General features: G+C 37.1%; 1 protein-coding gene across 1 annotated transcript; it reads left to right on the forward strand.

Annotated features, from left to right (window-relative positions):
• The first annotated feature begins 79,905 nt into the window (after window positions 1-79,905).
• Window positions 79,906-243,365, forward strand: ANGPT1 (angiopoietin 1). Its single transcript, XM_062568260.1, has 9 exons — window positions 79,906-80,202; window positions 151,985-152,140; window positions 155,281-155,402; window positions 163,681-163,913; window positions 181,009-181,136; window positions 186,414-186,515; window positions 202,809-202,975; window positions 229,265-229,395; window positions 241,289-243,365. Exons 1-9 carry the CDS (start codon window positions 79,906-79,908, stop codon window positions 241,447-241,449), a joined length of 1,497 nt encoding a protein of 498 aa, XP_062424244.1. The 3' UTR covers window positions 241,450-243,365.
• Window positions 243,366-243,793: the final 428 nt, after the last annotated feature.

A 243,793-nucleotide genomic window follows, 5' to 3' on the forward strand; every position in this document is an offset into this window, starting at 1 on the left:
AGCCTTTTTTAGTTCTGCTGATTTGAAGACGCTTGAGTCAGATCTGTTTTGTATCTTCAGTGATCTGCTCATCTGTTTTGACCTTTCTGAAAAACAGAAGGGAATCTCTTTTGTGGTAGGCTTATGGCCACGGAAGTGAGTAAAGAGAACTCTTTAGAAGGCGACAGGCTGTTGCTGTTCCTGACGGGTCCCAATAGGGATCCTTTTCTCTCGCTTTTGACAGTGCTTGCATTGCCTGTCATATCAGTCCAGGCTATTTGAATTGATCTGAACGGCTGCCAAGGAAAGCAGTTGCAAAATAATGTGAACTTTCTATGTGGACAAGCCTAAACAAGCTCCTTCCCAAAGTGGACTAAGCTAAACTGCACAAAGGAGCTCTTGTGAGGAATAAGATTTTCCGTATTCTTTAATTCCAGGCTATTTCCCCGAGGTCTGCCTCGATGGCTTGCCCTTGCTACTTTCACTTCCACAGGGCTGAATCATCCCGAGTTAAATCCGGCTGCCCCTCACAGCTGGCCTTCACATCCTTTGCAGATTTTTGAAAAGATATGTTTACTTTCCACCCCAAAATGTGAACATTAATGACTTCTGCCCAGCATTTTTAGGCTGGCCTGGTGACTTTAAGGTGAGTTAACAAGATAACTCCTTAGGATTTGCTTCAAAGATACATGCAGTACCTTTTGCAGTGTTATATAATTGAACAAGAGGTTATTTAGGCATTTTCTTCCCATGGTCTTCATTTGCCTATACAGCCCCAATCTAGCATGACATAAAACTGGAGTCTCATACATCTGTTGCTTCCAGGTTTTTCAGTAATTCACTGAAAGACTGTTATTTTCACAGGAGAGCTAGCAATCTTGTCTGCATTTCTGGGTTCTTCTAAGGGGAAAGAAAAATAAGATTTCAACAACTATATCTGAGAAGTGTGACCTGGAATGGAAGTGTGTAAGGTTATAGAGGTCATGATGCAAAGTTTAAATTTGATTTAGAGGAGAAGTAAAACTTTGTGTCTTGAGTGTTATTGCAAGCTTAGGTTTTTTTTGTACATAGGACTAGATACCTTGTAAAATTTTATTTGAGCCAATAAGGTGATAAGAACCTCTTCTTCACACACTTTGTAGCAATTTCTGGCTGAAAAGTATGATCTAGATACCTGAAAAGAGAATGAAATAGAATTTATAACAGTTGGCTCAGGTTTTAATGAGCCACATGATTTGGGCTCAGCTTGTTTTTAAAAGGTTCAAGTTTGCTCTGGAACTCTATTGCCTGTCCATACTTCATAACATATGAAAATGATAAAGCACCATATGGCAGAACTTTATGACTATCACTGACCTTTCTTTCAACTCCCCAGATTTGCTGCAGGACAATTTTACTCTTCACCAAGACAGCAAGCACTGCAAGTTGGACCTGCATATTGCATTATGGCCATTTCACCTCAGCGCATGCAAACTATTTACAGCGTGTTTATATAGGCGTTATGGGAGCTCTGTGATGTAGCGCGTTCACACATTATGAGTGGGTTTTGCTGCATTTCAACACCAGCAGATCCTTAGCAGAAACAATCCCACCGAAATCAGCTGGGTTCCTATTGGAGTAGTTAAGCATGACTTAACACGAGGAAAGGCACTGGGATCTGGACCCCCTTTTTCTACATTTCGGCTAAAAGCTATCTTAATAGACTCCTTTGTTTGCTTTTTGGAAGTGATAGTGATCTCAGTACAACCACAACTGTGGTATATTACACAAGTACAACAAATACAGTAACATAATCATCTTTTTCCTAGCGACAATCTGTTTTGTTCATGTAGAAGTCTCGACCCCCCAGAGCCAAGGGGTTCAATCCAGCTCCCATTTATTTCTGTGGAAAAATTTCCATCACTTCAACAGAAATAGATAAAGCCTTGGGGGATCAAAATCTTAATTGCATTCACAGTCACATATGTTGTACTTTGGCCAAATTTGTAAAATATTTTTTTAAATTTGATTAATCAATCACATAATTTCAAACCTCTCTACATCAATGTGTTAGAAAATTATTTTCCTCCCTTTCAAATTAAATTCTGAACAAATTATTTAATGCTTGAATTATATCAGCACTGTTTGATATTGCATCTTTCATTCTGAATGTTTATTACATTAACATTTTCAGTCTTTTGTCAAAAATTGATAACTGTTGATACCTGCAACTACATGAATGTCTATGTCTATGTCTCAGTCTTTGGGGGGTTTTGAGGAGGTGCATAGTCTGGAGGGCTTCCCACTGTAAAGCACACTCATTTATCATTCTGCTGTCTCACGCAGGCAGAGATTTTGCACATTATCCAATTTAAACATCTATTTAGAACCAATCTAATTTTTATGTCTTACCAACCTCAATGCAGAGCTCATGGTTAACTTCAAAAAGATGTCTGAAACCTGGAAAGCGTATTTGAGAGGAGAGAGCCCAGAACTTAACTAGATACCATTGTAGAAATGACCATGGCAAATTTCAAACACAAAACAAATGTAGTATTTTTGGTTGCCATAGCACAAGGTTTTGTTGTAACGTGTTAAGGATGTCAGTGCTGCCTTTTAATGGAGTTTGGGGAATACAAACAAAATGAAAGGCTAAGGGCTATTTTGTGTTTTTAATTTGCCAATAGGAATAATGCTTTGGCAAACAGATGTGGTGTAAAATGAAAAATAGTCATATTAGGATGAATACCACATTGAAAAGCCAGACCAATGTTGTTTTGCCATCAAATGAAGATAAATGCTGTACTTCAGTGTCAAACTAATATTTTGTTATCAACCATAAGTAAAAAAGGCAGCTAAACTCTTTGATATGAAAGCAACACATCCATGTCATAAAGAGAAAGTAAAACATTTCAATGTCTCACTGAAATTGCCAGGAGAATAGAGCTAGAATGATTATTAAATCTGCTGCTGCTTTCAAATACAAAACACTCTCTTGAAATACTGTTCTTTATTCTGAAATAACTTTATGATAACCACTCTAGAGACATCAGGTATAGAAGGGGATTTGGTATCAATTTTGTTTCCTTTGGGAGATTAATGTGTCCTTTTACATATATATATACATATATATATATATATATATATATACCAAACTGTTTAAGTTCTTCCCATTTTCCATGCTGAATAACATGAACAGGAAAGTCACTTGCAACAAGACCAAAGACATTCTTAGGAGTCATGTAGGGACCTTGACATCTGACCTCAGCAGGTCTAGAGAAAAGAATTTTACATTTCCATGTGCCAAAAACCCACTTCATACAACTTTCTACAATTATTTTTTCTTCTGAAAAGTATTTATGATAATTTTTTAAACTAAGTCCTAATTCTGCAAATTACTGGAAAACTGCTTCAGATCTATTTTGTTTCATCAATATAGTCAGTTTTGATTTTTGAAGTAACCTCTATAGAAACATGAAATCTTGTTAAGAAAATTTCCCTTTTGTTGAGTTAAAAGTTTCTATTCTGTTTTCAGAAAGTTTCTGTTTTGTTTTCAGCCTCATTTTTTCATGGAAGACACTAGATTTAATTATTTTTAATCTTTACTCATCTATTTTGATCTGCATTTAATTTGACAGACTTTCATTTCAAAGTATACTCACAGGAAACAGAGAGATAATAACTTGGAATTCTAACATATAGGAAAAAATAATGTACATTTTTTAAAAACGTTTATGAGTTAATGAGGTATTAACAAACTGAATCTGTGATTTTGTTTGTTGTGATAGGGAGACTCAATTAAACCACAGAAATACAGCTTGAGGCACATCTTCCGTACCACCAAGAAACCTAAACCCCAGATCTCTCTGCTCTCCCCTGTCCCTGGCACTCCACTAGCAATAGTAGATTTGCAGATTCACATATACCAATGACTCATTTACAAAGTGATCATCTGCATATTAAGAGGAAAAAAAAAAGTTTGGTGAAATGTATGTAGTCTTGCTGTTGCTTTCTGTGGATGGAAAAGCAGTTTGAACAATGCTATTTTGATATATCTTCCTATAGAGATGTCTGACCGAATAATGCTGAATCTATTTTTGAGGGATAATGTGTTAGCCGTATTATGTAGGTACTAGATGCTGGAATCATCTAAAATTTTAAGAAAATAGCCCATAATAACTTATGTACACGTGCAAATACATGTAGTTGGAGGCACCCCGTTTATTAAATATATCGATTTTTAAGGGACTATTCCTAGCACCCAAAACTAAGCAAACGTGGCAAATCTTTGCAGGATTGGGTACGCAGTGGTCTTCTGTACTGATTTCATCTTTTGATAGATACTTACTGAATCACTTGTGATAGCTCTCCTTAAAGTTGCATAAACTAAGACTGATAATAGAGAAACTTATATCAATGTCAATTAATGAGCCAACTTAACCTGTTATATCTATATCGCTTCTTATTTGCACAAGTGTTGTGCTATCAAAGTGTTATTTCTAGTTCAAGGTAAAGAAATAAAAGTATTGTTGTGGTAGAAGAAGTGTGTCCATACAAGTGACACCACTATAAACAAGAATTCAAAACATCCATGAAGAGGAACAGCTGTCAGTAAGGATTGATAGTTTTCGAGAAGTCTGTCAAAGGGGCCAGCAGTGACCCATCTCATATCTTGGGCTGAAAGACCAATATAATGTTTAAATATCACCACAGTCTGTGTTGTGGGGATTTGAGTATTGCATAGAGATGAATGCTGCTTCAGTTCTTTGGATATGTATAGACACATGCTTTCAGCTTTGAAAAGTGAACAAGCAATTGCTTAAAACAAATACTCATTATCATGACTTAGCTTTGCAAGCCCTGAGAGATTAATCCATAAGAATAATAAAACAACATATAAAAAGTACATAAGTATACATCAATCCTTTAAATGTTGTGCTCTTAAAGAACACAGTGTATTAAGAAAAATGACAAATTTGACAAATTTTTAAATTTACAAACCTTGTAGTTTCTAATTGTCATAAGTTTTAGCACACTGAATTTTTAAAAATATATACTCATAAACGACGAAGTAAAGGACACATAATGCATATACATAGCAACATTAGAGTGGCTTCATCTTAAGGGGATACTAGAGTTTCCAGAGTGGTATGAACTGTGTATGTTAATGACATTTTTAAACAGTTATATATTAAGTAATAGTGAACTCTAACTTTTCAGAATTAAGTGGAATTCAATCTCCCAACCTCTGTGGATTTTTGGGGAACTGAACAATTAAATTCTATCAACCTCTGAAAATTTGGGGTTAAAAGGGTCTGTCAAATATAAGAACGAGGAAATTCATAGTGATGGGTGACCCCCCCACCCCCAAAGACTTGGAATTTGGGTGAAGTACGGACAAATGTCTAAAAGTTCAGATGTTTATCTGATCCTCTAGAGCCCAAAGAATTGGGCTGGAAGTCTTACAAGAGGATAAATACTTTTAAGACTTCCAGCACGTCTGCTTCTGGTCACAACTGTATATAACCTATAAGTAGTCTTTGTTTCCTCATATATATTTCTCTTATTTGTATCTGAAAATTTCTTTTGGAAGGATTAAATTTTCAGTAGTTTTCAATTTTGCAATTTAATCAGTAATTTCTCATGTTGAGAAATCGAGAAATTGATACAGTGGGTTCAAACTGGCGGAAGAGAAGACTACAAAGTATGATGGTTGAAAGGGGACTTGAGTTGAGCTCTTCAAGCAGCAGCCAGGGATTAATCATGTTAATGTTTGACTTGAACGGAGGGGTAAAAGTTTCCTGCTGAAGCTTGCTCATGACATAGAACTGGGTGACATTACTAGTATGAACAAAAATGAGGTATCACTCACAGAGAAAATGTGTTCATGTGCTCTGAAGTGATATGTTGAGAAGGAATATAATTTATATCCATAAATCACTGTATTATTTAAGCTAAAGGATAAGGCTGGAACAAGTAAAGATTAGCATTCGAATAAATTTAGGAGGGATATTAGAAAAATGTTCTTAAACATCGGAGGAACGAGGTCTTGGATCAGCTCTCCCTCAGGAATACTGCAGGCAGGAAATCTAACTGCTTTCAGAATGGGGTTAGAGTAAATATATTAGGGGATTATAAACTGTGATTGCCTGTGATTGCAGACAATAGGAGTCAGTGACCCAGAAAATGGAGTTTCTTCCAAACTTTTTGTTTAAATATTCCTGTGAATTCATAAAACATATGAATAGATTTTGAAATCTGAAAAATGAGGCTAGAGTTCATTTGTAGTGGACAGATGGAAGTGGTCAATCAAACTATTTAAATACACTGCCTCCATCTCCTTTTCGTTTGGCATAGTAAGGAAAGAAAATGTTGCTGCCATGTGCTGAAACATACGGTATTCTACCCAAAATTCTTTAGTAATTAAATACAACATGAGCATAATCAGTCTCAGCTTAAATGTTTTCTGTTTTTCTTATTTGACAATCGTTAAAAATTTTCAAATGGCTTGTGCTTCAGTCCAATAAAATATAGAGCACAGCAGCCCTTATCTAGGAGAGCATTTAAACTTAATTTTCAGAACTTGAATTAATCCTGGAAATCACACGGAACCTGGCAAAATGAAGACTGGGTTTCGGCCTACATGCCAACTAGGGCTATACATTTCTACAGGATCAGGCAAAGGAACATCGTGGGGTTTTTTTCTTTTCCTCTTTTGCATTTCCTACTTTTTCCCTATATACTTATGTTTTACAACATCCACATCTCATGCTAGGATGTATCCATTTTAATTATCCTTGATGCCATATTATGTTTAATTCATTTAAGATTCAAATGTTCTGAAATGTTTCAGGAAATTATAATCACAAACACAGCCCTCCAAAAAAACAGAAGAATAATTGAAAACATAGATGTTGATAACCATGATTGAGAGCAGAAAAGGTATCATTTGATACTATAACTCATGACATATGTAAAAGAAATATCAACTGTTCCAAGTAAATAGGAAGTACTAATAAAGCACTAATAAATTTTTCAAATCTTTTGCTTTATAAAATACCACGTGGATGACGTTCTGGCAGAAGGTGCCAGTTCTGTCATCTACAAATTTAGGTCCCTGTTCTGCAGCTGAGATACAGTTGAAATCAGTGGACTCAGCAGCCTAGTAACATGAATTTGATTAGAACAACAGACTGGAGGATTTTAAGAAAGGCACATTCAAACAGAGTTTCAGGTATCATAACTACCGGCTGCCAATTATTTGGGGGTAAATTTTCTCCCTGTGCTATCTGAATGACATACATGTTAAGACATAGTAATCAAACATGTTTTTATTTATACTAAAGTTGCATGATTGGAGAAAAACATAGGTAGGCAAAAGTTTCAAAAAGTATTGAGATTCTGTCTTTAGTATTTTTACCTTTATACTTTAAAGATAAGATACACTAGTGAAAACAGCTTTAAAATTTAATTTGTTAGTGCTCTGAATGACCTACATTCACATAGCAAACATAAATTTGGGGACAAGAAGTGGGAGATCCTCTATTTTTCCAACATCTTGTCCTTTGGGATGAAAATGTAGTACTCGCTTCAAAGCACTGTCTGACTTTGATATATTAAGGCTCCCTGAAAGGCAACAACCACAGGTATGTATTATCTCTTGATGTTACTGCTTTGTGATATGCAGTAATAAAATATTTTAATTCTAACAGGAGGTCTAGCTAGTTGGACCTATATTTATTTGTTTACGCTATGTTTAGTACGACTTTGCCATCCATTAGGTGCTCTGATTTCCTACCGTAGAAAGAGAACCTCTTTCTGTTGGGACTATGGAGTAACATTATAGATTTAACATTACTGAAAATGCTACTTCTCTAAAAGCAGCATGATAGGAGCCTGATCTTCTTCTCTCATTTCTTTCACACTCTGTGCATTGATTTTATAAAGTATTAAGCTCTCAAATCTCAAGGTCTCATCAGAGTTTGGCTTTGAGTGAATATATTGCTGTAGAGACAGTTTTGTCAGTGGGAACATTAAGTGTCTTTTAGAGCTAATGAGCTAAATCCTGAGCTAAGGTAAATTAATTTAGTATACTGCTGCAGGCTTGTGTCTGCTCCATGGAGTTTCATTCAACTATTTTTCAAAGAGAGGGACTGGTATGCAAAATGGAAAATAAGTTGAAAAGACAAGAAATGTTACTGAAATAGAATTTTACCATTAAAAAAGACAAGTTGGAATATTTTCCTCATTATTTGCAGACTATAATTTTATTACATAATTAAGGCATGTAACTTAATAAGTTTAAAGCTACCAGTATAAGCGAGTATTGTACAGTATTTTTTTGCTGACATGTGCATCATTACTTAGGTTTCAATTACCTCCCCCCAACAACATAGGTGCTTCAAGTATGCATAGACAAAGGTTTATTTGAAATATTGTTCAATGTCCTGAAAAAAATTATTTTGATGAGCCTTTTTAGTGTGATATTTATTTAAATTTTTGAATTCATTTGTAAGCCTAACCATTCAAGAAGAGATGAATATTTGAAACCAGCAGTAACTTTTAGTTGAGGCATCAAAATGTATGTCATCAAATGCATAACTTAAGATAGAAAAATGTCATTTTATCCCAAATTAATGATAAATATAAAACTTTAGATACAAAATGTGAATATATAATTTATATTCACTAATGACAAAAATAGGCTATCTAATTTAAGAATGACTGATATAAGGTAGGTATGTAAAAAGAGAAATGCTGTTTAGAGAAATACTCTAACTCAAAAAAAATAGTGATAGTTCTTTAGTGAGCATAATTTCTCTTATTCTCTCTGTCAGTTTTAACACTTTTGGGAGAAATACTGTTATTTTTCATCTGATTTAGGAGTGGATGAACTACCTTGTGTACTTGAAAATTTGCTTAAAATTTCTTGGCTCTAGGACAAATAGCAAAATCTTCAAGAAAATTTATGTGACTCTCCCTTTTATTCTTTTTCTCACTGCATGTGCATGTCAGGGCACTCTGTCCCCTCATCCAGGTCATTGATGAAGAAGTTGAACAGGATGGGACCCAGTACTGAGCCTTGGGGGACACCACTAGCCACAGGCCTCCAACTAGACACCACGCCACTGATGACGACCCTCTGAGCTCTGACTTTCAGCTGGTTCTCAATCCACCTCACAGTCCACTCGTCTAACCCACACTTCCTGAGCTTGTCTAGGAGGGTGTTAGGGGAGACGGTGTCAAAGGCCTTGCTGAAGTCAAGGTACACAACGTCCACTGCTCTCCCCTCATCTACCCAGCTAGTCAAATTGTACAAGAGATAATGGAACATCATGGTCTGTGCAGACAACAGAACATAAGTGAATGAAGAGTTTATTTTTGCAGATGTGAGAAATCTGACCTATCCATAGGAGCTTTACGTTCTTGAAGACAAGGAAACAGAATCTCTTGGCAATCTTCTGTTGTATTTGTGCCAGACATATGATATTTACATTAAATGGATGTTTATATGCTTTTGTACAGGAGGATTCATTCTTTCATATTACAACTCTCTATGTCAGACACCAATCTGGAAAGGTTTAAATACATGACTACGTTTTTGCATTCTTGCATAGTCACATTGAATCAATGGGATAACTGTTTGGGTGCCAAATTGCATCTTGGCCTACATCTTTGCCTTAACGTATTAACACATTTCAATTATATAAGAAAAAAACAATCACTAAAAGCAAAAATTTACTAAAAAATACCATAAAAATAATTTTCTATCTAAGCAATTTCTTTTTTTCAACAAGTTACATAAAATTAGACTCACACTGACCAGATGTAATGTGATATTCAGAGTTCTTCCTCATAAACTCAAATTGTGTCCTCAGATACAAGACTTTTATTTACTTTTGCACAAACGAAAATTATACAGTTGTACTGTAGTTGTCGGCCATAGCCATTCAGTCATCTAACTCTGCTTAAAATCTGTTCACAGTTTTCTTAGAATCTCCCATCTGACCAAAAAAGGTCATTTAAAGAATGACTGTTTATCTATTGTCTTTAATAAAGACATTCTGAGATGTTAAAAACAGCACGGAATGAGATAAAGGTTGGATAAATTATGCCCAATCCGTGGAAGCAAACTTTATCTCTGTTCACCTCCATACTGCATAACATGGTTAATCTTGCTCAGTCAGACCCAGGAGTTACACAGCTCAGGAGTTACAGAGCTACTCTATTTTAAGAATGATAGCAGTACAAGAAAATTTTAGGTTTTTAAGTGTTCTGGAGGGAACAAGACAAATTTCACTGTAGCAATTTCTTTTTTTTATTTAATTAATCTCAAGTTAACGAAGAATGATTATATTTATAATTGCAAAACTTGATGAGCTAAAACTCTGAAAATTGTATCATTTCACTTTTTATATCTTCTTGTATTAAGTTATCAGGAATACTTACAGTGAGACGTTAGTTGTGGATTCACTTAGTTATTTAGCTTCCTTCACAGCAGAAGGCCATAGTTTTTAATTGGCTTCTACAATAATTTATTTAGTTCAGATCCATCCCATTACTGGATTACTGACACTTTGTAATTCCTTCTTGGCAACATAAATGCAAAAACTCATTAGGCCTTGTAAATAGAATGGATTAGAGGACAAGAATTCTTTTCCCCCCCAAGTGCTTATGTTCTTATTTTTAATCAACACTTTTAAACAAAACTCTTTCAATAGTTTTTGAATAGAATAATTTAGTCAAAGTGTGCACTTTTTGATCAAAAATATGGTTTTTATTTTCTATTGCTAGTTGAAAAAAGTGTGCTATGGATTTCATCAAGCTTTCTTCTATTAAATATTGTAGAAAGTGATGCACTTTAACAAAGTATTTCGGCTTTGAAAATAACATATTTCAAGGAAAATGCATTTTATCAGTTCTCCCACCAGCTCTGCTAGTGAAAAACAGCAGTTAAAAAAAATAGTCTTGAAATACTACCTCCTTCCAATGTTTTTCACTTTTATATTTATTGCCTTTCGCTTCGCAGCTAGAATCAGACATAGGAATAAATAGCTTGTGTTACAAAGAAGGCCCTTGTTGTGGTACATCAGTTTCCGAGCAGCAAGTACTAGAAGTATTGTGAGACGGGCGATTCTCAAGATTGCCAGCTCAATTTTGCAGGCCAAAGGGAGATTTTATTGTTTAGATAAACCATTTAAGGTTTGTCCAGGACTAACTTTGGCTCACTTAAGAGTTCAAGAAAAAAAATTCTGTTATATGAGCAATTATTGCTGTACTCTGGCAACCTTATCTTCTGCATAGAGATTTTGTTAAAATGCTCAAAGGCTTCAACAAAAATCTAATGATACAATTTGTACCATGGCTTTATGCAGTTCCTACACTATGGTTACAATATCCAATTAAAAAAAAAAAAAAACAAAAACCAGAAAACAAAAAACAAAAAACCGTCAGCCTACCAGGCATAAAGTTTGGCTGCTGTATGATAGATAAGCAAAATCAGTCATTACAAAAGCCTGGCTGTTAATTTGCTTTCACTTGTATCTGTGCAATGCCTGATACAACCTCTTCTTTATGCAGATAGTTCATTTTTATGTTACATGCTTTAAGGCAATGTGGCTGACCCTCTAAGGCAGAAAGCAAGCATTAGTGAAATACACTTTCTTTATCTGTTGAGAAACGAGGAGGGGAGATTAGGAAATACCTCTGGAATGGCTTATATTTTGATCAGGTGCATTTGCAGATACATCTCTTATCCCTCCCCAAAATTACAGAAGGATTTACAAGTCTTACTGGGAAAGTGGTGTCAAAGACAGCTCTAAGACCTGACTCAGGAAAGACATTCTTCAGAGCTTCAATCCATCTGTTGAGAGCTTTCTTGGCAGGCAGCTCTCATCACAACAAGGTGTTCAAAGAGAGGGATTTGCTCTGAACTGGCAAGTTGCAATGATGCTTCACAGGCATCATATGAAATGTATTAAAGTGTCTCAGGATTTTAAGGGAACTGCTTTGCTCTCCACTGTAATTGTAAAATCTAAGGAATATTTTGCTGTTGAAATACATCTATATATATGTTCACAGAGGAAATTTCTGTGCACTGCAGTGCATGTAATAGCTTTTTGAATGAACTAATGGCTTACTAAAGAACAGCTTATTTTAACCTATTTGAATATTTGTCTTGGCATTTTATCCTGATGACCGATCTCACTGCATTAAGGGATTCATAGATAGAACACGTATATGATAACTGTTTTACTGGTCTTCCTGCTACTGCTATACAGTGGAAAAGTGTGAGAAATAGAATAATTGGATTAGTCAGAGTATATGTTCATCTTCAGTAGGTTTTTTTGTAGAGCTTGGCATAGGGGTGGGGGAAAAGAAAACATGTAAACATCTGTAGGATTTATAGCGGGAATTGCCATGATGCTTGAGCTGATTTCTCCCAAACACTATAATACTATTGCCATCAGCACCCAGTTCCTGATGCTTTTGACAGAGATGGAAAAAAGTCTGTTGTGCAAAGCAGTATCTGGGTAAAATTACTTCCCATGTAGTAATCAATTTAGTTCTAAACCCTCACAGGCTTCTGTTCTGCGAGGACTACATGAGGGTCAGGGATCACCATGACCACCATGTATCAAAAATAAGTCATGATTTTCCAGGCCCTATCAAACTCTAGCCACAGATTTGATTACCCTTGGGTGACAATCTGTTTTTGCAACTAGTACAAAATGAATGGCACAGATGCCACAGAGGGAACTACTGTTTCCAGCACAGTAGTGATGATATTTGCAGCAATAGCAAGAAAAAGGCAGTGTCCTGCCAGCAGCAGAGATATGAATTAGAACGGAGGCTTCAAAGAAGGCAGTAATTGAAGGTGATCAGTAGTAAGAGATGCCTTGCATTATTGTAGCTACTCCCCGGACCTTTTCAGACAAATTAGCATAATTCAGGAGGACCGTATTTGACCACTGACGTCTACTGGAAATATTCAAAAATTTCTATTTCAGTTTCCTGCAATACTCACAGAGACACTGATATTTTATGAACTGTATACATGCTGGACTTCACTGACATGTCTAGTCTCACCAACTTCAATGCTCTTTTTCACAAGCCCAATGTAGACATCATTTTGTTGTCATGTCATCATGGTGGTCTAAAGATGCAAATAAAAATTTGTAGAGAGATGTTGCCAGCTGGAAAAAAAGACTCTGAAGGTAAACGTACATGGAAGTTCTGGGTGGGGGTAACATTTTCCAAAAAATTTAGAAAGGCAATTTTAAATTTAACACCTAAGACCAACTAAAAGAGTTTATTGGGTAATTGAGGACTAAGAAATATATTGTTTGACTAAAAATTATATTTAAAAGGTAAATTGTAACCTTATTTTGTTAGTACAAAGCACCTTTTAAATAGAACATCTTAGTTTCCATTGAATTTACTTAGGCTGTGTCTAGCCTAGCATTGTACTGATGGAACGAATAAGAATTTATTTCTTATAGATGAAAATGCAATCAGATGAATTACTCAAAGGTACATTTTATTATAATTTACATAATAAGATTTCTTATCATATCTCTCTCATAATAACTCATAATAACTCTTTTCCTGGCATCTCATAACAGAGTGTTCAGCAAAACAGCAATGTTTTACAGTAAAACAACATGTCTGGTTCCAATGAGGAAAAAGACAGATTAATTGAAGATGAGACTGAGCCTCTTTATTTTAGCTTAAGTGTTGATGGGGAGGTCTTGGGAAGGATGAGTTGGCTGGAAACTTTATAAAAAGTTTTTTATTAAAAAATGCTGTGTTATTGAATCAAAAATGCACTGAAGAATGCATCAGTTTAGAAAAGTTTCACAACGGTAGTTCTTTAGGTCCAAAATGAATTTTCTACAGAATGATAGAAGTTTTTAAAACTGCTGTTTGCATACTAAGTCAAAGTTTGCAAAAGGTTCTATTTTCATACCAATGCAAAACAAAAACATATTTCACGGCTTGGATACTTATCATGAAACAGACTTAATTTTTTGTCCACATGTAAAGGAAAGCTTACCTAAAGGGTATTTACAAATTCCTAGCTCTCTGACTCCAAGCTCTCTTCTGAAAATATTGGAATTCTTTACCTCTTTCGTAAAGGTTTCTTTAGTAAAGGTTTTATTAGCAGTGTAGGAACAAGCTGAGGTGTTGCACCTATCTGTGGATAATATCTGATTTGGTGGGGGACAAGAGACATGAAGAGCAATGGTCTGGCTGACAATCCACGGCCTCTACACTGAGTTGCTGAAGAGCATTGATACAGTTTTTGTCTTCCGCTCCTCTAGAAGGTGACAATGCCAGGAGTTTTTGTGTAATTACAGTGTTATATTCCCTTCCTCTCTTTTGAATAGCATCCAAGGTTTTTTTTTTTTTTTTTTTTTTTTTTTTTAATACCTTTAAATTTTTTTATTCTGGTTAGCCAATTAGGTTTCCTTTTTTTCTGTATAAATTGCAGTAGCTTGACTTTTCAGGCTACATTTATTCTTCTGTACTTACAAGTACCTTCCAGTTAATGGCTATTCAGGCCTTTAAGACAATATTCAGACTTCTAGTGCTTTGTTGTTCTGGCTACTTTTTCAATAAAATTCCTTTATTTGTTCCATTGTGGGTTAGTCCTTGTGTTTCACCCATATTTTTTCCATAGCTCTCTGTCTTCAATTATCATTTTTTTTAATAGTGTTAATTTAAGGCTTTTACTTTTTTTTGTCTTCCCAAATTATTTGTTTACTTTTGTAAGGGGAGAAGTGGAATCCTGTTTTCAGCTTTAATAATGAAAAAAAACCTACCAGTCCAAGGGAGGTCTAAAGTCACATAAACTAGGTTATAAAGAACTTTCTCCCAGTTGGGGAATATGTTTTCTTCTTTCTTAGTTTTCACCACACCTGTAAGCTGACGGCTTGTGGCTATTACCAGACACAGTATCTATCTATCACTGTTTGCTTTTGTTAATTAAGAACAGATGGCAAGTGCTAGAGAAAAGTGTGTGGCTGTTGATTAAGTAGAAAGAAAAAAATCCCATCCTGAACTAGTTACCTAGTTCATGTATCTGCAAATATATGAGCTTGGGCTTACTGGAAAATATTTAATTTTGTTTGTTGACAATTAATGAAACTGATACATATCCACAGAACGTTTGACTTTATATTAAAAAAAAAGGGAAAAAAAAGTACTACTGGTTCTGGCTGAAACTGAAATTCATTAGGTCAACTGAAATCAAATATTTTGCTTTAGGTTTAAGCCTGAGGTGAGGTGAATCAGCCCAAGTCAACACTGAACAGAGTCCACCCGTACCAGTTCAGACTTTCTGGTCAGACAAGACAAATTGCGTGCCAGCAATTCTCCATTTGGTTGAATTGTGCTGTGCGAGTCAGGGAGCTGTGGTGCATTTCTCTGATAAAAGGTAATCTCTCAAATATTAGAGGGTTTTTTGCATCAGTTTTCAGGCTACCTTGTGCATAATCAGTACAAAATATTCAAATCAGAGCTTTCTTCTCTTTGGTCCAAACTCTCGATCAGGAGAGTCAGTTGCTTCAACTGCAGTGGTGCTACTGTTATAAGCAAGGATGACTTGCCCTGATTACATCAGGAAATGATGTAATTTATTCCATACGAATATGATTAAGAAGGGGACACAAGGCTTTGTAGAAAAGAAAATCTCATCAGAAAGACCAGCAGACATGCAACAATAGGTATTCCCTCTCTGAGCTCATAAACAAATTAGCTGAAGATCTAACACCCTTCCAACAGCCAGGACTGAGGTATATTAAAATAAGTTTTGGTCAAAGCCGTAGTCAGAATCTAAGTCCAAAGCTGTGCAAAACAGCTTGGCTAGAAGAAAGTGTTCACATAAGAATGTTCATCTCTATGTCACAAATGTAACAAAACAACAACACTTAAACACCACTGCTTGTTAAAATTGTGATGAAAGCAGGGAATGCAAGTCCTTCAATTCCAAAAAGTATCTCCTACCAAAAACTTCAGTCACCTAGAAAAATCTAGATTTTTTTGTTTATATAGATTGTTGTCCTTACAATAATCCTTACAGAGAGAAAAGTAAAAAAAAAAAAAAAAAAAAGAAAATTCCTTCTCTGTGCAGTTCTTTTGAATGTAGACAATTATAGCTGCTGCCAAGCAGTGAGGAAGCAGTTACTTCACCTGTTAAGTCAAGCTCAAAGGGTTGAGTGCCCATTTTGTTTCTCTTGTGCACATATTCATGTAGGCTTGCACATACACATGTACTTTATTTGTCTGTCCGTTGTTGTCTCTTTTAATGAAATAAGTCATCTAGATTGCAAATTTTCTGTTTTTCTCTCAGTGTGGGAAAACTGAAAAACCCTTGCAAAACATTTTTGAAATGCTGGCAGCCATGGACATAAGCCAGAATAGGCAGCTGGGCTTTATTTTGGCTTTGAAAGGCCCAGAGATGTATACAGATTCATGCAGTCCCTCTTTCTCATGCACGCACCAAGTCCCATGGAGGTCTGGGCTGTATCTGCGCTGTCCTGCTGACCCTTCCCCTCAGTCCCTAGACTACTGCTCCGAACAGCCCTGCGGTTATAGAGTTTGGTATTGATTACTTTCAAAAAGGGGAGTACAGCTGAATTTTGAAACCACCCCTTCTTCCTCCGCGGTGTTGATTCACAGATACTGGGAGCTCTGTGGGAAGAAGCACACCAGTGCGGCCAGAGAAGCGCTCGAGCGGAGGCTGGAATTTCCCCCCGCGCAGCAGCCTGCGAGGCTGCCCTGGGACGGGCCGGCCCCCCGGACCGGGCCGTCACGGTTCGGCTCCTGGGTCTGAGGCAGGCACGCAGGAATGCCAAGAGCACTGCCATCAACATCTTCGTCTTCTCCCCAATGTGCTTGCAAGCTTCTTGGGTTCTTCCCAATTTTGCAGGATGAGAAAGCTCTTTCCGCCTTTGTTGCTCACAGAAAGTCTTCGTATGGCTTCCTAAAGTATGTCTTAAGGAACTGCAGGCTTTGAGGCTTGGGTTTGGAGTTGTGCCTTTACTGACAGAGAAGACTGGTGCCTGTTCTCTCTCCTCAGTTATTTCAGGCAAATAGCTGCACAGGTTCATTGTGGGGTGTGCAATCATGGATCGTAATAAAAGAATGTTAAGTAATAATTTAAAAAATATTTAAGCATAAATGGTATGCAGAAGGTACTTTAGAACTAACCTGCTTTGATTGATTTCCCATGTGATATGAGATAAATACTCTGCTATGTGTAAAAATGCTCTGCTCAAAGCCTCTCTCTGAGGCAAAAAAGTGCTTGGAGTTGTCTTCTGTATACAGAGGGAAAAAAAAAAAATCAAGTTCTCTCTCAGGAATACGGGCTGCAGCGTTTCAGACCTGAGCCCTGCCAATCCATGCCTGCTTCAGGAATGTAAAAAGTAGCTATAACTTAAACGCTGATTGGACTCGTGGAAAGCAGTTAGGCAAAAGGCTGCTGTTTTCCTGTTTCTCAAAACCTGTGTGCTAAGGTGCTTGCAAATAACACTTTCTCTCCTTATACCAACTCCACAAACTGAAATCACTCTGGCCCAGCGGGCAGTGAAAATTTCTGCACATAATGTGATTTCACACCACGTTAATCCGTATACAACATGTTTGCCCTTAGGAATTGCTCTTTTGTGTGTGTTTGTTCAGTTCTACTTTTAAGAAACCACCAAGAAAACTTATCTCTAATTTACTGTAGAGACACAAAGGGCGAGGAAATGGATTATTTACCTTAGACTATCACTTGGTATCCTAGCAAGCTTATTGTACTATAAAAAGTAAGATTTGGAAAGAAATGTATGGCATCTGATCCCTCTCAATTTTTTTAAGGCAGGACCATGTAGGCATAACCTGAGACTGAAAACTTTAAACCTTATTTCTATACAAAAGAAAAATAGTATATATTTTTATCACTTTGGCAGAAATATGAACCAGTGGAGCTTCGCAAAAGCCACAGACATTGGGAAAGAGTTTGTGAAAATCTGCTTTTTATTATGGATATATGTTAAACTGGGCACTAATTCTATTATAATATAGGTGACAATCATTTTTTCCTCTACTTGCAGGAAAATTTGATGTAGGATTCGTTGCTGATTTAGCTAGCTTTTACTATTCCAAGATATTGTTTTCAGCCAACCAAGCATATATAAAAATCAACATTTATTTCTGGAAGCTAAAGGTGTTGTTTTCTACTAGTGGGGTTTTTGGCACCCTAGCTGATCATATTTTACTCTTTTTATTACTGTACTTGACCCAACTGTCCTTTTGTTATTGAAAACACTGTCTTTTCAGTCATTTTTTTTTAAAGATGCAACTGTGAAAATTGTTTTGTTGAGGTCTGTGGTTCAGAGGAGAGCATGATTCTGTTAGATTGCTTTTTGAGGGTGAACTGAGGTGCCAACTGTTAATTTCTGACTAAGGCTTAAGGTAAATGTTCCCAGGGATAAGTTCTTTATATCCAGCGGGCTAGTGAATTCTCTTGCTTACTTTTCTGCACTCCTGTCTGGCTTCAAATTAGAGCTGCTGATGAGTAGCCAAACTTGCACTGAGTTTACTAAGAAGTGGCTCAGAGACCTCAGGTATATCATATATTTAGCTCTTGATATGTAAAACCCTGAGCCTCACAAGATTCAGTGCTAGCTGGGCTCAGCTCGACTCCTCTTTCTTTCCTTTCTTTCCTCTTCCTCTTTCTCCACCGCTCGGTGGGAGATGCTGTGAGGGACATTGCAGCACAGAGGTACCTGCCAAATTGAGAACAATGTTCACTTCACTAGATTCCAGGCAAATGTAGACTTTTCATAGGGCGAATATGTACATCCTGCATGGTGATGATATCAAATATATTCAGGGCTTTAAAAGTTTTGTGTAGCTTGCAATACATATGGTGTGTTATTACTTGAGATTTTTGGTCATTTTCCATCTCTCACAAGTTGGGGCATATCAACATTTCCATTTATAATTACGCCACTACTGGAGGCGTTCATTCATGGCATGATTTAACTATGTGAGAATACATTTTGCTGACAGTAGACTGTGTGGTATTTAATAGCAATGATAAATCCCCTATGTCAGGATATCACATGTTTCACATTGCACTAGCAATTGTCAAAAACTGGATTTATTCAATGGTGAAGTGAACACTCTTCCCATTGTAAGGTTGGGTGCATTGAGACATAAGGCACTTTGGAGTGATCCATCTGTACAGGGGAGAATTTGAGCCCTTGTTTTTGAATGCCTTGAAATTGGAGGGATTTTTAATATGTAATATTTTTATTAGAATTAAGTGTGAAAAGTATTTAAGTTTCTCTTTGCAGCTGCATATGCTTTACCAGAACTTTGGAAAGCCATCCTGCAGGATGGCTGTATTATAATACTGTTGCACAGGAAGATGAAAGTAGTGGTGGCAAAATAACTGCCCTTGATTTAGTGTAGACATCAAGAAGCAACTGAGGTCTTGTTTCAGAATAAGATAGCGGAAATAACAGGAGTCACTTCCCAGACACAAGCCGTATTCAAGATGAATTAGAGCTTTTCTGGTGAGCAATACAAAGAATCTCCAGAAGGTGCATTAAAAAGGCAAAGGCTACTTGAATGGGGTGGACAATCCCTCCATCCATCAGACTGTGCCTGTTCAGGCTCAGTGGGATGGGAAATACAAAAAGCAGGACATGAAGCATGGTGCAAGTATCCTTACTCCTCCCCTCCCCCTAAATGAGTCCTCTGGAAATGAAAGGGTGGAACATTACTCTCTTACAGGCTGAAAACAACTGTTTTTATTTATTAATTTTTCTTTTTCAGGTCCTTCAGCGATGTCCGTGATATGAGCCAGTCATGAGCTGCTTGGATACAGCTTTTTGTCAACGGTGAGACGAACTAAACGGAATATGTTTTAATTCCTTCTCCCTTGGTCCATCGGTCATTTTAATTGTTTTTTAATCTGGTCTTAAGCCTGTCTGTCCTGGAATTCATGCCTCCGTTGTGGGGAACGGGTGCATGTAGAAACCAGTATGCCAAAAAGAAAGGAATAGGCTGATATATGCCTGACATCACCTTTACTTGGGGTTAAGACAAGGGCCTGAGAGCATGGGCCAGAAAACAAAGCTATGTACCCCAGTGCAGGGGCTCTGTAAACTTTGCAAGATACATCTACAGAAGGAAAAATCTGAAACCTCACTTTACTGCAGCTCTCAGCACTTAATTCCACTGTGCTATTTTCATTCGTCTGTTCCAACCACCTTTGCCTGAAATTCAACTCTTCCTACTATATATATCCCAGGCACTTTATTTCTACCACTTGAACTAAGTGTTGTTCAGGATATTAAAAATAAATATTATTTTAGAAAATGTAAAGGTTTCCAACATCTGATTGCAAAACCACAGTCATTTCTGAATGTACACGGCTTGGGTGATTGATTATACTTGCCTATAGTAAGTCAGAAATCAACAAGTTTTTTTATGTATGAAGTATGTGAGATCTAAAAATAAGTTTAATAAAATAAAGAATTTAAATATTTTAAAATAAAGTTGCTTTTGTTCAAAATATTAAAATGCTATGTAGGGACTTTTTGTAAACATGAACTTTTTATAACAGTACACTTGCTTCTCTTTGTTCTTTAAGGTAGAGCAAACATCAGCAATGATATTGAGTGAGTTAAGTACATAAAATGACATGGTAAATGTCATAGTAAAGTCAATTAATGGAGAGAACTAACACAGATTTCGATCCAGCTTCTAAATTTTCCTTCTGCTGTCAATCCAATAAAGCACTTAGGACATACTTTGCCAAAATGATGAACTTGCATAAAGTTCACAGAACAGTTCAGTTGACTTTGTCATATGAAAAACATGCAGATGAATAAAGTGATCTGCAGATATAGCCATAATTTTTTCCCTGACATTAAAATGGTGAAAGGCTCACATCTAAAATGATCTAGGAATTACGAGAATCCCAAAGGCTACAGCTGTACACTTGCTTGTTTGAGTCAAGGTGCCCTTGACAATATGGAGCCCAGCCTGTAAGAAGGACTTTGTTCAGACATATTCTGCTGTGCAAATGGCTGAGGTTGGAGTTATGCAAGGATTTAGACCTTATGATAATTACAATACTTTCTGACCTTAAAATACTAATCATTCTTTGTCATGGATAGAGATTAGGAGACAGGGGAGGGAAGGAGCAGCCGTAAAGAAGAACACTATATGAGGTTCTCTGATTTGGATTGGAATCAAAGCAGCCTTTGACAGACACAAGAACGTGTCAAAGTGACTTATCACCTAATTATGTACTCAGAGTCCTGTCTTACAGCATTCATTTTCTGGTCTTAGTGTTTTATTCAGCCATGTTTAAAGACTCCTACTCAAGGGATCTTTGAGTCCTTTGCAGAGTAGCACACCTCCCTGTGAGAAGGCTTTCAGATACCCATTCTAAATCCTTCATTGTTTGTTTCATCTTTTGACAACCTAAACAATTCCTTTCTCAGTGTTTGTGCCCTTACACATATATGTTAATACATATATATATATGTGGATATGTAGACTGTTATCATGGCTCATCCTTTGCTGCTGCTTCTCCAAGATACACACGTTTAGGCCTAATATTTTATATTGGTCATGTCTATTTTTCTTCTTTCAGCAGCTTCTGATTTGTAACATACTATAATGTTCCAGAAGACTTACTGAACCTTGGCTGCCTGCAGAAGGCCTGTCTCATCTTTGGTACCTTTTTATAGATGCAAGCCAAAGTTTGTTCCTTCCTTCCTTCATTCATTCAGCTGTAGCAATACTACACAGTATATTGTAGGATTATGTCTCTTTTGCTGTCAATAAATGCTTACATCCTGCTTTAATTTTCCTAGGTTTCTTCCTTCCTCTGTACTGCATATAATTGAGGTATTTTTTTTCCCTGAGATTTATAATATTGCAGTTACATAAACAAAAATTTTCTTCCACTAGTTCTTCATTTTCCAGCCAGTACTATAGTTTCTTCCAGTTCAGTGCTATCTCAAAATCTGAGCCATGTTCTCTATCCTGCAGCTTCCAGATGGAGACATTCAGTGAGGCCAGCTGCCAGTCTTACTAGCTGTCTCTTCCAGTGTGATATTTGTTTTTTATTATAATCTTTTATTTGATCTTTAAGCCAATTCCAATTCTACATTTGTATCTTTAATAATTCAGACTGATTTAGACAAATATGTGAAGCTAGATTTTGTGACCTACAATATCAAATACTTTATTAAAATATAATTCCAACACACTACCTTCATATCATTCTCCAGTCTTTAAACAGCTGAAAACCAGCCCAAAATCAAGCTTTAGGCTTATGAGGTAAGTTCTTTTTTTTCCTTCATAACTCTGTTTGTAGCCTATTCTCTCCTGCATACTTTTTCCTCTCAGTCTTTGTTATATTGTTTCACTCCATTTAGATTTGCTCTCCTTTCTGGCTGGAAATCAGTAACACGTTTACCTGAGCCCAAGTTAATGATCTCTGAGATAGGCTGCAGTGACGTGTTTTGGGAACAGCGACTGTCTCTACTAGTTTCAGTGTCTCTGTGACGGGATTCATTCCCTGGTGTCCGTCTGCCCCAAATTTGATGATTTTCACTACCAGTATTTCCAAAGAGACAGAACAATCTGAAGACAAGAAAATGAGGAGAGGAGGAGGAGCACTTGAAGGTATAGCCCAACTTGTGAGTATGTTTGTTGAGATATATTTCTGCAGCATCCGAATCAAGTATGATTCTCGTCTTCTGTTTTTGATAGAAGCATGGAAATATAAGAGAACCCCTTTAGCTATTAGCAGATTGAGACACACTTGGCAGAACCCCTTTTGAAAATATAAAACCTCATTATCTTCACTCATGCAAGTGTTTAGAGCTGTCAATTAATACTTCAATAAAAATAGAGAAGGATGGAAGGGAAGAGAATGGGAAGCATATTGGAAAAACTGCTGCTTTAACACATTTGTCAAAATCAAGTGTGGAGTAGGAACTGATTGAGACAGTAACCCAGTTACTACCACTTAGAGCTGCCACAGCAAACTGTATAATACTGGCTGCAGGGAAAATGAATGAACCCCATAAGCAAATCATGTCAACGCAGCCAGCTCAAATCAGTCCAGCACTTCAGAGACAGGCAGTGTGAAGAACACATGCTTTCAGGAGAGAAGATAATGATGGGAAGCAACGTCTCTTTAGGGCTTGCAACTCCATGTGTACCTTCAAATATTTGGAGACCTGCCTACCATGTCCCTATGGAAATTAGTTAAATGTTGCAATGATGGTTGCTTCACATTTCTATTCTTCTTCTAGACTGAAAGTATGCTTATCTAGTAAAATCAAAACAACAGAATTTTATATGGGGTAAAGAAGGTATGACATGAGTAACATCATAGTCATAAAAATAGCTACATATTGCATACAGACCTGTCTGGAGGACAAACACTGTTTCACTGTGGGGTTTAAGGTTTGAAATTTTTCTTTGATTCTATTTTGGAACAAATCCAAAACCTACTGAACACTTTTGTAAAATAAAATGATGAAGAAATGTTACGTTTTGGATCAAAATCAGAAAGGATTTTTTTTTGTAAGTGTTTGAGTCTACTGCATACCCAGCATCTCAACCAATTAAATGTGAGGATTAAGCTTGATCTTTTTTCCTGTTCTCTAGTTGGAACAGTCAGAAAACTTTAGATCTGAGAAAATGTTGTTGAAACAAATATATTTCTGAAAAAAAATCTTCTTCAGAAATTAAAGTTCTTCCAGAATATTTAATCATCTTTAATCATTCCTTTTTTTCCCCTCTTCTATTATTATGGATGTCTGTTATTTTCTAAGAGTTGTCCAAATGTCATGACAGTGTAATGTAAATGTGTGTTCCATAATGTAATGTAGAAGTTGGAAAGTTTGGAGAAAAAAGATAGACTCTTTTTCTTTATGGACTGAATTTTTAGAGAGGCCTGCAACTGATTATTCCCTGCCATTTGCCTACGTGTTTATCTTGCATGTACAACACATGTTAATTATATAATTACAATCTCAAAAGCCAGGTGGTTCTATTAATATGCTCATAGAGGGTTAACTGATAGAGCCTGATTTCTGCAGGCAACGTTTTATTATGTTCGGACACATCAACAAATACTTATTTTTGTAATGTGCCTTCAATATTCACCTACTCCTGATAAAAACGATTCTTTGTTCTTTACCCATGACAATTATTTCTGGAACCATTAACTAAATTTGGGTAATGTTGCAAAAGAAAATTTTGTTTACCACAAAGATCAGAGAAAGCTGAATTTTCTGAGACAATAGAATCGTAGAATCATAGAATCAGTAAGGTTGGAAGGGACCTCTGGAGATCATCTAGTCCAACCTCCCTGCTCAGCAGGGTCACCTACAGCATGGTAGACAGGATGGCATCCAGGCAGGCCTTGAAGATCTCAGAGAAGGAGACTCCACAACCTCTCTGGGCAACCTGCTCCAGTGCTCCGTCACTCTCACAGGGAAGAAATCCCCCCTCACGGTCAGGCGGAACTTCCTGTGCTTCAATTTCTGCCCATTGCCTCTTGTCCTGTCACACGGGACAACTGGGCTATTGACATTACAGGAAGAAAAGAGCATTGACAGATAGAAGAACAATCAAGTGAACATAACTTGCCCAAAGATCAACACTTGCCCATGTTCTTCTTCACCTTGGCCCAGCGACCTTCTGAATCCTACAAGACGTGGAAAAAAAAGACCACTTCTGAGAGGTGGGAGCAGAAGGCCAAGGGACTCCTCTCTATGGGCTTAGAGGCCTATGGAAGGACAGGGCTGGGGTTTGTTAGGACTGGCTTGCTGTGCCTTCTCAGCAGCCTCTCCTAATAGAGTTCTAACAGAGCTTTTACTGTAAAACAAAACACAACAAAACAATAGTAGCACAGAGAGGGATTTCAGTCAGGGTAGGTCCCTCTGATTAGCTCTAAGGGAAGGGGGACATGTCACTTCAGAATTTGGTTGGTATTTCACTGTCAAAAAAAATAAAATGTGTGAAAACAAATATACCTTAAAAAAATGGAGATTTCAAATGGTCATTTCAGAGTAAAGGGTAAAATGTGAAAACTGAGGATAAAAACTTTAGCTTGGTACATACAATAGTTATGCAGGACTAGACTGTCATCACAAGAATGCCCGGTATAGGTGGACCTTGGCTTTTTGTTAGTTCATTGTCTTTCTTCAGTGCAAGAAAGAGCTGTATTCAGCTTTTTGTCCTGAGAGAGTTTTATTTTGACCCAGGAATTTCATGAAATGAAATCCAAAAGAAAAACTGAGGTTGAGGTGGGAGACGCCTGGAAAATACAAAGGGCCCAGAACAAGGCTTTTGCAAAGCTTCTTAACGAGAAGTTCACATAACTTTCTCGCCATATAGCTACAGATTCATGGAATATGACATGACATAACTCTTTGACAATACCTACGCTTATGAAAGTGCCCTGACACTGTCGCGTGATGTACAGCGTGACCTCTGAACTCACATCTTTGCATAAAAATAGCTTAGAGAGAACTACTGAGAAGCACTAATGAATCCTCACATATGCAAGGTTGTGACCAGCATCTTTTGAAGTCCTAGTGGGAGTTATTTTTTCAGATGGGAGTAGCTGAATGGTTCTGTCCCCACGGAGCTGCAAAAAATAACTTTCCTTCCCTTTTATTGATATTAGTGGTGCCACAAAAGTTGTCAACATTAAGGTTAAGATTTTGTTTCCTTTATAAATCTCATTTGTAGAGGGTTTCACATCTGGGATATTTCAAATTACATCAAGCTGGAAGAAATTTGGTGTCTAAACTGTCAGCATGAGTGTGATTTTTTTTAACAAAAATGTTTAAATCCATTAAAATATTAGAGCTATGGAGTGGGAAAGTATAAGATGTGTTCCCATGAGATCAATGGGAGTTTTGCTTTTGACTTCAATCGAAACAGGAAGCAGGCCATAACTTGTAATCAATTTCAGAAGTCCCCAGCCCCATCTCGTGCTCAAAAATTTAGCTAATACTTAAAAGCTGATCCTGGGCTGTGTGTTCCCTCTGCCACCTTCTAACAGGATTTTTGTCATGTTCTGACCTGAGCTCACCTCTGGTTACACCTCTTCTGAAATAACACCTTGGTGTCAGAGCAATGGTAAACAAGCCCAACATAAATCTCCAGTGCCCTAGACGTGAGAGACTGGTATCCTGTTTCGAATCCCCTGAAACATCCAGTCACAGAGTCAGAGTAACCAGAGATGGAAAACCCAGGATCAGGTCACACGTTACCCTCCCCTGCCAGTCTAGAATTGTTCCCTGCAGTTTACAATCTCGTTTTAAATGACTTGAGTATTAAGGGGCTTCCCCCACTTTCCTCAGGAGTATATAACAGTTTAACAGAACCTGCTTTAGGAAAAGCCACCGGATACTCCCTGAACTCAGTTTCAGGGTAACCTCTTTGACCACACAAAACAATCGCATCGTCTTTGACTCTTACCCCCTTTCAGTTCTTGCAGATGATCGTATCTGTTTCCTCCCACATCCTTCTGTCATTACTTTACCAAGTTAGAAATAAGGGATCATTTCATATTGCTTAATACTGTTGTGTATATTTTATTTTGGGCATGAAGATATTTTATTTTAAATTCATTGCATTTTTGTCAGCTATAGATAGTACAGGTACTTTCAAAATGTATTTGTTATAGTCACAGTATAATAGAAATATGCTCAGTCACTCCCCCTTAATTTGATGATAAGATTTTGTAGCCTCAGTTGCTTTTCTTCTGTTCTCTGTTCTTGTATAAGGATTGAGTATAAAATTTACTATCCAAAAATATTCTTGACAGCTAAAATAACATTCAGCTTTCCCCATGTTCAAGAATACTGCTTTATATCATGTCAAGTTACATCACGCAGTATCTGATACAAGTTACCTGAAATAATACAGCTCAAAAAATCCCCCCCCCCCAAAAAAAAAACATTAGAAAATTGAGCTGGCTTTCATCTTCAGTTTAAGATAGCTCAACTGATTATAGGATAAAATGGCTTAGAAGAAACATGTGGTTTTGAGTAGCCTTGTTGCTCAGATCAGCATACTTTTGTTGCTTTACTAATAAATCATATCCTTGTGATGGATGTCCCAACTCCTCTGTTCCCAGGTTATATGACATTCTGCAGAAAATCTAAGGGTGAATGCAGACTAGTAAAAGCTATAATATCTTATAGTGAATAATCCAGATTGATCTAATCCAAGAAGACTTCTTGGATGTCACTATGGGAGAGGCTGGAACACCTAGACATTGGGTAGAGTTAAAGTTTTCTTCTGCCTTTGAGGTTTTAATCAACAGCTGATGAAGTTCAGAAACTCACAGAAATTGGTCTAAAGGTGTTTCTTCCACAAATTTAACAAAATCCTCACAGAATGATCTATTTCACTATATCACAGAATCATAGAATGGTCGAGGTTAGAAGGGATCTTTGGAGATCATCTAGACCAACCCTCTAGTCCTCTCAAGCAAGGCCATTTAGAGCAGGTTGCACAGGAATATATAATTTTATGTTTATATTCACAATATACTGATAATCCTGAAAACATAGATTTAGTCCCATTGACATGAAATTTCAATGGAAAATTAATCAAACCTGTAGCACCTCTCTGGCTGACTTCTCAGTAGCAAGTATCACTGAAGGAGATAGTGAAGGAGTTGTTTTAAAAAAAATCTAAAGGAACTAGGTGAAACCCTCCCCCCCACTGTAATCAGTGAAATTTCTTTTTTAGTATCAATTAGGTCAAAATCTCAAAATTTCAATACAAAGCTTTTATCTAGTCACTACTATGAAAGGTAAAAATATCTCAATAGGGTCTAAACTTATTTATATTAAAAACAATAGCAAAACTCAAACTAATTTTAAAGAAACAGCTTTTAATATTTTGCTTGAGAAATGTAGAGAAAACCAGTTTCTCAGTCTGTGCAATATGAAATGATTGAGGTTTTTTTACAGTTTCTGCTCCTATTGCAATGGAAGGTTAAAGATTATCCTGTGAGCTTCTTTATTTCCACAACTCTTGTCCAAATTTATTTGTTATTCCAGTGCTCAGCATTCCAGACCTGTCACCAGTAAAGAGTAAATGAATACTAAATTAAAATGGGAATGATGTATTTATCAGTTTTGCCTCTGTCATGAAGAGGTGCGATCTGGCACCCTTGGAAGCCTTACTTTTTCATGTTATGAAAGCTGAAGTGGCCCATACTGCAAGCAGCCAAATTCTCAGTCTTTTACTTGTTTTTAAACTAAGTTTTAACAGGACTGTCAAGCACCGCATGCAGTATGTCAGTTAACACTGGAGTAAAATTGACAAAGAGCACTTTATGTACCTTCAGAGCAAGTATATCTTGACCAACACTTCTGAGCTATTTTAAGTTTGTAAGCTGCAAGTGTCTCCTGCTTTTTAGGCTTGATAACAGTAGAACGAAGACTAGAGATGAGTAGCACCTGGCTACTAAGGTTCTGGCTAGCTTGTAGGCTTTAATATGCAGAAAGATTAAAGTTTAAAGTGTCTTGACTCTAGCAATCACTCCTCCAAATGCTGCGAAGTATTTGCTCCACAAAATAAGGCAAGCCTGCCTTCCTCCCCTCTTTCTTGCTACGTAATGATTTTGTAGAAGTGGGTGAAAATCACACTGGGTAACCCTGAGATGAAATATGCAAAAAGTAGGAGATGTCCTTTGTATCATTTGTCAAAAATGAAATTCTTCCCATATCCTTTTGGAAGTAAATGACTTTCAGAATATTTTAATTGTTCCTTTCAACATCACTTTATTCTTATCAGGTCTCAAATGAGTATACCCTTGACATATACTGTGGTTAGTTTCTAAGAACCAGTGACTGAAATGAAAGTGAATTGAGCAAATGGATTATTTTAAGAATTCTCTAGCTTTTCTTGTAGTATTTTCAGTTAATAACATCTGCTTCTCATAAATCAGGAAAGAAATTTCTAATAGCCTGTAGTACCAACACATGGTAGAAAGCATGAGTCTTTCACCTCTTGCAGGTAGGCAAATACTTTTATGTTAAAGGAATAAAAGAAGAATATTAATCTCTTCCTGTCCACTTACTAATGCTGTCTGATCTCAGTGTTCCTGGCACTAACGACTCTGACTTGGCCTAACCTGGCAGCCGCGATGCGACCTGCAGTCAGCACCATGTCCACGCTGAGTCTCCCTCACTTAATGTACCAAAGCTAATCTGTAATCATGCTGCTGTGCCAGTGGTGTGCAGACAAGTAGCAGGTGCCTGGACTGTTTCTGCAGCTTAGTGTGCTGTGGTGTGATTTATCACCCTCAATTGTTGGTGCATTCCACAGTGTGTCCAAAAGCTGTATTTTTTTTTTTTTTTTTTTTTTTTGACAGTGGCACACAGGAAATTCTGCCCATCACCTTTTCTCTGCATGTGCATGATTCGGCACAATAGTGTTGAGATAGAAGGCAACTTCATTTCACTGACCATCACAGCAATTCCAGCAGTTTTTTAAATATATTTTCTAAATATAAATACAGCTGAACATCAAGAGAGCTGTGAATTTCGGATCCAGGGGGAACCTCAGAGAGACACCATTAATATATTAGGTAGAATATTTAGGTTTAGAAAGGTAAGTCTGTTTATCCATTCTTAAAAATACTGTTAGGTTTGGGGATGTAATCAGAAAAAAAGTGTGAGGAGTTGCCTGAACACTGAAGGGAACTCTTGTCCATGAGGACTGAATTGTGACAAAATGTGACTGATGAAAGAAAAACACAAATGAGTGTGGTAGTGAGCAAACACAAACAGACAAGGTGATTAAGATGAGTATGATTTGACTTTCAATAGTAGCTTTTTGGCTTTTGGGTAAGTTTTATTTTTATAGATGTGCTGAGTTTCATGTTTTAGGCAAATCACTCAGATTTGATATATAAAGTCAGGAAGATTATTACGAAAAGTTTTGTGAGAAATAAAATGCTAATGGAGAAACCCACTTAAATTTAGTGTGTAGGCAGCTAAAGCACTTTCAATATCCAAGGGGCAGCATCCTATTTGCACCCCTGTGTTTGTGCATGTGCTTACTCCATTTTGGGTGCAAAACTATCGGGGCACTGCTCAGCACAGGCTGAGGGCTCCCTGGGGCCAGTGTTAGTGGGGGTCCCGGTGGTGGCAGGGCCACCATCTGTGAGGGAGCAGAGCAGCTGGGGCAGCTGAAGGAGCCGTGGGACCAGGACCAGGGTGAAGTGGGGCTGCAGCCCGGCACCACACTGGCGTTGTGGAACAGGACTGATGGTTGGGCTGACATGGGGTCTGGGGCTGGGAAGGATGGAGAAGACCCAGGAACTTGCTGGGCAGTGCCCCCAGGGACTCTGACAAAAATTTTGCACTTGCCTGTTGTGAACTTCGTAACGTTTCTGTTGGTCCAGTCCTCAGGTTTTCAGGATTCTCTGGAATGAAGCTCTGAAGTCTCAGTAGCAACTTCTGGAATGCTGAATTTATTACTGGCTGCGAACTGGATGCCAGGATTACCATCCCTGCAAGCCCAGTAGCCCAGCCAGTTTTCAACCCTTTTAAGGGGCATCCATCCAGCCCATATTTTCTCAGCTTTCAAGGGAGAATGGTACTGAAGACGGTGTCAAAAGCGTTACTAATGTCAAGATATATTGCATCTACTGCTTTCCTGTTGTCTGTATAAACAGTGATTTCATCACAGAAGGCAACTGAGCAGGATTTATCCTTGGTGAATGCATGTTGACTGTTCCTGATAGCTTTCTGAAGCTGGGTTCCAGGGTGACACACTCCACAGTCTTTCCAGAACTGCTGTAAACTTAGGTTGACTGTATCTGAACTGTATGGCATTAATAGGAAAAATCTTAAGTCTCAGAGTTCAGTGTCAGCCAGGCCAGAGCATCAGAGATTTTCATTTTGGAGGGAGGTACTTGCCTTCACCATTTGGAGGCACATTTGGGCTTTACTGCCATTCGTTTAAAGGTCATTGAGTCTACTAAATCCTTTTTTGACTCTTGCACTAAAATTCCATTCTGATAGTAGTTCTACTAAGAGACATCTGTTTCAGTATTTCCAATAGGATTTTTTTTATTGTTTATTGCCTGCCCATATGGTTTCAGTGCTACATCTGAAGTTGCCTTCAGTGAAGTAAAGAACGCTCTAGGACTATTGAGATCACTGTCCTGTGAGAGACATTTGTTATGGCCCTAGTTGTTTTGGAAATAACACACAAATTTACAAGATCAGCTTTCAGAAGAGAGCATGGTGAAATACCCATTGCTAGGATTCATAAATGCTAATTCATTCTAAGACATTTAAGATTCCTAAGGATTTTGATCAACTTTATATTTTCATTAGAAATTTGATGGGTCAATGTCCATGCTAAAATCTCTGACCTTGCATTAATGAGGAATGCTTGTTTTATCACTTACAGTACAAAGAGTTTAATTAAAGAGAAGCTGGATAATTGTGTTGAAATTCTCTTTGGTATCATTTCAGTCTTTTAAAGGTCTTCCTGAATATTATTCTGCTAGTATTTCAAAGAGGTAACTGCAGCTTTTCTTCCCCTGATATCTGCATGACGCAAACTGGAATATTTTTAAAAAAGTTTGTTCAGCAAGAAAAACTCAAGCAGATTAAAGGTTATGCTCCTTTCTCATGGCATGATTAAATCTAAATCAGCCTTTGCAAAACCCTTTAGCCAAAATACTTATGAAATGTTCTGTTTACAAAGAAATATCTGATTTTTTGTATGCTGCATGTGTTTTTATAGACTCTGAAGTCTATGTACTTTTTATATCTACATTCCTATAAAACACTATTCCTCATTAATCTGCATCTATTAGCAAATCATTTCCTACAGCTTTCAGTTTTTCAGGAATGTATATAGTAATGATGTATGATATGTTGCCAAGGGACATTATTACTGAAGATATTGGATGCAGATATTGGCCCTGGAAAGATTTTGGAGACAGAGTGAATAGAACCAGTTCCCATGATTGTGGGGCCACATGGCATTGAGTCCTAATCAAGACGAGCTATAACTTTGCAACTCTTAGAAGAGCAAGGCTGCAGCATCCTCTCTGTGATGGCTGGCTATCCTAGCAGCCAAGACTGGTAATACAGAACCAGTGTAAAAGTTTTAAATTTCCTTTTAAAAGACATATTCTTTCCATGCTGGCTGCACTAGTATTCTCTCTGTTAGTAAAATAAAGATGTGTGGGCCTAAGCATAGGCCAATGTGATTGTCCATACTGCTTAATTGCTGGTAATTATCAGCAATCACACGTTTGGGCTGGTCCCGGGCCAGGGAAAGTTCTCCCAAATCTTGACATTGCTGGAGATAGGTCAGGAACCATTCCAGCAGGCAATTTGCATGCAACCATCCTGTTCTGAAGAGTAAGAGAGTTTAGCAGTACGTATATAAGATGTGCCTTGTTAGCTGGTCACAGGTCAGAGGACTTATTTTATTTTCTTACTCATATGTGAACATTCATAATCACTTTATCCAAAGAGACCATTGATGTCTGCACTGAAGGGCACAGGCACATTAGAGCACCTATCAAACATACGGGAGGTACATGTTTGGTAGGTGCTCTCAGAACACACTTGGGCACTCCACTTCGGTCCTAGCGGTCTGGTCAACAAGGCCTATTTTGCATTCCTCTTAGATACATCTTGTATGCTCCTTTGCCATCCATACCAGTAAAGTTCATCAATGTCTTGTGACAATTGATACTTGCAGTGTTCAAGGATGGCCTGGGAGGATCTGGACAGCTCTGGACAGGAGAAGTTTTGCCAGGCAGTAATGTGATGCCGGCTACCCAGTTCATCAAAAAGTCTATGTTTTCTTGATCACTGTTTTCCGTTACTGACAGTTTGATGAAAGGTGATGCTGTCATGCAATAGCCTGCCGTGTCCTGCCACTTCTGCCACGTCTCAACCATTGATGAGAGCATACTATTTTCTAGATGAGGACTGTTAATTTTCAGGTGCTAAAGGAGCAATTCAAACTTTCATGATTACCTTTTTTTTTTTTTTTTTTTTTTTAAGCAATTTTCCCTTTTTATGTGCAGGGAGGAACAAGTTATCAGTTGAGGAGAATGTATTTAGCTCCTTTTAATTCAGTGAACCTATGCCAAGCTACACTTGCAGAGCATAAAAGGCAGAATATGCAGAATAATTTGAAAACCATCTCCATAGCCATAATATTTGTTTTAAAGAGAAACACATTACTTCTTCCTATTTGGTAGGGATCATTTGTAGTCTAGGACATTGCTAAATTTTGACAGTAATGCTTTTCCCTGTGACAAGCAGAGATAATTAGAATTATCTTAAATATCCAGCTTGAAATGTCTTTCTGTTTTCCTTCTATGGGAAAAAGAGCTCCTTTACCAGAGAAATAGATAAACAACTCTACTTCTTTATAGGGACATAGAATGAAATAACCCTGTAAATAAATTTGTTAGATAATCTCTTAGAGCTTAATGGAAATATGGAAGCAACTATTATTCTTACAAGCCAAGTAATGTAAAACATATGACTCCCCTAATTAAAAACACAGAGCAATAGAGCTATGACCATAATAAAAAAAATAAAAATAAAAAACTATAATAGGTTTTGTAGAACTGTACATGAAACCAGTATGGAAATCCATATAAAAATAGTGTTATAAATCATAAAGTATAAGTTATAGGATCATAGAATCATAGGATCAACAAGGTTGGAAGAGACCTTTGGAGATCATCTAGTCCAACACACCTGCTCACCAGAGCCATCTAGAACATGTTAGACAGGGTTGCATCCAGGCAGGGCTTGAAGATCTCAGAGAAGGAGACTCCACAACCTCTCTGGGCAACCTGATCCAGTGCTCCGTCACTCTCACAAGGAAGAAATTCCGCCTCACGGTCAGGCGGAACTTCCTGTGCTTCAATTTCTGCCCATTGCCTCTTGTCCTGTCACACGGGACAACTGAAAAGAGTCTGTCCCAGTCCAGTAGCTCCATGTCTCTGTTGTACAGGGGAGCCCAGAAATGGACACAGTACTCGAGATGAGGCCTCACCAGGGCTGAGTAGAGGGGCAGGATCACCTCCCTCCACCTGCTGGCAACACTCTTCCCAATGCACCCCAGGAGACCATTGGCCTTCCTGGTCACGAGGGCACATTGCTGGCTCATGGTCAACTTGCCATCCACCAGCACTCCCAGGTCCTTCTCTGCAGAGCTGCTCTCCAGCAGGTCAGCCCCCAGCTTGTCCTGGTGCCTAGGGTTATTTTTCCCTAGGTGCAGGACCCTGCACTTGCCCTTGTTGAACTTCATGAGGTTCCTCTCTGCCCAACTCTCCAGCCTGTCCAGGTCTCTCTGAATGGCCACACAGCCCTCAGGTGTGTCAGCCCCTCCTCCCAACTTGGTATCATCAGCAAACTTGCTGAGGAGGCACTCTGTCCCTTCATCCAGGTCATTGATGAAGAAGTTTACCACGATGGGACCCAGCACTAAGCCCTAGAGGACGTCACTAGCCACAGGCCTCCAACTACACTCTATGCCACTGATGACAACCTTCTGAGAGCTGCCTTTCAACTAGTTCTCAATCCACCTCACTGTCCACTCACCTAACCCACACTTCCTGAGCTTGCCTAGGAGGATGTTATGGGAGACTGTGTCAAAAGCCTTGCTGAAGTCAAGGTACACAACGTCCACTGCTCTCCCCTCATCTACCCAGCCAGTCATTTCATCATAGAAGGTTATGAGATTGGTTAAGCAGGATTTCCCCTTGGTGAATCCATGCTGGCTACTCCTGATCACCTTCTTTTCCTCCAGATGTCTGGAGATGACATTCAGAATGAGCTCTTCCATCACCTTTCCAGGGATGGAGGTGAGGCTGAACTGGCCAGTAGTTTCCTGGGTCCTCCTTCTTGCCCTTTTTGAAGACTGGAGTGACGTTAGGTTTCTTCCAGTCCTCAGGCACTTCTTCAGTTCTCCAGGACCTCTCAAAGATGATGGAGAGCAGCCTGGCAACAGCATCCGCCAGCTTCCTCAGTACCCGTGGGTGCATTCCTTCTGGGTCCATGGATTTGTGGATGTCTAGCCTGCCCGGAAGGTCTCTAATCCTACTCTCCTCAACCAAAGGAAAGACTTCTCCAGACTTTCTCCCTCACATCCAGGCTATATTATATAATATCGTGTTAAAAAAAACTGTGTTAGATGCTTTATTTTATTATCCATAAATGCAATATTTTGACATCAAAGAGGTGTGACCTTTATAAATGTTAAAGATTTTCTTTGTCAGTTTGAGTTTTACTTCTTTACCCCAGATCTATTCTCCCTTTTTTTTCTTAAATGTACTTTCTTGTACTTGAAGACCAAGCATGCCATCCCTGATGGTCTCTAAACCTGTAAAGAACCTCTCTATTTGAAAAATAGCACACTAGAAAATCTGTTGGAGGTGGAATTGCATTTTCATTTCGCTAGACCTTAAAACTACCACACGCTAAGAACACAAGAATGGCTGTACTAGTTCTGATCAAAGCTCCATCTAGGCCAATGTTCTGCCTGCAGCAATGCCTATAAAAGAACATCAGGAGGAAAGAAGGTACAGGAAAGCAGAAGTACTTTCCTCTAAAATTTTCCCACTTTCAACTTGTCCTACTTTCAACTCGTCCTACTTTCAACTCATGGAATTTCTTGGTTAGTCTGTTTGGTTCATCTCTACATGAACTGGGGAATGGTAAGAACAATACTTCAGGCAAACTCTTCTCCTTTTTTCTTATGTTTTCTATCTTCATTAGTTTGATGCTAGTAGGAAAGGGATAGTTTAAAAACCTCTAGGTATGGATATATTCATGTGTTGTGTTTTCTTCAAAAGATTATGTGGAATAACTTTCCTCCTCTATTCTAACAGAAGGCAATATTGTATATAATTTTGGGAGATTTTGCTAATTTCCTTTGGTTTCAGAAAATGAAAGGAGATGAAAAATAGGCTCTTTCCTAATGTCAGGAATAAACATCAGCCAACTCAATCCAAGCTTAATTTATATATTTGGTGAACATACTTTCATTAGTGGAAAAGGTCAGAAAACACAGACACAAGGTTGCTGACCTTGCACACCACTCAGGTAAATAAGGCACTGGACATTTAGGAACTGAGCTCTTAAAATGCAGAAACAAGAAATTTAGAACTCATTGAAGACTGTGCTGATTTATTATTAGAAATGCTTATCAAGAGAGGGAAACCAAATATGAGGAGAACATTATGTGCTCAGTAATACTGGAAATGAGTTTTTTTTTTGGTTTTTTTTCAGTGTTACTGACCAGTGGAAAAGAGAGAGGTCAATCATAATAAATTACCAAGTAAGCAGGTTTTCAAAAGCTTACATATGTTTGAAACTTCTATGAAACTTTTGCACCAGTTTGTCAACTCAGTGTCTGCAAAATTCCTATCATGTAACATAAGATATAGTAGACTCATCAGTATACTCAAGTGATGTAAATCATGAACAAGTCTAACTTGAAGCTCAAATTGTTTTTGGGGAATGTAGATGGATGAGATGATGTGTAATATACATAAAAGTGATACTATTTCCATATTTTCTGTGTATGCCATTGTATATTTCACTACACATTAAAATAATCACAAGCTCAGTTATATTCCCTCATTATTTGTGTGTTAAAGTTGTGGTGAAGAACAGTGATGGCAAGGAATGTTACTTCTAAGATATTAAAGATTCCATCACTGTATTTTGTGAGATTGTGATTTTTCAGGGCATTTCATAGATTAAAACTCTAAGTAAAAACATTGTTAACCTCTTAGAGGGAAGAAAAATACCAAAATAGTGGGTCATTATATTAAGATGCTGACATACTTTGTTTATAACAAGGGAACATAATTTGGAGTAATTAACACACTGTAGAACTAGAAGAAGATTCGATGGCTTAATTTATATCATTTAAACTCTGGTTTAAATGCTGGTACTCCTCTCTTGTTGTTTCCTTACATTCAATTTCCTTGAGCTTAGATATTGTTCTGTTCAGAGATGGTGTGTAAGGGAAAGGGTGGCGTATGGATTTCATGAATCTGAATAAGTAAAAGCATGCCTAGGTGGAAATTAAGTACAAGATTCATAGCATCTAGTTTTAGGGAACTCATCTTGAAAGGAACAGCAAACATTAAAGCTAGGGAATAGTGGATGCTGAGAAGGTCCTAACCTCTGCTAGAGCCTGGAGACTCCATCTACTTGGGAGCCGGAAGCCAGCCCTCTCCTGAGCATAGGCATGGAGCAAGTAGTAAGAGAGGAGCTTTCAGGAGAGTAGGAGAGAACCTGGGCAGGGAGAAGAGGACCGGAAGGCAGGATGAAGCCTTAAGCCAATCCCACTAACCCTCTTTGACCTGTATTGCTCAGGTCTGAGCTGGCTGGTTGAGAACTGGCTGCTCAGACTCCACACTCAGTTCCTATTGTAGAATATCACCCAGGTAGAAGAGTGGCCACATTGACACGTTTAGCCCCCGGCTGGATTTGTGATCGATAGAGTTTGCACCAAGACCGAATGCTAAACTGAATTAAGAGATCAGAGAAGTAAGAAAGCAATACCACCTGCAATGACAGAAGTGGTCAGATGTTTCAGATTGATCGGACAGCAGTGGAAAACACGGATGAGTTTCTGTTCATATTGCCAAAGCTGGCTTAAGCATTCATAAGCTCTTTTAGTCAGGCACTGCACAGTAGTTTTTACTAGAGCTTCATAAGATGATAAATGATAAAAGATGATAAATTAAAATTGGGTAAAGTCATTTGCTGAATTCTAGGATATATCAGGTTTAAAAAGCAAATTTCAAAATATGTTTCTCGTGAGACTGCATGTGAAGAAGTGTCATGAAGCAGGCTTTATTTGGCTGTAAACTACAGGAGGATATGAGTGAAATATATGTTATATTTGTATATTTGTTGATTTTCATCTGAACTAGTTCATTAACTAATGAATAGAGCTGGATATAGTTAGATATCACTCAGAGAAAAGTCAGTCAAAATAAAGGAGGAGTCTTTGCAGAGAAAATGCTGACAACTGAATTATTCCTTGAACAGTGGGGAAAAAGTACCTGGTAGGAACAGGCACTGATAACACTAAGGCTTCTCACCTTTTTTTTCTTCTCTGGTCCCACATTCCACCTGCAGGAGTACTCACTTCTGCACTAAAGTGCCTCACCTGTACTGAAACTAGAAGCTGCTCCAAGAGGTGGAATAAGTTTTATGGGATGTACTTTTCACAGTCATTCATAGTGAGATCATTTAAACAAATATTTTAACTCCTAGAAGATATTAAAAATTTCAGCTGGGTTCCTGGTATATTTCTATACAAGGACTATAGTATATATAGTTGCTTCTTTGACTTCTCTAGAAATATTCCCGATTTACACTCAGCAGAAGCAAGAAGAGATCTGGCCTAGTATGAAAACACACCAGGAAAGGAAACACCTGGATTCAAAGCTGTACTGTAAGAACTTTTTCACAATGCCCAAGAAAACAAGGAAACGCTAGTCATAGACACCCCCTCTCTGCCAGGATTCTGCAAAGATGACAGGGTATTTGTTTCTTAGTAAAAAAGAGTATGTTGTGACCATACAGCAAAAGACTTGTTACCTAAAAAAGCAAAAAAAATAGTATGTGAGAACTTACTCACTTTGGCTTGCAGAGAAACAGATTGCTGTCTTGGCTGACTGCAAACAGTATTACTAATGGCATTCAAGGCAAATTCATTATTACTTAATTTTTGTATATAAGTAAAAGCACACTCATTCTTTGCTGTAGGCATTTTTGACATCTAAACCAAATACAGGCATGGATATAGCTACCTAGCTTCATTTGCAATGCTGAAATTTAGTAGTCACAAACTTTAAAAAAAAAAACAGGAAACCTCCTGCATTTCTCTTTCTGACAAAAAACAGAACAAACAGCAATCTATCTGGATATGGCACTTAGTCATTCTTAAAATTATAGATGATTCAAAATTTTCACTTAAATTTTGTTAAAAGAACATTGAATTTTTGAAGACGTGATTTTTCAGTGTTCTTTGCAGGTCGACAAAATCAAGTTAGATATGATTCAGAGAAAAGTTAGTCAAAAAAAGGAGGGCCCTTTGCAGAGAAAATGCTGACAGCAGAATTTTTCCTTGAACAGTGGGGAAAATGTACCTTGCAGGAGCCTGCTAACCTTGAATAGCAGACGTATCATCATCACATTGTTTTAGGCTACTTTCTGTAGCCAAATTAGGATGATCAAATGATTTCTATCAAATTTGTTTTTAGCAGAAAATTGAATTTTCCTAGAATCATTTTCCTGTGAAAGTGTCTGCTGTCAACAGGAAATTTGATTTTTTTTGCCAAAACCCCCAAACTAAAATCTTTACTGCCAACCCATGTTGGCAGTTCTGTTTTCAGCCAATAGGTTTCTGAGTTTTAAGTTTTGAAAAAAAGCTGACATTTTCCAGAGATGCATTTGTTTTTGTGTTATAAGACTGAGAGAATATATTACATTAATTCCATTTTATGTTTTTATCATGTCTCATCTTATCTGCCTCTTTTCTAAAGTAAACAACTCCAAAATCTTTGGTCTCTCTTCACACAAAACTTCTTCATGGCCCCATTTTTTTCCCAGCACTGCACACTTCTGCAATATCTTTTGGGTGGTGGTGTGCCCTATTCCATACACACCATTGGAGAGGTAAAGCAGCTATTTTCTGAAAGCTAGGATAACTTTTTCTAGTGTTCTCCTTTGCTGTCTTTTTAACATTTTAGCATTTATGTACAGCTTCTCCACATTGGCAGAGGTATCCCCTGAATATCTACATTCATCTCCTGATCTGACATTGTTCATTCAGTAATCTGTACTTAGTTCAAGTATTTTTCTTCACTCTGCATTTTGTTGCACCTGTCAGCACCAAATTGTCATACCAGTCAACATGTGCTCATTTCTGAAGCATGATTAAGACTCAAGAAGACCAGGAGAGAGCATAAAGCTTCTGACAACTCCTCTACTGAGCCCCAAAATTCCTGAAATAGCATTCAGTTTTAATCAAATTTTTAAAATGATAGTGAATATTTTTAAAAAACTAAAAATAAATATAATCTTATTACCAGGTATCTCAGTGTCAAGATGTAAGATGTCTTGTGGTATCTTTTGGGCTTCATTTATCTTGCTACCTATAAGAAGGATTTATTTATGGAAAGTTGAATTAATATAAATAAGAAAGATACTTGAATATACCAAATACATATTGTAAAACCAAAAAACCAGTTAGGTCATATCATTCAGGACTTTTCTTTTTTAATATTGTAATGAACAGTCATAGAATCATACAATCAGTAAGGTTGGAAGGGACCTCTGGAGATCATCTAGTCCAACACACCTGCTCACCAGAGCCATCTAGAACATGTTAGACAGGGTTGCATCCAGGCAGGGCTTGAAGATCTCCAGAGAAGGAGACTCCACAACCTCTCCGGGCAACCTCCTCCAGTGCTCTGTCACTCTCACAGGGAAGAAATTCCCCCTCACGGTCAGGCAGAACTTCCTGTGCTTCAATTTCTGCCCACTGCCTCTTGTCCTGTCACATGGGACAACTGAAAAGAGTTTGTCCCTGTCCCCTTGACACCCTCCCTTCAGGTACTTGTACACATTGATAAGATCCCCCCTCAGGCTTCTCTTCACCAGGCTGAGGAGGCCCAGCTCTCACAGCCGTTCCTCATAGGGCAGGTGCTCCAGCCCTCTGATCATCTTTGTAGCCCTGCGCTGGACTCTCTCCAGTAGCTCCATGTCTCTGTTGTACAGGGGAGCCCAGAAATGGACACAGGACTCGAGATGAGGCCTCACCAGGGCTGAGTAGAGGGGCAGGATCACCTCCCTCCACCTACTGGCAACACTCTTCCTCATGCACATGAGGAGACCATTGGCTTTCTTGGCCACAAGGGCACATTGCTGGCTCATGGTCAACTTGCCATCCACCAGCACTCCCAGGTCCTTCTCTGCAGAGCTGCTCTCCAGCAGGTCAGCCCCCAGCTTGTCCTGGTGCCTAGGGTTATCTTTCCCTGGTGGAGGACCCTGCTCTTGCCGTCATTGAACCTGATGAGGTTCCTCTCTGCCCAACTCTCCAGCCTGTCCAGGTCTCTCCAAATGGCCACACAGCCCTCAGGTGTGTCAATCCCTCCTCCCAACTTGGTATCATCAGCAAACTTGCTGAGGAGGCACTCTGTCCCCTCATCCAGGTCATTGATGAAGAAGTTGACCACGATGGGACCCAGCACTGAGCCCTAGAGGACGTCACTAGCCACAGGCCTCCAACTAGTCATACCTTTCAGTTGCAGATTTCTATATGAGAAAGTTATGATGAGATATTGAAATAGAGATTTGAAACACAAATCTTTTTTTTTTCTGTTCTTCCTTTCTGTTCCATACCTAATAGTTTATCCAACACCTTAGTGATGCTCATGACACAAAAATTTTGCCAAAGCCTGAATATGTCCTTTGCTATCTCTTAGTGCACTCTTTTCATCCAGTTATTGCTAAACAGATTTGTCCTTGATCATACCTGTGTGCTAATTGCTGATATCAGTCGAACAAAAGTGATAAAATAAAGGGGTGTATGAAAGACCTTGTTTTATTGAGTGATCTGGATTCATCAGTTTTGAATTAGCACTATTGTTTACTACAGGAAAGATTTATTATTATTTTCATTATAGTTATTATGAGAAGCCAAAGCACAACATATGTTTAAATTCACATTTAAACATTTAAAAAATGTGACTTGGCTATCAGAAATGTTGCCAACATACTCTTCAGTTTGGTGGAAATTACAGGCATTTAGACTAAATTCATAGAAAACTGTGACCTCGTGATCCGGAATACATCTGTATTGCACATTGCAGCCTGGCTACCACAAGCAATCCAGCTGCTGAGAAGTCGGGCAGATCAGGCTGTGTGGAGCAGCCTGCTAACACAGCTATCACGTTGCTGATAATCTGTAACATACTGCAGTGTGTCATGCAATGTTTATGTTCTCTGGCATTGCAGTGTACAGCTTTTAGGCTCCTGCCTTCTCTTGGGAGTCCACAACATATACATTAGACATATAGGCTGGCCACACAGGGCATGGAAAGAGGTAAGTGCCAGCACTCTGAGCAGGTAGTAATCTAGTCTAGCTGATAGGAAGTGTTTAGCTAAATTCATTGCCAAGATAAGGCATTTTACCTTCACCACTAAGAGATATTTCACTCTATAAATGATTCACAGTCATTCTTGGTTTTTAAACTCTTTGTTTAAGAAATTGAGTAGAGGGCAAAACAATTTCTTTCAGTGGAGGAAGTAGTGAGGTTGTAACTCACTCTTTACATATTTCCCTGCATCAGGGTATTTACCTGGGATCGGGAGATCTGGCTATAGCTTCCTCCACTCTCTAACTGCCATATGTCCTGCTTTAGGGGAAAGAGTGCTACCCCAGATCTGGTGGGTATACTGGATGGGGAGGGACTGTTCATGCCATGCTGGAATTTATTAACACCAGCATGGTCACACTGGGTCCTCTAATCCACTATCCAATGGAAGTCAAAAGCACACATGCAGGTAAAATTATAAGAACATTTCTCTAAATACTCTACTAGTCATCAACATTTTGTTGCTTAGGAAATTCCTGAGCAGAGAAGGTGTCTATTGAAGCCAATTCTTTTTCAAGAAATAATTAAGTTCTTGTTGGGTTAGGAACAGAAAAAATGTACATGACTTATGAGCTTCATAGCTAGTCTGAGAAAAGGATTTTTATCTGTATTTCCTCTTTCTCATCAAAGTCAGAGAGTACACGGTGTATGAAAGACTATAAGTTTGTGTGACAGTTGGTGTGGAAAAAGTCCTTGTTCCCTGGGAGTAAATTAATTTGTTTGCTTATCTGTTGAGTAATGGTTTATTTGATTGCAGTTTGTCGAATTTGTGGTTTGGCTGCAGTTTCTTGTTTGCAGAATCTGGGGCTGTCTGTTTTGAGTAGGAAGAACGGCTTGCAGCTGAGGGGTGAAAAAGTCTTTCTGCTTTTGATCACTGCCAGCAGTGTTAACAGTTTGTTATTTGCCAAACCTCTGTGACAGGGTAGGGCTGACCTAGATAAAAGTTTAAGGAGCCAAGTAGCTGAGAATGAACAGCAGAGAAAGGGTAACTTGCAGATGAAGAGAGTTGTCCTAATTGTCTTGAAAAGGAGGGAAAAGGCAGAGGAGACAATATGGAAAAGGCAGTAGCAGAAAACAAGAATTTGAATTAAGTCTGAAATCTTACAGATAGTTATAAAAATCAAAGTCAAAAATTTCTGTATTTTATTGTTAATAGAATGTCTTGATATGGTCACATTGATATAGAGAATTTCATTCAATGAAGTTACTGTGCTGTTTAAAAGCCTGTGATTTGCATATATAGAAGTATATTTCAGAACACATTTAGCCAAGCATTGGTGCTGGACCAACACAGATGTGATGCAGTTGAAGGCACAGCAATGTAAATTTCAGTTAGCAAGGCCACACAACAGTGCTTCTGTACCTATACAAGCTCAGGGTAAGCTGACTGCAGCATACGTTTTGTCCACTTGCACATTTTATGGGTTGTGGGATGCCAATCTCAGTGCACCGTAGGCAACTCTTGTTCTTTGGCAACTCTTTGGGCAAACTCAGCTTCTATTTGAAAAATCAGCCACCACTTTTGGGAATGATCTCACTAGAAGTTCTGCTGGACCAGGCTGCCATTCTTACCTCTCCTTGCGAGGCTGATATAACATCTTAGCCATCTACCTGGGCAACTGAAATAACAGCAACAGAAACAGCAGAAAAACTCCTTGCTTCATCGTAATTGTACACACAGACCTATAAGCCTGCATGATTCCTCTAGACTGGCAGCTGGGATCACAAACATAAATATGATGGATGATAGTGTTCACTGTGTATCAACATTCCTACATTATCTTCCTTTAGGAAGGCAGTATTTGGGCAGCAGAAGGAAACTTGCACTGTGGGTCAAGTAGAAGCCAATGGAAAGAGGGAGAGATCACTCCTTCTTCCAGTGTAACCCTGTCTCACTGGTAGTAAAAGTGGGACAAGTGGGAAAGTGGAATATTTAGCAGTATCTGTTAACAGAGGAAAGAGGCCTGCTGAGAAGAACAAGGAGCAGATGCATTTCGGATTTCAGTAATGGAAAGCAGAAGCTTTTGAAGGAGAAAAGATGGACTATACTGATTTTTTTGAGGTTTGAAGGTCATATATTTCTAGTAAGCGTGAATTAAGTGTAGTTTTTAATTCTATTCTCCCTCAGACTGAATAATCTTTTTTTTTTTTTAATTGTTATTCATTGTATTTTCATTCGTTCTAGTGCATGTTCTAATCAAAGTTAATCTTTAGCATGAACTCATTAAGGGAAAAGTAAAGGTATTTCAAACCTCTAACAAATTTTGAGTGCCATCACAGTATACAGTTCATCAGCAAGCGACAAATGCAGGTTAGGTTGGAAATTCTTGACTTACCATTGGGCTATTCCTCTTTCAGTGCCTCTGAAAAAAGTTATGGCAGAGGATCATTCTGCAAATGTGGGAGGATCCGCAGTGGAGAGAGGACTCCAGAATGGAGCAATTGACTCTTGTGGAGATTTGTGTTGAGCTTGTCTTCTAACTGGTATCTCAACTGATATGTCAGCCAATGGAACATGGTTGTCAGGAAGTCCAAAACTTCCAGCCTTTATTCTTTGTGACCTCGAAATTGGGATAATAGCCCACCAGTAAACGATCTATGATACCACTATTACTGTGCAATTGGTCTTGGTTTGGGTTACATCCAAATGAGTTGCAAACAGGAGGTCACAGAAGGCTCTGCTCAGATGGATTTTCCTAACTGCTCTATTGCTTTCACATATTCCTGTTATTTTCCATTGTTTCTATCCCTCCTATCTGAACAGATGCTATTCTTTATTTTCAGGAGTTTTGTGCCACGAGCTGGTCTAAACTATTCCCTCAGTGGTTCAGAAAAGAAGAAGAGTGGTTCTTCTGCAGTTCTGTCCTCACTGATGCTATGTATTCAGAGGAGCATGCATCTGTGCTGATCTCACAAAGATCAGTGGTTTCACATTACTAGCCCTGTTACTTGGTAATCATGCTTGTACCATTGCTTTGGTTTGGGAAGCTATATGTAAGTCACTTCTCTTGTCCCTCTCAGTTGCTCTCCAGTAACTCTGCAATTATTGCTCAACATACTATAAAATGTGCTGGCCATCTGAAGGGTGAAGATGAGAGACCCTGGTCTCAGATTCATGCTTGATTCTTACTTTCTTACTAAAACAGTTTTCTTGCTGTGCACTGTACAGTGTTTTTGGATAAAAGCAGAAAAAGAATAAGAACAGAGAGTAAAACTTCTAAGCCATAAATCTTAGGTATTTGACAATCTGTTGACAACTGTCAAATATTTCAGCTCCTGAATTCGTGCCTCAGGCCTTGTTGTCCATAATCATTCCAGCATACATCCCGTTAGATGTGTGATGATCATCCACACTGTGTGAACACCAGTTCAACCTGTAATGTTCTTTTAGAATGAACTAACTAGGCCCTCTGTGGTTTGGATCTGAGGAAAACTCACTTCAGAAAGCCTTCCCAATAGGGAGTATGAAAGAGAGAGCACCAAATTTGCTTCCTTACATACTCCTTCAGCCTTATCTTTGCAAGATTTGTTTTGCACTTACCTACATGGCTTTTCACATTTTGCGGTTCGGTTTCATGCCTTGGAAACAGCAACACAACACAATGGTCTTTATTTCAGATCCTTGGAACTTTGATAAACAAACAAACAAAGGATTATTGTGTCTTAAGGCTACAAGGTCCCGAAGAGACTCTGCACCAAGTATGGATGTGGCTAATGTGTTTTAGAGGAGCCTAGTTTTCAGAAGTGTTGATACAAGCCACTCTCAACATTGGCCCTGGGAGTCAAAGATCACACCTTAGAGAGGAAGCACTTAACAGGGTAATTGAAGCCTTTCTATATATAGCTCTTTCACTCACTATGAGAACCAGAAGAGAGAAGTCAGAGGAGAAGGCCTAGAAAACTGTTGATTGCTGCTTGCTGTAAGTTGCAATAACGAGATAAAATGATACAGCTTCATTTTTCCCAAGTATTTTTTATGTCAATCGCTTTTCCTTGCAGTCTCTTTTATTCTACAGGTTCTAACAGCATAGTTCTTACTCTCTTTTAAATCCCAGATTTTCTATCCCAACTCTGAAGGCTTTGAGATATTAACTATAGGAATAAATGAGGAGGTTAGAGTTTGTCAGGGAAGAAAGAATAAAGACTTCAAAGCAAGGAATTTGGAAAACAGATGCAGTAAACAGAACAAAACAGAAACTGTGCCAAGTTTAGAATACGTTTAGCTCCCAGGATCACAGAACCAGATTTGATCCCAGAAGGCATTGTTTGCAGCCTGTTTTTGTTCTAACGGGATTTGATCTCTGCAAACTAATGGAAATGAAGTGAGCGTCTTACTTAGCAAGGTGTTTGAGACATGGGTGGGGGAAACTGTACTCAAGAAGCTGACGATTTAGATATTGAAGGGGTGTGAAGTGTAAGACCCAGATGCCAGTAAAGACCTTCCTACACATTGTAGTAGGTCTCTCACAACCTGCCTCTGTTATCTTCTGATTCTTGTCCTCCTGAGGGTCTATGCTAGAATGCAAGTAATTGAGTGCAGCTGTAGTTGTCATTTGGCTCTGGCCCAGGACAACCACAGAACATTATACCTACTCCAGGCCAGAGTATATTTTCTTCTTTGAGTCCTTTCTTCCCTGCTCTCATACTTTTAATTTCATAGATTATCCATCCTCTTGGCTGAAGTCCAGGTCATGCACCTAGTTGGCTGGCTTTGCCTATGGATACCCAAACTCCTAAATAGAAAATTAAAAACTTAATTGCATATTCCAAAGTTACTTAAATAAGTAACTTTGCTCAATGCTATTATGGACTCTCGGGTATTTTTATCTGTATAGGCCAATTCTGGTGATGTTAGGCTCTGCCTGGCTGGTTTTGGGCAATGAGAAAGGCGATGGAGGAAGGAAGATCTCATAACTACTGGATCCAGAAAGCTATCTCCAGCCTCTTCCATTACTGGATCCAGTATATGGAGGACAAGGACTAAAATGGACCCAAAGTGAATCATGGGAACTATCAGAGGAAGACAGTCCCACTGTTGCCCCTGGCAGGTAACTGTTTATGCTGCATGATGACAGTCACCCATGTAATCACCAGACTACAGAAATATTTTTACAACAGCATGCATCCTTCTTTTTACAAAATGCTTCAAAAATACTGATTGTATAGACATAAAAATTCACCTCTGTGGAGAAGCTCATCGTTCCAAGAAACATCTGGGTATACTCTCTACGTATCTCCAGCTCAAGTACAGCTGTATAACCTCTGACACATCATAATAAATGATGATAACTGAGGGGGAGGGACATCAGTCCAAGCTCTTTTCACTTCACCAAATACGCTTCTAAGTTGTAAAATTCATCATTCTTCTTCTTTGTGTATATGTGCATCTACATTTTATCTTTAAAATGGTCGACTGTGCAACTTCAGTAAAATAAGCCAGGAAGAGCTTTTAGTGGGAAAGTAGGAGACAGAAAGCAATAGCTATGGTGCTGTGATTTATGACTTCCGTGGGTGAGGCAAGCAAAGCAAGAAGTCAAAGCCTTCACAGGTAGGATAGACTGAATCCTCAACTGGGAAGCTAATTTGACAGGGGAAGGATTTAGGTAGTGAATGGCCAGGCCCCAGTCAGAAACCCCCAAGTAGGGAAACACAGATTTGCAGGGCCAGAACAGCCAACAACACTAATTGTTTTATTGGCAAAATGCCTAGGAGCTGGCTGTATGCTTAGAAAATGATAAGAAAATATATATAGGTCTTGAAGACCTTCAGAAATGGTCCAGACTTTGTCCTTAGATGCTCCCTCTTTTCCTCAAGAGAAGAACAAAGAGGAGGCTGAAATGGTGTGCTGTATGCTGCAGAGTAAACTATACTCTGAAATTATGTCAAAATCTCTGTCAGGCTGTTCCTAAGCTCTTCATGATACTTGTGGAATGTCTTCACAGCATTGTAATCCTTTACTCTCCATTAATCCTTCTTCAGAGACTTCACTTTAGTTGAGTGCACCTGGTCTTTTCAGCTCTGCCTATACCAATAACTGAAGCAAAACCAGGACCTCTTCCGTGAGCCTGATGGCAGAAGGTTGAATGGGTAAATTTTTTCTTCCTTTATGGAAAAAAACAAGGTGGTCTCATCTGTGGTACCTCATCTGTGGGGCAGTTCCTGGCCCATGCTATTTTCCAAGCCAGGCCTGTGAGAGAAGTTCAGCTGGCACAGGCTAAAACTATGCAAAGGAGACTGCTAATTTGCTGCAACTCTGGTGGGCAGGGCAATGCTCAAGGCCATGCTATGGTTCTGCAAAGACAGAATATACTTATTTGCCCTCATGCACATGAATAGTGCAGCATATAGAATCTTTGCACATGCTGGCAATAAGGGGCCTGTACAGGAACCTCCACTTAGAGCTTTAGCAGTTGTGTTAAATCTACTCATGGTCATTCTGGGTTACCATGAAAAGGATGAGCTCTGAGATGATGCAAACAGTTCACATACGACCTTGATCTATCTCAAGGCCTGGTTCTGTCTCAGCGATGGTACCATGGTAGTGTAGTTAACATTGAATTATGAGGCCAAGTCTAAGGCTGCTGGCCAGCGTACAGATGCAATTCATGGCAGGTACGTGGTTAGGTCCGTAACTGTAAACGAGAACCAAAGAGAAAGAGAAATATATTGCCCTGTGTCTGCACATAAAGGATACAAGGCTATTTCCAAGGACGATGCCTCTGCAAGTAAGCAAGCAGAAAAGGAGCAAGAAGGGGCTGTTAAAAGACTGTCTGTAGGAGGTTCACTAGCTGTGGGAGATCTGGCATGGTCAGACAGTCCTGACTTAGCATAAAGTCAGCTGGCACAAAGTTAACTCATCAACATTTTTTGAGTTCTATAAACTTACTTCACTGGCTCAAGTGTAATTTTACCAGCACTCTGCATCATATAGTGGGAGTGTTCTTATTCCAGCAGTCTGGATTTAATCTACAGTCAAACTGTAGACACAGCCAAAGAGAACTGTAACTGAACAAGAAAATGGATAGGTGCACTAGAGGTGAAAATTGAGGGAAGAAAAAGAGGTCATTACAGCATGGGAGAACAATCTGGCAAATATAAATGCTGAGTAAAGAAATGAAAAGTATCCAAAATACCAAGTGATTACATAGGCATGATGTTATATACAGCACGTATGATTCCTCTGGATTTCAAGTGAAAAGCATGCTGTGACATATGCTTTGCAAACGCTTAATTGGGCTAATGGAAGTTGAAATATATATCTTTCACAGTAGGAAAGTACAAAACACAGTGAATGAGCTTGTGACATACTCCTTATACTCATGGATCACTCTAATAACTTCCTACAGGCCAGAGAAACTTCGATGTTCCTAATCTTTGCTGAAGTCTCTCCTGCCTTGCTTCAGTCTTCTCTACCTGACCCACGAATCTGAACAGAGTAACCCAGTCTGATGCCCTCTGAATACTCCAGAGGGTGTTCTGGAGAACTAAAATGCATGTGAAAATGTTCAGTTCCTCAGTTTCTAGATCCACTCTGTCCTTTAGGTAAGGAATGTCTTACTGTTATTAAGATGTCTTAGCTCACAGTTAAATCAGACAAGATGGAAGCAAATAGATTATGAAATGACCCATATTTATAACATTCCAGATAGACAATGCAGTTACTTGTGTTTACGAAAGACATAGACAAATAAGTGAAGGAAAAAACAGCTTAACTTACTCACACTAAGAATGTCAGAAAGGTAACTCTGCCTTATTCAGGTGACTGATGTTCTGAGATGATGCCAGCTCCAGCCTTTTGGTGCCTGTAGGGCATCACTTAGGGCCATTCAGGAGCTTCCATCAAAGAATTTCTTGCTAAAAGAGAGCTTCTCAAAAGGAGTTCCCCTCAGCTCCTAATTTCACTCTGCAGGATTTATCTTCTGATCTCAGATCTCAAATTACACCTGCATCTTTGCTGAGTGGAGTATGTTCACTTTTGCATACAAGCTTCTCTTTGAATTCTTAGAGGCAATTTGGACAAAATCTAGCCTTCCATCCTAATTTTCATTTTATTCCCCTTCCTACTTTGGAGATTGTTTGACAATGCTTATCTGTTAAATTGAGGATTGGTTCATCTCCTTGTTAAACTGTTAGATTGCAGGTTGTCTGGTAATAAATAGGTTTGTGCTTCAGTCAGGGTGGAGCTTTTTCCTTCCCTGTTTCGTGACACACTGATATGTTTCAATCTGAAATGTGTGTGCATCTTCTGCATTGCATTCCTTACATCAGTTTTTGTCTTTCATGTTTCGTGTTTTAGAAAGAATACATACTATAAACATATAATTATAAATGTGTATGGCTAATTACTAGCTTGACTGGGACTGGACATCGTGATGAATGCCTGTTACTCAAGTAAGACGGATAAAATCGAAGAGGTGATGTGCATTGGCACATCACATTATACTTTTTCTATAAAGAGAGAACAAATAGAGCTTCATAACCATCGTAATCTTTTTATACTGATTACTGATACCTTAGACAATCCCACTAAGAGATTGCTGTCATAAGAAGTTCAGATCATCTGAGAAAAATAGACTTACCAAATTTCTTTGGGAAACATTTTTATGACTTCAAAGGACTTACCTACAAGCTATGCAATATTATATGCAATATGGCCTCAAAGCATATTGCAGATGATGCACTCATATGCTGTTACCACCTTAAGCATAGTACTGTAAAAATTCTATGCTACTATTTTTAGTTGTTTCAAGACAACTACAGCAAAGGAGTCTGGAACATACATACCTTTTGATTTACCTATTTAGAAACTGTTCTTGCTAGGAGAGTGTCTCAAGCAGAGGTTGAATTAATTAAAAACATGTATCTATAGACATAGTAAGACATATTACAATTAAAATGCAGAAAGCAGAACAGGAAGTTTCCTCATAGCACAAAGCTGATGATTATGGAGCAAAATATAGTATGGATAGAATATCTTGATCTCCAGGACTGAGTGATAAAAATTGAGTAAGCTATCTAAAACACTACAAAAGTCAAAAACAATTGAATGAACATGCTGAAAATTTAAGTTTCAACTTCAGCATCTAGTGTAGTAATTACCTGACTATTTCTGGATTTAACCTGAAAAATCAGGCTGTAAATAAGTTAAGATGTAGTTGTACAGAAGACTATATAGTAATGATATCACAGAATGATCCATCTAGTTGATAGATGATAACTAATTGAAGTTTTTAGATTACTTAAAATAGTAGTTATTTCTTTGTAAGACATAATGTTATTTTAAATGACAATATTTTGAATAATCTAATGGAGAGGTATTAGATATTAGTGTTATAGCTGTCATGGCTTAAAGAGACAAGTAAGGCAAGGTTTGGAGAGAGACATAATGTCTAAGGCAAACTGGCAGAATTGGAAAAAGCAAGTAAGTCTTAAGAAAGACTGCTTTTCCTCAGACAAAAAAAAAAAAAAAAGTTTGTGTGCCTGAAAACTTGTGTTTTTTTATTTTTACTACATTAGTTTGTTTAAGAGCAGATAGTTAAATGATTGATAAATAAACCAGAATAAAGGATTGAGAGTATGATACCAGATACGTTACTGAGTACTACATGGAAAGAAATAAGAAATGATCAAAGTAATTACAAAGAAATCATTTGCTGAAGCACGTATTTTTTCTGTACTTTCTTTAAGAGGAATTACATAGGCTAAATATAAGCCTACATACACACATATTACAGGGTTTAGTTTCATGTTGCTACATGGGAAAATATTCTGGTTAAGCTGCCTTGCTGAATACTGTGAGATATATCAAATGGTGTTTAGTAGTCACTTGAAGACTAAAGTGTTTCAGATTAGGAAAAGAAATCAGGAGTTATTAACTTCATTAGAGATATTTGATTCAGATTTCATTACATGAAAATAAAACATTAAAGGGGGAAAACTAGACACATGAAAAATAATATTTACTTTTTCCTCTCATAAAAACAGCTATGAAAATCACCTGCTGCTGAAGACTCCATGATGTAATAAATGAAACGTTTTACAATTATTTTAAATTGTAATGTCAATCCTCAAGAGAATACAGTCATTCTCCTGATGAATTTGCCTCACAAACAGTACAAAATCTAATTGAGTTATTGGTGTGTTTATTGATACAAGTATCAAATGACTTTGTCTACACTAATTGGCTGGTTCAAACATTCCTAACTTATCTGTTTCCCTAAATGTAAATCAGACACAATTTATCTCATGTATAACCTTTGCAGTGTCAGATAAAAGTGACAGGCAGCATGACATTTACAATATTATGCAGATGGCAACTGTGTGGTTTCAGTGTTTTAGTCTGCTTCAGTTTCCCAGCTGCAAAGCCCATTGGCCTGAAGGCCACCGGTAGGACTGGATGAATCTGTAACACTTTCCTGGTGCACAAGCCTTGCCAGGTCGTTTAACTGCACAGCCGGGTGAGGGGGCCAACATCTCTGGGGTGAGCACACTGCTGAGACTGAGCCAGGCAGAGGATCAAAGTCTTCTCGGGAGCTGCCTAGGGGGGAATATTGGGCTGTTGGCTCACAGGTAGGATAACAACCAAGGTGGCTGCATGCTGCCTCCACCATGGAGAGATAGGGTATGCTTGGTATACCAGCGAACCCTATGGAAAGCACGGATACTTGGGCTTCAAGTGACTGAATTTCACCAGCAAGGAAGTCTTATACCTCTCTGACACAGAGATGATCAGTGTTAACAGCTCATGACCCTAAGGGAGGCTAAGCTGCGTTCTGTATACCTCCTGCCTCCTGCAGCCAGCCTCATGAACAGCTACAAAAAGTTCATGATAGCTACTTCATGTTTGAGGCTTAAAACATTTATAGATGTACAGTGAAATTAAAACTCCGCAGAATAATATTGGGCACTGAGATGATTCCTGGTAGAGCCAATAACACCCTAATCAACTTCACAGTGGGAGAAAAAGTGGAAAACAAAACTCCAGTCCTGCCTAGTGCTGATTGAAGGCCACCACCTATTACTATAATTTACAAAATGGCTTCATCTCTTGTTGCATATTTTGTTTGCTTAAAATCCACAGGGAAGATCATAGGAAAAAAATCTTATAAAGAAAATCAGGGATAGGTTTTGTACTGTCCCTATACCTAGCTGTTACTGAGCTATGAAGGTGAACTGCAAATCCATCCATAACATTGTTTAAAAATGGTACTCTACTGGTTATGGAAAAGAGCCTAGCTGCTACTGATCCAGTCATTAAATTTATTATTTGTTGTTCTCCAGCTTACTTCATGTATACCAAGGTCAAACAAACAATCACAGCTACACTGTTGAGATAAAAAGAAAAGTTATTCCCTAAAAGTGCTGAAACATATGACCACAAAGTAATTAAGAATTTCATATTTTGCATCCTAACTTGCCAGTACATTAATTTTGGGCATAGGTTGATTCAGTGGAGTTACATCACTGTAAACAGAGCTCATATGGGGGAAAGATAAGCCCTTTGTTTTCAGGATTCAGGTAGTGTATCACTCATAGTATTACGATACATATGTGCACACATATATGAACATTTATACATTCATAATAATTACAATACATGCATGAAATCATAGTTCATTGTATTTAGTTTCCCTCTACACCTGAATATGTCTGGAACCATAATATATCCTCAAGGATAATAAAGATCCTACACACCTCTTCAGCAAAAAACTTGATATTTATTTATTAAAATATTTCTTTTTTCTTTTAATAATATTGTTAGCTGGTATGTTTTACTAACGCTATTCAAAATAAAGGAACATTAGTTCATTTTAAAGACTTAATACCTACTCTTCCACTGGGAAATTTGCTCTTTTTCCCTTTGACTTTCCTAAAAGAAGTGAAGGCACAAAGCCATATGTTATACCATTATATATAAACAGTTTCAATCTCTAAGCTTTAAATTACCGTAAAGCCATTTGATCCATCTATATTTCAAACACTTATAATTAGAGAGATTTATATTTACATTTGGCACTATGACAGAGTTGTAATGAGCCTCTTTTGGATCCCATTGCCTAGACCCCATCACATTTGACAGAGCTCCGGTAATGTAGAGGACTGGAGAATGCTATTAGTGAAGCATACTCCAGAGACAGACAGACAGTTATAAATGGTACTTAGTATCAGAGTTAAGAAAATACTCATGTTATATACTTAACAGATTTCCCTGGATTGTGTGGAAAGGAAAGCTATACATCTGTCACAGAAAAAAAGCATTAAATAATGTTTTCCATTAGGAAAGGTCTATCTTATGTATGTATTTCCCACATAGTACATCAGAACAGAATTTGAAACACGATTGAGATCTCCTTGCATTATCACAATAGAAATAATATAAGATAATACATTTTAGTCTCATATTTAATCTCAACATGCCTGCATGATTATTTAAGTTTACTGGAGATCTAAGCACACCAAATTAAGCTTTTAGTATTATAGATAAAAACCACTATTGGGAGTATCATGAATCAGACCTCCCCAAATCTTGTGGTGCAGCTATATGCTTCCTGAATTTTATTTGGCCAGAGGACAAGAGGCTATGGTCCGGCTCGGGTCTCAGTACGTCTGATGCTGCAGATTTAGAGACCGTGCCTGATGCAGTAACAAATGATTTTTCATTTGTCCCCCTCTAATGCAGGAATATAGAATAAGAAAAATTGTGACAATGAGTTTCAGTTCTTATCTAGGGTTCCCCATAGGGAGCAGCAATGCAGAGCTCTTGAGAATGTATAAGCTCACCCCAACATAGAAACTCGTGTGCACCTGAAGCACATGGAGCAGCTGATTCTCTCTGAAATCTAGGTGGAAGCGGCAGAATGTTGGCATGGAAAGAACTCACTGGTCTGAGAAGATGCTGATGGGTTTTGTTTTTTCTTCTAAAGAGAAGAGATGATAGTTAAAATTTTGTCTTTCCCTTTCCCTTTTTCTTTTTCTTTCCCCTTTTCTTTCTCTTTTTCTTTCCCTTTTTCTTTTTCTTTTTTCTTTCCTCTAGGAAAAGCAGTTATAGGTAAATTACAGAAGAAGAGTTACATTTTTTTGGAATGATAGGCACTAGTCCGAAGCTCCAGAAGAACAGCCCTGGAAAGTTAGCATTTTTGGTGATAGAATATAGTGGCTAAGGAAGAAAAGTAAGATTTCTGGAATAATCTGAAGACAAATTACAGGGGCATTTTTGTTTTCTTTAAGTTCTTCTGAAAGACTTCAGGAAGATGCATGGGAATGACTCTCCTAGTAACAAATTAAGTTGTAGAGGAACCTTGGAGGTCTGAAGAAATAAGTATCAGAGCCTCTATTATAACACAATTGGAACAAATTTTTATACTGTATACTAGAGATTTCTATGTGATGATGATCAGGTAAAATTCTGACACTGATTAAAACAAATATTTATTAGTTTCTTTGCCTTTGAGAATCTACTGACCTGTAACTGATACTGCAATTAATGATCTAAGAAAAATGAGTGCTTCAGTTCATACTGAAGCTTCACCCAAATGAAATGTCCAAGAGCTGTACAAATGCAGATGGTGAGTGGAGAAAATGCTGCTTTGTTCTGGGGACAAAAGTACTAGTGTAGGCAGAAAGAGAGGTAGAAAGTTGCTCTGTTTCTAACAAACGCTTCATTCTGAAGCACATTATCTAGATAGTTTTCAGCTGCTGTAGGCAGAGAAAACTAGCTATTAAAATGCATTACAAAAAATTCTGAAGGTGCTGCACCCCACGTAACTTTTAATCTGAAAAAAAAAAGAATTTTTTGAAGCATAAGATGAATAGGCTGTCAGTTGGAAAGCAAGAGGAAAACTAAATTTGAAGTTGGACAGAGTTATGGAAGACAGTGTGATGCCAAAAATGGTAATATTAGCACTGAATGGAAAGGCACAAGCAGCAGAGGGTAAGCTGGTAAACTTCAGCCTTATGATAGTGAACTTATCCCCGCTAAGGGAATTTGTGAATTAAATATATAGGGAAACAACTAACTGGAAATGATTCAATTTGTAATAGGACCAGAGGAAAAAGTATCCATTATTGGGTTAAAACTAGGTCATACTACAGTGTTGCTGAGCTGGTTCTCTCGCTATTTTGTCCTGAGTCCTTCTGATCTCTTAGGACATCTCTCAGAGGCTGGGGAAAGTTGCAGTACAGAGGTGGACAACTGTTCTTTTTACTCATATGACCTAGTTGGTCTTTCCCAGTGACAGAAGCTAAAAGAGGAGCTAGATAGGATTAGGGGGTGGGTGGGAAAGAAACAGAATAGGGAAACAGCAGCTTACCAAATATCAGCTGCTCTATATACATGAGAACATATTTAAGATGGTTTTTCCCTCCATGTAAGCTACCTCCTTAGAGTAGGTAGGGTAAAAACATCATATAAAGAGTTTGCAAAGAGGTAACGTATTTTGATAACTATCACACTGTAGTTTCCCTTGTGTTTCTGTTGTCATATAATCTAAAATAAGCAAATGTATATCAGATATTATTTTTGACCGCCTTTCCTAGTTTAACAGTATCTGAAGCCCTTAAATAGAGAATGTTTTCTCTACACAGGATTTCTATCCAGAGATTCACAATGGGAATTAACTGCTGTGACACTAAGAACACAACATAACTTCCTTTTATTCCTGGTGGCATGGTACTTAAAGTACCAAACTCTAGAATTACATCATTCTCATCTGAAATTGCTGCACAGACAAATTTCCAGAGTAGTACCTGACTTTACTGAGTTTTGCTTTATGCCATACGTGTCGTGCCTTTGAAGACCAATAAATTTTTTTTTTAACTTTTCTTTTTTAACTTCAGATACATCATGTCCTGTCTTCGTTTCAAAACTAAAAGCTTTTAAGCAAAGTATAGCCACTTACTGAGGTGGAGAGACAAATTGCTGAACTTGCTGATAAGGCTTATATCTAACATTAGCTGCACAGTAATAATAATAAAATTTGTTTCTGAAAATATAAATGATATCCATTATAAATATTACTACTTGGTTATTTGAGAGTTTATAGTTTTCCTCTAATAATGAACATTTATATCTGAGGCAAAAGCCTCCTGATTATTTACTTTCTTGAGGCCATGGCAGAAAAGGCATAGAGTTGTGCTTCTATAATTATAGAATGACCAGAAGATCAGAATAATGTGTGACAAGAAAATGGTTTTAGTTAGATATTGGATAGACATCTGGTGTATTTCTAAACTGTATGTCAAGCCCTGAAAGTTTTCAATTGATTTGTCTCTAGGTTTAGTAAAGTGAAAATCTCGGTGGTAGAGGGTTATCACAAATATACCAAGGCTGTGCAACTCAGAGCAGAAATACTCTTCTTGCACAGCACTTATATGTAGACCTTGAAGAGCTTTTTATCAGTGGATGCTTAACTCATTTGCAGCAGTTATCTCAGCTAACAATTGTAGCCTTCCTTTAACTCCCAAAGTATTTGTAGGCAGACTGAAACTCTCAGACTGATCCCTTACTCAAAACTCTTCCAAAAGTATCTCTTTAAAAGATACTTTCTAGCTGTTACATTTCACACCTTAAAAATAATTCACACATCGATTTCTGTGTTTATCAATGTGTTTGTCAATGACTGTATTATTTTTAAATTTGCTTTCTATGCATTCATGATAGAATAATCCTATCGGAAGAACTATTATACACTGTCCTGCTCAGTAAAAGAAGATACTGATAATTGAGTGATAACTGTTCAACTTTTAGTTTAATTATTTTAAATAAAGTGTACTACAAATTTTTGAAATCCTATTTTAAGATGTCATAACTACTGGCTTTGTTAGTGATGGAAAGTCAGAAATGTCCTCTTTGACTAAGTATAAGCCATATCTTAAACTATTTAAACAAAAGTAATATAATAAAATAAAGAAATTATACTTTATTTGGAGAAATTGTTTCTATTCTCACAATATTAAATATTAGTTTTGAAATTCTAACACCAGGAATATCCTCCTTTTACTAAAACCACTGTAAAGAAAGTAAGCAGGAAAAAAGCTTAATTATTAGGTTCTAAAGGAACTACGTTAAGAGAAAACAGTGTGTGCTACAAACTTGAAAAGAAGGAGTTACATACTCACAGCTGGTTGCTAGTTCATTTGGGGTGCACCATCTACTCTGTAGTGGAGGACTCGTGGGTGGGGAGTATGAGCACCTCGTAGCGCCCTTGTGGATTTGATCTTCACTGAAGGCTACTGTCTAAATGCATGTGAAATCCTTCTGCCTCTGGGCTGAAGTTGTCAGTAAACAGTTGCACATTCCGCGATCACAAGGAAAAGCCCTTGCCCTGACGCAAAGCCAAAGCAATGATATGAATATATAATCAGATAGTGTTGTGCTAACTTCTTAGATTAAAGGTATTTGAAAGAATATAATTAGAGAAGAAAATTTTGGTGTTTGTTTATATGGTCTTTTGAAAAACACAGACGTTAACTTTTTCCCTTCCCCTCAAATAAAGACATTTCCATGTTGATCAAGGTGTTCAGTTCCACTCTCCTAACAGAGAAACCAAAAAACTAACCAACTACATCCACATGGAAAGAATCAAAGATCTTTCCCAAGATCTCAAGTAACGAAACCATTCACTATACAAAATGCCCTTGATTTTAACACGAGTGTCATTTAAACTAAAACTATCATTACATTTTTTTAGGTCAAGTGGGTTGATCTAAATGCTTTTCATGATTTCTTTTGTCGAAACAGCTGTGTATGAATATGCTGTGAATCCATTCTTGCACTGTGATATGTAATGGAGTTATTTGACATAAAATAAATTCAATAATGTTGTAGGTTGATGATACCTTATGAAAAATTATGTGTAATTGAGAAAATGTAATAAATAATTAAATATTTGGTTTTCAATTTTACTTTTTCTTTTGGGGATTTATAATTTTTAATAACTTTCATTATTTTAGTCTCCTTCTCTGGAGATATTCAAGGCCCTCCTGGGTGCTCTAGGTGACCCTGCTGAGCAGGAAGGTTGGACTAGATGATCTCCAGAGGTCCCTTCCAACCTTACTGATTCAACGATTTCTAGAGCTTTTAAAATATGTTCATGTTTTGTTCTCAGCATGCTGGGCTATACTGTTTCAGGCTGCTGGAGTAAAAACACCAGTGAAAATTAAATGATAATTATCTGCTACATCGGCATTTCTGATTCTCTGGATAGAGTGACTTGATCACTAATGTAGAGCAAATGCACAGAACTAAGTGTCAGGAGATCCTATAGTGTGTCCTTGCAGTAAAACTTTACTCTTCCGTACTGGTCCTTTGAATTCTTTCCACATTTGTTGCAATTGCAAATTTCCCACCTCATTAAACTGTCCATTCCCATTACAGTAAACTGATCTCATCTTAGTATAGTTTGGGATATTTCAGAGCATTATTTTTCTAATGACCACGTCTTGAAGTGGTTGAGGCAAACCTGATCAAAAACCTTATATGTTAAACTGCATCGTACTAATGAGAGATAAGGAGGAATTTAAGCCCCCTTAGCTCTGTCTCCTTTCTCCAAATAAATTGTTGTCTATTTGCTCTTCTGCTACTAGAACTTAGAGATCACTAATGTCTTTCCGTATGACTGTATAGCTATAATGACTTAGTAACTTAGTCCTCTTTCTTGTTAGGTAAAGGAACCCCCTAGATTTTGCTGCAGCACTGGGAGGATGAGTGAATGGGAAAAGAGGATAGAGAACCCCTAAAATGTTTTCAGAAGTAAAATGGATAGGAAAAGTTTTAAAATTGGTCTCTTTAGTAATATTATAAATAATTAAAATGAGTAATGTATGGAACATAGGAATAAATGGTGAATAATTTCCAAAAAGAAAGAAGCTTCACTTTTTAATAGAAAGTGACTAAAAATCCTGTCTGGTATTAAGGGACAGACTTAATCTTTGTTCGAAAAATATGGATAAAATATATAAAGTAATGCCATTGCTGGAATTGCAGAATCTCAGGATGGTTGGCGATGGAAGGCACCTCAGGAGATGATCTAGTCCAATCTCCCAGCTCAAACAGGGTCACCTACAGCATATTTCTCAGGACTGTGTCCAGGCAGCTTTTGAATATCTCCAACAATGGAGATTCCACAACCTTTCTGAGCAACCTGTTTCAGTGCTCCGTCACTCTCACAATTTAGTTTTCCTCACTTTCAGGCGGAACTTCCTGTGCTTCAATTTCTGCCCATTGCCTCTTGTCCTGTCACACGGGGCAACTGAAAGAGTTTGTCCCCATCCCCTTGACACCCTCCCTTCAGATACTTATACACGTTGATAAGATCCCCCCCCCCCCCCCCAGTCTCCTCTTCTCCAGGCTAAAGAGGTCCAGCTCTCGCAGCCTCTCTTATGAGAGATGCTTCAGTCCCTCAATTGTCTTGGTAGCTCTTTGCTGGATTCACTCCAGTATCTCCTTGTCTCTCTTGTATTGGGGAGCCCAGAACTGGAACAAGCAATGTAGGTGTGGCCTCATCAGGGCTGAGTAGTCAGAAAAATAGCATAAATATTTCTGGTAAAAACCTGGTTCCATGGCAAAATTGTCATTAATGATGCCATTGTTATTAATATTAATGATGACAAGATTTCACACCTAGTATCTGGCTGATATATTGTTTGTACAGAGCATTTTAAAATAAAAATATGAATTCCAAAAGAATGATATTCTGGAAAGTTTGATATTACTGAGCCTCAAGGAAATGCTTAATTTTATTTTCATTTATGAAGACTTAACCTGTTAAGTGGGCCTCCTATGGTGAAACCTAAATCTAGTACAATGGTTGTGTTGAACTTTTAGACAATTTTCTACTAGAAGCATTATGGAGAAAAGAGTAACTGAAATACATTTGATAATGAAACATGCATTAGCATGAAAATACTGATATCAAAATGGAAAGCCTTCTATCTTCAGTTACAAAATTCCATAATTAATATGTAATGAATCAGTATTTCTCAGATGGCAATTACATACAGACTGTCAGATATGGTCATGAGCTGGAAGCCAATGTGTATGTTCCAGCCTAAATATAAATCTCTCTCCCTTATTTAACTTTATTTTAAAGAATTTCTCTAAATAAAATAAATAAATAAATTTATTTCAGAGAATCTCTCTCCCTTATTTAACTTTATTTTAGAGAATTAATATTTATTTTAGAGAATTAAATATTTAGAGAATTTTTATTTTAGAAAATTAGAGAAAAGGTGCAGAAAAAAGGGATAATTCAACTCTTAAGTGTAGAATAAAAAAGGGTATATTTTTATCAGTGGTTATTAATACCTAGAGATACTCAGAAGCTGACCTTATACAACCGAAGATATACTGTGGTGTATATTTGAGGGAAGTTTAATCATGGAATAACACCCCTATCACCTCCCTGCCTCCTTTCCCCATGCTCAGGCAGCTTTTTGATCTGTATTTTCTCTTTTATGGTGATAGATGAGCCCTAAAGCAGCTGTTTGGACATTTACAGACGGAGAAAGTGGTTACTACGACAGCTATGGATCATATGTGGCGCCTCAAAATAGACTTATGTATTGAATATCACTAAAAACTTAATTTTAATTGATTTGTTTTGTCTGAAAATAGTGTTTTTTAATTTTTTCCACACCACGGAAGTGATGAAACTACACTGTGATTACGGTGATAAAATTTTTCTACATTTTTACGACTAATGTATCCAGGTGTGAATGCATTAATGGCAAAGGGGAGGCTGGATTTTTTTTTTTTTATTTACTTATTTTCCGTATTTCTCGCTGAGGCTACGGATGGGGAAGCGCCCTGCGAAGCGGGGCTCTGGAAGCATCCCTGCGAAGAGCCAGCAGAGGGAGGTCACACATTGCGCTCTGCACCGCTCGCCCCGGCGCTCTCGCCTGAGCCCTTTCCAGGTGACGAAGGTGGTCACACTCTGCTCCTTGCCTCGCTAAGGCCTTTTAAAGTGCCTGTAACACCGCCAAATAAATGTACGGGGATACCTTAGCAACAGTAGCGAAAGAAGAACTGGCGCTAGAAGTACACCAACAGCTAATCAGCAGTAAATACTATCTACCCAACAGGAAAGAACTGTTGTAAGCAGTTTATGACATTTTGTCACTGTCACTGCTAAAAAAAAAAAAAAAAAAAAAAAAAAAAAAAAACTTCTGGACAAAAACACATCCAGAAAAATATTTTTTTCTACATTTAAAATAAACCTAATTCAGCTACAACAAAACAAATAATAATCCCAATGACAATATTGTTAAAATCAATTGTTAATTGATTGTTAATTCTTGAAATATGCTCTTTGCTATATTACTGTGATTAGGACAAGTAAATTATGACACACCAGTGTCTTTGATTTTAAGATATGTTCAGAAAGGCCTTTAGTGGCAAATCCATGAGAACTGAAATTCTCTCGAATAATGGCTTTTACATGCCATCTCATACATATTCTACTGGAGACTTCATTTCGAGTTATATTGTGCCGAACAAAATATAGATGTGCCTCCACTCTGCCAGTTAAATCCTACATGAATACGAATAAATAGACATTTGCATGAGTAACTTGTTTCATTTTGTATCTGCTTAAAAGTGCGTTATCTGTCTATACCCACTTTGCAACATAACTATTTGTTTTTAATTAACAAAATGATCTGTATATTAGGTAAAAACATAGCCATTCTGAATAGCCTGCTGATTCCTGTCTCTTTCTTTTGTTACTACCACGACAAAGTCATTCTCATTAAATCAGACCTTTCCCTAATGTAGAACAGTAGCATAGAACTGAAGAGATAAATAATGAACTGCAGCGTTCTTTTACTGTATTTCTACTTGTATAGATTCACATGATTTTGCCATTGTTAACAATTTAGCTCAGCTCTTCTGTGGTTATTGCTTAGACAAGCTCTAAGGTAGACCTGTCTGTTACACGCTTTGATTCTAAGCCCAGCTACCCACAGGCATCATATTCTCCTTCGGTTCTCCTCTTCCCTTTCAAACGGTTCAAGTTCACAATGATTCTAACTTCTATATGAAAGTGTGAATAATCTATGATATCTTCTTGAAAAACAAGGGTGAGAGTGATTCAGCATCAAATGAAATTGCTTTATTATGCTAGTTATCTGTACGTATGTGTGCTGATACTACAAGGGAAGTATACTTCTGATTAACCTCTTTTCCACTTCTAAATCCCCCATATCTTGCTCCCTCTTCAAAGTAGCTTCTTTACCTCCAGTTTCACCTTTCAGACACTATTTTTTTTTCTATGTAGTTTATCTGAGGATTTTTTTTTCACGGATTGTTTTTAAAGAGGTTCAAGTCATTTGAGCTGCAGATTATGTTTTTTGAAAATGTATTAGTTGATTACAACTGCTAACTTCTTTGAGTCTTTTACAAAAATAGAATATATTTATGTTTGCTTTTTCTTATTTGCTTCTTTCTCCTTTCTCTGGGATGTTTATCACCATGCTATCAGAGTGCTGTCTACCTTGAGGAATCATACTATTATCTCCTGTCTTTGGCAAGTACAGCGGCATTCCTGCAGGGTTTTTGACAAGAAGGTAGATTTTAAAGCAAAACAACAACAAAAGCAAATGCATGCATTTAGTTTGCTTAAATACTTCACAAAGAAGCATGTTTTCCATCTGGAGTGATAAATCTGTGAAGGTCTTTTACATCAAAAGACTTTGGTTGGACTAAAAAATGGTCTGTCTTCATACTGGGATCAGCTATTCTTCGTTTTGTCTAATTCCTGATGCAATAGTGATGCCATGTGATGTCTTCTCATAGGATTGCCAGCTGAACGGATCATGTAGTAATTGCAAACGAATAATAAAAACCATTAAAGGAACAATTGCTTCTTTTTAAGAGTCTGTAAGTGAATAGACCTTGCACTGGAGATGGAATTCTCCCTCTCTTTTCATCCCTGAATGATTCACATTATAGCAGGTGGTTGTTCAGAAGTTAGGGACTACTTCTCAAGTAAAACATTAGTAATGCATGGTCTAGTGCTAAAGAGAAGCCCAGGTGGATAGTAAGAGATATTTGCATTCTTTCTGATAATTGGTAATGCTCGTGGCAACTCCCCTCATTGGTATAATCTTACGAACCGACTTTGGCCTTGATTCTGACAGGTCCCCTCACTTTGCAAGGTGAGTCAGTTTCTCTTTGTCTATTTAGGGATAAAAGCTATGATATTAGGCAATCAGTGTCTAGAAATGATGCAGCTATGTGTATCTTGACCATATCAATCAAACTATGGCATACTTGGAGGAGAATAGAGAGATGCCTCTCTGAATGATTCACTGCCTGTTTCAGTAATATCATGGTAGCAGCTCTTTTCACTCTTTCATGAACTGGCAAGAACCTGAGCTGGTTAACTGGAATGGGTGCATGCATTGTTTGAATGCTCAGAACTTCAGTGAATTTGTAACAGGACAAGAGGCAATGGGCACAAACTGAACCACAGGAAGTTCCCCCTGAATATAAGAACTTCTTCACTGTGAGAGTGACGGAGCACTGGAGCAGGTTGCCCCGAGAGGTCGTGGAGTCTCCTTCTCTGGAGATCTTCAAGGTCTGTCTGGATGCAGCCCTGTCTAAGATGCTCTAGGTGACCCTTCTTGAGCAGGGGTGTTGGACTAGATGATTTCCAGAGGTCCTGTCCAACCTGAACCATTACCATTCCATGATTCTGTGATTCTGTGAATGTGCTGACACTGGGGAATACTGGTGGGCAGATGACAACATTCAGTGTACGGTTTCCACTAAGGCTCTGCATGAGTAGTATGACTCATGGATTGTCCAGCTTTCTGCAAGAATATGCCACACTTTAATACGAGCAGTGAAACCATTTTCCCCCATTCTTCTAATGCTGCTACTCATCCTTGTTCCTGTTCTCTTCTTTCCCAAAATTCAGCATTTTCAAATTCCCCACACAAGTCCTCCTTAGGTCTGAGTGTACAAAAAGTGTTGGGAGCAGGGACTTCTTAAAGACTTGTGTTCCCTCAGTGCATCTCAGACTCTGAACTCCATCTCCATGACACAAACACTGTGAAAACATGTTACTGTGCTTCTTCAGATTTTAAATTCTTTCTGTGGCCCTGCACTGTTTGAACAATGATATAATTATTGGGACCTAATTCTGGTGGATGGTTCCTTTTGTGTTGTGATAGAAATGATGATATTTTATGTCTTTAATGCAGTGAGTAAACGTAAACCCTCATCAGGACAGATAAGAAAGTCTGGAATTGAGTTCCTCTGATCTTGTGAAAAATTTCCACAAGAAATGAGTGATTGCTATTGAGTGCTTTAAAGATCAGTTTTTTACTCTCAATTGTGTGTATAATAATGAATTCCTTAGTTATTACAAGGAATTTATTTGCAATTCTGACAATCTTTCCCCATTTTGCACTGGAGAAAAGAGTGCTTTGGGATTTATGATACTTGTTCAAATAAATATCAGTGTTTTGTTCTCCAGTAACATCCATACCTCCATATGCTTTTGTGTGTCTCAGTGTTACCTCTGGTTTACTAGACACAATTGGTCATCTGGAGATTTATTCTTCCACTGTAAACAGTGATGCCTAATTGAGAAAGAGAAGAAGAAATATTAATGGCAGCTATGTCTTCTAATCTTCTTACAACCTATTTGTCTATCTGAATATGCTACATTAAATGAATTATTGAGAAGAGGTGTGTTATGCACTCAGGAATCTCACTGTATATTCTAAAAGGAAAAGTTGGAGGCATGGGCAAGACTGCACTCAGGTCTAATAGCTGAAGACTCACAAACTCCACTACAGACAGAGTAGAAGAGTGAGTGATATAATAAAAGGATATATTGGGAAAGATTGAGAAAAAAAGTTTAAATACTTAAAGAGGAGAGGAGGCAGAAAAATGGGGTAATCTTACGTAATAATTTAGTGGAAACGATTAACTATGCTGCTGTTCATTTCCTTCACATTTTATTAATAATGATAGTCTTGTTTGGAGGCACTTAATGTCACTTCTACTTTATGTCACATTTGGTCACATTCCCATTCAAATCTTCAGAAGTTTTCCTTTGCCTTTGAAAAGGATCATCTACCACAGGTACTGTGAAAACAGCCTGGTACACAGTGGTTTTCAAAATATAAATTATTGGTAGTGCTTGCTACAGAAAATTTGTTCTACTGTCTTTATCTAGCACTGCTGAAATCTTGGAACTGTGATATGATTTTTTTTGTTTTGTCATGGGCAGTGTAGAGTGGAATGAGTGGCACTTGTTATCTCTGAATATCCATACCTCACACATTGACAGGTTCCAATAAAACAATATGATGGCAACATTTTAGTGATGTTACAACTTCACCAGCATTGCTCCATCCCTGTAGACCTCTGTGCTTCTACTCTACAAAGCCTGCCACCTTCCCCACTTTCTGACACAGAGAGCACCTTCAGATGCAGGACCTTGCTTTGTTTAGCACCCAATCTTCACATTTTAAGAACCGTGAGTTTTGGTCTGCTTGTTGCCTATGGCAGTATTTAGAGTGGTGGTTCCCTATTTAGCAAAACATTTAATTACAAATATCAAATGTGCAATAGGGATCTTGCAGAAACAGATTGACTAAGGGTGAAGAAAGCAGAGCCACATCAGATGTCACTGTGTGTCCCTTCCCTGAAGGGTTTTCTGCCAGTCCCTTACTACTGTGTTTGATCTTGGTATGGTACTGCTGGTGCTTTCTGGTTCCCAATGCTGATGTGCTACATAGGTAACAGAACCTGTGTCACTGTATAGAGCCTGGATATTTCCAGCCACACGATATGTTCCCACCCACTTATATAGTGTCATCTGGAGTGGGGAAGGAAGGGAACCTGAATTTATGGTACTTTGAATATGGATGTTTGTGCAGCATAGGGGACAATAAAAATCTCGGTAAAGGGTACTTCTTCTTTACCTTGCAGAGTCTAAGGAGCAAGATTATATCACACAGCAAAACTCCCCAGAGCATGGTCTGCTTGGATCTGGATTTCATCTTCAAAGCTGCACTTAGAATTTTGCCACTTGTTTTAAGACAATGCTTTTCTATATAAAAAATATTATTGGATAGATGGTACTTTTTACAAATGCAATAACAGTGTTTTATAAATGATTGCAAACCACTGACTGGATACATGACACTGTATAAGCACAAGAATTTTATATTGAACCTCTTATACAACAAATGTAAAGTAGTTTACTAACAGTAATACTTGGATACGGACTATGTAGTCTCCTGCTTTCTGTTTAAAACACTATTTTTCCTCTATTTCCTGCTCCACTATTCAGCATTCACAACTCAGGCATACTCAGTGCTGCAAACTGCTTTCTCATTCTGGGACTGACCAGGGCAATCACGGCTGGTGACTGTGCAGTGGGCATCTGTTGAGCACAGTCTCCAAACAAATGGAGGCTCTGGTAGGTCTTTTAGAAGGAAGAATATGCATTTTGACACATCCTGTCCCTTCCAACTTCATTGTTATACCAAGATTATGCTCACTTAATCCAAAGGATGGATTTAATTTACCGCATAGGAAAAATGCTGAGAGAGTTGCAGTTAGAAAGTACTGGTATCTCCACTTTCTGAATTAGAAAACTGCATTGAGGATACCAAAAATAGAGTACTGATCAGCTGTCAGCTAAGCTTGGCCAGCCAATTCCTCTGAGAGAGGAGCTGCAGCACTGAGAATTAGCGAGTCGTAAGTGTTAAGGGGCAAGACAAGGAAGACAGACGAAGTATTTTATGGGAAGTGTGGATGACCCAGTTTCTCGGTATGCACAATTGTCACAAGATATGACTTTTTTCCAGAATCTTTGAGTACTTCCAAAAACATTTGGAGTTCTTTGACACTGGACGCTAAACACTTTTCAAATGCAGGCTCAAACTTTGTTAAGTTAGGCCTTTAACACACAAAATGCCAGACCCAGGAAATGTTTTGACCATTTTTTCCCTAAGAATTATACCTTGTGTCAGTGGCAGAGCAGGAGATAAAACCCTAAACCATCAATTGTGCTCCATTCAGAGGTTATGAGCACTCACTTTCCCACTTAACTTTAAAAAGATTAATATTTATCTATGCCCTATGGCATTAATTTTGAAGGTGTTGATCCCAGGGATTAATTGCTGCTTTAAACTGGCAGTTAACAGTTTAAACAACATTTTTATTGGCATACAGTAGTTAAATGCCTAGTAATGTGCTGATGGGTTTATGATGATTAAAGTGAGTTTGGAGTTCGTCTTTGAGTTACATACTATGAGAGGCATTGGGTCGTTTGAGTACGCTAGGTTAACACAAGTGAGATGTGCAGTAACTGGCAGAGAAGAAAATGTTCATTTTAAAATACTGTGCTACAGACTAAGTTCTATTCTATTTACATTCGGAAATGAAGCTCTCAGGCTACTGGTGCTCTAGTGACCCAGTGCCTGAGCACATATGCTCCAGAGGACACATTCCAAGCTCTGGTGCTCATATTTCAGTACTCGTGTCCCACAGGATACAGCACCATGCTTGTAAGAAGTATTGCCATTAGTGTCATAGGTCCTGCGCTGCACTGTGTTCACAACAGTGACTGAAGAACCGGCAGCAGAGCTCATTACATTTAGTAAATATGTTTTTTGTATTTGATTCGTATAGTATTTACAAGACTACTGTCATTAGAGGAAAGCAAAGACATTTGTAATCCCATTAACTACTTCCATTTTGCTTGGTGATTATGCATTTTGGAACCTTCAGCATGATTTGAAGCAAAAGACCTGTATTCTGGCTGCCTACTTTAGGTGCCTATCTCAGACACTGTAGCTAAGGCCTGCTCTCTACAGGGAATCATAATTAGGCAATGTTCACAACTTCTCTGAAGGTAGATCTGAACCTTATACCTACTTTGTCATCTATCTCAGGTGTCAGAGCAGGTTGTACAAGTATGCCAAAGTGCCATTTTCTGAAGGAAACGTAATATGCATTTACTGCAATTGCAGTGCAACTTGGAGACATTTGAGCTATCAGGCTAGTTATAGCTATCTAGCACAGAGCCTGTTTACTCCACTGTGTTCAGGCCACACAGCAGTGCACCACAGCAGTATTTGTACACCAGTCCATAAGACAGGAATTCTTAACTCTATTTTCCATCTATGGTGGAAAATACTGTCTCTATTAATGATTTGATTCTAGCAGGCCAATTAACAAGCGCAAACTTGTGATAAATATTTCTCCCGTATAAAATCATGAGAACTTGCAGTCTAAGTATAGGATGAGTGCATCTGCTTAAGCCAAGATGTGTGACATGTGGATCTAGCAAGGCTATTTAGTGCTGCACAGTTCACATGCCTTGCTGCTGTGATTCCAAGGGATACTGTTCATAAACCATAGCTAGCCTCTTGCCTCACTGCTAGTTATTTGTATTGTCTGACATTTTCATTTCCTAACTGAAAGTAATACATATGGTTAGGAAGAATATGATTGGCCACTTAAAATAATTTTTGGCCAATTGATCGTGGGTTTTAATTAGTTAACCAAGAGTTTTGGTATTATGGGGGAACTCTGCAAGAATGGAGCACGTTAAATCAAGCCTCTGTCTTGTGCCTATATATGGAACATGTAACCAGAGGCTGTTCACAAAAATAAATAATAGGTGTGGGGAGTAAAGTACAGTATAAAAACGTAAGAGATATTTTATTTATAAACCACTTTCTTAAATAAGAAATAGTTGTAATTCTTAATTACAGACTGTCTGTGCCTCTCACTTTCAGTGCTTGCTGTGCTGTTTGCTTACCTCTGATAACTCAAATCTCTGGTGGCCAACTTCTGTTTCTTTTCTTTGCTGTATCTGTGACCCAAAACCTAACTAGGAGCTGCTGTGAATGAGTTAATAAATAGACTGAGTGTATGGAGGCTGCCAGGGTCCCAGAGACTGCAAAATGTAGGTGCATGGAAGTCTGATATACTGGTCTCTCTGTTTAGCATATTTAAATCTCAAAAATAATCCTTCAGAGAAAACAAGTAAAAATTTTAAGACACTTTCTGGCAACATCTGAGCTCTATCAGACCATCAGACCTACCATACATTCACCTAGCCATAGCGAGCTTGCATCTCCTGCAGTTTTTTTTTCCTCAGGAACAAGCCGTTTTTTTTTTTTTTTTTTTTTTTTTTTTGCTTTTGCTCCATTTACTATGTCTTGTTAAAATGTGCCTATTCAGTTGAGAATTAACTTCTAGACTAACATTACAATAGGAAAAACAATTGGATTGGAAAGGTCCTGGCTGTGCAGGGGTGAAAAAAAAAATTAAAAGAGACATGAATACATATAAAATAAGTGTTTAAGCATTATTGTTGTGGAAAAGGTTTGAATAACAATCTGAGACAGGCATCTGGCCAAATTTAAATGATGGGTCAGATCGTTAGCTGGTGAAAGTGGTATAGCACTATTGGGATCAGTGGAGTATTTCTGATTTAAACAAAGTTAGCAGTTGTCCTTACACAATCAGGATTTATAGTGCCTGTTCTACAACTCTTGGTATTGGTCAGTGTCAAAAATAGCAGGATTCTTCATACACTCATCTCTACTTTTCTCCCTATTTACACTCTCCAGAATAAGTACTGGGCAAGGGATCCTAAGAGCTGGAAGATTGGACTGCCTATTCTGTTTAATCTGACTTATTGCTGGCAGTTCCTGCTTCTACTAGAGTCAAATTATAGCCAAAAAATTGAGGTCAGTTGGAGCTGAAGATATTCATATAGCTAAGTATGTCCATTCATGAAAAATACAGCAAGGATGAGAATTTAAAAAGCTGAAATATTGAAATCACTCAGTCTTAAGGCCATAGATCATTTCTCATTTGGAATGAGAAAGGAAAACACATCAAAAACACCAATGTCTTTGTCACACTTTCCTTTCAAGCAGGCACCTAAGCAATAAAGGCATGTTTTTGAAGGTGAACTCAGATACGAACAGTCATTCAAAATGTTAGTCCCATGTTTTCCCAGTTTGATTTCCCAAATCAAAAACTAAGTATTTCATCAGCATAATCACTGGTTAGGTGGTACACCTGAAGGGTAGGTTTTATCTTTCTTTTGACTGAAAGCAGAACATGTATTATGATTTTCCTAGAAAAGTGATAATGCCAGATACTTTACAGAAGCTTGTGAAATGGAGAATTAGTGCATTCTCTGTAGCTTTTTCAACTTGTCAATTGGTTAATAGTTAACACCTTTTCCAGGCCTTTTTTTTCCTCAATCCATTTGATTCACAGGTCCTTTTCAAAGATGGCTAGAAGATGGTTAGAGCACCCATTAGTAGAAACCCAAGAGGAAAAGATGAAGTTCTTACCTCTTCCCACAGCATTATAGATAATGAAGGTTATTTCAAGTGCTTATCTTAGCTAACTCTATTCTGTTAAAAAATATGTTTGTTAGGAAAATCAGTCTTAATTGGAACAAAGTATCTGCCTCTAAGGAAGTAGGACAGCGCCGTTGCATACGTGGTATGTCATTGCTATGTATGCTTCATCTGTTATGTATGCTTCCGCTAGATACTAAGACTTCTAAGGAGAGACCTTAAATTGCTAGCCCATAAATTCAGAAGTAACTTCAACTTATTACTAGATATTCAACTACTGCGAGTATTTAGGATGACATTTTTTATTTACATTTGATTGGAGGACTGCAATTTTTCCTTTCCCAGGCAGATCACATTATGATTTCTACCTTTGTGACCATAAGAGTAGACTAATATATTGTAAAACACTTGAGGATAAGTTTTAAATTAATTCAGAACATGAAGGTAATGTACCAATATATTTTTTGTTTCCAATAATTTTTCCTAGTGAGGAATAAGACCTGGGACTAGTCAATGGAATAAGCAAAATAGTCAGTGAACAATATTGTTGAGAAATCATTCCAACAAAATTAGATTTTCAGTGTAATTTGCACCAGTAGTGTTTTTGTTTGGATGATCTACCTACCGTTTAACTGCAGAAGAAAACTAAATCCTGAATCTCTAACTTCCCTGGCTGTGGTGCAAGCACTTACAATCACTCTCGCGTTATGAGGGCACAAGTACATGCCTGTTTGTTAAAATGTATATTCATGTGATAGGGCTGAAAGGCTTGTAGCCATATGAAATATCTTTCTTCCAAACCGACCAATTGTTTGTTTTTGTCTAGGACTCACAGCGTAGGGTCACTGCTGTTGGCTCTCTAAGCAGCCATTTTAGATGTGGCTGTTAGATTAGCATCTATTTTTTATTATTTTCAAACAGCACTTTTCGCATCCACTGTCTGCAGTTAATGTGCATCTCTCCTGTTTGTTAGAATGGGAAGTTTGCCTTTGAAAGTGCCATAAGTACCCTGAAAGACTGAAAATTAATGACAAAGCTTACCTGAGACCGATAATTAGAGGACACTGGGGACATTCTCCCCTCTCCCCGGTGAAGGGGAACAAAGCTAGCTGAGTTAGTCTATGCGCTTCTTTTCAGTAGGTGTAAGCTGGTGGATCTGCTATGAATATAAGATCAACTAATTTTTCCTGTGTTTCCAACAGCATTAAAATAAGTTTTCAGGAAACATCTAGCTCTCTTAACTGCTGGCAGATATGGAATAAGTCAGATAAAGATACTGCCCTGCAAAACCTCACAGCCTCCCTGTGAGGCAGAATTCAGACAGGTCAGACGGCATAACCAGTAGCTCAGATGTTTCTGTGGTAAACCACCATGTTCTTTTAAGTGCTGCTGCTTTTTGCCACTCAGTTAATCTTCCCAGCTGTTTACTTGTTCCCAGGTGTGAAATCAAATGCTGGAGCAGCTGGGCTGGGTTGCAGCGTGACTCGGCACTCATCACTATGTTCCTTTGAAGAAGAGCTCTGGCAGACAGTGCTACACAGGATCATGCTTTAAATATGCACATGTAAATATACAGACTTCAATCCTGAGCAGTAATTTATTTGAAATGACTACTAACCTATCCCTAAGGGAGTAAGATATGAAAACACACAGGTTGTAGGAGAAAGTGTTATTACACAGTAAGTAAGTCTTCCCTATCAGCTGTTCTGAGCACAGTTTCGATTCTGTACAGTCAGATTTTAGAGGGGGAAAGCACATCTTATATGTCCAGTTCTGATCTCAGCACTATAGTAAATCAGGACTGACTCCACTGAAGTCACCAGAGAAATCCTAGTACATAACAGACTCATGAGACTTAAGACCTCATTTTATTCATTTGAAATTATATATTTACAATGGACTTCTTTGGAAAATACTCTATTAAGGGCTACTTGGAAAGTACCAGATGTGACTATGGAGGTCTGGGGCAGTGGTCAGAGGTATGGGGGTCCTGGTGGTTTTCCCTTTGGTCCTGCCAGTGAGGAGGAAGGATGTGAGCAAGAGTGGATGGATATAGCAAGCCAAAAATTGGCTGTGCAGCCGGTGTCAGCTACAGAGTTTTAGTTTCTATGACTGCAGAACCCTGTTTGAAAACAGGTCCTTGCTTGGTAGAGGGGACCCCCTCACCTCACTGAGGGGGGCACAAGCATCTTTGCAAACAGGTTGGCCTACCTAGTAAGGAGGGCTTTAAACTAGGAAAGACAGGGGAAGGAAAGAGTTATAGGGACCACACAATCAATAAAATAGGGCTTAAGTGAGGGTACCTCAAGCACTTGCAGGCAGGCAAGAACGTCCTTACAAGACAAGACTACTGGGAAACCTCTTGGGAAATCAGCACACTCAGATACATCTCTGAAGTGCCTGTACACAAATGCACACAGCATGGGGAATAAGCAGGAGGAATTAGAGATCTGTGTACAGCTGCAGGGCTGCAATCTCATTGTGATTGCGGAAACATAGTGGGATAGATCGTATAACTGGAATGGATGGATATACGTTTTTTAGGAAGGAGACGAGGCAGAGCTGCCCTTTATGTGAGAGAGCAGTGGGAATGTATGGACCTCTGCCTAGGGGTGCATAATGGCCTGGACAAGAGCTTATGGTTAAAGAATAGAGGGCAGACTAATACGAATGTTTGCTACAGGCCACCTGATCAGGAGGAAAAAGTAGATGAGGCCTTCTACAGACACTTAGAAGCCTCATGTAGCCTCATGTTTGTAGGGGGACTCAACTCATGGGGGATTTCAAACCCCTCTATATCTGCTGGAGGGACAGCGTAGCAAGGCACAAGCAATCCAGGAGGTTTCTAGAGAGCATTGATAACAACTTGCTGATGCAGGTTATAGAGGAGCCAATGAGGACAGGTGCTCTGCTGGACTTGTACTTACAAATAAGGAAGAGCTTGTTGGAGATATGAAGGTTGGAAGCAGCCTTGGCTACAGTGACCATGAGATGGTGGATTTCAGGATCCTGAGAGGAGGGAACACGGCAAAGAGCAGGATCACAATCCTAGACTTCAGAAGAGCAGAATTTGGTGTCTTTAGGGATCTGCTTGGAAGAATCCCATGGGATAGAGCCCCAGAAGGAAGAGGGATCCAAGAAAACTCATTGATATTCACATCCTTCAAGCTTAAGATTTGTCTATCCCAATGCCCAAGAAGTCAGCAAAGGAATCAAGAGACCTGCATAGATAACCAAGGAGCTTCTGGCAAAACTCAGATAGAATAAGAAAGTACACAGAATGTGGAAGCAGGGACAGGTAACCTGGAAGTAATATAGGGATATTGTCTGAATATCCAGGGATGGAGGCAGGAAGACTGAGACCCATCTGGAATTTAATCTGTTGAGGGATGTCAAGGAGAGAAAGAAGAACTTCTATAGATATCTCAGTAACAAAAGAAAAATGTGGGCCTGCTACTAAATGGAGCAGGAGTCCTGGTGACAAAGACATAGAGAAGGCAGAGATACTGAATGCTTTTTTTTGCTGCTAAGATCAGTCCTCAGGAATCCCAGATCCTGGCGATCAAGGAGAAAGTATGGAGAAAGAAAGACTTCCCCTTACTGGGGAAGAATTAAGTTAAGAATCACTTGAGCAAATTAGATCTATACAAGTCTATGCGCCTTGATGGGATGCACCCATGACGCTGAAAGAGCTGGCTGATGTCATTGCTAGGCCACTAGATCATCTTTGAAAGGTCCTGGTGATCAGGAGAGGTGCCTGAGGACTGGAAGAAAGCATATATCACTCCAGTCTTCAAAAAACAGCAAGAAAGAGCACCCAGAGCGTAGATGAGGGGAGAGCAGTAGATGCTGTCTGCCTTGACTTCAGCAAGGCTTTTGACACTGTCTCCCATAACATCCTTACTGGCAAGCTCAGGAAGTGCAGGTTAGATGAGTGGACAGTGAGGTGAATTGAGAAATGGCTGAATGGCAGAGCTCAGAGGGTTGTGCTCAACAGCATAAAGTCTAGTTGGAGTCCTGTAGCTAGCAGTGTCCCCAGGGGTCAATACTGGGTCTAGTCCTGTTCAACTCACTCATCAGTGACCTGAATGATGAAACAGACTGTGCCCTCAACATGCTTGCTGATTATTCAAAACTGAGAGGTGACTCTGCTTGAGTAGGAGGATTGGACTAGATGATCTGCAAAGGACTCTTTCAATCTCAACTGTTCTGTGATTAAGAATAAAAAATACTGCACTTTATTGTATGACTTTGATTTAGCTAGAGATAACCCCCAATAAAATCCTACTTCTTTTCTCTGTTAGGAGCCATTCTGTAGTTTCCTTTTACACTGAGGAAGATGAACTGGAGTAACTCCAGTTACAGTGTGTGATATGATGCAACTTTAATGCAACTCATCTGCAGCAATAACACATATTGCAGCAGAAATATAAAGAAACAGAAGTAGATTTTTGTTTCTTTGAATTTGTGTTTGAATCATAAGCATGCATGTGATTCTGTGACAAAGGACATATTAAATTATTTTTTATGCTAAATATGTGGGAAATGATATCATGTGAATATAACCTTTATCTGGATATTGAATTCCCATTTCTTTTGCCTTGTAGGATTGATTACATAGACAGCTACAGAATTTTATGTGGCTACTAAATAAACAATGTAGATGAGATTTCATATGGTCTGGAAAGAAAGTTTCTGGATCCATCCCTTCTCTGTTGCATAGAAGGAAAATTTCAGCGAATATGAAGCTAGTCATTGTGTTGGAGGAAGTGGTCTTAGGAAAATAAAGAGGCTTTTAAACACATCCATGCCCCTACATGGTTTCTGGCTCTGCAAATGATTTTCTGTGTGATTCTGGACAAACGATTTAGGTTATATCTATACCATATAATGTAGCATCCTATAGGAATACCCACACTGACTCTGACTGACTTTAAGAACTGTTTTTTTCTCACTTCACTGAGAATTTTCACTTTTAAAATGTTGGGACAATTCACAGAGATTGTGTGGAACTGTGTTAACATATATTTTTTTCAAATCAAGTAGAAGACATCAAAGTATTGAAACTCATGGGCCAAGGTTCTTTGCTTGTTTGTTTTAAGAAATAAAGATAGTGAATGCTGTAGCAGGAATGGGGAAAAAGGAAACTCTTCTTATTTCTGAATTCTGTCTTAGGTAAAACAAAATTTCTTAGGAAATTGCACTGTGGAATTAGGTGACCGCAGAGCTGGAAATATGCTCTTTTCTATGTTTACTTTTGCATTTTTATTGTCTGTGTTTGAACAGTCCCATGAATATGTTGGAGAAACTGAATTTGGCCTGGCTGGTTCAAAGTCCCTGTAAAAATGAGTTTAGGAGAACATCAAGTTGAGTGGCTGACCTTGACAGTCCCCTATGTTGCAGGATCAGGAGGGGCAAGGTGTCTGTGCTTCTGCTGAGGAACGCTGGTGTTCCTCAGGTCTGGTATAAGCGAGGGCAACCCTGAGAGCTCACTCTACTTCATCCTTCATACTCACTGCCATGCAGGACTCAACAAGTTCAGGTGCACGAGACGTCTCAGGCGTACTACATCTTGTAACACAGATGTGGCAGTGTTAGCTCACTGAATGAGCGAGGAGATTTTCTCCTCTCTCATAGGGAAGTTTTTAGTGCAGTGTCCTAGTAGGTGATGCTCTCCAGCTGCTGCATGGCTCCACCGCATCTGCCCGCTCTGGCATCTCGTTGGTATGTGCTGCCCGTCACCCACCACCCTGGGGCTGGGATCGGGGGGAGTCTGCTAGGGGAGGCAGGTAGTGCAGCAGTGCACTAGGCAGGAGACAAGTGAGAAATGCTGAAGAGGCTTGTCAGTTTTGTGTATCTCCTTCAAGGGCCTTATGACTGCTACCCTTTAGGAAAAAGGGGGCAGAAGGGGAAGGAGGAGAAGAGTGTCTTCAGCCCAGTGAGAGGGGGCCAGGCAATAGTGGCAAAGCATGTCTGCTGCTCTGTGAAGTCCTCTCATCTGAAAAATATTGCAAGTTTACCTTTCCACATTCCCAGGTTTCAATATCAGCAAAAGGCCATGGCTTAAATACTCAGCAGAAAGTGAATGCAGCATTTGTATAAACAGTTGCATTTTAAAATAAGATTTAATATTCTAGGAAGTCTTTTGTACACCCACCTTTACTATCCTCCTTTTGATGCTTTGAGGCCTTTTGATAAAGTTTTCTTTTTACTTTTTAAAAAGTATGTATTGTTATCATGTTTCTACTCTGGTATTTTTGCTTCTCCTTATAGAGAATGACTCTTTTTCTGCTTACCCTTCAGCTCAGTGTCCAATCCTACAGTTTTCTCCCTGATCGAAGCTCTCTGATCTTATGGTGTGAGCAAATATCTTGCAATTACATTTCGCAATAATTGCAGAGACAGTGCAATAAACCGCAGCAGAACTAGATCTGTTGATGACAGAGCAATGTGAAGAATGTTCACAATACAATGAGCTCTATGAAGTTGATATTCAGAGGCAGAAAAAGAAAAGCCAGAGTGCAAAGGTGGTCTGAGCAGTTCAGGGGTGGAAGGATGTTCTGATTTTGCCAAAAGCAGTAGTAGCGCTAGTGTTTTGCTGTTTGCTTTGCTTCTTTCTTTCCTTCTTTTTTTTTTTTTTTTTTTTTTTTTTTACTATATAGATGTTTTAAGACAAGTTAAGATCCTCTTATTTCTGAACATTTTTTGTAGGAGATACTTCATAGTGATTCAAAGGGAATGGGTTCTTTTTGGATGCAAGATGAAAGCCTCAGCCACCAGGTTTGAGCAGGAATAGCTTATTCAGGAGCAGAACAGGCTCCTGGCTGAAAATTCCAGGCAGTCGTTTTAGACTGAAATTGTACTTCTGATATGATAATAATATAATATACATATGTAATAACAACTGCATGAGCACTGAAGCTGCTTATACTCAGTATTCTTGCAGGTAGACTTTCTTACAAGTTGATTGAAGGTTGATTTTTAGCTGATGCACTATTGCTATTCAGAAGACTACAATTTTACTTCATGAGTAAAATTGTGCAAAGTGGTCTGCAAAGGAGTTGGCTTCTATTTATATAAAAACAGCAAATCCTAGATCAGGAAATCAGAACTAAATTTCTCTGAAGTTTAGGACTATTCTGATTCTGTTTCTAATCTATGCATTCTGATTTCATCTCTAGTAAATACCAAGGACCCTATTTATGTTTAAGATAGTTTCTTAAATAGTTACCACAATCCTTTTCTGAGGAAGTTACCTCAGAGAAAGATTTTACATATAAGAAAGGGTGACTGTATAGCCTGTACAGACTTGCAAATTGGTAGAACTGTTTCACATGTGATAATTACACAGTCCATAGGACAATCTACCAGCATATCTCACAGATACCTCACAGTGTTGTAACTTTTTACCTTATTTTACTAGCTAAACATAAAATATTATTATCATTCTGAATTGCCATTTCTCATTATTATTTGGCAACCTTAATTTCATTAAATCCTATAAAAAGCTCTCTGTAAACTCTGCTAAAGTGACATAACTGCCTGAGAAAAGTAGCAAAAGTATGTGAGGGTTAAATGTAATTTTTTCTCATAAGTGTCATTCTTCTGACTTACAGTTCTTTAATAGATACTGAGCAGTGGAGAACCGAAAGTATTTTCAATTTCAATGCTTTGTATATTTACAGAGAGATTACAACAAACTTCTACACTTTATCTACATTTTAATAGGTCAGTGTGAACATATGAAGTGTATTAAGGTGGACTGCCTAACTTATTAAACTTACGTGAATTCGGCAAAAGCCCTTAGCAGTTGTATGCAACAGGGGCTGGAAAGCCATGCATGATTGAGGTCATGCATCCAGCCAGTTTGTAAGATGATCCCTCTGCACCGAGCCATCAGCCATCCTTAGCATAGGGGCGCACTCATACACGCATTCCTGTCAAGTCATCTTGTGAAAGGCTGCTCGCTTCCAGCTTGGCTTGAATGTGCAACCTTAATAAAACTCACTGAAGTCTGAGAGAAAATAGCAGTTCTGCAGCAGATAGTGTAGGGGAAAGAGACTGGGATATGCATATGCAGCTGACTAAAGCAGGCTACATGCTGAACTGTAACAGAGAGGAAACAATAAATCTTAACTACTATGCAATAAATATTCCCAATTTAAACTAAAGGAAGCTATCCTAATATTGAAATTAAAAATATAACAATTTATCTAAGCTTGATTACTAAAGTACAATTCTCCAGTCCTTTTTCCAAAGACTTTAAAGAAAATTAAGAACAAATTTAAAGAAAGAGAAAGAAAAAAGTTTTTCTAAAATTAGGAAAGGACAGTAATAATAACATGACAGTTTTTCTTTCCTTTGCTTTCCTGGCTGCTCTTCTGGCTCACATAGGCTGTAATAGTCAGCGTCGGGGTCCAGAAGCCAGTGGGAGAAGATTTAACCGGATTCAGCATGGGCAGTGCACCTATACTTTCATTCTACCAGAACAGGACGGGAACTGTCGTGAAAGCACGACAGACCAGTACAACACAAATGCTCTTCAGAGAGATGCTCCTCACGTGGAACAGGATTTCTCTTCCCAGAAACTGCAACATTTGGAACATGTGATGGAAAATTACACTCAGTGGCTGCAAAAAGTAAGTGCTTCTTTTTCCACTTCTCATTAAATGGATTATTTTTGGTGGTGCTTACGTTGTTCATAGTTTTCATGAGTTTCTATGAGAACTGAGATAATAAGGATTTCTCTAAGTCATAACTGTGCAGGGTGAGAAGTCTTATAGCCAGAGTGCACCCTTCTTAGAGAAACTGCTGTTGGGAGCAGAATTTTGTTCACATCACTGCAAGATGCAGTTTTGTAAAGCTTTATCTCAAGAGACCATGGCGGTTTTGTGAGCCTGGGTATACAAAATCCACCAGAGACTCTAACGGTGGAATGCTTTATTAGCCAGCTAGTCTTGTAAACTTCACTTATCGTTCGGAGCTTCCAGTCAGATGTCATGCAGGATACCTGCTACTCTGACAGCAAAAGGGTGCATTTAGAAAAATCAACTCCTACAGGCATGGTATTGAGAAAATTATAGCCCTCCATAAATAGATCCTGTAATCCTATTCCATCCAGCTAATCACTGGAAGGACAGAGAAAAGTATATACGCATTCACATTCTTAAATCATCATAGTATTTTTTTTTAATGTGTGGATCACACTGGACTTGAAAATAATGTAACAGTAACTTAGTAGAAGTAATTCTTTTTAAGAATTTGTGCTATAGCTGTAAACTTCTACTGAACTTTTCATTTTTTTATGTTTGAGCTGCAGCTTGGCCCTGAAAAGACTTAGATATGTGAATAACTTTACTCACATGAACAGTCCCATTCACTTTAATAAGATTACTCGCTTGAGTAAAATTACTTACCTTGCAGGATTTTGTCTTTGGCTTGATATTGAGAATGATGTGAGATAGATGACAAGTGAAAATAAATAAACAGTCTTTGTACATGATTGTAATATTCTTATTCTCACATTGGCATTATGACCTTGCAAAGCAGAGAATTGAGCAATTAGTGATGCAGTTAATCATGTAAGATGGCACAAGAAAATTCTTGTATGTGCCTATTCAAGTGAAACATCATTTAACTGTAATGCAAATTCATACTAAGAATGAACATCAGTAAAAATGCTAGTAAAGACTACTTCAGATTAGCATATTTATTTCCTCCTATATCATTTTCAATTTATGTTTCCTCCAGATGATATAGAAGACAGAAATATGTTAAAAAGCACAAACAGTCACCCTTACCCTTCTAATCATGCTAAAACCTTTAGATAAAATTTCCTGATCTCCTAGTAAATTAATTGTACTCTTTGCATATATATCCCTAATAAGAGAGAGGTGACTGTATGCAATAAACATGTGACTACAAACCAAAATATAATGGAGCATTTCTTTTTCAGACTATTTTCCTCAATTTTTAATATTGTGGTCTGCTTTGGGGAAATATAATGCTGGAACTGAGCGGATGTCTTTTGTAGAAGAAAGCATGTCTTAAGAAATAATTTTACTGTACCTTGGGAGTTTAAGGCAAGGACTGAGAAGAATAAAATAGTTATCTGTGTTTATGCACACATGATTTTACTTCAATAAATTGCCTGCTGAATCATGCTGCTGAGACTTTTTACTTATTCTGTGTTTGTCCACTAGAGACTGAACTAAGATCACTCTTTCACTGTGAACTGAGCAAGAAGAAAAATGAGCCTCTAGAGTGTGAATGTCTGAGTTAGGGTTAGTCCTCTCACGCTTCAGCGGGAGGTGATCAAACAGGTAGGAAGCCCAATGAAAGGCTTTTAAATCAGGGGGCTGTACTCTCCTGCAGTGCCTGCAAAACAGGCTGCGGGCAAGGCCAGCCCCCCGCCCCGCGCGGTCCTTCCCGGCCCCCGGCCCCCCGCTCCCGCAGGTTTGCGCGAAGGACGGCCGCGTGTCCGTTCTCCCCCCGAATGAAAGAGCCCGCCGCTGTGCAGCTCCCTGGGAACTAATGAGTCTGAGGCAGCTCCACTATAGCATCTCTGAACACTGAATTTCCTTTGTTGCTGTTACCACCACCAAGCATTTCAGCCATAATTCGTTTCCTTTCGATAGAGGTGTAATGCTTAAGTGTAATGCATATGTTACGTAGGCATCTCACATCTCATTTTACACTGTATTTATTTTCCCACTAGACTTTTAATACGGGATATAACTAGTGCTACACCAAGCAACATTTTACAATGTACCTGCTGTGAACAAAATAAAGAATTATTAATGATTATCGGTCTGAAATCAGAAGTGAATAGCTATAATAAGAAATATTGTTTATATTTCAGAATTTGAAATATATTGTAACTTATGTAGAAGAAATATGTTTATTAGTTATGCAATATACATAACTTTCATTATAATTGTACGCTGGCACTGTTCATCGGAGCTGCTTATTTTCTTAATGCAAATACTAGCCTGCAACATTGGAAGAGTATTTATTAAGAAAGTTTGTATAAAGTATTATATACAAGAAATTGTGTAGCATTTTAAGTTAGAAAATGTTTTTCCTTGATTTCTAAAAGCAAAATAGGTGTTCGTTAAGAGAATACTCTTTTACCCTCAACAACAAAAGTGCTTCTCTGATGACCTACTGGCTTGATTCTAGATAAAACCGTGCTGCCTGGGGAGCAGATTACAGGCAATTAAGTTGCAGCCTTGTCCAATAGCATTTGCATATCTATAGTCAGCATTGCTGGGATTGGTTGGCAAATCATGGACATGGCAAAATGCTCTTTGCAGAAACTACTTGGAAGAAGATGACTTGGTAAACATTTTCAGAGATTTTCCTAGAACTGTTTATTTTAATACCGGATAACTTTCCCCATTGTTTAAGCTTGGGTTTCGTTTCTGCAATTTGTTTATACTAATAGTTCAAAACAAACAGTTCATCACATTTTGTTTCTTGCTGTAACTGACTGGCACACGTGATACTGTTTGGTATTTAACTGCAGTGTCTGAGTGTTGCCAAAGAGGAGTTGCATGAAATGTTATCATCATGTCTTGCTCGGAAACTTTCTGTTAGTCAGCTGGGTGAGCTTATGATATTGGTGGTCTCAATATGCATTCAGAATAGCTATATAGATGCAATTATTTCATGCATTTATCCTTCAGTCAAAATAATATTAATAATAACTGCAAGTAAGTGAGTTTGGCATGATCTACTCACTCTTCTTGATCCTGACCTAAACAGAATACCATAAAAGTTGAAAGTGAGTACTTGATAATGATATGTTATAAGATGCTAACATTGACGTACAGCCTTGACTGGACAGTGAACTACTATCACTCTGGTCAGCCAGTATCCAAACTTACATTTTTTTATTTCTTTTCTCTGCAAATATTGATTACACCAGTAATACTTAAAACTGAATAAGGAAGCTTCATCTCTTCTTCCTTACACTTCAGATAGTTTGTGCTGTCACCAGCTTTTAAGGGAAGAAGCAGACAATGCTGCAAAAGCTGGCTTTTGAAAAGGCTGGTATACATCTGCTGTCTGCTCTGGCTCCATCTGCAGTCTGCCCCACTCTGCTCTCTTTACCAGCAGTGCCTAGCATTGCAGTGAAATACTGATATGCTCATGCACCCGTAGTGGCTGAATTTTGCCTTGGGCTGAAGAAGTTTTACTGAAGAAGTTGAGAAAATTCCTTATAAGTCACTCTTGCTGGGAGATGGTGTCTGACGCAAGGAGGACAAGGTCTAAAAAATGACCTATTATTCCTCTGATGCATATATATATTAATGTAAGGATAGAGGCGGCCATAATGAGCAGTGTAATATTTAATCACATTAACAAACAATTATCCCCTATTTAAAATACTACAAGAAAGAGTGAAGATTCCATTGTACTTATGATTATGTTTCGTTGGGCATTTTTTAATGTAATGTGTGATATAAAACTCATATATTTGGGTGCTGTTAAGTGCAACAAAAAGATGTTCATGATGAACTCCTGTTAATTTCCACAAATAAAAACAGTTCATTAGATGTGGAACCTACCATCCTGCTTATATGAGCATTACTAACAGTGCTTTCCAGGTTCGGTGTGCTAAGTTCATTCTCTTGGATGGACCAGAGCTAATAATTGAAAAAGCTCTATGGCTGCTAGACTTCTACTAGGGGTCCAGCTTGGACCTGTTTTTTTTGTCTAGCCTGTTAACTGTTCTGGGTGCTCTTTCTTCACTCTGGATTTGATGAATTCTCAGATCCGAAGAAGAACCTTGTCCTGAGGAGGTTCAGAGGATCAGTTTATCACAGACAAGCAGTGAAACCAATGAAGCCTGGTTTCTTACTGTCTGGTGCCTTGTCCCCATGCCTCATTGACTTGCCACTACGTAACTATATCTTCTCCTGTAATAAATACCTTCAGCTTTTCTTCGCGGTCTCACTTCCCTAGCTTGAGTGATGCTCACAGTGCCCTCAGTTTCCCTCCAAATACCTTATCTCTTTGGCCCAGTAGGCATTAGCTTACAGTGTGTTGTGTGCTGTGTTATATTTGCTACTCAATGAGTAAAGATGTAAAAGTTGACTTTAAAGGAGAAAGACTAAGTTCATGGCAACAAACGGATTCTAAGAAAACTCAGATTTGAGTCTAAATATAAAAATGCCCATTTCTTCCAAGAACTTTCTTGACTAATAATACACCTGCATTTTAAGCTCTTTATTAATCAAGTTCCTGAGGTCCTTCAGATATTCTGAGGAACCTACAAGAAAGAGGCAAGATTTTAAACATGTAAGTGCCTGAAAGCTTGTCATTACTGGGGGATTATCTATTTGGTATTTTTTGAAGAAGAAGAAAGCAGAAGAATCAAAGAAGTAGATTCAAAGACAGTCTCACACGTTGCCACATTTTGGTAGCAAATGACTTAAAAAAATATTTCCCATGCTTTGACAGAAGGTTTTATCATAATGCGCGGTAGAACCTGAATGTGTTTATTTTCAGTGATGACAGCTGTAATTAGGAACTTTCTGGTAACAATAAAATGTTACACTTATTAGTCATCAGAACTGTCCAACCAACATGCCCCGTGGGAGATCTCGCTTGGAGCACTGAGAGTTTTTCTAAATGAAATTGATATAAAGTAAATGGTGTGTCATTTTGGGGGTGCTGAGAACTCGACGTTCCCATTCTCTTCTGTGGTTTGGAAGCAGTCTCTACTTCGCAGCGATGGGTGCCTTGGAAAAAAAAGGACAGCCCACGTGGGAAAAGTACAGAGCTGGGTATTTTAGGCCTGGATCATCCCACTCAAACTTTTGGCCAGAACCCAGAGATATCTGAGATAGATTTTACTTCACAGTGGGGAATCTCTCAATAGTGTGTCAAGAGACAGTAGCAAGTTCAGAGGGAGAGCCAGCCATCTGAGCTGTTCTGTGGAAGTGCCTATTTGTCTTCACTGACTCCAGGGAAATCTTGAGCAGCTTGTTTCCTAATTTAAGTGCCTCAGTTAAGTGGGATGAATTTAGGCTTTGCTTTCTGTCCATGGCTGTAGCATAGACTTCCCTTGTGACTACAGGCAAGTCGTAAACTTTAAACGTTCTTGTTTCCCTTTTCTAACACAGATACAGCACTACTACCCAATTTCACAAGGCTGTTGGGAGAGTTAATATATTGGTGTGTGTGTGGCTTTTGGAGTCATTCTGGTGGGAGGCATTTTGTGCTATTAGCCGTTTGATAATAACATTTTTAACATTTAAGTTATGTAAAATCAGAAAATCTTTTGGAAGGAAAGTAATTTAAAAAGGTGTAACTAAAATAATTTAAAATTCTAAGTCGATAATTACATTGAATAAAAATCTATAATGCTATTTTGCAGTTTGAGGTTGAGTAAGTGTATTATAGATAAGACAGATATGTCCTACTAACTGCGGGAACAGATCTCATTCTTCTAGTGTTCTTAAGCCCCATAGAGCAGTTGCTTGCTCCTTCCTGTATTTACCAAGATGAATAGGACTGTAACTTAGTCTTGTACAGGTTCTCAGGGAAACCGGTGAGGAATGACTGGTTTTTCAGGGCTATTGTCTCCAGAAATGTTGAATAAACTAGTCATTATCAAAACTGGTCTCACTTGTGTGATTTATTGTTGGTATATCCTGAAAGGTAAAGATGTTGAACAACTTGCTTGTATTCACCTTAGTTTACAGTTCACCTCAGCTCAATTTTGTTTTCTGCTTTTGTTATAAGATGCAAACAAAGAGCGAGTAAATGATGGCCTTTAAGGACAAATATCATGATTTTAGTAATGCTATAAGTCCATAGCAGTTCTATGAATCTTCAGGACCAGGAGCTGGTGTCTCGTATGAGCAGCTTTGGTGTGAAAGTCTTCCCAGCAGCATAGGCTTGTTACAGAGTCAAAGTGTTGATCAGGAAAAGGAAATTGAAATAGTATCATATTTCATAGGAAAGAGTTTCTCTCTTATGAAACAAGCTGTACTTTAACACAAGGTTATTTTTTTGTAACCACATGTGCGTATTAGGAAGTGTTATGAAACACCAGGATGGTGAATATTCAATGTTAATTGGAATGGTAATTTAGAATGCCATAAATTATTGCACACTTGCACTATATTCTCATTAATGTTCTTGCAAAAAAATCAAGCTTTGCTTGGCATTACCTTAATTATTAATCAGATTAATCTAGAAAAGTGTAAACTACTCCTAAATTGGGATGAGAAGTCTACCCAAGGACTTGTATCAGTTTAATTAACTTCATTTAAGATCAATGTAAGTCAAATTATGCCACTTCATTGTGCAAGTAAAACCTAAGAGTTGACTGTGCTAAACATTGAACAAATATATGGGCAAAGATAGTCAGAGCAAGACTAAGATGGATTCAGATGGAATGATACTCAAGTTACACTATTGTGTATTTTTAAAAAGGGTTTACTTTCATGAATAAAACAAATCATATCAACCAAACAAAACTTGATTACAAAAAATTTATAATCTCTCAAAGAGTCATGTAGAGAATCAGTATTCTAGGTCATGGAGCTATGTGATTGAAAAATGCTTCTTCTCTAACCAGCTTCTAGAAGCAGAAATTAAAAAAGAAAAAAAAAAGTGTAGTAAGAGAAGGGAAGGGGGCTTCTTAGAAAACTGTGCTAGTTTTATGAATATATGTGTTCCTGGTAAGGCACTTTCTAGGTTTGTTATATGGTCAGCATATGGTCAGCTATATTATCCATGTTACCATACCCTTCTTGTAAGAGAGTCCAAAGTGCAGATCTGATCTTATTTGTAATTGGAAAATCTAGGCTCCATGAGTAAAAAAGAGCTGACCTCAAATTCTGTAAGAAATCTGCAGAATTGTCTTTTCTCTTGGTTAACATCCACTTCTCCCCCAGTGCATGGATGTGTGTGCACATACACGCATACATATATATGTATATATGTGCATATATGTTTATATATTTGGAGAGTCAGGTGTAAAGGGATAAGAAAATCTGTTTTTAAATGTTGTGACTTAAATCCATCTGTGTATTTTATACAGACTTACCTGCTGTCAGTCAGTTGTTCCGGAATAGATTTGTTAGCCCCAAAACACTAGGAGAGTTGTTAGTAAGATGAAATCTTGTGTGTAGTACATAATTCATTCTGCATCTACTAGTCCCCTTTCTGTCTTACCTATAAATTAAAAGTGTACCTTTGATTTTGTTCTTTCCAGATTGCATATGAAGCAAGAATTGGAATATACTCTGGAAAAAATACTGAACCCTTGTACTTCCCATCCCATGTATATTGCTGTCCTTATAGAGGTGTGCATATTTTACAAAATTAACTAGAATTTTTACACTCCCCGTGCTTTGTGCCATCCTTATAGAACCATTTCAGAATGCATGCATGGCATTCATTTCTTTTTAAAGCTCTTGGTGTAACACTATAGTTCTAATTTTTCCTCAGATTTTCAGGGAAATTTGATTTGTTGGAGTATATCCTTGTCATTCATCATGTTTTGTTTGATTGCCTTGTTGCAAATCATATACCAGGCATTCCTCCTGCAATAGGAATGTACAGGGAGAATAAAACCCCACTTGCTCCAGTTAGCAGAGCTGCCAGACTCTGTTCTGCCAAGGTTTTGGGTGCAGACTTTCTTCTCTCAGTAGACCAAAGAGGGGGATAGGTTTGAGGGATTACTCTAGACATAGGATAAGCTCTGCATATCCCTGCCAGGAAATTAAAACAAGACTAGAGAACTGTGGGAGGGAACTGGAAAGACAATGAGTAGAAGACCATAGAAGATAATTTGCCTCTTTTTGACAGCATAGCTTCTTTTTCATTGCAGCATAGATTAAGTTCTAATCAATTCTGAATCTATAAAGTATTTCTGCTGCAGGCTGATACACATGCCATTTATAGACTGATCCTGCCTCTCCTTCACAACTAAGTCTCCTTTAAAGGATGCCTGTGTGCAAGAGGATTTTCTTGAAAGATGCTATCTGTGTTATGAAACTTCTGTCGTATAAGTCTGAGAGGGCTAACATTGTTTAGCAGGCCAGTTTTTTATGATTTCCTCCTCCTGGATCAGCTGCAGTCTAGACCTGCAGAAGGAACTTGCAGGGGTTTAAAGAACAAAGCATGGATCTCATTTCTGGGCACCTGTCCGTTATTTTAAAAGTTACAGCAAACTTTCACTCCATTTCAAAGGCTCTCCAGTCTTCAAAGTGGGGTTCTTACTTCTTGACTGTAGGTGCAAAAATTCTGACTCTAAGTGCACACATTTACTATTTTGAGATATGCTTTAATTCTTGCACTGTATGTATTCCAGATCCTCAGAACACATTTTTAATAACCATAAAAATCAAAGGAACAACTCCTAGTATAATCTCCTGTGAAGCTTTTACATTTGTCTTTAGGGTAATGGTAGACTTGCCTGCCCTTTCAATGATATGATTTATGAATGCTGTAAAGCTGTCAGCCAACATGTATAAAAGTTTATCTTTGTTTCTGGGTATCTTGTCTGTAAACACTGTCTTACACAATGGAGATTTGGGGAAAAAATAATGTAATTGTTGCTGAAGGATGATTCCACAATTCTTTTGTTCTAAGCTATGCATAGAAGACATTTTATTGTGACGAAAAATTTGCAAATGGGATTAAATCACCTATGTCTTTATTTAAACATGTTGATTTTCACTTTCTCAAGTTCAGCTCTGAATAGCTTTAGCAATAATTCTCTTCTGGGAGCTTTAGAGCTCATTCAAAGATCTTTTGCAGGAAAGAGAACATTCTTTGTATTTTTTAATTTTGTCATCAATTCAGTAAATGAATAGTAGTGAGGATGAATAGTATAGTCATTCCCATGCCGTTCTCCTGTCTGAGGCCTGTGTTTGTGTCTGAAGATGACAAGGACCTTCAGATAATTGCCGTCTCACTACTCACTATCAAATCACTAACACTTCTGAAAAAAATAGAAGTTTCAGTGAAAAATCTATGTAGAAATGGCCTGATATTTCTGAAATCTCACAGAGACACCTGTATACAACCTGGTTCTTTGAAGCCTCCTCAAAACCAAAGCATTTGATGAAAACTGCTAGGGCTATTGCAAATTGGGCATTCATGCATAGATAAAAGTACCAAAATGAGGATTTAGGATCTCTGACATTATCTTTTAAACATCAAGTGTATTTATTTATGTCATAGTTAAATACTTTCCCTCTACAATCTTAATTCATCAGGAAATTCCTGTGGCCTTCTAGGCCACATTAGCAAGTCAACACAGTAATGGGCAACCCCCAAACCATGATGCCTTTGGTGCTGTGCCTGGAATTTTGAGGATCTACTTAGTGGAAGAATTGCTCAAATAAATGACCTAATCTCTTCCTGAATGAACTATTTCCCTTTGGTCCTTGGCTAGGACTTTGTACTCCACTCTCTGTGTGGCTTCCTGTAGTAGAGATAGATGATCAAGGGCTGCCTATCTTTCCTGCATCACTTCTGTTCTGTTAATGGGAAAAGCCATCAATGCTCTGCTAAAATAATATCTGTGTTACTATTTTTGTGCAAAAGAGATATAGACTGCAAGACTGTTTATCACATTAGCTGTTAAATAAGGAGGCGATGACTAAGGTTGTTTCTCTTCACATTTTTCTTGAATGAGCCAGCTTGATCTCTTGGCTTTTCAAAGAATTCCAGCTGATGCACTAAGTATCTTTTTTGTAAATCCCTTTAACGTTGTTCACCTCCATAACATCAGTAAAAATCAAACATTTTGGCCTCTGGCTTCATGTCAGTTGTTTAAGACTTTTCCTTTTTACAGTTCCACTTTTAAGTGGGGAAGCACATCGTCTTTGTCATCTTGTTTGTAGAGCTGCGCAAGGCAAGAAGGGACTGTCAGGTGCCAAAAGGTTATTATTAAAGTGGAAGGATGATTATAGCACAATGAATTCAATATGCATTGATTCAGGATAAATTTTCATAGTGATGTACTTTCTCAGTAAATAAGATCCATCTCATGATCCAGTTTTCAGATGCTGCATAATACAGTCTGCAAAGAATAGGTACAAGAAATATTAACCCTGTTCTCCTTTATAAAAAGATTCAAACAGCCATATATAGAGATTTATCTGCACAAAGTCAGAAGCTTTGGTCATATTAGTTTAATCTTTTTTTTTTAGTTCTACCTGTTATGAAATGGAATATACACCAAAACTGGCAGACAGTGTAAAGGTTTGGTCTCTACGCACAGTAAAGAGTAAAGATACATTACTCTTAGTGCTCTCAGGACTGTTAACAGCAGCCTCGAAAGTAGTCTTTGTGATTGTGTTTGCTGCATACATTTGACCATTAACTGAAGAAATAATTTGCTAGCATTAAGCAATTGCCTGAGAGTCTGTGATGTGCTAGAGGCCAGAAATACTAGAAGTGCATTTGTCCAAACATGTCAACTTTAGGTTTTGGCAAGACCTAAGGACTCAATCCAGTAAGTGCCAAGGGTCTTACATTGAACTGATGGTACTTTGCAGCAAATATCTGGCATCTTGCAAGATTTACGCTTTTACAATAAATTGCTTTCATTTTACTGTTGGAGAGTGTTATCACAAGAATTCAGCAACTTTTAACCACTGTTGAACTTTGTCAGGAGGTAGAACTGAGTGGGAATTCCTCTGTTACTCTCAACAAGCACACACTTATTTTACACTTTTGGATGAGTGTGTTTGTTGCTCAGATTGCTTGGTTGCTTCTGAAGGAACACTTAACTGAAAGTCCAGACACTTCCTAATAGAAGTCTTCCTATACAGAGCAATGTTACAATAATTCAATGTGCCAAAAACCATGGAATTTTAGTTCCTTGCACGGTTCATATAAGAGACCTTTTAGCCTTAGATCCCCTTATTACCAGTGCATAATAACCATAATGGCACATGGTGCATTGGCTACTGGTATGCCCTAAAAACATTATCAGAATAAATTTGTTATTTATTCAGTGAGGGAATAAAGTATATTCATATAATGTCATTATATATTGACTATTAAAATGCAGTGGTTATATCAACATTAAAAAGAGTTAAAAAATCAAACATAGACAAAAAAGAAAAAAGATTGGTCTGGCATTCAGGTTCTTAAAACCAGAAGACTTGATTACTCTCCTTTAATACTAAACCAGCAAGCAAAAAAAAGTAGAAGTTCTTATCTTCCACCATAATGCCTCCCACTGCTCCTCACAAAAACCTACATTACAATCTCTAGAAACAAAAAAAAAGCTCCTTGAAACAGGATTTCAAAACAAACAAACAAAAAAAGAACAACAACAACAACAAAAAAACCACTTAGCACTCCTACACATCTTGGAAACATCTAGTAATTTGGCCATGGAATCCCTTGGGGTATTTCCTAGAAGCAGAATTGAGCAAGACAGAAAATATTTTTGTCACACTATTATGGGCCTAATGATATGATATGAATCCTTGATTTATAAAATATTAACCAAAGTGTGACATCCTTTTTCTTCTGGTGCATTTTTAAAGTATACTTCAACATTTTCATTCATTATTTCACTGCCAAAAATCATGAAGAGCTCTTGAAATTACAATTGGAAAGCTTTGGTCCATAGTCACTACAATTAGCCTTGGTCTTTGTTCTCTGAGCTACAACTTAACACAATGGATTAGTGGAAATTTGTTTTAGGATAATTTTGCCATTGTAGTTCTTCTTAAGTACTCAGTGTTAGTTGTGTCAGTGTTTCGAATGCTGTCACATTTTTCACTCCCATAACAAAATCCTTCTGAACAACTATAAGCAAGCTGCAGAAAAATTATTTATAGAATATTATTCACCATGTAACAGAATTGTGACATTCACATCCTAAGTCAGAACTGCATAGTGATTTTTCTGACAGAAATGATATTAATTTTGTTTTTGCCTCTACTAGGCTCATTTCTAGTATTGGTACCATGTGTTTTCCAGGTGTTGCTACCATGAGGTTTTGAGCCCTCTAACAATGAGTACAAGTATAAAAAACCAGTAGTTTCCTCTAGGAATATGAACACAAAAAAGCTTTTCAACACATTCCACAAAATCAAACCATTATCATTAAATAGCCTCGAGAGGATTAGAAACTGAAAACAGGTCTCTCGAATCTCGCCCAGAACGTGATGCTGATGAATTCCTGTGTTTGACCTGATGCTGCTCACAGTGAATCCGCGGCAAAAATCTGAGCTGAATTCCTGCTCAGGAAAGGACATTTCAAAACCTCCAGCCCACGCAGCTGACCCCTCGCTCCCTCTTTTCCACAGTGCTTGCAGGGGTGGGCAGAAGTGCCAGGTCTACATTTTTCTGCGCTGGCTCTCGGGATTCAAATACTTCAGACCTTCCCTGCCTTACCGTAAAGGGATTTCTTAGCAGCATGGGGCAGATCTCAGTTCTGTCCAGAGGAACCTTTTTGGCAGAACAGGAAATTCCCAGATGGTCAGGAAGAATTTTAAAGGGCTAGAGGGGCATGTTGCAAAATGTCAGCCTGGCACCGGCGGAGCCTGAAGTCTGTTATTTATAGAACGGCAGAGCCAGAAAGCAGATGGTGTTCTTCCTCACAAAACGCTCTGCAATTGCCATATTGTGTCAGCATAAATTTGTGGGGTACCACATCAAGAACCGAGACGATAGCGTGGTCTCTATCCTCAGCCGGTTCCTCCCCCAGCAAGCCTAGAAAGGCAACAGCTAAATCTACATGCAAGAGCAGTTTTATAATGCAAGCAAGACCACTTTTGGAAAGACCTGGAACAATAGTGCAAGTCAGAAATCACTTCAGTGGCATCAGTGGAGGGATGCCAATGTCAGTCTGCTGTAGCTGAAAGACTCCAGCCCAGTCTGTGAGAAGCAGACAAACTCAGATTTTTGTTCATTTGAGGATATATCCGGGCGTATAGCTTTTACTACGTGCGCAGGCATCTCCCAACACACTCCAGGCTTGGAAGTAGGATGTATGTCTCCTGAGAACAATTTTTTTAAAGAAATTTTCGGTATTTCCTTATTTGTTCACTTCAAAAATAACACAAATGCAACTTTGCCTGGGTGAGTTTTTTCAGCAGTTCCCTTTCCAGTTCCTCAAAAAAAGTAAAGGAGAGCAGAGGTGCCTGTTGAAACAGAAGTAGTCGAACTGATCAAGTAGATTATCTTAATTTAAAGCTAGTTTGCTAAACTATGTATTTTCAGTGATCATTTGAGTTATACCTCAATTTTTTGTTCTTTTGTGCTGAAGCCAGTCAAGAAACTTTTGGCTTCTTTTCCTGACATGTTCTAAAAGAGAAAAATATTTTTGTTGTAGTTTTCTGCAGATTAGTTAGACTTTTCTGTGGGTCAGCTAACCCTACAGTTCTGTGCGAGAATTGCTAAGTGACAGATGCAATCTAGAGACTTTATTTTAGAGAATGGACTGGGACTTGAGACCTCAGTTAAAAGCAGCCATGTGACACAGGGCAACATTTCAAAATGAAAATTTTTCATGGTTTTCAGCCAGAAGTTTATGTTTCTTGGGTGAAGAAAGCTGCCTTTTTTAAAAGATTGAAATTAATCATTTCTTTATTTTCAGAAATGGAGCTTTTTATAAAATGAAAGAAATATTACTAGAAAGCATTTTTCTGCCCATAAAATGAAAATCAGTAGACTTCTATAAAGCGACTCCTTTAGTGATTTCTGACTTGAGTGAAAGTAACATCCAGTCCCAGTATTATCTTGGGACATGAAAAAGAAGCCTAACCATAATTGCCTTGTATAGCAGCAGCTGAGATGTTAAAAAAAGGGATGCACGGTATGGTCTCGTACTCTTTATCTCCTTTTTTTTTTTTTTTTTTTTTTTCTTGAAGAAGAGAGAGAGAATATGCATCTGGAATGTTGTTGATACAGAAAAGATTATGCAAGCTGTCCCCATTTAACTAGATATCTGACTTCAGAGAAAACTATTTGTAACTTTGTAACTCATGGCTTTTGGTTTAACTAAGAGAAGTATTTTGTAGCTATCCATGCTAAAGGACCAAAAAAAAAAAAAAAAAAAAAAAAAAGAGAGAGAGAGAAGAGAAAATCACCAATGCATAAGAAAAACCTCTTGTAAAAATTATGTTGGGAAGCTAACAAGTAGATCATGAACACATGACAATCTTCCAGTGTTTTATTTAGTGATGTACTAGAAATGTATATCTGGATGTTCTAGAGCTGATCAGAAAAACAGAGGCTCTTTTCTTCTGACCTTGGTATTATCTGCATAAGCTCAAAGAAATTAACTTTGATGGATGTACTGTGCGCCTATTCCACCATAATGAAAAGCACCAGCTGAAAGCAAATTTCCAGTATAGAGGAAGTGGAGCAAATTCTGGGCAACTAGGGGTGACATCTTCTTCCTTCTTTAATAAGGTATTCCAGTCACCAAACTCGTGTACATTTTACTTTTCTGTTTCCATATTGCAAAATGCTGACAGAAAAGCTACTGTCAGATAAAATATAAATCAGATAAAATATAAAAAATAACAAGAGCCACTTGTGTGGAGTATTTCTCTCCATTAATGGTCTCTCTGCCTGTTTTTTTAATTTATTCTTGTTTTTCATCTTGTGTTATCTTTGATAATAAGCAAGGAAATTCACTTGTCTGTGATTCTTTTATATAATGTTTTTTGCAAAATGATTTTTTTAATTAAAGATGTCATTTCCAAACAAAATTTGACTATTAATACCTTACTTTTGAACTTCCTCTGTGTATGGAGAAAATAGTTTGCCCAGTTATTAAATCCAGAAATTATTCTGTAGTATTACTATCTGGAAACAAGCAATGAAAGTTTTCCATACTTATTTTAATTTCATACAATTGATTGATAAAAGGTCTGTATCAAACCATTTGGCCATCACTGTTCATGATGATTGAATAATATATATTAAGCAGGGACATGTACTGGAGCAGGAGCACATCTGTCGTTAATACAGGTGAAATACAATTTCAATAAATATTTTGAGGATTTTTAGCTTTGAATGAAATTTACAGAGTTACTGACAAATCTGAGAATAAAATGTTATAATGAAGATATTTCAAATTATGAACAAAAGTTTACTTACATTTTCTGATAAAAATTAGACATCTAGAATAAAATCCTAGCTATAGCAATGTCAAAGGCAGAACTTCATTGATTTCAGTGGAGTCAAGACCTCATATCAAACCTTCTGATTTAATTTTTACGATTAAGAAATATTAATGTTCTTAAGAACGAATGATGTTCATACCATGTCAGAGCTTCTGTGTTTGCTTTAATTTTAAATTAATTTTAAATTAATTTAATTTTAATTATTAAATTTTATTAATTTATAATTAATTTTTTAATTTTAATTAATTTTAAATTAATTTAAAAAATATTGGTCACGGTTGTTCATACTTCTACAACCCTCAGCATCCAGGATCTCACCACATTTTACAGATACCAGTGAACTGAGCTTTGTAGCAATCAGAAGGCTTGACCATAGCGTTAATTCTGTTCTCATTATGCAGTGGAAAATCCAAGGTAAATAAAGGCTAGCTAGTATATCTTTTGACACTTGGGAAATCTAAGTACAGCCACCATTAAAACAAAGACCTGAGGCAGCTATAGTGTTTATATGATAATCATCAAAATCTGCCTCACTAATCCAGACAGATAAATCCTGCTGTCTCAGAGGTTACCGATCTGATTGCTGGATAGGACTTACATTTTTTGTAATAGAAAATGATGGACTAAATTCATAGCTGCTATAAATTGACACTGTTCAACCTTGATTAGTGGAATGGTGTTGATTTAAAACAGGTAAGTATCTGGATAATCATGCTTGCACTGAAAATTCATTCTCTTGAAAAAATTGCCATATACTCTTCAAAACCTGTGTTCCAGGATGCCAAGTGACAGGTGCCACTGCTGAGAGTTGCACCTTTTAAAATGACAGCAAGAAAAACTGCTGGAAGAAAATTTAAACTGTGTTGTAAAAACATAGAAAATAGGCCTTTCTTTCAGAAATGCTGCTTTGAGCCATGAAACTGTAAGAGGTTAACACTTGTGAAAGCTGGGACATTGAACCACGGCTTGGGTGTTTAAGTGTAAACGTCTTGTACTTTTTTTGAGGTTTAAAATAGTTGATCTTCCCCTCCTTTAAGAACAATTTAAAAATATTAATGGGTAGCCCCAGCTGTTACATGGAGGTTTTCTACACAGCCAGTTCGTAGCTGTCTTTGCCCCTATTGCTAAGATCTGCCTACATGGACTTGCCCGCTGTATTGGCATCAAAATGAAGCTGGCCAGAGCTCCTGTGCATGTGCAGACTAATTGATTTTCTCATTTAATTTCCAAAGTGGCCAATATTTTTGCCTTCTTAAGAGATCAGTCCTGGTCATACAACCTGATGTGCAAAGGATGGCCTGAAAGCTGTTGCTGTATAATAGTGCTGCAGTGTATCCTCAGCACCATCCATGCAAAATCTGAACCATTTGATGCCTTGTGCTGAGTTTCAACTATTTCTTCTTATTATTAATTAAAAACTTTCCTGAACTGAAAAAATCTTCTTATGTAGATTGCTTCACATCACTGCACAGCATGTATGGAAATATATTTCACAGCATAAATTCCTAAACTGATAAAATGAAAAGTAAAATCTGAAACTTGTTGAAAGTGTTTCATAATATACTATATAATTTATTAGCAATAAAATCACTGTCCACTGGGGTTAAGTATGATGGCAGGTAAAATATAGAACATTTGCTGCCTCACATAAATTGCATTTAGATCTTACTCAAATGATTCATAAAAAAATACAGAGGCACTATCATTTGACCTAAAGGAAGTACAGTAAAGCTCTTTGTTCAATCACCAATAAGAAAATCACACAGTTTAATGGCAGTTTTGGAGTCATTTTTAATTTTATTTTCCTTTTAATATACGATATTTGAGCTTTCCAATTATTTTAAGAGGATCCTGTAAATTCAGAACATTGAATGCACTAGGAGAAAAAGTAAAATCCAACGTTCACTTGTTTGTTGCATAGTGAACCTGAGGTTGCGGCATATTTGTCTAAACCCATATTGTGGTAAATTTTAGACACACAGAAGAAGACAGTGTGTTTTTGTATATAGTTATTATGCACATATTTTCATATATTATACATGATTTAATCTGACTTTTAAATGATTTTCTGTTTTCAACTAGTTCTTAGAGAAGTGATGTTCACTTAAGCATTTTATGCTTAAGCATTTAGCAAGTTTGTGTTTGATTTACATTTTTTCCAGTGTCTTCTAGTTAGGAAAAACTAGTTTGTTAGGGCACCATTTTTACCACTGTCATATGCTATGTAAAGAAACTAACTATTAAAAATAAATACGCCTCAATGATATAGTAAAAATATAAGAAGCATCAGCAGGAAAGACACTATCCAACTGTTGTGTATAAAGCCCATCAAATTTGCTGTAGTAAAAAGAAAGATAAGCATATCTCAGAGAACAATGCTGTTATGTCTGAAAAGTTATGGAAGACTTTTCTATCAAAGAAAGATAAATGATCATGTCTTTAATCAATATCTCAAATGCTCATTGCAATAGAAAAAGCAGCTTTTATGTGAGCTTGTTCTTCTTTTATGTTATCAACATTACTTATAATTTGATTTTGATTAATTCCTCTCAGTGACCTAAGTTTTTCTTTTTTCTTATGCTTATTGGAAAACTTAGTGACTTTGCTTCTGTTTCCCTTTATGTTGGCTCTAGGTCAGTATAGTACCTTTGAGTACAAGAATATGTATCTACAAGGCATAGTTTGCTTTTGCATATGCACACATAATTTTGAACAGATGTTTCCAAGTGTATTCTTGATTTAAATTGCCACTAGCCTCAACACACATTTTTTTAAAATTTTTGCTCTACTTTCATGTTTTGCAATTGTTGCCTGAGAGTTTCAGAGCTACAAAGCTCTTTTGGCAACACCCAATTGGACTTAAGTGCAGGTAGGTAGGAAACTCCACTGTATGAACGCATCCAAAATACTCGGAATCAGCATGGTTGTTTGGTACAAGGAAGAATGGTGAGAAGTGAGACAAGGTAGTGAATGCTATCTGAATTAACAATCAGTACTAGCATAATAGATTTTGACATTTACTGCAGAACTGTTTTCATCTAAAGGTAATCTAATTTCTAGTACAGCTAACTCTTCCTTCAGATACCCACCATACCATGGAGGGATTGAAGAAAAGTTATAAACATGATCTTTTCTTCTTATTTCAACACACACACCAGGGAGGATTTGGCAGACCTTTTTATGGTAGACCAGTTATAATCCAGAAATCCCTGAACTGTATTAACTGTGCAAACTATTCTGTAGAGCAAGATATGGGAGGGGTTATACCCTATTGAGGAATTCATGAATGCTGCAGGAGAAGGATATCGAATGGGAATCAAACCTTCTGCAATTCTGAATTGCAATCTGTATATAGGAAGGATCCCCTAATCACTTTTTGTCTATTATTTACCATCATGGAATTCATATATAATAACTTCAGAAACAATCTTAGCTAGCTCTGTTACAAATGTGAAAAGGAATCTCTCCTCAGCACAGGCTGATCTGATTTAAACTTGGCACTACTGTTTAAGTCCTCAGCAATAATATATATGTCTCTGCTGTTTAACTGTCCTTTTAGAAAATATATATATTTTTATTTTGTTATAGTGAAAACTAAGACATATAGTAATTCTGATGTAAGCACTAAGAATTTTACGTTTAATGCAGGTTTTATTATCCGTGATGCTGATACTGACTTCTGTTATGCTGAGGACAAGGTGTGGGTCTTAGGAATGCATTTTCAGTTTAAGTTCAGCATAGTTTCCTCTTGTGATTAAGTGCCATATTATAGCTAACAGATTTGGAGGAAATAATAGGGTCATTTAAACCTTGAATTTCCCATTCATCACATTTATCAAGATGTTATACAGCATATATCAAGAGGTTATATAGCATTAAGTGATGCACACACTAAGCTTCCAGTCCTCTGCTAAATAGCCTGAACAACTGGAAGATATGTAGGGAATGGGAAAGAAGATTTTAAGATACCCAGAATGAGTCTTAAAAGTATTTATAGCTAACATTATACTTTTCTTTTTTTCCAAATTTAGTTCTTCATGATCCCAGTCAGCACAGTTCCACTTTTCTGTGCTTGTTTGAATTAATCTATCATGAATGTGGTGGCCAGAACTGCACAATTTAAACCTGTCTCTACATTTTTCTTTCTGTACTAGAAAGCCTCGGTTAATACAAATGACATATGCCTTTTTTAGCAGCCACTTGACACTATCAATTTTATGGTTAACATTGAGGTTTGTATCCTCCGTTTTTTTCAATTTTATTCTAATTTCAGCATCATCAACTTCTCATATGATACCTTATCCTCCTAATATCTCCGAACACTTAGCCCTCAGTAAGATTCATTGGGTTGTCCATTGTGTGTCAAACTCTATAGTGACACTATTGATAAGTTTCATCTCAACATTAACCTATTAAGAACTCCATTAGTACTTTATACTTCCTTTTTAGTTCAACCCAATGACTCATGTCTTTGGTCATTTCATGAACAAATTGTAAAGTCTAAGTCTATGACTATTTTTATCATCATAATCTGCTAAAATATTACAGGGTTAATGTAGTCAGAGTGAATTACTTTTATTGCATTTTCTATGTGTAAATATGACAGCTATGGAAGATATCAGATTAAAAAAGATAATCTCTTTGTTCATCATCGATATTATACCTTCTCTCCATTTATCTTTGTACTTTTAATGATTGAAAAACTGCAGTTACTGCTTACGGTTATTTGGTTCATTTTTCTCTGTCTTTTAAATAGAGGAACTAATTTTTATGTTCTGTAACAATAAGAAGCATGATAGCAGCTGTATGGAGTCATATCAAAGCTCCAACCCCCTCAGTATGCTGTCTCCAAGAGCAAATGCCTAAGGACGAGTACAAAAACCATAATTTTTTGCCTAGCCTCTGAACCCCCAACAAAGGGGATATCAGAATTACGTCGAAGATACCCCAAGCCATATTTGTTTTCAACATACTTAATAACACATTGAATTTCTCTTCTGTGTACTTGTCTGGTCTCTGTTTGAAACCAAATATAATGTGGGTACTTTCTTAATCTGATTAATGTAAAAAAAACCCACATTTCATTTCATGTAAAAATTACTTCAGAACTTGAACTGATTTTTGTGTCTTCCTGACATCATTAAAGTGCATGACTTTTGTTTTAATTTGGTGGCAGAGAGTTCTGTTTATACAAACTCATGGTAAATAACCACCCGATCCCTAATTTCTACATCATTATTTCTATGGAAAATTGAAGCAAAATGTTTATTCAGTTGTAGGAATATAACTTTGATTTTCAACCTTGTCCTCGCCATCTAATTACCTTATTTCTTCCTTCCTTTTTCTCTTCTTACGTATTTTAACTTGACCTTAGATGATCTATCCAAGCACCTCTGATCTTTGAGGCATAGTTTTATTTCTGTATTTTTATTTTTTTTGGTCATTTGTTGCAAGCTACTCTCCAGTTCTTACTCTCTTGTTCAGGTAGCTTAGAGGAAGATTATGATATTTTAAAACTAAGTTTCAGTTTGATCAGGAAGTATTACTTCTAATTATCTGTGAAAGGAAACGTTGTCCTGGCTCAGAAACATCAAATCTGGCGAGCTGGCTTTGTGCCTCAGATCTTGGATTCTTTCAGATCCCAGGCTGCTGAGGAACTAGAGTGACTAGGAGTCTAAGCTGACCCAGAAACCTCGGCACTTGGATGCTCTGGTTCCCAGGAGCTTCTGAACTCCTGGCTTCATGTCTGTCCAGGCCGAAATCAAGCCAAGAGCTTGCTAACCTTGGAAGACCCGGGAGTTTGGATCTTTGCAGCTGGCAGTTTCAGGACTTTATGTGTCACAGACCCTTGTGAGTCCACTCAGTGGCTCTTTGCAGAAGTGGGAGCCTGGAATTGATGCCTCCCTGTCAGGACACAGAGGGGCTGGGAAGCAGAGGTGGTGAAGGACTGGGAAGCAGGTTTCCATTGCAACTTTATATTTGACCTCTCTTCATGAAACGTTCTTACAACAAGATTTTGGAATTCTTTTAAGGGGAAATATTTACTTCCTGAGCAATGTTAAGTTTCTGCACATTTTAGTATTGGAAACATTGGTGTTCAGAAGAAGAGCATTTGAGGTACCTGGCAATAGCACCAGAATATGGTTTCAAGTATTGCACAAGATTTGGGTTAGAGAACAGGACAAGTGCTTGATTTCTGATAACACCGAGGTTATTTTCACATAAGGGTATGTGCACACGTTTGTATAGTATATGTTTTGCACATGTATGTATAGCATATGTTTATGTTGGAATTCCACTATGACCATAATTCTACTGCCCATAAAGTCAGTGAGAGTTTGGCAAATGATTTTAGTTAGAACAAATTAGGTGTTTGCTTGTAAATAAGCAGAGCTTTTGGCATGTTGTGCTTCTGTCTATTCATAATGGTTATGACGCTTGTGGCTTTTTAAAGCTGGAATGTGTTTTTTATAATTTACGGACATAAAATAAATTGGAAGAGAATTACACAGTAAAAGTGACAAGGTTGTTAGGGTTCTAGTAGTGTGGATACTTACTGTTTTTTGGTTATTTTTTTTCCCTGAAGTAATAAAATACATGTTTAAATCTCTAGTTACAGATGCAAAATGTTATTGTTCCTCAGAATTTTAGATTACTGTAATTTTATGTAGGTCAAAGTCACTTTATTGACAAAATCAAAGTTCAAATTCAGTTTGGATTAGCCCCCAAACATTCAGATACTTACTGTATCTTAATATTTGGATGCTTACTGAGTATGAACTATATCAGCGTCTTTACTATGCAAAATCTGGGCTAGGAATCCTACGTGAAAAGCATTTTGTCCTCAAGGTTTCTCATACTTTTGGCCTTAGCAGCCAGGGAACTTGCGAAAACAGTCTTTCCCTCAGACATTGCTGCTACTTCACCAGGCCCTAAATTTTCCAAATCTTCCAGTGCATAATATAATAGGAACAATAAAAAGGCTAGATACTGTCCTACTTGGCCTGGTCTGTTTGGACCCCTGTGCTTTCAGTACAGTCAGAGAGTGGCTGTCTATGTAAAGCTCCATGTCTCTGGGTTCCTGCACTTGTTTCCAGCTTCTAGCACATGGTAGGGTCTCCTAGCAAAAATTAGTATGGCTACTCACTATTTAGCAGAAAGTCAGTCGTTCACCCTGCTCTCTTTCTGAATCCAGACCTGAAAGCAGTGTTTGGGCTTTAAAAGCATGTACTTCCATGGGGCTGGGGCTCAGCTAAGCTCTTTGTTCAAATAACCAACCTCTATTAATTGATCTAATGCTTTTAGGAATAGGACAGTACTATGGAAAAAGACAAGTAAAAACAGTCCTTGGAACAAAACTTTAGAATAAAAATATGTTTTTACAGACATAGGACTGAAAATCAGTGAGGGAGGAAAGCAGCTAAAATTGTTGTGAGAACTTTAGAAACCAATTCAGAGACCTTATCTGACCTTAAAGGGAGGAGGAAAAATAAAAGATGTGATGTGCCTGAGTTTCTATAGTAAACTTTTCATCTGTCAAAGCAAGCAATGTAGTCCATGTTTGGACTCACAGGAACAGAGATGTATTTGCTGTTCCATTGAGATCCCCAGAATTACATGCGGCAGTATGCAATTATTAAGATAGATATGAAAAGAAAACAGAAATAATCTTTTTTACAAAAGAAAAAGTATTATAAATAGCCAAATGGAGTGTTTTGGATAAAGCAGAAAGTATCGTGTTAATTACCTGCCAAGACTCTGTCCAGCAACATTTAAGTAGAATTTTGATGTTAAGAAGGTACTTAAGTCTCATTGCAGACAGTATATTAAGCTGAAATCATATGTTTACAACTGTTTACAATGATGCCAATAAATGTTACTTGTAAGCTTTAAAATCACTTGCTTGATTATAAGACATCTTAAACTACAGATCATATAGGGCGTATTTGGTGAAAGCAACAGCTAAATCTGTAATGACTGTAGTGGATCCAGGATTTCATACAGGAGTCAGTGGAAGGACTCTGGTCATTTTCTGTGTTAAGAAACATTGAAAGGAGAACATTAATTTATGGAGATTTTTTAATAAATGTTTTTCATTCAGTGACCAAAACTTTTGTCTAATAATTAAATCTGTTGTTTTCCTTGACATATTTTTAAAAAAGAATTCTCTATAGGCTTTCATTTTTATACTATGCTGGTATTAATGGGGATTGAGATTATTATAACATAGATGATGCATAAACAGCTAAGTCAGATAAGGACATGAGTAACCATGAACAGACATGATTGATAAGGAAAATAAACATGGGAGATTTAGGGGAAGTTGGGTGTGGGATAGTATATAAATAGATAACAATGATAAATTGGTTGTCCAGAGAGGTTGTGGAGTCTCCTTCTCTGGAGATCTTCAAGGCCCACCTGGATGCAACCCCGTCTAACATGCTCTAGGTGACCCTGCTGAGCAGGGGGGTTGGACTAGATGATCTCCAGAGGTCCCTTCCATCCTTACTGATTCTGTGATTCTATAATTTATCTGCTTTTTAGAAAGACATAGACAGAATGTGATTTTTTTTTTTTTTTTTTTAGTGTTACACTGGGGAAATTTTTAATCACAGAGGACTAAACCCTAGCCGAATCTTTCTTAACATAGCTATTAAATGACAGTCCGTGGCTGATTTTCACACAATAAACAGCATATCTTCATACAAATCCTCTGTTTTTGAGTTAAATTTTTATTGAGCTTGCAGGATTTAAATACAGAAAACATTCAAAATGATATAATGGGAGAATGTAACATTGTCAGTCACACAGATCAACTCAGATTAATTACACAGGACTCTGGTCTTGATCCATTGGTTAAGGAGGCAAAATACTTTCCATTATAAACCTTTGAAGTTGCTCTTCACTGTTTTTGACATTCATAAGCTAATCCACCTGTATTGCACATGTTTATGCAGATCCATGGACATTTTTGAAGAATATTGTATGTTTTATTAAAAAAAAAATTCAAAATATTATAATGAGTTTGCAATGAATAATGTATTCATGTGCCCGTTGCCTCCTCCCGACGTGCTCTCTACAGCACCTGACCGTTCAGGCTAGTCTTCGCGGTGCCCAGGCAGTGGACTAGGTGAGCTGGTTGCACGCCCCACAGTCCCGCTCTCCTCCTGATGGTCATGCTGCAGTGCACCATGATTCACATGGGAGTAGTTCTGGCATGCATGGAAAGAAGGGTGCTCATGTATGTTAAGAGGGAGGGCAGCAGAGTAAGTATGCTACTCAGTCTGACCCTCACTGAGGTCAGTGTTCGTGGGGTCCGTATTAAAGGCATAGTCAATATATATCTTTAATATACTCTATATACTGTTGTGGTGTGGACCATGCAAAGTGATAGAAATAGACCATAGATGTTGGATTAGTCTAAGAAATAGAATGGTTCAAATATCTGACTTTTTTTTTGGCAAGGTTAAATGAATCAAAAGTCAGTAAATCATTATAGTGGCTCTTAAGTGATTTGCTTCATTTGTTTCTCCCAAAATAGGAAATAAATGTAAATAATGTTATAATACAGTTGCATGCTATTACACTGTTGTTTGCTAATGCAGAGGGTTACTCATTAATCTGGGATTCTCCTTCATTTTGGTATTGTCAAGATTTATGACATGTGGTCTGTTCTGAAGATGTTTGAACAACCTCTCTGTGGGGGGAAACTGGAAGAGGAGAATAGTTTTATCATGGGGGAAAAGACTTAAAGATCAAAAAGCATGGTTATGTGCCTAACAGTGTCACAGGCACTTATGTCACCCACCCCCAGAGGAAGAAATGAAATAAACACATTCCTATAAGGTATTTGGAAAATATGAAGGAAATATGAAGTAATAATTCATTTCACCTGATATTCTTGTACACATCCATTGAATTGGGTCAGATCTTGCCTCCTATATTTGCGTTTATTTTGAAGAAAAGAAGACATGATTTTAGGACAGCAATAAGAAATTGATAATTATAAAATAGCAAAAAATCCCAGAGCTTGTGGGAGTAATACTTATGGTTCAGTTATGAAGTAATAAAGGTTATGTACTGAGCTATTTTTTTTCCTCAGCTAAGGGATGGTATAAACTTTATATTAACTCCTGAAGAACAGACTTATAACTAATTAATCTCAAAAAATAATATATTAATAATAATGAATATAGTGTTAACTATATCTTTGCTATCTAACATATAGCAATCTAACAGATTCATGTTCAAACAATTTTAATGAAATATGGATTCTGTATCTTCTGTACCTATCTATGTACTGTCTCCTTCTATACCTATCTATGACATCTACTCAGGGGCTAAACACTCTAGCAGTTAAAGAAAATAAACTGTTTACAAGTTAATATGTTACAGATCTCTGCATCAGCTATCTTACGCTAAGTATCACTTTACATCTTTAACTTTGGCCAATGTCTCAAAATCTGCTGCTCTTAAAAATAAACCTGTAATTCACGCTCATTTAAATATTTTTTTCTGATTTAAATGAGACATTGTAATAAATTGCTGACACCATTTTTAAAAAGTACCGCAAATGCATGCCAGTACTGAAAAATATTTTAACTAAATTTACCTATTTCTTGTATCCATTATCTCTGAGTATTCTTTGATATTTTCTATAAAAAAGAGTTGGAAACTCTCAAAAAATCCTAGTGTATTTTTGCTGATTTATTAACCCAAATACAAGCAAGCAATACTATACAGATTATGATTATCAACTTGTGGTCCACAATGAATATATATTTTTGTGGAAAAACCTCCATCATATACATTAAATACTGTTTGTACCGTAGTATTGCAGTAGACTAGTCATATTGCAGATAACAGATTTATTCCAATCAAATTCTAATCTGTTTTCAAATTCTGAACAGAAATAGAGACAAAATGGGTTAGTATCCTCTACTTTCACTGTTCAGGATCTCAAAAATATGATTTCAGTAACCTCTATCATAAGATAAGATAAAAACATAAAGTCTGGGTAACAAATATACCTGTGACAAGATTTTCAGTCACAGGCTTTGGAACAGAAAATATTCATTCAAATCACTTTGCCTACACAAACATCAGTAAGTTGTTTAAATTAAAAGTGTTTAACAGCAGAGGGCATTATAATTTTACAGGAAGGCATTAAAGGTATACTTTAATTTATATAAACAGTATGAAAGTCTAAAAGTATAAAAGAAACAACAGGAAAATATTCATATGTGGCTAAAACAGTAAAGTAGCAAGATCTACACATATTTTTAATAGACTTTTGTTATTGCATTATGTATTTTCTAATATGAAAAAAAATCACTGATTTTTTCTGCTTTTTGGGTCCATAAACCTGTTAATATGGAACCTGTTTTGGACATATGTATGTATATATGCATTCATGTATGTGTTTATAAGGATGTACGCCTTCTATGTTTCACTTTGTGAGTCTGTGCAGAAAAAAAGTGAAACATTATAGTCAATATAAATATACTAATACATGTGTGTATAGTCAATATAAATGTATTTCCTTTTAATGTCACGATTGTAAGATGTAAAAGAGACTACACTGCTTTGAAATACCTCCCTATCATCTCTATGATTCAAGTTAAATATTTCATCTTCTTTTCAAATTTTGGATAAAGTTCTGACATTCTCCTTCAGGCAAAATTCCCACCAAAATTAGCAGGGCTTTAGTTTGAGCAAGTGTTTAAGGTTTAAGCATTTTGTCAAGAAAGAGCTGTCAAATATTCCTTTCATTAAATTTTCAAAGCAAAGCAGACTATGTTCAAACCATTTCAATACTGTAGTCTATTGTTTTTAAACTTACACTTAAAAACCTCATTTACGACCATGTTATTCATCTGGAAGCTCAGAACAGCTGCACCTTGAGAGCAAGGTGGCTGCAGAAGCACATCTCTGCCTGGACTTTCCATCTACCGGTGCTCAATGTCATATTGAATTTGCTTCCTGGGACAGGAATGCAAGTCAGTGCAATGGCTTTCATATGTTTACAAATGGTGCGTGAAAAGCATCACCGTTTAGCATTGCTTGGGTAAGTAAGTTAGACCCACAGGGTGTATACTCAGCATGGATTTTTCCTGTCATGAGAGAGGATAAGCTCATCACGTCCAATAGGTCAGAGGTTGAATAGGAAAGGCAAGAGACCATGCAAGAGTTCCCACCACTATGCCCTGCTTGTAAATAAGTAGAAGACTTCAGTCTCCACCACTATCAAGTCTTCTCTTTTCACAAACACTTAATTCAGCAGCACAAATAGTTTTTTTTTTCCTTAGAAGATAAAAAGACACCTACAGATCTCATTCTGTTTGCGTGGGCCTGTCTGCCTTTCTTTACCGTTTATGATGATTGATTGCTTCTGTGTTTCATCAATTAAAAATGTTTTAGAGTACAAAGTCTTCAGCATGCTTAATAGAGTCTGGTTAAGTAAACATCCTCTGCCAAAGCAGCACAAGTAGAGCTTAAAGTAAATATTGCTACTGTGCCAAGTTCATAATTACTTGCACATTTAGCACTTTACAATGAATGTCCTAAGCACAGCCATAAAAAAATTAGCTTTGTGTACATACTGTAACTGCCATGAAACTAAAGCTGTTTAAGTATTGCAGAGTATTTATATTTTCGAAATACTTATTTTCCAGTTTATATCGTATCTAGAATTTGTTTCAAAGAACCAAGAATATGAAACTGAGGATGAGCAGTGGTAAATCTTTGTCAACAAACTAGGAGTGCAAGTGTTCTGAGACTAATTTTTCTCTGACAAAGAATGTATTTTCAGGGATGTAGTATGAAAGGATTCAAAGCATCTGTCACTCCTAGTCCTACTGACTTTACTGGAAAGGCGATATTTCATCTCTGATTTCAACATGGAAACTAACTATGGTTAGAAGTCAGGTACCTGCTGCACCCTAGAAAAGTGAGAGTAACAACAGGGTTTCCCAAAAATACATGATTGAAAAGATTTACACTTAATTATATTTTGGAGATGTGAATATTTAAGAAAAATCTTTATGCAGAGTAATTCATGTATTAGAATTAATTATAATTCTAATTAGGCAATTAGATGTAAATTATTATCAAACCTAAAATACAAACAATCTAATGTCTGTAAGAGAAAATAGTAATAAGTATTGAAAAATAGTGAAGAGATAAGACACAATGATGAAAAATGATAATACAATGTCAAAAAGGGGGGAAAATGCTGCATAGTTTGCAGAGTGTCACGAATCACCTTTTTTGAGTGATCATTGACTGTAGGAAAATATTGGCTAAGATTCTGAAAAGTTATTTTTTGTGTCAGCTGCTGATAGCATTGATCAGACACGTGAAAGAAAATAGACTTTCAGAATAGAGATGTGCAGCCTTTCTGCACACTCAAGGCTTAAACAGGCTGGGTATGCACTGACTGCAAAAGATTAGTACAAGTAAGAGTTATATTATATGACCTATTGTTGCCTGAGCCTCTCTACAGGTATCAGAGGAAAATTTGCTCTGATCTGCTGGCACTGCTGAATCTCACACTTATACTCTGAAATGTGGCCTTCAGATCACATCCGCAGTAGTTTAACTTTTCCAGCGGGTGTCTTTGACAACCTTGATTATATTTTATGCAGCCAGTGTATCTAGTTAAGTTGCATTAGGTCAAAAACTCCAGGTCTTGGGTATCGTTAATCTCTGAGGAAATTTGGTTTTGGAAATACACATATACGAACAGAATAGCTATGGCTACATGCCTCTGGAATATCTGCTAGGGTGCTCCAGTATTTAACTGTCATCTGTGCCTAATGTTTCCACTTTTTCCCAGAACTTTCCCATGTAGTGTTTTCTCTATCACTACTGAAAACTTTATTTTTAATTGCTGTGTTTAGAGTGAGGATATCTTTGTTCTACCGGTTGCTTAGATATGTCATCAACAGAGAAAAGTAAGAGAAACTTTGGAAGAAAAGTGTTTCCCTGATGAATTTAGTTTCAGCTTAAATCTGAATTCCACTTTTTCTGTCTACAGCCTGTTCAACCTTCCGTGTCCCCAGTGTTTTCCCTCCACCTCAATCCTTTTGGCTTGTGAAAGACTGAGCATGTTAATACGCTTAATAACTGATAAAAAGTAAAAATTAATAACTGTATTATTAGATGGTCACTAGAGGTTTTCTGTCCTGTGTAACTTTTTCAGATTTGAAAAGTTCCCAGGCTTTTCACTAGAATCAAAAATACAAAATAGCTGCATGTGTATAAATGAGAATTGATCTACTTAAAAAATACAAATTACTGTAAGAATTCCTACTGGTTATATCTGTGACATATTTGACCAAGCCATTGGCAAGCACCATGGGTCTTGTTTTGAATTCCAAACAATAAGATTGCTATATTAGGGAATGTTCTTTAACATACATGAAATACTAAATTTGAAGTTTACTTAAGCATGCAATCACCATTCACAAAACTAAGAACTAGGTCAGAAGGGCATTTTTTATATTTCCTAAGCTTCTACGTGTTTAATTAAAATTGTGTCACAATATTTCCAGACAATCTCTACCATTTATATTCCTTTAGTAAAAGGAAGTTCTGCATTTTTATGAACAAATGTGGTTTTTTAATTGACTACTTCAATTAAAAACCACATTGAATGTTGCAATTTCTGTGCAGTGATACAGTGCATTTGCTTGAAGACAACACAGCTATCCAGAACAATCAGCAGCACATGAACAGCAGTCATCCAAAGGCACCCAAAGCAGTACAGAGAAAGGAAACTTTAGCTAACAGGTTTGCATCACTTAGCAGTTCAGTCAATCAATTTACTTTGACAACAGAATGAAAACCATATTTATTACATATAATTTATGGTTCAAGAACAAGAGCACGAATATCACTAACCTATGAGGAAAGATTTGAAGGAAATACTATCCTTCAGTGAACTGGCTGTGCTGAAAGTGTTTCATTTTATTTTTAAGAGAGCTAATTGTATTGAGAAAGAAAGATAGACCTATCCACACTAAAATAGCATGCAATCTGTTAGTCTAGTTCTTTACCTGATATGGGTCCAATCACTGGTTTTCAGGATATTCTTTCTTTTTTCTCTTTCTCTGTGCGTTTGTTTTTGTTTATTTTGTTTTCTTTTTTTCTGTCCTCTCTTCTTTTTCCCCAGTATTTATTTTCAAATGTGAGTGTATGTTGCATACATATATATATATATATATTTATGTATATATAAAATGTATTAAAATGTCACCCAGGGATGCTACTAGAAATAGTACCATAAAGTCTTTTTATCTAATCTAGTGGTTGTGGCTTAAATGTGGAAAAGGAAATATTTAAGGTTGTAACATTGAAGGCATTTTGGTAAAAACTGAAATTTTGAATTCAAAGGTAGTAAATGTATCGATTACTTGGTTCTGAAACCACAGGGAATGTAGTCTTCTCTGCTGCCATGGATTTGCTTGAAGACTGCTGCTCCAGTTTGTCAGTCTTTCTTGCACTAGAGAGCCCCAAACTGGACACAGTGCTCCAGACTGTGAGAGCCAAATAGGTTAGGGCCTTTCATGGTTCAGGGAAGAAGGCTCTTAGCCTGCTGACGTTGCTCTTTTAACGTAGCCTGGTGTGTGGCTGGACTTCATTGCTGCAAGGGCTCATGAACTCAGCATGCTGCTCACCAGGACCCCCACACCCTCTTCTGTGGGGTTGCTCCATAGTCAGTTGATCCCCATGCAGCACTAAGGCATTGGGTTGTCCTAACCTGGGTGACCTATTTTGCATTCACCTCTGTTAAACTTCGTAAGGTTCCTGTCAGTTCACTTCTCTGACCTCTTGAGCTCCCTCTGAACAGTAGCCCTGCCCCACAGCATCTCAACTGCTCCCAGCATTTCGGCGTCATCTGCAGATTTGCCGAGGATGCAAGTGTTGAGTGTTACGCAATTTGCAAATATTCAGCTTTAGGAATCAGCCGGACACACACTAGCAGCCTCATCTAGTATTGATATCATTTTGCTCTGTACAAATAGTCCCTTTCAGTTTAATAAAGTTCTTGATCGAAAAAAACTACTTGGGCCACCTTGGTTCCTAATTCTTAAAATTCAACATCTCTTTCTGAAACAAAGTCCAAATTCAGCATTACATTATTTGAAAATGCAAAGATCTAATGCTTTAAGATCAAGGAGCTGACTACCAATTAGGCCATATATTTTTCTAAATCAAATTGCTACAAGGCAGGAGGTCTGGGGAGACTGAAAGATATGCCATCCGAAAGGATAAGGCTAGAAGTTGCATGTCCCACTGTGTTGCCAAGAAGCTGAGATCTTTTTGTGCCAGGACAAGTTTTAGGCACAATATATGGGAGATTATGATGAAGGACAGTGAGACAAGGCTGCCCTAAATGCACAGTCCTTTCACAGCTGAAGTCCTTGAGTTCACCAGCTGAAAGGCATCTATAGATTTGTTTTACCCTTCCACTGATAATTGCAAAAAAACACAATGCAACTGCAGCATACTTTTTATTAGGGATTTTTCCATGGTAGAGGAAGAATTCAGAGTTTTTTTATAATTTCATATTAAAAATTTGTAAGACGGAATATCCACATACAAATAATTTTTATAATCATTTCATCTCCTCTATGAGTAGACAAGGTGGTAATGTCTGTCATTACAGCCTACTTTGTGTTGCATTTTAAATGATTTTTTTTCCATTTTCCTGCCTATCTGAATGGCCAGAGCACTGTGAATTCTCCTCTAAGCGAGTGCAGAACTCTCCTTCCAGCACCCTCTTTGATGTGATATTGAGGGAATAATATATGAAGCGACTTTCTCAAGGACACAGGAAATCTGTGGTACAGCAGAAAATGGAATCCAAATATTCAGAAACTCTAGACAGTAGTGTTAACCACAAGACCACCAAAGATTAGGCCTGGACATACTCAACTGACAGAAAAAAAATCAAAATAAATGTTTCAAATTGAAACTGGCAGGATTTCCAATCGTTTCCACAGTTATTCCTAAAAATAACTGAAGAGGACCTCAAATGGTGGTTGACAAGATGAAAACAAAAGTTCAGAAGAATGTAATGTAAGGAACTCAGCAGGGGGAGACAGTCTTTTATGTAAGCTGAGTGTAAACAGTGGATTTTCTGGACAGCATTACTTGTTGTGTCTGCTTTCAGGTATGTTGCCCATTTGATTTCTGTGCCTTTTTGGTCAGTAAAAGAATATTTGGAGAAAAAAAAATAACTGCAAGTCCCTCTGATGATAATAGGACTTGACATTCGCTGAGCACACCAGGGGAAATAAAACCAAGAAATGCATCTGAAAAAGACTTTTTTATTGGATTTCAGTAAAATGCCATTGTGGAATAAGTAGCACAGAAGAGACCTTCTAGTCTCTTTAGAGGTTTCTAACAACCACGTGCGTGGCCATTGCAGGACACCTAAGTACAAAACGTACCAAGAACTGCTGCTTTCCTGCTTCACCTCACTCCTTCTCACCATAACTGGATAGCTGGGTAAGACAAATTGCTAGTTATCTTGATTAATGCATTTAATTCTGCATAAGAGGGAGATAAGAAGATACAAACTGTTCAGACACACTAAATTAGCAGAGAATGAATGAGAAAGTTTAACGTTTCACAGGGTGAAGTTAGTGCATCTTAGCCTCTGCTGCTGACCAGTTATGGAATTAATGTTCTGCTCTATAATCTGTGAAATTTAATGTTGTATTTTTGTAATTATCACAGCAGCTAATTTGTTATTGTTAGGATGAATGTCAGATATGGTTAAAATAAGCATAAAGTTTTTTTTTTTAAAGAAATGCCACAAATAATTCAAGTGATTTAAATGCCACTGTCAGAAAGCTTGATGTGAATGAACAGTAAACTCATTCTTCATAATACAGCAGGATTTAAAGGAGAATTATTTTATTTCTTTTATTTCACATAATTTAAGGGGTAAGCATTTGAAAGTAAAGGACTGTAGAGTTATGAATGCTATAATTCTTTTTTTTATGGAAAGCCTCATTTCTTAGTATTATCTTATTATGAAAAAAAAATCTTTTCATGTGGAAATCAAATTAACTGACTACTTGCTCATATTTCCAGAAAAAACTGTTTGTAAATGCAATCTTCTTTTACTAGAAAACAAGACAAACATAAACATAAACATAAAAATAAACACTGAATACTGAGTTTCTTCTTAAATTCTCACAAGAATTCACAGTATTTTGGTAACATTAGTAAATTTGTAAATAACAGAAATTACAATAATACAGAAGGAATCATTGAAATGCATTTGTTCTCACAAGTGCTATGAAATTTTATCATCCCAAATTTGGAAAATACTCTAATATTTCAGATGCTACAGGGGGATAAATGTTATAACTCAAATGTATGCATCTTCTTTGACAACAGCTTCTGGTTAAACAAGGTTGCAAACTCTTAGTATGGATTTTGGGTAGAATTGTGAGAGGAATGTGAAAAATCTGCTCTACAGTTCCTCATTAGTGCTCAGGTACTCTGGAAGACCTGTTCTATATATACAGTATCATGCTGCAACTCATTTGTCTAAGGAATGTTTAAGTGAAAGAACATTGACCAAAAAGCACTGGTCCTAGTAGTGAATTAAATTTTTTCCAGATTGACTCTGATCTGCACCCCTTCTAGCTTCTTTCTATTTTCTTTGAAGATAAATTCCAAAGTGGAGACTATGATTCAGCAGGAAATTCAATGGTCAAATTGGACACATTCTTTGGAAAGAGATGACTATGTCTGTTTGGTGGTTAGACTGACCTCTTGTTATGGCAAAAGTACACTCTCCCCTTGGAAATTGAAGGTTAAGAGTAGACTCTAACTTAAATAGCATTTTGAAGCATACATTTTTCTTCCTCTCCATAAAATCAATTTGAAGCTAATCAAAATATCAACAAGGTAAATGATATTCTTCTCCTTCTCATCAGGGAAGTTTGATGAAGCCTGAATAAGAGAAACGAGTGAAAAAAAAATAGTGAGGTCAAGCTCTGTAACCAAAAACACGCTGAACACCTTCTCTGAAGCGCAATTGTTGAAAAGCAACCGAATAAAATCCCCAAAATATAAATTTTCACATCATTCACAAGAAAAAACATGGAATGATAGATTTATCTCTGCTTTGGTATTTAATATACTACAAAAGTAGCAAGAATTCTGACAAAACAATGCTTAGGTCTCAAACCAGCAAATACCTTGGAGAAGGAATTCGTAACCTGATTCCAGGTTGAATTTTATAGCCAGGTCTTTCCTGTTGTCCTCCTCAGTCTTAAACCTGGGGACAGAAGCACTCAAACTCCAGTGCTGTATTTGAATTTTGTAACTTGGCACTGTTTCTGACGGTTGCCAGTACCAGATGTTTCCAAAGGAGGTCCTTATTTATTTTTAACTCTGTTGATAGGAGCCATCTGCTTCACAAATATCTTAGCTAAAGAATGACTGTGATGTATATTTAATAGCTAACTGGTAATAAGCTGAGCTGAGCAGCTTTATCATTAAGCAGGCGTTTGTTAAGTCCGTTCTCTCTTCTGCTTACCTAAGCTGAGGATTTAAAATTTTTTGGTTTTGCAAATCGCAATGTGTTTTCCAAAGGATGTGGATCTTTATGTACTGAAATGAAGCTAACTCACTTTTCTTAGATACAGTTCATCAAACCCTAAGACCTAGCTTAAGAACTCAAGAATCAGCAGAACTTACCTTAAAAAGGCATATGTACTGAAAATGTATTCAGTACAGGTAAAACGGTAGCTAAACTTTGTAAAAGAAAAAACATGTCTGAGTAAAATAGGATCAAAATACATTTTTCTAAAATTGCTTTTCAAAAGGCATTTTTGCCCTGTGTTCATTCATAATATTTAGAGTTTGACTCAGTTTACCAATGTAAAATAAGCCACTCTTATTAACCGATGCTCCCGTTCGACAAAAATAATGGAAGTTTCTTATCTTAAGCAGGCACCCTGATGCTGATTTTTCCTCTGTCGATTACAAAATAGTTTTTGCCTTTGATGATACTTCTTATGGATTTTGGCCTGTTCAGCTGACTGTTAAGAACTAAAGATGATCGTGCCACTGGTTTATAGTTGAATGTCAGCACCAACTTTGAAAATATGAATGCTCCTTTCTTCAGAATTACTCTAAAAATCCCTAGAGAAGAAAAGAACTGTCTGGCCCTTCCATTTTCAATCTGAGCAGGAAGTTCAGGGGAACAAGAAAGGTATAATAATACCAGAATATTTGTACAAAGTTAAAGCTAAATCTGGGGTGAAATTAAGTGTATTCCTTCTTTTTTCTTTTTTAATTAGGCGTGTAATGCCTATCAGCACATGATTTCATCCTGGTGTTTCGGTCACATTTAAAGGATGCCAGAAAATCCTTCTCTGTAAGGAAAGCTTATAACTTCTAATATTTTCTGCCTTTATGGTTTGCGTACCACGGAATTGTCATATGTATTTATGCGCCCTGAAAGGAGCACCTGTGCTCTGGGAGATCCCATCAGTCCCTGAACTTCTCCGTATGCTAGATTAGACATTCAAGCAAAGAGCACATAATTCAACTGTGAATTGAATCTTCTCCTCCTGTATCTATATAGAGCTCGTGTACTCAGACCCAGTGGCTTTTAGAGTCATGGTGAAGAGCAGAGCTTTATTACTAGTCATGAAGTGCAGAATCAAGAAGGCACTTTGTACACAACAATTATTTTTGAGCATCATACTTCCCCATATTTAGCGATATATTGCCGTATGATATAGAAGGGGAAAAAGTGTCAAACTATTAAGTTATGTAGTATCCCTCACACACCTCTGGAGCAATCAGTAACTAACAGTTCTATTTGTAGTATACTCTGATTCAGAAGTTTTCACTGGCATTTGACTGATCTCAGATTGAATTTTATAGCTAAATCTTCTCTTTGTTTTAGATCTTTTTCAATCTTAAACTCAAGGACAGAAACACTCAGATTACAATACTGTATTTGAATTCTGTAGTTTAGCAAACTTCTAAGGGAGTTTTACCTCCCTTGGCAACGAAGGAATACAGAGAGGGTAGATGAAAAAGAGTAACTGCCAAGCTGAACTTCTTTGGTGATGGACAATTTATCAGCTCTCTACAGTAGGAGCAGGGAAAGTATGGAAGAGGATCAAGATAGACTTAAACTTGTGCACAGAACAATAAAGCAGTGGCACACAAGGAGTTTCTGAGTGTGACATACCTCTTTGCAAAGGCAGCCCTGAAAAGAGCTCTGCATGGGGCTCATTAAAATTCTGCAGTCATGGTCCACAAACAGAGCAGGACACAGAAAGAATAAAGGCCTGTACAAACACAGAGTTTCAGGGAAAATCACATTGCTTTGTCATAATGTGATGGCTCGGTCCTGAAAACCATGCTCTCACTACAATTAAGGTTGACTTTAATCACATGATAGAGTCCTCAGGACTGTCTAAAGAAAAATCAGCTCTACAGAATCATAAAGAAACCACACCAGTCTCAACAAAACATTTGTTTACTCCTCCTTCACCTTGCTGTGCCAGTATGGCTGAAGATATGATTTGCTTTCTTACTGAAAATATGAAAAGGCATGTAAAGATAATTTTATGAGATCTTACTTGCATTTGTTCTATAAAGAAATAGGGTAGGATTTTTTTGTTCATATTCTGACATCAAAATATTGAATTTTTGACAACTCAACAGGTTTTAAGACCTGAGAGCAACAGTTAGCCAAGGGCCTCCTCCATTACTAAAGTGATTAACTCCTGTGCAAACCCACAGCCTGTACTTATTTGAAGTGTATTTTTTTAGAAGGAAATCTAAGATAAACTCCTGATCCCACCTTCTCACAGACATAAACAGGTACTTTTATATGAAGAATTGGGCTTCAGTATTTTTTGTTTGGTTTAATGCAGGGTTGAACTTGCTCTTAATTCTAGTTTATCAGTTTATTAATTGATCAATTATTAATTCATACCATAAAAATGGTATGCTCCTGTATAGCAAGTGCAATACAGGAGTGTTCTCTAAAAAAGTTTTTTGTTTGGTTGTTTTTTTTTAAAACTAACATACAGACATTGCTCCAGAAAGTCCAGTCCTGTTCTCCTTACACAAGGCAAACCTCTCATTGATTTCATCTGGATTTTATCTGGATAAAGAACTGTAGGATCTGATCCCATGCACCGCAGATGAAATAAATCCAGCGAGATATCTTATTAAGAAAACAAGCCAAAAAGAATTTTCTCTCTGTAGTGTGAGAGATATTGACAGAAGCTAACCTTACCAGAAAACTTGCTTTTTTTTCTATAGAAAGCTACTCTCTTTCAGATTTTTTGGGACCTGTTGCCAAAGAACTTTGGCAGAGTCTATATTTGCCACTGCTGATTCATTTTAACAAGGTTTGTAGGTCATTTGAAACCAAAGTGAGACCTTACTTTTCTCCTTTTGCCAATTTCATTATGCTTTGGATGGTAGTTAAGGGTCATTTCCAAAAGCCTAATGGACATTTTTATTATGTTTCTACCGGGGCATTGCTTACTTTCTTTTCTGGGCAGATTTCCATGTTCGCTGTGACTAATGCAAACTCTATTGTTATTTGACAAGAGGGGAAAAAAAAAGACAATTTTTTTCATTCCTCAATGAGTGAAGCTGTCAGCTACCAGAATAATAAAGACTTCAGTGTTTACCTTTCCCCACAGCCCAATGACTGCCCAGAGGCAACAGGAGACTTTTAACGGATTGAATGAAAGAATATGCAAAATGGCATCAATGGACTGAAAAAGCAAATAATTAGCATAGTTCTACTAGTCAGTCCACTTTTCCTTAAGTGGCATATCTCTATGGAAACAAGGAAAGATCACTTTAAGATGGTCATTAGCATTTCAGCTGAAAATGGTCACCTTTAGGCCACTAATGGGAGGCTATGTCAGATGGATGCATAGAGGGAACGCCAAAGTGTGTCAGAGGGCCTGTTTATGGCTTTCATGGATGGCTTTACTGTATTTGCCTCAGCAGAATGGCCAGCTGGAACCAAAAGGGCATTTTGGCTGAGTAAAGAACTAGGGATTGCACCTCTGGGAGCCAATCTGGGAGCCTCTGTGCCCAGCCTTAGTAACAAGTTTGGATGTTAGACAGGCGTATTCAACAGGAAATCTCAGCTCCATGATCTCCACCAGGATGACATGTCTTCCCTAACTTAGAAAGGCAGCGTGAGGATTTTCGTGATGCTTGTGTCCATATTTACAGTCTTCGTGGTTTTCCCTGAAAATGCTGATTTCTCACAGGAGGTGCAGAGTACAGAATTTCTTACTTTTCATGGTGCATCTTACCTCCAGGCTTGGACTTCTCCCTATTTTTCTAAGTGCAGATGTGACAATCCTACTCTGTTGGGTACTCTCCAAGTGTCTTACCTCTTGGCTGGACTAGCTAGGATATACATTTTGAAACCAGTGGTATCTTTGCTGTATGTGTCTATAGAGGCATTATTTAGGAGAGGAAGTAGGGCAGAGAATGCGTGATGTTCTGTATTTACATTCCAGTGAGAGTCAAATTTTTTAAGGATTTGACCTCAGCAAGTTCTGCATGCTCATGAAATTCAGATGGTCAGAAAGCTTTCCCTTAGTGTCATTTCCTAGCACAGCAGCCAAGCACGGTCCTCCTGCTCTCCAAGCTCCTGCGGGCACTGGATTTGGAGCGGTGGAGTCAGCAGCGTGGCCCAGGTTCATTTTCTCGTCAGACTGGCTGTCAGCGGAGGGGACGGCATGCTGCGTGCTGACGGCTGCCGTGGCGGAGGCACCCCCCGGCACGCTGGGCAGCCCCCAGCCTCGCGGGCGCCCGTAGCTCCTGCTGGTCTCTGCAGCTGCCGCTATACTGCAAAGTGCAGATCACCCAAAAGCGGGACATTTCTGCAGGTATCTTAGACTTCAGCCAGGCTTTTTTCAGTTTACAGCTCTGCATTTTGCAAAGATTTCTAGGTACCAATCTCTCTTCAGATGCAGCTCCATCAGCAGACGTTAGACAGATTGCTGTCTAACGGATAGTTCGTGTCTCAGCTAATACTGAGAGGCTCAGCAAGAGCTGTGCGAGCTCTGGTGCCAGAACTGCTGACCTGCAGCACCGCCTGCCCATCCCAATCCTGCCAGACTAATTAGGAGACAGCGCTATGTCTCCTCCATACACTGACAGGGTAATGCTGGTGACTAGCAAAGATTTCCAAGAGAAACAGACACAGCTGATTTTTCTTTTCTCTATAAGTGTCTTTGCATCTACTGATCTTCAGAAAAAATATGTTTGAAGAACAAAACCATGTTATCCCATCTTTTATTTAAAAGCCTTTAGAGTATGTCTAGGTTTGACAGTTAATCACAGTTTTTCTTCATTTCAGAGGTTAATATTTGCATTTTTAAATTTTTTAAGCATTTTTTTATTCATTTATAGAGCTTACTAAGCATACCATTTTAGCTCAATGGAATAGATAAAATATGCCAGTAAATTAATTTCTGCATTTTTTTCATACATATTGAGGAAATACTAATGTGTATCATGAAACTGATACTGATTTCAAATGAAAGATATTTCATGGATCATTTTTGTAGTGTTTAACTGTTATAACAACTAATTTACAGAATTAGTTCTATTACAGAATTACTCTTAAGATTTCTTTGATAAGCTGACTTTGTTAAATTTAAGCATTCTCAGTGTTTGCTTCATGGTATTTCAACACTCGAGAAATTCCAATACAACAGGCAGACAAGCAATAAAACTCACTGAAACTTAGTGGACTTATGTGGAGATAAGAAATATCTTGTTTTTTTCTGTATTAGTTAAACTATTTTTTGTTTCTGGCTATTCAGCTCTGTACAACATATTTATAGTATGAATCTATGAAGCTCCCTAATACTCGTTTTGTACGTGTCTGAGTTTGTTTCTTGCATTTTAATGTCAGTTTTATTTTGAGAAAATTTTATTCTAGCTGTCAGAATAGTTTGAATCCTCTGGCAAAATGTGAGATACACCTGTGCCATCTGGGATTTTAGAGTCTAGTTGTTTGTATAATATTTGTATAATAATGTAATTCATCCAAATTTCTAGACTTTGTACAATTGCATTGATTTTATAGGACTGACATGTGGTAAAAGAATACATTTCCCCAGTCTAGTGCACCAGTCAAATTTCTCTGTTAGCTGTTGTATTTCTATCACCTGCTTTCCATTCAGAAGTGATATTGAGATTAGCACATTGCTGGTGGGCTTTCATCAGGACAAGTTCAGTAGCTGACTGCTATCCCCTCTGCAGTCTGATGGACGAACACCACCTTAGCCGTGCAAGATTAGGCAAACAAAGTTCCAGCTTACTTTTATTTAATCAACTTACTGTAAGAACCTGAAACTTGACAATTCAGGTTTCCCATCTGAAAAAATGTAGATAATGGCATTTTCTTACTTTCAAAAAGCGTTGCCTAGACAAATTCATTCAAGAAAGTGAGATATTGAAAGAACGGGGCTATGGGTAGATAGATGCTAAGCTTGATGGTGCAGGAATAGACCTCCCAGACCCACCCGGGCTTAAACACACCACAGGGGATTTAGATACACTTTTATTTAAAAAATACCATTTGTTTTTAGCCAAACTGATAAATAAAATGTGAAAGAAAAAATTTTGTGAACATCTTCCTTTGCTTCAGTTTTCCAGAAATGAACTACATAGATTTTTGCGTGCTTGGATTCACAAAGGCATTTAAGCACTCTTCCTAATACCAGTGCAGAGTCACTGTGCCCTCCCTATAATCTGATGATGCCACTTACCTGAAGAAAAAAGGCTGATGTTATATTCCCAGCTTTGGCTGCATCAGACAGGTTTTACTCTACCTTCACCTGTCAAACGTAGGCTCAGCACCCAGACTATTCAGTGGCCAAAACCTCTAACGTTCTCCCACTGAATCTGAATTATTTCAGCTTGCTAACCGTAAAAAAGAACTTTAAATGGGTCAATTTTAAACAAATAAACCTCCAAAAATTAAAAGTCATTTTTCTACACCTTTGTCTGTAGGAGTGACTGTTTAAATGAGATACTGTCATACTGCTATGGGGGTGATTTTCTACCATAGCAATGAGAATGGAAAACACACACAGACTGAAGTCTTTTGAGGTATGTGTCAGAGAAAGCAGCAATTCTCAGGATACATGACTGTGGATCTGATGATCTATTAAAGTCACATCTTAAGTGTTTATGCTTTTAGCAGGCTCTCTGCGTGCCCCTGGCCTCTGAAGTGCACTGTGCTCAGTGCAGCACAGCACTGCGTCGCTATTTACTCTTTTTAAAGCGTGGAGGTTTACTATATGTTTAAGGGAGCATCAGAACTGCAATGCTGGACTGCAGACTTAAGGCCTATGCTCTAGAAATAAAATTCCTCCTCTCTGGAAGGTGAAAGAGAACTTGTTTTCTGATACGAAGAGTAGAGGTGTATCTAACTCAGGAATCTCCACACCTCTCCACACTGTAATGTCTAAGTTCCTCTGGACCCCTAAGAGAATTTTTGTCAGACAGGCAGTTATAATACCCATTTCAAAGGAATGCACCTAAGACACAGGATAAATTAATGTTTTTTCCATAATCAAACAGAATATTTTCATGGAAAAATTGGATCCCACCCTTTGTGGTCTCAATACTGCTCCTGCACTTTAGATTTATTTATTTTTTTTTTTTTTTTTGACTTTGAGACTTAGTACTTTCCAGCAATGCGACACTTTTCTGCCCTGGCTTTCTATGATTATGGGTGGCAGAAGTTCCTTCACAAGGATTTGAAGTGGAGAATAAATCACTACCCACATGGAATTTCTTTTATCTGTGAATCCATTCTAGCCCAAGATGAAAAAAAATGCTTTTCAATAAATGTTTTAAGTCAATAGAAATTTAACATTTAAATATTTTTGTTTTATGAATTTGATGGAATATCTTACATTTTACCTAATTAGATAATGTTACAGTGAGGATTGCATTTTAGATTTCATTAACATAAATAGTTATCAGTGACATTACTGAAAAGATAGGGATTATCATAAGGAAGAGACTATTAAGGTTGAAAATTATTGGACTCTTCTATCAATGAGTAAAGGTACCAGGTACAATTTACATATTCTGGCATGGTGTAAGGGATCATAATTATTCTAATACATTTTTATCAACTTTGCTAGCAAAAGGATGAAAATACATGTTTTCTTTTAAATCTCGAAAACAAGCTACTAAACATTGAGTCACTGCAGATAACTCAGCCATAAAAAGTATTGGGTATGTGTATGTATATATATTATATATATATACAAATGATATATAATCCAAAACTTGAAATTGGCTTGAATTGGCTTAATGTGATGCATACTATACATCTACACATATGCATTTTTAAAAAAATTTTTGTGATTACACATGTGTTTCAAATTGATTTCCTCTAAATGCTGATGTTCTGTGATATATATAACACAAGGGCAAGTAAACAGCAATCATGATGCTATTACCAAAAGGTAAAGCTGAGTGTGGTTATTTTCAGACTTGAATTTTTGCCTGTTGGTTTAGACATTGATCTATATTGTAAGTGAATTTTTATGGAATCAACAATGTGGGGGTTGTTTTTTAGCTAGTTTGCACAAGGTTTTCCAATCATCTGTCAAATAAACAAGCATTTATACAATAAATTTGAGTATTTGGAAGATTTTAGACTTATTTTGAAATTACTAGTCATGTTTAAAGTTGTAAGTCCATTCAAGAAGCACTTCGAAGTTCAGATACTTTTCAAGAGGATATAGAACTTACTTCACTCAATTGAAGCGGATAATGAAATATACTGATATTTAGAAGTCCAATTTACTTCAGGCACTTGGAGGTAGTAAAGTAATATTTGATGGTTAAAATGTACATAGATGCTCAAGATTCTGCTGCTGCATACGCTTAGATGACCGTGGATAAGGAGAGCATTTCAGTTTCTAGTTACAAGTAAGTTTATCTAGCTGTTCAAGCTGGAGATCCCCATACGTATGTGGACCCAACGCAGCAGACAGCTGGGGGTACGCCAGCATGGAATTCAACCTAATACCAGCTGTGGCCACTTCTGCTCAGAAACTGGCAAAAGGAGGTGACAGAGAACGCAGGCAATTAGTGGATCAGGTCCTTAAACTGTGGGCAATACAAGGCTGAGCATCATCAGTGGCAACCAGGTCCGTAGGTTTCTGTTGTTAGAGATTATCTAACACCTCACAGCAGGTGATAGACTGATAGACTTATGCACATTCGAGAGAGCAACTTTTTTGTGCAATAGTTATGTATTTATCTAATTTTTTCAGCTAGCGAAAAATTCATTTGCTGAAAGGCTAGATTAGTCAATCCAATCATTTCAGTGTTTTGCTAATTAGTCTGGTAGTTACTGAGTGGATTAAACTCATATTTCCTATGGTGGTAATTTTGGATAACCTAATTTTTGAATGAAATACATAAGGATTTGAAAATGCAAGACAGAAGAGGACATTAAACTGATAATAACTTCAATTAGTACCCACTTTGAAAATTCAATACTCTCACTTACCCAAGGTTAGAGTGCAAGCCTGTGCAAATCCAGACATAGAGCCCAGTCTATTAGAACTGTAACATCTTATCTTTCTTAAAGTAAATCCATATCAAAATTTTCGGGGAAAAAAATCATCACAGGTTTGTCTCTTTGTATAAGAATACACGAACCACATAGGCTGCTCCATTCTTTTGTTTTTTTTAATACCTTTGCGTTATGTTGATTGTATTTGCTAGAAAATCTAGTTTGTAGTATCCTTGTCAAATGCGTCCAAATAAAGCCTGCATATTCCCTGCCTTAAGTATACTAGAGACTTCTTATTAATTTCATTAATTTCATTTTCATTTCATTCACAGGCTAAATTTAAGTGCCTTAAAAAACACAGGAACCAATTGATAGGCATAGCCATCTACAAAAATATGCCTAAAAGCTGATTGTATTTGCCAGCCTTTATTGGCTACAGAAATATAATTGCTTTAAGTCAAAACATACCCTTTGACTGTTTTAAGAACATTGCTATGAATGGCCTAATACCTCAAGATGTATTTTGAGCTTTTTACAAGGGCATAAAAAATGTGTTTTGTTTTCCTGATTTACTGAGTTTTGAGAGTCACTCTTCTGTAACAAGTAATTTTAAAAGCTTTTCTATGTGAAAGTTACTTCATGGGCCCTTGTTGGTACAAAAGTTGCAAATAGTACTGCCGAATAATAAAGGCCTGTTGGGAACACTTGGTGGCCAGGATTTATTTTCTTCAGATATAAACACAAGTTAATCCTCATTTTTTTCTGAAAGGAAACTAAGGCATGGAGAAGCCAAACAGAGACAGTGGCACAGTAAGGTTTAGACCACAGGAGTTTCTGAGCTGTTTTTTCTGTTCAGATTGGCACTGTAAAAGGACTGTTTCCATCACGCCTGTCTCGGACAATCACGAGTTGGTTTTTTCTGTCTCTCCAAGGATCAGTGCACCCAACACTGTCCTGCAGTGATTACTATTAACCCAAGGTAACCCAAGGTAATGTCAGATGATCACCTTTTCTAGCAGCTTAAGTCAGAAGATAGTAAAAGCTGCCTTATTTGAAATGATAAAGGAGCTAGCAAAACAAGCTGTAATTACTCCAGCTCAGTTAATATTTGATTGGACAACCAGAACAGGCAAGAGAAACATAATATTTATACTGCCCAACTCTGGGCATTTAAGCCTCATATAGTCAGTGAAGAGAGAAAGGGCAATTAAAATCAGCTATACTGTGAGGCTACCTACAAAGATGTGAGTGTAAGATCCCTAGAATAGATGGTCTGAATAATATTCAGATCTGTACTCTTTTGTAAAGTATCTGTCATGTGCTCCTTTTGACTTTTAGGACTCAAATATATACCCCAATATCCTGCTGCGTGCTAATAAGCCTCCTTGCTTGCTAAAGGATGTTTTTGCCTCTCTTGACTGTAGTGGGAACTTGCCCCTGGCTCATGAAGCTGAGATGTGCTCTATTATTCTTTGAATATAGTAGAGGAAATAGAATATATTAGAGGAAATACTGTGGAGATAAGGTAGTTAAAATGTATCCAGTTCCCTAATTTATAAAATTTCCATACCTCCTAAAGAGGTACCTGTTATCCAGATACTTTAACATAATACTTACTTTAAGCCATCTGAAGATAAAATTTAGATAGAGGCATAGTATTCAAAATACAGAATACAATTTTGTTAAATACATAGAGAAATGAAAGAGAAAGTACACTTAACCTGCTATGTCAGACAGAGCTTTATCCCTTTGCCTAGTAGACTTGCTTTCAGTGTCCAAGAAGGTGGTATTCAGGGCATAAGTCTTTATTCAGGAGGCATAAAACAGAGCAACACAGTTTGGGAGCCTCTGCTGGAAAACTCAGAGCTTTCCGTTACAGAGGTCTTGCAGGAGCATGTCCTTTAATTACTTACCATATACTGCCTGGTGACACGTCAGTTCTGCAGCACTGTCCTCTTGAAGCCTTCTTCAGAGTCTAGATTTTTGTTTCTCACTCTTTAATCCATTTTCTTCCTTCTAACTAAAGGAATTAGTTTCACTATTCCTCTTAATTGAAATAAGAATTCATTCACTTCCTTCAAGACGCAAAATTCTTTCTGTTTTATTAGGTGTTACCATTTGTTCTTGGCTCCCTGGTAAACATCTCCTTGCCTCAGTAAGGACTAAATTTTCCTTTTTTTTCTCTTCATTGGTGATTCACTGACCCATTCCAGTGTGAGTGTGTGTCTTTCATTGGACTCTGTATTTACTTAGGCACACGATTAAATTTTCATTCTGAATTAGATGAGATGAAATTCTTTGTTCACTTTCATGCATTATAATTGATTCAGGGGAGTTGTCCCCAAAAAGGGATATTTGTATGTAGGTACATACATACATATGGTATAACGTATAACATTTATATAACGATAATATAATTAGAATAAAGAGTAGGAAATTTCAGTGCAGCAGCTTCTCTCTGATTTGACCCGTAGTTTATATGGATTGCTGCTGCTATTGTTATACCCTTGTTTCTGAAATAACAAGAACAAAGGCAGATATGATGCTAAATGCGTAACCACTCATGTCTATCAGCGTTACCTCCTTCTCCTTTTTTCTCATCTTTACATTGCCAGTCCTTTATTACAGGGCATGTCTGGCAAGACCTGCTTCTGCAGAGGCTGAGACATTCGAGCCCAGGTTTGATTTCAGCTACTTGACGTAATGCAACAAATAAAAGAATGACAATATGAAAATGCCTAATGTAGATTCCCAAATGCTAGAGATCTTTTCAGCTGCAATTATTTGTCATTATTTTACACTTTCCAGGCACTCAGGTTCTAGAATGAGTCTGAGTAGGAAACTCAGAGCAGTATTTCTGTCCCCCTATCTCCCTCAATTACTTGCAGTCTCATATTTTATCTATTACTTACCAGAAGCTTTACATCCAGCCAAAAGTAATATAGCCAGCATTTGCTACCTGTTACCATGTGCCCTACCCTCCTTTTCTGAGTTTGGGAAAAGTCCCAGGAATTTAACCCATAGAGATACTAGGTATTTGGTGAATGCCATTTTTTTTTTTTTTTTTTTTTTTTTTTTGTTAAAAATCAGTGCTTGTGAAACTCCTCCATAGAGGAGTAGATTCCTCAGACTTTGGATACAAAGACATATTTTCTGTCTGAAAATACTTTGAATATGTTCCGTTTGAGCAGCTACAGATTTCAAATTCTGTGGTTAGCAATTTTATAGTGCGAAAATTTAATCATTTGGACATTGGAAAAATAAATGCACTGCATTTGTTTTGTATTTGGTAAGTAAATGCCTGGCATAAAAGTTTGAGAAAAAGCACTTTTCTGCTTTTTGTTTTCAGAGAGGGAAGGTGTGAGGGTGTCAGGCCACAGCAGCTGCTCATTCAGCAAGTCACACTCTTCAAAGTGAAAATTCAGTAACGGCAGTCTTACATGTATGTTTACTATCTAAACATGGGGATATTTTTGTCTCATTACATAACCACTTCAAAAAGGACAAACCACAGCGTATGAAAACATGCTACTTGCTACACCACAGGCTCTATTCTGGTCTGCCTTTTGGATCCTTATAATTTCCTGTTCATGTATTTCAATATCAGGCTGGGGCTCCTCTGTGGAATGTACGTAAGATAAAGCCTTTTTTTTTTTTTTAGTCACTTTAAATTTTTCACTGGATGCATGTGGATACACATCTGGCATTGGTTTGTATTGCACAGATATACAGAAATGGAAAGAGAATATTGACAAAAGGAGGAATTGTAAGACACGTTTTGAACATAAGCTTCTGCTTTCCCTCCATTGCAAAATTTCAGCTCAATCTCTGGACAGTGCTGTGAACGCTCCCTCACCCTCCTAGCTGCATAACTGTGGTCAGAATCGGTACCTCTTTTGCACACTGCTGCAAGTGTCTCCCACAACAGCATGACCTATTGCTGTGGTCATACACCAAATACAGCACCTTTGCAGTTGTCCTTTTTTCCCTGGGGGACAAACAAACAGCAGCAAGTGCTTTTTCTCATAACACAAAATTGAATTATGGAAAGAACTACCACAGGATGTTGTGCAGGTCAAAATCTAAATGTTTTAAAATGGTGTTAGATAAATGCATGAGGGTTGGGTCCAACAGCAGTAATCAAGTACAATTACCTATACCTGAATTTAACTTAAGAAATTCCTAACCTGTAGGTAGCTGGGAGAATATACCAAAAGACAGAAAACTTGTGTACTTTCTGCATTTGTATAGCTTCTGCTGTTGGTTATTATCAGAAATAGGATTCTGAATAAGATAAACTGTTGTCATAAATTAGTATAGCCAATCTTATGTCTTCTTGTTTTTTCTTTTTTAAATTCTTAAGAAAATATTTTATTACCAGTACTCTGATTCCCCAGTGTGTTTTTTTATTTACCTTCTTCTTTGGCCTACTAACTTTTTCCCAAGCCAGTGATGCAAAAGGAAAAAAGAAAGGTTACAAAAATGTCAATTTATTTCATAAAATTATCCTCAGATTTCCATTGTGGATTTTTTGACCATAGCTGTTGATGGAAGCCACCATGCTGAACCAGAGTCTATTCCTATGCAACAAGAAAGCAAATTGCAATGCAATAGTTTAATGAGAAGAAATATTTATTAACATTCAGGAAGAATCTACTGGATTTTATCTGCAACTTGTTTGTACAGACTACTCAAGGTAATTGCCATCTAGTGTCCCACTTGTCATAGACATAAGATACCAGCTGCTGGTCATAAGGTAGATCCTTATCTGGCACAGATCAACTCTGCTGTCTTCAGCTGAGCCAAAGAGTTGAGATAGGGTCCTAAATTTGAATAACAATAGTAGAAGTATTATTTAGAAAAATAAAGATTCATACAAAAACATCATGCACTAACATTTCATAAATTTCTTCATCAGTTGCTTACATTTTAGGATCATAATTTTCTCCATGAAGTAAAATGTTCCTCTCGCTCTTGAAGTGTCTTAATAACTTAACAGTTAGTGAAGGAGGCTGAGAAGAAGTCATAAAAATCCAAATCAGTGTAATGGAAGCAGCATCAGACTTGCAGTTTCTTCTGTTGCAATTGAATCTTTTATCTCTCTCTCTCTTTCTCTTTCTTTTTTTTTTCTTTTTTTTTTTTTTCCTTTTTTCCTCCAGAATTTAAGGGCCATAGATTAGCCTCTGTCTATACAAGAATAGTGTTCCCACTAACATCGGTAGCAGTTCTGTATGCGACTTAAGGATGCTACCTATGTAATTTCAAATGGTATTAATGGGATTTGCGTGATAGAGCTCCATGGACAGACAGGAGAATAGTTCTTTTGTTAAGTGTTTAATTCAAACAGAAAACATCTAATCCAAATGACCCCCAGGAGGCAGATACAGTAAAGACAATATACTCCACGACGATGCATTTCAATAAAAAGCTTCTCAACTTAAGTTCATTCTTCCATTAAATACAATCTCACTCTTGTTTCCACAGTATTAAAGTAAGCTGGTTTTGAAGGAAGTTAATTGTGTTTTTACTAAGATGGGGACAAGAGTTCCCTGTGTAAAAAGAGATAACAGAGTGCTGAAAGATAGTGAAAAAAGTTTTTGCTTATTTGTAGATCCAGGATAGATAATTGGGCGGATAGCCATAAAGTAAAGGCAAGCTTTAACTAGACTATAAGGAAAGAAGAGAGAAAGGAGAGATGACAGGAGAGGAAACTATATGCTTTAAATAATGAAATGCAAATATATAGGATTTGCTTCATCAGAGATTGCAAAATAGTACTGGAATCTGTGAGGTTGGATACGTCTTTTTGTGCAAATCCCAGCAACTACATTTATCCTGTAAATTCAGCCAGCATAACTTCTTAACACAAATGTTCTTGGCAGTCGACACCAGAGGAAAAACAACCTCTCTGTCAGCTTCTCAATGTCATTCCTCTCTTTCAAATAAATACTCATTGAAAATATCTTGAATGCCCACTGTCAAACCGGACTGCCAATTCCCCTCTAAGTGAAGCTGTTCCAGGATCAGCTGCAGATTGAAACCACCAAGTATAGAGTAAGTCCAGCAATCTGATGCCTGAGGACAGGATTTTAAATGTTCCTAAAGCCCCTCAAAGGTTAATGCCAGTATACTATAGCAACTCTCATCTCCAAAACCTTCTAGGAAATCTCACATTTTGGGGAGGGAAGAGGGCAAATATAGTATGCAGGATCACATTTCATAGGGGAAATACAATGCATAAATTAATAAGATGAATCATATAAATTGCACTGCAAAAACAGATTAAGAAACCAGTCAACAATACTTTAAAATAAAAGATACTGACAATAAAGACTAGGGTAATGAATGACAAATTCTCAATTTATTAGTTATTCATGCAGCATTCCAGTTACTATCAGACTGAGGGATCTGATTTGGGGATGTAGGATCATACTAGCCCTAAATTTTCCACTTTTTTCCTGTAGCCAAATAAATATTGTGCCAGTGGCTTTGTTTGTTTTCAAATTATGTTTGTACTACAAAAGACCAAATAATAGGTTTACATACTGCTCTGATATCAGAGTTGATGGTTTGGAAGTACTTTCATTTAGGATGAAAGAAAGGGGAAGAAACATATAGACCTGTTTTCTATGGGAAGGGAAGGGAAGAGAAAGAGGATGGGAAAGAGGAAGGAAAAGGGAAGTTTCCACATTTGTTTTAATGTCAGGTTATCATTTGACATCTATAAATGACCCAGAAAGAGAAAAAAAAAAGTCAAAGAAAATTGAAATATAGAGAAAGGCTATCAGAAAGGTGTTTGCTTATAATATCATCTACACTCCAATGGGAGAAATTCCAGAAGATTTCAGTCTGTTTGCTGTCATCAAGCTGTAAAGTGCAGTGTTGAAACTCAAAGCATGCTACAAGCATTAAAACTGCCAGTTTGGAAATTATAAATTGTTTTTTCTTAATTCAGAGCAGTTATAGCATATGTGATATATTTGGACATATATGACTGCAGCTCCAAAACGAACAGTGAATTTTAAAAAAATATTACAGTTCAAGCACTAAACTGATAGATTCTTCATAGATTTTGGACCTGCATTTGTTACAGTAGGCAAAAATCAGAAATTTCCTGTCGGCCAGCAAAACTCACCTATGAAAACTACTTATCCATTAGAAAGAGGTGGATGTGTACAACACATTTGTGCATTTTTTTGAAATCTGCAGCTCCCCAACTTGTCAATTCTGTCCCCAAACCTTGACAATAAATTCACAAAGCACAGTGATGCTATATATCACTTGATGATTTAACTCTATACTGCCAAGTCATATCAGCTATGTCTGAAAGAGACACTTAGATGAACATATTCAGCAGTAATCCTGTTGTCACTGCTGAAGGTGAGAGGTTTAATTGCATTCTTGAAATCTGATAGTTTGATATTTTTATTTCCCATATTCTTTATCTGCATCACAGGAAACAAAAGCCCTCTTACAGAGTGACCAGCAGACTTGTAGAAGAACTAAATGGATTTTTTGAAACATAATGAAATCTTTTACATGTGAAATCTAGACTCTGATGTCAGCTTTATTTCCATAGTCATAACCCATGTAGGTAATCATAGGCTGATAATACCACTTTCAAGTGGACACCACATCAGAAACCACATTATTTGAAAAAAAGGAAACCAGGAAGCTCTATTTCATTTAAGTGATGACTGATAAAAAGCAGTTCATTTGAAATCTGTTTGTATTGGCTGTATCTTGCTATCCCTTTCAATGCCTCTTTTGTATAGATAAAGTATTTTCGTAAAAGTGGGGGCTGGATCTCTTCCAGAGTTGAACATGTGCATGACTCAGGATTGAGTGGTTCTGGTGGGTGTTTCTGATCTCAGGTGATCTTCTGCAATTGCGTGTGGACATCTGTGCACACAAGTAGATAGTTTCAAAGAAACCCAAGGCCCATTAATCCTGCTGAATCTTTAAGGAAAGCTACCTCTGTCTTCTAAAAAAATGTCCCAGGCATGATGTCCAGTGTAGCCTGAGTATGTAATTAGTTACTCTGATTTATTTGGAAGATAGGCTTGCCAGAGATGAATGCTATGTAGTTTTTGCAGATGTGGGAGGCGATAACTTCTGGAATCAAAATATTTCAATAGAGAAGAATATTTTTGCAAATCACTATGCAGAAAGTGCTTGGATGACTTTTCTTAATTTCTCTGCTTTGAATTGTACCAAACTAATAAATCTGTGTAAATTAGGTATAGAAGCATAGTACGCCTCTTAGCCACAGATCCAGAAATCTTCAGATGTCTACACTGGAATTTCAGTGGAATGAAGGCGCTTAAATTCAAGCATTTTACAACTCCATATGGGATCACTGAGCCTCTGAGAAACCTTCAGGCTAGTAGATTTTTACCAGTATGTTGTAAAAATGTATTCAGAGACTGACTAATACACATTCAAATACAGAATTCAGCATGAAGTACAATAGCATCATCATTGTAATTTAATTGCCTATTTAGTAGGGGAGGAAAATGAACCGTGTATTTATTCAAGATTCTTTCTTGCAAAATGCATAGACATTCTTGGGGAAAGGGATGAGTCTTTAGGACATCTGAGAGAAAGGAACCTCTGTATCACTGGACTGCAGGATCATACTCCCGCATGGGCACTTTAGCATTATGAATCTTGTGCTATTTATGGCACTGTGGTCCTGCTTCAGCATAGAGGATGGAGAATGCTTTTGTTCCATTCAAATTCATATTTCTGTAGGGAGAGCTCTGTCCTGGAAGAAAAGAGGAATGTGGAGGGAATCAAAGTCACATTTTTTAGTCTTTTATTATATCTTAAAAAAATCAAGGACATTTAAATGAGCTGGCTATACCTAAGCAACCGGTTTTGATGGTTAGTTCAGATGGAAATACGTAACCGTGCATTGTGGGCCTAAACTCAGCAAGACACAAGATTTCGAGTATAAACCCATTTCTGCTGGCTGCCGTGAGTGAAACTTCTGCTCAGGATGCTTATCCTGAATCCTATTCTTAAGAGCCTAATAAGCCATTCTCAGCATATAAAGAATTCAGGTACTTACCTTGGGCTTAGAAATTCTAATTGGGAGCCAAAGATCTCCTTGGAAGTCTGATCTTGAGATGATTGTCCTAATAGGTTGGTTTTTTAAATGCTTTTATTTTTTTTTCCATTTATATAATAAATACTATTTTTTTGACATACTGCTTTTATACTGCAGAGTATTCTTTACCTACAAGATAGTGAATGTTCTGTAACTTGCCTATTATGAATGATAAAAGGCAAATATACATATTTTATATATATATATAAATATATATATATTTTGCCACTATTAAATCTGTATGTATTTGGCAGCATATTTTACAAAGGAACAATACTGTTATAAGGTACTGTGGTAAGGTATTTTTTTTTTTTTTTTTTATTTTAGGTTTAGGTTGGCTACTTTTTTAGTAATTTAAGATTTCTACAGTCATCTCCAAAGTAATAATGGTATAACTGCTCGGTACACGTTAGTGAAGAGGGCAACATTAATACTGAACAGAGCCAGCTCCCAGGATAAAGGAAATACTGAAATAAAATACTTAGGCTGTACCTACATCGCCAAATCTAAAGGAATATTCTTGTAAAAGAGGTGAGTTGAGTGGGCCAGTCCTGGCAAACTTTATATAGTGACTCATACTTCTCTCTTATGGAGAAAAGAAAACATAGAAGGCAAAATTCTACCATTTTTAGATACATTAAAGTAAAGATTAGAATTTTCCCCTATTGCAACAAGATATATTATGAGCTAACTATAACACATCTTAGAATCACAATTACTTAAATTTATCAATATAAATATCAACAATTTTTCTGTGTTTTCCCAGCGTATAAAAGTGAAGAGATGAATTACGCCAAATAACACAGAATGCAATTATTTTTAGCTCTGATTCAACAGTATATTTACAGATAGATCTGTGGTCACCAAAGAAGTATTTGCATCTGTTGTTTATGTTCTGATGTCTCAGATCAAAGTAAAGTTTAAACTTTAACTTTCAGTTTTCCAAGTTAATAACAAAACTGGAAAAGACTGAGGATGTGAGGAAGGAAAAGCTACAGAGTAAGGACAATTTTGAAACGAAGGGTGCACGTGGGATGAAGACTGGAAGCTAGATCCTTAAGTTTTTGAACACTGCTCGTGGTTATGTACGTATGTGTGTGCGCCTATGAATCATCCCCGTGATCACAGAAGCGCTCCATGTTTAAAATGAGGCTTGTTTTTAAATGCTGCTCAGTGTTCAGCACTTTATGGCGGTGTATCTAGCGTTCTTCTTAATTCTGACCTGACCTACAGTGATATGACATTTCTGTGGCTGAAAGTAACAGCATTGAGTTGCAGTGGCAGAAACAAATCCAGTAAAAATCCAGCAGTAAAAAATCAGCCAAAACAAGGCTTCATTCCAAACAGATGCTACGACTTTCAAGTAAAGATGACTCTTTGAGGCCCCGACTTCTTGTAAGTTGAGGATCTCTTTGAAAAGCTAATTTGTATGGATTCCTACAATCAAAAAAGATGTGTTAACTACTTTGTAAAAAGGGGGATCAGCACCAGGAAAAAAAAAAAAAAAAGCTGCTTGATTAAATTGATGGACTTTTGTTAAGGTCTTTAATGAGATCATGATTAGAGCTTTTATTTAGTTAACTAAGAAGAAGAAAGAAGAAAGACGCCTATGGTTTAACTGCATGACTCAGAAGATCATTAACGGTCTGGAGATCCAATCAGAACCAGTTCACTTGTTAAAATCCAGCTCAGGTCAATAATGGTCAAAGGCATTTTCAGTTATTAGATTTCAGGAGGTTTTAATGAAATAATTTGCTGACTTCAGCTCAGTTCATAGGCCCTGACCATATTTTGAGCTCTCTGTGGGAGGAGACTGCATAATTATCAATTCAGCTCAATGCTGAACTCATGTTCAAATATACTCGTACTTTATCTCGGTGCTTCTATACAAGCAGAGGTTGGTGCTGAGCATCTGACTTCTTCAAAGAGCAGCCATCATAAATTACACCAGTTTGCATCTTTGTTTGCAAATGGACTAGAAATGGCAAACGATGAGCCAGCATGGAGCCTGACATTGTCCTCCTAGCTTTATACAAAGCCCTTCACAGACATAGCTAAGCGAGTAGAAATTGAGCAGACTCAAAATGTCATTAACTGTGAAAAAGAAACAAAATTACCAGAAAGATCTTCTCTGTCTCATCACTCATTTACATAGTTCTGTTGGTGTTACTCGGAAAGAGTGCCAGCTAAGAGAATAAGGGCCAAATATAAAGTTGACTTTAAGTTGGCATTGTCTTGTAAAAATATTTCAACTCACTCTGTGAATATAAATTCTTACAGAAAGTTCTGTTCTCTTAATTGAACATCACATTTGATTTGTCTGAATGAATATATTTGGAATATTTATTTATGTTGGAAAACCTGTATGAATTTAAATTTAATTTAATGAGTTAACGAACATTTCCCTTAATGGTATCAAAGCTGTACTAAATTTGAGAAGAAAATACAATTTTAAACAAAATTAGGGGGACAATTTAAATGACTAATTTGATCTGAATTTAGAAGTAAAAATAAATGTATTGAAGTATATCTGCCATGTTTTTTCCAGCTATTCTGATGTTCTGTCGTATGTTCTTTTTCTTAAAGTAAGAAACACACTGTTTCTATCAGAAATGCTGACCTTCAGTTTGAATTCCAACATATTTCCCTCACACATATGGTTTTCTATGTCATGCTAAAAACAATTATATTTTCTTTCTAAATAAACTGGTAGCTGATTTAAATCAATTTGAATCATCCAAGTAAGAGACAGTGAACCTATATCAGTCTAAATTCATATTTTATTTTACACGAAATTGTTCTGGGAGGATATTTACATCCATTAACAGTCAAACTTAAATCAACACCCCTTTTATTATCAAGTAATCATCTGGCTGAGGTGCTAAAGGTCAACTATTCACAATGTCCTAGAAATGAGGGATTGAATAAAACTATTTAATTATCTAGTTCCTCTTCCATGAATTCAGGATTATTGCCTATAGTATATTCCTGAAGCTATTAACTCCACCAGAGATGATTATACACAGTACATTTGTTTTTTAACATTCATCTCACTCTGTTCTCAATAAAAGCTTTACAGTTCATATAAGAGTAGAAAAAGCTTTACATATAAAACAAATAAAATGAAATACCAATCTGATTAACATTTTGGGACTTAGAAAGCCAGTTTATATTAAAAATCCTTCTTACCACTCTGGCTTTGCAAGACATGTGTTAAAAGATGGGGATTATGATAATCCATCTCAGTAAAGGATTCAACATTCATCTTTGTGCTGGTTCAGCCAAGCTGCAGCATAGTCTGAGCCAAGTCCTCTGCCTTTCTTAAACACACGAACAACAAATGTCCGTCCTAGTACCAAGCCATTCTTCGAATTTGTTACTAGCCACTTCATTTTTTTAAACTTAACTAATTGTTTTTCTGACACGTCTTGGTATGAGGAAGGCAAATGGGGCTGGCATCATGTTCGAATCACAAACAGCATTTGGAAGTGTTATACTCATGTTTTTGAGAATATTATAAACCAATGCAAAGAGCATATGGGTAAGAAACAAATGGTAGGAAAACGTTTTTCTACCAGCTTTTATGTGGCAAGTAATTCCAGCTTTGCGATTTTGATAGTGCACTCGGAGCTTACCCTCAGAAAGCTAGTGTTTACCTTTTGTTTACAAAAGGAAATTAGAGCTGTCACATGAACGAAAGTTGATACCAACTTGGGACTACCTACATTTTAGTTTCTTATATAGCAGGTGTATCAGAGACGTTTTGCTTGTCAGACAGTCTAATACCCTTGCAGAAATTTCATGACAGCGAGGAAGCTGAAAGTTCAACTATTACTTGTTCTTTAAGCTGTTTCTTATATTTCAGTGTATTTTATAATATCCACTATTAAACAAGGATTCACACCCTTAATTTTAGTAGCTGACAAGTTATCGGTGTCAGCTTCCTTTTTACCTGATAAATGCACTGACTTAGATGCGGAACACAATCTTTTCTGGCAGGATGGGAACAGAAGCTACTCCTTAAATATTACCGAATCTAGTATCACATATACCAGTACGTTGTCACCACCATGGAAGTGGGAGTAGACTAAACTTTTATATTGAGCTGTCTTGAGTATAAACAGCTCTAACCACCAGGTTTCAGAGTCTACCTCCCTTCCACCTAATGAAAGCAGAACCAGGATTTTGAATGCAATGCATTTAAGTGGGACGGGGTGAATCCCTAATCTGAACTCAGTTTCTGGAACTGGGGCCAAAGGAAAAAAAATAGTCTATTTTTCTCTCACACTCCTCTGAAGCCTAAACAGAAATCTGTAGGGAATTTTGGTAGAATAGCTGGATAGATCTCATTCTACTTCTTGCAAAATTCTACTTTCACTGGTGAAAACAGACTGGTTCCTCTAAATCCATGTGCCAAGCTGTGCTGGCCGTCCTAGATTAGAGGGAACCTTGTGGTAACACAGATGTTGACAGGGCAGTGAGACCCGCGTGGATGGGATGAGGGACAGTTATGCTGGGCAAACACTCAGCAGTCAGTCTGGGGAGGGAGCTCAGTTTTGCGATGCATTTTGAGATTTGTTATCTAGTTTTCTTTGGCAAGTAGGAGACGTTCCAGTTCTGATCAGCCAAGCTCTTGCAGTTTTCCAGCTGAACTTCTTCCTCTATTCACACATGCCTCGGGCTTGTGGATTATAATGAAAAAAATACCCCACTTTTGCACCATGACCTTGTCTTACACAACAGCACTGGACTGTAGTTCTGGTTAAAGTGGCCCTTACTTTGGTGTGGGGTAAAGCAGGGCTATTGCTGCTGCGGCCCAGCTGGGGGACAGAGCTGTCACCATAACTGCAGAGAGGCCAAAATAAGCTTCAAACCACCCTCAAACACCACGACCTTTCAGGAAGTTCAGCTCCAAACTGGAACTCTGCAGCTTTTGCTCATTTTACGTAATCCTGCCTGTATTCTTCCTTATAAAGAAAACACCTTTGTGGTGTTTTGTGGGCTTTGCAGTACGCTTGCTAAGAAATGAGCAAAGTTATGCCTTCCTGCTGCTTTGCCATCACACTGAAAAACAGAAGTGTCTGACTGCCTCCACCACTGTCACACAGAAATGTATTAAACCTTCTATACCTTCTGCAGAAATTTACTTCTCCCTTTTTGCTGCTGAGAATCTGTGGCAGCATGGTAATTTGTTTCAAGCAGAAAAGAAGCTCTTCTGTTTAAGCTTTTTTCTCATGTCTAGAAGCTAGCACTTCAGTCCAAATGTAATAATAGTTAAAAATCCCTGTGTGCACGTTTGCACTAATGTTAACAGCATGCTTTTCAGAAGAAAATAATCCAGGATAACATGTTAATAGGTTCACAGTAAATGACAAACCCCATTGTATGGTTTCAGAGCAGACTGGAATTGCAGGCAGCTAATTAATATTAAAATAATAGCATTCCTGTTGGCTTTGGGAAGATATTTTGACCTGTTCTGGAACTGAAAGTTAAAAAGAAAAGTGAAGTCTCAAGGGAGAAATCTTGGCCAAATTGAGGTTAACAGTAAAATGTCTGTTGACTTTAATATGTCAGGATTCCAGAATTTATCTGACCTTCCTGTCTCATGCCAGTAGAGGATCGTATGCTTTTTTCCACAGATAAATCCATATGTGTCCTAACCCCAGAGAGTTTCCCCTCTTGGAAGCAAAACCACAGCTTTACCTGAATGGAAAGAATTGAATCCAAATGAGAGAGGGATGCAACAGAGATTCAGAGGATTCCTGGCTCCACAGGTCTCCCGTCCAGCCCTGCTGGCTATGCTGTCCTGGTCTCCCACATGACTGGGCCCTCAGGCATGGCATGGAGTTAATGCTGTTTCCATCATTGTGTCAGTGCCAGCAAAGGAAAACCTGTGCTCTGCAAAAGGGAACATACATCCCGGAATAGCTCTTCCTGACCTTTGCATGGCTTATATAGTGGTTCTGTGATCTGGGCATACAGATTTCCAGGTAGGGGTAAGGTGCTGATAAGCTTTGTGCTAACCAGTTAGCATTTTGTCGGGGGTCCCTCTGGAAGGAGCAGATATGAATGTGATATGAATGTGACTACAGCTACAGTCACAACGTTCCTTTAGTGCCTGATGAGATTTTTTTATCCATTTTCAGTACTGAAGAAATTATCATACTATAGAGTCTGGCTAGAGGGCATGAATGTCATTGCCAGCTGATAGGCAGTACATGCAATTTTTGCTGTGATTTTGACCCATTTCTCTCAGTGAAAGAGCTGCCAAACTTTCCTAAGGGTTCATGAGCACTTGGTTCTCTGTTATTAATGGTGCAAGGTGTGATAGATATCATGTCAATCCTACTTTAGATCAAGCAGCTGTAGTCACGAGAAGAGTAATCCTAATTCCTATATGTTCTATATATATTTTTGGTTAAACTAATGACTTGATTGTTTGCATTTAGGTACTACAACTGCATACAGTAGATATTGTTATTTACCCCTGAGAGAGCACCGTACAGAATGGATATTGTTATGAAAATGAAACTGAACTAAAATCCTAAATCTGAATACTTGAAAATTCAGGGATATCTGTATTTGACTTTTAGCCCTGGATATCTCTGATTCTGAAGATTTACAGCATGTTTTAAAGGCCTAAGATGTTTTCCTTTCATTTAATGGTCCTATTATTCTGACATGTTGGTTTATTCAAAGTATTTTTGATTACACTGTAAATACTTCTGAGTTATTACAAAACCGCCCTTCTGAATGTAGTTTTACTTGGCAAGAAAACATTAGTCTTATATTATAAATGGCCTGCTTGGGTTCTATTGCAAAATTAAACATATTGTGTGAGGAAGATCGAGAAAGCAAAACCAATGATAAATGCTAAAAATTCATACAGAATCTAAGTGAATGACTGACTTAAAATATCATCTTTGACTCATTCCTCTGAGTTTTCACAGCATTAATCATGTCAAAAGAACTGTCACTTTGTATTTGTGATCTGTGAAGTTCAGTCATGGTTAGGGCCAGTGCATGTTCCTGGATTACAAATAGGAAATGACGGTGATCATTATCACTTTGAGCACATGGACATTGTGTGCAAATTTACAAGCAGAAGTAGCAACTTAATCACCGAGGGAGCGCATTTGACAGCCAGTGCCTCTGCTTGACTAGGAATACTGGAGAAGCTCCTAATGCCAGGACGCCTTGGAGCTTAGTTAACTGATCACTGGGAAGATACCAATTTGAAAAACCATTGCACTTCACTTTTAATATAGTTCTTTGAATCTGTATTGACCATGTATCAATCTTAATTCATTTGGGTCTGTTTGTTTCTAACTTGATTATTCAGCATAAAATTGGGGAATCAATGTCCATACTTTGCCTTGAAAAACCAGCTGTATTTTCAAATTCCTGCATACAAGCTGTCCATTTGTCTAGCTACCCCTTTCTAATATATTTTTCTCTTCCTGTGTCTGTTATGTCTGTTGTTCTGTGTATGTCTGCATATACACATACATAATCTGTTGGTTATCTATGAATTTATTGGTCTAGTCTTTCTTAACAACAGCAATCAGTCTAGTCTTGCTTAACAGCAATGGGAATGGCACATCTGCCAGAGAAAGAGAAATTACTGACTGAGGCTTCCCACTTTAGCTCATGATTTCATGACTTAGAAAGGAATGCCACTGAATAATATTGCTTTCCTGGAAGAGCTGTGGTTACGATAAGCTGAAGTTGAAGGGGATATTCTTGTCAGATCCTGGAAGAAAGGGAAAAAAAATCTTGTTCCTAAAGCCAGGCAGAGGCAGGAGACCCTTCCACCCTCCTCTTTCACTTGGCTCCTGTTTACAGTGACTTCTGTTCAGGAATATCTCCAAATGGTTTAAGTTTGCAGCATTTCCCTAAATTCAAAAATGTTTGTACCACATTTTTTATGCTACAGAATGAGGTTGAAAAAAAAAAATTAAAAGACTATCTGTTGAGCCAATTTTCTTCTAGCTACTGTGGAGTTTGGGCTCAGTATTAGGTACAAAACAACCTGATTCTGGTCCTAACTATTGCAACTTTAGTATGATTATACCTACAGGAGTTAATAGAAATGATAATACTTATTCCCCGTACTTGAGATCTCCAGGAAAATCTGTAATTTTATATTTCTCTCTCACGGACTGCAACATTCATGAAGTAAACTTGGGGCAAGGAATTGATCTCCATCATCGTAATCAGGATTTTACTCTGGCATTTAGGGGTGAAGGTGATTATATTAATGCACACTAACTTAAAGGAAGCCTGCGACTGCTCCCCCTGAAAATCCCCAGAGGAATTTAATGAAACAAGGGACCAGAACTGTCTGTACACGTTTTGGCTGCTCTCATATTTCCTATAGAAAAGTGCTTATCTTTCTATATAATTATTAAAGCTGTAAAAGGATTTATCTCTTGAACTATGCTATTTCAAGGAAACCCCAGCACTTTTACTTTATCAAGTTTCTTAATAATTTCTGTAAGATAATCTGAGTATCTGATATTTCATTGTATGGCTTAGTAAACTTCAGATCTTTTCATCACACCTTGTAAAACAGCGATTTTATAATCTATTTAGTGAAGTTTACTCATCTTTATTTTATATATAGATACATATATGTGCATATGTACATGGGTATTATATATATACATGGATATTGAAAACATCATTTAGTTTTGATCTGAGGTTTTTGCATGTTTCTCATTCTAATGATTATTAGGAATATTTGGTAACAATTCTATTCAATTATCTTAGCTCACTCTTTGTCACATATTCAAGCAATCAGTTCCATCAGCACAGGAAAAAACGTATTCTGGGGTTGCACAAATTTTGGCAGGACTGTCTCCTCGCTATGCAGAGCTATACATTCATTAAAACACTAAAAACTACAGGTATGTTTGGAGACACTTAGAGATTAATGAGTATATATAGAATTTCAGGACTGGAAAGAAAAGGTGTTACAGTTTGTACTAGTAGTTAACTTTTTATAGTGCTGTGGGGAACTGAAATTTTTAGTTTACTGCTACAGATATTTATGGAAATTTCATTTATTTCCGCCTTAAAATTATTAAGTGATTCCAGCAGGGATGTATCAATATCATTCTTAATGTCTGCAGTAAAGCTAAGGTAAACATTGTCAGGTATCCAGGACATCTATCATTAAACTGCTTGTGCCCAGATTATCATAATAAAAGTTAAAAATCATAAATACAGACAAATTTTATAGGACACAAATGGATATTGCTGTCTACCTGCATTTATAAATCATAATTTAAGGGAGTTATTATGTATACACTCATATATATCTATGCACATAAATACTCTGTGTGCAAATACATAAACTTTTGTCTACATTTTAATTGCTGATACGCTGAAGCAGTTCAGCAGATTTCAGGTCTCTGCCTCCAGGGGTTCTACAGAGGAAAGGATTTTACAACACATGCAGGCTTTGCACTTTGCTATATTGGGCTATTAAACAGACAAGTCTTTCTTCAATATAAACTGGAGTCATTATATTAAAGCTAAATTTTGAACAAGACAGAAAAAGCAACATAAATTAATATTTGTCATCATTAGTCAGAGGAGAGGAGGATTAAAGAGTAGGGCTTCTGATTAAAAGATTCTTTTTCTGTGTAGAGTAGACAATATTAACAAAATAATACATGCAGAGGTGAGGGATCTCATTGGCTTACCCACATCCTGGCTGCTCAGCTGCCCTAGTTTGTCTAAGGCTTTACCGAGAGCCACAGGCTGGTGGCTGGGTGCTCTGCCCTGGAGCAGAGCAGGAACCACTATGTGGCTGCAGTTACATTCTGCTTCCTGGTTTCCTCTTTGTTTTGAGAGAAAGCGAGCTGCACCAACCCTAATCACAGCCACAGCGATCATGCCTTTGGCATCCATCCGGTTTTGGACAGAGCAAAGCCCTACTGAGGTTCAGTTCTTACCAGGTGCCTGTGAAACATCATGGCCATCAAGGCCAGGGACTAAGCTATATGAATAAGATTTATGTTTCTGGAACCACTGAAACTTTAGGAAGATTGAATTTTCCTCTGTCCTTTAGCAAATGATATGTGATCACTAATTTTTAACTCACCATTAGGTTATTTATGGCAGAAGCACGCACACATGCAGGCCGTGAATATATAGTATACAGATCATGAGTTCTCCTGAGTATTTTAAGAGCTGTGGGATGCAGGGAGTGGTTATTTTGTGGATCTCTCTGGATTAAAAGTAAATATATGTAGTTGCCTGGGACAGTGTGGAAGATATTTGATGGCCCAAGAATCTCCTTGCATTCCCATAACCCCATGTGTACTGAAATTGTAGCACTTTCAGGGTGATTTTAGAGCATCTAAACTTCCTATTTATTATTTCTAACTCTGTAAATATCTCAGATTAAGACTCTAGATTATTGGCAGTCATCATCATACAGTAATGTCTGTACTTATGTACAGACTAATGTCAGGGGCTTCAGCTGACATTAGTAACCTCCAGTAAGCTAAAACCTCCACAGGAAAAACAGGCAAATGGCAGCACAATCAATCATAATTTCTTTATACAGAGAAGACTTAAGATAGAGTATCTAAAAGCTAGAGGCAGAGCTCACAGCAGTGACTAGAGAGATTCCACTTCTGTGATACTGGCATCAGGCATTAAAGAAAGAAGATACCTGAGTGAACATAATGTAGTGGGGTCTTAATTTTATGATCATTCTTGGAAAGGTGTTCTCATGCATGTAATATCAACAATGCAGTCAATTTCATACGGACGAGTCCACAAAATCAAGCAGAGTGAAAAATAAAGTAATACAACATTAAAATTCTACACTGCTTTCGGTAACACAAACAAGCAGTTATGCACAGATTCCAAACTATGCTACAGCTTCCTAGGTTCACTGAAAGTATAGATGAAAGCTGGCAGTGTAATATAGCAACTAGAACTATTTATGAATTTTAAGGCTACATTTTTAAAGAACCCTGTGTAACATAGAAGGAGATATTTTCGGTGAAACTAATTCTGATTATAAGCCATATGTCCATCTTCAAGAATGAGCCGTAAGGTGTCTAAACAGTCTTCTATACAGAAGTTGTTCCAAAACTGTCATTTAGAAAAGTACTCTTTGCCAAAAGTACCTTTGCCAGAGAAAATTAATTAGCTCTGTAGTTTAGTAGAAAACACAAGTTTTAAAATCTCCTCAGATGTTCATCCGTTTGAGCAAGGTGGTAGACATGTTGACTTTTTTAGGAGTTATGCCTTCCCCTTCAGTGTTTGTTGAGGACTGGTCATGTTTCCAGTCAACTGTATAATCATAGATTAATTTAGTTTATAGAATTAAGTGGTTTGGAAAGTTATATCACGAAAGAAATATGTAGCTGACCCTGTAATAAAAATTGGAAAGGTTAACATTAAACTGGATAATTCTTTGAACCAGAAATATTCCTAATCAGTAGAAAATAAGAACATGTTGTTCTGATTAACTTCTAATAAGTAGCTTCCTTATGGGACTATTTAATCACATTTGATATGATTCTTGATTATGCTGCTATTGATTTTATTAAGCTTTAAGGTTAAAAAATAAGAGATATAGTATTCCAATAAAAGTAACAGAAAATGACCCTTAAAATGTTTTGTGTTCTTTTGGAATAACTGAAATTAATCAAATGTTGAAATGACAAATTCTTTTGTAACAAAAATCTTCACTTATACTAATTTCAGAGTTGTAGTCTAAAAGAAAGCAGGCTTTTAGAGTGATAAAAAATTCTGAACACAAACTGGAAAGAAAGCTCAGGCTGAATTATCAGGCCAGTACAATCAATACTTGGCCTAAGTCAATACACTCTCTTTGATATGCCAGATGCTTTGTGGGAAGTGAAATTCAACCTTCCCACTCCCATAAATTATCCATGTATAGCATATTACACTATGGGGTGAACCTAACTGTGGAGGTCTTCTCATGTCTTAAAACAAAGAACTCTATGTTCCCTATAACCTGTCTTGACTGGTGTAGCAAGGACTATTTCTACTTATATTAAAATGCAGTGCTTAATAAAAACACTTTTGTTTCCAGTTTCTCAAGATTTCAATGTGATGCCATAAAGTATTCTTGCACTACCATAATCTGTTATACCTGTAATCTATTATTATCTATTATGTTTTAGGTACTTTACTGCATAACATAACATTATATACTACTGAGATGCCAAGGTGTCACTGACAGAAGCTGATGTATCCTTAGATCAATTAATTTACAGAAACATATTGATTTACTAGTTTATAGAAAGGTTTCCAAAGCAACATAATAATGGTAGCTTGAGTACAATGAAGTGCTGCCGTTTTATAATTCCTGAGTTGGTATCCCTTCAGATACTTCAGACCCCTTCAGATGGGTCTGTAGATGACATCACTACTGAGGAATACATATACGTTCAGAAAAGCCCTCAGTAACTTCATATTACTATTCTGGTCAGTACAGAGCTGCACCTCTTATTTATCTTTTATGTTTTATTATATTATTTATTTCATTTTAAATTTACTCTGTTTTTAATTCATGAAACTTGTCTTTTTTATTATTTTCTTTCTAAAAGTTTTCCTGGGAGCTGAGTTTTCCAAAATTCATCTCAACCCACTGGAATATTCCTGCAGACACCTTACTGATGCTGGATACAGCAGAAAGCTTACTTCATGTGTCTGAGAATAATTTTTTACATCTGTTCCTATTCTCTACTGTTGGCTTGCTTTCTTCTACCTAGTTACCATACTGTTTATCTGAAGAGGAACGTCTGATTTTCTATTAGCTAGAAGATTCTTCTACATTCAGAACAAAATTATATTTAACTAGCTTTAAAATCAAGTTCAACCACCATGAAGACATGTCATTAGTATATTAGAAGTCACCTGGATTAAAAATCTCAGTATCAGTCAGCCAGAGGCTGAATCAGTGTTTGATCATTGTATGCTGAGAATGCAACTGTGTTTGCTTCATTGGTCATTTGCTAAAAGAAACAAGTAAAGGCTGATTGCATGTGCAATTCTTTATACATATGAGGATATTGTCACTATTTATTTATGTAAATCTTACATAAGCCTGTACATTTAGCCTACAGCCTATAAGCCTGTAGCCCATACAGGCTGTAAGTTAAACATAATTTTGCCTGAGCACAATTTAAATATAACTCTCTATTAATTCTTCTATATGGCAAAAGAGTAAGCCTATGAAATGCCAAGGATTCAGTCTTCACTAAGGCAAAGAATCTTTGAAATGTTTGAAACATTTGATTTGGAAAAAAAAAGTTATGAGTGTTTCAGTTCAGAAATGCCTGTATTCATTTCAGCAGGAGGTGGTTTAGAGGGCATACACACTCTGTAATTCATTGTTTGTTTCTCTGTCATGAATAGAATTTGGAAAACCATATTACTGTGATTTAGAGATAAGATCTAAAAGTTACCTAAGAAAGAAATCATATTTACAAGTCATAATATTACAGAAATCTATGAAAATGCAGAAATAAAATACAGAGTAATGAATTGCATAAGTATTGCGCAAATAATCTACTACCATTAAGGGGTAACTCAGAAATAACTAGGTTTATTTTGTTGCCTTAGGGCTCAAGGTAAATTATATTACCCCCCAAAAAAAGAAAAGAAAAGAAAACAACTAACAACAATCCAAACCAAAATTTCTGTAATCAATGGTCCTTGAAACAGTTTGTTTGCCTGCATTTAGAGTTGCTATCTTATTTTTCTGATTCTTTTTACAATTGAAAACCACAAATATTTATGTAAATATCTTAAGCAGTTTTTCTTTGTAAAGACTTTGCTTGCTACATATGAAATATCAATAGGCCTCTCTGTGCATTCAGTTTGTATACCAGGTGATTAAAGATTTTACTTTGGTTCGGAAAGCGTAGATCTGCTAAATTCACTGGAGTTATCAGCGTGCATCATCTGTTACCTTCACTAATGGCACAGTTACCTGAGAGCTGTACTAGGATCTGCTCTCCCTCCAGCACATGATAACGTCTTTCATTTGGTACAATATCCTTCCCCCCCCCCGCCCCCCGCTCCCAACTAATTCCAGTAAGGCATTTTTCACACTGATGTATACTTCCTATATCTTGCTTAAAGCCAGGTGAGGCTGCTCCAGAACAGATGCAGATTAGTGTGTTAATGTCCGGGGATTAATCATCACTTTTATGTGCCATCCATGTTCGTCCTCCCGGATTTTATGAACGAGCGCAAACAGTCAAAAGGAGTGGAAGGATGAATTCTGTGTTCAGGCTGGTCCCTACTGCTTATATCTACAGTATAAGAAGGCTAAGTCCTTGTAAAACTTTGCTTTCTGAAACTTTTCTTGTGGATAAACAATTTGTAGGAGAACTTTTTTTTTTTTTTTTTAATAGATATAACGTATACCTTTTCTATATACAAATAAGATTACATTTCTCAAAGAATAACTCCTGCCTAGCCTCTTCTGCTTCTGCAAAAGTCAAAGAAATTCTCTATTATTATATACTGTTCAACCTCTTCCACCTTATTCCCACTAAGGTTGTTTGTATATTTGTAAAATACAGTATCTGTAATATTATATTGATTTTAATGTTTAAGATGTTGCCGTTAAATCTGACTCCCAAGGTGCTTTCTCAGTGTGAGGAGGTATGGCTCTCCCTCAGACAGAAAAAAATGAGAAGAAAGAAAATAATTTTCTTCTGTTGTCATTGTACAGTATTACTAGTATATAATATATAGTGCTAGTATATAGATCTATATAGTCTTCTGCCGCAAAGTAAGGCAAGAAAAAGCAGCACTTATAAACACGATCGGTAGATTGCCCTCCTGTTACTCCCAATGCTGTGCAAAGTAGGGTTCCTGGCAGGGGACAGAAAACAATCTAATGTTACTTGAACTTGCATTCTTGTGCAAAGGCACTGTTTGAGTCTCATGTCATCTGGATATCATAGCAGTCCTTACCATATAATTACAAGGGACCAACAGTACTTGATCAAAGTAAAAGCTCTTGTTTTATTTATAAGCCATCTGCCACAAACTATTATCATTTACTTGAGCCCCTAAGTTGCAGTTTCCATTTTAATAGTTCTATTAGTGTTTGAGTGGTTTCTATGAAGATTATTCAATAAACATTGTCCAGAAAGAGTTAGATAGTTTTAATGCATAATCCTCTGGAATGTTTATTAAACAATAACACTGAACTTTCTGACAGTTTTATTTCTGAGAATTTTATAATGTTGTTATGCATCCCACCGGTAATCCTGCATTACTGAAAACTCCTGTACAATGTAATGATTCTTACTGAAAGCAGATGCAGCTGAATTCATAGTAGGGATACCAATGTACTGTAAAAAGCCATATAGTTGGAAGGGTGGAAGGTGAAGGCTGTAGAAAAGAATTCTGTTTCATTTTTGCAATACAGAGTAATTTAAGTAAAAAGAAACAGTAATGTATTGGAAAATCCAAATGCACAAAGCAAATTCACATGAAAAGATTTTATTTCTTCATTCATTATATATTGCATTATTAAGCATTATTACTGCTTAATGTAAAATCTCTGGACAAATTGAATTTAAGTTAGCTCTTAAAAAGACTTAAAATCTTAAACGCTCTTAAATTTCACTTCTTCTGTGAATGGGTTCTGTGGATTGTTTATTCTCTGTGAAGCCACCAGGCCAGGACCTTCTTATCACCTGTTAAATAAATGCTATTCCTCTTATCTAATTATAAAGAAAGCTCAGTTTAAGGTTCAGTAAACTCAGTTCAAAGCTTCTAAATAATGGGAAGCTTTAGACAAAACTCAGTGCTTGGCCATAATGAATCCAGTAAATTTGGTTTCCTGAAATAAAAATAATAGGTGAAATCATGGCTTATTGAAGTCAATGGGAATTTTGTCATTGATTTTAGCAGGGCCAGGATTGCAACTAGTAAGTCTACTGAGCAAACTGTAAGAAATGAGTGAGAGAAGGAGGGTAATTTATGTAATAAAACCTGTACGTTGCTTCAATCCCTGCTCTACATCCCCTTGTTGGAGTGAATAGCTCTTGTTACTCCTGTGTTCACAAAAGCTGTTATTGCAGTGCACTGAACACCAAATATTTGCAAAAGCATTTTATGAGTAATTCTTAAACAGGAAAATCAGCTCTGTTGTTGTAATGAGTCAGTCTCGGATTCAACCACAGGCTGTTTCAAGGGTGAGTAACTTAGGGCGATGACCCAAGACTGCATATCACAGGGAGCATGCTAGACTGTGATAAGTAAAAGTACAAGTTATCCAATATGCTTTAATCTCTGTCTGTGTTCCTGTGAGCCAAAACCTGCTGTAGCTCCCCACAGAGGCAGCTAGGTCTTTCCAATGCAATCCTTTCTATGATGTGGATTTCTTTTTTAAAGCAAACCATTTAGTCAGAAATATAAATGTCTTTTTGTCTTTTGATATTTTTGTCTCTAGCCATGTTTCTCTTAATTGGTGTGTTAGAATAATTGTTTTCATTGTATATAAAATTGTTGAAAATTTGTATTTCATTGTATCAAAAATTTCAGCCCCTAGAGTGTAGAGAAGAGCTTAAAAGATAATCTCAATGAGCTCTAAAGGTTCAAGATCTAAATAAAATTTCTTAAATTACTATTCTTGATATCATGATTTTAGCCAGTCTGTTGATCTTTTTTTGACCGGAGCTATCATTCTTAAAATTTTACAGTTTATAATAGTATAGAAGCTTCTTGCAGAGAGCTCAAAGCTCTCTACTATAATTACTCTTTCTAGACTGTTCTCATTTAGTATAGCAACTGTACCTCTGCCTGGGTTTACCCAGACATAAATAGCCCACATGCACTAAATGACCTGCATACAGCAAGTCAGACAATTTCAGAAAGCCCTGCCTTTCATCTGCAGGTAAATGCTGGGGGAGAAATTTGAACTTCTTGCATAGGTGTCCCAAACTTGGGGCCAGAATATGGAGAAGAGCAACTAGTTACTAGAGCTCTCTCACAGGGCCAGTGACCTGGCAATTGAGGCCAATATTTTTATATTCTGAAATTGTAGGACATCTACTTATTTTATTTTCATCCAGGGTGGCTATTCAGTGTTTTTTCAAACTGGAGGAAAACAAACAATACAGCTTTCCTACTCTCCTGCATCCCATCTTATTAAGAAAATATTTAACATTGTGGCAATTCTCTTTTTCCGCAAAAACAATTAAAGACTAGCAGGAAGTGCATCTAAATGGTCTATTTTTTAACAAATCTTTTCTGTGCTCAGAGATTATGGCTCATCAGATGATCTATAGTAGTTACCCATCTGCACTGGAATGTTTATAGATAAGATGAAAGTAGCCTTTCTTATTAATCACACATTGTATATTTAACTCCTGCTCCTTTCTTCATTCTTTAAATCAGCTCCATCTGGTTCTTACTGTGCAGTTTTTTGGCTTACCTTTCACAGTGAAACACGGCTACTGGTGCAGAAGCTGGCCTAACCCGATTAAAAATGAATTACTAGGTAAAGCAATGGAATTAAGTCTGGAATCAGCTACCTGTAAAAAATACAATCAGGCACAAAATAAAACTGAGGACCAAATTTTCACTGGATGTAAACTGGCTGGGCTCCAGCTGGTTTCAGAGGAACGTATTGAAGTCCATGTTCTGGGCTGCCTTTGTAGAGCACTTTACAGAGCATGTCAAGCAAGATGACAGAACAGTGCTCATATTAGCAAGAAACAGGGTCATCCTGTTCTAAACTACTACCAGGTTCACCGACTCTTGTGGCAGGGCCAGGGTCTAGGTAGCTGGATGGGAATGATTCAGTCTGTGTCAACTAAAACAGATGAAAATGAAAATGAATGATAAAACTGGGGTGCTCAGTTTATTTAGAGGGTTCTTGCTGAGATTCTTTTCAACAGACTGTAAATGCAAACCAAACAAGACAATAAAAATAACGAAGCAGCTTTCTATATCGATCATTTCTGATCATTAATTTTCTTCTGCTGTTCCCATGACAGTGTCCCCAGTCCTTTATAATTTTTGTGTGCAGCTAGACTAAGCTGCATTCATTGCTGAGCCTGTGAAATACTTTGTGGAGATCTAATCCAATAAAAAATCATACTGCTGAATAGCTGTGAGAGAGGAACAACACCGAGCTGACGTAGGAAATGATAGGTTCTCATCTAGGAAGGACTAATGTGTAACTTAGTATGTACACGTAGGGCCTGAAGTTTCCCTGTGGTGATCTATGTTCTTTTTTGGGGACTATTTACGAGCTACCCACATATCCTTACCTTCAGATGTTCACTGAATCCTTGGCATACATCAAGGCAGGCAGCGCCCACTCCAGTTTATGCCATCTGGCAGTGATACTTGGGCAATCACCGGGACTTGGTGACTGAAAGGGGCCACCTGGAGAGTCAAGTCTCTTTCCCAACAGTCACAAAGTCTGCTGAGACCTGGAAACGCCTAGAAGAGTTGAAATTTCCTCTTCTATTCCCAACTATACATCCCTATGTCATGAGCATGCCTAACCTTTACTTTAAACCGCTGAAGTTACAACCTTTCGTCTTTCACAGCTTGAGAACTACATTGTGGAAAACATGAAATCAGAGATGGCCCAGCTGCAGCAGAACGCTGTGCAGAACCACACAGCCACCATGCTTGAGATAGGAACCAGCCTCCTCAGCCAGACAGCAGAGCAGACGAGAAAACTCACCGATGTTGAAACCCAGGTAAATTCCTGGAGCCATTTGCTAAAAGTTGCTAATTGCAGAGAACCTTCCCCATCATCTTTCTTTTCTAATACAGGACATTTCAACACCAGGCTCCAGGAAACATACACATTTTCTGTTTATTGGTAGCAACAAGCAGTGATGATTGACTCTTGTTACATGTTTTTCTTTTGATTTCATTTGGTTGGTATATTTAGCTCTGTGTGTGCAAGGCATGCCAAACTGGCCAGGAAACTAAACCAGGATTTGATTTCAAATAAACAGCTCAGCTACCAACTGTGAATGATACAAGTGTCAACATGAAGAGTTTCAGGCTAAAACAGAACCTTTGATCTACATCATTGTTTGCCTCTTTACTATTATAAAAAAGTTTGCTAATTTTCTGCAAAAAGTTCCCAGCTACCTGAAAAGTAGTGTACCTCTGCAGCTTTTATACTGCAAAAAGAGTAGGGTAGACATCAGCTTCTTAATGAAGTACTATGTATTTGTTATTGCGGCAGAACTATGTAACATCGCATGAATTTAAAGAACTGTCACCATACGATTTCTAGCATGAAAATCATTGTTATGAATCAAAAGATAAGGGTATCACTGTCACAACACAAAGCACAATTTGATACTGGGCTTATTCCTTATTGCACAGAGATATATATTTCTTTTTTCCTTTTGACTTCATTTGTCAGTTTACAACATGTATTTATTTTCCTTATTACTGCTGACTTCCTCTTGATCTTTGTAGCGTGCGATATATTTACCAGGTGAAATGCATTCATTGTTCATTTAAAACAATGAATCCATGTGTTTCATTTAATTTGTCTGTTCTAGTAGACTATGCACTTCTTGAAAGATTATATTGTGGGTTTTAATATTTTCTTTCAAGTTTACAATATCATTACCAAATTATTACGTAATTGCATTACATTACATTAAGGAACAATAGCAATTATGAAAGAGAAGTGCTCTAATTAAGCTTAGCTAATTAAGCCTAGCTAGAAATGATAGACAAAAGCTGCTGCCACGCTGTCTTACATATATTCCCTTCACCCTGGTATTCTACATGTTTATTAATAGACCACCATTCACTAATAAAAGTTGTGATTTCAAATGACAACTTCTAAAAGACGACATATTGATTTATAAAAATGTTGGGGAATATCTTTTAATTCAGTATCAACAGAATGAATTTAAATGCAGACATAAGTGGTGAAGACCATAGTATCATATACTTAGCAATGAAAAAGGATGTATAGGAATTTTCCTTTATATCCCAAAAGATCTATTGAAATTAAAGTTTCACATAGTCATTCACTCTTAACACAAGTAGGTAAAGGACAAAATGTACATTACCTCTAGCTCAATTTTACCACTGAGGAATCAGTTCAAGATAGAGGCAATGCTGGCACTGTGCAGGGTAAAGTATGGGTCCCTTTTTCTATAGCTGTTGTTGAGGAGCTTAAAGGATGCTCATGTGGGAGCTCTTCCCTGCTCTGACTTCCAGCTCACCCCAGCAGCCCACCCACATCAGTGGCAGCATTTCCCACCTCCTTTCTCTCAGTAGAAAGTCCCTGTAGTTCCTGGCTCTTTTAGCAATCAGAAAACAGTGGTGCAGGTGACTCAAGAAAGTGAATAGGGGCTGCTGTTGACAGTGATGGAGGAAGCTGATTGCATAGCAGAGAGATGAAGGTCTGTGGGATACAAGGAGGAAAATGTTAAGAACTCACACCTATAGTAAGGAGTAAGAATACCAGTGAGGGGTCACACCAGAGTAAGGAGGAATCTAAAGTACAGAACATGCAGAGCCTACAGCTCCTTAAAATCTCACTGACTCCTCCTAAGATCTTACTCATCCAAAACCCCACTGGCACACTTCAGGTTTTCTTCTCCATCTGAAACTCTACAGATTTTTTTGTAGGTTGCTTCATAGCTATATCCTTTGAAAAATTATTAGTGCCTTCCTTTCTCCTTACCCCATGCAAACCATGCATCAATTCCTCCATCAGTTTCTCCCAGATCTCTCCGAAATTCTGGTGATGCTTCCCAGCCCTTCCAAACTTACCCCTCTCCAACAACAAAACAGCTGCATACTGATCAATTCCAACTTTTCTGATCTCTGTACCCTTAAGAAAGAACAACTCAAATCACTGAGTGAAGGTCAAGAGCTTAAAAAAGAAAGAAAAAAAGACATTGCATAAATGAGTTCAAGCACCATAGTTTTTGCTTTCTCACATACCATTAGGCATATATAAAAGTATTGTCTTAAAATCCATTGATGACAGGGATAATTGCCAGGGGGACCTGACAGGTTCTGTTAAAGAAGCATCATGTTTAGCTCCAGAAATGACTGCTTCTCAGCTTTTGTGTGCAGAAATACCTATAAAACATATTTATACACACTCGTCATGTTCCTATGCAATAAAAGATGCTACACCAACAACATGAATTATCAATAATTAGTATAATTGCATTCTTGACTATTACTTTCACTTTTGAACTATTTAGATTAGCATCTGTTGCCTTTCTTCTAGTTGGAGGGCTTGTTTTGGTCCATTGTACATAGTAAGGCCTTGTACTATTGATAGAGCCTGAGGTCAAAGACAACTGCATAGAGCAACGTCAAGGATCACAGCCTTCATCCTCTTAAAAATCTGTGTCAGAGTGCAAGCAGGGATAACATAAGCAGACACCAGGCTTCTGCCAACACTGTAAAAGTGAGATCTCGGGGGGAAGCCTGAGCTCTAGGAGCTCTATTTACAAAACAGCAGATGCAACACTTTGGCTTCGGTGCAAGTACTCTAGCACTCTGCTGATTTGAGCATGCTCTGTAGGAATGCATGTTTGAGCCATGCCTCTTGTTCTTCCCATTGCAGTAAAACTTATTTAGCAATCACCTTGCCTTCTTCTAGTGGCCTAATATTATTCTGAAGCAAATAGGCTGCTAGAGTATCAGCTGGTACGTATCAGTGTAGCTTGAGTTCATTTGCTACAACTGAGCAGCTGAGGTTAGAAAAGGATTTATAATTTTTTTTTGATGAATCATCAGATCAGAGTGAAGTGGTTGTGTTATATTTCTATTGCTATAACAGCACTATCAGAATATTCTAAACATTATTTCTTTCTTTTTTTTTTAATTTATCATTAAGGTGCTAAATCAAACATCCAGACTTGAAATTCAACTACTGGAAAACTCACTATCTACATACAAGCTAGAAAAGCAGTTGCTACAACAGACACATGAAATCCTAAAGATTCATGAGAAAAACAGGTAAGAGTGGGTATTGGTCTCTTAAACTCTTTCTGTTCGTCTCAAAGTGCTTTCTGCATATATTATTTTAATCTAAAATGAAATGCACAAAGCAAATATAGTAATTGGAAAGTCCAGGTAACATCTACCTTCCTGCTAAAAGAGCCTGGGTGTGAACTTATACTGTGTCAGCTACGATATGATAAATGCAAGTTGATTTTTTTTTCATTGCTTGTCATTTGCAATGTAAGTTCACATCTCAGTCTGCTTCATCAAAACTTAGTCATATTTCCCCAGCTCCTGCTACTGAAAAGTATAAAGATAACTTGTATGAGTATTTGCAAACAAACAAATATTAATAAATAAATTATGAGATTATCAGATAGCCTAAAGTGTATAGAAATCAGAAAATCTTTTGAAGTTCTTCTTTCTAATGTTAATGGATATAAAGATCTAACAAGGAGAAAGATACATTTCTCTTTTTGGATGCAGTATAAAATACATTGTATATTGCATATGTGGAGCTGTGCTTAATTTAAAGAATGCTGAAGTAGAAGGAAAACAAAAAAGTCTGGTTAACAATAAACAAGTTGTTAAGCAACAAAGTGAGAGTCAAGAAGTTTCAGCGTTGTCCCGTTCTGTGCTACAGCACATAAGTGATTCTACGAATGCCCTCAGATCAATGTTCACGAGGATCCCACGTGCATGAACTGGGACAGACTTTATTTAGCTCCTAAATCAGGGCTCACGGCAGCTGGTGCACTGAGGACACCTCAGCCAGCCAAACAAGCAGTGCCACAGTGAGCCGATCGTCTGAGCCTGTCTCGCATGTGGGTTTGAACAGAGGATCTTCAGTGATGCTCAGTACCTGAAAACACCTTCTGGACTTGGAAAACCAGTACTTCAGAGAGTGGGATAAAGTCTTCTTCCTTATTGGTTGTCCTTCTAGAGCCCTAAATTTCATATACCTGCCTACCTAAAGGCCCAGTTTAAGCAAGGAAGGCAGAGAGCACTTTCCCCACACCTAGCTTTGTCTCCTTTTTCCTAGAAAGATCATTTCTGAGATAAGTCTGACTAGAATTAAGATTTTCAATCCCTGTATTGGTTATACTTGACATTGGAATATGACATACAGCATTAAAAGTGAGGTAGTTACTGAAATGTTCCATTCAAGTCTCAGTCTACTCCTTAAGTTGAAATCAGAAGGGTTGCAGAGAAATGTGCCATGATCCTGCTGCTGCACAAGAAACAGCAATTGAGTCAGAAAAATTTTGGCCTGAGTTATATGTAAGAGGACTAACAAGACAATAGGAAAGAATCTACTGGAGTAAGAAGGCCAAAAAGCTAAATAATTATAAAGGGGGAACAAAAAGTCATTCCAAGGAAATATGCTTGTTAATTGTTATTAAATTGCAAATTTGATCAAATAATTTACCATTAGGGCTACTGGTTATGAGAACTGAAAATTTATTTAATCTAAGAACTGTTTCCAACCAGTAATTCCACTAAATGTTGTTCTGGAGAAGTTGGATCACATTGAAAATTTAGTCTCCAAGGATTTCTCTTGACCAATGGGAAATATGGATAGATTACTGTGGGATTAACACTGACTTCAGTTATCTAGAAGTTAAGCAATTCATCAAACTCCATGTGCAGGCTATCCCTGTAGCTGTTGGATAGAGTAGGAACGTTCAGGAGGCAGTTTATTCTGCGTGTTTTACATACCTATTTCAATTTGGAATTAACCCAAACATTAATTTGTCTTTCAATTAAGTAAATACTTGCATTTTTATCTGCTACAGTCTGGTTACACACAAAAGTTTATTGACAATGTTTAAGAGACTGAGTCATTTATGTGATGTCTTGTGTACTTAATAATCTTTATTTATTTATTTGTCTTAGCAATGTGTCAGGGTGTAAAGCCTGCATGTCAGTAAATAAATTTGATTTAAACTGACCTTTGACTTGACCGACATTATGATGAAATGGTCTGTGACATGACAAAATGATCTGGCTTGGACTTTTGAAAAAAAAAAGAGAGAGGAGTATGTTAAAAAGGAATTTTTTTATACTGTATTGTTTCTGTCAAAAACAGAGCTATATGTAGATAAACAGAAAAACTACAAGGAATTTCATTTTGTAATGAAGTAAAAACCAGGCATACACTTTCCAGGTTTGGTCGCTAACTCTCTCCTTGGGAGTTAGGAAGCTAGAGAGAGGGTAGTGTTATGATAACATTAAAAATATGAATCATCAGCTTCAGTAACATCATCTACTTCTGACAAATAACTACATAATCTTGGCTTTTTAGGTCCTGAACTTGAAATCGATTATGCATGTGTCAAGCTCAGTACAGGACAAGTTTTTGTGATCTTGGGAGATATTAGCATTCTAAATATGTCAATGTTTTTAGCTTGTTTAAATTTAAATAGCACTTATAGACTACCCGTTAGGCTATGTTCAGCTGAAAGATCTTCATCACTCTATATATCACTTTCCCTTCAATGAATTAGGGAAAACTCCTCCTATCTATGTTGTCTGCGTAGACTGTAAACTTTTTTTGAAAAAGGGCTTTTCTTTTGCAGTAGGTGTCTACCACAGTAGAAACTGATATTTCTATTACAATCCAAAAATAACCAACAGATGGTGTTCTATCAGCAGATCATTTCTTTCTCTATGCTTCAATTTCCTCTATGCAAAACAATGATCATAATCTTAACCACTTTCAGAAAACTAGTTTCTGGATGAAAGAAATACAAAATATAATAGCAATAATAAGTCATTGTTGCTGTAGTACAATAACTTGTATATTATCCTTAAAGAAAATGAACACTGCATATCAACAGGGGACTAACGCACGCTCTTTAGACTAGAAACATATCTATTCTTGGCCATAAAGTCTTTACTTCCTGCCTCTGCTGGGAAGAGTGGCCAAATTTTTTCTTTTTATCCCACTGAAGTGAAAGATATTCTATGGCATATAAGTAGAGTCACATTTGCTCCAGATTCTTGTTTCTGCTGATTGCTCTCATGCCATAAATAATTTAGTCTTGTGGGTTCCCACCCACTATATTGTAAATGGTGGTTTCCTCTATTGACATTTTTTTTTCTCCCACAAGATCTTTTATAAACTATTTTAATTTATTATTGAAAGATTTCCCTGCTTATGTGTCTTTCTGAGCCTTTTTCAGAGTGTAACAGCTGCATTTAACTTACTGTGTGCTATTTGTTTCAATATGCAAATGTGAAAGGAACTTTTTTCATCAAACAAAGGAGGATAAATGTAACGGAATTCTGCATCTTCAAACAATAAATAGTGGAAATAAATTTTAATAATCCAACTTGAGTTTGCAAAAATTTGGATTGGGCTAATATGGTCAGTAAAAAAATGTTATATCATATGAAAGGAGATGACTCAGGAATAACTCTTCAATTTCTTCTTGATTTTAAAAGGTGAGGGGAAAAAAGTATGTCTGAAAGGAGTTTTACATGCAAATTTTGCGTATACCAAAAAGATAAATTCAGATTTTTCACTTCATCTTTCTGATTTCAATTTTCTCACTGGTATTTAAAAAAGGGCTTACTGAGGCTAAGTGACAGGGAGACATAAGACCAAGAAATTCACTGGCCTTAAAAAATATGAGGACACCTCTTTAAACCATTCAGACCACCTACTTAAATTTGAGTAGTCAGCACCTGACAATACAGAGGAAGTGTCACTCTTGTAAAAGCAACTACAAAGCAGCTGTCTCAATGAGAAAATACCAAATTTGCCCTCAAAAATAAGCCTTTAAATCCTCTACCTGTTTGTCTTCCCGTACATACATAATACAAGAAAAACACATCTCTATGGCCAAAGACTTTTTTTTTTTTCCTTTTGTGACATTACTTGTCTTTATTTATTGAATAGCTCAACAAAGTAAATGATTTTATCTGTATTTTCAGTAAGTCTAGATTTTTTTTTTTTAAGATTATTTGCAATGTGATAAAAGTCCATCTCTAAGATCTAGTCTGTATCCTGTTCCCTCAGTCTAAACTGAGGCCTCTGGAAGCAAAGATTAAAAAAAGAAAAAATCTGAAACTTCCACTGTCTGGAATGGATTAGTGAATAAACTACATACCTTATAAGGGAGTTTGTCCAAATCAAACTTTCCTTCCTCCCCAGAGAGCTACAAAAGTGCTTTCTACATGTTCTGCTTCATCACCTTTCCGAATGACAGCAGCTTTCCCTGAGAGCTGTTTGGTGACTTCTGTACTGCCTTCTACCCTGCCCCGCGTTGTCGGCGGGCTTTCCGCGAACGGGCCGCGCGCAGCACCCTCGCGCTGGCCCGTCCCGCTGGCTGGCGTCCTGGCAAACCTGACGCGCCGTTTCGCTGGTTGAAAATAGATTTCTGGCCTCACCAAGGTCGGTAGGCTAGACAGAGAGAGATGGTTTTTGGTTAGGAAAAGGGGGTGTAGTGGGGTGGGTTTTTTTTTTTTTTTTTCTTAATGTGTAAATGTCTTATAAACAAGAACTCCAAAGGATTATACCAAATGCCTAAAACCAATGTTTATCCATGTTAATAACGACATTTATTTCTTCACAATTTCACTAAGTTCCCCAAATGCTTGATTGTCCTCCAGGCTGAAGGCTGCAATGATATAAATACATGTGTGCATATGTGTCTGTGTGTGTATATGCATGTGTTGCTTAAAGTGAATTCTGATTTTTTTTCTAATTGTGCATGTTTATTTTTTTATTATTATTTACTTGTTATTCCCATGACTGCTTCATCTGTCTAGATCAGCCAAATTTTCAAATGTAGGAAAATCACACAGTAAACTTACAGTTAAAAACAGCCAGTCATTACATCATGACAATACCATTTTGCTGAAAATTGTTATAAAGTTGTATTATATAACAGCTTCACTCAGCACTCACAGATTGCTTGATTAACTATTATGGAGACAACCTTCTTGTTTTGTATAACTTTTTACTTTGGAAATGGTAATTTATGAAAGCTAGTAGGAATATCTTGATTTTAAGCTCATTTTGATAGTGCCTATTCAAAAATTTGATAAAATACCTTTACCAAACATTCAGCAAAATTGTTTCTTCATGGTTCTTCATTCTTGGAAATTGTTTGATGAGGGAAGAAGAAAGAGAACAGTGGTCTGATAACCACTAAAAATGTTTAAATATTTCTGTAATTAGTTTCAAAGTCAAACTGGAAAATTTTCCCTTGGAAAAAAGTGAGAGATTTATTTATTTATTTATTTTGTCTAAATGAACTATAAACACAGTACATATGAAAATCCTGGCCACACTGGTGTCAGAGGTCATATGAGTGGCTTGTCTCATGCTATTTAAGGGTGTTTTCCTTCAAGAACAAGCCAGTGCAGAAGTCTCTACCATCTGTGAAGCTTCCGCTTTTGTTCAGTTTGAGCTTTGAGCAAAGGTTTCCCATTGATTCTTGTGTAACAACTGCATTTCATTTCATTTTACTGTTTCTGCCAGGAATACAAGGAGTGGTCCTATCCTCATGACTTATCTGTTGTAGATTTGTGAGTTGTATATCTGTGGAAAGACCACTGTAGAAATGCCTATCCATTCCTTAAAATAGCTTAGTTTTGCAGTTTATAGTACAGGACTTTTAATCTACACAGAAAACTGTAAAGTAACCAACTGCTGCTATACCCTCATTTTTCCACCGCATGTTGTTGACACAACACTCATAAATATTAGGATGTATTATTGCTAAAGCCATAAAACATCTGCTTGCTGTCTGTCTCTACAGATGCCAAGCAGGGAAGCTCTAAACATTGTCAGCTTTTTCCTGTCAGCCAGTGTTACTACAAATAAGACCGTCATCACCACGGGTTCATTTGCTGTGGGCTTAGGAGTATAGTGGGAAACGAATGATGCAATCCATGTACTGGGGCTGTCCAAGGATCTTTCTTTAACATAAAATCATTCAGATGTGCACATGTGGGTAGGATTTTATAAAACTAGAGCACCGCTCTGTACTGCACTGTGATGGGGGATGAAGATAAAGGGAACTTCTTTAGTCTTGCCACTTCACGATATAGAAATATTCTGGCTTCAGGAATGGCGCTTTCTCTTACGTTGACACTACACAGAATTTCCGATGGACTGTAAGATGCCAGACTGACATGTGGCCAGATCTAGCAGCCATTGCATAGCGTCCACGCTGTTCCTGTCCAAAGAGCATTATTGTCTATCATACAAGTTCAAATCTAAAGTCAAAATGAGCATTTCAACAATTTTCATGAAAAAAATTGACAGAATAGATAAATTTCTGTAGGACATTTGGATTTTGTTGAATGGTGTTTTAGGATAGAAAATAATTCCATCAGAATTTTTTTAACCAGTTCAGCATTAATTAGTCTGACCTTCTGCATAATGCAGCTTAAAGACTTTTACATAAAGAAAATAATAAACAGTCCAAAGATCTAGGGCATAAACGTATAATGTTTAATGAAAGAGTTCAAGTGATGAAAAAAAAATCAACCACAGGTCTGATAAGGTGTTAAAACAGTTTGTTATCCTCAGCTATAAAATCTCTACTTTATTTCAAATTGAAATTTTCTATGGTCAGTTTTAAGTCAACTGAAACTTGTTATGCCTTTGTTACTAATTAATGAGTTTTTCAGAATAAGATATCATGTTACCCCTTTTATTTGGGAAGGAAACTGACCCCAAGAGAAAGTGCTCTGCCTTCCCATCTACTCTTTATTTTTTTTTTCTTCCCCCTTTACCCAGATTCTTCTGGTTTTCACAGAATTAGATATGTTGATCTAGCAGAGTGTATTTTCTTCTGTGTCTCTGCAACTCCCACATTTACAATATTTCAGGAAAAAGTGATTTGCTGTTTGGTTTGCCTATTTAAAATATATTTATATATTACTCTAGCTTGTGTAGCAAATCTAGGACCCAAATTTAATCTTTGCATTGTTATCATTTGTAACAGCTCATATTAAATCTCTGTGATATCTAGTAGAAAAAACTCCATATGGATTTTATTACATTCTTCAGTTAGCTTAAATGACCTGAAATTATGCAGGCATTTTGCCACTGATGTATTATCCAGAAGTAAAAACAAAGGTGGCAGGAGAGTGAAAATAAATAAAATCTAAGACTGACTAAGAGAGAAAGAGATTTGTTGCCAAGTTAGTTTACGGGCATGACAAGCACCTCTCCTGGCATGTACAGTAGAATTATTGAACAGAAGGTAGTAGAGGGGATGAATTAATTTCTTTAATAATAATAAAACCTTTCTGCTAAACTCCCACCGCAGCATCAAAGCACTGGTCTGAAAAAAACTTCTTGTTCAGTGATGACATATATTAGCTGTCCTTTGTGTCCACAACTCCTCTAATCTTCTAGATATAATCTAACATGCTTTTGATCCCTGTAAGTTGTACACTTCCGACTCTGGACGGAGATGGTGCTAGGAAAAGCATATTAGTCAGGAGAAAGTGTTTGCATACTTGTATAAAATTATTCATAACAATAGTGAAAGCAGGTTATTATACTGTGATGCTCTATTTTTCTTTTTTTTTCTTTTTTTTTTTTTTTTTTTTGGTCTTAGGGGCCGTTTGTGGAACTAGAGAAGTGCGCAGAGAAAATCTGCATGGATTCAAGGGAAGCAATAGGTCCTCCCTTTATAATGCAGACTTCTGGTTTATCTTTTGGGGAAACAATACTATTTTTAATCTGAAAGCAGATACAACTGCCTGGTATGCCGTTGCTTTCCCAGCTTCACAAACCAAATGAAAACAGATTTTTACTGGGATTTTTACCTAGATCCCTTAATGGTATTGCATAGTTCCTAGTGCATACTTTCTTCCTTCAGTTGTAAGGCCCTTCACAAACTCCTCTTATTTTAACGTTCTGATTTTTGTCTCTTATCGTATTGACTCATCCATACTACAGTGATGTTCTCTTCAATGTCCTGTTCTACCTTAGGCTTGTCTGCATAAACTTCTTTTATGCAAGTGCATTGCTGACTGTATGCCACGTGCTTGGACAGGTGTAACTATTAGATGTGTACTTTCATGCAGTTTAAGCACTACAGCCTGCAAATGTTACAAAATGGAACCTTAAAAATTTCTTAGGTTTGGCTGCTTGATAGAGTGCATCAATTGACTGAAGTAGTGCGTATGACCATTTGGACGTTTTTAGAACAGATGATTTATATACTGAATTCTATGGTGAAAAATAAAACACCTTTGTTTTCTGTATTAGAAAATATATTGACATGCAATAATATCCACTAATTGTTTTACTTTATTTTAGTTTACTTGAGCACAAAATATTAGAAATGGAAGAAAGGCATAAAGAGGAACTAGACACTTTGAAAGAGGAAAAAGAGAACCTGCAAAGCTTGGTTACTCGCCAAAGCTACATAATCCAGGAACTAGAGAAGCAATTAAACAAGGCAACAAGCAACAACAGTGTCCTGCAGAAACAGCAGCTTGAATTGATGGATACAGTTCATACTCTAATCAGCCTCTGTTCCAAGGAAGGAGGTAAGAAAGCAGCATTATAAAACATTAAAAGAAGTAGTAAATTCCTCCTCATTCAAATGCTATATTTTTGGAGAGGCAGAATTTGATGAACCTATTCCAAAAGAGAAAAGTACATTATAACTGAGGACAAAGGAGCTGTTGAGAATCAAGGAATCAAAGCAAGATTCAGACAGTGCTAAGACTGACTCTTTTAACAAAACAGTCGCATTTGAAGCTTTTTGACTTTAATAGTATTGAGGTGTCATATCATGACCTTAGCTGACGTAGGCCATTATAATGCCACTGCTTCAAACTAGCAATGCTAATTTATTCCTCTGAGCATCTGTCTCCTGTTGGGAGTAATCTGACCAAATGTGGACATTTATTTTAAGATTGTCTGTCTCTGAGCTACTTTAGACTTCCTTTAATCAATAGAGAAAACTGGGCACTAAATGAACAAAAGTAACCTGACATTTTATACGTGTATGTGAGTTACAAAGTAATGAGATCAGATTTATGGTGCTGTAGCCATCCAAAATTAAGTGAGATGACTCATCTCTGAAATGAGTTTTTATTTATAGCAGGGAATTAATTTTGTCTACTTTGCTAGATTTTGTTTGTTTATTTGTTTTCAGGGTATGTTAGGATACTATAAGCAGAAACATAGAATTGATATTTCTTTGAAGAAGGAATTGATAAAATATCTAGGACAATTAATAAATTATGTAAGGAAAGTCAAGAGAGTCATAGCTGTCTGCATGTTAATAGATTTGAAAAATAGGTTTTACATTTGTATATAGACAATTTTAAAAGTTCTTCTCCTGAAGTTTGCCTTTGTGAGTAAAGGTATTTCTTGAGGAATTTGAGAAAGAAATTAGGATGGAATTTTATCTTTCAAATGCTAACAACACTGCAGAATGTCTCAGAAAGAAATTCCACTCATCAGAACTGATTGGAGGAGACAAATGGTGTAAGGAGACCACTCTGAGACATGGAAATGAGACACTGAAAAGGACAAATGCGTAACTACAAAAAGGGTCAAAGTCATGCAGCATAGAGGGAGGAAAAAGATATAGGAAAATATAAGAGAAAAGAAGTGTAAGAATGTAAGAGAAAAGGTATATGCTAAAAACTGAAGCTAAGAAAAACAGGATTAACAGCTGTGTTCAGTATGGCTCATAGACAGTTAAAAATACTGTTAACGGAAAATCAGAATAAAGCTGGGAAAAGTGTGATCTGTCTGGGAAGATGTCATGAAAAACCCTTCTGAGTAAGGCTATAGGGTAGACAGAGAAACTGCACATGTGCAGGTTGTGCTACTTCCACAGTGAGTGTGGAAGTGCAGGTGAAGAGGGCCACGCACGGTTAATACTGGCACCCCAGTCCAGTGCATTTGCTCACTGTAATTCTAGAACCGTAAGTGCCCTAAATTATTTTCTTAAAATAAACAATAATAAAAAATATCCCCTCATCGCCTATATCATAAGTTAATATTAGGTTTAAGAGGCAGAAGGACATATTAGATCATTCAAACTAACCATCTCAAGGCTTGTTCTCTACTGTATATTCCCATACAACTTGTGTGGCTCGAGTCAGAATTGCTCCAGTGACCGGGATTCCTTCTTTTCATTTGGAAGCATTGCATGCTCTGGTCCTCACTGATAGCCCACTTTTTTTTTTTTTTTTTTTCCTCATGTCCATTCTAAGTATTCCCTTCTGCTTATTCTGTTATGCAGCTCCCCAGCATTTTGAATTAAATCATATTAGACTGTTCTCATACCAATAGAGAAATATTGTAAAATAATTCAAATCCTCTAACATGTTTTATGGCCTTTTGGCAAAGAAACCTGGCTAAGTTTTGTTCAGTGTGTTCTAATAGAGCTCAGGAGCATTTTAAAAATAATATCAATATGAAAGATATATTATGCTCATACAGAGATATACTGCAAGGTCTTTTTAATGTTAAAAACAGATTTTTATAATCATTGTGAATTTGATTCAAAGAAAAAAAGATTTTTTTCTAAACATAGTTTCATTCATCAGCTGCTTCTTATAAAGACTTTGAGCGCATATGTGAAAAGTGGTAGTTTAAAATCGGGCTCCTGGATCCAAATTCAGGTGTCTGGAAACCTGATTTTTCGGCACTATTTTTTCTCCTGATGAATTGTGAAAACAAATTCAGCACAGTTAAATACCTATATATAAATTTAGTAGCCTAACTCAAACACTGATTTTTTTTTTTAATTCCAGTTCTTTTGTATATTAACATGTTCAGTACATGAACATATTAGCATGTTCATGTTACACATTATGAACATATTAACAAGTTCACTCCTTGGATCCCTTTTCTACTGATAAAATTTAAAGTGAAATAATTGCAGAAATGCTTCCACTTACTGCCTATTTAAGGCTATCTGACTAAAATTTTGGTAAATAGTTTTTTGAAAAAGAGGCCAGGCAGGTTAAGTTAAAATAGTAATATTATCCTGTAGTGAAAGACCACTCTAGTGAAAGCTGAATACTAAAGCATTTGGTTTTACCAAAAACTGCTACCAGCTATAGTCTGTGCAAATATATGTTGAAGATAGAAAAGTGTACGTGCTGGGAAGTACAATTGAAACTGCTCTAAATTAACACAAAAAAATTGTAGTTTGATAGACTAGCACAAGTATTTATGTGGTGCTTAGGTCCAAAACACAAAATATACCGTGGAAATTGGTGTTTATTACAAGACAGAGAATAGCAAAATGTGATACATAAATCAATGACACCTCTTCTGTCTTACGCTGGGGTAAATCTTGATAATCTAATTTGATAGAGCATATAGCAGAAATCAAAGTAATCCAGAATAGAATAGGACAATGGAAATAATTATATCCCTGGAATGACTTTCATATGAGGAAAGAAAAACAAAATACATTCTGTATTTTCAGGTGAGAAGGAAGGTATGTAGGATAGTGTTATAGAAGCATACAAAATAACTGCTGGTAGAAAGAAAAGGCTAAGCCAATAACATTGAGAGATATTTTCCACTATTAAAAGAGAATATTTAAGTGAATAAGAGTTCCTAGATAATATTGAAATGGATAATAAAAGGATTTTTTAAATGTTAGACAGTCTAAGAGTTAGAAAAAGATTAAAAACTTCAGTCTCATGACAATCATTTTTGAACGGAAGCATGGCCTAAGCAAAGCATTGCATCTAGAAGGTCAGGTTTTCAAAGATGAGACATTGTCCAAGGATAAAAACAGGAGCTGAGAGATTACAAAGTATGGCTAAACCCTATAGTATTTTGAGAATGTTGGTAAGTGCCTTGGTTAGATTTTCAATCACAAATTAAATATGAGCATGTATACTTTATTAGCATCAAGAAACCTGAAAATCTTCCCCAAGTCACAGATAGCCAAATGGTGTTCTCCTTTGCGTAAGTCCTAAAAGTTGGACTTTACCAAGGGAATCTGAAGTAATTTTAAAACTTTTTTCCCTTTTATTTTTATTTTTTTAACTAATGATACAGCTGAATGACTTCATCTGAAACCAAGCTGGTGAAAATCATTGTTCTTTGATTACAAAACATGCGATAAACTTCTTCCAATAATGACAAATTGTATCAGAAGATTTATTTTTAGATTAACTTAAATATGTTGGGACACTTTTGGAAGTCTGCCTGCTGGGAGTCTGTGACGAATTTAGCCTGAGCAATGTGGAGATGCAGGGTTGAACAGAAACTGCTTTGGTTTAGCTTTACACTCTGAGAAGGTTATTGACATAATGCTTATTACTGGATAACAAGCTTACAATATAATCTACTTTCTTTCTTTTACTATGACTAGATCATATTAGGAGAATTTCTGAAGGATATAATGGAAAATGAGGAGGAGAGAAAAAAATGAAAAACTACACAGAGGACACCCTTTCTTTCTTTCCTTTTTTTTTTTTTTTTTAATAGCTGGATCTAAATACAAAGTCCAACTCCCACTTTTAGTTTCAGTAATCTCAAATACTTGGGGTTTTCAGATATCTTGTTCTACTGCAGACTGGTTTTGAGATAGGGGCCACCTGTTGTATTTGAAATTGGTGGTGAATTTGATTTCCAAAATACCACCCACCTCTCTGTCCTCAAGCGAGCTATTCTAAGTTTTCAGTTAAATTTATTCCCTAAAAATAAACACTCTGCAAGATCACAAAATCTACAGAAACTCAAACATATACAGGATACCATGGGGACCGACATGTCTCCATTTTGGCCTATGTCTGTGGCTAAATAGATCTGTCACATTGTTTATAGATATATATAAATTTTTTTTTAGGTAAGTGCAACAATCTCAGCCGGAGCTGCCAATAAATTCCTTAAATAATTTCTAAAAAAGCTAAGACCCTCCAACACTAGCATTCAATTGAATTTTTTTTCAACAATATGGAAATTTAAAGAAACTTTCTACAGATAAGTAATTTCCAAATTCAGCTATGGATAAATGTCTGAGTTTCTTCTTTTCCACAACAGGAAAGTAAAGAAATAGAAACTTTTAGGTGAGTGCTTACTTAATCACAACAGAGATATCGCACAAATATCTCTAGGACTGTAAATGTTCTTCACTTGTAGAGAATAAGGAAGCACTAGATAGAGATCATAGCAGTTCTTTGCATAGATTATCAAAGATTCATGATTATCTCTTTATTACAACTATTCATTTCTCATACTACTTTGAAGATTATTTGACTGAAGATTAACAATTTCTTTTGGTTTGGGAGTATGAACGGAAACAGAGGTAGTCTCAGCTATGGAGATAGTCTCTCCATAGTCTTGGCTTCTAATTTTTATTCCTATTCTGAGACCCTAAAATTCCCAGGATGCAAATATTATGCTTGGGATTGTGTGTCCAGATCTGAAATTTTAAGAAGTCCAGTAAAAATGCTCTTCTCATTATCTACAAGTATTACAGCTATTTCAAAACATATAAAAAAATGTAAAATTTAAGTTGACTTAAATACATTCCTGCCACTGATAAAGAATAACATAGCTGCAACTCAGAGATCGTATTATTGAAGGACTTTCTAAGCTTCCACATCAGAAATATTACTTATAAAAGGATATGTACCCCAAGTATAGTGACATACAAATATGTTCTAGGGTGTCCCTCAAAAAAAAATTATACTTTGAACAGTGTTGAGCAACAGATAATGACATCGTCAATGAAGTACACACAAAGTCCAAACCAGATAATTCAGAAGTCATATTGACCCCGTGGGAAATTATGTTTAAAAACAAATGTCACAGAATGTGCCCAGTGAAAAGCCACAGCTCTTTTCAAAAGGAAGTTTTGTCCTTTGTCCTGTAGAAGAAAATTGATCTAGAGTGTCTACTGGGTTTACATTAGTTTTCATAACTTAGGTTAGCTGCCCAAGTACTCTTACCCACAGCCTAAGGGAATGAGGGAATGTAAAAATTCAGTGGGGATATATCTTTATCCATGTAGTTATTCATTTTTCCTGGTTTTGAGTATGTGAGTTTTTTTTTTTTTTTTTTTTTTTTTTTTTTTTTTTATGTTGTCTGTCAGACTGCATAATAATATAGCTTGTTAAAATGTTTGGTCTAAAGTTGTATACTTCAGAGGACCAATGGAACAGTAGAGAAAGTTTTCTCATTAAAGTCTGGTTTCGTGACCTCCTAGTAGGAGAGAAATGAGGCATTAGCGTCCTCTTGAATGCTGACAAAAAGCTAGGCTTAATTCTCAAAATAATACACATATATGCTAGGAATTTACCTCCCTGGAAGTGCCTACTGAGTTCCTGAAGTAAATAACTGTTAATGGCTCAGACATTGTTGAAAAACTACAGATCTCCTGGGTTATGGGTCATTTTCATATTTTAACAAATTATGCAAGAAAAATATATCAAAACCTTTTTTTTAAAAGGAATACTCATTTATGCAATGCATCACAATTTATTATTCAGGACATTAAACTGTAAGTGGTCTAGTCTATTTCTTAGGCCACATTTGTTATGATAAACTTTATACTGAAGTGAAAAGAGTAAGAATAGAACTACAACTTCAAAGAAGTGACCTGCAGGTTACAGACACAGGGGCAAGTCCATTGACATTAGTGGAATTACCCCAGCAGAGATGCTGGCCTACTTGATTATAAAGACTTCAAAGGTGGATTAGATAATACAAGCTGGTACTTCTTTTTTTTTTCTTTCTTTTTTTTTTTTTAATAGCCAGAATCCCAGGGTAGACTATCAGATTATTATTATTATTATTATTATTTTGCTAGATACACAGAAGTTTCTGGCCCACTTTGGCTGTGAACTATAGGTCCAAGGTGGATTGAAAGTGTGGTGAAATACGGTTATAAGAAAAGAATTCCTGAACCAACTGACAGATATTTTCTTTCTTATAGCTGTAATTCCATTCTTATTACTGATGATTTTTAACATGTTGCAATGTAGTAACAAAACATGATAATTTTAGTCTATGAAATCCAAAATTTCTTATGAATTTTTTCAAAATCTTAATTAAGAACAAATTAAAAACACCTAATTAAATTGACTTGGCAGTTTTAATGACTGCACCAGAGTTTTGAAAAACTTCATTTAACACATGGAAGCTGTCTCACATTCCACACTTACCTTATTCTGTCATTAGGCCCAACATTGATTCCCCAAAATGTCAAACCAAATTGTTTCAGCTAAGGTTGACAATATGTGTGTCTGAGGATACAGAAAACATCCATCTGCTCAGTTTCTCTCTACTTCCTTCTTCTTTAAGGATTCTGTGGGCAAGTAATTACATCTTATTTAAAAAAGAAAAGAGCATTTGAAAGCAATAAAAGAAATACCTTTCATTTAAAAATAGAAGATCACTATCAAAAACACCTTGTAAGGATTTTTCCACCCACAATTCACAAAGCACTTAGCAGTATTACAAAGATACATTCCAGTTTTCAATCTGCCTGTATCTGTAATCTGAAAGCTGGGCAAAACCTGAATCTTAATTTTGGATTTAGTGTCACTGAAGAGAGGTCCCCTTGTTTTGCGAAGGGAGGCTCCAAGGAGTCGGAGGTCAACATTTATTAGTGCTGAAGAATGGATAGCTTGACTATATATATATATATGTGTGTATATTTTATATTATAATTCTTGATTGCTAATACTGAAATCAATCACCCACCCTCATTTTTATGGAATATGTCAATGCCAAATCCCTCTTTTCTCTGCTTTACAAAAATAGTGTTATTCTCTCACAGTAAAGATATTACAGGGGATAACAGGGTATGTAAACCAACTAGCAACACTGCTGGTGTCACTCTAATGGGTTGTTACTGAAAAGCTTCTTTGTGTGCATACCACGGTTCAGCTGGAAACAGTAAATGCACATTAGGGTGTCTGTATGGAAAAATATAAATCAATTAAAGAAATATGGACACTAGAGATATTAAAGCCTACAGCTTAATCTCTCTTGAAACAGTTTGTGAAAGACTTTAGTTCTCATCTCTCAGTGAATGGCTGGTTACTCACAAAATTGCTGTCTCAAGCAGAAACTATTAAGGAACTATATTGCAGCTGGATAATTAAGAGTCTTTATCTCTTTGTAAATGGGCCATAAGGCATTCTATTTCAGCTCACTAATGAGGACCATTTTATGGTATTCCTAAGTGATGTCTTTCAAATGCGCAGTGAATCGAAGTATTATTGTTGTTACCAGTCACTAAGGCTAGATTTATTGGGAAACAAACTTGATAACTGTTGATAATTTATTAGGAAGTAAATAATTATGCCCCTGAGAGGGTGAAAGCTCACTATGTTAACATTGTTTTCCAAGACCTAGTCAGTTCCTGCAGCGCTAAATGGGGGGAATTCTGTTATGATTTATTTAGTAAGTAGTTGGATAGCTCAAGTGTCCTTGTTATGCCATTGTTGGCTTTTCTTGCTTGAAAATCTTAGAGAACTAAATGAGAAATGCAATATTCTGTTAGCTGCTAAAAATTTTCTATAAATGTTAGTGTGAGGCATCTAATCAGCTACACACTTCCTCTTTCTTGCCCACATAAATATAGGCCTGAAATTCCTATATATAATGAACTTTAATATTCCTAATGAATCTAACACCGGATTGGTCTCTAGGCTATTAGAGTCAGCACAGCCCTATAAACTGTGGTTCATCGAGGCTTAGTAGTTACGCTGGTTTGTACTAAGAGGTTCACACACTCATTCAAGGCCTCTGATGAGCAGCGAGCAGGATGTATGCGGCCATGAAGCAAAAGGACTATTTTTGTTTTCATCATTGCTCCCTGCAAACAAACTCCTACCACTTCGCTGCCCAGTGGTTGTCAGGTCACAGGATGAATCAGTTCAGTGAGGTCTTCCAACGGAAAACTAAGCCTAGTTTCAAAAACGAAACAACTCACCCTCTACCAGACTGTCTGGTAGCTGCTTCATGCTGTAGCTATGGAGGTAGTCCACAAGCAACAGCACTGGGAAGAGCAGCGCAGCTCCTTCAAGTGATACCATGTAGTTATACTAGGTCTTGAGGAGGGACTATATGCTCCCTTAGATACTTAAAACAAAATGATAATAAAAAAACAAACAAAAAGCAAAAAAGACCCACTTATACTCGCATAACTTCACAGCATTTTCTGTTCTAATCATTCAATAGATGATTGTACTTGAAGAGATAAAAAATAGAACAGTTCTTCCCCAAATCCCCTTTTCTCCACCCCATCACCCGAGAGCTCTTTTTTCTCCCAACTTCTAAAATAGTCACATTAATTCAAAGTAAGCTCCTAAGTAAATCTTGAATAAATTTGACCTATCAATGGTCAAAATTAAAATACTATATTAAAAATTTTATCAAAGAACAGAGAGGAAATCACAAAAAAAAAAAAATATACCACAATATAATTCATGATGTGCTTAAATATTAGGCACAATTTTAAATCCCACATCTAAAGAAAAAGCCTTAAAAAGCAACAAAGACAGACATCGAATGTGTGGAATAGCATTTGTATAAGGATGCATTAGAAGTACTTCAGCCTATGAAAACCATAACTGAAGGAGAATGTGGTAGAAATGGCTTGCAGAGCTTGGATACAGAACTAGTAACTCTCTCTTCTAGTGAAAAATGAAGGGGCACCAACTGAAACAAACTTGTTAAAAGCTACCAACATAAGATTGTCCTTCACATAATATGTACATGGAATTTCTTGGTATGGGACACTGAATGATTAAAGATCACATGTTTTCAAGAAGTAACCGGAGAAATTCATGGAAAAAAGTTCATTCAGAGCCTATTAAATATAAGTATATTTTATCTGGCACAGAAAGTGCCTGTGCTATAAGTTTATAGAAATACTTGCCTGTTCTTATCCTCTTCCTCATTTGTCTGCTTTGGACATCTGTTCCTACTGAAGTCTCCTTCTCGGGCCAGGCGTCAGCCCAGCCTTTACAAAACCTTAAAGACCTCTAGGGGAGGGAAAAAGCTAAAAGAATAAGAGAAGAAGACAAAAAAAAATTATGGGGGGTAAGAAAAGAAAAAAATATGGAAGGGCAGTGAGAGTTGGAGGATTAAAAATACACAGAAATGGAATTGGAATGAGGCACCAAGCAGATCACCCCAGCAAAATCCACAGATCCCAGGATACCCCAGAGCTGGGAGACATTGTTCAGTGGTGCCCTACCTGGAGACAAGGAGGAATGGACACAAGCCCTACACTGTACTCGGTGGGCTCCCCTATCTAGTTCCCTTCTCATAGCAACATGACTAACCAGTTTGGCTCCACCACTTGTAGGGTCTCTGATTTTGAAGTAAGGTTATTGTACTAGTTGGAACTGTAGTGTGACTTGGTGCAGCTGCTCTCATGACTTCATTTGGCGTGAATGAGACCCTTAGTAATAAAATTTTATAAACTATAATCCATAAATTTATAATCTATAAACTTGATTCTACAGCTATAGCTTTACAGAAAAAGCCCCCCCAAAATCAGGCAGCAGACTGTGATTCCTTCTTCTCTTATTCTTAAAAATCTGCAAAGCCTGGTTCCCAAGACAGAAATATTTTATTCCAATATGTCAATTTTTTTTTCCGTTTTCCATTTGGCAGATTCAGAGGAACCCCACAAAAAAATATTACTTTGAGCATTTTAGTGAATGGATACTTTGCAGGAAGAAAAATATATATCCAAACTCTAGTCCTGAACTTTCTACCATGTTCACAATAAGCAAACCTAAGCATGTAAACATGCACATGCAATGCCTTATCTGAGAAGGCTGCCAGGCTCCAAGACATCCAAAAGGAACTTTCATATTGGTGTTGAAAAGTAATGCTCAGACTTCATGGACTTGAAAATAAAAGAGCGTATTAACACAGGACGAAACATAGTTGACCTTGCAGAAGGTTTTAAATCAGGTTGGAGCCGTTTGTCTTTCTCTGTAATGATTTAGGATTGGGTGCTCTATGCATATAAGTTCACACTTAAATCTTTTACTTAGATAGCTAGATACAAAAAAAGAAACCTGAACTGCTGCTGTTTTATATAAAGAACTGTAATAATTTTAATTTCATAGAGCTGAAGCAACTCTCAACACATAGTAAGTTTCCTAATTCTTTTTTGTATTGTCTACATTAGGCAAAAGTGACTTTAATATCCTAAAAATACTTTTTGGAGAGGAAAATAATATAATATATATATTTTATACCTAATCAGGTTAAAAAACAGAAAATAAACTTTTCAAGTCTTGTTTGACTGTAGAATCATAGAATCAGTAAGGTTGGAAGGGACCTCTGGAGATCATCTAGTCCAACCCCCCTGCTCAGCAGGGTCACCTACAGCATGGTAGACAGGGTTGCATCCAGCCGGCCCTTGAAGATCTCCAGAGAAGGAGACTCCACAGCCTCCCTGGGCAACCTGGTCCAGTGCTCCATCACTCTCACAGGGAAGAAATTCCCCCTCACGTTCAGGCAGAACTTCCTGTGCTTCAGCTTCTGCCCATTGCCTCTTGTCCTGTCACATGGGACAACTGAAAAGAGTTTGTCCCTGTCCCCTGGACACCCTCCCTTCAGGTACTTACACACGTTGATCAGATCCCCCCTCAGTCTTCTCTTCCCCAGGCTGAAGAGGCCCAGCTCTCGCAGCCGTTCCTCATGGGGCAGGTGCTCCAGCCCTCTGATCATCTTTGTAGCCCTACACTGGACTCTCTCCAGTAGCTCCATGTCTCTCTTGTCCTGGGAAGCCAGAACTGGACACAGGACTCGAGATGAGGCCTCAGCAGGGCTGAGTAGAGGGGCAGGATCACCTCCCTCCACCTGCTGGTGACATAGGGAGGGGCACAAACATGCTCTTATATTTTATCATTTTATTTTATCAAGTGATCTTTATCTAGGGAGTAAATCTCAGCTGAAGTGAGACTCCAGCTTTGTGCTTTTCCCTGTGGTTGTGCGTGTACCATTTGCAGCACAGTTATGGTGCTGCAGGATTGTCTGTTTCAGGGAATTATTGGACATCGCAGCCAGCTCTTAGCTACAGGCTCATGTCTGTTCTCAGTGGGGGTTGGTATATGCAAGACAAAGCCACTGAAATAACAGACTATACCTCTATCTATAAGTCAGCAGAAAATGCATGGCTGTAACTCTTTGCAAATTTTTCCTCCTCAAAACAAAAATAATCTTCACCGTTTCTTTATCAAATCTGTTTCTGATTCATGTTTCTAAGTCCAGGAACATATGTACATGTGTGGGCCATGTTCCAGGCCTCCATGCTTCAGATGCTGGACTGGATATTTTGGCTAACATCAAAACGTTCGTGATTTGATTCTTCTTAGCAAGCTGGGCAGCACTTACCATCGTGCCTGGAAATGTGGTGGTGCATGGTAGCTGCACCCACATGGCAGAGAGAGAGGTCAGAGATATGGGAGCTCTTATGAAAGTGTAGGATTCCCCATGTGTCTGGAACCACGACAAGATGGGGGCAAAATCTGTTTGCAGTCTAGATCCGAACATACTCTGCCACTTGGTAGTCCTCAGAAGACCCTGCCCTGGAATGCCACCGCTGCAGGCAGAGACCTCAGTTTACAAGCTTTACTGTTCTGATTTCTCTGAAGCTCTTGATCCAGGGGTAGAAATTTCCATCTCAGATGCTTTTGAAAGAGCAGCTAAAATTTAGTTCAAATGTAATTGCTCATAACATATTGAGAGAGACCTTTCCTTGTAGGCTTCAAAAGCATGAAGATTCTTTTGTAAGCATCTTTTAGGATATAGTGACTATTGAGCACAATAAGAAAATTAGCTGTAAATGAAACAAACTATGAAAATATAATAATTGACTAAGGCACTACACAAATCTGAATTTCTATCTATGTCATCACCATGGAACTTACAGCAAGAAACTTACAGCTGTCATTCATTTACTGGCAGTGTCACTAGAGGATATAAGACAAGCAATTTACTCAATCTTCACTGGTTTAGTGTATATGAATGTGATTATACTGATTCACTTAATGTAATAAACTGCAGTTTGCTTGTAAGCAATAACAAATATCCGAGTGTAATTAAAGAAAGTAAATTAAAATTAATACAACACCAATATCTAACAGAGACTTGAAGAATAGTGCGATAGCCATTTGTTTTTCTCAAAAATGCAATCAGAAATCCAAGGAAAAAAAAGAAATACATTAATTTAAAATAATATTTTTTCCAAATAAAGATAGGATTATTTTCATGCAAATAGGAAAAAATCTAGATATTGTATGTTTTAAATTTCTTGTTCACAGAAGAGAACTTTAGATTATTAAATATTTCACGAGTCACATAAGAGTTAGTCCATGTTTATTTAAAGCTGGGGAGAAAAATGGTCATCGTTTAAGATAGCTGTTAGGAGCTCATTTACCCTTAGAATAAGATAGCGGAAGAATAATCTCCTCCACGCACAGCTAACCATGGCTAAGGGGCTTCACTGGCTATTGTTTTAAGAACATCCCAGTGTGTCTGAGCTCTCTTATTTGCAAGCTCTGATAACTCTTTCTAAGAAAACTGAGGCGGCTGCAACCTCAGCCGCCGACCCGGCTGCCTAATGAAGGTGAATGCCCTGGCAGCAGGGGCAGCAAACAACTGCTCAGCCGCTGCAGCCCACAGCCCCCGGCTAGCCGAAACCCCGCTGATTCGGGTTTGTGTTCCTCGGCCCTGCCGGGAGCCGCACAGCCAAGGAGCAGCAAGAAAAAGATTCACCAGATGACAGGTAAACACAGGTAGCATAGCCCAAGGAGAAAGCTGACTGGGCTAAAAATTAACCAAAAGGCATTTAGAGATGCGGTGAAAAACATATTTCTCTTGTTCAGTTCATATGCTCCGGAAACCGGAACGTTACATATACGCAACATTGCTTCAAGGGAATCAGACTTCATCACCAATTTACTCATCCAGAAAAGGCAACAAAAAAGCTCCCTCTAGACCTCCAAATTTTGGCTTATTGTTCAGGTTTAAAAATGGTAACATTATTTTGTTTGACGGTGACTTTATATTTTTCTTTAGGTATATAAAATTTTGGTATGAGCATTGTATTTTAAAAATAGATAAACTTACATTATAAAACTGTGTAAATTCCATTAAAATCTTTAAGTTGTACAAAGAAATTTAATGACTACACATTTTGTTTTAGAACTTTTTTCTGAGTTCTTTTAATTTTTTATTATTGCTATTTACTTATCTACCATATGTCAGCCAATGCATCATTCAGGAACGTCACTAGAGGTATAAAGGATTCAAGGTCTATATAATGTTCTAGGGAAAACAATGAATCTGGAGCTGTAGTAGGTAGAATTGATTTGGAAACTCTATGGAATATTAAGTTAAACAAACAAGAGCAAACCTTAGAAAAAACATATTTCACCATAAAAGAACATGACCAGTAACATTCCTGAGTATTAATTTTCTGATAACTCTAGGCTATTCTTGCAAATTACAGTCTGATGTATAAAGGAAAACTGAACTTTGGGCTGGTCGTGCTAAATAAACTGTGCTGCAGTCCAGAATAGTTCAGCAGGAGCTTTGCAAGGAACTGAGCTTTCTCTCCAGTGGGAATGCAGACTCCTGAGTAAGGGAGGACTGACATCCAAGGAAAGCCGTCTTCTCTTGGCTACGGAGGCTCACTGAATAAAATCCACTGCTGCAAAGGAAGGGTATTGGATTGCTGGGAGTAGGGGAAATCTCAGGGCCACTTCTGCTGCTTATAGTTTCAGCCGGCTGATATTGAAAGGGCAGAAGGAACTGGGCATAGATATGGCATTTATCTTTCCTTGTCATCTTCATCTTTGACATCAACATCAGTTCAGTTATGATTTTTTTAGTCTCTAAGCACAAGGCAAAGTTTTCGTTATTAACCTACCTAAATATGCTTCCTACAGATCCATCTCCTTAGAGAGTTCTTTTCAAGTCTAACTCTAATTCATCTGAGATTAAAATCTTGCCTAAATTAGAATTTTATTTTTTAAGCAAATGAATTACATTTTCTTTCTTTTCTTTTTATCTCTTTCATGCAATAGGAACATACATAAATGCTATTAAATATCAAACTGAATATTCCTTGGTATTCCGAAAGGATGCTATTGAGCAGATTGACACTGTTTTCCTTGCAAAGAACTGTGCTACTAGCTATTGAGCTATTTACAATGTTGCAGTCTACTGTTAAGATTTTAAGTGCATGAACACATAATCCATTTTTTTCCCTGTTTATATTTTTAAAATAAACAATAGAAAAGTACAACATACAGAGAAATCAAGATCTTTAGGTTATGACAGTATGATCTTTCAAAAGTTAGATACTAGTAATTTAAGCAATTATTCATGAAATTTTTGCCTAACTTTCAGTTAAAAATGAATCAAATTCAATTCCCAGTATCATTGAGTAAATCTAATGTAGTTATTTCCAAGTATTTTGCAAAGTTTATATAGTGTCTAAATAGAGGTAGGGTGGTCTCGCTACATGTATTATAGATATTAAAATATAAGTACTTTAAGACTCAAGGAAATGAAGATACTGCCTCTACAAGACTAAATACATTTTTAGACAAGAGAGACTAATGTCTGCAGTTGAAATAACAGTCTTAGAGAAGTTCTGGCTGGAAGAATAGATCTAATCTTAAATCCCCTGAAATCAATGAGAGACTTTCTGTTAATTCCTTTAGGCTTTGGCTTCAGCCCCAAGTAATTATTCAGGCTGGACTTTGGCCACTGATGCTAACACCATCTGCTTACAAAATAATACCATAAAATCTTTAATTAACACAAATTGCTAAGACCTCAGTTCTGTGTTATCTAAAAAATGGCACCTTTGAGAGCGCATTGTTCCTGCGTGTCTTGCTGAGGACCCCATACGGTCCCATCGCAAAGGGAAGTGTGTCACCTACTGTGTTACGAGCACTACCTTTCTTTTCCAAATACGGCCAAGTTTCAAAGCAGTTGATTTTCCAATTGGAGTCCACATACAAGTATGTGAACTGGGGTTTATTTTTATTGATTTTATTGGAAAAAATAAGCTTACAACACAGAAATGGAAAGGAAAAACAAGACTTTTTTGTTAAAGTCCACTTTTAAAATAGCAATATAAAAGCCATAAAAGGGGGAAAAATATAACAGTCTGTGTAAAATGCCTACCTAGGGAGCAGGATAGTTGTGCAGCTCAAGACTGGGTTTCTCACTGGCTCTCTTTTTGGTTTTTCATGAAATTACTGAGGCAAAGCATTTAACATTTTTCTTTCTCAATTTTCCCACCTGTGAATACTACCTGTGATATTAATCCCACTTCATCTTGCAGCAATTTGCCATGCTAAAATATTGCTTTGAGGAACTCAGGTGGGAAGATTGTATATCAACCTGCAAAGCCTTGGTATTATTGCATACCATCTTACAGCCTGGATAGTCCCACATGCTGTGCAAGCTCTTTTGTGCACCATCATCATTAAGCACAAGATTTGCAGTGTAGGCCACTTCATTGAGAGTGAATAAGGCATACCTTACCCTACATTTTCAAGCCAAATATAAAAAAGATGTAGCTGTCACAGACGATGAGTGTGTCCGGAGGATTTAAATGCTGTTTCCTTATTGTAGGGATTAATGAAGTGCTGGCCTAGGCCCTGCACAGCACTTAAGGACATGTTTAGCTTTAAGAATCTGAGTAGACTGATAGATTTCCATGGGAATACTGATGTGCTTAAAGTATGTGTTGTTGGAATGAAGTCATATCCTTCGCTATCGTGTGGGATCAGGCTACTTTTGTTTGTAAAGAAACTCTCTCAGATTTTACTACTTTGGGTAACCTCCTGGTTGTTCAAGACTGTGATCTTCAAATATTTTATCCTCTTGATTTCTCAGCCCAGGCTGTAAGCATATAGTATATCTGTGATACACAGATTCAAGGTCTTTGCTGGTGTTCTAACGTTAATTATTTTCCTATACTCTGCCTTAAAAAAAGATAAATCCAGGGACTAAATCATACCTCTAAACAACTGACTTCAGTAGCACTCTTTTTTCTTTTTTTCCATGGGTAGCTTCTAGCAACTAGTATGTAGACAGGAAGATCATAAAATAATTCTCTGTCCTTCTCCGTCCCAAGCAAAAGTTAAAGAAACTGCTCTCTTGCCCCAAGCCCCTGAGCTGTTTAAAAGGCAGCATCTCCTGGAGAATGGGCACAGGCTCTCTCCTTGCAGTCTTCTGTGTTCCTGTCTCATGAATCTCTGGCTCAGATCACGGCACTGAACAAGCTTGTCTGCCCCAAGATGCTGTCACAGGCGTAAGGATGCTTGGCTATCTACCAGACATGCTGTTAGACAGGCAGGACACCTGCAGCTGTCCAGGGTTCAGAAGTAACCTGTTTACTTTATCATCAGCTGCAACGCAAGATGCTCTATTTAGGCATTTGTGTCATGACTTACTTGCTGTTTGACTGAGGAGTTCATATTAATCCTTTAGTAGTTAAAATTTGTCAAATGCACTAATTGTGTAAGGACCAAAGTACAGTTATTACTATGTAGGTTTCAAAGGACTAACTTGTCCTAAAGTGTTATTGCTCAATATAGTATTGCCTAAGGTTGCTGCTGTAACTTGCATTATCATTTTTTTATTTTGCAGTTTTACTAAAGAATGCAAAAAAGGAGGAAGAAAAGCCATTCAGAGACTGTGCAGACGTATACCAATCTGGCTTCAATAAAAGTGGTGTCTACACTATTTACATTAACAACGTGTCAGATCCTAAAAAGGTAAAATGTATCGTTGTATTTGTTTTGTTTATTGACACTGATGCTGCCTTGGCCTTAAGCGAACACTTCCAATCTTTATGGCAGTTTTAGTTCAGCAAATGATTGTACTGATATAAATAATCTGGGCTACCTTCAATTAAAAAAAATACAGTAGAGTGAAGCAAATGATAAATTATTTGTAGAGTATAATTCCAGTCATCCTTCTTTCTCATCGACAGAGAATCCTTCCTAAATTCCACCAGTCAAAAGCTGACTCGCTTCCTCCTGCCCTGCAAGTTCAGTTGAATCAGACAACGGTCAGAAATAAGTTTGTGTTACAGTTTAGAAAAGAACTAGTAAAATGCTGTAATGGGAGGCTGATGTGGAGATTATTTGGTAACACGGACGAAGAAGTACCAGAATTAGTTGTTTCTAAAGATACAGAAGACTTAGGGAAGGCTGCATTTCCTGTAGGGAGCAGGAAGGAGTCTCTTTGGCTGTGGAGAGCACAACATTAGCAGAGCTTGAGATGATGAAACATATACTTATCTACGCTTCTCTATAAAATGAAACATTCCTGAGATGTCTTTTAATGAAAACAAAGCATTAATCTGTAAGGAGGAACGGTTTCAGAAGGCTTTTGGGGCTAAGGTGGCTGAGCCAGCTATAGCTGGGACATGAAAGACTAACCTCAGGCTAACTTGTAGGTGGAGGAGTGCTAGCTCTCCCCTGAGAGAGCACTGTTGCAGTAGCCCCTGACAAGGCTGATGACTTGCTACCTGGGAGATGAAACTGCAGTGGAACATAGCAGTGGGCCAAATAGCAGAGAGGGAACAGTATATTTCTGATTAATCTATTTTTACTGTAGTAAAATGGTGACCCTGTAAACAGAAAGAGGCAATAACAAATGCTACAAATTTTTACTTTCTGTAACCAGTCTATGGCAAAATACTAATATATGTAAAAATTATTTCTAAAGTGAATTTGGTTTTATTACAGACCTTTGGAAACCTATAAATGTCAAGACATTGTAGTTTACTAAGGAATTAGAGTTCATTAAACCTTCAATAGAGCAAGAGTGGGAGAACGCTATGGGCGAAGGTCAGCACAACTCTGATGAAAGCGAATGGATAAATAATTGACATGATTATAGCAAAATACAGAGACCCCCTTAAGCTTTACTGAAGAAGACAAGAGGACAGGAGGTAGTGCCGTATAAGCTGTTCAGTTCAGAACACAGGTGCACCTTTAAAGTCTGGATTGAATATGCAAATTGGCAGTGGCTTATCTCAGAGTTATTTAGGTTCGTAAACCACTCCTAAAAGCTTTGTTATAATGGAAAATGATGATTATCTGAAAGCACTAGAGCAGTGCTGCTCCTGGTGCATTTAACTTAAATGTACTTCACTGGGAATATAAAGACAGTGACGCTATGGAAGCTACATGCCGTTTCTGATATATCCTTGTTTGCAGACACTGTTATCACTGAATAAAGCGGCACAACACGATTGATATCACTGCATTATTTTTTCCAGTAGGCTCTATTTTATTTTGCTTCCTCTTTTGACAAGAAAATGGAAGAGCATGTGCGAGTGTGGTGGGGGTGTTTCTGCTAGCACCTGTGTCAGCCCTAGCGATAATACAGTAAGAGCTGTTCCTGTGCACATTCATGCTAGTCAAGTGAGGATGCTGATTGCTTTAACAGATGGTTTTTTCAGACACTAAGGCTGCATTAACAGCTTGCAAGGTACTGCTGTGCAGAGATAGCTGAACTAACTCCTGCTGAGATAGCTTCAAAATCACATCAGCACAGCACTGTGCCAGGACTAATTAGCTCAGAGGTAGCACCACATCGACACAGTGAGATTGCATCTGGGACCCGTGCTGTAGCTTCATAGGTATTCCGGGGAGACATACCCACTCATTTAAAGCCAGTTCAGCTATCTGGAATACCACAGTGTGATGCACCACACCACTAAGTCTTAAGTAAGTCTTAATAGATTGTTACCTCCTGTAATATCTGCAGCCACTGGCAACTTTCTCATTTATAGCAATTTGACGCTTTAGGTCACAAAAATGTTCTCATTTCGTGTTATATTTCCTAAGAGATGCTTCTTAGAATCCAGACATTCAACAGAAAATATCCCTTGATCATCTGTTACTGTCAGTTCTCCTAGTCTTTTGGCATTTATATCTTCATATATTTGTAGAGCATTATCCTCCGTACTTACAACTCTGTGCCATTTATATGCCTCATCTGCATATGCTTGATTCTTTGCATATTTTAAACAATCCTCCCATTTACTCTCCACTTACAAAGTTAGACTGAAATCTTTCTTTCATGCCTCTGTCTTCAACAGTTCATTAACTTAAAATGTTTTCCAAACTTCCACCAAAAATTAGTGACTCATTTCTATTTGAAAGGACCTTAAAAATATTCTATATTTTTTAGACGGGAAAGAAAAAGATAGACTGAAAGCATTGAGCTAACTAGAACAGCTTATTTTGGTGTTATTGAGTGTGCTTGTGTGTGCGCCTGTCTTGCCTGATGGTGCGGATGGATGATGGTGCCCAAGCCACCGTGTGAGCACAGGGGAGAAGAAGAGACCTCTGGGTCACCTTGCGGAGTGAGAGCCGGCTGCAGGAGAAAGTACCTTGGTTGTAGGGCAGAAGAAAGGCTGCAGCAGAGGGGTTGTTGCCATTTCAGGAACCAAAGGAGGCTGGAGGACGACTGGGCTGAGTACCTGTGGCACCTCTGAACCTCCCTGTGGCAGTCACCGTGTGTGTATCTGCCAGAGATTTAACTCACTAGATGTGTGCAGGCTCCAGGTATTGTGGGGCTTGTGCTCCTGACATGGTCTGCACCAGGCGTGGTGCCTGCATAGCAGAGATGCATTCCCCCAATCTTAAACGGCTGGTCTTGAGCTTTTTGCTGCAAGCCAACAATTAGACACACTAATTCTTAATGGGCAAGCACTTAAAATGCAACACATATCTCTTTTTATTTATTGTAAAATTGTGCTGAACTCTAAATGGTTATTACAAAACTTATAATAATTTAATTCATGCAATTAAAATATGTATAAATAATCCCATGTATGTTATTTAGTAGCTTGGGGTTTTGTTTCTATGCATTCAAGGAAGCGCAAATGTGCAATGCTTTGGAGGTCCTTTAAATCTAAATCAGGTCTTTTTTACTAACGATAGAATCTAGAGATGCATAAAAATTCAAAGCCGCTTTTCTTTGTCCTTATAGCTTTTGGTAGAGTATTAAACATCAGAATATGTTAAAAGGTGTTGAATGGCTCAGTGCCTTGACCTTGTCTGGGACAGAAGCCAGTCCAGGACATGTGTTAGTCAGAGTCATGCATAGCCAGCATCTATAATCAGCTTGGCAGTACTGTTAATACAGCAGGTGTTTGTGTCTACTACCACAAGAACACCAGACCTCACGATGATGGTTAGTGAATAATGTGGTGCTGTAAATCTTTCTGTCACTGTGCGGTTTTCTCTTGTAATCTGCTATATCATTCAGAAAGCATCAAAGTATTTTTATATGTATTTTATTATATTTTAGTACAAAAAGACATTTTCTGAATCTTTACTATTAGTGTTCCTAATATAGTTCAGGATTTAATGTATTAAAAATTGGCAGTAGTTTCCTGGAAGCTTGAGAAGACTTATAAGTGAATCCATCATTTAGAAATTCTCACTGTAAATCAGACTAAAGAAATTAAATCCTGTAGATAAATGTTTTGACTCACAGTGTCTTCCCTGAAGGAGTAATAGGGCCAAAATGTTTGTCTAGCAAATTGTGGGTTTTCTTGTGGTTGCCCAAAATCAAGTTCACATGTTTGCACTATTCAGTATTCAGTTTCCTTCCTGTACCTATGCAGGGACTTAGCGTGGCTGGAGTAAATTAAAACAAAAATACTTGCACAGGATTACTGTGACAATGTGTGAGAGCAGAAAAGATTTGAAACTATTTTGCCTGAGGGTGAAAAGTGGTTCTCTAGTCAACTAAGGGAGGAATCTTTATTTAACTGAACTGGTGACCTTCGATGTGGTGAAGCAACTTGGAACTTTAAATTATCGGCCACTGTTGAATGAGTTGGCTCTGCACTTGTTGATGTGAATGTCAAAGGCAGAGCGTATTGGTGGCACCTCTTCAACCTTACAAACTGGCATCTTACTTTAGAAGGGGGATATGACTGTTCAAGGGCATACTAAAGTGAAATTTAAGGTAGTTGCAGTGCCAGTATGGGATGGATGAGTACATAAGAATGAAAATTAAGAAAATTTGCTTCAGTGAGTAACCCCAAGAAACTTAGTCAGGTCTTAAAATCCAGTGTCATACAAAAATAGGAGCGCTAATGAGTACTATTCCTTGCCCAATAAGAAAAAAAAATGAATGGATAAACTGTATTTCATAATATTCCGTAATTTATCTTTTGTAACTGAAGAAGGATAATATAAGAAAAGTAAAATGAATAAATGAAAATGAAATATCCATTTTAATTGTTATTTGGATTATTCAAGATTGTTAGTAGATTTCAGTTGACATAATAGTCTTACATCAAGCTTTAGCAAAATTGTTGGGGCATAAATTATCCTTAATATATAGAACTTCAGTATCTAATTTAGAATTTTATTAGTCGAATTGTGGTAGGAGATGATCTTAAGGTTCTTTATTGGTCTTCTGAGTTTATCCAGGAAACCTCTTTTCTTAAACCTGATCTCATCAGTGTTCTTTTTCACCTGTAAAGCAGATTAGACTGAGATAGATGACCCATGTTTTTGGTACTACCTGACACACAGAGCAAATCATAATTGTAATTATGTGAATTATAATACAGAGCAAAATCATAACGGAGCATTTGCCTCTGTGCTACATTTTGAATTCCATGAATTGGTATTTTCTGTCTTTCTTAGAATGATACTCTGCTACAAGTGCTACAAAATATTACTGAATGTAATATTAATTATTAATTAATAATTCTGAAAGCTGAGGATGCTGAGGAGGATGACAGAGCTTGTCAGAGTGGTCAGGTAATGTGCTGGAAGCACAGGAGACATTGCTGTGTGAATCCCAGTGGACACAGGCAGAGCTATTGTAATGAAGGGACTGAGGATACCATCGGGGCATAGGGGTGAATCTGTATGAAAACCAAGTTCTTTAATTCCATTATTCACAAATACTTTTTTTTGTCCTCTTTCTCTCTCTGAGTTGACAGAATTCTAACGCAAGTTTCTTCTTCTTCTTCTTCTTTTTTTTTTTTTTTTTTTATTGCTACATAGGTCTTTTGCAACATGGAAATTGCAGGAGGAGGATGGACAGTTTTACAACATCGAGAAGATGGAAGTCTGGATTTCCAAAAAGGCTGGAAAGAATATAAAATGGTAAGGTGAAAAATGTGGAATAGCATTATAGTTCATAGAAGTACTGTATTTCATATAGTACTTCCCATATTCTTCAGCAGATACTTCTCCCTGTAACACTATGATGTAGTCCTACACTCTTTTATGAGCTACATTTTGTGATTATTGGTACTATTTAAAATAACTGTATTCTCTGTACTTAGTTGTGTATTTTTCTGCATGACTTAGAATTGCATTCAAATTGATGAGATTTGAATGAGATTACAACCGGGCCATGCCTAGGCATATGCAGTGAAGATTGCTGCTGTCTGAACCTTGGAAGTTTTGACTTATTCTGATGTTAAGCAGTGATAAGTATCTGATGATGTTCCTCATGCATGGATATTTTCAGCTGAGGAGAACTCTTTTAAAACTTGGAGCATCTCAGATAGGAATGACAAGTTATACTGGGGTTTATCCCAAGCCACACAATGCCTCTGCCAATCAATCCAATGTACTGGAAATGATGATACTTCAAATAGGGTCAAAAGAAAATAAATAACTTACAAAATTACAGATGACATGATTTCAGCAGGCTGTTTTCCTTTTCCAAGTCCCCCCCCCCCCCCCCCCAAAAAAAAAAAAAAAAGCAACTTCAATATAAATAACTTCTGAGTTTTTTGTTCCCTATCTGATTCCTTTCAAACTTCCTGATGGAGCTTCTTTCCACGAGTCCCTGAGGACAAGCTTTGATTTCTGTGAATTCTGTAGCGACATTCCCATTGCAGTTTCTAGAACTATTATCAGTCTGGGATAGGAAAATCTTTTTCATAGCAGTTTTTAAAAAGCACTGCCTGAAAGAGAATTTAAAATAGTTTTTTTAAAAAAAGGAAAGGAAAGTTCAGTAAAAATTTCTATGGGGGAACATTCTATTACAGACCTTGTCATTTCAGTAAAAAAAAATGGAGTATCAGATCATTAAATTGAAATGTTATTTGGGACTTTACAGATACTTGTATTTCAACTTTTGTTTTACATTACTTGATAATATAAATGATAAGGGTAAAACTAAAACTTTAAGACCTTGTAGTCAGACTCAGAGCCATGCTACTGTGCATAACCAGATGACGTAATCTATTTCATAAAATATGTAAGGTAAAATAAGATTAGAATAACAAGCAGATATTTTTGAAGGGATTTTCAAGGTTTAGAATCAGGTTCCTTTTGGAGTTTTAATTTAGCAGGAAATTTCAAAACTGATGACTTGATTTTGGTAAAATAAAATGGAACAAATATATAACATTGATTTATTTGGGGGGAACTAGAAACTTGAGGATTCTGTAAGTTCTGTTTATAAGTAAGTTGGAATTTGTACATGCAACCTAACTCACACAGCATATGTATGCTGTTTTAATTTATGAATACTGTATGAACTATTGACGTTTGCTCAGTTTGGTTCTCCTATGTTTTTCCTTAGATCATTTAATAAGAACAGCCCTTCTTTTTAAAGCTTTTCCATGTGGGAAAAATTATATATATCCCTTCACATAGTCACTGATTTTCATCATTTTTTTCTTTGAAACAGCTTGAATATTTTCAGTATTGGTTTGTGGGGATTTTGTGTAGTTCCAGCAGTCCAAGTTAATTTTGTTTCCCTTTAGGAAAGCCATAGTCTTCTAGGAGACCTGTTACTTCTACCAAATAAAAAGGATGTATTTTGTACTTTCACTTGTAAGTCATGAAGAAGGATGGGATATAGGCTTGTCTCTGCTCGTTTGAGCTTTTTCACCAAGGTAGCTAGCAGAAGCCCCCAGCTGTGATTATACATACCATCAAACACTGGGTGAGCTGGTCTGACGCAAGTTCTGCATGTTACTGGAATTGTGTCTGAGCTTCAAGGCAGGAAAACCCCTGCCGTAATAGCCCACTGTTCAGCCAAGGTCTTTTGGATCACATCACCACTCCTTCCTGGCACATCTATCCAGGGTTTCTTCCAATGGAAATAGGATATTGCAGCGGGGGGACATGAAGGTACATGGTCATGCTTGGAGTGGCTAAACTTAAAATGTGGTGCCTCAACCCATAGTTCAGACACAACTTTTCAGATTTGCCAAGACATTCTTGTTGTGTTTGTATCTCACTAGGGCTCCAAATCTAACAAAAATTAAAAAAAAAAATCATAGCAATTTAATAACAGTAAGTCTCTGGGGCCTCTGTTACTTGCAATATGTTTACTTATTGGAGAAGAATCTGCAGAAATGTTAAACTGGTCAGAGTTACAAGTAAGCGCTGATTGCCTGTTTCTGAGCTGGGTGGGAGCTTGGGCCACTAACCTGAAATATGGTGAGTGCCTTCAGCTCACGTGGAAGTACAACAATTCATGTTCAGCATGCTTTCCAAACATCAACACAGGAAACAGGTTAGAGATATAAAGCAGCTATAAATCTTTCAGAAGTGGGAAATATATTGCTCAAGCTAAACTTAAACTGCCACAACATCAGTGATATTCTGGTAAGAGTGGCACTTTTTCTCCTATTCTTTTGAGTCCATTTCCACTAGTGCCCAGTCTGCATTGTGCAAAATCAAGTTAAACTTTCTTTGGTATTTAAACAATAGCTAATGAAAATAAATCCTCTTACATGGTTTTATTCCACTATACAAGACTATCTTCTTCCTTAATGTATGTGTTTTTCAGTAACATTTGGTTTTGGTGTCAGTCTTATGTAGTGACGTAATCTGTATCGTTGTTTCTAAGAACTCATTCCTGACTACAAACTCTCTTGAGCCATTTTGATTTTGTGCATTCAGATTTACAAATTGGAAGAGGTTCAGAAGAAACCCTATGACTTGATCCCCCCATTCTTTTCTTACTGGTATTTACGACATCTGCTCTCTCACATTTTGCAACTGTGATTCTCCATTGTGCTGTTTGCTGCTTATCAGAAACATTCAAAGATGAACATCAAATAATTTCTGCTGTAACAGTAGCCAGGATCAGCATGAAACTGATTTCTACCATTCATATTTCTTTGTTTGGAGTGGGAATGCAAAACACTGTTAACATTTTGACCTCTGGAAGGAGAATATGTTGTAAAACCTATATCTTACTATCTGCAAATCTGAGCCACTTTTAGAAAGGGGGTTTCCAAAGGCTGAATTTCTAAGACATGGTTTCTGGCATTTATTAGGCAGTTATTAACAATAATGAAATCCAAACAAATTATTAGCTCATGTAGTAACTTGGCTATTGAGACTTCTTGCTCAAATTCCAGTTTTTCAGTTCTTGGATGAGTTCACCTTTCCCAGTCACTGTCTCCATTTTTGCCAGATCGGGTGACTGAATATTGGATTCACTATTCCTTAGCTTTTTAGCACATCTAGTTTAATAATTTCCATAAATTTCACAGTTATTCCACACTCAAAAGCCAAACATTTGCTATCAGTTCCCTAGGGGCTTGCTGGGAGGCATGTCTATTGGGGGCTTCCTCAAACTTTTAAAGTTATTTACTTGCTTTCTGTCATTGGAGAAAGACTCTCAATAGGTATATGAAATCGTGTGCCTTGGTCAACCTACAACATTCATTTCTCTAGCCTTTTTTGTTTTCCTACATGTCAGCATTTAGTTGTACTGCATGTCTCAGTTGATAGAGTATTGCTATTTTCTCTTCTCTTATAAAAGAAGGCTATCACCTTTCTAATCTTTCGTAATGTCATGGGCTAGATTAGGATTACTTGTACATATTAGATTCACAGCTGTATTTCTAAGCTTCATGGCAACCACCTCCTATCTTCCTGATTAGCAGCAGGTTCTTCTTTTGGTTGTTTGCGGCAGTACCGAAGGTCAGTGGTAAATCCCACCGTCCTTACTCTCACATTGCTGATAGTGATCTGAGAGTTGAACACCAGCTTAGTGCTTAAAACAAGTCTACCACCCACTTATCTTAGAGTCATCACCAGCATCTGCATGTGCCTGAAAAGCACGTCTACAAAACCACTTCCATTTCAGTTGAGATTTCTTCCATTTCTCTTCTTTTAACTGATAGCAGCTGACAGCTATTTCTGATAACCGAAAGCTTTTGGTAAGATTGACAGCTAGCTCCATGGTGCCTATTTGGGATGATACCAGAGCGGTACAATTTACATTTTTTCCATGGCCTAGATTCTGCAATGCCCTAAGAGTTGGACGGCAGAAAGGTTACTAGAATTATCTCAGAAAATATTTTGGGAAGTAGTTCTAGTGGGGATTTTCATTATGTTAACTGGAATAATCTGACCTTCCCAGTGAATTACAATTAGGATAACAAGTCCTGTGATCCATGCCTTCTACTTACCTGAAAACAGCTGGCTTCATCTTTGACCTATAAGCCACAGACTTCCTTCTAGGTATGATTTTTTTTTTTTTTTTTTACCATTTTTAATATTCATGCTACAGTTTACCTTTATACAGAAGATCTATCTTGAGTTGAGGTCTCAGACAATTCCTGAAGCACTTTCTGGTTCCTGACAGTCAGGTTGTTAGTCACCTCATGTGTTCATCTTGCCAGTCCTTGCAAGTCCTACAGACTGCAAACTGTATTTAGGCTTCTTGGTCTGCCTGAACAAAGATTTATTTTTTACTGCCATCTCTCAGTCCATTCTGAAAGTTTCCAGATGTTGCTTAAATTTAATTCTTATTTGCAAAAGTGTCCAGCATTTGTCTCCTAATTCCTTTTGTGGTCTCCAGCTGTTTTAGCTCTTGTTTTAATTCCTTTTGTGAAAGTTTCAGTTCCAATTTTCAGTTTTCTTATAGTTCCTTCTGTCCACCTTTCCTGTCTCTAAGCTCTACCATTATTTGTTCCATATAGCTTCAGTAGCAATACTAACTCACACTTTTATTCTTCTTGGAAAAAGGTCCTCACCACAGTTAACATTGTGTTTGACCTGAACAGAGAGGCAAAAACTCAAGCTGTTGTGCTGTTCCCTTTTGGAATTGTAATTGATGATGGATATTTCTCTAATGCAGTTTTGTCTATTTACAAAGAAAGCACACATTCTTTTTTTCCCCAAACACAAAGAATCAAACAACTACAGACAGAGCTCCTATCCCTTCCAGTTGCATTAGATTATGTTTACCACTTTCTTTTTCAAATGAGAGGCTGACTGCATAAAAACACTGCAGAAGGCGTATTTCAGAATTGTTTGTGTATGCTTCATGATTCCTGTTCCACTATTTTAGTGGAAAACAATTTAAAATGTGTTTATTTTTAAAACAAAAGATACATAAACCATATGGCTTGGTGGAGTGGAATGTTCTTAACTGAAAAAAATGCACATAATTTAAATGCTACTATTATGGAAACAATGTTTTTCATAATTCTCAGTTATGTTAAAGCTGGCTATTCTGAATTAATTTTGTGTCCTCTTGTGGATTATAAGTAATTAAGCTATGTAAAGCATTGATATGGCCATGAAATCTTTGTAATGTTTGCATTTGTAGCAGTGTGATATTTGCAGTAGTGTTATATCCATTTGCTATGTACCTGTATTCTTTAAAAGAAAAGTCAAATACTATCAAATAACAGTTCTAAACACAGCACTGTGACTATTTCATATTAACCTAATTTTTCGAAAGTTCATTTCTTGGTTCTTCATTCCTGCTAAAGTTTTAAAGTATGTAATGTAGTTCACTGGATTATCAAGATGTCAAGTACTGAAATGGCCACTGAGACTAACTTTGCCTAATTTAATTAATTCCTACTAGGGAGCTTAAGACAGATGCTACTGATGTTTACAGGAATTAACAACACTTATCAACTTTCCAGTAAGGATTTTTTAGTTTTGACAAGTATCTAAAAATAGGAAACCTTTATCTTCATGTTGAGAACATAGACGCACATAAGAGCTAGAGATCTCTATCTACTAATAGGCTTGTGATTTTAGGACAGTAAGAGGTTTTCTCCATTCAGTTTGACTTGAGCTACATTCAAATCTTTTTTTTTTTTTTTTTCTCCTTTGCAAACAGTAACTCAAGGAAGTGTGAGCCAAACATCAGAACATTGCACTTAATGTGCATATGTTCAGATGTATAATCTTTAAAATTGTGATTGTTGATTGATCTCATATGAATGAGACGTTTTCATCTCCACTGTTGTTACCTCAAAATTGTCTGGCTATGATCACCCTAACGGCAAACTTTTACAGTGGCTTCCGATAACAAGCTAACCTGTGTCTTCCTGCTAACAAGAGCTTCTGTGTTTCTCTCTCTTGCACAGAAGGGAGCCAGTGGATGGAATATGAGTAAGAACTCATGTTTGACTCAGTTCCTTCTTACTCAACTCTTAGGCCATATCTGTATTAACACACTGAAAAGGGCTATAGCCTAGATATGAGCACTGTCTTGTGATGCAAGGTTAAATGCATCATTGTTTTTAGTGCGGTTTTGGCCTGATTCAACTAGCATTCCCAAAATAATATAGGATATTAAACCATTCCCAATGCAGTTTGCATGAGGCTACCTTGTTTTGGGAGAAGAGAAAGCTTAGGTGTTAGCATATGGATTATTCTGCGCTACCTTCTTCAGATTTGCAGAGCAGCAGGAGCTGCTCAGAGTCCTCTTCAGAGCAGCTTATCCTTCCCTCTGTGGCATAGTGGAACAGGTTGGATGGATGAGCGGATACAGAGGAATGTTTTGGAAAGGAAAGACCGTTAGTCTGGAGAATAGAACAAGGAGACTCATTTTGAAGAAGGTTTGGGAATAGTTTGTGGAACTAATTGGGAAGGTTTGTGGAAGGAGAAAAGCCCTGAGGATGCTGTCTGTGCCCCATATATCTATCTACCTATCTTGCTGAAGGCATACTCTGCAGTTCCTTCTGCTGAAACAGTAGTATCTTTTCATTCTACTAGTACTAGTAGTGTGAAGAGTTATGTAAAGTGTTCTGGAATATCATCATAGGCCATCCTGTAAATGAAGGATTTGAGCACAGGGTAGAAAACTGGGAGAAAGGAAAGAACTAGGGAATTTGTGTCCTTGGAAAAGAGAGAAGGTGTGTTGCTTCTATAATCTAAACAAAAATTTTTTTGAATTATTACGATAAATAGATAAACTTATGAGACTGTGTTGTGAGTACAATGAGATTTAAAAAGCACACTTCAAGCCTGAATATTTTGTAGCATGTATGCAACAAGTACATTTCTCATAGTAGTATACTTCAAAGTAATGAGTTAATAAGTTGGTTACACCTGAAAAAATTGTTTACTTGAAGTGATTGGAATAGAAGACATGCAAGCAATTTGTTTCTTTCTAATATTTACTAAGTAATTTGTATATAAGAAAATGATTTTTGGTGACTGGAGTGTGTTTTAAGATACTCCATGAGTAATGCCTTTCGTGGCGACCCACCCCTCTTTGATAAAGATTCACATGCCATGCCACTTTATTAAAAACTCATTTCTGACTGAAGCTATTACTCACACGATTGTCACTTTCATTAGCTTCTCTTTCTCATAGAAAGAGACACTATGCTCTCTATTTCTAGTGAGGACTAAATCCAGCACGTCCAGTGAGGACAGACATGATATCGAAGTGGTGAAAGATAGTATTCAGTTCTATGAAAATGTACTCATGATGCTATTCTGGTCCTGACCAAGGCTTATCCCATAGTGTGCATTTCTGTAGTATGATTTACAGGAGTAAGGAAAAAGCAATGTTTTTTCAGAGGGCTTTGAATCTCTCCAGTTTGAGCACCAAAGGAGATGCTACTACATAAAAAATCATCTTTACTTTCTGGAGATAGATGAAGTAAAACATAGTCTTGTTTTGGAACACAGTTTTGTATTAACTGGTTTGTACTGTAGTATTGTAGTCTTCCCTATGTAAATCTTGCTGGAGAACATAAATTTCAAGAGTTGTGTTGATGCATAACTATATATTCACTTGTCTACTCTGCCTTCAGTGCTTCAATGTAACACCATTAATGTATGTGTGAGTAAGACGTACTTGGTCTACCAAAAGCTGTTAATAAAACAAACCATGTAAGATATTCCTGAGATGTCAGATTTTTAATAAATATTAATGACATCACAATTCAGCTTAATTATGCTACCCACCTTTAGTAGAGCATCATGGGTAAGACTAATTATTTATTAAAGAAGCATTCTAACCAACAGATGGAAATCCTGTTTCACAGAAGTCAGGTGAGACTTTGACTTTTTTTTTTTTTTTTTTTTTTTTTTTTTTTTTTTAATGAGTGATCTGAACATTCAGTAGAGCTGTAGAGGAGATCCTCAAGTACTTGCTCTGCTGTCCTCCCTCATCACAGGTTTGTGCTTTCATCATGACAATTCTGAGCATCTCCTGTCTGATCTCTTCCATTTGGAACTCACTGGAGCAGCCTTTCAGCTTGGATCTCATGTCGAATTAGCACTATAAATATTTGACTCTGCTATCTTTTTTTTTTATTATTATTAAATTATTTAATGTCCCAGTAGGGCCCCAGGGAGAGAAAGAACAGCAACCTGCATGTTTGATTTTTAGGACATTTAGATGAGTTATCTGACTAAGATTCAAGTCCCTACTCAAATTCAGATATATATGCTTTGAATGTTGGTCTTTTCTATAACACACCTATTTGTGGTCATGAGCATCTTTGTTATTTTGGATGAATCTGAATCTTTTGTGAAAAAATGGAGATAAGTCCTAACTCCATTTGGTATTTTTTTTTTTTTTTTGGCCTAAAGTGAAACAAAGGTACTTCTGATCTTTTTTTTTTTTTTTTTTTGGGGGGGGGGGGGTTAAGATTTAGATTTTATTGCACAGCCCTAAAAATTTCTTTCTTTCTAAAGAAAAACAGAAAATTCTCTTAAAGTAAAACTCCAAAGTTGTCTTTCTTAGAATAAAAAATATTAAAAAATATTGAGCTTTTTCCTCCCCCAAACACATCTGTCTGCCTTGGATGCACTTATTAAGGGTCTCTATGTTCCCAGGCATCCATTCACACTAGCGTGAAGAAGGCAGTCCGAGAGAGAAGCTCTCAAGCTAACATACCTTCATAGGAAATTCTGTGCTGTTTTTAATTAAATGGTAAGGAAGTTAGATTTAAATCTACACTTGCTGCAGAAGAGGCATTGGCTCTCCCTGTTACATAGGGATAACTCTAAGAAACTGAGCTGTGAGGGGCCTCTTGCCTTGCTGGAATAGTACTTGTGTGAGATTTGTGCCTCAGATCTGGAGTCCATTGCTGTGATTTTCCCTTACCAGTCTGTTGCCACTGACTCTGTATGTGTATGAAAAGGGAAAAGGAATAAGTGAAGCCATTTTCTGTATGTCTACAAATATATTTGGATTAGAGAGAAGTGCAACAATCTGAACTGCTGAAGGACATCAAGAAGACTTCAAGACAGTAACTTAAATTTTCTTTTACTTTTTTTGAGAAGATACCTCTGGCTTCTACACAAACATATTTTTAAAACTTTCTACCAAGTGTTTGCTGATATTCCATAGAAATAATTCTGAATACTTAACAGTATTTTACCGCATTCTTTAACTTAAAATTAACTAACACACTTGTTCTTTGAAGAATTTCAAAGTCATGTCTATAGGCCACAATTTTATTGTAAATAAAGATGCAATTAATTAATCCAATGTGATGGAAATGAAGAAGTATACTGAACTTTGTTAAAAATTATCTTCTTAAACAAAGTCCATTCCACATTCCCAGCTAAGGCAAAAGGAGCTGATTATTCTTTATGACTTCTGAGAAGACTGTTGCTGTAAAACACTGAATTATTATCTGCTTTCTTCAGTGAATTGTCTGACAGGAGATGAACCCATAGGATATATTGACTGTGTCTGGTTTAAATTTTGTTTTGTCTATAAAAAGTCAAAGCTTCCTATGAACATTATCAGACAAAATAAATAAAGTAAGAGAGATAATTGTTTAATGAACTTGGAGTAACATGATTCAAGTAGGATACCCGCACAGATTTTGCCAAAGCTAATAAAACTCTTTTGCACCATACTTATTATTTTTGAATTAGTATCAACTTTGTAAATTCTTCAGGTCGTTTTTAAAACTAGTATTGAATTCAGTTTCTTTCTGCTCATGACTATGTTAGTAGTTTTGACTGTTAATCACCGTACAATTGGAAATGAAGTGATGGAGAGTCTGGATGTTATCTGATAAAAAGCTTATAAAATATGGTACAATTTTCTGTGATTCCTGGTTCTAAGTGCTTTAATGTTTTTAGAGAAGTAGAAAATTGCTATTGTTCTTTTTTTTTTCTTTTAACATAATGATTAGGGACTGTGTCAGAATTTACAGAATTTATTGTATAGAAATAGACATAAAGAATCAGAAAAGTCCTTTGCCCTGTCCTAGTACATAAATAGGATTCAAACTAGCAATAAGTTTTAATACTGTGTCATTATTTTTCTCTGAAAATAAGTCATATTATCATGTGTACAAGAACAATTTAGTAACAATTCTAAACCTAGTACAAAATATCACATAATTACTCCTTGATGAAGCATATGTTTTATTAAGTGGCCCATACTTTTAAGTCTTCTTAACTAACTTGTTTCAGATCAAACTTTTCCAAAATACCTTCTTTATGCATTTTCAACACCAAAAATATTAATGTTTTCAGTTGGTGAATAGTAAAATGAAACATGAAAAAAATCTATGTTAGATCAGTGAAAAGATTCATGTAAACTGCCTATGGCTAGTACTGGATTCTTAAAAAGTCAGAATAAGGTAAACACCTTTCCATACTATATTCTCCCAGCCTCCATAGAGTGATAATGAAGAAAATATAGGAGAACTCAGAAAACTTTTGGAAATTTCTGACCTTATGTGACCTTTCTGACAACGACTCCCTTTGAATTGAAAGCTTTTGATTTGCCAGTCATCCTAAAACATTATGTAAATTTAAAGGAAAAAGCAAAATGACTTTTTCAGAATAAAATGTAAAAGTTTAAGGAATTTATCCCTCTACTTGGGGACATACATAGTGAATGAAATATAGAAAACTGATGATAAAATAATGTCTCTTCAGTCACTTAAAAGCTGAATTTGGATTACTGCTTACAACCCACTGGACTTCAGAGGGAGTTAAAAGTAGCTAACTGTAAATGTGATATTCATGAAATACAGGTTTTTATTTTGTAAGTAGATGGATAGTTGAAGATGACGTGGATCACTTTATGTGCTTCCTTCAGTTTAAGTATAAAACATTTTAACACAAAAAAAAAAAAAAAAGTGGAAGTGTTTGTTATAGGATTATAAATGCCAGAAATGATGAGTATGTTGAGAGAGACAATATGTAGAAGAAAATGAGTGTATTTGAGGGCAACTATGAGTTTAGAATAGGTGACTCCTAATTTTAACTCCTGGGTTTTACCAATATGCTCTTTGCCATTCTCAAACCCAAACACCTTGTCCATTGAAGAGGGCAAGCATAGGTCTTAGGAGAGGCTACAGGCATCTGACTGCTTGGGACTGACCCCTCACAGTTAAAGAGTGGTATAGACGTAACTATGCTGTTAAGTGAGATGCTTCCATTTCTTTAAACAGTTACTGAGTTGCTTCATGAACAGTACAATTAATGAGGTTTGCTTTGCTGTGGATTTTTGTCTTATATCCCTGCACAAAAGTCCTATTCTCATTGCTTATGGTCTCCCTAAATCTCTACTATTTTCTAAGATTCTCTGTGGCAATAATTTCAGTTCTCCTTATACGGCCTTCAAATCTGCCCCAGATCTCTAAGGGACATCAGAGGCAACGCGTGCCGAGCCTCTGCGCTTGGCTGGCGGCTTGGTGCGTGCTGATCAGCCGCTGTGGAGCTTCTGCTGCAGCCTCTCTCGCGGAGGCGGCGGTTCCCTGGCACCAATTGTCCTGAAACCCTTGCGACCTCAGTGCCTGGGAGATGTCTATCCCCCTGCCAAAAGCGCTTGTAAGGTATTGCGTGAAAACAGCAGACAAGTGGGCCTAAAATTGAACAAGCTTGTTTCCTTAACTTTTCTAGCTGAAAAAAAAAAAAACAAATGATTTTTGTGTTTGAAGATAAAATTCTGAAATGTACTTTGCAGGCTCAAGAGCTGGAAAGCCAATTAAAGGAGCCTGGCACAAAGCTTATTCATATTTTTTCTGTCCTTTCTGATAAAGAAATGTCATTCTCCTCTGCACATGAAACCTTACATATGTTTTCAGAGTAGTAGTGCTCTTGTAGCAGGGACATTCTATGTAAAATATACCCAAGGAAAGCTGTGTAGTTATTAAGCCAACCAAAGTATCTGGGAAAAAAAAAGAAAAAAAAAAAAAAAGAAAAGAAAAAGAAAAGAAAAACAAGCGTGTAAGTATTTCTTTAGGTCTGAAACAGAAGCAGAACACTGTAAACTGAATAAGTAAGTTTGGAAACAATTGAGTTCAGCTTAATGAAATTATACTTTGAGCAATTGTTCCCAAACCTGTACTTAACAGAAATGTGCTGCTCCTGTCTGGTTTAAATCTAAGAAAGCTCAGAGTGCCTGAAACCTTATTTGTTTCTCCAGCTATATAAGCTGTTTAGGAAAATATACCAGCTCCCTTTATGAACATTCCTTGCTTCAGAAGGTACTTTTTATATTCTATTTACTTCCTTGGTTTTGTTACATAACAGCAAGAAATTTGATTAAAAATAAGTTGCTGCTGAAAAACACAAGCACGAAAACAGTGCTTTTTTTAATCAGGCCAAGTCATACAACCTCAAAAGCTTGTATAATATATACTAAGGAAAAAGGTGTTGCACTAAAAATGAAAATTGGTTTCAAGAGTTTCATTCTTCAATAAAGCAGAAATATGACTCAGGTGAGATTCAGCAGTGCAAACGAAATGTGAATCATCCTTTATCTCGTCATTTCTAATCTGAGTTTCAGTAATGCTGTAGCTCTTGCTAAAATGATTCAGTTTTTCGAAATTAATGGGGTAGCTTTTTTATATCCCTTTTTATATTCCTTCTGTTCCCTTTTGTTCCAACTTCATTTCCTCTGGTCAGGAGAGCAAACCACTTAGTGACAGATTTTCATCCTAGCATAATAGCACATATGAAAAGGGAGAAGGAAGTGTGAATGTGAAGAAGGAAAATGATTATCATTTCAGAATAATTATATATGGTGTCTGGAGTTTATATAGTATGCATATGGGAACACATAATGTTAAAAAGGCACATGTACTCCATCCTGAATAGACTGTAATCTAAATAAGATAAGACAAATATAATTCAATTGAGCCACAGAGCAAAGGGGAGTCCCCTTTGCTTGCCAGCACTGGGAAAATGGGAGAAGGAATTTCCCAAAAATCTTTTAAAGAGAGAGACCTGGTGAGAATAATAGTAAATCTTCTTTGTGCAAGAAAGCATAGAGAGAGCAAAAAGGTATATTTTGGCTGGCACATAAACACCTATTCTCCAATGATAAATCAACCTCTGGCTTCTGGCTGCAGGGATAAACACTGCCTGTTGGGTGGTCACTGCAGAGTATGCTTTGCCTCTCTCTCAGATACATGGCCCTGACCACTGGTGACAGAGGACGTCAAAGGCAAACCACTGGCTTTTCCAGTGCAGCACTTCCCAAGTGCCTAGAGTAGGAGCGGCTGCTCTGCCCTTCTGCATGTGAGAGCCAGAAAAAGCCAAAAGAAAGAGGGAAAAAAAGCAACAAAGGGACAAACAGAAAACTGTGAAAACATCAGGGGAATATGTGGGCTACAGACAGGAACATGACTATGACGGTGAGGGGCAAGCCTTTGTGTTTTAAGAAGTCAGATACGTATGAAGTCAAACAGGCGTGAGAATGCAGTCAAAGCTGAAGATGAGGGAGATGAAAGAATCACCACAGGAAGGCTTGGGAGGAGGAGGTCACACTGGCAGGTTGATGTAGGCAAGGCAAGATATCTCCAACATTAGATACGGCCAGTGTGGGCTGTGACGAAATAATGTGCAGGAAAAAAAAGAAAAAAAAAAAAAAAAAAAAAAAAACACATCCTTCTATATTTCAGCTTCAGTCTTCTGTGAGACTTACCGCAGACTACTGAATTGCAGACACGACACTTTCTTCATGGGTATCACTTGATGCTCTCTGAGCCAAAAGGCAGACATGCCTGCTTGAAACACAAACCAGCGCACTGGGCAGAGCTGAGCATGGCATATCCTCTCAGCCTCCACAGTCAGTGAACACCTAAGGCTTGCCTAGATCCACTAATCTAACATGCACATGGCTCCTGGTTTGGGTGCTTGCTCCTGCTAGTGGGTAATCCCTTTTGGGAACAGCAGGCAATGCCTCCTTTCAATATTTCTGAGATCCACTTGTAAACTTTGAAGTTTCTAAAACCATCACATTAAGTTTTATTTAGCAGTTTGTAAGTGGGATATGTATGCATTGCCTGAGTAAAGTCTAGCCACGCTGCAGCTGAGTGACACTGCATGGGCACCTCTGGAGAGCCCAGATTTCATCCCTGCTTGTCCAGCCAGGACCATGGCAGGGCAGCGCAATAGGGAATGAAGGAGAGAAAGGACTGTGCTTTCTGGGTTTCCATCTTACATCAGGAGGAGCGACCAAAACGTTGTACAAAGACACTGATCTCTTGCCCATGCTGTAGCAAAAGATCTCACAAACACATTCCCTGTTAACAGCTTCTAGTACCAAGAAAGTTTCTTCACATGCCCTGCTTTAACAAAGATTTGCTTTCTGGAAATGTTCACATTCATTCCTGAAAATTATACAGAACCGGTCAATAGCAGATCACATAGTTTAATTCATCATTTGAAGCAAAGAGGAAATGTGATCTGTTAAATCGTGTAGTAGGTAATGTGAAGAGATAGTAATTTCCTATAATTAATAAGTAAAGAAAATATTTGATGTGGAAGGCAATCTACTATATGCCAAAAAGAGAATTGCTCTGTTGTTCCTTTCTATTACTCCTTTCTAACATCTGGCAGATGTAACTTAGTAATTGGGGGTGAATTTTTATTAAAGGCAGGAAAATCATGCCATCCTTTGTTCAGTTTGATCAGGAAATTTTCATAAGGGTCTTTTACAGACACTCCTGGCACATCAGTATAAGTAAAATCACAGATTTTCACTTTCCATTTTTCCAAGCTCAAAAAATATGGATAAGCACAAAAAAATCATATCGAAATTTCTTCACAAGCTGAAGAAAAGATTACAAGTTTAAATGAGTTTTATTGTTTAATTGCAAAATAATGAAACGAAGAGCTCTCAGATATAATCCCAGATTATAATCTGGGACAGATAATAGTTTACAGTGAAAAGTAGTTTAAATATATGGTAAATTAAATTTATTACATTTTTAAAATTTTTAAATATAATATATTAAAATATTCACTAAAACTTAAACAAAATTTAAAACTGGAAGTTGCACAAAAATATAGGTCTAGGAATACATTTGGAAAACTAATTATATTTTTATTATTCATTTTTCTGCATTTGAAAATTGTGTAGTTTGGTTAACTGGAAACAAGATCATCTGAATATATGAAATTTGAGTTAGTTACCTTAATATTTAAACTATTTTTTATTTTTCATTCATAGAAAATAAAGCTACAACGCTCTTTCCTTTGCTTTGGATAGTCTAAACCAGTGTTCCTTACCTGTTAAGTTAAAGATTTCAAAGCAATATCACACATACAGGTACTTTATCCACACCTCATCAGGATGAGAAAAAAATGAGCTTTGTAGTAGACAAGCTATGAGCCTTTTTGCATCATGAGTGAGGTAAATGAGTATTACAACTGAGGATCACTCACAGACAGTATCCTGTCCAGAAAGTCTTATTAGAAGAGGATAAACTAAAACCTCCCTCAGTTGTGGCAGATACTCAACAGGAGAAGAAAAGATCTCCTGTACTTCTGGATAGTAAAGCATGAACTATAGATTGCAATTAACTGAAATTCAGTGTATAATCTAGACTAAATTAACCTTTTATAACCTTTTATAGTTTATGGCAGAATTATGTTCAGTCTCAGTGCTAAATAGCTAGCTTCATATGAAACATGATGACTATGTCTAGCATTGCCATTAAAGGATGTACAAATACAGTATCATACTGTTAATATCTTGTAATTGGAAAGTGATTTTCAACTGATAACTTCAACTACCCTTACAAATATCAGTTGAACCGCACAACAACCCTACATGGTAGGTATTGATAGACTTATTTTAGAGATGCCCAAACTGAGTGAGACACAGAAAGCTAAGAGGCTAGCACTAAGAATGTATAGGTAAAATGCAATGATGATTTTACTATTGTATAAATATTTTATCAATTACAATAATTACATCTAGTTATTTTGCCAACTTTTTTCTAGGGTTTTGGTAGCCCATCAGGTGAACATTGGCTGGGGAATGAATTTATCTTTGCAATAACAAGTCAGAGGCAATATTCTCTAAGAATTGAATTAATGGACTGGGAAGGAAACCGGGCATATTCACAATATGACAGATTTCACATAGGAAATGAAAAGCAGAATTACAGGTAAGAATCTACTCAAATTCTTTTGACTATATTGAGTAGTAAATATTGTTCATTGTGTGCTTGTTAAATATGAGAAAAGATAATAATATGGTACTGATTTTTATCTAAGGTAAATAAAGAGGATTAAAATAAAATAGAAAACTAATTTCTCCGTGATGGAAGGTTAGAAGGAAATTAGCATATCTGAGAACAAGGAATGATTTATTGATTTCATTGCCTGGTAGAACTGTTTAAAACTCATAACTGTTAGTGCATATAAGAACACCTGAAGTCAAAATTTCTTGATTGGGAAAAAAATACAAATTTCTCATTAAGACTTGGAAGATTTCTGTCTGATGGACAGAATGCTGCATCTTATAGTGAAGAAACAGAATGCATAATGAAATGACCAGTACTGGATACCATTGATTCATCATCATCAACATACCATTTATTATAGCTTGGAAAAGGCATATGAAGTTAAAGCTTTTTTCCTGTTACCCTTTTCTCCTAAATATTTTTAAAGTAAAAAAAAAGAAAAAAAAAACAGAAAACTTAAAATCTGATAACTTTTAAAGAAAGTTTGGAGAAACAGGTGGTAAAGTTGATCCTAAGTGATTTAATTTTTTTTTTCTTTTTAAAATCATTGCTTGATTTTAGACAGTAAAACCTTGGAGAAAGAAAATGACACAGAAAATATCCCAAATTATTTATTACATCACACTTAGCTGGTAAAAGTTTTAGGATAGAAACAAATATACTACAGAACTAAACATTCAAGTTACGGAATGCAAAACAGGGTTGATATTTAGATTTTTAAAGTCTAGTAACTTGACTCCCAGAAATGCTGACCTCCCAGGCTCCCCAGAGGAATGGAAGTGAGAGCAATTTGCTCTTTCTGCTGACAGGACTCTATCCAGGTGGGACACAAATCATTGCTTTTCTCCTCTTGAATTTGTCAGAGGACATTACTGCGTGGTATAGAAGAGCAAAGGCTACACTGAGAGGTTAACTGTATGAAATGAGTTCCTGCATGGTGTGAAAGACATCACAAAGCACAGAAAGGTCAACTCCATAATTAGAGTTGTGTAATTCAAGACTCAAGGTTGTCAAAAAGGCTATATAATGTAATCTCTTATGTACTGAAAAGAAGCAATATTGAGTCGTATTAGATTTCTTTCTGAGGGAGTAGAAGTAAAAATATTCAGACCAGTGTGTGTAATAAGTTGAGTAAAAGTACTGGATGTGAACTACAGATCTGAGTCTCAGCACAATTCAAATGAAATAACTAGGTAAAGTAGTTTTAGTCAGAGAAGCATCACAAGCAGTTACTTAAAAAAATATTTAAGCAGAATTACAACTGATCTAATCGCTTTCAACTTTGTAATCCGTGGTGAGAAACAGGAACTTCAAGGATATGATTCTTCTGGCTTATTTTAGATGTTTTGGGGTCCTTCAGAATGAGATATATTCCATCAACTTCTATTTTCTCCATTGACTGTAAAGGCGAATATATACAGCTTGACTCTCACTATGAACCCTTAAGGTGCTCTTCTCAGACTCTGAGATCCTCTGGACAGCTTTGGCAGTAATGAAGGTGCACAAACTGCTGCAGTCAGTTGTCATTGTCCTGTGTGGTCCTGTCCACGACATGCAGTTTCTTGTGATTCGGGAAGGCAGAGAACCCATTCGGAAGAGACCGTAGGCTAATAGAAAAAATAAGCAAGTAAAGGGACGTTCTCTAAAGAGAGGCTTGAAATTTTTATATGAATCATAAAAAACAACAGTAGAAAAGTGGATCAGTATGTGGAGCTTCAAAAATAACTTTAGAAGAAGATGACAAAGATGTTTGAAAATGTGAGGAAAAGATCAAACAAATACTCTTGAGGTGAGGAAAAAAGGCAGAGCACAAAGTTACACATATCTTTAAAGATTATTACCAAAAGCAGAGAAGTTTAAGGTATTATTCCAAGGGTCAATTATAGCGGCTAAATATGCTAACAAAAGTAATGTCATTATCACTCACATTTTTTTCTGGACTGAACAGGGACAATAAGTATTGTTGAGGAAGTATTGTCTTTCAGAAAGAAAGATGAAAACATAACATATTAAAGCTTATAAGGAAGGATTTGTTCTCTTCAGGATTCATCTGCATTCATTCACGTCAAAACAGTGAGAGAATTTCTTATTTTGTTTTACACTGCTAGACTGTATTTCTGATGAGAAAGCAGAACAACCTTAAAATGCCTAAGGGATTTCTGTTGACCGTAAGTCCATCTGAGGTGCATAGAGGAAAGGAAGATGCAAGCAGTTTTGAAGAAAGGCTATTTTCTTTTTTGTCCTATTGAGAGCTTGTACTGGGGATTATGACCTGAGGCTGCCTCTGATGCTGACTAGTTACCAAGACCAGGACATGAGCTTAAGAAATGATATGCAGTTGCCTATATATTTAATTGTTTAACCTTTTCATGAAATGGTTTTAGCCTGATCCGGCTAGCACGTTCCTGGGCAAATCCTGAACAACAGTCCTGAAGGGTCTGTATTCTAATACAGACTATGAACAAATCCACATTATTTTATCGGGGAAAAAAGTCTAGCCATTCAGAAATGAACTTAGTTTCAAGATCAAAGAACAAGCCCTAGCCCAAGATGTAACCTCTTTGTAATATTTTGATATGTATTTTGTCATCTATAATAAAATGTGTCTCAAAGAGGGCATCTTTCCTTTCAGGGACTTGGGATCAAATTTTCATATCTGTCTTGGCTGATGAAACAGGCACTTGAAGATGTCTTAAATAGGTTAGATTTAATACGTTGAGGAACAGCAAAGAAGCCCTGGAAGATCATCCCAAATGAGTTTAGGTCTCAAGGAAATCTATAGGAACAGGGAAATATTTAGTAGAAGAAAGCAAATCCGCTTTCATTAGAAGAAAGATTAGATCTCCGGATGTTTTGGCAGTATAAATTGTATTTTCTGAACATGGAAACAATTGTGAAAACTAGTCTATGAGAATTCTTCTTGTTGAACAAGAAAAATAGAACTTTGAAAGTATAGAAATCTGAACAGAAGTGGTGTTTAGGCCTCAAAAAGTAAAAAATTAGGTAACAGGGCTGAATTTTACTGTCTATAGTCAAGCCATATTTCCAAAAATATCAGTACGGATTTGTCTAGAGAATAAGGAAAGACTAAAATTTTGGTTCTATCTTACTCTATAGTCCAATAAAAGATCAGAACATGCTTGGCTAAAGCCATCCGTGTGGCCTCCTTAAGGTACAACTGAATTTCCTTGTCCAGGGAATGGGGGGTTAGCCCTATTCCCATTATTCTGGAACAAGCACAGTGAAACATGAAGAGGTGAAAAGGTTCTGTCCCTCCATGCTGATCCTTGGTGTTTCAAATGAATTCCCCATTCATTTCTTCCTGAAACATATCTGAACATTTAACAAAAACAAACGAGTTACAGGCTGACAGCTCTAGAAATAATGAAGTGTAAGCCACATGCAAATCTAAATTGTTATTTGTGCTTGACAAATGCACTAGAGCCTAGTCCATACAGATATATGTCCACAGACATTTTGCAAACAAAAGCGACGCTGGATTCTTTGAGAAGTTACTGCAAGAATGCATCCTATGATGTAAAAGCTCTTTATTTTGCTTGCCAGCATCACTATCTGTGATAGAAACAACTCCAGAAGGCAGGCCAAATTAAAGCCTGATTACTGGCCCCTAAACAGCTGGCCACTCTTCACAGAATGCTCTCTTCTCTTTATCTGAGGATCCTGTCATTATGAATTTAAATGATGCCTCTAAAGTTGAAAAGCGTGGTTCTCAACCTCATGCTCACAGTTCCTTTCCTTTGCAGTTGTCGGGCATTTGACATGTTTGCTCTCAATACATCAAGCACGAAGCAGCACGCCTTTTCAAAACTTCAGTTACTATTTATTTGAAATCATTCTGCCAAACAAATTAGATACTCTCTTATTTTAGAAGCCCTTAGGAATTTCTGCTAGTGACCCCCATTAAACGCTGCTTCTTCAACACTGTTTGCAAAAGCAAGTGACCATAGACTGGCTGTACTCTATATTAGTTTCAAATAATACAAGTTCACTAAGAACTTGTAGAAATAATACCCACTTCTGCAGGCAGGTCTGGGCAGTAGATCAAGGAGATCTAAAACAGAGAAAAGGTAATGAAATGAAAGGAAAAGCTATAGAAGGAACAACTTTCATTTATATTATGGCAGTACCTTGCACGTTTGGAAGATACTAAAAAAATATATTAAGGTTCCAAGTCTAATGTTTGAATATAGTAAATTAAAAAGGAATACAAATATTGCAAAGTAATAAAGTGTGTCTGAGAAAATATGGAAAATGATTTTCATGCTGTTTTTCCAAAATCCAGCCTTAACATTGTGCAAAGATTGATTCACTCTGGATAACTCCCAGTTGGTGATTTCAGCAGAGTTCTGTTTTTTCTCTGCACTGTTTGTATTCTCTTTACTACTTTTTATTAGCCTAAAGAATCTATGATTAAAAAGGGTAATGCCAAACACATGTATATTAAAAATATACTTATTTCTCTTTCAAAATGAGACAGCTCCAAAAGGGTTTCTGGGAATGCAAAATAAAATCTATTTATCCCAGATGATCCCAAAGAAGAAAGTTGAGATGAGAATATGAATACTGAAGCAGTAAATGGGCGATTATGATAAATGATAACTGACACAGAATAATCAGGATAGCACTTTACATGAAAGTTTCAGTAACCTGAAAGTACCTAAGCGATTAACTTCCTTTTGTGCATCATTCCACTTCTTATCCACTCAAAATGATTAAAGACCGAGCTATCTGTAAATACCAGGAAAACTACCTCTGTCAGTCTCCTTGCGAGTCTTGCACTGTGGCAAATAAAATGTTCATAGGGTAAGCACAGTCAGATCTTAAAAGCCTGTATTTAGTGCAAAGTTTTGTAACTGAAGGATTAGAATAGAGCTATAAAAATTTAGGTTGGAAAAGGCTTCCAGAAGACAGATAGCCTATCCTCTTTTCCTAAATCTACTCTACCCAATCCATTCTTGATATTTTGTTGATATTGCTTGCTATGCTATTCTCAGGAGCTGTGCAGATACTGACACACAATACTGCTCTGAACTGTGTCCTCACGTCCTCCAGAAATAATGAGAAAAGTAACCATGTGCTGGCATTTCAGGCACCACAATTCATAATCTAGCATCCTGCCTTAATGAAGGCAGATGTATACCGATGCTGGATGTTGAACAACGGCAATTTCAGCCTGCACACACATCTGCTTTTGCTATGTGTGATACAGGAGCAGCACTTCCAAGCAAGGCTTAGGATGGAGAGAGAGGGGGAGTTAAATTTTAAATTGCTAGAGCTATATTGCCAGAACCCTTAGAGAGGTTGAAAATATCCTCACTTCCCTGTCACTCTGTTCCTGCAGCTAGCCATTCTTGTGTTTAGAAGAACATTCCACTGATGCAATGACTCACTGTGTCTGGTGCCATCTGTGGAGGAATACCATGAAACGATTAGGCGATGATGCTCAGGTGGGCAGGACTTTGGGATTGCTGTAGGTGAAAACTGAGGAAGGACCGATAGCATCCTAGCTTCTGTGAGTGAGTCATGGTCTTAAGGTGAAGGCTGGCCTTTGATACTGAAAATTATGGAGAATGGTATTCATATAGGAAGCAGCATGTGAAGGAGATTAGGAAATCTCGTGAGAAAATGGAATGGATGTTTTGCTAATATTATTAGCCGAATGAGCAAGGGACAAGTAGATAAGAAAATATCAGCTATGTAGAAGAGAATCAGATTGTACAGGTCCTCAGTGGCAAGAAATTGAATTTGTTGCCAAGAGGATGGCGAGCCATTACAGTAATTCGAATTAGACACTAACATGGTTTTGTGAGTTATAAAAACCTCAGTAGCACAGTTCCTAGCTCTCCAAAATACTGTCTCTCCCTAGGCTTTGCTTTGGCAGAAAACATCAATTGTTGAATGTAAACTAACAGTTCTTAGACTTTATGGGAGCTGGTAGCAGGGCGTTTTTAGTGGACTGAGTATTGGATTTTGCATCTCTTGTTTGCTTAAGAGTTGTATATTTAGTTTCAGCAATAGTATAACATTTATCTGTTTTCTTAGGCAACCTAGGTAGGTAAGCTGGAGCCAGAGGCCTCGATGTAATGTTAATCTTTAATTTTTTTTAAGGTGGAGCCTATTGATTTATTTAATCACTATTGTTGAACTAATACTTGAATTTGTTACAAAAATTTCTCACTTTTCTTTCTGTAAAGTGGAGAAAATATTATTTTTGTATAGTATTTTAAATTCAGCCAGTGATAATGCCATAATAAGCAAAAGTATTATTATTTGAGAGAGTGATTTTAGGGGGACCCCTGGCTTTATGTGTTTTTAATTTAAAAATATTTTCTCCAGACTGTTGCTGTCTTACAAATAGGACATAAACAGGCCATTGCCACTCTCCTCTGTGCCCTAAAATTTTCATTTTTAAATGTTGATGTGGGTTTTTGCTATTGTCCAGACTTTTCAGTGATGCATTTGCCATAAGTAACATATTTTCTTCTTGTATCACTTAGCAGTTTTAGTAAAATAGGATATCAGTCTGACTTGAAAGTCTTTCTAAGCCATCTGTTCAGCTTCTTCTGTGTTTTATTTGTATCACAGCCTTCAAAGGCCCCATTCTCAAATGGGAAAGAAAATGTACATTGGAGGACACTTCTGAAATCTGTAGCAAAGCAAGGAAATAAATCCCTTGAGACTCAGTCTGATGTTCAGATCCCAGCAATCTGCTTGCCAAATATGAAAACTACAGAATAACTCGAAAATATACATGATGAACAAATTTGAACCTACAGTAATTTATTTTTCTTTGGAAGCTTGAAATTCAGTTTGCAAGTTTACTTCAGAGGAAATATCCATGCAGAATCCTGTTAACAAACAGAATGAGATCTGTTCTATGCATACGTTCAATGATTTGAAAAAGTATTTATTATTTTTTCACAAAACAATGATATAAATTAGATAATATGGAACAAAGATTTAGTGTTTCTATGTATGTATAAATATCTGGCTGAAATAAGTTTGTTCTGTTTAAGAACACTGTGAATCCAACAATTTTCCATGAAGTCTAAATACTGGAAGCGCAGAGATTCTGTGATGCCCATTAACCGGTGGTCGTTCTGGAAGCAAGCCAATGTGTTATATTATATCAGTGACTAAAGCTCATTGACAGTCTGCTACGTCCAAGTGTAAGCAGGAAAGAAATACAGCATTTTCTTTGACTAACTGGAAGTTGATGCAAATATACTTGTGAGTTTATGAATAATAAAGTTTAACTTAATCCGTATAAATCCCTATATACATAATCCACCCACAGCTGATCATTTCCCACTTCTACCTTTATAAAGCTCATGTGTAGTTCACTATACAATAGCCCTGACTATGCTGAAGCAAGAGGATAAATAGGGAGATGTTTGCCTTTTCTGTGTTAAGGAGGAGTGTAGTGAGAACATGTATCTCCTGAATACTGTAAAGGACTGACTGAGTAATGAAGGGAAAGCAAATAGTGAGAAAGATGGGAAAGGATGACAGAGGGATGATGAGGATCCCAAGAGCATGAGGAGGCTCGCTGTGTCGAATTTTGGGTTTAGGAGTAGGGAAGTACTTCCCCAGCATCATGTGCCTGTTTCTGTGAGAAGTGGGGCAGGGAGCAGGGACAACTGCTGGCATCGAAGGATTGTCATATGTAGTCTCTTGAAAAAGCAAGTAAACTGGGTCACTTTAGCAAAACAGGTCCTTCGTGAAGTGGTGCATCTTTTCATAACTGGCAACTGTACAGCAGCTAGTGACTGTCTACCAGGTCTGAGTGAAGAAATAGGATGGGCTGCAGCCATGAAGCCACAACTCGAATCCTGATATAACAGACATTCAATACCAAATATTTTTGTCCATATAAAGTATAGCAATTGATTTTCCAAGAAACAATGAAGTCTTGTACTAACTTAGTTCACTGAACTACGCGTCATTCAGATTTCAGAAAGGCACTCATGATTACTTTTCTCTAGCTTATAACTTAGTTATCTTTAAAAGTGAGAAAATCCAACATTTTAATTTGGAATTGTATTAAGTAGAGACATTATAGATGTCATGTGAAAAACACTTTCATGCACAGAAGACACATTATTTCTTCTTAAAGTGTTAGACATTTTCAGTTTTCTCATTAATATTATTTAATCTTAAACAATTCCATGTCAAATGAGTACTTCCGTTAGTCTTTATGTCCTGTTGATGCTGTAAGCACTTAGATACTAAAAGTTTTATACTTTGAAGAGCCCAAGTCTCCTCAGCTTTCCACATCAACCAACAAAAATATTTTCTTTATATTTTCAGTCTACGTAAAACCCTCTATCTTCCAGGAAAGTCAAATGTCAATCCATGTAGGTAAGACTAGCCTTGGAGCAGCAGAATTTATCAGACAGAATCTATTAAAAAGCACTATTAGTCCCTCCTCCCCTGCAACATTTATTTTCATGTCACAAATCACAACAGAACTTCCTAATGCAGCAGTGTCTAGGTATGTGGGACAACCAGCAGAGGTGTCCCATAAACTCTGGGAAAGTCTTTTCTTGAGACATTAGGAAAGTACCAGGGTTGATTTGCCGGGTATATACTATTGATAGTACAGCAATCTTGCTGCACTGAAATAAACTCATATTGGAGGCAGTATGAGTTACTCAGAATATATCTAATATAACAATGATCTAATCATTTCTGCATAGTCACTTATTCATCACTATAAGGAAGATATGACTTTGTCTGTTTTATTAGATCCCTCAAGCCATGTCTAAACAGTTACTGTCTTCAGTCCTGTTTTTCTTTCCTATGTTTGCCACCACTGATTAATTTTCAGTCATCTTCTCCAGGTTGATATATTTTCTTCAACCAAAGTTGAATAGTTCTTCTCTATATATTCATTTTTGTGTACCTGCAGAATTCACCTTCTAGGGGATTTTGGTAGGCTATTGTTAAGAATCTTCCAAAAAGTAAGTTTGATTTTTCTTTTATGTTTTTAGAAAATTTCCTTTCTTTTGGTGTTTGAGAACACTTCAAACACAGGGCTGGAAAGAAGCTTGTTTTCCAATACATTTCACCAGAGTTATCTCTATGGGACATAGTGGGCATGTCATTATCTCCCGCTTCAGGCTCCTGGATTCATTTTTAAGAAAAGGAAAATATATGAGTAAGAACAAAAGTATCTTATTTTCCCCCAAAGCTTATCTACAATAAAATAAACACATTAATTCAAACTACTGATTACTTGAGGCACGAAAAAATCCTGTTCCTTAACAATTTACTACACTTAAACATTATCCTGGATTTAGTGAATTTAAATACACATTCACAAATCAGATATGGTTTCTTACAGGTAGGTGAGATAAAGAGTTGCAGTTCTAACATTTAAGCTCCTGAGCCCGAGAAACAGAGTGCAGGACTCCGACTGGGACACTTGATTCTCTGTGCATGCCTGGGGGGAGATAAGCTCCTTAGACTGAAAGCCAAGTCAGGCAACATGAGGAGCAGAGAGCCGCACAGAGTTAGCTACTAGGAAATTCTGAAAATAGCAAAGCATCCATTTATCCATCCATTGGCAGTTCACAGCCCACAGCCTGAAAGTAGGAGACAATGTCCTCTCTTCTTAGGAAAGAAATAAAAGACCCCCTGTTAGTGCTTACATTTGCCAGAGGGGATCTAGATCACAATTATTACTTCCCAAGAGGATGCAGCAATCTATGCTGCCAAGGAGCAGTTTCTTCCTATCCTGGTGAAGCTCTAATACGGTGCAGGAAAGAATTCTCTGTTCAGTGGATGAGTAGAACACAGAGTTAGATTATTACTTTTCAAGGGGGGAAAAGAGAGAATTCTATGATTATGTTTCCTGCTCCGTGGATAACATCTGCATTTTGAATTAAATAGCCTTTGATTAAATGATACAAACACACTATGAAGCAGTGAGGACTTTCCCTGAACTCTGAAGGCTACGCTAATAACTGTGCTACAGACTTGCACTGCTGCATGCCCTCCAAGGCTCAACGAGTCCTGAAAGATTTTTTTGCACAGTGGTACAATTTCAGTAGGACACATGCTGTTGGTTATGGCATGTTTGTGGGGGAAGCGTTGTGGTTTTAAACACTTCTCTGCCTGAGCAGATAAAGCCGTGTGGTGGGTTACCACTCAGATGAAACCACTCTGTTGTATGAAAAGTAGAGAGTAACGACCGCTGGCAGCTCTACTGCTTCTTAGCTGGTGAGGATCTGAGAGTACATTGTTTTAGTAGACTTATGTGCGAGAAAAATATTGTGCAAAGCAAAAACAGTATAGTGATATCTCTGCTGAGGGCTACTGCGCAGGCCCTCAAATCTGAGAGAACTGTGTAGAGCATATTGCGTGTTATGGAAACTTGGTAGCACACTAACTTGCTACATACAGTAGTTCAGGGGAATCTCACCATCTGTTCCCCAGCTTTTAGAGACAAGTATACGGCAGCTGCGCATGAACTTGAACAGGCGTATGTAGGAGAAAGTTGTATAGGCTTTTCTAAGGTAATGTCCATTATTTTCTGTTCTCCTATGTGAAACAACTACTTTCATCTTAATTTTATCTTGATAATGAGTAACCCGTATTATTATTTTTGAAGAATATTACTCTTTTAAACCTCTATTGCTTTATGCCACCCTCATATGTTTGTAATAAGAAAATGTCAAAGAAGCATTTTAGCAAGGTTTGTAAAATCCTTGTGTGGATGGACTCTGCTATTCTTAGGGTAAAAGCTCCTACTTTCCCCTTTAATAACACCAAGAAGAGCTATTCATTTCTTTAATTTACTTCTGCCAAAGCATTTTACAAAGAGCTTAAACCTAATGATGTTTATATTAGTGTAGAAAATAGTGCATTGATGAAACAAGTAACATCTAATTTCTTTGTCTCAGCTAGGCTTTAACATGAAGCAGTTTCTGAATAAAAGAATCTTGTGAAACTGAGACACTTCTGCATATTTGCAGCCCACCAGGATTTTTTTTATACAAAAACTATGGTGTGTAGGAAATCTAGAAACCTCCAAGATTAAATGGCATTTAAATTCAATCTAGCTATTGTAGGGACACAAGTTCTGTTTGCTATTTGGCCCTATTTCTATAATAATATAATATAATATAATCATGAATTTTAAATGTTACAATGGTTTTCTTTAACAGCGGTTGCAAATTCTCATTGTTACTTTTTCACTGTTGAGAATTAGCTTAGCTCTTGTATAATGCCTTAAATATTGAAACTATCTGCAACTTGTACTGATCATCAGAATGCCCCAGTTAATGTAGATTAGCATAGTGAAAATTTGTGTACAAAGTGTAAGAGGTACGTGCAAGAACATGTGAAAAGTTATAGATGGATATGGTATCACAATGTGAATATTTCATCGCTGTTTGCTAATCACAGATGCATTGATTTAATCTTGTAAAACATTGAACATAACGAATCTTAGAGCTAAGGGCATAAACTTTACATGACTGTGAATTCAGAAGTAAAATGCAGAACGTGAAAAATATCTCAGTCAAATTCAGAATTACAAAATAATTCTGTATTTAAATAGCTAGAAGTTTCCTTAATGCAGATTCCATGATTGTATCATTCTTCTTACTATTACCTGTGGCTGTTAGGACATGGAGAACATTTTCAGGAACCAAATTCAGGTCCCACTCAAAATGTTTAACCTGGACATGATTCTTGTCATAATCTAGATCAAACCTGATCACACTTCCAAAAGTTGAGCAGATAAGGTTGAAATTCGGATACAAAGAATGAGACAGATCTCTGATTTCTACTAGATAAACTATGTCCTTCCCATGGGTGAATAAGCTTTCTATACTTAGACCACAGAGTGTTGACAAGATCATGAAGAATTTACTTAGCATCAGTAACAGAATCTCCAGAAAAAAAATTAATATTGTTTGGAAATTTTACTGACTTGTCCATATATTAATCATTATCTAAATGGTGAAACTTAAATTCTCCAGGATGCAGAAGCAGGAAGGGATAAGGGCTCAAGGTCCGCTCTACGCAACTTCTAAAGAAGGGATGTGCGCTGTCTGTGCCCATATAAGTGCTGGTTCCCTCTGCCCACACTCTGAGCTAAACAGAAGCTGGGTAGACCTGTTGATGTGGCGCCAAGCCCAGGCTAATATATCTTGCCTGTGAGTAGGCTCAGTGTCGCAGTGTGTGTGACAGTACAGCTTCCAGCCAGGATGGAGTGTAGGCAGAATGAGCTCATGTCTGCCTAGAGACCGGACAGAGCAAGCTTTCATCTGTCTGCAAAAAAACATGTAGGAATTCTTAGAGTGACCCTTATTTAATCTAGTATGTTAGTGGTTAAAGTCTCTGAAGTCTGTTACCAACTGCCTGGCCAACCTACTCCAGCCTTTTTCCTTTTATCATTAACAGCTCTACTGGTAAGTGTATCTAGAGCCTAATTCTGAGAACACTTTCTACACTGATTCACTATATTTTCAGGATAATACCAGCAAAACACTGTGATGTTTTCTGTGAGTTCAATTCTTTCATAAGTCAACAAATCAGAGAGACTTGAAAAGAATTCGGGAAAGGGATTATCCCAGCTTTTCCTAGACTTGGTGGTTACATTAATCTCAAAGAGCATCAGTCTTAAAGAGGTTGTTCTTGTTGTTTCTACCAGATGGTAACATACTTGACTTGCTATATCTCCCTCTGAAATAATGGTAATAAAAAGTGATATTATTCATTATTTGTTCTATAGAAGCAATGCAGTTGCTGAGCTAGAGCACAAAGCAGAGGCATAAAGAGCTACCACGGTAACCTACGAATAGGGTCATTGCCTAACTATTGTGTTATCTGATGCTATCTAAGTTTTTGTTTAGTAGGTCTGCTAAGTTAAAATAAACCTTTATTATCGTGGAAGAAAGAGATACTCAATAACGTTGAAAGCTTAACTAGCAAGAAAAGACAAATGAGTGTCTGATGCCGTAGAGAATCCAGTCTTCAGCAGAAGAGCGGATTGTTTCATCAGATACTAGAGGCTGATGCATTTTCAGTTTTAAATCAGTGTATGAACAGCTCACCACACTTGAGCCAAGTACATGCTTACTATTTCTGTGCTACTTACTGTTAATTTAGCATTATAATTTGGTTGCACTAAAACAAGACCTATTTGTACCTATCTCAATGCCATTTGAAAGAGAGAACCATCATTCTGAATCACAGCTCCTATGAGGTCATGACCCAGGTTTTTAGGAGGAAAAAGCGTGTAAGACATCGTGATCCTTGTTGGCCTGGTCAGTGTGGCACCAGTAAAGAACTTGGATCATAAACGGATGGCAGTCAGTGAACCTTTCACTCATATATGACTGTTTATCAGCCACAAATGACGCCAAGGGAGTTGAAATATGTTTTAACAGTCTGTTTATATTTTTCTACAGAGGTCTTAGTGCCACATAACTCATTTTGGCATTTTTTAAATGAGATTTTGCATTCAGAAAACCAAGCAAACAGTGAAGCCAATATTTATTTTTCAAAAGACTACAAACATTTCACAGAAACTCTCTGTGTATCTGTCACTTTTACAATTTCTGTTACCTTTTCCTAGGTACTTGCATCTGGAATAAAAACACATTCTTTATATGATAATGGAGATAAAGACCAGAGGATGAATATAGTATGTTGCAAGGCAGAGCCACTAAAGGCTATCTGTGGCCCCAAACCACAGCCATTGAAAATGATTCAGGCTGGGGGTGGAACATATCTCAGCATAAAAACATTCTTATGCTACATTCTCTTTTCCATATTATAAGCTTTTAATGTAAAAAATAATTGTCTTACCGCTATTTTGAATTATCCTACATGAATAAGAAAAGCCTTTCCTTCTTTCCCCCATATATTTATTCTTTTTCTTCTCCTTCTACTCTTTTTTAATGTTGTCAGAGTGTACTTAGGCCCTGATTCAGCAATGCACTTAGGAATAATTTTTATTTTAAGCAGATACTAAGTACGTTGCTGAGTCAGGGCCACCAGAGCTCTCACTGAAGGTCAAGTCATTCTTGCCTCATTACCATTATACACTCTCTGAGCTGACATCAAAATAAAAAAATAAATATCACATTCAGAATGAGATCATGACAATTACATTGTCCTTAATACAACCTTATACTCTTCCCATGTGTGGAAATGATTGAATTTCCTGTCATCTCCAAAAAGTGATTCTTCAGCACTCCTAATGTTTACTGATGTCATGAGTTTGAGTACCCAGATAGCAAAATAAGCTCACTAGTTTAACTAGTATAAATTCATAAACTGTGAACTGGCTTCTTCATCAGGACTAAACAGGTTCAAATTTAGGTATGTGAATGAAAATCCTGATGAGCATTTAACTTTGAAAATAATATACCAAAAAACAACTCTGTATTTTCCTCCGGGACTCACCCGGCGGGAAGCATACATCTCCTGACACAAACGCCATCATAAATCTTGAAAATCTCATGCAGAACACAAAATATTTATTTTAATGTGTTATTCATTAAGTTATTTCTTTAAATCGTAGTCTGTTGGCAGCTGCAAACTCATTCCATTCCAGCCACATTATAGTAATGCTGTAGTATGATTTGAGAGGGTCATTAGGTCATTAACACTGGAAAAAATTCAAAAACAGGATCTGCAAATGCCCAGAGGATCACAACTGTAAAACATGATTGTACTGTGTAGTTTCAAAGTATAAACAGTCCAACAAAATTAATGAAAAAGTGATTATAGACCATTTCCACTTCTATCATTAATGACGCATTTTATTACATACAAGCTCTTCATAGGTAAAACAAACAAACAAACAAACAAACAAACAAAAAACCAGAAATGTTTTAAAATATTCCTAAGATATAGTTTCAATTAGCTATTGTGCCAGTGGAAACTTGGTGAAAAGGTGGTTTGATCTAGATGATACGTCAGATCTGTTATTTGAATAATTTCTTAGTGGTGATTACAGATTACACCTCATTCAATATTCTCTTTGGGAAAAAGAAAGCAAGCTCAGTACTCATGTCTCAGGTCATGAATTCTGCAAGCTAGTGTGCCTCTCATTGCCTTTCTAGCCACAGCCTTTGCTGCTGTATACTGCTTCAAGCAACATACACCTGTGTAAAGAGGACTTAGTAGTTTCCTGATCAGAATGACAGCATTTCATATTCATTGTGTAGAAGTTTAACTGTTTTCATGAAGTCAACCACAGCAGATGTTCACAGGAGGTGCTTTGGACTCTGCAATTTTTCTGGGACATCTTTTTAAGGACATTTTCTCACTTTGTTTTATACGAAATCTTTGGAATCTTAAGATATTGTCTGAAGCACTGGTCCTTGTTTCCTCCTTTATTTTGCTCTTATTTTTCTGAGCCTCTCTTATCTGGCTCTTACCACTTGCTCTTACAGCACACTGAATCATTTGTGGTATTCTACAGAACTCCTGAACTCCATCGTTTCTGTAGGACAGGCCTGCTGAAGAATTAGTTATCTCACTGTCTGATTTGTGACCTGAGATGCTATCATGACAAGAGAACTTCAGAGAAATAGCCTAATACTAAGGAATGGGCCAATATCAATTAAAGTATCACATCAATTTCTGCTCTAACAGGTATTCTGAAGTCTTAGGAGAGTGGCTTGTTTCATGGAGAATGCAGTTTTCTGTAGTGCTGTGCAAACATTTGATTGAACCTTCAAAATTAAAAAAAAAGGGGAGGGCTCAGTATCCAGGTGTAATAAAAACTGTCTCCACTTAGGAATTTATTTTTAATCATTGGTTAACTAAAAAATATATATTTTTAAACTGTGGAATATCAAGAATGAGAAATGTTGAATAAAACTCATGCAGTTCGGTGAAGTGACTTTCCAATAAGAAAAAGCTTAGGGCTGAATGAACTACTGAGTTTTCTACTAATGAGGACAGCAGTTTATAATTCCAATGAATCTGAAAATAGTGAGAATGTGTAATTTTTGAATGTACAGATAAAACTTTCTAAAACTGTTAAGGCTTTAAGCCTCTTAATTTTGTAAAAAATCTTGATATTATAACAAGATATGTATGGATTAAGAATAAGAATCCTCAAATATTTTGTTTTGGAACAAAAAGGGAAAAATAAGAAAATTCAATTGACCATAGTTTCTTTTGCATATGGAGAATGTATATGGAGAATAAGTAACACATTTATATGGCATCTTCAGAGTTTTCCTTTCTTAACTGCAAACAAAAACATGTAGTATAGCAAATGTTTAGTTAGCAGAACTCTGTTGTACAGACCTGTCATATATTTCCTGCTCATAACAAAAGTCTAGGTCGTTTAAGCCATAATATCACAGACCCTCTTTACAAAATGAAAAAATCGTATATTGAGTCACTACTGTTTTAACATATTAATTATCAAAGATCAATGTAGCACAGTGAAAGATTTGCATACATTTTTGACGTAGACATATCTATTAAGTTTTTAACCTTTCCAGTTGCTTATAATTAATGACTTTCAATTAAGAAAACTATATGATAAATAATTTACTGTGACCTGTAACTACAATTAAATATTTTTCAATGATATGATACTGTAGGGTAACAAGAAGTTAATGTCTCTGCAATAGTCATCAGAGTAAAAGTTAACACTATCAGCATGCTGATACTTGAAGTGCCCCATTTCTACTTTATCTAAAACAGGCAATTAGGATAATGTACAACCCATGTGGACGGCAATGGGTAATTAGCTTCACCCTTAATACAACTAAGGCATACATTTTATGAAATCTGCTATTACAATCCACCTACATGAATTTCAACAAACTGTATTTGTGAGATTTTTTAGAAAAATCATTAAAATTAAATTTTACTAGATTTGCGTAGGTCTTTTTACTGGATTTTCAAGCAGAATTAATTGATTTACAACTAAACAAAATTTCAAACCAATGTCTACTGAGCTCTAAGGAAATTCTTCCACGAGTTTCAAGGGTGGAAAGCAGATCCCTTAAATAGCAGTACCCAAACGTCACAAGGTTCAGCAGTTCAGTAAAGATAAGCATCAGAAGGTCTGATTACTTATACAAACCTTAGAAATTTTTCAAAAAGAGTTTCTCTGGAGGGTCCCTGTATTTCTGTGCTGAACATCCCTTGAGAATCAGTTTTCGCATTTCTGTTCTTGGCTTCAGAAAAACCCAGGAAGTGTAGTTTAGGGAGAAAAATATTTTTATATTTTAAGTTAACCAAATTTTTCTAAACTTGGCTTTGCCTGAGTCCTGGGCAAATGTTCAGATAAATTCTATTTTTTTATTTTATTTTTTAAGAAGTTCATCCATCTTCAACACTATCAAAACAATTTGCATTATCATCTCAGTGTATGCCCAGTGTTTATATCTCTGTCTAAAACATTGATCATCTCTAGTTATTTTAAGTTTGAAATTAATACAGTCCCTTTTCTTTCTAAATGAACACAGTATGTGCTATATAGCCATGAATCAAGACAAAAGTAGTTCCTGTAGGAACAGGAAATCTTAAGATATATCTAGTATAGAATGATTGAGCTGACTGGATCGTGAGAGGCTTTTTTGGTTTTCTGTTTTTTTCATAGGAAGATTTTAACTTTTCATTAATAAAAGAGGTAATGAATCTGTAAACCAAAAGGTCTACTTTCAAGCTTCCATTAAAAAAAAAAAAAAAAAAAAACGTGGTAGGTAACTTTATTTTAATTAATATGGTGTTGAGAAACAATTTTAACAGAAAATGGTTGTATCAGATTAATGTATTTCTTCTGTACTTTGGTGAGAGATTAGAGTACAGGGAATTGGTTCTATTCAACACTTCATTGTCATGGTAGCCTTTAAATATGTTCCTCTCTCTGTTAGCAGCAAAAAAAACAGGGTTGCCATATGTTTCCTTTCCATCACCACTATGTTACTGACGTCAACTCCAAGCCGAGCAACTCACGCTGCTGCAGTGAACGTTTCTGTGGCTTCTGTACCATGTATTTCAAGCAGCAGAAGCGTATGTTTTCTTGCTGACTGTCCAGAATGAACATATTTAAAAATATTTTTTGTAAATTGTGACAAAGCACCGTTTTTATGCATACAACAGTATGATAAACTGGTTGCCTTATGGTAGAAAAAACATTGTCTGTCAGTAGAGCTGGATGTCTTAATTATCCCTGCTCATTAAATCTCATCCCAAGGAGTATGGCACCTGAGTCTATTGCTGGAGAAGAAGCTTAAAATAGGAAAATTCAGGTCTGTTGCATTATTTCTATAAACTCAAATGCGGTACAACAGCAAAGCCCATTAGCCGATTGCGCAGCTTGCTGCAATGTGTGCCAGTATTTCGTGTATATTGACGGATATGAACTGACACCCACATCTCAGCCAGCATAACTAAAGCATCCTTTCCTGACAGATTTCTCTCCTGTGACCTGTCAGGTGTGAGCAGCTCTAACACAAGATAAAATTAGCACAAGCATGGAGCTCTTCAGAGAGGAAAGAGTTTTACATTAGTAGTGTACAGTCCCATGAAAGGATCTACCTGTAACGCCACACAGTGTTTGATGTCCCATAGACAGGCTCTACTGAAGTAATTCTATCATCAGATTGGAAGATAGGTATTCTTACTCTGGATATAGTGAAATAATGCTATGTGACTTTACTAGTAGCTGGCACATTTCACTTGTCTCAACAGGAGAATGGGCAAAGAATTGCAGTAATGTCAAATTTAATAATTATAGAAGTAAGTCATTGCTATGGAGCAGCAGAGGAGAAATACAGAGGTCATCCTGTCTTATGCCTTTATTAAAGAGTTGTGGGAGGAAATTATTTTCATGTGCTGGCAGCAAGAAAGTTCAGAGCCAAATTAAAAATCTGTTTGAGCTGTCAGAATGACTTACTTTGCTATTCAGGTTTTTGACAGTTTACAGAGGCATCATGCCTACTGTTTGCAGAGTTCCAACTCTATTAGGAACAAAATTAAATTAAATAAAGAGTCCATGAATATACTATGTATTCTGTTGCTTGAGTTTGGATTAAAATTAGGAATGGGAAAGTATTAGTATTGTTTTTAGGGTTTTTTGGATAATATTGCTGTTTTTCTGAAGTCAGAAACCAGCTGTGACATTCTTTTATCCATGCAGTTAGTACTTTTAGGTCGGTTATTCTCGAAGTAGCAGGAATAAAGGTGGTGAACAGTTCTTGCAACTCAGAACTGATAAATGAGTCAGTAAACCTGTAGATTTTATGAAGTGATTTAGGAAGTTTTTCATCATCTTCCACTCTGTGTATTTTCTTTTGTTTCTCCAGAATCTTCCCCTTTCTTTAAGAGTGGCTTTTAATTTGCTTCTAATGCTTGCTTATTATCTCACCTTCCATCACATTCTTGTTAGTTACCTAATTTTGATTTGTGACAAAACTATTAGGGTTTGGTTTTGGTTTATTTGTTGTCATTAGGAGAGAACCCACTGCCCTAAAGCCTAAGATAAAGACTTTTGCCTTGAAAAGTAAGCTATGTTTAGATAGAATTTTTCTTCTATTATAGAAGAGGGTGTGCAAACAGATGCCCAGGCTATCTAACCATAATCCTAAGAATAATAGTACCGACTACATTGCTGCACACTCTGCAACCCAGAACAGCTCAAACTCCCAGGGAACTCCCAGGTGGATGATGCTGTAGCTCTATCTAGGAGTTAATGACATTTAATATTACTTTGATACATACATATCACTGCTTAAGTTTTATCCATTGATAAATAAATGATTTGTGATCCCTCAGTAATTAATCAAAACAATTTTTGAACCAAAATCTGAACTTAGAAGAAAGCTCCTATCTGGGTTCTGGGGGAGTTTTTGTTTGTTTGTTTGTTTTTTACTTGCTATCACTATAATTGATGTCTAGAGTTAAAAGAATAACCTGAGCATAACCTCTTACTAAGTCATCTTAAATAACCAGGCCAGTGGCCTTTGGTTCACAAAGGACTTAAGCACTTAAATACAACTGTAAATGAAACTGAGGTAACTAACACATTTCATAAGAAGTCTACCCAGCTGTTTAGGAAATCCAGCATTTTTAGGGTTGGAATTCATTTCACCAAACTGAAACTGTCTAAAATTTAGTTATTGACTTCGTAATGATCATTTTAGCCTATCTTTGCAATCGTCGGAGAAAGATAAGCACCTCTAGAATATAATTTTATATCGGACAACTGTCTGGGACTTCTACTTTGCAGTATGAGTTATCAGCACCAAAATCATCTGGCTAGTTAACTGTGTAGCAAACTAAGCCAACAAACATTGCACTTCCTTCTTAGTCAGCTTTTAAAACCGAAGCAGATATGAACCACAGATTAAAGATCTAAGGGCCCTTATGGGAAATGTTAGTTAAATTCCCTCTTCGACCTCAGATGTTTCAAGCCTAGAGGACAGAATAATGGCAATCTTATGGACTGTAAAAACAAAGGTGCCTTTTACACAGCTAACACAGAGGACAGACAGCGTGACTTTAGATTTGTCTGCACTTGTCCGCGTAGACATGTTCCCACAGTGCAGGAGCATGTGCTGACCAGCAGGTTAAGTGCGAGGCTCAGACGTAGGTGCAGTCCCCTCCTATTGAAGCTGGGAGAAGTGGAAACCCACTGAAGAGAGGACTCAGAATAGGAAATCCTGGGTTTAGGATTGTGATCCCTGTTCATTCATTTTATTCAATGACCCTTTCAGTCAAAATTAAGAATCACTCCCCCGAGGAAAGATCAGAATTCAGGATTCCTTTCTGCCAGCCAAGTGGAATAAACAGGGCTGCTGAGAGAGACATTTTAGCCTACAGAGAGAGACAAAAGTGAGGTGGGAATTCAGAGGCATCCCTCTTTGGTATTTTCCAAAGGGAAGCTTTGATGCGTCCCCCCATTCATCATGTTGAATCTTTTAAATCCTGTTCAGAGACTCCTGTTTCTCTCGATTTAATGGTTAAAGAACTTAGACCTTTACTCATGTTTATGAATTCCAGGTCCTTGAGATTTATGCCCAAATCTTCAATACAGTGACACTTGAAATTGCAGTGATGAAGTGGGATCTTAACTCATTAAAATGCTTAAGACCATGAACATCCAGGTGATTTGAGATGATATTCTTCATCTCTTATGATGGCTGTTAATATTTGCTAGGAGCTAATAAAATTTTGTTGATTTACACACAAACTATTTCACTTTCAAATATGGGTATGCATTGTAGATATCTTTGCTATTTCACTGCTTTAAGTGAAGGACTGAGTGATCTCTAAAAGCTCTAAATGAAAAATTTTAGAGAAAGAAATAGGTGAAATTTGCATGCTGGGAGTCCTACTGATCTCTTACTAGTACCATTAAAAATATATATATTTTCCATTATTTCTGAGGTCAAGTGCTCTAAAAGCAAACATTGAAGCAGAAACCATTTCTTTTACTTTTAATAACACTTAACACACTACTCTCTTATATGGATTAATAATTACCTTTATTTCTTAGTTTTTTAATGTCTCGTTCGTTTTCCATGCTGCAATCTCTATAACTGAGTGTTCCAGTAATATACAATTGTTTTAGAATGTATAATAATTGTCCCAGGTTCATCTGTAAAACTCATCAAACACTGTGCGAACACATCTAAGCTGTATATGTTTGACAGAGAAAGTCCAGGTAATCTAATCACTTCAAAAGAAAAAATTTCTGGTGTAAATTTGAAATGTTTTTTTAGTCTGTGCCATAGATCTTTATGTAACTTTTTTTAGAACTATACCTCCACACAATAATTTGTTTTAGTTTCAAGAGACTGCAGATAATCAAAATGTGTCAGACAGTAGGAATGGTGAAAAGCAAAACAAGCTTAAGAGAGTTCTTTCTCATCGCCTGTTTGTAAAGATCCCAAGCTGCCAGTGCTACAATATCATATGGAAAAAATGCTGAGGGAATTTCTAACATTCATACTAGATAAGAGGTACCAGTCACATTTTTTTTTAATATGCCTTTTTCCTTAAGTACATGGAAAACTGCTATTCTCTAAATGAATGTTATCTGTTTGCTGCATTCCTCATAGTGGCCTTATAATTTCATAAGAATGGCATCTGTCATCATATTTTCTCAGAAATTCATATATTACACCCATTTACTCCCGTTTGATTTATTTTTGATTTTTTGATTATTCTTAATTTACCTTATATTTTTACCTTTTGATTATTCTTGATTTATTTTTAATGCTATATTTGTTGCTATTTTAATTTCACTGTATGCAGATAATGTAGACTTGTTCTTCTTGCTTATTCTAGCATGACTCTGCTCATCCCTCTTAAACTGGAAATCTGACTAATGTTTCCACTGTTGTCCTTGATCTTCAGAACTTTCCTTCTGAGAGTAAGTGGGAAGACTGGAGAGATAACCCAGAAACTGCTCCTGGCCTTTGACTGGAATGAGCTGCATTTTTTATTTTAACTTCCTTTCCTTTGTCTCCTTCCAGAACAGCCAAGAGGAACTCTACCCTGAATCATTCTAAGATATGGCAATTATGTCTTGCTAATTACTCAGAGTTTAATTTAAAAGTTCAGTCCTACCAATTTGAACCTGAGGGTATGAAAGAACTCAGCTGTGTCTACATTACAATATTCAATATTTAGAGAGAGAAAATACAAAATACAGAATGGTGAAGTGACTTATGACAACAGGCTGTGTGGATTTGTTTAAAGGCGTGCATGAATGATAATATATTTGCTGCCAGCTGGGAGCTAGCGGGCACTTAAGTCCACAGAGGGCAAGACAGTGCTATGTAGACTTGCTTCCTCAAGGTAGGCTAGTGTTGACCCAGATGACTTGAAGGAAAGTTCAGAAAGAGCAGAACTAACCCCGTCAGGTGGAATTTTGATGTTGCAGTACTCTGCAGTATTTTTTCCCGAACTCTCCATTGGTGAAGCTGATTCAGGGAGGAAGGTCCACAGCAAGGGGACTACACCTTGAGCCAAAGGCTCATACGTTGCAGGATGATGAGCCTACCAGATCTGCTTGCTTCATGTTTAGAACTAAGCTAAGCTTTGTCCTTTTAAAATCACTGGAGACCTATCAGACAATTGGTGTTGAGGGAAAGTCAAACATAACTGGCAAGATCTAAATCTGTGCTGAGTGGAATGTTTATAAAATATCAGTGAAAGAATATAAGCTTGTAAATAATCCTAATGCCCTACCCCTTTGGGGAAAATATTGCAAAGCAAGTATTGCGCATTTCTTTATTGTTTTCTTACAGTATCTGAATATTTTTTATTGGACTAAGTGGGTTTTATAGTGTTGATTGTTAATAAAATGATCTGGCCAGCAGTGTCTTTCCTGATTTAAGTAAACAGTACTAGCTTTTTAAACTGGCTTTATGAGACTTCTGTGAGCTTTGGTGTTGCTGATATAGTGAGGATGTATGGCAGTATAAAATCACATTGTAGATATCATGTGACAAAGTAATTTTTCTATCAACACAACCTCAGGGAAGTTTATTTTGTTCTGCAAAAAATTAGACACAGCTTGCAAAACGAGGCAAAAGTCCAATGAATGAAGATTGGGATTAATTCCAGGTTTTCTTTTGTATGGAACAAAGAAATGAGCATGAGCAAAACCAGTTCTTACAGTAAACCTGTGCAAAACATAAGCATCCTTTGATAGAGTAACATGGTGATTATGGGCTTATTGGCATTGTAGTTGGACAAAGCATAAAACATTTATGATTTCTATTCCTAGATTGTTCCTTAAGTATTTAAGAATCTTGGTGAACTTTTATTATATGACTTACATTTTGCTTTAGCATTTCTTTGCTATTCGAAGGTATTTGACTGTTCATGGTATTTATATTTATTCCATGTATTTTTTTTTTGTGTGTGTGTGTGTGTGTGTTTGTGTCTACCTGTCTACATATAAAATTTGCTCTAATGATTGAATTAAAATGTATTTAATCATTAGGATCAGATTAAGTGACAAGCAACATTAAAACTAAATGAAGGAATGTGGTGTAACTGCTTTGGAAAGATAGCCCTGACAGTTCTCTTCAAGTTCGTAATGTGTCTTTGTTTTAGCATCTTCATGCTTATCAGCTGATGTCTTCTTTTTTAGAGAGAAATTAATTGAAAATTAGGTGAAGTTTATGTCGATCTGCAAGTATGCTTCTCAGACTCTGTAGAGGTGCAAGTGTTCTTTCTATGCCTTGCCTTCTCAATAGGGCTCCGTAACTCAACATCTTTCTCCTCATTGGGATTCTCAGAAGAGGCTTTTCTGTAACTTGGTTCCACAACAAGTTTAATCAGGTTGATTTCAATTTGTGTCTTCCGTTCAGCCAAAGATGTGTACAAGGCTACAAAATCAGTAGCCAGAACATGATTAAGGAAAGCTGCCATGTGGTGGAAGTAGGTCCCTTATCCTCCTCTGAAAGAACATTTCAAATCCAGAGTTCTATGGGAGAAATGGGTTTTATTAAAATCTCCTCCTCATATCAGAAGAAAATCTGTATCCTAACCACTAATGTCTGGACTAAACTGAGTTAGGGATAGTTCCCTAGTCTTGCTGTGGACACTGATCACTTTGCAGCTAGGTATCCAAGGAAATAAATGGAAGAATGATATTCCAGTAAAGTCATTTGTTTTTTTTTTTTGTTGTTGTTTTTTTTGTTTTTTTTTTTTTGTTCATCCCAAGTCATTGGATGAAATACAACAGCTATATAAGAGGCAAGAACCACAAGTAATGACTCATAACTGCTCCCCTTGTTCACTGTGATTGTGGGAAAAGCCTGGGAGTACTTTTTTTAGGAGAGTACTCCCAGATGTTAATCCCAGAAAGAAAGAGACACCTCTCCTGTCTTGCACATTTAAGCCCTACTTCTGCCCCTTATGAATTTTGCTTTATATATTTAAGAGATATATTATCTGCTCTCCAATAGCCCTAGAAGATTTGGAGCTGATGTCTCTCACCTTTTCTTCAGTGGAGCTTGCTATGCCTCTGGACACTGAATCATGTTCTTGGTTGCTGGCCCTATAGCATTCGTACCTGCAGAGCTTCAGTGAGACAGGTGCTGGATGTTACTTCCACTCTTTTCTTGCCTCAGTGGTTAGGGCTTCCTCCTGGGCCATCATCATTATGGTTTCTGCTCTTTCAAGTAGAGACAGAGATCCTGTCTCATCCTTCCTGAATATGAGCTATTATGGAAAAGAATACCTTCCCCTTCCAGCAATGTTTTAAGAAAAAATAGGAATGAGCATGGTCAGATATCTGATTTAGATAGCTACAAGAAGGAAGCAGTTTTCTGGCTGTATGTCAGTCTCCCAGTGATACCTGTCTCTCAGACAGAGAGCAAAGACAAAAGAAAACTTTGTGTGCACCGTTCTTTTCAGCATTTCCCTGTGCATGTGCCTGTTATTATGAATATAGGTCAGATGTGCCCAGCTTTCTCGTTGTTCCCTGGTGGAACAGAGGTGCCTCAGTAGCATCCTTGCAGCCTGTGTGCTTAGCCTGGGGCATTGCCGCACTGAGCATCACATAACTTGTATTACGTGTTGGATCTGGGCTCAGGTTCCTAGCTCATGATTGTGGTTCCAGCTAGTTGACAAGGCTCCTTAAGCAAAGGGATATTTAGCATTGCAAATTGTGAAGACTTTTGTGGCTTGAGCTCTAAGTTGTTCTCCATTCATCATTCATGGACAGCTTTGGCAAAGGAAGGAACTGAACTGGGTTGCTGGCTTGGGCTGTAACTGGTGGAATTAAAAATTCTGAAACCGTTTGAAAATACTCTTTAGAGACCAGAGATTAATAATACAGCTGCCATTAACTGGAAGTGAGATTTCTGTGCCACAATAAAAAGACCAGCTACTCAAGTACTCAGTTATTCTATGAGTGTTTTCCAGATCTGCAGGCACCTCTCCTTATTCTCTTCTCTGTCTCTGACTCCCTCCACTCTATCACATTTTCCAGGGCAAACTGCTTGTACTCAGTTCTGTTCTGGGGCAGGGACTATATCCTAAAGTAAATATGTTGAAACATCCTGAATTTCCTCATCCTACACCTGAAACAACAAGGAGGATGAGCCAAAACCCAAGACATTTCTGAGGTTTATGTGTGTACATCATGGAAGGCAAATTTTGTCTGGAAAGAGACCTGAGTCTTTTGTTGTTCCTTTTGGTGACATTGATTGTTTTCTCTTGCTGTTTCAGGCTTTATTTAAAAGGTCACAGTGGAACTGCTGGAAAACAGAGTAGCCTGATCTTACATGGTGCCGAATTCAGTACTAAAGATGCTGACAATGACAACTGCATGTGTAAATGTGCACTCATGCTAACTGGAGGTGAGTACAACCCTGAAAATATGTGATATGTTGGCAAGAACCTCTTCTGTTTTCCTAAAGCAACTGTGGGTGAAGCTGTACTCATGATGCACAAGGACTGTGTGAAAGTCCTTCTTCTACTCTTTTTTTTTTTTTACGTATATTGTGGTACTGCCAGTACTCCAAGATTCAGATCAGTAAGGGAGGGATTATTCATAGATGCCTTTCTACACTAAAGCTTTCACAATTCAATTTCAAAACAAACTGACAATGTCAAGTGGGAAAGAATAAGTCAGTGTTATTGTTGAAGTAAGAATGGCAAAGAGGAGAGTAAAAACTAAGAGATTAAGGAAGGGGAAAGAACCTTGATAGAAGTGAGAGAGAAATCAGCTGGAAAAAGAAGAAAGGATGGGCAGGGAAATAGGTAAAGATTAAAAGCAATCCCAAAATTCTGAGGCCTATCAGAACCTGATTTTTTACTGTATTATCTATTTCACCTAGGAGGATTATTGAAATAATTACGATGATTCAGCCATCTGTCTTCTACAAGCACAACTGTAATAAAATTAGCTAGTGTAATGGCTACTTCCCTCACCTATGAAAGACTAGAGTTGCAACTCCCCTGTTCAGATTGCGACACCTAGCTATTCTGGAACATCTAAAGCAATATCCTTGCCTAGCAGAGATGAATTGCAGAAGGAGAGAGAAGGGAGTCAGAAGAGATGAGGAACAGAGAAGTAAGTTATACTGGGACAGTTTAAAGCACAAAATCAAGCTTACTGCCAGCAAGTGAAGTGTATGTGACTGATACTTGTTGCCCCCATCGTGAAGGACAAATATCCAAGAGCATCTCTCCATACAGACACCTAAACCTCTATGTCTTCTCTTAGACATGGTGCTTATACTGAGTTCCCAGCTGGGCAACTTCATATCCATCTCTACAGCACACCATATTAAACCAGAAAAACTTGCACTGTAGCTCTGTGGTTCATGAACTGAATGAGCAAGGAAGGTCCTTTACTCCTCATCTGATCTTCTCAGGATCTCCCTCAGTGATTTCTAACTTTCCTGGAAAAAATCCTGCAGCATATAAATTATTCAGTATTTGGGATCAGACTGTTAAACTGATATTACTTGTGGTTACTGGCACTCTGGTTGGATCGAGCTCAGACCACATTCAGGCGTATATGAGTCTCTAAGGCTGCTGACACAAGATGGGTTCCCATCACTGGGAATTTGTATCAAATGTCCAACCTATATTCTCATTCTCCTTTTGCTGATTGAAAACTATTCAGTTGGGAGGAGTATTTAAGGAGCCAATTTCTCAACTATCCTTACTTCCTTTAGTGATATCTTATTAAAAGTCGACACGGAAAACTTCTTCCAACAGACAGGTGATCAGAAAATACCTTCCCATTTCTGTACAAAAGAAGCAAACTAAGTAATTCTGGATCAGAGATCTTCTGATCCAGAGATAATGGATCAGAAGTAATAGTTGATTTTAACTAACATTAAGTAAAAATCTAACTCCATTAGAGACCATGCTAAATTAATACGTGTTACTTCCAGGTTAGGTAAGGGTCTGTCAAGAGAAACTCCTAAATGTGAGTTGCCTCTGAGCTGACATGCAGAACTACTCATGACCTGTTCCCAGACAGCTAATTCTGGGAGCTGGAGGGTTTTGTTTATTTGCCGGTCCTGACTTGCATGGCAGGTCAATTGCCCTGCTGAGGTCAGCCTGCTGTCGAACAACCATTCCACAAGGCTCGCATACATTTCCCTGCAGCAGCCCTGTAAATCAACAGAAAAATCACATTTTGGAATATACTGGTAATGAATGAAGAGAATAAGGAGGAAGGGGTGAATTACCAAAGGATGAGCAGATCACGAATCACTGACAGGAGATACAATTAGTTTTGGGGTAGAGATGACTGAAGCAGCTGTACAACACTGAATAACTTATCGGTCTTCAAAAAGAGAAAGACGTTCATCACACAACTTCTTTAAAAAATTTGGATAGCTCTCCCTGCTAGAATTCTCCCCAAACACTCCACTATACTTTGCTCCTTGAAACAGACTTTCTCATTCCTTGAGAAGCATCAGAAATTTAATTAAATGCCAAAACATTTATTCAGTAAGTGGATTTAAGTTTTGTGTCACAGAAGAAGACCGATTAAGAAAAGTGGCAGTGATAACAGGTTCTGGAAAACCCCTCTTCTTTTCCAAAAGATATGTACATAACTGGACAGACTATCATCAGACTCTCTGTTAGTTTTGGCAGCATCACAGACAGCACTTTAATGAAGAATGATATGAAATCTACATTCAGGTTTCTAGCTATCTTGACAGTTTGGGTGATCCTGTTATCTCTATGAGGTGAACTGAATATATTTATGTCAGGAATAAAGGCTGAGATAAGCTGAAGCACAAGACTGTGATATGGTTATAGTCAAGGCTGAAAATAAAAATGTAAGGAAAACACATATTTCTTTCCATGATCTTATAAGCTGTCTCTTTTTTTTTCGGTCTATATCAAAACTATTATTCTTTCACCTCCTTCTTTCTCTCCTCCCTCTTCCCCAGAATAAAATATATAGAGAGAGATAATATATGATATATAGAGATATATAATTCTATGTGAAAATATTTACAGTAGCATCAACAGAACATTTTTTTTCCATGATTCTTGTTCTCTTAAGAACCATGCTGTGTTACATGACTCTATCTTAAGAGTGATTTCAGAGAATGGCTTTCAAAAGTACATGCATGAGCTGAATTCCTAGCCCCTGTTAACTTTATATGATAGGTGAATGTTTTAATAGCCTCTTGTGCCTTGGAAAATTTCATTTCAGTGACCTTGGTTTACTTTAAAGGAAGACAAAGCACATTTATTTAAATCATTTCCTCATTTAAACTTAACATTTTTCAAAAAGTTAAGTTGCTGTCAGAGACTGATGCAATACCCCATGCCGGTCCACCGAACAAAGTTTGTAAACCATTATCATTCCAAACATTATTCTAGAAGAGTGCTCCAGTAAGCTACATACAGTCTTTTGCAAGACAGTACAGAAAATATAACAAATTGCCATCAGAAAGAAGCATGGAGTAGAAGATATTTGAGGTGCTTTGGACAGATTTCCAGTAGAAGAGCACTTCTTCTCTGGAGCAGATCCTTGGGCACAAGACCAAGTTAGAGCAGACTGCCAAGATGCCACCTGTCAGCTGAGCTCCAGTAGTTTGTGCAGTCATCTACAACTATTGCAAAGTGATTCACTGTAACTTGGCCATAGTGAAAGAGTCTTAAGGCAATTTGCTTTGTCTTGTATTTGCTACAGGCTAGGATGTTTAAACGAGCTGTTACCTTCCTCAGGCGATATGTAGGAACTTTGCAAAACTTCTGATCTCTGAAATAGCTCAACGAAGTGACCGGGAGACTTCCTAGTTAGGATTGAAACAGGATAGAATTATTGAAATAAGTTTTTTTATTTGATTCAAGCAGCCATATTGGGTCACAGCAGAGATCTATCCAGCTGCAGTCTCCTGTCACTGACAGTGGTCAACAGCAGATGCCTAGGAACAGGTGTAAAAACTATTCAAAAATATGACATCCCTAGAGGATCCTGCTTGGCTCAATCATTTGCATCTCAGGAGCTTCCTGAGCCAGAAAAGATTTCCATACATTTAGTACTCCTCAATGCATTTCTCTTCTACTAATTTAGAGAGTTATCAATGACAGTCCTAAAGAGTGGAGCATATCTTGACTGTTGTTTCACTGCTTTTTTCTCAAAGTGGTGAATTTATGAATCTCTGTCAAGAGCAATATAGAGGATTCTTCTCCTGAGTTAGAGAGAAGTTCCTGGCTGAATATAGAAGTCTGTCTGTACATTATTGAATCAGAAAAAAGATAGTTCCTCTTATATCTTGTTTGAAACAAAAAAAAAAAAAAAAAAAAAAAAAAAAATGAAAATAGCAACCTCAGTGCACTTAAAAGAAACTAACCTGAACCCCTGGATAGATATCCATTTGTATATGGAAGTACCAATTTTTAGGTTTTATGCATTTTTGCTTTCATAAAGATCTTATATATAAGACACTACTCATGGAGTATCATTTATATTGTCTATCATTTTGTAGATAGAAAAATATGACCACCATGTAGATAAGAAGTGATTGGTATATAATTCGATTTATCATAGAAGCATTAGAAATATTTCATTAGACATATGATTCCTAAGTATTTTAACAAAATCATCACAGTGATGATTATATAATTAAGCCATGTTTATAAGACTCAAGTATGAATAATAGTAATAAATTATCAGGAGAACATTACGCCATGACTAATTTATCAGTCTATTAATACATTTACAAGAGTCAGAGCATGGTCACCAGTGTGCAAGTTCCATGTTATTTTTCACACTTGATTTATTATTTTTATAAAAAGGACTGTGTTATCTAGTTGATATGGAAAGCTAATGCCTTCTCATTTTATATCTTGACAGCTAAATTCTGATTTAATCTTTAGAATATAAACTGCTAAGTGATAGTCTGGTCAATCCGATACTCAATGAGTCATAGAAAATAGGCCTGGAAAAGATCTGCAGAGGTAATTTAGTCCCTCTCTGATAGAGGTTCTCCTCTACCTATTTATTCCTGTCTTTCTGTTCATCTTAAAAATTTCTAATGATAGAGGTTCAGTTTCTCAACACAATCTATTTCCGAGAGTAGCTACACTTAATACAAGAAAGCTTTCCTTGATCTAAATTACCAAATTTGTTCCATCTTGTCCTGTCCTCCATTACTGGAAAAAAATAGATCATTCACTGATTTGAAAATCTGCTCTTTTCAGGAGCTTTTTATGAATTTAAGACTATTGGCATGACCCTTTTGTATTTTGATTTCTGGACTAAGAAACTGTAAATCCTTCCTCTTACTTTTGCTCTTCTGGAGTCTGTCCAGTTACTCCACATATTGCTTGAGGTGTCATCCAAAACTGGACCCCATCTTCTAGCTGAGAAGTTATCAGCGCAGAGCCAGATAAAGCCTAAGTATTACCATCTAACTGCTTTAAAGTACATAATGTCAGAAACGTTCATATCTTTCATAAAAAAATTGCTACAAATGATGAAAATAATATTTCAATATTTTTGTGTTAGAAATTATTCTTATTTAACTGCTTTGCCAAATATGTTAAACTTTATGAATAAACCCAGAGGACTAGAAATAGATACTGGCTTTGTATAGGATACATTTGTTCCATAAAGCTGTACAAATCTACTGCTCAAACATACTTTGGATCTTATTGAGCAGATCATATTGATCTTTTTATATCTGGGAACAATCAGAGAACTCAGGAGACAGAAGAGAGACAAATGTATAAAGAAAGACTCTGTCACCAGCCACGCATAATTTAGACAGCATTTCCCTTGGTTTGTGAAAGGCAGCTAAGAGCCTCTCATCAGAGCCTGGTGAAGTAAACCCTCAATGCACTCTAGATTTACAGTGCTGAGCACCAGGTTACTAACAAAAAAATTTACTTATAGTTTGAAATGAGGCTCAACATTTAAATATTTGCCTATATACAGGTACTTGACCTGAATTTATATAACATACCTGAAAGGGACGATTGTTCGCTTTGTCATGTGAAAGCCTTTTCTATGTTGTTGTTTTTGACAATGAAATATCTACCATATAAAAGTTATACTTCTGACTCTAGAAAGCTGTTATAAAAGATAGCCATTTTTTCCTGTATTCCTATTACTTATTTGTTGGACTTCTTTACAAGAATTTGTAGAAATGATCTCACTATACATTCATATTCAGCCAAAGACATAGAAAAAGCAGTTCAATGGAGATGAACTATCTATCTGCTTATATGTGGCTGATGGTGACTGAAGTATTCAAAATGCATTTATTTAATGAAAAGAGTTGACATCAAGTTTAATATTTTTTCAGGGGTAAAAGCAAGAGTAATTAAAGAGTAAAACGTAGGAGTCAACAAAGTGAGGGTGTGTTTTCACCACTTCAGAAAACCAACTGTCTTCAGTGGGGATTCATGTTTGTTTGTATTGCTGAAACTTTGAAACAACTTAGCAATGCATTAGCTAAATTATTTTTTTGTTTGGACAGTATGCTTTATGACCAAAGGATTTTTATTACAAATAGAATTGGTAGCACTACTCATAGTATACAAACAAATTATTAGAGGTGGGCTAACCTCAAAATATCATAAGGTTTCCCTCAGTTCAAATAAGCAACTAACAACTTGGTGATCACAGAAACTTAAAAAAACTACCTGTGTTTCTGAGTAAAAACTCTCTTACTCTTCTCATGAAAGCCTCCTCTTTATTGCCTCCCTAACCATTTCCAAAAAATTGCTTCTTCTATTATTTCTCCTAATGTCTGCTCTTCATGATTCAAAGATGCCCTGGAAATCATTGCCAAAAGTTATGACTGAGGCTAAAAGCTTACTGTTGTTCAGAAAGAATTGGATGATTATGTGGGAAAGCCACTACCTTGTAGTAAAAAACAAGCAAGATTCTTCAAGGGAAGAAAATCCTGTGAGCTTCAGGGAATAAACCAGCCTTTAGCTACTGGGAGTCCTTCATCTCGTCAGACTGTCCCACAGCTCTGGAGTTTCTTTATCTGATGTTTCTGGTGCTGGCCTCAGTCATAGGTATCCTCTGCTACAGGAGACCTCAGTCCTAGACCTACCCATTTCCTCACAGAAAACCATTGTTTCTATTCCTCTTTATCCCAAACATCCAAAGAGTCTTAAAAATCCTGTTTGTGGAAAAATATTTCCTTTGTATCCATTCAGAGATGTTGACTTTGGTGTTAAGAATGCACCAGGCAGTCTTGTGACAATCTGAGGCCTTTGAGTGAATGAAGAGCTTTTCAAGGATTGCAGGCGAGACTGGAGAAAAAGCATCACATTAAAAAAAAAAAAAAAAAAAAGAAAAAAAAAGAAAGAAAGAAAGAAAAAAGAGAGAAAGGAAACCTAACATCATAATGCAATAAGAGAAAACAGCTTTAAGAAATCATACATTTTTACTAACAAGAAATATATAGTATATTAAAAGATGCTCAATAAAACATATTTTAAAAGAAGGAATCTTTGGTGAGGGATTTGAGTAGTTCCTCACAAAAGATTTAAAAAATTTCATTGCAGTTTTTTGACTTATTCCACTAATATAGATTTTACAGGGCACTGCTGAAAACATTCTCCCTGAAAAGCCCCATTACACATCTATTGCTGTTCCTTTAAGATGAAATGGTAACTAGTGCAGCTTTCCATGTCTTCATCCCGACACCATAAACAGAACCCAGCTGCATCTCTGTTCCAGCTTTGAAAAATGAGGATTAGATTTTCTCTGTTTAACTTTGTCTTAAGTTTCTACAAGATTATACTCTGGTTACAGTAAAACATCAGCTGTACAGCTTTCTCTTTCTTTGGTTATTACCCCCTTAGGTATAACAGTGTAATCAAAAAGAGGTCAATTGTATCAAAATAGAATTTTGCCAGAATTTATCTGGCATAAATCCTTCCCTCAAGATTTCATTATGAAGTGCTACTTCTGAAAAAAGCCCACTAAGTATTATCCAAAATCTAAGAAATTACTTTACAAGACAAAAAAACATGAATTACATAGGTCTGAATGCAAAGGACAGAGTAAGCACCAGATCTGTACGCTAATCACCATCAAGGCAGATCCAGAAGTTTAAAATACCCTCACAGTGTAGATAAATTCGTTGTAGATAAATACAAAACTGACCCCAGAATTTGATGAAACTGGAGGGTTCATCAAGGTGCTGCACACTATCTAGGTGAAGCCTCTCACAGTTTAATTCCATATCTACAGGTCAGCCTGGAAAATGCACTGAAAGCTAAAATTCTTCATTTCAGTCTACTGAAGTCTAAGGAGTTCAGTAGCCACTCACTGTAAGATTGTGCTTGAAAAAGATTTGCCGGGGATCCTGTGCAGGTTACAATGCTGTGATATGCAGTCTGAAATCACTCTTTTAAAGAAAGAGTGCAAAAAGAAAAAAGCTACCATTGATCTTCATAACTTTATTTCCCTTCAGTTATGAAAGCATTGAGACAGTGTTCACTACAAATGTATTATGCAGAAAGATTCATAAGACCTGCACTAAAGGTTCACAAAGCCTGTATCTCTTACAAGGAAGAAAAAACTGCAGCAATCTTTCTGACAAATAGAACCTGTAGCCACCAAGGCTCGTATATTTTTGTCATTGGGAAATAGCATTTTTCAGTCTGGGGATTCATTCCATCTTCCTCAGTCTGAACCAAGCACTTTCTGTTATGCCACGTAGATGTCCTGTAAGGTCTTGCAGAGTAAAATTCTATTCCCATCAAGATATACCACAACACTCCCACTAACTTCAGTGGAGTCAGCATGTCACCTAGTTTATCTTAGTCAGTTTTTGTTCTGTAATCTCAGTGTTGCCAAATTTCAGGTTATTTGGAGTTTTCCTTAAAACTATAACTCTCATGACAATCTAAAATTCACATTAAAAAAAAATTTCATATCCTTTTTTTTGCTGTTGTTGTTGTTGTTCCCGATAGCTTCATGATTTTAGTAGGCCTGAGAGTACATCTGCACTACAAAAGTGACCCAAATAGAGCCCAGGACTCTGCCATTTTGACTAACACAAGTAGCACAAGTGAGAATTGCTGAGCATATATACAGCCTGCATCATAGTTAACCACTTAAGGGTCCTTTTATTATTGGAGATCTTGGGGATGCAATCAAGAGGGTTTATTGACTAATCTCATCCTAAAGCAGTTATCCAAAATAGATCTGAAGAATCACGTGCTTTTTTCACCATAGGCTTCATTTTCTTCATTAGTTAGAAACAGAACATAGGATGATATACATATCTTCACTGTAGAAGTCTAAAGTAAGGTGAGATGACTTTCTTTATGTACAGTTTGCAACTGCAGCTGTGCTTATAGAAAGTCTGAATTTTCTTCATTCATTCACACAAGTGGTAGCAAAACCTCTATCATTGTTGGTAATATCCACAAGTACTTGATAAATATTTCTGTCTTATTTCCAGCTCTCTTTAAAAAAAGGTGAGGTTCTACATGCATTTTCTTTGGCATAAAAATCAGCTTGAAAAGTTCCTAAGATGCTGCTCTTCTCTTTATCCTAGCTTCTCAGTTTACTGATCCTTCAGTTATGCCAGCAGAACTGTTCATGGAGCCATGCTGTAAACTAGTTTGCTGGTTTATCCTCAAAAACTAATTTTTTTTGATCTGTGTCACCCTACTTTTCAGAATAATCTTATAATGCAGTTGGGGGAGCAGAAAGCCAGAAACATGAAAATCTGAGGAAGAAATTTCTTGCCCTGCCTTTCCAATAGAATGAGGTATATGTAAGATTGTACTTGGAGTCAAAGGATCAATCTGATAGCCTTCTGTGATGGAATGACTGGCTGGGTAGATGTGGGGAGAGCAGTGGACATTGTGAACCTTGACTTCAGCAAGGCTTCTGACACTGTCTTCCATAACATCCTCCTAGAGAAGCTCAGGAAGTGTGGGTTAGGTGAGTGGACAGTGAGGTGGACTGAGAAGTGGCAGAAAGGTAGAGTTCAGAGGGTCGTCATCAGTGGCATGGAGTCCAGTTGGAGGCCTGTGGCTAGTGGCATCCCCCACGGCTCACTACTGGGTCCCATCCTGGTCAACTTCTTCATCAGTGACCTGGATGAGGGGACTGAGTGTCTCCTCAGAAAGTTTGCTGATGATACCAAGCTGGGAGGAGTGGCTGACACACCTGAGGGCTGTGCTGCCATTCAGAGAGACCTGGCCAGGCTGGAGAGCTGGGCAGAGAGGAACCTCCTGAGGTTCAACAAGGGCAAGTGCAGAGTCCTGCACCTAGGGAGAAATAACCCTAGGCACCAGGACAAGCTGGGGGCTGACCTGCTGGAGAGCAGCTCTGCAGAGAAGGACCTGGGAGTGCTGGTGGATGGCAGGTTGACCATGAGCCAGCAATGTGCCCTTGTGGCCAAGAAAGCCAATGGTATCCTGGGGTGAATTAAGAAGACTGTTGCCAGCAGGTGGAGGGAGGTGGTCCTGCCCCTCTACTCAGCCCTGCTGAGGCCTCATCTCGAGTCCTGTGTCCAGTTCTGGGCTCCCCAGGACAACAGAGACATGGAGCTACTGCAGAGAGTCCAGTGTAGGGCTGTGAGGATGATCAGAGGGCTGGAGCATCTGCCCTATGAGGAACGGCTGTGAGAGCTGGGCCTCTTCAGCCTGGGGAAGAGAAGACTGAGGGGGGATCTTAGCAATGTGTACAAGTACCTGAAGGGAGGGTGTCAAGGGGACGGCGACAAACTCTTTTCAGTTGTCCCATGTGACAGGACAAGAGGCAAGGGGCAGAAATTGAAGCACAGGAAGTTCTGCCTGACCGTGAGGAGGAATTTCTTTGCTATGAGAGTGACGGGGCACTGGAGCAGGTTGCCCAGAAAGGTTGTGGAGTCTCCTTCTCTGGAGATCTTCAAGGGCTGCTTGGATGCAACCCTGTCTAACATGCTCCAGGTGACCCTACTGAGCAGGGGGGTTGGACTAGATGATCTCCAGAGGTCCCTTCCAACCTTACTGATTCTATGATTCTATGATTCTATGACCAATGAATGGATAGCTGCTTCTTGTTGGGAAAGAGTGGGAAAGGTGAGAGGGTAGAAAAGACAGTTGCCAACCTTTTAAGCCTATCTTTGATACCAGTCAGTAAAATTTTTAATGTTCTTTTTTATTTTAATTTTTAATTACTTTCTGTGTTTTCATAGCCCATGATAGTAACATCACTAGTAATTCGCTGCTACCTTTTGACATGTAAATAATTTACCTTCAGACACTTAGTCTTTTTAAACCTTGGATGGGCATTTGCCAATTCTATAAGTGGTAGAGGAGCACTTGCACATATATTTTGCAGAGAAATGAACAAATTTCAATGAAGCTGAAATGTTTGGCACATTTCAAAACCTAGATAAGGAGAGTCAAGGTCTCTTTTTCACATTGAAATGGTAAGAAGGTTAAGGATCGAATTCTAATGTCCTGGGCCAAACTGTGCATGCAATGAATATATCCCCTGGTTCTTGAATGAAGCTGGCAAAAGTGTTGTATAAACACACGCACACACAAGCACCATACTAACTAACCATCAATGTCCCACTGTGTTGTCTTTGTCTTCTCCACTTCTCCTCTCCATTTGCTGAGCCTTGTTCATAAATTTATTGAAAGTCTTAAAGACAGTGACTATTTCCTTGCACACCATTTTGAATACTATTATAATCTAATATTGTAATTGCTATAACAGCTCAAGATAACTGATTGCTATAACATCTCAGTACAACCATATTCATAATCTATGCTTACTCAGAACATCTAATCTGAGACCAAAAATAATCTGAGCAATTGAACAATCACAGTAAAAGAAACAGAAAAATGACAGCAAATAATTTTAAATCATGTTTATGTTTTAAAAAAACAAGTGAAATTATACAAATACATTATGAATGATAGCCTTTATATGATATGTTTACATGAGCTGGGTGAACTGTAAAATACTATCTAAACATGCAAAATAGTGTATTTTTCTATATTGTTTCTTTTCTTGCTTCACATACTGTGTATACAAACAGTAGGAGTTAGGACTTAAATACTTTTCCAAATCTGGAAATATATCGCATATTCACCAGCACACTAGCCACTGAATCCCACAGAAGAGCAAAAAAAAAAAAAAAATAATAAATAAAAATAAAAATATGAAAACAGACCTATATCACACCATGAGTATTTATAGCATCAGGTTGCTAATCAGCTAAATCTGCAAAGCAAAATGAGAAGGCTTAGTTCACTTGCAGTTTGATTTTTTGCTCTTAATCGTTTCAGGCTGGTGGTTTGATGCCTGTGGCCCCTCCAACCTGAACGGGATGTTCTACACGGCTGGGCAGAACCATGGAAAGCTGAATGGCATCAAGTGGCACTATTTCAAAGGCCCCAGCTACTCCTTGAGGTCCACAACGATGATGATTCGGCCTTTAGACTTTTAAAAGCATCCAGCAGTGGCTACAATAATGAAATACAACACGACTGCCTTCTGAAGAACTTCTATAATATTCTGAAGGTAAAAGGTGAAGAGCACCTTGAAAGCAACAAGTAGGACAGACGCAGAGTTGCTTCATTATCACTTCGTAGCCTGCAAGGGGAGGCTTGGTTTAGAGGAAGGTGGCTACAATGATTTTCCAGAGAAGAACAACTGGAGATCTTTGTGATCTGGTTATTCGACTGAATGTAGTGCTTATCGGTGGATGTCTTTTCTTTTTGTGTAAAAGATGCAAAAATATACCAGATTATTCAGCAACAACAGAATTTGAAGAACAGAGGCACATCAACCACAGTCTATCAAGGAGAAAGTTTTCAACAGTGAAATGACATTATACCCACAAAACAGGATTACAGAGATGTCGAGATGTCTCTGTTAAAGCTCATCTTAAATCTTAAATACTGGAGGTGACCACTCCAGACATTGTGTTCCTTAAATGATCTGCATTTAAATAGATGGATGGATTTATCTGAATCTGAGAATCAAATAATCTGTGCTAACCTTATTTTTCATTAAATCCTTTAAAGACATTTTTCTCATAAAAAAACTGAGTGAAATGTATGAAGAATGATAAGGGTAATAAACTGAAATTCTTCAGTTGGTCTGTATAGGTAAATTAGATAATTGGCATAATCCCTGAGCTAGGATTTATAGTGTGATAACAAAAGTAGCTGTGTTTTGGGGGCTTTTTTCCCCTCTGCTTTCATTAAAGGCAGTCTGAATGTCACATAGAAAAATTGATGGAAGGTTTAAAGAATGTGAAATATTATCTTAAAGAAAATATAGGATTTTGTATGGAATATTTCCATCGGAAGTACATCAGTTCATCAGTTTTCCATTCCAGGAAAGCAAACTGTTAGGCTATATAGAAATGGCATAAATGCATATCTTAAGTTGATGGATTCATTTTACAATACCTTTGCATGTGCTCAATTTATCATTAATTATTTTACTTTTTTTATTAAATCTTCATTTCTTCACTATATTATTTCATTTTTGTGAATATCAGACGCATGCCAGTTCTTCACAGTGCTTAGGCTACAACTATAAAGATACTCAACACAACTGTATAAAAAAATAAAGATTTATGAACTGTAAATAGCATGTTTATATCTCCTTTAATGACCATTTAGTTTGTACATGCAGCTCTGACCCTACTGAATACAAATAAATGCAAAATCTCAAAAGGATATAAATATTAAATGAGCTCTAGAAGAGTGCTTACAGGTTTCTACTGTCATAACAAGTAACTCTGTTACATTATGTTACAGTATGTTACATTAAAAAATGCTGCATATGTGTGAGACAAGATGCACAGTTCAGTTATTAGAAAGGATAAAGTGCCTATAATAACAAGCAACAAAATAGTTGGGTGGCCCTTGAGGTTACAGGGAAAACTCTTTCCATTTACAGTCTCTCTTGGTTTAATCATGAGAGTAAAGTTCCTTTGGGAAAGTAGCTTTCACTCACTCATCTTGTGCTTTAGAAAAAAAGGAAAGCTTGACCCTGCTCCCACTGAAATCAAAAGTTACATTCTCATTGATTAAAATGGGACCAAGATCATGCACAAAATCTGAATGTGGTGAGTTTGTTTCCTTGTCTGTCTGTTGATTTGTTTCATTCATTAATCTATTCTTAAAATCGGCAAAGATCTGATTCTATTTTAAAGAATTACAGTACTAGAATAACTGGGTTTTTTCATTACCAGGTTATTTCTATTAAAAACAAGAAAAAAAAAGCTTGTATCTTTTTTAAACATCCCTTCTTAAAGATCACAAAGCACCACAGGGTTCTCTGTTTTTGTTACAACTTGATGTTTGTTTGTTTTTAAGCGAAAAGATCTTTGTTTTTATGTATTTGTATATATTTATATATATATTTGAAATAATCCTGCCTAAGGGTTATTTTGTTGTTTTCTGCTGAATAAACTACCAAACTATTCCGTGCTCAGCAGTTTCTTCACAGAGCTGTGTTGTCTCAGTTTCCAGCAGTTTTTTGATACGGTCTTCATTTCTATGCAAAAACTGTGGTTTGTGTTCTCAAAAGATATATTTTTTTTGCAGGTCTCTGATTTAGGAATGCCATTTTTGCAGATCCTATTGCAAAAGGCAAAACATATTAAAAAGCAACACATGATATTTACTGTTTATTTATCTGGGTTTGAAAAAAAAATGTGGACTTGATTTCCTATCCTTTATAATAAAACATTTTTAAAAGATGCAGACTCCATGGTTTGCTTTGCTTTGAGCATGCCTTTCTGTGACAGATTGACATCATTTAACTAGCCAACA

This window comes from Rhea pennata, chromosome 2 (assembly GCF_028389875.1).
Source record: "Rhea pennata isolate bPtePen1 chromosome 2, bPtePen1.pri, whole genome shotgun sequence".
In the NCBI taxonomy this organism is placed as follows: Eukaryota; Metazoa; Chordata; class Aves; order Rheiformes; family Rheidae; genus Rhea; species Rhea pennata.

Excerpts from the sequence above, each read along its gene's own strand:
- ANGPT1 (XM_062568260.1), top strand. The coding sequence starts at position 79,906 with ATGACAGTTTTTCTTTCCTTTGCTTTCCTGGCTGCTCTTCTGGCTCAC. Across the intron at positions 186,516-202,808 it reads GCTGGAAAGAATATAAAATG|GGTTTTGGTAGCCCATCAGG; the intron begins GTAAGGTGAAAA and ends ACTTTTTTCTAG. Across the intron at positions 202,976-229,264 it reads AATGAAAAGCAGAATTACAG|GCTTTATTTAAAAGGTCACA; the intron begins GTAAGAATCTAC and ends TTGCTGTTTCAG.